The sequence below is a fragment of the Medicago sativa genome, chromosome 8 (assembly GCF_051527215.1).
Source record: "Medicago sativa cultivar Bolivia chromosome 8, Bolivia_mono, whole genome shotgun sequence".
In the NCBI taxonomy this organism is placed as follows: Eukaryota; Viridiplantae; Streptophyta; class Magnoliopsida; order Fabales; family Fabaceae; genus Medicago; species Medicago sativa.
This window is the reverse complement of record NC_140756.1, coordinates 45,520,302-45,808,659: the sequence shown is the minus strand read 5'-3', so window position 1 is coordinate 45,808,659 and position 288,358 is coordinate 45,520,302. Positions and strand designations below refer to the sequence as shown.

Sequence of the window (288,358 nt, the reverse complement as noted above, 5' to 3'; positions counted from 1 at the left end):
AATCCTAAGTTCACTCCGCCCGGGTGCAGGGCTTTAATATTCTCACCCCCACACGTTTGCAAGAATTTAAACATTTATTCACATAAGAAAGCAAGTAAAAGAAGCAAGTAAAAACAAACGCGCAAGCGTGAAAATAAAGACTAGGCGTAACTCTCAAATCTCCCCAGTGAAGTCGCCAGCTGTTTTATCTTGGTTTTTCGGGTGTCAAACATCGATTAAGTTTGAACCTTTTTAACCTTTGATATCTCATTTTTTCTTGGGAAGGGAAAAATAAGAAAAACCCTTAAGAATCAAGGTTCGGGAGTTGTTTTCGTTATGGGAAGGTGTTAGGCACCCACAACGACTATAGTATCCTATAGGAACCGTCTTTACTTTCTACGCGCGCGCTTTATTTTTAAATGCTATTTGAAAATGTTATTTACACCTAAGGGTTTGCCAAGTGAAGAATTGGAGAGAGAAGAATGTGTTTGAATTTTTGTTTTATTGGACTTGGAGAGGTTTTGACCTCTTGCCTACATACCCTTTTAAGGGATCAAACTCCATGTAGTTCTCTTCCAAAAAAATGTTTTTGTTTTTGTTGGTTGATTTTAATTTTGAAAATGGAATTTTGAAGAATAAGAGAGAGAGGCCTCAAGGGCATAAGATTTGGAAAATATGAGGTGGAATTAGTCATTTTGCAAAAAAAAGTCTAAGTATGATTAAAATTCATTAAGGTTTTTTTTAAAGAAAATAAAGGGAAAATTCAATGGGATTTTGATCCCAAGGTTTCTTTGGAATGTTATTTGAGTGAAGTTGTTCATGTTTTTTTGGAAAAGAGAATTTTTCTAAGTATCGCGATTCCTAAGCATACATCTAAAGCATACATTCCCTAAACATACATCTAAAGTTCTATGGTATCCATGTGATGTGTGTGCATGTGTCGGTGCTTGTGTCGGTGTACATCATTAGAGTCCATTGTCCTTTACATATACCCTAGTTTACATGCTATGGTCTTGCAAGAAATTAAAAGCATAAAGAAAATTACAAAATCCCTAAGTCTTTACATGCTAAGTCTTGGCAAAATTTAAAGTGCAAGGAATAAAAGCTAAGAACATAAGATGGAGGATGAGATGCTTATGGATGAATGAGACATGAAATGAGAGGGTTAGTAGCATAAGGCATAATAGAATAGAAATTATAAGCAAAAGAAACACTAAAACTTGACAAAAAGTAACAAAACTCTTAACATGAAAGTGGCAAAGTGTACCTAAAATTTATCATAACATCTAAACAAGTACATGACCTATAATCCTCATATCATAACAATTTTTCAAAGGCTTTATTGCATCAATAATGTGAGAATTATAAGAACATATTCAAGTCAAGGATTATGATATATTTTTAGATACATTTGGCACTTTATTTTCACAAACAATTGTTTACATGACTTGTAAAACAAGAAACTAATACCATACATCACAAACAGCACCTAAATACCCTAAACTAAAGACAAACATATCACAAAATTTAATCATCAAGTATCAATCATCATGAGACAGAGTATTGGAATCAAATCATGCAAAAAAACTTCACAAACATTGACAAAAGGCACCAAAAATCACAAACAACTTCACCTATATTTTTATCCATTTTTTAACATGTCAAAATATTATAAGAAACAAGTCCTAAGTATCAAATATAGTTGCAAGAAAATTCACAAGATTTTTAGAAATTTTTAATAAGATTTTTAACAAGAAATGAAAAAGAATTGAATTAACAAAGGACAAATTATTTCTTCATATTTTTGACCAATGCTTAACATGTAAACACATCAAGATTCATCAAAAATGTCAAGGAAATCATTGAACAATTTTTAGAAATTTTTTTAAAAGGCTTTTGGTAAAACAGGGGTGTAACTATCAAGAAGCATTGTTGAAATAGCAAAAATATAGCAAGAAAACGAAATCCAGTACAACAGAAGCCTAGGCCCAAAATCTAACGGTTGAAGACAAAGCAGAGGTGAACCAAGGTTGAACCGGTCCGGTTCAGAGGTCTATATAATGGCTTAGAGACCGGTTCAACTCATTTCTCACTTCTCTTTCTATCTCTAAGCTCTCTCCTAGTGAGAGAAGCTCTGCAACTCTCTTCTTCTCCGATCATCTTCTCCGACGAACACAACGGCGGAGGTACGGTGGTCCGCCGGTGGCGCCGCCGTACCTGAATACTTTTCTGAAAATTTTCACATCGTTGTGTTCGTCTTTGTCTCCTCTTTATGATTCTGAAACTAGTTTCTTGAAACGAAGCTTAGATAGGAGCAGATCTACACTTGAATCTTTCGGCTTCAACATTTTCAAATCTTTTCAAAACTTCTTGAAACGAAACCCTAATCTAACCTATTTTCTACACTGATTATGAATATGAGCTTAGATTTTACAAATAGACGGTGAATCTTCGTAGATTTACATTTTAGGGTTCGGTTTTCATTTTTTTGTAAAGTTTTTGAAGGAACAAGTCTTGAAACTTATTTATCTACCTTGATTCACCGTTTATCTGTCCTTGTGAACCTTCGTTGAGCCTTTGCGATGAAAATGAGAAGGTTTTTGTGATTACCTGAATTTTGAATTGGAGATTCGAACAAAAAGATCCGTGAAAGCTTCTGGTAAGTTTGAACCGAAAATAAATCGGTGTTCTTCTCTTCTTCTTCTTCACTGGTTCAATTCTGCTTCGATCTTTCTTCTTCTCACCTCAAAACCTCTCTGTGATCGTCCAGTTCGTTGCGTTTGCGATGAATTTGGGCTTGAATTGCAGAGAAAGTGATTCGATGATGATGATTCAAGCTTGAATCTCTGAGAATCGCAATGAATTCATCAAATTGATGATGAATTTGATTTTCTGGAATCCTAGGGTTTGATAATTGTTCTTTGTGTTCTTCGAATTTTTGTGCTTTGATCGTAACTGAATGGAGAGAGAAAGTGTGATTCTGTTTGTGATGATTTGGCACTGAATGATTGGGATCACCTATTTTGAGGGTGATGTGTCGTATTTATAGCTGACAAGTGTGATGTCTTGGCCAATAGCTTGCTGACATGTATCCCTGGACTTGTTTGGCTCGGCCTTGCTGAGTTTGGGACTTAAGGACCTTTTTTGCAATTTTGGAAATTGAAGGACTATTCTGCAATTATTGAAACTAAAGGACTGGACTGCAAAATGAGCTAAAGGACTGAAATGCAATTTACAGACATTGAAGGACTAAAAGAAAAATAACACAAAGGACTGAAATGAATATAAAAGAAAATAGGGACTAAAATGCAAATAATAATAAAATTTGGTAAAAAATGTAAATTGGAAATAACGTAAAGTGAGACCAATAAAAAACACAAAAAGGACTAAAATGAACCAACTACACAAATGAGGTACTTCAAAGTAACCTCTCTCTCTCAAAATTTTGTGTGAAATGACCAAAATGCCCCTAGGGACTAACCTGACTCAAAATGACTCAAATGCAATTTTTGAAATGGATTTTAACATGGAATTGAAGCAAGAGTTCATACAAACTAAATGAAAATATTCACAGAAATTTTAACACAGGAAATGACTAAAATGCCCCTAGGGGCTAAACTGACTTAAAATGACTCAAATGTAATTTTTGAAATGGATTTTAACATGGAATTGAAACAAGGACTTATACAAACCAATTGGAAAGACTCAGAGACCAATTTCAGGAGAAAATGAGTTTGAATGCAGGAAATGACTAAAATGCCTTTTTTCATGATTTTTGCAAATAAGACTGAAATAACATGCAGAGAGATATGCAATTGATCAGAGACAATTTCAAATGACTTGGAATGCAAGAAAAACCTTTTGGATGGCTTGAAATGCAAGAAAACATGGACAAGGTCATAATTGAAAATGGTTTTAAACATAGACAGTAGAAATATGCAGATAAAGCAGAGTAAAATATCAGTGTAAAACATTAGCAAATTGACAATCTTTTAAAGGTCTAAGATCATATCAGAGATGAAAAACATTTTGAGCAAGTATTTTTAGGTCCAAAATTAGGGTATGACACGGTAATACAATTTACCCAAGTGTTATTCTTTTGGGTTTAACTTAACTAAATTAATTTTAATATGATTAAAATAAATTTAGAAGCAATGTTTGGGAACATCTATATGATAGATTAGAGTATGGAGTTATTCACTCAAATGATTTGAAAGTTGTATGAGATACAATTGGAAGGAGTTCCTACCTAAATAACTGAGTTTTGAGTACAGGCCCCGTTGACTTAAAGCAAGGTGAAATATGGATTTCAACCCACTAGAAAATCTTCCAATGAGATTTTCCGATTCAAATGTTGAAGGTCATTTGTTTTGAGTAAAATAGTGGGAGCATATTTAATTAAAGACCTAATTAAATATTTTTCAATCATGATACATTTATTTTATTTATTTTCTGTATTTAGAATTTCTTCGGCATAAACATTTTTTTTATACTGTTAAATGTTCTTATGAAGAACAAAATCTTCAGAAAGGAGTTTCTGAATTGGTACAAAATTAAGAATTGTTCTTAAGAATAAGAAAAACTGTATAATTTCGAGCAACCATTTCCTAGCAACTTTCTATATCTAAATTCGAAAAGAAAGCTTGTCAGAAGCATCAGGTCGATTGAATGGATATAAGAAATCTCATAGTGGTAACGACAATGGATAGTGATATGATCATTAACCTCAATGTTATAACTGCAAGATAAGATAAAAAGTTTCAACCTATCAAGTAGATGGAAACGAATAAGAATAAAATTCAAACTTTGTTTCTCTGCCTTGGAAGGTTGAACATGGTTGCTAAAAAGGGAAGCAATTATTTCAAAAGTTGTAAAACAAAACTGCTCGTAGTTTTGAAAGAGTCAAAATAGAAGAAATAAGTAAGACTTCTTATTTACCCATATAGTTATAGAAAGTTAAATTTCTACTTCGGCATTATAAGTATATGAGAGTTTTAAAGAAGTAGAACATTAACTATAAGTGAAGTCCACCTATGTCTAGAATGGAACAAATAGTTTCATTGACTATAAGAGCTTATGCTAGGACTTAAACTTAACTTGATATGGAACCAAATAATTGTTATTAAATTCCATATAATATAGAAGTATTATGTCCTAAATCTTGAATTGACAAGAGAATGATTGTGTAGTTGAATAAAAGACAAATGTTGTCCTATTATCCAAATAATGTTTTCTATACAAGTGTGCTAATCAAGTAATGGAATTGAGTTCCATGATCTTGATAAGCTGATCTATAACATATGAAAAAGGATTAAATGATATTTGAACCTTTTATATATCATTGGCATTATTGTTTAGTACAAACAGGTGTGATTCACATTTCCAAAATCCGTGGATATGGACTATTGGACTCATTTGATTTTATATCATTTGAAGCATGTGACTCCCAACTTTCAAAATAGATTAGTATACCAGTCACCAACAAAGGTGAAAGGGCACGTAATTTATTTGAGTTTATATACATATGAGATGTAGATGGAGAACTAAACATATTTGCTATATATTGTTTCTATTACTTCATCTAAAACTACTAAATCATTTAGTAGATAAGCAAAGTGTATTTGACACGATTCAAGAAAACTTTGAAATTATTCAAAGATTTTAACAATGAAGTAAAAGGAATAAGTTTGAAAAGTATAAAGACTATATGAGTAAGTCGTGATGGTAAATACTTGATTAATGAGTATAATGATTATTTATATCGTTTCATGTTTGACATGATTCGATCTAAAATAGTTTGATTATAACTCAAAGACTCTTGAAATTAATTAAATTACAGTTATTCTCCACCCACAACAAGTTCTAATTGAGTAATCATAAAGGCACCATATTAGATATGGAGGTAAGAGTACCTATTTTTGACTTTATGATAATTTGAGGTTATATGGTTTACTAGATAAACTAAACTTCAAATTAAATGAATGTATACTTGTGGAAGTTCCCTTAAGAAACTAGAGGATACTATTTCTACATCTTCTTCCTTGACAAAAGTTGTTTGTCGCTAGAACTGGAGTATTCCTTTTCAAGGAGTATAGCTCTGCAAGAGCTAGTGGGAGTGATGTAGAACTTGAATTAAGTCAAGTACCAAAAAATACATGTTTCTCCAAGAATGGAACATGAACTGATTCAACAAAGGGTTGTGGGTAAATCGATAGTTCAAGTAGCACATGATCTAGATGAGTCTGATATGTCATAACATTAGGATGAGAAACATGATTTTGTCATGACTCAACAAGGTGATATGATGCTCATGGAAGATGAGCACCTGACTTACTAGAAGGTCGCAAATGGCCTGATTTTTGAGAAGTGGCTAGATGCCATGGGATCTTATAAAAATCTATGTACACAGACCATATATGGATATTGGAATGTGAGTTTTCTTTTAGAAAACTGACATGGATAGCATTATGAATACCTTTAAGATGTGATTGATTGTATATGGTTTCATGCAACTCATGATGCAAATCATGACGAAACCATTACATCATCGCAATGCTTAAATCTAACGATCCCAATTGACATTGTTGTATAATACATGTTCTGGAAAATGGATAACGAAGTTGTATTCCTTAATTGAAATAACCTTATATATGTATTTGACATATTTAGGATTTCATTAATCCAAAAGATACTGGAAAGGTACATGTATTACAAAAATTCATTTATGAATTAGAAAAATCTTCTCGAAGTTGAATTGTTTATTTTATTAATGAAGTTTTATGAAAACTTTGATTAATAAAGAAATCTTGTGCACACAAGTAAATTAGTGGGAGCATTTATATTAGTTTGGTGGAGTATGTAGATGACATACTAGTCACCAAAACAATTTATCTACACATGTAAGACAAGGTTAGAAAATTATTTCAATATATACCAAAATTGATTATAGTGTTCGGCACTAGAATATCCTAGGATGTCTTAAAGGACTATGGATTGTTTTTGAACACAGATGAAAGAAACATTGTAAATGAGTTACAATGATGTTGACTTTCATATCGGCGTACAGTATATTCATATCGTAATTTGGAATAAATGTTATGCTACAAGATCAACTATGAAATTTGTAAAAGGTACAAGCTTCAGATAGTTGTTATTTCTATTACAGATGTCAAATATATATGATTTGGATTGCTTGGTTCATAACTGAGGGAAAACATGTGTTTCTTGCGTTGCGGATTCCATTGATCTCATCAGAGATGAAATTGGTTTAAATCTTGCGAGCAATGAAAAACTTGATCTCACCAATAATCCAAATATATACTTTGACACTTCAATTTCTTTTCGATAGAAAATCGAAAGTGTAAATTGAAAGTAGTGTAGCCTACCAACAAAGGAAAGGGTTCCTTATCTATTAGAAGAGTATCATGCCCAGAGTGTGCTTGGTGCTAACACTTGACCAATAGATATTGAGTTAATATTTGATTGGCTTTTAGTGCTAGTGGGAGATTGTTGGAGTAAGCCCTAATAGCCAATCTATGTTGATTGGGTTTGGCTTTGTATCATGATATTGATATAAGTATATATTGTGAATATATAATAACTAGGCATTTCTTTATTGATTTTGTTTTGTTTCAAAATAATAAAGTCCCTAGAATAGTTAGTCTGTTTTATGGAACATTAAGTATAACTTAATTGTGAGACCCCATTAAACATAAGGACACTATTTTTAAAGTATCCGTAGTCAAGCTTTATTGAGAAGAGGGATATCATTAAAGCATAGAGACTATTATGTGGGTAGACTGATGATCACATCTCACAGATCATGGATAAAAAGTTATCAAGTCTTCACATAGATATAAATATTAGGAGTAATATTTATATTGGATTGACCAGCCATGAGAATACTACATAGTAAAAGTTATGAAAAGTGTCATAAGATATTGTCATAGTGATAGTGGTGTATTCCACCCTTCGACTTGAAACCACTATGTACCCTAGATGTTGGAGTCGAGTGCTTTGTCACCATTCAAACGTTGTCCGTAACAGGATAACTATAAAGTTGGTTGATGGGTACTCCATGAATCATGCTGAGGGACATGAGTGACCTAGATGGAATTTGCCCCTCCTACATAACAGGAGAAATGTCTACGGGCCCAATATTGAACTAGACAAGGATGACAAGGTCTATGCCTTGTGTTCAATATAGACATGAGGGCAAAAGGGTAATTATACACATGATCATTATCACAGAAATGTTTCGTCAGATCACATGACATTCTCGTCACTTGGGTAGCAGTGATGTGTTGCTAGATACCGCTCACTGTTTATAATATTAAATATGTGATTTAATATTATTGCCAACGTTATGAGAACCTATAGGGTCACACACAAAGGACAGATAGATGAGAGAAATAAATAAGTAAGACTTATTTATAAAATAAATAAGTGAGACTTATTTATAAAATAATAAGTAAGACTTATTAGTAATTAAATAATTAAATATGATTTATTATTTAATTTACGAAAAATAGAGAAACGCGGTCCACCGTAAGGTACGGTGTGTTTCAGTGAAATATGGTGCACCGTAAGGTACGGTGTACTTAAGTGTTTGTCTTGCTGACCACACAAGTGGTTCTATAAATATAACCCTTGTGTTGAAGCTTGACTGACTGTTGGTTGAAACGCTTAACCTAATTCACAAAGTAAACCTAGCCGCCGCTCTCTAAACCTATTCTCTCTAATCTCCGTTGGAATTGGCTAGCACCGGTCATCGGAGAAGCTCTGTTCGTGTGGACTGAGTAGAGGCATCGCTGCTTTGCTTTGCTCGTGATCAGAAACAATTCTGCTACAAAGGTTCTGCGCTTCAAGAGGTAAACACATGATCCTTAAAGTGTTTAAGAATGTGTTCTGATTGATTTGTGATTAATGATTTAATCAAGATCCGTTTCAATGGGATTTGTTCCGCTAAGAGGATTATAAAATTTTGAAAAACCTCTCATAAATCCCTATACCTAAAACTATTACATTAAGCCTATTATACATTCTATAGTCTGCGGAAAATAAATATGCATGTCAAATTTACATTAAACCTAAATATACATTCTAAAAAATCCATGCCATAAACTATAAACTAAATTAAAATGAGAAATGCTAAAACTAAACTAAAAATGCAAAAATTATTTACATTCAAGCCTAATGTACAAACTAAATTCTATACGATAAATAAAAAAATGTCATAAACTAAGTATACACAAATAAATAAATGCAATCTAATCTAATAAACATAAAAATAAAAATAATAAAGTGCAGTGGAATGAAATATACACAAGAGGAATTTAAAATGCATGAAGAAACGGGAAATAAAATGATATGGTGTACGGCAGGGGGTGTAGTAATTAAAAGAGAGGGTGCAGAGATTAAAAGAAGCAGGAATTGGGCTTAAGGGATTCGAACCAGGTCGGTTCACCGAGAGGGCCGGGTCGACCCAGTAATATAAAAGGGAGGTGGGACAGATTTTTATTTCATTCCCACAATTGCTTTCTCTCTCTTCTACCTTTCTATTCTCTCGTCTCTCCCTCTCTGTTCTTTCTTCCTCTAACAATTTACCGGCGAGACAGAGTTCAACGGCGCGGTGGTTGGCCGGCCGGAGTGGCGGCGCCACCGCGTCGAACATTAAAACGTCCTCTTTCTTTAGTTTTTTTTTTTGGATTTTAGCTCCTCTACTTCTACTCCTTCTATTTCTAAACCTAAAAAATTCAAAATCAACTCTCACAACCCTAAATCTAAAAGAAAGAATAAATACTACCTTTGGTTTTCTTCGTTTAGGTCCGATTTGGTTCGTTGCTTCACTGGTGCGGTTGATTCGTCGTGGCTTTGCTCCCGGTTGTTTGTGAATCCGTCACTGTGATTTGATGTCAGTTTGTTTGTTGTGTTGATGTGGTCGGGCGTCTGTGTTACTGTGACGTTGTCGATTACGGTTGTGAGGTCTAAAGGTATGGCCGTGAATGGGTCTGGATTAATTTACGATGAGTTTATGTGATATGTGGGTTTGTAAAGTTTTGGAACGGTGGTGATGGATTGTTACTGGAAAAATTGGTTTTGAATACTGGTTGTATTGTGCGTGTTGATTTTCGGTCTATGAATCTTTGGCTGTGAATTATGCGTGACTGGAAATTGAATTGCAGGTTAATTGTGAATTTTTGGCCTCCCTCACTTGTGTGTTTTGTGCAAGTTTTGTAGTGTTTATGATTTTGGATTAGGGTTTGAAACTGTTCAGCAGAAACTTGTGCTTGAGGAGGAGGATCTGCAGGCGTTTGGTGCAGATAGGGTGTGAATTTGTTCATCGGGATGAGGACTGCCCGTGTGACAGGCTGTGACTTTTTGGACTTAGACTATTTTTTGGACTCAATACTTAAAAAATAAAAATAATGACAAAAAAAAAACAAACAAGGGATATACAGTACACATGTTTCTTTGATTTTATCTTCTAATTAAAAAGTAAATGATAAAAAAGAAAAATAAAAGAATTAAGAGAAATAATAACTAAATTAAAAAAAAGGTTAAAATTAATTAATTAACAAAATTTTAAAAGATGGAAATAAATACTAAAAAAATAAAAATGATAGAGAGAAGAGGGCCCGATTCGGAACCAAATATGAGGTATTTTAAAATACCTCTCTGTCGAATTTTTGGTTGAAAAATCAGAGATCGATCAGTGTCAGGCGACGCGTGTCAGCGGGACCTTAGGTCAAAAATTGGGGTATGACAAGAACCAACTAAGCATTCAGTATCATTCAGAGACAGTAAGAAATGTAAAGCAAGAGAAGTTCAGAAGCAAGAACTGAAATAGTTAAAACAAACAACAAACAAAAAAAAAAATAAACACAAGGGTGTGCAACTAAGGTTTGGTTTGTTGATGTTTCATCATCATCTCCATTTGTTCTGCTTGCTTCTTCACTAGATCTTCAAGAGCTTGTTGCCTCTGAAGAAGAGCAATTTCCCTTGCTTTAGCTTCCTGCTGTTGCTGTGCCATCTGCTGCCTTAGTAGCTTGAACATCCTGGCTTCTCTAGTCATGTAGTCAGTTTCTAAGTAGAATGGCTCATTTGTCAAAAGCAGCCTTCGACCTTTCTTGGCTAACTCCATATTCTTCAAAAACTTCCTTACAGTAGCAGCCTTGATTCTGATACATTTCCTACTTACAGATGCTATCAGATCAGTAGCTCTCTTCTACAAGGATTCCCATTGTTCCTCATAGGCAGTTGGGAGATCAATCATCCTTCTTTGCTGAACAAGATCTTGCATTTCTGAGAGGATCTTGAGTAACTCAACGTCAATGTACTCAGATTCCAGTATGTTCAAGGGTTTCTAGGTCTGAGGGTTGGTCAGAATCACTAAGGGAAAGGTCTTGAACATGATTGGATTTTGGAATGGTGAGTTGTTCAGATTGAGTTGATGATGATGGTTGGTCAGGAGCAATGTGTGAGGTTGAGGTTGAGGCTTGGAGATTGACTTGATGATTGTCAATATCCATGGGAGTGGGTTTGGGTAAAGTTTGCTCTGGTTGTGGGTTTTGTTGGGGGTCAGTTTCAGTGTTGGTTGGTGGTGGATGTTGTTTTGGTGATGAGGGTTTGTGTGGTTTTGGTGTTTGTTGTTGGGGGTTTTCTGAAACAATTTTCTCAGAAGCATCTGCTTCTGGAGTTGTTTCAGATACTTTCTCTTAGGTAGGCTTGTCTTTAGGTAATTCACCTGAGTAGTGGTGAACAAGATTTTATAAGACACAAGTGTCTTCTGTTTGTTCAAGTGCTGGTGGTTGTAATGAAGAGGGTGGGATGGGGGTAGAGGTGACTGGAATCTGACATACCTTGACTGAAGTGTCAGCTTCAGAAGTGGTAGCATCTGGTGCACCAGCTGGAGGAACAGAACCTGAAGCATCAGCTTCTGGTGTTCCAAGATTCTCATTCTGACCCATCTGACCTTGCTCTATGTTATCAACACCAGCTTCTTCCACAATTATCATCATTTCTCCTTCCTCATCTCTTTGAAATTCATACTGAGCTTTCAAATATCGTTTATTGGCTAAAAAATCATCAGCACGTTCCTTAGCCATCCTTTTCATGGCTGGAGTCACTTCAACCATAGAACTTTTCATCTGAAGTGGAGCCTTCTTCTTCTTGGGCTCAAGCTCTTCCCTTTCTAGCTCAACAAGAGCATCCTCTGCTTGCTCTAAGGTATATACAGTGTCTGCTTTACTTCTTCTTTTCTTGGGAATAGACGCAGCACCAATTTTCTGCTTCTTAACCTCAGCAGGAATATTGGCTTCAGACTCAGAACCGGTTCTGGCCCTTTTTCCATTGTTCTTAGTTGGTGCAGCTTCCTCCTGAGGGTTGACATTCGTCTCTCTGAAACAAGCATCAACTGATTCAGCTAAGACTCCAGGATTGTTTTCCCTAATGATGGAAGGAAAATCCCTGATAATCTTAGTTTCTGTTGTGGTCATCTTTATCCACTTCTCATCTTGAGGGGCTCTCTTGATAACCTTCATAGAGTGTAAGCTCTTGCTACTGATGGTCCTTTCAGCAGTAGAAACTTCGAAGCATTTATCAGATGCATCCCTTATTTCCTTAAGAGCTTGCAGTACTCCACCTTGATAGAAGATTTCAGAAAGCAATCTTCCATAAGGCACTTGCTTCCTACCTTTGTTGATACCCTCATTTATAGCCCAGCAGAGATGATCCAAGACATATCTTGGAAAATTAATCTTATCAAGGATTGCCATGAAATAGATTGCCAGCTTCTGTTGCTTGTTGGGTTGGTCAGACCCTCCACCTCTTTGGAAAAAGCAATCAGTGCAGAATTTCACTAGCATCCTGTTGTGAATTTCCATTTCTGAAGTCTTCATGTCTGAGTTTCCATCCAGAAGGAAGTTATAGTACCTCTTTAGCAAGATATCATCAATCTTGACTATCTCCTGAAATCTTCCTTCAGCAGTCACTCGACATGCTTTTGCAATAACCTCCTCAGTGATGGTTACAGGGATACCCATCACTCCAGACCTTATTTCTAAGCTACTGAAAGAAGTAGGATTCAAATCTACGTTCGTCTTATCCTTCTTTGATGCACCATGCAATTTTACCTTTGCACCCTCTCCTTCGTAGACTTCAGCCCTAACCCAGAAGTCTTTAACCAGATTCACGTACGTTGGCCCATTCAACATCTTGAAATACTCAGACAGCTTCTGAGCTTTTACCAACCCTTCCATGTCTACTCCATACTTCTTGAGTGAAGAAAAGTCTACTGATGATTCTATCTGAACGATTAAAGATTTCCGTGGAATAGACATTGTTCTCTGTTTGCAAACGGACCCAGATCCTGGTGCTCTTTGTTTCATACTTGAAGTAGATTCTGAAACTTTTGAGCTTGATGATGCCATTGATGATGATGATTGAAAAAGATGATGATTTTAGGGTTCTAGGGTTGAGAGAATGCGCTTACTTCGCAAGAGGTTTGAGAGCAAAGTGTTTGTTTGTGAAGCGAGTAGTGTGTGAATTGACAAAGAGTTAAGAGTAAAAACGATTGCAATTCAAAAGAGACAAACAAACATAACATTAATGACATTGGGGGCGCGTGAAAGTACTTTCAAAGCTATTAAATCATCATTGCCCTTTTAAGTTATACACCAATACAGACAGGCCACGTCAGAAACTCTCAGAGTAACTACCAAGTTAGTGGGCCAGAAGTTACCATAAAAAGTAACTCCCAACGTTTCCACTAACTCTACTATTCAAAAGCATAAAATCCAGCTTCTGGACTTCAGATGCTGACGTCATCATCAGAAGCGCATTTTCCTCAGAACCTCAATAAAGAGCTTCTGATGGACCACTGCTTCTGAACTGACTTCAGAACCTAAAATCCTATTCAGGAGCAAGCAAGCTTTAATCAGACACGTAGTGCATGTTCAAATTTTTCTTTATAAAATCAAACCTTTCAACAGTTAAAGGCTTAGTAAATATATCAGCCCATTGATTTTCAGTGTCAATGAATTGTTTATCTTAAATTCCTTTTTGAACATAGTCTCTGATAAAATGGTGTTTGATTTCAATATGCTTAGCTCTTGAATGCAAAATTGGATTTTTAGACAAACAAATAGCAGCAGTATTATCACAATAAATGGAAATACTGTTAGCAATTATCTGATAGTCTTCCAACTGATGTTTCATCGAAAGTAGTTGTGTACAACAACTTGCAGCTGAAATGTATTCTGCTTCTGGTGTAGACATATCAATAGTTGTTTGTCTTTTGCTAGCCCAGGATATAAGATTATCACCTAGAAATTGACAATTGCCACTGGTTGATTTTCTTTCAATCCTGTCACCAGCATAATCAGCATCACAGAATCCGATTAGCTTATAATCTAAGGATTTCCTATAAAGGAGTCCAAGATTAGTTGTTCCTTTCAAATACCTGAAGATTCTCTTGACAGCAGTCATATGAGATTCTCTAGGATCTGATTGGAATCTTGCACACAAGCATACACTGAATAAAATATCTGGCCTAGATGCAGTGAGGTATAACAAAGAACCAATCATACCTTTGTACAACTTCTGATCTACTTTAGCTCCTTCATCTTCTTTGCTTAAGGTGCACGTAGGATGCATTGGAGTGTTCATCACTTTACAATCTTCAAGCTTGAACTTCTTCAGAAGCTACTTTGTATACTTTGATTGATGAACATAAACTCCATCTTTGCATTGGTTGATTTGAATGCCCAGGAAGAACTTCAGCTCTCCCATCATGCTCATTTCAAATTCATCCTGCATTAACTTAGAGAATTCCTTGCAAAGAGATGCATTAGTAGAACCAAATATTATATCATCACAACAAGAATATTTTTCCCAAGGGTCCTTCTGAAGAGTGTTGTATCAACCTGTCCTCTTTTAAAATCATTTTTTATTAAGAAATTACTTAGTCTATCATACCAAGCTCTGGGAGCTTGTTTCAAGCCATATAGTGATTTCTTCAGTTTAAAAACATGGTCAGGATATTTAATATCCTCAAATCCAGGAGGTTGCTTAACATACACTTCTTCTTCAATGACACCATTAAGAAAAGCACTCTTGACATCCATCTGATATAATATTAAAATCCAAAATTAAAATTCAAAATTAATAATATGAACTTAATCAATTTCATGAGCTAACACTAAAAATTGTTCAAATCAAGCCAAACATAGAAATTAAATTTTCATACAGTCATGGTTATTGCCCAGAAAATTTTCACGGTTCTTAATCCCAAATTTTCATAGAAATCAAAACCATCAAGCCCTGTAATTATCAATTTCATCAAAACAATTCAAAGGCATGACAGTTTCAGTAAACCCTAATTCCCAAATCATAGAACAAATTGTGAAAGAATAAAAATACCTTTGTGGGGAGAGTGAGTGACGAAGAGGGTGAGTGACGGAGGTTCCTGCAGCGATGGCTTTCTTCTGTTCCGGCATCGATGGCTTGCTTCCGGCGTGCGTGACGGAGGTTCTGGAGATAGTGAGTGAGAAGGTTCAACGATGAAACGAGAGAGAGACTGTGAGAAAGGGAAGCTTGTGTGGTTCGATTGAGATTGAAGAGAGAGAACGTCAGAAGGTTGTGTGTTGGATATAGCTATTAATTCAATTAATAAATTTAATTTATTTAATTAATAATTATAATTATTATTATTAAGAGATTAAAGAAAGAGAGAGAACGTAACCAAAAAAACAAAAGAAAGAGAGAGAACGTTTCTTCAAAAAAAAAAAAAAGAGACAGAGAACGTGAGAAGCTAATAATTTAATTTAATAATTATAATTTTTTTTTGACAAGATAATTATAATTATTATCATTATTAAAAGATTAAAGAAAGAGAGAGAACGTGAGAAGCTTTTGTTGGATATAACTATTAATTCAATCAATAAATTTAATTTATTTAATTAATAATTTAATTTAATTATTATTATTATTATTTAATAAAAGAGGGAAATTGATTCACAAAGAAAAGGAGGGAAAGTTTTTATATTGACAAAAAAAAAGGAAAAATCCTTAGGTCGGGTGGTCAACAAACCAACTTAAGAAAATGAATTCTTAAGTCAAATAGTCAACCTAGCGACTTAAGGAATTTATTATAAATTTTATCTTTTCATTATTCTATCAACCTTAAGTCGGGTGAACTTATAACCGACTTAAGAAAGTTTGAAAGAATTGCGAAACTGCCACCGCGTCACTTGTTAAGACGGGTGGCATAGCGAACCGACTTAAGCACGAATCTAAAAAGTATTTTTTGTACTAGTGCTTCTTGCTGCCTTCATAGTTTGAACAGAGAGAAGCAAACATAGCTTTAGCAGTGGATTTGTCACTCATCTTCATGTACTATGCTTTAGGAATGACAGTGACAAGAGCTCCTCTGATAATATGATGCTTCTTGTAAAGTTTCTTCAACTCAGGAACCAAGTCACCAACTCCTTCTTCTAGTATATCCCATAGTTCTTCGTCTAAGCTCATGATATAACTATAGAAGTTTGTTTTCCACCAAGAAAATTCTTCAGCATCTCCGTTGAACTTTGGAATCTTTCCTACACTGGATTTCTTGTTATCACCACAGTCATATGCAACAGAATTGTTGTTGGTGCGACCAGTATTGGAGGATTCACCAGACATGTTTTTCTCAGATCTTTTACTGTTGCACGGTTAAGTGTTAAACAACAGACCAAGGCTCTAGATACCAATTGAAGGTGAGAAAAACACAAGAAGGGGGGTTGAATTGTGTTTTGAAAAATTCTTCGTTTCTCCTAAAACTGAACACACTGATCAGAAGCTAAGTGATACCGCTTCTGAAGTGATAATCAGAATTTGAACGCAGCGAAATAAAACAGAGAGAGAAGAAGAAAGACACAAAGCAATTATACTGGTTCCTTCCACAAACCGGAAGTAGTCCAGTCCCCCTTGCACTTCCAAGGAGATTTCACTAAGAGTAATATCTGATTACAATTGCTCAAGCACACCTGCAAGAGACTTCCTTTGCTCAAGCACACTTTGCAAGAGTCTTCCTATGCTCAAGAACACAATCAAGAGACTTCTATGCTCAAGCACAACTGCAAGAGACTTCCTTTGCTCAAGCACAACTGCAAGAGACTTCTAAACAAAATTACACATAAAATTGTTTAAGGTTGAACACTTGATATACAATCAGAGGTGCTCACAATACAAATCAGATACAGACTCTAAGACTTAAGAATTTCTAAGATATGACTTTGAGACACAGAAATTCTAAGTGAATGCAGAACAATTTCAGCAGAGGTTTGGCAATTGTAAGAATGTTGAGAGTCTTTCGTTCAGCATTACCAAATCTCTAAGTCTTCACTCCTTTATATAGAGGTGTGAAAGAGACGTTGTGAAATTGCCAGCACATCAAAAGAGTCGTTGTTGAAGCTTGATCTTTCACCAATGATCTTTTGCCTGATTTGGTTGTTGTCCTATGAAGAACCAATTTGAAATCCATTCCCATTGTGAAGTAACATCTTTGCAGGCATAGCTGTTATTCTGGAGCTGTTTTCTTGTCTTAGCGTGGACAAAAAACAGAGTAGTGGAGAAGGTAGTTGTACAGTTCGTACAAAGTACAATGTCAACGCTCTTTGAAGATAAGCTTCCAATGCCTTCAAATCTTCACCAAAATGACCGTTGCAACCATCCACTAGTCTTCTGTAGTGTTTTCGAATCCAATAGATAGCTTTTGAAGTGTTGATCTTTGAATCTTCAGCTTGTGGTGATAATCAGCTTCTGATGAGCTTCAGCTTCTGATGAAGTCGCTTCTGAACTATCCGCTTCTGATGACTGTCAGCTTCTGATGACCTTCAGCTTCTGATGACCTTCAGCTTCTGATGACCTTCAGCTTCTGATGACGTCATAATTCTCCAGGCGCACTTTTGTCTTCAGATGCCCTTTCATATTCAGATGCACTTCTTTTCAGATGCTCTCAAGATTCCTTTTCTTGATTCCTTAGCTCTCTTTTTGTTCTTCAGAACCTTTACATGATGTAAATTTTTAACTATGGTCATGTACACTTGAACAAATATTAGCTAGTCCAATTTACAATTTTTAATACTTTGTTATCATCAAAACTCTTTAAGGTTTATTGTTAAACACATTTTGTTCCAACAAAGGTCACACCTTGGGACCTTTCATCTTCCAGGATAAAAACTCTATTTAAACTATATTTTAGTCAAGCTACTTGTTCATTGGTTATATATTCAAGTAACCTGAATAAAATAATGTTTAAATCGAGTTATCATCCTGGTAGAAGAAAGGTCACACCTTGGGACCTTTCGTCTTCCAGGATAAAAACTCTATTTAAACATTATTTTAGTCAGGTTACTTGTTCATTGGTTCAATATTCAAGTAACCTGACTAAAATAATGTTTAAATCGAGTTATCATCCTGGAAGACGAAAGGTCACACCTTGGGACCTTTCGTCTTCCAGGATAAAAACTCTATTTAAACAGTATTTTAGTCAGGTTACTTGTTCATTGATTATATATTCAAGTAACCTGACTAAAATAATGTTTAAATCGAGTTATCATCCTGGAAGACGAAAAGTCACACCTTGTGACCTTTCGTCTTCCAGGATAAAAACTCTATTTAAACAGTATTTTAGTCAGGTTACTTGTTCATTGGTAATATATTCAAGTAACCTGACTAAAATAATGTTTAAATCGAGTTATCATCCTGGAAGACGAAAGGTCACACCTTGTGACCTTTCGTCTTCCAGGATAAAAACTCTATTTAAACAATATTTTAGTCAAGTTACTTGTTCATTGGTTATATATTCAAGTAACCTGACTAAAATAATGTTTAAATCTAGTTCTCATCCTGGAAGACGAAAGGTCACACCTTGTGACCTTTCTTCTTCCAGGATAAAAACTCTATTTAAACATTATTTTAGTCACGTTACTTGTTGATTGGTTATATATTCAAGTAACCTGACTAAAATAATTTTTAAATCGAGTTGTCATTCTGGAATACGAAAGATCACACCATGTGACCTTTCGTCTTCAAGGATAAAAACTCTAATTAAACAATATTTTTGTCAAGTTACTTGTTCATTGGTTATATATTCAAGTAACCTGACGAAAATAATGTTTAAATCGAGTTATCATCCTGGAAGACGAAAGGTCACACCTTGTGACCTTTCGTCTTCCAGGATAAAAACTCTATTTAAACAATATTTTAGTCAAGTTACTTGTTCATTGGTTATATATTCAAGTAACCTAACTAAAATAATTTTTTATTCGAGTTGTCATTCTGGAAGACAAAAGATCACACCATGTGACCTTTCGTCTTCAAGGATAAAAACTCTATTTAAACAATATTTTAGTCAAGTTACTTGTTCATTGGTTATATATTCAAGTAACCTGACTAAAATAATGTTTAAATCGAGTTATCATCCTGGAAGACAAAATGTCACACCTTGGGACCTTTCGTCTTCAAGGATAAAAACTCTATTTAAATAGTATTTTAGTCAGGTTACTTGTTCATTGGTTATATATTCAAGTAACCTGACTAAAATAATGTTTAAATCGAATTATCATCCTGGAAGACGAAATGTCACACCTTGTGACCTTTCGTCTTCCAGGATCAAAACTCTATTTAAATAGTATTTTAGTCAGGTTACTTGTTCAATGGTTATATATTCAAGTAATCTGACTAAAATAATGTTTAAATCGAATTATCATCCTGGAAGACGAAAGGTCACACCTTGTGACCTTTCGTCTTCCAGGATCAAAACTCTATTTAAACAATATTTTAGTCAAGTTACTTGTTCATTGGTTATATATTCAAGTAACCTGACTAAAATAATGTTTAAATCGAGTTATCATCCTGGAAGACGAAAGGTCACACCTTGTGACCTTTCGTCTTCCAGGATAAAAACTCTATTTAAACAGTATTTTACTCAGGTTACTTGTTCATTGGTTATATATTCAAGTAACCTGACTAAAATAATGTTTAAATCGAGTTATCATCCTGGAAGACGAAAGGTCACACCTTGTGACCTTTCGTCTTCCAGGATAAAAACTATATTTAAACATTATTTTAGTCACGTTACTTGTTGATTGGTTATATATTCAAGTAACCTGACTAAAATAATTTTTAAATCGAGTTGTCATTCTGGAAGACGAAAGATCACACCATGTGACCTTTCGTCTTCAAGGATAAAAACTCTATTTAAACAATATTTTAGTCAAGTTACTTGTTCATTGGTTATTGATAGGGCCAAACCGCAAGTGCACGGCCTATCGAAGTAATAGTAGTAAGTAGAGTTATCGTTCCGCTAGGGAGTTGTTCAACTTAATTAACTTTTAGTGAATGATTAGAGGAGAGAAAGTTAATGAAAGAGAGTTTGATTGCTGAAGGTAAAAACAATAATAATAAAGGGGCCTTAGGATCATTGGTTCATCATAATGACTAATCCTTCACTAGACAAAACCTAAAGATCTAATTTCATGATTTACACACTAATTTCTAGAGACCGGTTTCCCTTAGCCCCTCACCTTTCCGATGAAAGTCCAGTGAGAGTTTACTTCTAGTAACCAAGCCTATTTCACTGACATGATTACTAGAAGATGCATAGAGGATTGAAACTACTCTTTGTCTCAATAATTGCAAAGACTATTTCACTGTTTTGCAATTATTGTCTAGATTCACTTGTTCCAACATCAAGACTCCGCTCTCGCTTTATGAATTGATGTTTGGGATGATGGATTAACGATTATCAAACCCTCCGCTTTCGCTTCCACAGTTTGATAATTGTTAATCCACGTTAAGACGGTGAATCTAGATTAGAAATTAGGGTTACATAGAAATTAGGGTTTAGACATGTTTTGTTTAGGATTGAGTCATTAGACTCCCCAAGGCACTGTATTTGCTCCAGTCCTCTTTCTTTTGCCCCAAGGCACCTTCCACCATATATTCATTCCTAAAATAAAATAAAAGACAATTTAAAGTAAAATATTCTAAAAGAAAATAAAATGCAATAAAATAAAATCAAATCTAAAATAAAACTAAACTAAATAAGGCATTAAATTAGACTATCTATGACTCATCAAACTCCCCCACACTTGAATCTTTGCTTGTCCTCAAGCAAAAGGCAATGGACATGGCAGCAACTAAAAGATTATTATGGCAATATTAAGAACATAAGTCTCAAAGAAAGGTTTTGCTTCAAGTACACTAATTACAATTTCAAATACTTCTCAAGAACCTATTCTACCCAACATCAAGTCCCAAGTGAGTGTGTGTGTGCAGTCCAACCCTTTTCTTGCTCCTGTATAAGACAGATATTATGAGGAATAGGTTCTATCCTTAGTGCTAAAGTAACCGAGAAAAGTCCTTTCTTCATTTCATATAAGAGTGATGGGAATTTAAGTTAAAATTAGATTAGATTAACAATTAAGCACAAGGGGCTGCAGATGCTTAGGGGCTATCTATCCTCGTAGGAAGTCTTCTCGGATGTAATTGTCCTTTCCCCCTTGATTCAAAATCACCCTAAGCAGTGCTGTAAAATTATTATTTGTTTCATCTCCGCGTAGGAAGTTTTTTTGGATGTAATTGTCCTTTCCCCCTAGCATTGATGAATTTGTTTCATTTTAGGTTCAAATTAGGGAGTCACCACCACAATTAGGAAGTTAGGATGTAATTGTCCTTTCCCCCACATGTTGGTGCCATTCTCCCGCCCCATTTAACATTAACAAATTAAAAAGAATATAACAATTAAGAACAATTTGATTAATTTTCCCACACAAACTTATACTACTTTTACTCTTAAGACTTCAAAGGGTCTAAGTTAACACTAAAGATAGAACGTGTTCCTTAAAATACCTATTCATACATTTACTCAAGGATTGCAACCGGGTGCTTTTCTCATTGGAGAATTTTCACATTAAAACAAGATATGGGTATAGCAAGAACATAAGAAACACAAGAAACTACTTTTATGTACAAGAAACAACCTTTAGAGAAGAGACAAAACAAAAAACTTTATGCCATATTTTACATTAAAAACAAGCTACTAGTCATGCCTCTTACTATAAAAACAAAACAAAAGAATAAAGTTCAAGGGAGTTTGGACACTACGACTCTAGACACTTTATTAGGCCCCCCCCACACTTAGGGGAAGCATTCTCCTCAATGATTCAAAAAGAAAAAGAAGAAGAAATAGAAGGGGAAGAAAGGGGTGCAGAAAGCTCACAGTGTGCTATGAATAGCAAAAATTGATGAATTTTGGGATCTGCAAGCTGGCACGGCCGTGCCAACCTCAGCACGGGTCGTGCCAACATTCTGTTTCTTGCCCCCCATTTTGCTTGAAAAACATGGCACGGCCGTGCCAACATCAGCACGGGCCGTGCCAACCTTCTGGTAAGGAGGCTTCAAAAATTTTCAATTTCTTGAATTCTTGTCGAATCATACTTGGACAATTACCTACAAGACAACTTAGAACAAAGAAAAACAAAACAAAAGCAGTTAAAAGCGTGGGTTGCCTCCCACGAAGCGCTCTTTTACCGTCATTAGCTTGACAAAAAGAAAAACAACTTTAAGGCGGGTCAATAAGTCTCCAAGCAGCCACTACTTCAGTCCCTTCCCCTACATTGTAAACCTTTAGCCTATGTCCGTTAACTTTGAATGGTCCGGTTTTTTCAGAAAAGATTTCAATGGCTCCATAGGGATAGACCTTACGGACTTGAAACGGACCAGACCACCTAGACCTTAGTTTTCCTGGAAAGAGCTTCATCCTAGAATTAAAGAGTAGTACAAGGTCACCAATTTTGAAGTCCTTTTTAAGGATATGTTTATCATGCCATTTTTTTGTTCTTTCTTTGTAAATGCGAGCATTCTCATAGGCATCTAACCTAAGTTCTTCTAACTCACTCAGTTGAAGTTTCCTTTTTTGACCGGCTAGTTTTGGGTCCAAGTTAAGATTCTTAATTGCCCAATAAGCCTTGTGCTCGAGTTCAACCGGGAGGTGACAAGATTTCCCATAAATTAGCTTAAAAGGAGTCATTCCAATGGGAGTTTTGTAAGCCGTTCGATAGGCCCAAAGAGCATCATCAAGCTTACTTGACCAATCTTTCCTAGAGATAGAAACTGTTTTTTCAAGGATGGCCTTTATTTGTCTATTTGATACCCCGACTTGTCCACTAGTTTGTGGGTGATAGGGTGTTGCAACTTTATGTTTCACTCCATATTTTTGTAAAAGTTTTTAAAAATGTTTAGAAATGAAGTGAGACCCTCCATCACTTATGACAACCCTTGGCACCCCAAACATTGGAAATATAATTTTCTTGAACAATTTCATAACTACATGTGCGTCATTGGTGGGGGAAGCAATGGCCTCAACCCATTTGGACACATAATCAACAGCCACCAATATGTATTGATTACCAAAAGAAGAAGGAAATGGCCCCATGAAATCAATACCCCATACATCGAAAATTTCAACTTCAAGGATGTTGTTTAAGGGCATTTCATTCCTTTTAGTAATATTACCAGTGCGTTGACAATTGTCACATTTAGAAACAAAGAGATGCACATCCTTAAAAAGTGATGGCCACCAGAAACCAGATTGAAGAAAATTAACAAAATCTGCATACCAAGGTGTGTTAGCTTGTGCCAATAAGAAGAGTTGGTCATCCGGGAAGGAATCATCCAAAGGCAACTCATTCTCATTGGGTTCCCTAAGGCGGGACAGGTGATCAGCTACAACATTTTCAGTGCCTTTTTTATCCTTTATTTCAATGTCAAATTCTTGGAGGAGCAAAATCCATCGGATCAATCTTGGTTTGGCATCTTTCTTGTTTAACAAATATTTTATTGCCGAGTGATCTGTGTAAATAATGATTTTTGATCCTACCAAGTATGGCCTGAATTTGTCAATAGCATAGACTACTGCTAATAGTTCCTTCTCAGTTGTAGCATAATTTACCTGTGCCCCATCAAGTGTCTTACTTGCATAATAAATGGTGTGCATCTTCTTATCTTTTCTTTGTCCCAACACGGCCCCAACTGCATAGTCACTTGCATCACACATTATTTCAAAGGGTAAGTTCCAATCTGGCGGTTGTATGATTGGGGCAGTAACCAAAACTTCTTTTAACCTGCAAAATGCTTTTAGGCATGCATCATCAAACACAAAATCTGCATCCTTAAGAAGCAAACTGGTTAGTGGCTTAGTGATCGAAGAAAAGTCTTTAATGAAACGGCGATAAAATCCGGCATGTCCTAGGAAACTCCTTACTTCCCTTACTGAGGTAGGAGGAGACATTTTTTCAATAATTTCGATTTTTGCTTTGTCTACCTCTATACCTCGTTCAGAAACTAAGTGTCCTAGGACGATTCCTTCTCTTACCATGAAGTGGCATTTCTCCCAATTCAGCACTAAGTTCACCTGTTCACATCTTTCTAAAACCTTTTCTAGGTTAGTTAAGCAATTATCAAAACTGGATCCATGCACAGAAAAATCATCCATAAAAACTTCCATTATATCTTCAACAAAATCAGAAAAGATAGACATCATGCATCTTTGAAAAGTAGCGGGAGCATTGCAAAGACCAAAGGGCATTCTCCTATAGGCAAAAGTGCCAAAAGGGCATGTGAAGGTAGTTTTCTCTTGGTCATTAGGGTGGATGGGTATTTGGAAGAATCCGGAATAGCCATCTAAGTAACAAAAGTGTGAATGCTTTGCTAACCTTTCTAACATTTGGTCTATAAAAGGGAGTGGGAAGTGATCTTTACGGGTTGCTTTGTTAAGCTTCCTATAGTCAATACACATCCTCCAACCGGTGACGGTTCTAGTTGCAATGGATTCATTTTTATCATTTTTAATAACAGTGAGACCACCCTTTTTAGGTACAACTTGAACTGGACTAACCCATTTAGAATCAGAAATTGGATAAATAACACCTGCATCTAGGAGTTTTAAGACTTCCTTTTTCACAACTTCTTTCATGTTAGGATTTAACCTTCTTTGGTGCTCAACGGAGGGCTTATAGTCCTCTTCAAGTAGTATCCTATGTGTACATAATGAGGGGTTTATTCCCTTAATGTCATCAATGGTATAACCTATAGCCTTAGGGTATTTCTTGAGGACATAGAGTAATTTTTCAGTTTCTACCTCATGCAAGTTTGCATTCACAATAACAGGGTAGGTTGAGTTAGGGCCCAAGAATTCATACCTCAAGCTTGGTGGGAGTGGTTTGAGTTCCACCTTTGGCGCCTCTTTTGGTAGAGGGGCTGCTTCTTCTTTCATTAATTCTTCCATGCCCAAACCTTCCATGGGAGGGTTTTCATTCAATAACTCCTCGTAGGCTTTGGCATCTCCTTCTAGCTTTGTACCTGCATCACTAACCAAGCATACCTCCAAACCATCATGTGTAGTTGATGCTAAGGAGCATTCTTTCACACAACGGTCAATTATATCTAACATGCAACAAGAATCTTTAATGGAGGGATTTTTCATAAGTTTAGCAAGTTCAAATTCAACAGTATCTTTACCAACATTAAATTCCAATTTCCCATGTTTAACATCAATTATAGCCCCCGCGGTAGCAAGGAAGGGCCTTCCCAAAAGTATGGGTACTTGGTTATCCTCCTCTATTTCCATCACAACAAAGTCCGTAGGGACGTAGATTTCTCCTACCTTGACAGGGACATCCTCTATGATTCCAACTGGATACTTAAGGGAACGGTCTGCTAATTGTAGGGTCATCCTAGTTGACTTAAGCTCCCCCAATCCCAATCTCTCATTAAGAGATAAAGGCATCAAACTGACACTGGCTCCTAAGTCACACATTGCCCTCTTTACTATTTCAGACCCTATGACACAAGGTATTGAGAAACTTCCTGGATCCTTAAGCTTGGGTGGCAACTTATTTTGGATGATGGCACTACATTCCTCCGTAAGGTTCACCGTTTCACTTTCCTCAATTTTTCTCTTTTTTGAAAGAATTTCTTTTAAAAATTTAGCATAGGTGGGCATTTGAGTTAGGACATCGGTGAAGGGAACATCAATGTAGATTTTATTCATCATTTCAATGAACTTTTTAAATTGCTCATCAAGCTTAGACTTGGCAAATCTTTGAGGGAAAGGAATCTTTGGTTTGAAGGGAGGTGGTGTAACTTCCTCACTTTGTGGTTTCTCACTCTCTTCTTTAGCCATCTCACCTTGCGGTTCACTAGTCTCTTCCTCACTAGGCTTGACTCTTAAGGGGTCTTCTAATTGCTTACCACTCCTAAGTGTAACAGCGTTCATTCTAGGTTGGCAAAATTGAACAACTAGAGAGAGCTGAGCCTCTAAGACCTTATTGTGAGAGAAGATAGAGTCTACTTTTGATGTAAGTGAAACAAAAGAGTCATTCAAAAGTCTAGTTTGATTTGCAAGCTCTTTGAGCTGCTCGGATTGGTTAAGAAGATAATTTTCCATTAAAAGTTCAAGATTAGACTTTTGAATAACCTTTTGGTCATTAGGATAACTTGGTGGTGTTGTTCCTTGAACCAAGGGATTTTCATTAGGGCTTTGGTCAAAACTTACCCCTTGGTTGTTTTGAATAAAGTTTATTTGCTCAACACTACCTAGTTTGCATTCACTACATGTTTTACAAGGGGATGTAGGAGTAGTATCACTAACATTAAGTTTTTCAAATTTGTGTGTTAGTGCATCAATCCTAGAAGCAAGGTGGTCATAGTTAGAGACTTCGTACATACCTGCCCTCTTTTTGGAGGGTGAAGACTTTGTAGCAAGTTCTTCATCAGTCCATAGAAAGAGATTTCGAGCCATGTCTTCAATCAACGCATAGGCTGTTTCGAAGTCTTTGTTCATTAGAGCACCACCTGCAGCTGTATCAACAAAGATTTTAGTAGCATGAGATAAACCATTGTAAAAAGTGCGGATGATCAACCATTCCTCTATTCCATGGAGGGGGCAAAGTTTAAGCATATCCTTAAAATGTCCCCATGAATCATGAAGAGATTCCCCTTCTTTTTGAGTAAATTGAAAAAGCTTTGCCCTTAGTTGGCCGATTTTTGATGGGGGAAGGAAACGGATGAGAAATTCACGCTTCAACTGGTCCCATGAAGTGATGGAACCAACTCTTAGGGAATGGAACCAATTGAGAGCCTTATCTTTTAGAGAAAAAGGGAAGAGATGTAGTCTCAAGGTTTCTTGGTTTTTCTTATATGTTACGGTGAGCCGCCAAAAGGTTGAGATATGGAGATTGGGATCCTCATCGGGGGATCCCGAAAAATAATTTTGCTGCACCATTTTAAGTTGGGCAGGCTTAATTTCAAAATCTTCATCTTCAACCGTTGGATACACAATAATAGCATATGGCTCTTCCATTGAAGGAGTCACGTATTCTTTAAGAGCACGTCTTTCAGCCATGTTGGTATTATTTTTATGCTTTCCAAGAAGTTAATGATGAAGAAAGATAAAAAGTTAAAAATAAAAAGAAAAGAGAAAGAAGAGAAAATTCTAATCACTAAGAAAAAGCTAATTAAATTAGTTAACTCCCCGGCAACGGCGCCAAAAACTTGATAGGGCCAAACCGCAAGTGCACGGCATATCGAAGTAATAGTAGTAAGTAGAGTTATCGTTCCGCTAGGGAGTTGTTCAACTTAATTAACTTTTAGTGAATGATTAGAGGAGAGAAAGTTAATGAAAGAGAGTTTGATTGCTGAAGGTAAAAACAATAATAATAAAGGGGCCTTAGGATCATTGGTTCATCATAATGACTAATCCTTCACTAGACAAAACCTAAACATCTAATTTCATGATTTACACACTAATTTCTAAAGACCGGTTTCCCTTAGCCCCTCACCTTTCCGATGAAAGTCCAGTGAGAGTTTACTTCTAGTAACCAAGCCTATTTCACTGACATGATTACTAGAAGATGCATAGAGGATTGAAACTACTCATTGTCTCAATAATTGCAAAGACTATTTCACTGTTTTGCAATTATTGTCTAGATTCACTTGTTCCAACATCAAGACTCCGCTCTCGCTTTATGAATTGATGTTTGGGATGATGGATTAACGATTATCAAACCCTCCGCTTTCGCTTCCACAGTTTGATAATTGTTAATCCACGTTAAGACGGTGAATCTAGATTAGAAATCAGGGCTACATAGAAATTAGGGTTTAGACATGTTTTGTTTAGGATTGAGTCATTAGACTCCCCAACAATCCCAAGACGAAGAAGTCTACTCACTCATGTTCATCGTAGACATGGGGGAAGAAGAGAGAAAATAACAGTAAAGTAAATTGCAAAGAAAGTAAAAGGGAAAATAAAGACTTTTATTAAAATAGCAATTGAAATAAACAAAGTAAAGCATGAATGTTTATGGTGGAGAGCTACTCTATTTATAGCTTTACATCTGACTTAGAAACTAAGCAACTAAAAGGATAAAACGGTAAAGCTGCAACAGGGTAACTTGGGCTTGAAGAAAAGCAGCAAAAGTGGACTCTGGGATCGCGCACGGCCGTGCCACATGTTGGCACGGGCCGTGCCAAGCTTCTGGTAAGGGGAGATTATATTTTTGCCTCGTATCTTCGTATTCATGCGCTGTATTTGCTCCAGTCCTCTTTCTTTTGCCCCAAGGCACCCTCCACCATATATTCATTCCTAAAATAAAATAAAAGACAATTTAAAGTAAAATATTCTAAAAGAAAATAAAATGCAATAAAATAAAATCAAATCTAAAATAAAACTAAACTAAATAAGGCAATAAATTAGACTATCTATGACTCATCAGTTATATATTCAAGTAACCTGACTAAAATAATTTTTAATTCGAGTTCTCATTCTGGAAGACGAAAGATCACACCATGTGACCTTTCGTCTTCAAGGATAAAAACTCTATTTAAACAATATTTTAGTCAAGTTACTTGTTCATTGGTTATATATTCAAGTAACCTGACTAAAATAATGTTTAAATCGAGTTGTCATCCTGGAAGACAAAATGTCACACCTTGGGACCTTTCGTCTTCTAGGATAAAAACTCTATTTAAATAGTATTTTAGTCAGGTTACTTGTTCATTGGTTATATATTCTAGTAACATGACTAAAATAATGTTTAAATCGAGTTATCATCCTGGAAGACGAAAGGTCACACCTTGTGACCTTTCGTCTTCCAGGATCAAAACTTTATTTAAATAATATTTTAGTCAGGTTACTTGTTCAATGGTTATATATTCAATTAATCTGACTAAAATAATGTTTAAATCGAATTATCATCCTGGAAGACGAAAGGTCACACCTTGTGACCTTTCGTCTTCCAGGATCAAAACTCTATTTAAAAAATATTTTACTCAGGTTACTTGTTCATTGGTTATATATTCAAGTGATCTGACTAAAATAATGTTTAAATCGAGTTATCATCCTCTAAGACGAAAGGTCACACCTTGTGACCTTTCGTCCTCCAGGATAAAAACTCTATTTAAACATTATTTTAGTCAGGTTACTTGTTCATTGGTTATATATTCAAGTAACCTGAATAAAATAATGTTTAAATCGAGTTATCATCCTGGAAGACGAAAGGTCACACCTTGGGACCTTTCGTCTTCCAGGATAAAAACTCTACTTAAACAATATTTTAGTCAAGTTACTTGTTCATTGGTTATATATTCAAGTAACCTGACTAAAATAATGTTTAAATCGAGTTATCATCCTCTAAGACGAAAGGTCACACCTTGTGACCTTTCGTCTTCCAGGACAAAAACTCTATTTAAACATTATTTTAGTCAGGTTACTTGTTCATTGGTTATATATTCAAGTAACCTGACTAAAATAATCTTTAAATCGAGTTATCATCCTGGAAGACGAAAGGTCACACCTTGTGACCTTTCGTCTTCCAGGACAAAAACTCTATTTAAACATTATTTTAGTCAGGTTACTTGTTCATTGGTTATATATTCAAGTAACCTGACTAAAATAATCTTTAAAACGAGTTATCATCCTGGAAGACGAAAGGTCACACCTTGTGACCTTTCGTCTTCCAGGATAAAAACTCTATTTAAACAATATTTTAGTCAAGTTACTTGTTCATTGGATATATATTCAAGTAACCTGACTAAAATAATGTTTAAATTGAGTTATCATCCTGGAAGACAAAATGTCACACCTTGGGACCTTTCGTCTTCTAGGATAAAAACTCTATTTAAATAGTATTTTAGTCAGGTTACTTGTTCATTGGTTATATATTCTAGTAACCTGACTAAAATAATGTTTAAATCGAGTTATCATCCTGGAAGACGAAAGGTCACACCTTGTGACCTTTCGTCTTCCAGGATCAAAACTTTATTTAAATAATATTTTAGTCAGGTTACTTGTTCAATGGTTATATATTCAATTAATCTGACTAAAATAATGTTTAAATCGAATTATCATCCTGGAAGACGAAAGGTCACACCTTGTGACCTTTCGTCTTCCAGGATCAAAACTCTATTTAAAAAATATTTTACTCAGGTTACTTGTTCATTGGTTATATATTCAAGTGATCTGACTAAAATAATGTTTAAATCGAGTTATCATCCTCTAAGACGAAAGGTCACACCTTGTGACCTTTCGTCCTCCAGGATAAAAACTCTATTTAAACATTATTTTAGTCAGGTTACTTGTTCATTGGTTATATATTCAAGTAACCTGAATAAAATAATGTTTAAATCGAGTTATCATCCTGGAAGACGAAAGGTCACACCTTGGGACCTTTCGTCTTCCAGGATAAAAACTCTACTTAAACAATATTTTAGTCAAGTTACTTGTTCATTGGTTATATATTCACGTAACCTGACTAAAATAATGTTTAAATCGAGTTATCATCCTCTAAGACGAAAGGTCACACCTTGTGACCTTTCGTCTTGCAGGACAAAAACTCTATTTAAACATTATTTTAGTCAGGTTACTTGTTCATTGGTTATATATTCAAGTAACCTGACTAAAATAATCTTTAAATCGAGTTATCATCCTGGAAGACGAAAGGTCACACCTTGGGACCTTTCGTCTTCCAGGATAAAAACTCTACTTAAACAATATTTTAGTCAAGTTACTTGTTCATTGGTTATATATTCAAGTAACCTGACTAAAATAATGTTTAAATCGAGTTATCATCCTCTAAGACGAAAGGTCACACCTTGTGACCTTTCGTCTTCCAGGACAAAAACTCTATTTAAACATTATTTTAGTCAGGTTACTTGTTCATTGGTTATATATTCAAGTAACCTGACTAAAATAATCTTTAAATCGAGTTATCATCCTGGAAGACGAAAGGTCACACCTTGTGACCTTTCGTCTTCCAGGACAAAAACTCTATTTAAACATTATTTTAGTCAGGTTACTTGTTCATTGGTTATATATTCAAGTAACCTGACTAAAATAATCTTTAAAACGAGTTATCATCCTGGAAGACGAAAGGTCACACCTTGTGACCTTTCGTCTTCCAGGATAAAAACTCTATTTAAACAATATTTTAGTCAAGTTACTTGTTCATTGGATATATATTCAAGTAACCTGACTAAAATAATGTTTAAATTGAGTTATCATCCTGGAAGACAAAATGTCACACCTTGGGACCTTTCGTCTTCTAGGATAAAAACTCTATTTAAATAGTATTTTAGTCAGGTTACTTGTTCATTGGTTATATATTCTAGTAACCTGACTAAAATAATGTTTAAATCGAGTTATCATCCTGGAAGACGAAAGGTCACACCTTGTGACCTTTCGTCTTCCAGGATCAAAACTTTATTTAAATAATATTTTAGTCAGGTTACTTGTTCAATGGTTATATATTCAATTAATCTGACTAAAATAATGTTTAAATCGAATTATCATCCTGGAAGACGAAAGGTCACACCTTGTGACCTTTCGTCTTCCAGGATCAAAACTCTATTTAAAAAATATTTTACTCAGGTTACTTGTTCATTGGTTATATATTCAAGTGATCTGACTAAAATAATGTTTAAATCGAGTTATCATCCTCTAAGACGAAAGGTCACACCTTGTGACCTTTCGTCCTCCAGGATAAAAACTCTATTTAAACATTATTTTAGTCAGGTTACTTGTTCATTGGTTATATATTCAAGTAACCTGAATAAAATAATGTTTAAATCGAGTTATCATCCTGGAAGACGAAAGGTCACACCTTGGGACCTTTCGTCTTCCAGGATAAAAACTCTACTTAAACAATATTTTAGTCAAGTTACTTGTTCATTGGTTATATATTCACGTAACCTGACTAAAATAATGTTTAAATCGAGTTATCATCCTCTAAGACGAAAGGTCACACCTTGTGACCTTTCGTCTTGCAGGACAAAAACTCTATTTAAACATTATTTTAGTCAGGTTACTTGTTCATTGGTTATATATTCAAGTAACCTGACTAAAATAATCTTTAAATCGAGTTATCATCCTGGAAGACGAAAGGTCACACCTTGTGACCTTTCGTCTTCCAGGACAAAAACTCTATTTAAACATTATTTTAGTCAGGTTACTTGTTCATTGGTTATATATTCAAGTAACCTGACTAAAATAATCTTTAAAACGAGTTATCATCCTGGAAGACGAAAGGTCACACCTTGTGATCTTTCGTCTTCCAGGATAAAAACTCTATTTAAACAGTATTTTAGTCAGGTTAATTGTTCAATGGTTATATATTCAATTAATCTGACTAAAATAATGTTTAAATCGAATTATCATCCTGGAAGACGAAAGGTCACACCTTGTGACCTTTCGTCTTCCAGGATCAAAACTCTATTTAAACAATATTTAAGTCAGGTTACTTGTTCATTGGTTATATATTCAAGTGATCTGACTAAAATAATGTTTAAATCGAGTTATCATCCTCTAAGACGAAAGGTCACACCTTGTGACCTTTCGTCTTCCAGGATAAAAACTCTATTTAAACATTATTTTAGTCAGGTTACTTGTTCATTGGTTATATATTCAAGTAACCTGAATAAAATAATGTTTAAATCGAGTTATCATCCTGGAAGATGAAAGGTCACACCTTGTGACCTTTCGTCTTCCAGGATCAAAACTCTATTTAAACAATATTTTACTCAGGTTACTTGTTCATTGGTTATATATTCAAGTGATCTGAATAAAATAATGTTTAAATCGAGTTATCATCCTCTAAGACGAAAGGTCACACCTTGTGACCTTTCGTCTTCCAGGATAAAAACTCTATTTAAACATTATTTTAGTCAGGTTACTTGTTCATTGGTTATATATTCAAGTAACCTGAATAAAATAATGTTTAAATCGAGTTATCATCCTGGAAGACGAAAGGTCACACCTTCGGACCTTTCGTCTTCCAGGATAAAAACTCTACTTAAACAATATTTTACTCAGGTTACTTGTTCATTGGTTATATATTCAAGTGATCTGACTAAAATAATGTTTAAATCGAGTTATCATCCTCTAAGACGAAAGATCACACCTTGTGACCTTTCGTCTTCCAGGATAAAAAATCTATTTAAACAGTATTTTAGTCAGGTTACTTGTTCATTGGTTATATATTCAAGTAACCTGACTAAAATAATCTTTAAATCAAGTTATCATCCTGGAAGACAAAAGGTCACACCTTGGGACCTTTCGTCTTCCAGGATAAAAACTCTATTTAAACAGTATTTTAGTCAGGTTACTTGTTCATTGGTTATATATTCAAGTAACCTGACTAAAATAATGTTTAAATCGAGTTATCATCCTGGAAGACGAAAAGCCACACCTTGTGATCTTTCGTCTTCCAGGATAAAAACTCTATTTAAACAGTATTTTAGTCAGGTTAATTGTTCATTGGTTATATATTCAAGTAACCTGACTAAAATAATTTTTAAATTGAGTTATCATCATGGAAGACGAAAGGTCACACCTTGTGACCTTTCGTCTTCCAGGATAAAAACTCTATTTAAACAATATTTAAGTCAAGTTACTTGTTCATTGGTTATATATTCAAGTAACCTGACGAAAATAATGTTTAAAACGAGTTATCATCCTGGAAGACGAAAGGTCACACCTTGTGACGTTTCGTCTTCTAGGATAAAAACTCTATTTAAACAATATTTTAGTCACGTTACTTGTTCATTGATTATATATTCAAGTAACCTGACTAAAATAATGTTTAAATCGAGTTATCATCCTGGAAGACGAAAGGTCACACCTTGTGACCTTTCGTCTTCCAGGATAAAAACTCTATTTAAACATTATTTTAGTCAGGTTACTTGTTCATTGGTTATATATTCAAGTAACCTAACTAAAATAATTTTTAAATCGAGTTGTCATTCTGGAAGACGAAAGATCACACCATGTGACCTTTCGTCTTCAAGGATAAAAACTCTATTTAAACAATATTTTAGTCAAGTTACTTGTTCATTGGTTATATATTCAAGTAACCTGACGAAAATAATGTTAAAAACGAGTTATCATCCTGGAAGACGAAAGGTCACACCTTGTGACCTTTCGTCTTCCAGGATAAAAACTCTATTTAAACAATATTTTAGTCAAGTTACTTGTTCATTGGATATATATTCAAGTAACCTGACTAAAATAATTTTTAATTCGAGTTGTCATTCTGGAAGACGAAAGATCACACCATGTGACCTTTCGTCTTCAAGGATAAAAACTCTATTTAAACAATATTTTAGTCAAGTTACTTGTTCATTGGTTATATATTCAAGTAACCTGACTAAAAAATGTTTAAATCGAGTTATCATCCTGGAAGACAAAATGTCACACCTTGGGACCTTTCGTCTTCCAGGATAAAAACTCTATTTAATCAGTATTTTAGTCAGGTTACTTGTTCATTGGTTATATATTCAAGTAACCTGACTAAAATAATGTTTAAATCGAGTTATCATCCTGGAAGACGAAAGGTCACACCTTGTGACCTTTCGTCTTCCAGGATCAAAACTTTATTTAAACAATATTTAAGTCAGGTTACTTGTTCAATGGTTATATATTCAATTAATCTGACTAAAATAATGTTTAAATCGAATTATCATCCTGGAAGACGAAAGGTCACACCTTGTGACCTTTCGTCTTCCAGGATCAAAACTCTATTTAAACAATATTTAAGTGAGGTTACTTGTTCATTGGTTATATATTCAAGTGATCTGACTAAAATAATGTTTAAATCGAGTTATCATCCTCTAAGACGAAAGGTCACACCTTGTGACCTTTCGTCTTCCAGGATAAAAACTCTATTTAAACATTATTTTAGTCAGGTTACTTGTTCATTGGTTATATATTCAAGTAACCTGAATAAAATAATGTTTAAATCGAGTTATCATCCTGGAAGACGAAAGGTCACACCTTGGGACCTTTCGTCTTCCAGGATAAAAACACTACTTAAACAAGATTTTAGTCAAGTTAATTGTTCATTGGTTATATATTCAAGTAACCTGACTAAAATAATGTTTAAATCGAGTTATCATCCTCTAAGACGAAAGGTCACACCTTGTGACCTTTCGTCTTCCAGGATAAAAACTCTATTTAAACATTATTTTAGTCAGGTTACTTGTTCATTGGTTATATATTTAAGTAACCTGACTAAAATAATCTTTAAATCGAGTTATCATCCTGGAAGACGAAAGGTCACACCTTGTGACCTTTCGTCTTCCAGGATAAAAACTCTATTTAAACAATATTTTAGTTAAGTTACTTGTTCATTGGTTATATATTCAAGTAACCTGACGAAAATATTGTTTAAAACGAGTTATCATCCTGGAAGACGGAAGGTCACACCTTGTGACCTTTCGTCTTCCAGGATCAAAACTCTATTTAAACAATATTTTTGTCAAGTTACTTGTTCATTGGTTATATATTCAAGTAACCTGACTAAAATAATGTTTAAGTCGAGTTATCATCCTGGAAGACGAAAGGTCACACCTTGTGACCTTTCGTCTTCCAGGATAAAAACTCTATTTAAACATTATTTTAGTCACGTTACTTGTTCATTGGTTATATATTCAAGTAACCTGACTAAAATAATTTTTAAATCGAGTTGTCATTCTGGAAGACGAAAGATCACACCATGTGACCTTTCGTCTTCAAGGATAAAAACTCTATTTAAACAATATTTTAGTCAAGTTACTTGTTCATTGGTTATATATTCAAGTAACCTGACGAAAATAATGTTAAAAACGAGTTATCATCCTGGAAGACGAAAGGTCACACCTTGTGACCTTTCGTCTTCCAGGATAAAAACTCAATTTAAACAATATTTTAGTCAAGTTACTTGTTCATTGGATATATATTCAAGTAACCTGACTAAAATAATTTTTAATTCGAGTTGTCATTCTGGAAGACGAAAGATCACACCATGTGACCTTTCGTCTTCAAGGATAAAAACTCTATTTAAACAATATTTTAGTCAAGTTACTTGTTCATTGGTTATATATTCAAGTAACCTGACTAAAAAATGTTTAAATCGAGTTATCATCCTGGAAGACAAAATGTCACACCTTGGGACCTTTCGTCTTCCAGGATAAAAACTCTATTTAATCAGTATTTTAGTCAGGTTACTTGTTCATTGGTTATATATTCAAGTAACCTGACTAAAATAATGTTTAAATCGAGTTATCATCCTGGAAGACGAAAGGTCACACCTTGTGACCTTTCGTCATCCAGGATCAAAACTTTATTTAAACAATATTTAAGTCAGGTTACTTGTTCAATGGTTATATATTCAATTAATCTGACTAAAATAATGTTTAAATCGAATTATCATCCTGGAAGACGAAAGGTCACACCTTGTGACCTTTCGTCTTCCAGGATCAAAACTCTATTTAAATAATATTTAAGTGAGGTTACTTGTTCATTGGTTATATATTCAAGTGATCTGACTAAAATAATGTTTAAATCGAGTTATCATCCTCTAAGACGAAAGGTCACACCTTGTGACCTTTCGTCTTCCAGGATAAAAACTCTATTTAAACATTATTTTAGTCAGGTTACTTGTTCATTGGTTATATATTCAAGTAACCTGAATAAAATAATGTTTAAATCGAGTTATCATCCTGGAAGACGAAAGGTCACACCTTGGGACCTTTCGTCTTCCAGGATAAAAACACTACTTAAACAAGATTTTAGTCAAGTTAATTGTTCATTGGTTATATATTCAAGTAACCTGACTAAAATAATGTTTAAATCGAGTTATCATCCTCTAAGACGAAAGGTCACACCTTGTGACCTTTCGTCTTCCAGGATAAAAACTCTATTTAAACATTATTTTAGTCAGGTTACTTGTTCATTGGTTATATATTTAAGTAACCTGACTAAAATAATCTTTAAATCGAGTTATCATCCTGGAAGACGAAAGGTCACACCTTGTGACCTTTCGTCTTCCAGGATAAAAACTCTATTTAAACAATATTTTAGTTAAGTTACTTGTTCATTGGTTATATATTCAAGTAACCTGACGAAAATATTGTTTAAAACGAGTTATCATCCTGGAAGACGGAAGGTCACACCTTGTGACCTTTCGTCTTCCAGGATCAAAACTCTATTTAAACAATATTTTTGTCAAGTTACTTGTTCATTGGTTATATATTCAAGTAACCTGACTAAAATAATGTTTAAGTCGAGTTATCATCCTGGAAGACGAAAGGTCACACCTTGTGACCTTTCGTCTTCCAGGATAAAAACTCTATTTAAACATTATTTTAGTCACGTTACTTGTTCATTGGTTATATATTCAAGTAACCTGACTAAAATAATTTTTAAATCGAGTTGTCATTCTGGAAGACGAAAGATCACACCATGTGACCTTTCGTCTTCAAGGATAAAAACTCTATTTAAACAATATTTTAGTCAAGTTACTTGTTCATTGGTTATATATTCAAGTAACCTGACGAAAATAATGTTAAAAACGAGTTATCATCCTGGAAGACGAAAGGTCACACCTTGTGACCTTTCGTCTTCCAGGATAAAAACTCTATTTAAACAATATTTTAGTCAAGTTACTTGTTCATTGGTTATATATTCAAGTAACCTGACTAAAATAATTTTTAATTCGAGTTGTCATTCTGGAAGACGAAAGATCACACCATGTGACCTTTCGTCTTCAAGGATAAAAACTCTATTTAAACAATATTTTAGTCAAGTTACTTGTTCATTGGTTATATATTCAAGTAACCTGACTAAAAAATGTTTAAATCGAGTTATCATCCTGGAAGACAAAATGTCACACCTTGGGACCTTTCGTCTTCCAGGATAAAAACTCTATTTAATCAGTATTTTAGTCAGGTTACTTGTTCATTGGTTATATATTCAAGTAACCTGACTAAAATAATGTTTAAATCGAGTTATCATCCTGGAAGACGAAAGGTCACACCTTGTGACCTTTCGTCATCCAGGATCAAAACTTTATTTAAACAATATTTAAGTCAGGTTACTTGTTCAATGGTTATATATTCAATTAATCTGACTAAAATAATGTTTAAATCGAATTATCATCCTGGAAGACGAAAGGTCACACCTTGTGACCTTTCGTCTTCCAGGATCAAAACTCTATTTAAATAATATTTAAGTCAGGTTACTTGTTCATTGGTTATATATTCAAGTGATCTGACTAAAATAATGTTTAAATCGAGTTATCATCCTCTAAGACGAAAGGTCACACCTTGTGACCTTTCGTCTTCCAGGATAAAAACTCTATTTAAACATTATTTTAGTCAGGTTACTTATTCATTGGTTATATATTCAAGTAACCTGAATAAAATAATGTTTAAATCGAGTTATCATCCTGGAAGACGAAAGGTCACACCTTGGGACCTTTCGTCTTCCAGGATAAAAACTCTACTTAAACAAGATTTTAGTCAAGTTAATTGTTCATTGGTTATATATTCAAGTAACCTGACTAAAATAATGTTTAAATCGAGTTATCATCCTCTAAGACGAAAGGTCACACCTTGTGACCTTTCGTCTTCCAGGGTAAAAACTCTATTTAAACATTATTTTAGTCAGGTTACTTGTTCATTGGTTATATATTCAAGTAACCTGACTAAAATAATCTTTAAATCGAGTTATCATCCTGGAAGACGAAAGGTCACACCTTGGGACCTTTCGTCTTCCAGGATAAAAACTCTATTTAAACAGCATTTTAGTCAGGTTACTTGTTCATTGGTTATATATTCAAGTAACCTGACGAAAATAATGTTTAAAACGAGTTATCATCCTGGAAGACGAAAGGTCACACCTTGTGACCTTTCGTCTTCCAGGATAAAAACTATATTTAAACAATATTTTAGTCAAGTTACTTGTTCATTGGTTATATATTCAAGTAACCTGACGAAAATATTGTTTAAAACGAGTTATCATCCTGGAAGACGGAAGGTCACACCTTGTGACCTTTCGTCTTCCAGGATCAAAACTCTATTTAAACAATATTTTTGTCAAGTTACTTGTTCATTGGTTATATATTCAAGTAACCTGACTAAAATAATGTTTAAGTCGAGTTATCATCCTGGAAGTCGAAAGGTCACACCTTGTGACCTTTCGTCTTCCAGGATAAAAACTCTATTTAAACATTATTTTAGTCACGTTACTTGTTCATTGGTTATATATTCAAGTAACCTGACTAAAATAATTTTTAAATCGAGTTGTCATTCTGGAAGACGAAAGATCACACCATGTGACCTTTCGTCTTCAAGGATAAAAACTCTATTTAAACAATATTTTAGTCAAGTTACTTGTTCATTGGTTATATATTCAAGTAACCTGACGAAAATAATGTTAAAAACGAGTTATCATCCTGGAAGACGAAAGGTCACACCTTGTGACCTTTCGTCTTCCAGGATAAAAACTCTATTTAAACAATATTTTAGTCAAGTTACTTGTTCATTGGATATATATTCAAGTAACCTGACTAAAATAATTTTTAATTCGAGTTGTCATTCTGGAAGACGAAAGATCACACCATGTGACCTTTCGTCTTCAAGGATAAAAACTCTATTTAAACAATATTTTAGTCAAGTTACTTGTTCATTGGTTATATATTCAAGTAACCTGACTAAAAAATGTTTAAATCGAGTTATCATCCTGGAAGACAAAATGTCACACCTTGGGACCTTTCGTCTTCCAGGATAAAAACTCTATTTAATCAGTATTTTAGTCAGGTTACTTGTTCATTGGTTATATATTCAAGTAACCTGACTAAAATAATGTTTAAATCGAGTTATCATCCTGGAAGACGAAAGGTCACACCTTGTGACCTTTCGTCATCCAGGATCAAAACTTTATTTAAACAATATTTAAGTCAGGTTACTTGTTCAATGGTTATATATTCAATTAATCTGACTAAAATAATGTTTAAATCGAATTATCATCCTGGAAGACGAAAGGTCACACCTTGTGACCTTTCGTCTTCCAGGATCAAAACTCTATTTAAATAATATTTAAGTCAGGTTACTTGTTCATTGGTTATATATTCAAGTGATCTGACTAAAATAATGTTTAAATCGAGTTATCATCCTCTAAGACGAAAGGTCACACCTTGTGACCTTTCGTCTTCCAGGATAAAAACTCTATTTAAACATTATTTTAGTCAGGTTACTTATTCATTGGTTATATATTCAAGTAACCTGAATAAAATAATGTTTAAATCGAGTTATCATCCTGGAAGACGAAAGGTCACACCTTGGGACCTTTCGTCTTCCAGGATAAAAACTCTACTTAAACAAGATTTTAGTCAAGTTAATTGTTCATTGGTTATATATTCAAGTAACCTGACTAAAATAATGTTTAAATCGAGTTATCATCCTCTAAGACGAAAGGTCACACCTTGTGACCTTTCGTCTTCCAGGATAAAAACTCTATTTAAACATTATTTTAGTCAGGTTACTTGTTCATTGGTTATATATTCAAGTAACCTGACTAAAATAATCTTTAAATCGAGTTATCATCCTGGAAGACGAAAGGTCACACGTTGGGACCTTTCGTCTTCCAGGATAAAAACTCTATTTAAACAACATTTTAGTCAGGTTACTTGTTCATTGGTTATATATTCAAGTAACCTGACGAAAATAATGTTTAAAACGAGTTATCATCCTGGAAGACGAAAGGTCACACCTTGTGACCTTTCGTCTTCCAGGATAAAAACTCTATTTAAACAATATTTTAGTCAAGTTACTTGTTCATTGGTTATATATTCAAGTAACCTGACGAAAATAATGTTTAAAACGAGTTATCATCCTGGAAGACGGAAGGTCACACCTTGTGACCTTTCGTCTTCCAGGATCAAAACTCTATTTAAACAATATTTTTGTCAAGTTACTTGTTCATTGGTTATATATTCAAGTAACCTGACTAAAATAATGTTTAAGTCGAGTTATCATCCTGGAAGACGAAAGGTCACACCTTGTGACCTTTCGTCTTCCAGGATAAAAACTCTATTTAAACATTATTTTAGTCACGTTACTTGTTCATTGGATATATATTCAAGTAACCTGACTAAAATAATTTTTAATTCGAGTTGTCATTCTGGAAGACGAAAGATCACACCATGTGACCTTTCGTCTTCAAGGATAAAAACTCTATTTAAACAATATTTTAGTCAAGTTACTTGTTCATTGGTTATATATTCAAGTAACCTGACTAAAAAATGTTTAAATCGAGTTATCATCCTGGAAGACAAAATGTCACACCTTGGGACCTTTCGTCTTCCAGGATAAAAACTCTATTTAATCAGTATTTTAGTCAGGTTACTTGTTCATTGGTTATATATTCAAGTAACCTGACTAAAATAATGTTTAAATCGAGTTATCATCCTGGAAGACGAAAGGTCACACCTTGTGACCTTTCGTCATCCAGGATCAAAACTTTATTTAAACAATATTTAAGTCAGGTTACTTGTTCAATGGTTATATATTCAATTAATCTGACTAAAATAATGTTTAAATCAAATTATCATCCTGGAAGACGAAAGGTCACACCTTGTGACCTTTCGTCTTCCAGGATCAAAACTCTATTTAAATAATATTTAAGTCAGGTTACTTGTTCATTGGTTATATATTCAAGTGATCTGACTAAAATAATGTTTAAATCGAGTTATCATCCTCTAAGACGAAAGGTCACACCTTGTGACCTTTCGTCTTCCAGGATAAAAACTCTATTTAAACATTATTTTAGTCAGGTTACTTATTCATTGGTTATATATTCAAGTAACCTGAATAAAATAATGTTTAAATCGAGTTATCATCCTGGAAGACGAAAGGTCACACCTTGGGACCTTTCGTCTTCCAGGATAAAAACTCTACTTAAACAAGATTTTAGTCAAGTTAATTGTTCATTGGTTATATATTCAAGTAACCTGACTAAAATAATGTTTAAATCGAGTTATCATCCTCTAAGACGAAAGGTCACACCTTGTGACCTTTCGTCTTCCAGGATACAAACTCTATTTAAACATTATTTTAGTCAGGTTACTTGTTCATTGGTTATATATTCAAGTAACCTGACTAAAATAATCTTTAAATCGAGTTATCATCCTGGAAGACGAAAGGTCACACCTTGGGACCTTTCGTCTTCCAGGATAAAAACTCTATTTAAACAGCATTTTAGTCAGGTTACTTGTTCATTGGTTATATATTCAAGTAACCTGACGAAAATAATGTTTAAAACGAGTTATCATCCTGGAAGACGAAAGGTCACACCTTGTGACCTTTCGTCTTCCAGGATAAAAACTCTATCTAAACAATATTTTAGTCAAGTTACTTGTTCATTGGTTATATATTCAAGTAACCTGACGAAAATAATGTTTAAAACGAGTTATCATCCTGGAAGACGGAAGGTCACACCTTGTGACCTTTCGTCTTCCAGGATCAAAACTCTATTTAAACAATATTTTTGTCAAGTTACTTGTTCATTGGTTATATATTCAAGTAACCTGACTAAAATAATGTTTAAGTCGAGTTATCATCCTGGAAGACGAAAGGTCACACCTTGTGACATTTCGTCTTCCAGGATAAAAACTCTATTTAAACATTATTTTAGTCACGTTACTTGTTCATTGGTTATATATTCAAGTAACCTGACTAAAATAATTTTTAAATCGAGTTGTCATTCTGGAAGACGAAAGATCACATCATGTGACCTTTCGTCTTGAAGGATAAAAACTCTATTTAAACAATATTTTAGTCAAGTTACTTGTTCATTGGTTATATATTCAAGTAACCTGACGAAAATAATGTTAAAAACGAGTTATCATCCTGGAAGACGAAAGGTCACACCTTGTGACCTTTCGTCCTCCAGGATAAAAACTCTATTTAAACAATATTTTAGTCAAGTTACTTGTTCATTGGATATATATTCAAGTAACCTGACTAAAATAATTTTTAATTCGAGTTGTCATTCTGGAAGACGAAAGATCACACCATGTGACCTTTCGTCTTCAAGGATAAAAACTCTATTTAAACAATATTTTAGTCAAGTTACTTGTTCATTGGTTATATATTCAAGTAACCTGACTAAAAAATGTTTAAATCGAGTTATCATCCTGGAAGACAAAATGTCACACCTTGGGACCTTTCGTCTTCCAGGATAAAAACTCTATTTAATCAGTATTTTAGTCAGGTTACTTGTTCATTGGTTATATATTCAAGTAACCTGACTAAAATAATGTTTAAATCGAGTTATCATCCTGGAAGACGAAAGGTCACACCTTGTGACCTTTCGTCTTCCAGGATCAAAACTTTATTTAAACAATATTTAAGTCAGGTTACTTGTTCAATGGTTATATATTCAATTAATCTGACTAAAATAATGTTTAAATCGAATTATCATCCTGGAAGTCGAAAGGTCACACCTTGTGACCTTTCGTCTTCCAGGATCAAAACTCTATTTAAATAATATTTAAGTCAGGTTACTTGTTCATTGGTTATATATTCAAGTGATCTGACTAAAATAATGTTTAAATCGAGTTATCATCCTCCAAGACGAAAGGTCACACCTTGTGACCTTTCGTCTTCTAGGATAAAAACTCTATTTAAACATTATTTTAGTCAGGTTACTTGTTCATTGGTTATATATTCAAGTAACCTGAATAAAATAATGTTTAAATCGAGTTATCATCCTGGAAGACGAAAGGTCACACCTTGGGACCTTTCGTCTTCCAGGATAAAAACTCTACTTAAACAAGATTTTAGTCAAGTTAATTGTTCATTGGTCATATATTCAAGTAACCTGACTAAAATAATGTTTAAATCGAGTTATCATCCTCTAAGAAGAAAGGTCACACCTTGTGACCTTTCGTCTTCCAGGATAAAAACTCTATTTAAACATTATTTTAGTCAGGTTACTTGAATATATAACCAATGAACAACTAACCTGACTAAAATACTATTTAAATAGAGTTTTTATCCTGGAAGACGAAAGGTCCCAATGTGTGACCTTTCGTCTTCCAGGATGATAACTCGATTTAAACATTATTTTAGTCAAGTTACTTGAATATATAACCAATGAACAAGTAACTTGACTAAAATATTGTTTAAATAAAGTTTTTATCCTGGAAGACGAAAGGTCCCAAGGTGTAACCTTTCGTCTTCCAGGATGATAATTCGATTTAAACATTATTTTAGTCAGATTAATTGAATATATAACCATTGAACAAGTAACCTGACTTAAATATTGTTTAAATAAAGTTTTGATCCTGGAAGACGAAAGGTCACAAGGTGTGACCTTTCGTCTTCCAGGATGATAACTCGATTTAAACATTATTTTAGTCACGTTACTTGTTCATTGGTTATATATTCAAGTAACATGACTAAAATAATGTTTAAGTGTGACCTTTCGTCTTCCAGGATGATAACTCGATTTAAACATTATTTTAGTCACGTTACTTGTTCATTGGTTATATATTCAAGTAACATGACTAAAATAATGTTTAAATCGAGTTATCATACTGAAATACGAAAGGTTACACCTTGGGACCTTTCGTCTTCCAGGATAAAAACTTTATTTAAACAATATTTTAGTCAAGTTACTTGTTCATTGGTTATATATTCAAGTAACCTGACTAAAATAATGTTTAAATCGAGTTATCATCCTGGAAGACGAAAGGTCACACATTGGGACCTTTCGTCTTCCAGGATAAAAACTCTATTTAAATAGTATTTTAGTCAGGTTAGTTGTTCATTGGTTATATATTCAAGTAACCTGACTAAAATAATGTTTAAATCGAGTTATCATCCTGGAACACGAAAGGTCACACCTTGTGACCTTTCGTCTTCCAGGATAAAAACTCTATTTAAACAATATTTTAGTCACTTTACTTGTTCATTGGTTATATATTCAAGTAACATGACTAAAATAATGTTTAAATCGAGTTATCATACTGGAATACGAAAGGTTACACCTTGGGACCTTTCATCTTCCAGGATAAAATCTTTATTTAAACAATATTTTAGTCAAGTTACTTGTTCATTGGTTATATATTCAAGTAACCTGACTAAAATAATGTTTAAATCGAGTTATCATCCTGGAAGACGAAAGGTCACAAGGTGTGACCTTTCATCTTCCTGGATGATAACTCGATTTAAACATTATTTTAGTCAGGTTACTTGTTCATTGGTTATATATTCAAGTAACCTGACTAAAATAATGTTTAAATCGAGTTATCATCCTGGAAGACGAAAGGTCACACCTTGGGACCTTTCGTCTTCCAGGATAAAAACTCTATTTAAACAGTATTTTAGTCAGGTTACTTGTTCATTGGTTATATATTCAAGTAACCTGACTAAAATAATGTTTAAATCGAGTTATCATCCAGGAAGACGAAAGGTCACACCTTGTGACCTTTCGTCTTCCAGGATCAAAACTTTATTTAAACAATATTTTAGTCAAGTTCCTTGTTCATTGGTTATATATTCAAGCAACCTGACTAAAATAATGTTTAAATCGAGTTATCATCCTGGAAGACGAAAGGTCACACCTTGAGACCTTTCGTCTTCCAGGATAAAAACTCTATTGAAACAATATTTTAGTCACGTTACTTGTTCATTGGTTATATATTCAAGTAACATGACTAAAATAATGTTTAAATCGAGTTATCATACTGAAATACGAAAGGATACACCTTGGGACCGTTCGTCTTCCAGGATAAAAACTTTATTTAAACAATATTTTAGTCAAGTTACTTGTTCATTGGTTATATATTCAAGTAACCTGACGAAAATAATGTTTAAAACGAGTTATCATCCTGGAAGACGGAAGGTCACACCTTGTGACCTTTCGTCTTCCAGGATAAAAACTCTATTTAAACAATATTTATGTCAAGTTACTTGTTCATTGGTTATATATTCAAGTAACATGACTAAAATAATGTTAAATCGAGTTATCATCCTGGAAGACGAAAGGTCACCCCTTGGGACCTTTCGTCTTCCCGGATAAAAACTCTATTGAAACAATATTTTAGTCAAGTTACTTGTTCATTGGTTATATATTCAAGTAACCTGACTAAAATAATGTTTAAATCGAGTTAACATCCTGGAATATGAAAGGTCACACCTTGGGACCTTTCGTCTTCCAGGAAAAAAACTTTATTTAAACAATATTTTAGTCAAGTTACTTGTTCATTGGTTATATATTCAAGTAACCTGACTAAAATAATGTTTAAATCGAGTTATCATCCTGGAAGACGAAAGGTCACACCTTGGGACCTTTCGTCTTCCCGGATAAAAACTCTATTTAAACAATATTTTAGTCAAGTTACTTGTTCATTGGTTATATATTCAAGTAACCTGACTAAAATAATGTTTAAATCGAGTTATCATCCTGGAACACGAAAGGTCACACCTTGTGACCTTTCGTCTTCCAGGATAAAAACTCTATTTAAACAATATTTTAGTCACTTTACTTGTTCATTGGTTATATATTCAAGTAACATGACTAAAATAATGTTTAAATCGAGTTATCATACTGGAATACGAAAGGTTACACCTTGGGACCTTTCATCTTCTAGGATAAAATCTTTATTTAAACAATATTTAAGTCAAGTTACCTGTTCATTGGTTATATATTCAAGTAACCTGACTAAAATAATGTTTAAATCGAGTTATCATCCTGGGTGACGAAAGGTCACACATTGTGACCTTTCGTCTTCCAGGATCAAAACTCTATTTAAACAATATTTTAGTCAAGTTACTTGTTCATTGGTTATATATTCAAGTAACCTGACTAAAATAATGTTTAAATCGAGTTATCATCCTGAAAGACAAAAGGTCACACCTTGAGACCTTTCGTCTTCCAGGATAAAAACTCCATTGAAACAATATTTTAGTCACGTTACTTGTTCATTGGTTATATATTCAAGTAACATGACTAAAATAATGTTTAAATCGAGTTATCATACTGAAATACGAAAGGATACACCTTGGGACCGTTCGTCTTCCAGGATAAAAACTTTATTTAAACAATATTTTAGTCAAGTTACTTGTTCATTGGTTATATATTCAAGTAACCTGACGAAAATAATGTTTAAAACGAGTTATCATCCTGGAAGACGGAAGGTCACACCTTGTGACCTTTCGTCTTCCAGGATAAAAACTCTATTTAAACAATATTTATGTCAAGTTACTTGTTCATTGGTTATATATTCAAGTAACATGACTAAAATAATGTTAAATCGAGTTATCATCCTGGAAGACGAAAGGTCACCCCTTGGGACCTTTCGTCTTCCCGGATAAAAACTCTATTGAAACAATATTTTAGTCAAGTTACTTGTTCATTGGTTATATATTTAAGTAACCTGACTAAAATAATGTTTAAATCGAGTTATCATCCTGAAAGACGAAAGGTCACACCTTGAGACCTTTTGTCTTCCAGGATCAAAACATTATTTAAACAATATTTTAGTCAGGTTACTTGTTCATTGGTTATATATTTAATTAATCTGACTAAAATAATGTTTAAATCAAATTATCATCCTGGAAGACGAAAGGTCACACCTTGTGACCTTTCGTCTTCCAGGATCAAAACTATATTTAAACAATATTTTAGTCAAGTTACTTGTTCATTGGTTATATATTCAAGTAACTTGACTAAAATAATGTTTAAATCGAGTTATCATCCTGGAAGACGAAAGGTCACACCTTGGACCTTTCGTCTTCAAGGATCAAAACTTTATTTAAACAATATTTTAGTCAGGTTACTTGTTCATTGGTTATATATTCAATTAATTTGACTAAAATAGTGTTTAAATCAAGTTATCATCCTGGAAGACGAAAGGTCACACATTGTGACCTTTCGTCTTCCAGGATCAAAACTCTATTTAAACAATATTTTAGTCAAGTTACTTGTTCATTGGTTATATATTCAAGTAACCTGACTAAAATAATGTTTAAATCGAGTTATCATCCTGAAAGACGAAAGGTCACACCTTGAGACCTTTCGTCTTCCAGGATAAAAACTCTATTTAAACAATATTTATGTCAAGTTACTTGTTCATTGGTTATATATTCAAGTAACATGACTAAAATAATGTTAAATCGAGTTATCATCCTGGAAGACGAAAGGTCACCCCTTGGGACCTTTCGTCTTCCCGGATAAAAACTCTATTGAAACAATATTTTAGTCAAGTTACTTGTTCATTGGTTATATATTCAAGTAACCTGACTAAAATAATGTTTAAATCGAGTTAACATCCTGGAATATGAAAGGTCACACCTTGGGACCTTTCGTCTTCCAGGAAAAAAACTTTATTTAAACAATATTTTAGTCAAGTTACTTGTTCATTGGTTATATATTCAAGTAACCTGACTAAAATAATGTTTAAATCGAGTTATCATCCTGGAAGACGAAAGGTCACACCTTGGGACCTTTCGTCTTCCCGGATAAAAACTCTATTTAAACAATATTTTAGTCAAGTTACTTGTTCATTGGTTATATATTCAAGTAACCTGACTAAAATAATGTTTAAAACGAGTTATCATCCTGGAAGACAGAAGGTCACACCTTGTGACCTTTCGTCTTCCAGGATAAAAACTCTATTGAAACAATATTTTAGTCACGTTACTTGTTCATTGGTTATATATTCAAGTAACATGACTAAAATAATGTTTAAATCGAGTTATCATACTGAAATACGAAAGGATACACCTTGGGACCGGTCGTCTTCCAGGATAAAAACTTTATTTAAACAATATTTTAGTCAAGTTACTTGTTCATTGGTTATATATTCAAGTAACCTGACGAAAATAATGTTTAAAACGAGTTATCATCCTGGAAGACGGAAGGTCACACCTTGTGACCTTTCGTCTTCCAGGATAAAAACTCTATTTAAACAATATTTATGTCAAGTTACTTGTTCATTGGTTATATATTCAAGTAACATGACTAAAAGAATGTTAAATCGAGTTATCATCCTGGAAGACGAAAGGTCACCCCTTGGGACCTTTCGTCTTCCCGGATAAAAACTCTATTGAAACAATATTTTAGTCAAGTTACTTGTTCATTGGTTATATATTTAAGTAACCTGACTAAAATAATGTTTAAATCGAGTTATCATCCTGAAAGACGAAAGGTCACACCTTGAGACCTTTTGTCTTCCCGGATAAAAACTCTATTGAAACAATATTTTAGTCAAGTTACTTGTTCATTGGTTATATATTCAAGTAACATGACTAAAAGAATGTTAAATCGAGTTATCATCCTGGAAGACGAAAGGTCACCCCTTGGGACCTTTCGTCTTCCCGGATAAAAACTCTATTGAAACAATATTTTAGTCAAGTTACTTGTTCATTGGTTATATATTTAAGTAACCTGACTAAAATAATGTTTAAATCGAGTTATCATCCTGAAAGACGAAAGGTCACACCTTGAGACCTTTTGTCTTCCAGGATCAAAACATTATTTAAATAATATTTTAGTCAGGTTACTTGTTCATTGGTTATATATTTAATTAATCTGACTAAAATAATGTTTAAATCAAATTATCATCCTGGAAGACGAAAGGTCACACCTTGTGACCTTTCGTCTTCCAGGATCAAAACTATATTTAAACAATATTTTAGTCAAGTTACTTGTTCATTGGTTATATATTCAAGTAACTTGACTAAAATAATGTTTAAATCGAGTTATCATCCTGGAAGACGAAAGGTCACACCTTGGACCTTTCGTCTTCAAGGATCAAAACTTTATTTAAACAATATTTTAGTCAGGTTACTTGTTCATTGGTTATATATTCAATTAATTTGACTAAAATAGTGTTTAAATCAAGTTATCATCCTGGAAGACGAAAGGTCACACATTGTGACCTTTCGTCTTCCAGGATCAAAACTCTATTTAAACAATATTTTAGTCAAGTTACTTGTTCATTGGTTATATATTCAAGTAACCTGACTAAAATAATGTTTAAATCGAGTTATCATCCTGAAAGACGAAAGGTCACACCTTGAGACCTTTCGTCTTCCAGGATAAAAACTCTATTTAAACAATATTTATGTCAAGTTACTTGTTCATTGGTTATATATTCAAGTAACATGACTAAAATAATGTTAAATCGAGTTATCATCCTGGAAGACGAAAGGTCACCCCTTGGGACCTTTCGTCTTCCCGGATAAAAACTCTATTGAAACAATATTTTAGTCAAGTTACTTGTTCATTGGTTATATATTCAAGTAACCTGACTAAAATAATGTTTAAATCGAGTTAACATCCTGGAATATGAAAGGTCACACCTTGGGACCTTTCGTCTTCCAGGAAAAAAACTTTATTTAAACAATATTTTAGTCAAGTTACTTGTTCATTGGTTATATATTCAAGTAACCTGACTAAAATAATGTTTAAATCGAGTTATCATCCTGGAAGACGAAAGGTCACACCTTGGGACCTTTCGTCTTCCCGGATAAAAACTCTATTTAAACAATATTTTAGTCAAGTTACTTGTTCATTGGTTATATATTCAAGTAACCTGACTAAAATAATGTTTAAAACGAGTTATCATCCTGGAAGACGGAAGGTCACACCTTGTGACCTTTCGTCTTCCAGGATAAAAACTCTATTGAAACAATATTTTAGTCACGTTACTTGTTCATTGGTTATATATTCAAGTAACATGACTAAAATAATGTTTAAATCGAGTTATCATACTGAAATACGAAAGGATACACCTTGGGACCGGTCGTCTTCCAGGATAAAAACTTTATTTAAACAATATTTTAGTCAAGTTACTTGTTCATTGGTTATATATTCAAGTAACCTGACGAAAATAATGTTTAAAACGAGTTATCATCCTGGAAGACGGAAGGTCACACCTTGTGACCTTTCGTCTTCCAGGATAAAAACTCTATTTAAACAATATTTATGTCAAGTTACTTGTTCATTGGTTATATATTCAAGTAACATGACTAAAAGAATGTTAAATCGAGTTATCATCCTGGAAGACGAAAGGTCACCCCTTGGGACCTTTCGTCTTCCCGGATAAAAACTCTATTGAAACAATATTTTAGTCAAGTTACTTGTTCATTGGTTATATATTTAAGTAACCTGACTAAAATAATGTTTAAATCGAGTTATCATCCTGAAAGACGAAAGGTCACACCTTGAGACCTTTTGTCTTCCAGGATCAAAACATTATTTAAACAATATTTTAGTCAGGTTACTTGTTCATTGGTTATATATTTAATTAATCTGACTAAAATAACGTTTAAATCGAATTATCATCCTGGAAGACGAAAGGTCACACCTTGTGACCTTTCGTCTTCCAGGATCAAAACTATATTTAAACAATATTTTAGTCAAGTTACTTGTTCATTGGTTATATATTCAAGTAACTTGACTAAAATAATGTTTAAATCGAGTTATCATCCTGGAAGACGAAAGGTCACACCTTGGACCTTTCGTCTTCAAGGATCAAAACTTTATTTAAACAATATTTTAGTCAGGTTACTTGTTCATTGGTTATATATTCAATTAATTTGACTAAAATAGTGTTTAAATCAAGTTATCATCCTGGAAGACGAAAGGTCACACATTGTGACCTTTCGTCTTCCAGGATCAAAACTCTATTTAAACAATATTTTAGTCAAGTTACTTGTTCATTGGTTATATATTCAAGTAACCTGACTAAAATAATGTTTAAATCGAGTTATCATCCTGAAAGACGAAAGGTCACACCTTGAGACCTTTCGTCTTCCAGGATAAAAACTCTATTGAAACAATATTTTAGTCACGTTACTTGTTCATTGGTTATATATTCAAGTAACATGACTAAAATAATGTTTAAATCGAGTTATCATACTGAAATACGAAAGGTTACACCTTGGGACCTTTCGTCTTCCAGGATAAAAACTTTATTTAAACAATATTTTAGTCAAGTTACTTGTTCATTGGTTATGTATTCAAGTAACCTGACTAAAATAATGTTTAAATCGAGTTATCATCCTAGAAGACGAAAGGTCGCACATTGGGACCTCTCGTCTTCCAGGATAAAAACTCTATTTAAATAGTATTTTAGTCAGGTTAGTTGTTGATTGGTTATATATTCAAGTAACCTGACTAAAATAATGTTTAAATCGAGTTATCATCCTGGAACACGAAAGGTCACACCTTGTGACCTTTCGTCTTCCAGGATAAAAACTCTATTTAAACAATATTTTCGTCACTTTACTTGTTCATTGGTTATATATTCAAGTAACATGACTAAAATAATGTTTAAATCGAGTTATCATACTGGAATACGAAAGGTTACACCTTGGGACCTTTCATCTTCCAGGATAAAATCTTTATTTAAACAATATTTTAGTCAAGTTACTTGTTCATTGGTTATATATTCAAGTAACCTGACTAAAATAATGTTTAAATCGAGTTATCATCCTGGAAGACGAAAGGTCACAAGGTGTGACCTTTCGTCTTCCTGGATGATAACTCGATTTAAACATTATTTTAGTCAGGTTACTTGATCATTGGTTATATATTCAAGTAACCTGACTAAAATAATGTTTAAATCGAGTTATCATCCTGGAAGACGAAAGGTCACACCTTGGGACCTTTCGTCTTCAAGGATAAAAACTCTATTTAAACAGTATTTTAGTCAGGTTACTTGTTCATTGGTAATATATTCAAGTAACCTGACTAAAATAATGTTTAAATCGAGTTATCATCCAGGAAGACGAAAGGTCACACCTTGTGACCTTTCGTCTTCCAGGATCAAAACTTTATTTAAACAATATTTTAGTCAAATTCCTTGTTCATTGGTTATATATTCAAGCAACCTGACTAAAATAATGTTTAAATCGAGTTATCATCCTGGAAGACAAAAGGTCACACCTTGAGACCTTTCGTCTTCCAGGATAAAAACTCTATTTAAACAATATTTTAGTCACGTTACTTGTTCATTGGTTATATATTCAAGTAACCTGACTAAAATAATGTTTAAATCGAGTTAACATCCTGGAATATGAAAGATCACACCTTGGGACCTTTCGTCTTCCAGGAAAAAAACTTTATTTAAACAATATTTTAGTCAAGTTACTTGTTCATTGGTTATATATTCAAGTAACCTGACTAAAATAATGTTTAAATCGAGTTATCATCCTGGAAGACGAAAGGTCACACCTTGGGACCTTTCGTCTTCCCGGATAAAAACTCTATTTAAACAATATTTTAGTCAAGTTACTTGTTCATTGGTTATATATTCAAGTAACCTGACTAAAATAATGTTTAAATCGAGTTATCATCCTGGAACACGAAAGGTCACACCTTGTGACCTTTCGTCTTCCAGGATAAAAACTCTATTTTAACAATATTTTAGTCACTTTACTTGTTCATTGGTTATATATTCAAGTAACCTGACTAAAATAATGTTTAAATCGAGTTATCATCCTAGAAGACGAAAGGTCACACATTGGGACCTTTCGTCTTCCAGGATAAAAACTCTATTTAAATAGTATTTTAGTCAGGTTAGTTGTTGATTGGTTATATATTCAAGTAACCTGACTAAAATAATGTTTAAATCGAGTTATCATCCTGGAACACGAAAGGTCACACCTTGTGACCTTTCGTCTTCCAGGATAAAAACTCTATTTAAACAATATTTTAGTCACTTTACTTGTTTATTGGTTATATATTCAAGTAACATGACTAAAATAATGTTTAAATCGAGTTATCATACTGGAATACGAAAGGTTACACCTTGGGACCTTTCATCTTCCAGGATAAAATCTTTATTTAAACAATATTTTAGTCAAGTTACTTGTTCATTGGTTATATATTCAAGTAACCTGACTAAAATAATGTTTAAATCGAGTTATCATCCTGGAAGACGAAAGGTCACAAGGTGTGACCTTTCGTCTTCCTGGATGATAACTCGATTTAAACATTATTTTAGTCAGGTTACTTGATCATTGGTTATATATTCAAGTAACCTGACTAAAATAATGTTTAAATCGAGTTATCATCCTGGAAGACGAAAGGTCACACCTTGGGACCTTTCGTCTTCAAGGATAAAAACTCTATTTAAACAGTATTTTAGTCAGGTTACTTGTTCATTGGTAATATATTCAAGTAACCTGACTAAAATAATGTTTAAATCGAGTTATCATCCAGGAAGACGAAAGGTCACACCTTGTGACCTTTCGTCTTCCAGGATCAAAACTTTATTTAAACAATATTTTAGTCAAATTCCTTGTTCATTGGTTATATATTCAAGCAACCTGACTAAAATAATGTTTAAATCGAGTTATCATCCTGGAAGACAAAAGGTCACACCTTGAGACCTTTCGTCTTCCAGGATAAAAACTCTATTTAAACAATATTTTAGTCACGTTACTTGTTCATTGGTTATATATTCAAGTAACCTGACTAAAATAATGTTTAAATCGAGTTAACATCCTGGAATATGAAAGATCACACCTTGGGACCTTTCGTCTTCCAGGAAAAAAACTTTATTTAAACAATATTTTAGTCAAGTTACTTGTTCATTGGTTATATATTCAAGTAACCTGACTAAAATAATGTTTAAATCGAGTTATCATCCTGGAAGACGAAAGGTCACACCTTGGGACCTTTCGTCTTCCCGGATAAAAACTCTATTTAAACAATATTTTAGTCAAGTTACTTGTTCATTGGTTATATATTCAAGTAACCTGACTAAAATAATGTTTAAATCGAGTTATCATCCTGGAACACGAAAGGTCACACCTTGTGACCTTTCGTCTTCCAGGATAAAAACTCTATTTTAACAATATTTTAGTCACTTTACTTGTTCATTGGTTATATATTCAAGTAACCTGACTAAAATAATGTTTAAATCGAGTTATCATCCTAGAAGACGAAAGGTCACACATTGGGACCTTTCGTCTTCCAGGATAAAAACTCTATTTAAATAGTATTTTAGTCAGGTTAGTTGTTGATTGGTTATATATTCAAGTAACCTGACTAAAATAATGTTTAAATCGAGTTATCATCCTGGAACACGAAAGGTCACACCTTGTGACCTTTCGTCTTCCAGGATAAAAACTCTATTTAAACAATATTTTAGTCACTTTACTTGTTTATTGGTTATATATTCAAGTAACATGACTAAAATAATGTTTAAATCGAGTTATCATACTGGAATACGAAAGGTTACACCTTGGGACCTTTCATCTTCCAGGATAAAATCTTTATTTAAACAATATTTTAGTCAAGTTACTTGTTCATTGGTTATATATTCAAGTAACCTGACTAAAATAATGTTTAAATCGAGTTATCATCCTGGAAGACGAAAGGTCACAAGGTGTGACCTTTCGTCTTCCTGGATGATAACTCGATTTAAACATTATTTTAGTCAGGTTACTTGATCATTGGTTATATATTCAAGTAACCTGACTAAAATAATGTTTAAATCGAGTTATCATCCTGGAAGACGAAAGGTCACACCTTGGGACCTTTCGTCTTCAAGGATAAAAACTCTATTTAAACAGTATTTTAGTCAGGTTACTTGTTCATTGGTAATATATTCAAGTAACCTGACTAAAATAATGTTTAAATCGAGTTATCATCCAGGAAGACGAAAGGTCACACACCTTGAGACCTTTCGTCTTCCAGGATAAAAACTCTATTTAAACAATATTTTAGTCACGTTACTTGTTCATTGGTTATATATTCAAGTAACCTGACTAAAATAATGTTTAAATCGAGTTAACATCCTGGAATATGAAAGATCACACCTTGGGACCTTTCGTCTTCCAGGAAAAAAACTTTATTTAAACAATATTTTAGTCAAGTTACTTGTTCATTGGTTATATATTCAAGTAACCTGACTAAAATAATGTTTAAATCGAGTTATCATCCTGGAAGACGAAAGGTCACACCTTGGGACCTTTCGTCTTCCCGGATAAAAACTCTATTTAAACAATATTTTAGTCAAGTTACTTGTTCATTGGTTATATATTCAAGTAACCTGACTAAAATAATGTTTAAATCGAGTTATCATCCTGGAACACGAAAGGTCACACCTTGTGACCTTTCGTCTTCTAGGATAAAAACTCTATTTTAACAATATTTTAGTCACTTTACTTGTTCATTGGTTATATATTCAAGTAACATGACTAAAATAATGTTTAAATCGAGTTATCATACTGGAATACGAAAGGTTACACCTTGGGACCTTTCATCTTCCAGGATAAAATCTTTATTTAAACAATATTTTAGTCAAGTTACTTGTTCATTGGTTATATATTCAAGTAACCTGACTAAAATAATGTTTAAATCGAGTTATCATCCTGGAAGACGAAAGGTCACACCTTGTGACCTTTCATCTTCAAGGATCAAAACTTTATTTAAACAATATTTTAGTCAGGTTACTTGTTCATTGGTTATATATTTAATTAATCTGACTAAAATAATGTTTAAATCGAATTATCATCCTGGAAGACGAAAGGTCACACCTTGTGACCTTTCGTCTTCCAGGATCAAAACTATATTTAAACAATATTTTAGTCAAGTTACTTGTTCATTGGTTATATATTCAAGTAACTTGACTAAAATAATGTTTAAATCGAGTTATCATCCTGGAAGACGAAAGGTCACACCTTGGACCTTTCGTCTTCAAGGATCAAAACTTTATTTAAACAATATTTTAGTCAGGTTACTTGTTCATTGGTTATATATTCAATTAATTTGACTAAAATAGTGTTTAAATCAAGTTATCATCCTGGAAGACGAAAGGTCACACATTGTGACCTTTCGTCTTCCAGGATCAAAACTCTATTTAAACAATATTTTAGTCAAGTTACTTGTTCATTGGTTATATATTCAAGTAACCTGACTAAAATAATGTTTAAATCGAGTTATCATCCTGAAAGACGAAAGGTCACACCTTGAGACCTTTCGTCTTCCAGGATAAAAACTCTATTTAAACAATATTTATGTCAAGTTACTTGTTCATTGGTTATATATTCAAGTAACATGACTAAAATAATGTTAAATCGAGTTATCATCCTGGAAGACGAAAGGTCACCCCTTGGGACCTTTCGTCTTCCCGGATAAAAACTCTATTGAAACAATATTTTAGTCAAGTTACTTGTTCATTGGTTATATATTCAAGTAACCTGACTAAAATAATGTTTAAATCGAGTTAACATCCTGGAATATGAAAGGTCACACCTTGGGACCTTTCGTCTTCCAGGAAAAAAACTTTATTTAAACAATATTTTAGTCAAGTTACTTGTTCATTGGTTATATATTCAAGTAACCTGACTAAAATAATGTTTAAATCGAGTTATCATCCTGGAAGACGAAAGGTCACACCTTGGGACCTTTCGTCTTCCCGGATAAAAACTCTATTTAAACAATATTTTAGTCAAGTTACTTGTTCATTGGTTATATATTCAAGTAACCTGACTAAAATAATGTTTAAAACGAGTTATCATCCTGGAAGACGGAAGGTCACACCTTGTGACCTTTCGTCTTCCAGGATAAAAACTCTATTGAAACAATATTTTAGTCACGTTACTTGTTCATTGGTTATATATTCAAGTAACATGACTAAAATAATGTTTAAATCGAGTTATCATACTGAAATACGAAAGGATACACCTTGGGACCGGTCGTCTTCCAGGATAAAAACTTTATTTAAACAATATTTTAGTCAAGTTACTTGTTCATTGGTTATATATTCAAGTAACCTGACGAAAATAATGTTTAAAACGAGTTATCATCCTGGAAGACGGAAGGTCACACCTTGTGACCTTTCGTCTTCCAGGATAAAAACTCTATTTAAACAATATTTATGTCAAGTTACTTGTTCATTGGTTATATATTCAAGTAACATGACTAAAAGAATGTTAAATCGAGTTATCATCCTGGAAGACGAAAGGTCACCCCTTGGGACCTTTCGTCTTCCCGGATAAAAACTCTATTGAAACAATATTTTAGTCAAGTTACTTGTTCATTGGTTATATATTTAAGTAACCTGACTAAAATAATGTTTAAATCGAGTTATCATCCTGAAAGACGAAAGGTCACACCTTGAGACCTTTTGTCTTCCAGGATCAAAACATTATTTAAACAATATTTTAGTCAGGTTACTTGTTCATTGGTTATATATTTAATTAATCTGACTAAAATAATGTTTAAATCGAATTATCATCCTGGAAGACGAAAGGTCACACCTTGTGACCTTTCGTCTTCCAGGATCAAAACTATATTTAAACAATATTTTAGTCAAGTTACTTGTTCATTGGTTATATATTCAAGTAACCTGACTAAAATAATGTTTAAATCGAGTTATCATCCTGGAAGACGAAAGGTCACACCTTGGGACCTTTCGTCTTCCCGGATAAAAACTCTATTTAAACAATATTTTAGTCAAGTTACTTGTTCATTGGTTATATATTCAAGTAACCTGACTAAAATAATGTTTAAATCGAGTTATCATCCTGGAACACGAAAGGTCACACCTTGTGACCTTTCGTCTTCTAGGATAAAAACTCTATTTTAACAATATTTTAGTCACTTTACTTGTTCATTGGTTATATATTCAAGTAACATGACTAAAATAATGTTTAAATCGAGTTATCATACTGGAATACGAAAGGTTACACCTTGGGACCTTTCATCTTCCAGGATAAAATCTTTATTTAAACAATATTTTAGTCAAGTTACTTGTTCATTGGTTATATATTCAAGTAACCTGACTAAAATAATGTTTAAATCGAGTTATCATCCTGGAAGACGAAAGGTCACACCTTGTGACCTTTCATCTTCAAGGATCAAAACTTTATTTAAACAATATTTTAGTCAGGTTACTTGTTCATTGGTTATATATTTAATTAATCTGACTAAAATAATGTTTAAATCGAATTATCATCCTGGAAGACGAAAGGTCACACCTTGTGACCTTTCGTCTTCCAGGATCAAAACTATATTTAAACAATATTTTAGTCAAGTTACTTGTTCATTGGTTATATATTCAAGTAACTTGACTAAAATAATGTTTAAATCGAGTTATCATCCTGGAAGACGAAAGGTCACACCTTGGACCTTTCGTCTTCAAGGATCAAAACTTTATTTAAACAATATTTTAGTCAGGTTACTTGTTCATTGGTTATATATTCAATTAATTTGACTAAAATAGTGTTTAAATCAAGTTATCATCCTGGAAGACGAAAGGTCACACATTGTGACCTTTCGTCTTCCAGGATCAAAACTCTATTTAAACAATATTTTAGTCAAGTTACTTGTTCATTGGTTATATATTCAAGTAACCTGACTAAAATAATGTTTAAATCGAGTTATCATCCTGAAAGACGAAAGGTCACACCTTGAGACCTTTCGTCTTCCAGGATAAAAACTCTATTTAAACAATATTTATGTCAAGTTACTTGTTCATTGGTTATATATTCAAGTAACATGACTAAAATAATGTTAAATCGAGTTATCATCCTGGAAGACGAAAGGTCACCCCTTGGGACCTTTCGTCTTCCCGGATAAAAACTCTATTGAAACAATATTTTAGTCAAGTTACTTGTTCATTGGTTATATATTCAAGTAACCTGACTAAAATAATGTTTAAATCGAGTTAACATCCTGGAATATGAAAGGTCACACCTTGGGACCTTTCGTCTTCCAGGAAAAAAACTTTATTTAAACAATATTTTAGTCAAGTTACTTGTTCATTGGTTATATATTCAAGTAACCTGACTAAAATAATGTTTAAATCGAGTTATCATCCTGGAAGACGAAAGGTCACACCTTGGGACCTTTCGTCTTCCCGGATAAAAACTCTATTTAAACAATATTTTAGTCAAGTTACTTGTTCATTGGTTATATATTCAAGTAACCTGACTAAAATAATGTTTAAAACGAGTTATCATCCTGGAAGACGGAAGGTCACACCTTGTGACCTTTCGTCTTCCAGGATAAAAACTCTATTGAAACAATATTTTAGTCACGTTACTTGTTCATTGGTTATATATTCAAGTAACATGACTAAAATAATGTTTAAATCGAGTTATCATACTGAAATACGAAAGGATACACCTTGGGACCGGTCGTCTTCCAGGATAAAAACTTTATTTAAACAATATTTTAGTCAAGTTACTTGTTCATTGGTTATATATTCAAGTAACCTGACGAAAATAATGTTTAAAACGAGTTATCATCCTGGAAGACGGAAGGTCACACCTTGTGACCTTTCGTCTTCCAGGATAAAAACTCTATTTAAACAATATTTATGTCAAGTTACTTGTTCATTGGTTATATATTCAAGTAACATGACTAAAAGAATGTTAAATCGAGTTATCATCCTGGAAGACGAAAGGTCACCCCTTGGGACCTTTCGTCTTCCCGGATAAAAACTCTATTGAAACAATATTTTAGTCAAGTTACTTGTTCATTGGTTATATATTTAAGTAACCTGACTAAAATAATGTTTAAATCGAGTTATCATCCTGAAAGACGAAAGGTCACACCTTGAGACCTTTTGTCTTCCAGGATCAAAACATTATTTAAACAATATTTTAGTCAGGTTACTTGTTCATTGGTTATATATTTAATTAATCTGACTAAAATAATGTTTAAATCGAATTATCATCCTGGAAGACGAAAGGTCACACCTTGTGACCTTTCGTCTTCCAGGATCAAAACTATATTTAAACAATATTTTAGTCAAGTTACTTGTTCATTGGTTATATATTCAAGTAACTTGACTAAAATAATGTTTAAATCGAGTTATCATCCTGGAAGACGAAAGGTCACACCTTGGACCTTTCGTCTTCAAGGATCAAAACTTTATTTAAACAATATTTTAGTCAGGTTACTTGTTCATTGGTTATATATTCAATTAATTTGACTAAAATAGTGTTTAAATCAAGTTATCATCCTGGAAGACGAAAGGTCACACATTGTGACCTTTCGTCTTCCAGGATCAAAACTCTATTTAAACAATATTTTAGTCAAGTTACTTGTTCATTGGTTATATATTCAAGTAACCTGACTAAAATAATGTTTAAATCGAGTTATCATCCTGAAAGACGAAAGGTCACACCTTGAGACCTTTCGTCTTCCAGGATAAAAACTCTATTGAAACAATATTTTAGTCACGTTACTTGTTCATTGGTTATATATTCAAGTAACATGACTAAAATAATGTTTAAATCGAGTTATCATACTGAAATACGAAAGGTTACACCTTGGGACCTTTCGTCTTCCAGGATAAAAACTTTATTTAAACAATATTTTAGTCAAGTTACTTGTTCATTGGTTATGTATTCAAGTAACCTGACTAAAATAATGTTTAAATCGAGTTATCATCCTAGAAGACGAAAGGTCGCACATTGGGACCTTTCGTCTTCCAGGATAAAAACTCTATTTAAATAGTATTTTAGTCAGGTTAGTTGTTGATTGGTTATATATTCAAGTAACCTGACTAAAATAATGTTTAAATCGAGTTATCATCCTGGAACACGAAAGGTCACACCTTGTGACCTTTCGTCTTCCAGGATAAAAACTCTATTTAAACAATATTTTCGTCACTTTACTTGTTCATTGGTTATATATTCAAGTAACATGACTAAAATAATGTTTAAATCGAGTTATCATACTGGAATACGAAAGGTTACACCTTGGGACCTTTCATCTTCCAGGATAAAATCTTTATTTAAACAATATTTTAGTCAAGTTACTTGTTCATTGGTTATATATTCAAGTAACCTGACTAAAATAATGTTTAAATCGAGTTATCATCCTGGAAGACGAAAGGTCACAAGGTGTGACCTTTCGTCTTCCTGGATGATAACTCGATTTAAACATTATTTTAGTCAGGTTACTTGATCATTGGTTATATATTCAAGTAACCTGACTAAAATAATGTTTAAATCGAGTTATCATCCTGGAAGACGAAAGGTCACACCTTGGGACCTTTCGTCTTCAAGGATAAAAACTCTATTTAAACAGTATTTTAGTCAGGTTACTTGTTCATTGGTAATATATTCAAGTAACCTGACTAAAATAATGTTTAAATCGAGTTATCATCCAGGAAGACGAAAGGTCACACCTTGTGACCTTTCGTCTTCCAGGATCAAAACTTTATTTAAACAATATTTTAGTCAAATTCCTTGTTCATTGGTTATATATTCAAGCAACCTGACTAAAATAATGTTTAAATCGAGTTATCATCCTGGAAGACAAAAGGTCACACCTTGAGACCTTTCGTCTTCCAGGATAAAAACTCTATTTAAACAATATTTTAGTCACGTTACTTGTTCATTGGTTATATATTCAAGTAACCTGACTAAAATAATGTTTAAATCGAGTTAACATCCTGGAATATGAAAGATCACACCTTGGGACCTTTCGTCTTCCAGGAAAAAAACTTTATTTAAACAATATTTTAGTCAAGTTACTTGTTCATTGGTTATATATTCAAGTAACCTGACTAAAATAATGTTTAAATCGAGTTATCATCCTGGAAGACGAAAGGTCACACCTTGGGACCTTTCGTCTTCCCGGATAAAAACTCTATTTAAACAATATTTTAGTCAAGTTACTTGTTCATTGGTTATATATTCAAGTAACCTGACTAAAATAATGTTTAAATCGAGTTATCATCCTGGAACACGAAAGGTCACACCTTGTGACCTTTCGTCTTCCAGGATAAAAACTCTATTTTAACAATATTTTAGTCACTTTACTTGTTCATTGGTTATATATTCAAGTAACCTGACTAAAATAATGTTTAAATCGAGTTATCATCCTAGAAGACGAAAGGTCACACATTGGGACCTTTCGTCTTCCAGGATAAAAACTCTATTTAAATAGTATTTTAGTCAGGTTAGTTGTTGATTGGTTATATATTCAAGTAACCTGACTAAAATAATGTTTAAATCGAGTTATCATCCTGGAACACGAAAGGTCACACCTTGTGACCTTTCGTCTTCCAGGATAAAAACTCTATTTAAACAATATTTTAGTCACTTTACTTGTTCATTGGTTATATATTCAAGTAACATGACTAAAATTATGTTTAAATCGAGTTATCATACTGGAATACGAAAGGTTACACCTTGGGACCTTTCATCTTCCAGGATAAAATCTTTATTTAAACAATATTTTAGTCAAGTTACTTGTTCATTGGTTATATATTCAAGTAACCTGACTAAAATAATGTTTAAATCGAGTTATCATCCTGGAAGACGAAAGGTCACAAGGTGTGACCTTTCGTCTTCCTGGATGATAACTCGATTTAAACATTATTTTAGTCAGGTTACTTGATCATTGGTTATATATTCAAGTAACCTGACTAAAATAATGTTTAAATCGAGTTATCATCCTGGAAGACGAAAGGTCACACCTTGGGACCTTTCGTCTTCAAGGATAAAAACTCTATTTAAACAGTATTTTAGTCAGGTTACTTGTTCATTGGTAATATATTCAAGTAACCTGACTAAAATAATGTTTAAATCGAGTTATCATCCAGGAAGACGAAAGGTCACACACCTTGAGACCTTTCGTCTTCCAGGATAAAAACTCTATTTAAACAATATTTTAGTCACGTTACTTGTTCATTGGTTATATATTCAAGTAACCTGACTAAAATAATGTTTAAATCGAGTTAACATCCTGGAATATGAAAGATCACACCTTGGGACCTTTCGTCTTCCAGGAAAAAAACTTTATTTAAACAATATTTTAGTCAAGTTACTTGTTCATTGGTTATATATTCAAGTAACCTGACTAAAATAATGTTTAAATCGAGTTATCATCCTGGAAGACGAAAGGTCACACCTTGGGACCTTTCGTCTTCCCGGATAAAAACTCTATTTAAACAATATTTTAGTCAAGTTACTTGTTCATTGGTTATATATTCAAGTAACCTGACTAAAATAATGTTTAAATCGAGTTATCATCCTGGAACACGAAAGGTCACACCTTGTGACCTTTCGTCTTCTAGGATAAAAACTCTATTTTAACAATATTTTAGTCACTTTACTTGTTCATTGGTTATATATTCAAGTAACATGACTAAAATAATGTTTAAATCGAGTTATCATACTGGAATACGAAAGGTTACACCTTGGGACCTTTCATCTTCCAGGATAAAATCTTTATTTAAACAATATTTTAGTCAAGTTACTTGTTCATTGGTTATATATTCAAGTAACCTGACTAAAATAATGTTTAAATCGAGTTATCATCCTGGAAGACGAAAGGTCACACCTTGTGACCTTTCATCTTCAAGGATCAAAACTTTATTTAAACAATATTTTAGTCAGGTTACTTGTTCATTGGTTATATATTTAATTAATCTGACTAAAATAATGTTTAAATCGAATTATCATCCTGGAAGACGAAAGGTCACACCTTGTGACCTTTCGTCTTCCAGGATCAAAACTATATTTAAACAATATTTTAGTCAAGTTACTTGTTCATTGGTTATATATTCAAGTAACTTGACTAAAATAATGTTTAAATCGAGTTATCATCCTGGAATACGAAAGGTCACACCTTGGACCTTTCGTCTCCAAGGATCAAAACTTTATTTAAACAATATTTTAGTCAGGTTACTTGTTCATTGGTTATATATTCAATTAATTTGACTAAAATAGTGTTTAAATCAAGTTATCATCCTGGAAGACGAAAGGTCACACATTGTGACCTTTCGTCTTCCAGGATCAAAACTCTATTTAAACAATATTTTAGTCAAGTTACTTGTTCATTGGTTATATATTCAAGTAACCTGACTAAAATAATGTTTAAATCGAGTTATCATCCTGAAAGACGAAAGGTCACACCTTGAGACCTTTCGTCTTCCAGGATAAAAACTCTATTGAAACAATATTTTAGTCACGTTACTTGTTCATTGGTTATATATTCAAGTAACATGACTAAAATAATGTTTAAATCGAGTTATCATACTGAAATACGAAAGGTTACACCTTGGGACCTTTCGTCTTCCAGGATAAAAACTTTATTTAAACAATATTTTAGTCAAGTTACTTGTTCATTGGTTATATATTCAAGTAACCTGACTAAAATAATGTTTAAATCGAGTTATCATCCTAGAAGACGAAAGGTCACACATTGGGACCTTTCGTCTTCCAGGATAAAAACTCTATTTAAATAGTATTTTAGTCAGGTTAGTTGTTGATTGGATATATATTCAAGTAACCTGACTAAAATAATGTTTAAATCGAGTTATCATCCTGGAACACGAAAGGTCACACCTTGTGACCTTTCGTCTTCCAGGATAAAAACTCTATTTAAACAATATTTTAGTCACTTTACTTGTTCATTGGTTATATATTCAAGTAACATGACTAAAATAATGTTTAAATCGAGTTATCATACTGGAATACGAAAGGTTACACCTTGGGACCTTTCATCTTCCAGGATAAAATCTTTATTTAAACAATATTTTAGTCAAGTTACTTGTTCATTGGTTATATATTCAAGTAACCTGACTAAAATAATGTTTAAATCGAGTTATCATCCTGGAAGACGAAAGGTCACAAGGTGTGACCTTTCGTCTTCCTGGATGATAACTCGATTTAAACGTTATTTTAGTCAGGTTACTTGATCATTGGTTATATATTCAAGTAACCTGACTAAAATAATGTTTAAATCGAGTTATCATCCTGGAAGACGAAAGGTCACACCTTGGACCTTTCGTCTCCAAGGATCAAAACTTTATTTAAACAATATTTTAGTCAGGTTACTTGTTCATTGGTTATATATTCAATTAATTTGACTAAAATAGTGTTTAAATCAAGTTATCATCCTGGAAGACGAAAGGTCACACATTGTGACCTTTCGTCTTCCAGGATCAAAACTCTATTTAAACAATATTTTAGTCAAGTTACTTGTTCATTGGTTATATATTCAAGTAACCTGACTAAAATAATGTTTAAATCGAGTTATCATCCTGAAAGACGAAAGGTCACACCTTGAGACCTTTCGTCTTCCAGGATAAAAACTCTATTGAAACAATATTTTAGTCACGTTACTTGTTCATTGGTTATATATTCAAGTAACATGACTAAAATAATGTTTAAATCGAGTTATCATACTGAAATACGAAAGGTTACACCTTGGGACCTTTCGTCTTCCAGGATAAAAACTTTATTTAAACAATATTTTAGTCAAGTTACTTGTTCATTGGTTATATATTCAAGTAACCTGACTAAAATAATGTTTAAATCGAGTTATCATCCTAGAAGACGAAAGGTCACACATTGGGACCTTTCGTCTTCCAGGATAAAAACTCTATTTAAATAGTATTTTAGTCAGGTTAGTTGTTGATTGGATATATATTCAAGTAACCTGACTAAAATAATGTTTAAATCGAGTTATCATCCTGGAACACGAAAGGTCACACCTTGTGACCTTTCGTCTTCCAGGATAAAAACTCTATTTAAACAATATTTTAGTCACTTTACTTGTTCATTGGTTATATATTCAAGTAACATGACTAAAATAATGTTTAAATCGAGTTATCATACTGGAATACGAAAGGTTACACCTTGGGACCTTTCATCTTCCAGGATAAAATCTTTATTTAAACAATATTTTAGTCAAGTTACTTGTTCATTGGTTATATATTCAAGTAACCTGACTAAAATAATGTTTAAATCGAGTTATCATCCTGGAAGACGAAAGGTCACAAGGTGTGACCTTTCGTCTTCCTGGATGATAACTCGATTTAAACGTTATTTTAGTCAGGTTACTTGATCATTGGTTATATATTCAAGTAACCTGACTAAAATAATGTTTAAATCGAGTTATCATCCTGGAAGACGAAAGGTCACACCTTGGGACCTTTCGTCTTCCAGTATAAAAACTCTATTTAAACAATATTTTAGTCACGTTACTTGTTCATTGGTTATATATTCAAGTAACCTGACTAAAATAATGTTTAAATCGAGTTAACATCCTGGAATATGAAAGATCACACCTTGGGACCTTTCGTCTTCCAGGAAAAAAACTTTATTTAAACAATATTTTAGTCAAGTTACTTGTTCATTGGTTATATATTCAAGTAACCTGACTAAAATAATGTTTAAATCGAGTTATCATCCTGGAAGACGAAAGGTCACACCTTGGGACCTTTCGTCTTCCCGGATAAAAACTCTATTTAAACAATATTTTAGTCAAGTTACTTGTTCATTGGTTATATATTCAAGTAACCTGACTAAAATAAGGTTTAAATCGAGTTATCATCCTGGAAGACGAAAGGTCACAAGGTGTGACCTTTCGTCTTCCTGGATGATAACTCGATTTAAACGTTATTTTAGTCAAGTTACTTGTTCATTGGTTATATATTCAAGTAACCTGACTAAAATAATGTTTAAATCGAGTTATCATCCTGGAAGACGAAAGGTCACACCTTGGGACCTTTCGTATTCCCGGATAAAAACTCTATTTAAACAATATTTTAGTCAAGTTACTTGTTCATTGGTTATATATTCAAGTAACCTGACTAAAATAATGTTTAAATCGAGTTATCATCCTGGAACACGAAAGGTCACACCTTGAGACCTTTCGTCTTCCAGGATAAAAACTCTATTTTAACAATATTTTAGTCACTTTACTTGTTCATTGGTTATATATTCAAGTAACCTGACTAAAATAATGTTTAAATCGAGTTATCATCCTAGAAGACGAAAGGTCACACATTGGGACCTTTCGTCTTCCAGGATAAAAACTCTATTTAAATAGTATTTTAGTCAGGTTAGTTGTTGATTGGTTATATATTCAAGTAACCTGACTAAAATAATGTTTAAATCGAGTTATCATCCTGGAACACGAAAGGTCACACCTTGTGACCTTTCGTCTTCCAGGATAAAAACTCTATTTAAACAATATTTTAGTCACTTTACTTGTTCATTGGTTACATATTCAAGTAACATGACTAAAATAATGTTTAAATCGAGTTATCATACTGGAATACGAAAGGTTACACCTTGGGACCTTTCATCTTCCAGGATAAAATCTTTATTTAAACAATATTTTAGTCAAGTTACTTGTTCATTGGTTATATATTCAAGTAACCTGACTAAAATAATGTTTAAATCGAGTTATCATCCTGGAAGACGAAAGGTCACAAGGTGTGACCTTTCGTCTTCCTGGATGATAACTCGATTTAAACATTATTTTAGTCAGGTTACTTGATCATTGGTTATATATTCAAGTAACCTGACTAAAATAATGTTTAAATCGAGTTATCATCCTGGAAGACGAAAGGTCACACCTTGGGACCTTTCGTCTTCAAGGATAAAAACTCTATTTAAACAGTATTTTAGTCAGGTTACTTGTTCATTGGTAATATATTCAAGTAACCTGACTAAAATAATGTTTAAATCGAGTTATCATCCAGGAAGACGAAAGGTCACACACCTTGAGACCTTTCGTCTTCCAGGATAAAAACTCTATTTAAACAATATTTTTGTCACGTTACTTGTTCATTGGTTATATATTCAAGTAACCTGACTAAAATAATGTTTAAATCGAGTTAACATCCTGGAATATGAAAGATCACACCTTGGGACCTTTCGTCTTCCAGGAAAAAAACTTTATTTAAACAATATTTTAGTCAAGTTACTTGTTCATTGGTTATATATTCAAGTAACCTGACTAAAATAATGTTTAAATCGAGTTATCATCCTGGAAGACGAAAGGTCACACCTTGGGACCTTTCGTCTTCCCGGATAAAAACTCTATTTAAACAATATTTTAGTCAAGTTACTTGTTCATTGGTTATATATTCAAGTAACCTGACTAAAATAATGTTTAAATCGAGTTATCATCCTGGAACACGAAAGGTCACACCTTGTGACCTTTCGTCTTCCAGGATAAAAACTCTATTTTAACAATATTTTAGTCACTTTACTTGTTCATTGGTTATATATTCAAGTAACATGACTAAAATAATGTTTAAATCGAGTTATCATACTGGAATACGAAAGGTTACACCTTGGGACCTTTCATCTTCCAGGATAAAATCTTTATTTAAACAATATTTTAGTCAAGTTACTTGTTCATTGGTTATATATTCAAGTAACCTGACTAAAATAATGTTTAAATCGAGTTATCATCCTGGAAGACGAAAGGTCACACCTTGTGACCTTTCATCTTCAAGGATCAAAACTTTATTTAAACAATATTTTAGTCAGGTTACTTGTTCATTGGTTATATATTTAATTAATCTGACTAAAATAATGTTTAAATCGAATTATCATCCTGGAAGACGAAAGGTCACACCTTGTGACCTTTTGTCTTCCAGGATCAAAACTATATTTAAACAATATTTTAGTCAAGTTACTTGTTCATTGGTTATATATTCAAGTAACTTGACTAAAATAATGTTTAAATCGAGTTATCATCCTGGAATACGAAAGGTCACACCTTGGACCTTTCGTCTCCAAGGATCAAAACTTTATTTAAACAATATTTTAGTCAGGTTACTTGTTCATTGGTTATATATTCAATTAATTTGACTAAAATAGTGTTTAAATCAAGTTATCATCCTGGAAGACGAAAGGTCACACATTGTGACCTTTCGTCTTCCAGGATCAAAACTCTATTTAAACAATATTTTAGTCAAGTTACTTGTTCATTGGTTATATATTCAAGTAACCTGACTAAAATAATGTTTAAATCGAGTTATCATCCTGAAAGACGAAAGGTCACACCTTGAGACCTTTCGTCTTCCAGGATAAAAACTCTATTGAAACAATATTTTAGTCACGTTACTTGTTCATTGGTTATATATTCAAGTAACATGACTAAAATAATGTTTAAATCGAGTTATCATACTGAAATACGAAAGGTTACACCTTGGGACCTTTCGTCTTCCAGGATAAAAACTTTATTTAAACAATATTTTAGTCAAGTTACTTGTTCATTGGTTATATATTCAAGTAACCTGACTAAAATAATGTTTAAATCGAGTTATCATCCTAGAAGACGAAAGGTCACACATTGGGACCTTTCGTCTTCCAGGATAAAAACTCTATTTAAATAGTATTTTAGTCAGGTTAGTTGTTGATTGGTTATATATTCAAGTAACCTGACTAAAATAATGTTTAAATCGAGTTATCATCCTGGAACACGAAAGGTCACACCTTGTGACCTTTCGTCTTCCAGGATAAAAACTCTATTTAAACAATATTTTAGTCACTTTACTTGTTCATTGGTTATATATTCAAGTAACATGACTAAAATAATGTTTAAATAGAGTTATCATACTGGAATACGAAAGGTTACACCTTGGGACCTTTCATCTTCCAGGATAAAATCTTTATTTAAACAATATTTTAGTCAAGTTACTTGTTCATTGGTTATATATTCAAGTAACCTGACTAAAATAATGTTTAAGTCGAGTTATCATCCTGGAAGACGAAAGGTCACAAGGTGTGACCTTTCGTCTTCCTGGATGATAACTCGATTTAAACGTTATTTTAGTCAGGTTACTTGATCATTGGTTATATATTCAAGTAACCTGACTAAAATAATGTTTAAATCGAGTTATCATCCTGGAAGACGAAAGGTCACACCTTGGGACCTTTCGTCTTCCAGGATAAAAACTCTATTTAAACAGTATTTTAGTCAGGTTACTTGTTCATTGGTAATATATTCAAGTAACCTGACTAAAATAATGTTTAAATCGAGTTATCATCCAGGAAGACGAAAGGTCACACCTTGTGACCTTTCGTCTTCCTGGATCAAAACTTTATTTAAACAATATTTTAGTCAAATTCCTTGTTCATTGGTTATATATTCAAGCAACCTGACTAAAATAATGTTTAAATCGAGTTATCATCCTGGAAGACAAAAGGTCACACCTTGAGACCTTTCGTCTTCCAGGATAAAGACTCTATTTAAACAATATTTTAGTCACGTTACTTGTTCATTGGTTATATATTCAAGTAACCTGACTAAAATAATGTTTAAATCGAGTTAACATCCTGGAATATGAAAGATCACACCTTGGGACCTTTCGTCTTCCAGGAAAAAAACTTTATTTAAACAATATTTTAGTCAAGTTACTTGTTCATTGGTTATATATTCAAGTAACCTGACTAAAATAATGTTTAAATCGAGTTATCATCCTGGAAGACGAAAGGTCACACCTTGGGACCTTTCGTCTTCCCGGATAAAAACTCTATTTAAACAATATTTTAGTCAAGTTACTTGTTCATTGGTTATATATTCAAGTAACCTGACTAAAATAATGTTTAAATCGAGTTATCATCCTGGAACACGAAAGGTCACACCTTGTGACCTTTCGTCTTCCAGGATAAAAACTCTATTTTAACAATATTTTAGTCACTTTACTTGTTCATTGGTTATATATTCAAGTAACATGACTAAAATAATGTTTAAATCGAGTTATCATACTGGAATACGAAAGGTTACACCTTGGGACCTTTCATCTTCCAGGATAAAATCTTTATTTAAACAATATTTTAGTCAAGTTACTTGTTCATTGGTTATATATTCATGTAACCTGACTAAAATAATGTTTAAATCGAGTTATCATCCTGGAAGACGAAAGGTCACACCTTGTGACCTTTCATCTTCAAGGATCAAAACTTTATTTAAACAATATTTTAGTCAGGTTACTTGTTCATTGGTTATATATTTAATTAATCTGACTAAAATAATGTTTAAATCGAATTATCATCCTGGAAGACGAAAGGTCACACCTTGTGACCTTTTGTCTTCCAGGATCAAAACTATATTTAAACAATATTTTAGTCAAGTTACTTGTTCATTGGTTATATATTCAAGTAACTTGACTAAAATAATGTTTAAATCGAGTTATCATCCTGGAATACGAAAGGTCACACCTTGGACCTTTCGTCTCCAAGGATCAAAACTTTATTTAAACAATATTTTAGTCAGGTTACTTGTTCATTGGTTATATATTCAATTAATTTGACTAAAATAGTGTTTAAATCAAGTTATCATCCTGGAAGACGAAAGGTCACACATTGTGACCTTTCGTCTTCCAGGATCAAAACTCTATTTAAACAATATTTTAGTCAAGTTACTTGTTCATTGGTTATATATTCAAGTAACCTGACTAAAATAATGTTTAAATCGAGTTATCATCCTGAAAGACGAAAGGTCACACCTTGAGACCTTTCGTCTTCCAGGATAAAAACTCTATTGAAACAATATTTTAGTCACGTTACTTGTTCATTGGTTATATATTCAAGTAACATGACTAAAATAATGTTTAAATCGAGTTATCATACTGAAATACGAAAGGTTACACCTTGGGACCTTTCGTCTTCCAGGATAAAAACTTTATTTAAACAATATTTTAGTCAAGTTACTTGTTCATTGGTTATATATTCAAGTAACCTGACTAAAATAATGTTTAAATCGAGTTATCATCCTAGAAGACGAAAGGTCACACATTGGGACCTTTCGTCTTCCAGGATAAAAACTCTATTTAAATAGTATTTTAGTCAGGTTAGTTGTTGATTGGTTATATATTCAAGTAACCTGACTAAAATAATGTTTAAATCGAGTTATCATCCTGGAACACGAAAGGTCACACCTTGTGACCTTTCGTCTTCCAGGATAAAAACTCTATTTAAACAATATTTTAGTCACTTTACTTGTTCATTGGTTATATATTCAAGTAACATGACTAAAATAATGTTTAAATCGAGTTATCATACTGGAATACGAAAGGTTACACCTTGGGACCTTTCATCTTCCAGGATAAAATCTTTATTTAAACAATATTTTAGTCAAGTTACTTGTTCATTGGTTATATATTCAAGTAACCTGACTAAAATAATGTTTAAATCGAGTTATCATCCTGGAAGACGAAAGGTCACAAGGTGTGACCTTTCGTCTTCCTGGATGATAACTCGATTTAAACGTTATTTTAGTCAGGTTACTTGATCATTGGTTATATATTCAAGTAACCTGACTAAAATAATGTTTAAATCGAGTTATCATCCTGGAAGACGAAAGGTCACACCTTGGGACCTTTCGTCTTCCAGGATAAAAACTCTATTTAAACAGTATTTTAGTCAGGTTACTTGTTCATTGGTAATATATTCAAGTAACCTGACTAAAATAATGTTTAAATCGAGTTATCATCCAGGAAGACGAAAGGTCACACCTTGTGACCTTTCGTCTTCCAGGATCAAAACTTTATTTAAACAATATTTTAGTCAAATTCCTTGTTCATTGGTTATATATTCAAGCAACCTGACTAAAATAATGTTTAAATCGAGTTATCATCCTGGAAGACAAAAGGTCACACCTTGAGACCTTTCGTCTTCCAGGATAAAGACTCTATTTAAACAATATTTTAGTCACGTTACTTGTTCATTGGTTATATATTCAAGTAACCTGACTAAAATAATGTTTAAATCGAGTTAACATCCTGGAATATGAAAGATCACACCTTGGGACCTTTCGTCTTCCAGGAAAAAAACTTTATTTAAACAATATTTTAGTCAAGTTACTTGTTCATTGGTTATATATTCAAGTAACCTGACTAAAATAATGTTTAAATCGAGTTATCATCCTGGAAGACGAAAGGTCACACCTTGGGACCTTTCGTCTTCCCGGATAAAAACTCTATTTAAACAATATTTTAGTCAAGTTACTTGTTCATTGGTTATATATTCAAGTAACCTGACTAAAATAATGTTTAAATCGAGTTATCATCCTGGAACACGAAAGGTCACACCTTGTGACCTTTCGTCTTCCAGGATAAAAACTCTATTTTAACAATATTTAAGTCACTTTACTTGTTCATTGGTTATATATTCAAGTAACATGACTAAAATAATGTTTAAATCGAGTTATCATACTGGAATACGAAAGGTTACACCTTGGGACCTTTCATCTTCCAGGATAAAATCTTTATTTAAACAATATTTTAGTCAAGTTACTTGTTCATTGGTTATATATTCAAGTAACCTGACTAAAATAATGTTTAAATCGAGTTATCATCCTGGAAGACGAAAGGTCACACCTTGTGACCTTTCATCTTCAAGGATCAAAACTTTATTTAAACAATATTTTAGTCAGGTTACTTGTTCATTGGTTATATATTTAATTAATCTGACTAAAATAATGTTTAAATCGAATTATCATCCTGGAAGACGAAAGGTCACACCTTGTGACCTTTCGTCTTCCAGGATCAAAACTATATTTAAACAATATTTTAGTCAAGTTACTTGTTCATTGGTTATATATTCAAGTAACTTGACTAAAATAATGTTTAAATCGAGTTATCATCCTGGAAGACGAAAGGTCACACCTTGGACCTTTCGTCTTCAAGGATCAAAACTTTATTTAAACAATATTTTAGTCAGATTACTTGTTCATTGGTTATATATTCAAGTAACCTGACTAAAATAATGTTTAAATCGAGTTATCATCCTGGAACACGAAAGGTCACACCTTGTGACCTTTCGTCTTCCAGGATAAAAACTCTATTTAAACAATATTTTAGTCACTTTACTTGTTCATTGGTTATATATTCAAGTAACATGACTAAAATAATGTTTAAATCGAGTTATCATACTGGAATACGAAAGGTTACACCTTGGGACCTTTCCTCTTCCAGGATAAAATCTTTATTTATACAATATTTTAGTCAAGTTAGTTGTTCATTGGTTATTATATATTCAAGTAACCTGACTAAAATAATGTTTAAATCGAGTTATCATCCTGGAAGACGAAAGGTCACAAGGTGTGACCTTTCGTCTTCCTGGATGATAACTCGATTTAAACATTATTTTAGTCAGGTTACATGTTCATTGGTTATATATTCAAGTAACCTGACTAAAATAATGTTTAAATCGAGTTATCATCCTGGAAGACGAAAGGTCACACCTTGGGACCTTTCGTCTTCCAGGATAAAAACTCTATTTAAACAGTATTTTAGTCAGGTTACTTGTTCATTGGTTATATATTCAAGTAACCTGACTAAAATAATGTTTAAATCGAGTTATAATCCAGGAAGACGAAAGGTCACACCTTGTGACCTTTCGTCTTCCTGGATCAAAACTTTATTTAAACAATATTTTAGTCAAATTCCTTGTTCATTGGTTATATATTCAAGCAACCTGACTAAAATAATGTTTAAATCGAGTTATCATCCTGGAAGACGAAAGGTCACCCCTTGGGACCTTTCGTCTTCCCGGATAAAAACTCTATTGAAACAATATTTTAGTCAAGTTACTTGTTCATTGGTTATATATTTAAGTAACCTGACTAAAATAATGTTTAAATCGAGTTATCATCCTGAAAGACGAAAGGTCACACCTTGAGACCTTTTGTCTTCCAGGATCAAAACATTATTTAAACAATATTTTAGTCAGGTTACTTGTTCATTGGTTATATATTTAATTAATCTGACTAAAATAATGTTTAAATCAAATTATCATCCTGGAAGACGAAAGGTCACACCTTGTGACCTTTCGTCTTCCAGGATCAAAACTATATTTAAACAATATTTTAGTCAAGTTACTTGTTCATTGGTTATATATTCAAGTAACTTGACTAAAATAATGTTTAAATCGAGTTATCATCCTGGAAGACGAAAGGTCACACCTTGGACCTTTCGTCTTCAAGGATCAAAACTTTATTTAAACAATATTTTAGTCAGGTTACTTGTTCATTGGTTATATATTCAATTAATTTGCCTAAAATAGTGTTTAAATCAAGTTATCATCCTGGAAGACGAAAGGTCACACATTGTGACCTTTCGTCTTCCAGGATCAAAACTCTATTTAAACAATATTTTAGTCAAGTTACTTGTTCATTGGTTATATATTCAAGTAACCTGACTAAAATAATGTTTAAATCGAGTTATCATCCTGAAAGACGAAAGGTCACACCTTGAGACCTTTCGTCTTCCAGGATAAAAACTCTATTTAAACAATATTTATGTCAAGTTACTTGTTCATTGGTTATATATTCAAGTAACATGACTAAAATAATGTTAAATCGAGTTATCATCCTGGAAGACGAAAGGTCACCCCTTGGGACCTTTCGTCTTCCCGGATAAAAACTCTATTGAAACAATATTTTAGTCAAGTTACTTGTTCATTGGTTATATATTCAAGTAACCTGACTAAAATAATGTTTAAATCGAGTTAACATCCTGGAATATGAAAGGTCACACCTTGGGACCTTTCGTCTTCCAGGAAAAAAACTTTATTTAAACAATATTTTAGTCAAGTTACTTGTTCATTGGTTATATATTCAAGTAACCTGACTAAAATAATGTTTAAATCGAGTTATCATCCTGGAAGACGAAAGGTCACACCTTGGGACCTTTCGTCTTCCCGGATAAAAACTCTATTTAAACAATATTTTAGTCAAGTTACTTGTTCATTGGTTATATATTCAAGTAACCTGACTAAAATAATGTTTAAAACGAGTTATCATCCTGGAAGACGGAAGGTCACACCTTGTGACCTTTCGTCTTCCAGGATAAAAACTCTATTGAAACAATATTTTAGTCACGTTACTTGTTCATTGGTTATATATTCAAGTAACATGACTAAAATAATGTTTAAATCGAGTTATCATACTGAAATACGAAAGGATACACCTTGGGACCGGTCGTCTTCCAGGATAAAAACTTTATTTAAACAATATTTTAGTCAAGTTACTTGTTCATTGGTTATATATTCAAGTAACCTGACGAAAATAATGTTTAAAACGAGTTATCATCCTGGAAGACGGAAGGTCACACCTTGTGACCTTTCGTCTTCCAGGATAAAAACTCTATTTAAACAATATTTATGTCAAGTTACTTGTTCATTGGTTATATATTCAAGTAACATGACTAAAAGAATGTTAAATCGAGTTATCATCCTGGAAGACGAAAGGTCACCCCTTGGGACCTTTCGTCTTCCCGGATAAAAACTCTATTGAAACAATATTTTAGTCAAGTTACTTGTTCATTGGTTATATATTTAAGTAACCTGACTAAAATAATGTTTAAATCGAGTTATCATCCTGAAAGACGAAAGGTCACACCTTGAGACCTTTTGTCTTCCAGGATCAAAACATTATTTAAACAATATTTTAGTCAGGTTACTTGTTCATTGGTTATATATTTAATTAATCTGACTAAAATAATGTTTAAATCGAATTATCATCCTGGAAGACGAAAGGTCACACCTTGTGACCTTTCGTCTTCCAGGATCAAAACTATATTTAAACAATATTTTAGTCAAGTTACTTGTTCATTGGTTATATATTCAAGTAACTTGACTAAAATAATGTTTAAATCGAGTTATCATCCTGGAAGACGAAAGGTCACACCTTGGACCTTTCGTCTTCAAGGATCAAAACTTTATTTAAACAATATTTTAGTCAGGTTACTTGTTCATTGGTTATATATTCAATTAATTTGACTAAAATAGTGTTTAAATCAAGTTATCATCCTGGAAGACGAAAGGTCACACATTGTGACCTTTCGTCTTCCAGGATCAAAACTCTATTTAAACAATATTTTAGTCAAGTTACTTGTTCATTGGTTATATATTCAAGTAACCTGACTAAAATAATGTTTAAATCGAGTTATCATCCTGAAAGACGAAAGGTCACACCTTGAGACCTTTCGTCTTCCAGGATAAAAACTCTATTGAAACAATATTTTAGTCACGTTACTTGTTCATTGGTTATATATTCAAGTAACATGACTAAAATAATGTTTAAATCGAGTTATCATACTGAAATACGAAAGGTTACACCTTGGGACCTTTCGTCTTCCAGGATAAAAACTTTATTTAAACAATATTTTAGTCAAGTTACTTGTTCATTGGTTATGTATTCAAGTAACCTGACTAAAATAATGTTTAAATCGAGTTATCATCCTAGAAGACGAAAGGTCGCACATTGGGACCTTTCGTCTTCCAGGATAAAAACTCTATTTAAATAGTATTTTAGTCAGGTTAGTTGTTGATTGGTTATATATTCAAGTAACCTGACTAAAATAATGTTTAAATCGAGTTATCATCCTGGAACACGAAAGGTCACACCTTGTGACCTTTCGTCTTCCAGGATAAAAACTCTATTTAAACAATATTTTCGTCACTTTACTTGTTCATTGGTTATATATTCAAGTAACATGACTAAAATAATGTTTAAATCGAGTTATCATACTGGAATACGAAAGGTTACACCTTGGGACCTTTCATCTTCCAGGATAAAATCTTTATTTAAACAATATTTTAGTCAAGTTACTTGTTCATTGGTTATATATTCAAGTAACCTGACTAAAATAATGTTTAAATCGAGTTATCATCCTGGAAGACGAAAGGTCACAAGGTGTGACCTTTCGTCTTCCTGGATGATAACTCGATTTAAACATTATTTTAGTCAGGTTACTTGATCATTGGTTATATATTCAAGTAACCTGACTAAAATAATGTTTAAATCGAGTTATCATCCTGGAAGACGAAAGGTCACACCTTGGGACCTTTCGTCTTCAAGGATAAAAACTCTATTTAAACAGTATTTTAGTCAGGTTACTTGTTCATTGGTAATATATTCAAGTAACCTGACTAAAATAATGTTTAAATCGAGTTATCATCCAGGAAGACGAAAGGTCACACCTTGTGACCTTTCGTCTTCCAGGATCAAAACTTTATTTAAACAATATTTTAGTCAAATTCCTTGTTCATTGGTTATATATTCAAGCAACCTGACTAAAATAATGTTTAAATCGAGTTATCATCCTGGAAGACAAAAGGTCACACCTTGAGACCTTTCGTCTTCCAGGATAAAAACTCTATTTAAACAATATTTTAGTCACGTTACTTGTTCATTGGTTATATATTCAAGTAACCTGACTAAAATAATGTTTAAATCGAGTTAACATCCTGGAATATGAAAGATCACACCTTGGGACCTTTCGTCTTCCAGGAAAAAAACTTTATTTAAACAATATTTTAGTCAAGTTACTTGTTCATTGGTTATATATTCAAGTAACCTGACTAAAATAATGTTTAAATCGAGTTATCATCCTGGAAGACGAAAGGTCACACCTTGGGACCTTTCGTCTTCCCGGATAAAAACTCTATTTAAACAATATTTTAGTCAAGTTACTTGTTCATTGGTTATATATTCAAGTAACCTGACTAAAATAATGTTTAAATCGAGTTATCATCCTGGAACACGAAAGGTCACACCTTGTGACCTTTCGTCTTCCAGGATAAAAACTCTATTTTAACAATATTTTAGTCACTTTACTTGTTCATTGGTTATATATTCAAGTAACCTGACTAAAATAATGTTTAAATCGAGTTATCATCCTAGAAGACGAAAGGTCACACATTGGGACCTTTCGTCTTCCAGGATAAAAACTCTATTTAAATAGTATTTTAGTCAGGTTAGTTGTTGATTGGTTATATATTCAAGTAACCTGACTAAAATAATGTTTAAATCGAGTTATCATCCTGGAACACGAAAGGTCACACCTTGTGACCTTTCGTCTTCCAGGATAAAAACTCTATTTAAACAATATTTTAGTCACTTTACTTGTTCATTGGTTATATATTCAAGTAACATGACTAAAATAATGTTTAAATCGAGTTATCATACTGGAATACGAAAGGTTACACCTTGGGACCTTTCATCTTCCAGGATAAAATCTTTATTTAAACAATATTTTAGTCAAGTTACTTGTTCATTGGTTATATATTCAAGTAACCTGACTAAAATAATGTTTAAATCGAGTTATCATCCTGGAAGACGAAAGGTCACAAGGTGTGACCTTTCGTCTTCCTGGATGATAACTCGATTTAAACATTATTTTAGTCAGGTTACTTGATCATTGGTTATATATTCAAGTAACCTGACTAAAATAATGTTTAAATCGAGTTATCATCCTGGAAGACGAAAGGTCACACCTTGGGACCTTTCGTCTTCAAGGATAAAAACTCTATTTAAACAGTATTTTAGTCAGGTTACTTGTTCATTGGTAATATATTCAAGTAACCTGACTAAAATAATGTTTAAATCGAGTTATCATCCAGGAAGACGAAAGGTCACACCTTGTGACCTTTCGTCTTCCAGGATCAAAACTTTATTTAAACAATATTTTAGTCAAATTCCTTGTTCATTGGTTATATATTCAAGCAACCTGACTAAAATAATGTTTAAATCGAGTTATCATCCTGGAAGACAAAAGGTCACACCTTGAGACCTTTCGTCTTCCAGGATAAAAACTCTATTTAAACAATATTTTAGTCACGTTACTTGTTCATTGGTTATATATTCAAGTAACCTGACTAAAATAATGTTTAAATCGAGTTAACATCCTGGAATATGAAAGATCACACCTTGGGACCTTTCGTCTTCCAGGAAAAAAACTTTATTTAAACAATATTTTAGTCAAGTTACTTGTTCATTGGTTATATATTCAAGTAACCTGACTAAAATAATGTTTAAATCGAGTTATCATCCTGGAAGACGAAAGGTCACACCTTGGGACCTTTCGTCTTCCCGGATAAAAACTCTATTTAAACAATATTTTAGTCAAGTTACTTGTTCATTGGTTATATATTCAAGTAACCTGACTAAAATAATGTTTAAATCGAGTTATCATCCTGGAACACGAAAGGTCACACCTTGTGACCTTTCGTCTTCCAGGATAAAAACTCTATTTTAACAATATTTTAGTCACTTTACTTGTTCATTGGTTATATATTCAAGTAACCTGACTAAAATAATGTTTAAATCGAGTTATCATCCTAGAAGACGAAAGGTCACACATTGGGACCTTTCGTCTTCCAGGATAAAAACTCTATTTAAATAGTATTTTAGTCAGGTTAGTTGTTGATTGGTTATATATTCAAGTAACCTGACTAAAATAATGTTTAAATCGAGTTATCATCCTGGAACACGAAAGGTCACACCTTGTGACCTTTCGTCTTCCAGGATAAAAACTCTATTTAAACAATATTTTAGTCACTTTACTTGTTCATTGGTTATATATTCAAGTAACATGACTAAAATAATGTTTAAATCGAGTTATCATACTGGAATACGAAAGGTTACACCTTGGGACCTTTCATCTTCCAGGATAAAATCTTTATTTAAACAATATTTTAGTCAAGTTACTTGTTCATTGGTTATATATTCAAGTAACCTGACTAAAATAATGTTTAAATCGAGTTATCATCCTGGAAGACGAAAGGTCACACCTTGGGACCTTTCGTCTTCAAGGATAAAAACTCTATTTAAACAGTATTTTAGTCAGGTTACTTGTTCATTGGTAATATATTCAAGTAACCTGACTAAAATAATGTTTAAATCGAGTTATCATCCAGGAAGACGAAAGGTCACACACCTTGAGACCTTTCGTCTTCCAGGATAAAAACTCTATTTAAACAATATTTTAGTCACGTTACTTGTTCATTGGTTATATATTCAAGTAACCTGACTAAAATAATGTTTAAATCGAGTTAACATCCTGGAATATGAAAGATCACACCTTGGGACCTTTCGTCTTCCAGGAAAAAAACTTTATTTAAACAATATTTTAGTCAAGTTACTTGTTCATTGGTTATATATTCAAGTAACCTGACTAAAATAATGTTTAAATCGAGTTATCATCCTGGAAGACGAAAGGTCACACCTTGGGACCTTTCGTCTTCCCGGATAAAAACTCTATTTAAACAATATTTTAGTCAAGTTACTTGTTCATTGGTTATATATTCAAGTAACCTGACTAAAATAATGTTTAAATCGAGTTATCATCCTGGAACACGAAAGGTCACACCTTGTGACCTTTCGTCTTCTAGGATAAAAACTCTATTTTAACAATATTTTAGTCACTTTACTTGTTCATTGGTTATATATTCAAGTAACATGACTAAAATAATGTTTAAATCGAGTTATCATACTGGAATACGAAAGGTTACACCTTGGGACCTTTCATCTTCCAGGATAAAATCTTTATTTAAACAATATTTTAGTCAAGTTACTTGTTCATTGGTTATATATTCAAGTAACCTGACTAAAATAATGTTTAAATCGAGTTATCATCCTGGAAGACGAAAGGTCACACCTTGTGACCTTTCATCTTCAAGGATCAAAACTTTATTTAAACAATATTTTAGTCAGGTTACTTGTTCATTGGTTATATATTTAATTAATCTGACTAAAATAATGTTTAAATCGAATTATCATCCTGGAAGACGAAAGGTCACACCTTGTGACCTTTCGTCTTCCAGGATCAAAACTATATTTAAACAATATTTTAGTCAAGTTACTTGTTCATTGGTTATATATTCAAGTAACTTGACTAAAATAATGTTTAAATCGAGTTATCATCCTGGAATACGAAAGGTCACACCTTGGACCTTTCGTCTCCAAGGATCAAAACTTTATTTAAACAATATTTTAGTCAGGTTACTTGTTCATTGGTTATATATTCAATTAATTTGACTAAAATAGTGTTTAAATCAAGTTATCATCCTGGAAGACGAAAGGTCACACATTGTGACCTTTCGTCTTCCAGGATCAAAACTCTATTTAAACAATATTTTAGTCAAGTTACTTGTTCATTGGTTATATATTCAAGTAACCTGACTAAAATAATGTTTAAATCGAGTTATCATCCTGAAAGACGAAAGGTCACACCTTGAGACCTTTCGTCTTCCAGGATAAAAACTCTATTGAAACAATATTTTAGTCACGTTACTTGTTCATTGGTTATATATTCAAGTAACATGACTAAAATAATGTTTAAATCGAGTTATCATACTGAAATACGAAAGGTTACACCTTGGGACCTTTCGTCTTCCAGGATAAAAACTTTATTTAAACAATATTTTAGTCAAGTTACTTGTTCATTGGTTATATATTCAAGTAACCTGACTAAAATAATGTTTAAATCGAGTTATCATCCTAGAAGACGAAAGGTCACACATTGGGACCTTTCGTCTTCCAGGATAAAAACTCTATTTAAATAGTATTTTAGTCAGGTTAGTTGTTGATTGGATATATATTCAAGTAACCTGACTAAAATAATGTTTAAATCGAGTTATCATCCTGGAACACGAAAGGTCACACCTTGTGACCTTTCGTCTTCCAGGATAAAAACTCTATTTAAACAATATTTTAGTCACTTTACTTGTTCATTGGTTATATATTCAAGTAACATGACTAAAATAATGTTTAAATCGAGTTATCATACTGGAATACGAAAGGTTACACCTTGGGACCTTTCATCTTCCAGGATAAAATCTTTATTTAAACAATATTTTAGTCAAGTTACTTGTTCATTGGTTATATATTCAAGTAACCTGACTAAAATAATGTTTAAATCGAGTTATCATCCTGGAAGACGAAAGGTCACAAGGTGTGACCTTTCGTCTTCCTGGATGATAACTCGATTTAAACGTTATTTTAGTCAGGTTACTTGATCATTGGTTATATATTCAAGTAACCTGACTAAAATAATGTTTAAATCGAGTTATCATCCTGGAAGACGAAAGGTCACACCTTGGGACCTTTCGTCTTCCAGGATAAAAACTCTATTTAAACAATATTTTAGTCACGTTACTTGTTCATTGGTTATATATTCAAGTAACCTGACTAAAATAATGTTTAAATCGAGTTAACATCCTGGAATATGAAAGATCACACCTTGGGACCTTTCGTCTTCCAGGAAAAAAACTTTATTTAAACAATATTTTAGTCAAGTTACTTGTTCATTGGTTATATATTCAAGTAACCTGACTAAAATAATGTTTAAATCGAGTTATCATCCTGGAAGACGAAAGGTCACACCTTGGGACCTTTCGTCTTCCCGGATAAAAACTCTATTTAAACAATATTTTAGTCAAGTTACTTGTTCATTGGTTATATATTCAAGTAACCTGACTAAAATAAGGTTTAAATCGAGTTATCATCCTGGAAGACGAAAGGTCACAAGGTGTGAACTTTCGTCTTCCTGGATGATAACTCGATTTAAACGTTATTTTAGTCAAGTTACTTGTTCATTGGTTATATATTCAAGTAACCTGACTAAAATAATGTTTAAATCGAGTTATCATCCTGGAAGACGAAAGGTCACACCTTGGGACCTTTCGTATTCCCGGATAAAAACTCTATTTAAACAATATTTTAGTCAAGTTACTTGTTCATTGGTTATATATTCAAGTAACCTGACTAAAATAATGTTTAAATCGAGTTATCATCCTGGAACACGAAAGGTCAGACCTTGTGACCTTTCGTCTTCCAGGATAAAAACTCTATTTTAACAATATTTTAGTCACTTTACTTGTTCATTGGTTATATATTCAAGTAACCTGACTAAAATAATGTTTAAATCGAGTTATCATCCTGGAAGACGAAAGGTCACAAGGTGTGACCTTTCGTCTTCCTGGATGATAACTCGATTTAAACATTATTTTAGTCAGGTTACTTGAATATATAACCAATCAACAACTAACCTGACTAAAATACTATTTAAATAGAGTTTTTATCCTGGAAGACGAAAGGTCCCAATGTGTGACCTTTCGTCTTCTAGGATGATAACTCGATTTAAACATTATTTTAGTCAGGTTACTTGAATATATAACCAATGAACAAGTAAAGTGACTAAAATATTGTTAAAATAGAGTTTTTATCCTGGAAGACGAAAGGTCACAAGGTCTGACCTTTCGTGTTCCAGGATGATAACTCGATTTAAACATTATTTTAGTCAGGTTACTTGAATATATAACCAATGAACAAGTAACTTGACTAAAATATTGTTTAAATAGAGTTTTTATCCGGGAATACGAAAGGTCCCAAGGTGTGACCTTTCGTCTTCCAGGATGATAACTCGATTTAAACATTATTTTAGTCAGGTTACTTGAATATATAACCAATGAACAAGTAACTTGACTAAAATATTGTTTAAATAGAGTTTTTATCCGGGAATACGAAAGGTCCCAAGGTGTGACCTTTCGTCTTCCAGGATGATAACCCGATTTAAACATTATTTTAGTCAGGTTACTTGTTCATTGGTTATATATTCAAGTAACCTGACTAAAATAATGTTTAAATCGAGTTATCATCCTGGAAGACGAAAGGTCACACCTTGGGACCTTTCGTCTTCAAGGATAAAAACTCTATTTAAACAGTATTTTAGTCAGGTTACTTGTTCATTGGTAATATATTCAAGTAACCTGACTAAAATAATGTTTAAATCGAGTTATCATCCAGGAAGACGAAAGGTCACACACCTTGAGACCTTTCGTCTTCCAGGATAAAAACTCTATTTAAACAATATTTTTGTCACGTTACTTGTTCATTGGTTATATATTCAAGTAACCTGACTAAAATAATGTTTAAATCGAGTTAACATCCTGGAATATGAAAGATCACACCTTGGGACCTTTCGTCTTCCAGGAAAAAAACTTTATTTAAACAATATTTTAGTCAAGTTACTTGTTCATTGGTTATATATTCAAGTAACCTGACTAAAATAATGTTTAAATCGAGTTATCATCCTGGAAGACGAAAGGTCACACCTTGGGACCTTTCGTCTTCCCGGATAAAAACTCTATTTAAACAATATTTTAGTCAAGTTACTTGTTCATTGGTTATATATTCAAGTAACCTGACTAAAATAATGTTTAAATCGAGTTATCATCCTGGAACACGAAAGGTCACACCTTGTGACCTTTCGTCTTCCAGGATAAAAACTCTATTTTAACAATATTTTAGTCACTTTACTTGTTCATTGGTTATATATTCAAGTAACATGACTAAAATAATGTTTAAATCGAGTTATCATACTGGAATACGAAAGGTTACACCTTGGGACCTTTCATCTTCCAGGATAAAATCTTTATTTAAACAATATTTTAGTCAAGTTACTTGTTCATTGGTTATATATTCAAGTAACCTGACTAAAATAATGTTTAAATCGAGTTATCATCCTGGAAGACGAAAGGTCACACCTTGTGACCTTTCATCTTCAAGGATCAAAACTTTATTTAAACAATATTTTAGTCAGGTTACTTGTTCATTGGTTATATATTTAATTAATCTGACTAAAATAATGTTTAAATCGAATTATCATCCTGGAAGACGAAAGGTCACACCTTGTGACCTTTTGTCTTCCAGGATCAAAACTATATTTAAACAATATTTTAGTCAAGTTACTTGTTCATTGGTTATATATTCAAGTAACTTGACTAAAATAATGTTTAAATCGAGTTATCATCCTGGAATACGAAAGGTCACACCTTGGACCTTTCGTCTCCAAGGATCAAAACTTTATTTAAACAATATTTTAGTCAGGTTACTTGTTCATTGGTTATATATTCAATTAATTTGACTAAAATAGTGTTTAAATCAAGTTATCATCCTGGAAGACGAAAGGTCACACATTGTGACCTTTCGTCTTCCAGGATCAAAACTCTATTTAAACAATATTTTAGTCAAGTTACTTGTTCATTGGTTATATATTCAAGTAACCTGACTAAAATAATGTTTAAATCGAGTTATCATCCTGAAAGACGAAAGGTCACACCTTGAGACCTTTCGTCTTCCAGGATAAAAACTCTATTGAAACAATATTTTAGTCACGTTACTTGTTCATTGGTTATATATTCAAGTAACATGACTAAAATAATGTTTAAATCGAGTTATCATACTGAAATACGAAAGGTTACACCTTGGGACCTTTCGTCTTCCAGGATAAAAACTTTATTTAAACAATATTTTAGTCAAGTTACTTGTTCATTGGTTATATATTCAAGTAACCTGACTAAAATAATGTTTAAATCGAGTTATCATCCTAGAAGACGAAAGGTCACACATTGGGACCTTTCGTCTTCCAGGATAAAAACTCTATTTAAATAGTATTTTAGTCAGGTTAGTTGTTGATTGGTTATATATTCAAGTAACCTGACTAAAATAATGTTTAAATCGAGTTATCATCCTGGAACACGAAAGGTCACACCTTGTGACCTTTCGTCTTCCAGGATAAAAACTCTATTTAAACAATATTTTAGTCACTTTACTTGTTCATTGGTTATATATTCAAGTAACATGACTAAAATAATGTTTAAATCGAGTTATCATACTGGAATACGAAAGGTTACACCTTGGGACCTTTCATCTTCCAGGATAAAATCTTTATTTAAACAATATTTTAGTCAAGTTACTTGTTCATTGGTTATATATTCAAGTAACCTGACTAAAATAATGTTTAAATCGAGTTATCATCCTGGAAGACGAAAGGTCACAAGGTGTGACCTTTCGTCTTCCTGGATGATAACTCGATTTAAACGTTATTTTAGTCAGGTTACTTGATCATTGGTTATATATTCAAGTAACCTGACTAAAATAATGTTTAAATCGAGTTATCATCCTGGAAGACGAAAGGTCACACCTTGGGACCTTTCGTCTTCCAGGATAAAAACTCTATTTAAACAGTATTTTAGTCAGGTTACTTGTTCATTGGTAATATATTCAAGTAACCTGACTAAAATAATGTTTAAATCGAGTTATCATCCAGGAAGACGAAAGGTCACACCTTGTGACCTTTCGTCTTCCAGGATCAAAACTTTATTTAAACAATATTTTAGTCAAATTCCTTGTTCATTGGTTATATATTCAAGCAACCTGACTAAAATAATGTTTAAATCGAGTTATCATCCTGGAAGACAAAAGGTCACACCTTGAGACCTTTCGTCTTCCAGGATAAAGACTCTATTTAAACAATATTTTAGTCACGTTACTTGTTCATTGGTTATATATTCAAGTAACCTGACTAAAATAATGTTTAAATCGAGTTAACATCCTGGAATATGAAAGATCACACCTTGGGACCTTTCGTCTTCCAGGAAAAAAACTTTATTTAAACAATATTTTAGTCAAGTTACTTGTTCATTGGTTATATATTCAAGTAACCTGACTAAAATAGTGTTTAAATCGAGTTATCATCCTGGAAGACGAAAGGTCACACCTTGGGACCTTTCGTCTTCCCGGATAAAAACTCTATTTAAACAATATTTTAGTCAAGTTACTTGTTCATTGGTTATATATTCAAGTAACCTGACTAAAATAATGTTTAAATCGAGTTATCATCCTGGAACACGAAAGGTCACACCTTGTGACCTTTCGTCTTCCAGGATAAAAACTCTATTTTAATAATATTTTAGTCACTTTACTTGTTCATTGGTTATATATTCAAGTAACATGACTAAAATAATGTTTAAATCGAGTTATCATACTGGAATACGAAAGGTTACACCTTGGGACCTTTCATCTTCCAGGATAAAATCTTTATTTAAACAATATTTTAGTCAAGTTACTTGTTCATTGGTTATATATTCAAGTAACCTGACTAAAATAATGTTTAAATCGAGTTATCATCCTGGAAGACGAAAGGTCACACCTTGTGACCTTTCATCTTCAAGGATCAAAACTTTATTTAAACAATATTTTAGTCAGGTTACTTGTTCATTGGTTATATATTTAATTAATCTGACTAAAATAATGTTTAAATCGAATTATCATCCTGGAAGACGAAAGGTCACACCTTGTGACCTTTCGTCTTCCAGGATCAAAACTATATTTAAACAATATTTTAGTCAAGTTACTTGTTCATTGGTTATATATTCAAGTAACTTGACTAAAATAATGTTTAAATCGAGTTATCATCCTGGAAGACGAAAGGTCACACCTTGGACCTTTCGTCTTCAAGGATCAAAACTTTATTTAAACAATATTTTAGTCAGATTACTTGTTCATTGGTTATATATTCAAGTAACCTGACTAAAATAATGTTTAAATCGAGTTATCATCCTGGAACACGAAAGGTCACACCTTGTGACCTTTCGTCTTCCAGGATAAAAACTCTATTTAAACAATATTTTAGTCACTTTACTTGTTCATTGGTTATATATTCAAGTAACATGACTAAAATAATGTTTAAATCGAGTTATCATACTGGAATACGAAAGGTTACACCTTGGGACCTTTCCTCTTCCAGGATAAAATCTTTATTTATACAATATTTTAGTCAAGTTAGTTGTTCATTGGTTATTATATATTCAAGTAACCTGACTAAAATAATGTTTAAATCGAGTTATCATCCTGGAAGACGAAAGGTCACAAGGTGTGACCTTTCGTCTTCCTGGATGATAACTCGATTTAAACATTATTTTAGTCAGGTTACATGTTCATTGGTTATATATTCAAGTAACCTGACTAAAATAATGTTTAAATCGAGTTATCATCCTGGAAGACGAAAGGTCACACCTTGGGACCTTTCGTCTTCCAGGATAAAAACTCTATTTAAACAGTATTTTAGTCAGGTTACTTGTTCATTGGTTATATATTCAAGTAACCTGACTAAAATAATGTTTAAATCGAGTTATAATCCAGGAAGACGAAAGGTCACACCTTGTGACCTTTCGTCTTCCTGGATCAAAACTTTATTTAAACAATATTTTAGTCAAATTCCTTGTTCATTGGTTATATATTCAAGCAACCTGACTAAAATAATGTTTAAATCGAGTTATCATCCTGGAAGACGAAAGGTCACACCTTGAGACCTTTCGTCTTCCAGGATAAAAACTCTATTTAAACAATATTTTAGTCACGTTACTTGTTCATTGGTTATATATTCAAGTAACCTGACTAAAATAATGTTTAAATCGAGTTAACATCCTGGAATATGAAAGGTCACACCTTGGGACCTTTCGTCTTCCAGGAAAAAAACTTTATTTAAACAATATTTTAGTCAAGTTACTTGTTCATTGGTTATATATTCAAGTAACCTGACTAAAATAATGTTTAAATCGAGTTATCATCCTGGAAGACGAAAGGTCACACCTTGGGACCTTTCGTCTTCCCGTATAAAAACTCTATTTAAACAATATTTTAGTCAAGTTACTTGTTCATTGGTTATATATTCAAGTAACCTGACTAAAATAATGTTTAAATCGAGTTATCATCCTGAAAGACGAAAGGTCACACCTTGAGACCTTTCGTCTTCCAGGATAAAAACTCTATTGAAACAATATTTTAGTCACGTTACTTGTTCATTGGTTATATATTCAAGTAACATGACTAAAATAATGTTTAAATCGAGTTATCATACTGAAATACGAAAGGTTACACCTTGGGACCTTTCGTCTTCCAGGATAAAAACTTTATTTAAACAATATTTTAGTCAAGTTACTTGTGCATTGGTTATATATTCAAGTAACCTGACTAAAATAATGTTTAAATCGAGTTATCATCCTGGAAGACGAAAGGTCACACATTGGGACCTTTCGTCTTCCAGGATAAAAACTCTATTTAAATAGTATTTTAGTCAGGTTAGTTGTTCATTGGTTATATATTCAAGTAACCTGACTAAAATAATGTTTAAATCGAGTTATCATCCTGGAACACGAAAGGTCACACCTTGTGACCTTTCGTCTTCCAGGATAAAAACTCTATTTAAACAATATTTTAGTCACTTTACTTGTTCATTGGTTATATATTCAAGTAACATGACTAAAATAATGTTTAAATCGAGTTATCATACTGGAATACGAAAGGTTACACCTTGGGACCTTTCATCTTCCAGGATAAAATCTTTATTTAAACAATATTTTAGTCAAGTTACTTGTTCATTGGTTATTATATATTCAAGTAACCTGACTAAAATAATGTTTAAATCGAGTTATCATCCTGGAAGACGAAAGGTCACAAGGTGTGACCTTTCGTCTTCCTGGATGATAACTCGATTTAAACATTATTTTAGTCAGGTTACATGTTCATTGGTTATATATTCAAGTAACCTGACTAAAATAATGTTTAAATCGAGTTATCATCTTGGAAGACGAAAGGTCACACCTTGGGACCTTTCGTCTTCCAGGATAAAAACTCTATTTAAACAGTATTTTAGTCAGGTTACTTGTTCATTGGTTATATATTCAAGTAACCTGACTAAAATAATGTTTAAATCGAGTTATAATCCAGGAAGACGAAAGGTCACACCTTGTGACCTTTCGTCTTCCTGGATCAAAACTTTATTTAAACAATATTTTAGTCAAATTCCTTGTTCATTGGTTATATATTCAAGCAACCTGACCAAAATAATGTTTAAATCGAGTTATCATCCTTGAAGACGAAAGGTCACACCTTGGGACCTTTCGTCTTCCCGGATAAAAACTCTATTTAAAAAATATTTTAGTCACTTTACTTGTTCATTGGTTATATATTCAAGTAACATGACTAAAATAATGTTTAAATCGAGTTATCATACTGGAATACGAAAGGTTACACCTTGGGACCTTTCATCTTCCAGGATAAAATCTTTATTTAAACAATATTTTAGTCAAGTTACTTGTTCATTGGTTATATATTCAAGTAACCTGACTAAAATAATGTTTAAATCGAGTTATCATCCTGGAAGACGAAAGGTCACACCTTGGACCTTTCATCTTCAAGGATCAAAACTTTATTTAAACAATATTTTAGTCAGATTACTTGTTCATTGGTTATATATTCAATTAATTTGACTAAAATAGTGTTTAAATCAAGTTATCATCCTGGAAGACGAAAGGTCACACATTGTGACCTTTCGTCTTCCAGGATCAAAACTTTATTTAAACAATATTTTAGTCAAATTCCTTGTTCATTGGTTATATATTCAAGCAACCTGACTAAAATAATGTTTAAATCGAGTTATCATCCTGGAAGACGAAAGGTCACACCTTGAGACCTTTCGTCTTCCAGGATAAAAACTCTATTTAAACAATATTTTAGTCACGTTACTTGTTCATTGGTTATATATTCAAGTAACCTGACTAAAATAATGTTTAAATCGAGTTAACATCCTGGAATATGAAAGGTCACACCTTGGGACCTTTCGTCTTCCAGGAAAAAAACTTTATTTAAACAATATTTTAGTCAAGTTACTTGTTCATTGGTTATATATTCAAGTAACCTGACTAAAATAATGTTTAAATCGAGTTATCATCCTTGAAGACGAAAGGTCACACCTTGGGACCTTTCGTCTTCCCGGATAAAAACTCTATTTAAAAAATATTTTAGTCAGGTTACTTGTTCATTGGTTATATATTCAAGTAACCTGACTAAAATAATGTTTAAATCGAGTTATCATCCTGGAACACGAAAGGTCACACCTTGTGACCTTTTGTCTTCCAGGATAAAAACTCTATTTAAACAATATTTTAGTCAAGTTACTTGTTCATTGGTTATATATTCAAGTAACCTGACTAAAATAATGTTTAAATCGAGTTATCATCCTTGAAGACGAAAGGTCACACCTTGGGACCTTTCGTCTTCCCGGATAAAAACTCTATTTAAAAAATATTTTAGTCAGGTTACTTGTTCATTGGTTATATATTCAAGTAACCTGACTAAAATAATGTTTAAATCGAGTTATCATCCTGGAACACGAAAGGTCACACCTTGTGACCTTTTGTCTTCCAGGATAAAAACTCTATTTAAACAATATTTTAGTCACTTTACTTGTTCATTGGTTATATATTCAAGTAACATGACTAAAATAATGTTTAAATCGAGTTATCATACTGGAATACGAAAGGTTACACCTTGGGACCTTTCATCTTCCAGGATAAAATCTTTATTTAAACAATATTTTAGTCAAGTTACTTGTTCATTGGTTATATATTCAAGTAACCTGACTAAAATAATGTTTAAATCGAGTTATCATCCTGGAAGACGAAAGGTCACACCTTGGACCTTTCATCTTCAAGGATCAAAACTTTATTTAAACAATATTTTAGTCAGATTACTTGTTCATTGGTTATATATTCAATTAATTTGACTAAAATAGTGTTTAAATCAAGTTATCATCCTGGAAGACGAAAGGTCACACATTGTGACCTTTCGTCTTCCAGGATCAAAACTTTATTTAAACAATATTTTAGTCAAATTCCTTGTTCATTGGTTATATATTCAAGCAACCTGACTAAAATAATGTTTAAATCGAGTTATCATCCTGGAAGACGAAAGGTCACACCTTGAGACCTTTCGTCATCCAGGATAAAAACTCTATTTAAACAATATTTTAGTCACGTTACTTGTTCATTGGTTATATATTCAAGTAACCTGACTAAAATAATGTTTAAATCGAGTTAACATCCTGGAATATGAAAGGTCACACCTTGGGACCTTTCGTCTTCCAGGAAAAAAACTTTATTTAAACAATATTTTAGTCAAGTTACTTGTTCATTGGTTATATATTCAAGTAACCTGACTAAAATAATGTTTAAATCGAGTTATCATCCTTGAAGACGAAAGGTCACACCTTGGGACCTTTCGTCTTCCCGGATAAAAACTCTATTTAAAAAATATTTTAGTCAGGTTACTTGTTCATTGGTTATATATTCAAGTAACCTGACTAAAATAATGTTTAAATCGAGTTATCATCCTGGAACACGAAAGGTCACACCTTGTGACCTTTTGTCTTCCAGGATAAAAACTCTATTTAAACAATATTTTAGTCAAGTTACTTGTTCATTGGTTATATATTCAAGTAACCTGACTAAAATAATGTTTAAATCGAGTTATCATCCTTGAAGACGAAAGGTCACACCTTGGGACCTTTCGTCTTCCCGGATAAAAACTCTATTTAAAAAATATTTTAGTCAGGTTACTTGTTCATTGGTTATATATTCAAGTAACCTGACTAAAATAATGTTTAAATCGAGTTATCATCCTGGAACACGAAAGGTCACACCTTGTGACCTTTTGTCTTCCAGGATAAAAACTCTATTTAAACAATATTTTAGTCACTTTACTTGTTCATTGGTTATATATTCAAGTAACATGACTAAAATAATGTTTAAATCGAGTTATCATACTGGAATACGAAAGGTTACACCTTGGGACCTTTCATCTTCCAGGATAAAATCTTTATTTAAACAATATTTTAGTCAGATTTATATATTCAATTAATTTGACTAAAATAGTGTTTAAATCAAGTTATCATCCTGGAAGACGAAAGGTCACACATTGTGACCTTTCGTCTTCCAGGATCAAAACTCTATTTAAACAATATTTTAGTCAGGTTACTTGTTCATTGGTTATATATTTAATTAATCTGACTAAAATAATGTTTAAATCGAATTATCATCCTGGAAGACGAAAGGTCACACCTTGTGACCTTTCGTCTTCCAGGATCAAAACTATATTTAAACAATATTTTAGTCAAGTTACTTGTTCATTGGTTATATATTCAAATAACTTGACTAAAATAATGTTTAAATCGAGTTATCATCCTGGAAGACGAAAGGTCACACCTTGGACCTTTCATCTTCAAGGATCAAAACTTTATTTAAACAATATTTTAGTCAGATTTATATATTCAATTAATTTGACTAAAATAGTGTTTAAATCAAGTTATCATCCTGGAAGACGAAAGGTCACACATTGTGACCTTTCGTCTTCCAGGATCAAAACTCTATTTAAACAATATTTTAGTCAAGTTACTTGTTCATTGGTTATATATTCAAGTAACCTGACTAAAATAATGTTTAAATCGAGTTATCATCCTGAAAGACGAAAGGTCACACCTTGAGACCTTTCGTCTTCCAGGATAAAAACTCTATTGAAACAATATTTTAGTCACGTTACTTGTTCATTGGTTATATATTCAAGTAACCTGACTAAAATAATGTTTAAATCGAGTTATCATACTGGAATACGAAAGGTTACACCTTGGGACCTTTCATCTTCCAGGATAAAATCTTTATTTAAACAATATTTTAGTCAAGTTACTTGTTCATTGGTTATTATATATTCAAGTAACCTGACTAAAATAATGTTTAAATCGAGTTATCATCCTGGAAGACGAAAGGTCACAAGGTGTGACCTTTCGTCTTCCTGGATGATAACTCGATTTAAACATTATTTTAGTCAGGTTACTTGTTCATTGGTTATATATTCAAGTAACCTGACTAAAATAATGTTTAAATCGAGTTATCATCCTGGAAGACGAAAGGTCACACCTTGGGACCTTTCGTCTTCCAGGATAAAAACTCTATTTAAACTGTATTTTAGTCAGGTTACTTGTTCATTGGTTATATATTCAAGTAACCTGACTAAAATAATGTTTAAATCGAGTTATCATCCAGGAAGACGAAAGGTCACACCTTGTGACCTTTCGTCTTCCAGGATCAAAACTTTATTTAAACAATATTTTAGTCAAATTCCTTGTTAATTGGTTATATATTCAAGCAACCTGACTAAAATAATGTTTAAATCGAGTTATCATCCTGGAAGACGAAAGGTCACACCTTGAGACCTTTCGTCTTCCAGGATAAAAACTCTATTTAAACAATATTTTAGTCACGTTACTTGTTCATTGGTTATATATTCAAGTAACCTGACTAAAATAATGTTTAAATCGAGTTATCATCCTTGAAGACGAAAGGTCACACCTTGGGACCTTTCGTCTTCCCGGATAAAAACTCTATTTAAAAAATATTTTAGTCAGGTTACTTGTTCATTGGTTATATATTCAAGTAACCTGACTAAAATAATGTTTAAATCGAGTTATCATCCTGGAACACGAAAGGTCACACCTTGTGACCTTTTGTCTTCCAGGATAAAAACTCTATTTAAACAATATTTTAGTCACTTTACTTGTTCATTGGTTATATATTCAAGTAACATGACTAAAATAATGTTTAAATCGAGTTATCATACTGGAATACGAAAGGTTACACCTTGGGACCTTTCATCTTCCAGGATAAAATCTTTATTTAAACAATATTTTAGTCAAGTTACTTGTTCATTGGTTATATATTCAAGTAACCTGACTAAAATAATGTTTAAATCGAGTTATCATCCTGGAAGACGAAAGGTCACACCTTGGGACCTTTCATCTTCCAGGATAAAATCTTTATTTAAACAATATTTTAGTCAAGTTACTTGTTCATTGGTTATATATTCAAGTAACCTGACTAAAATAATGTTTAAATCGAGTTATCATCCTGGAAGACGAAAGGTCACACCTTGTGACCTTTCGTCTTCAAGGATCAAAACTTTATTTAAACAATATTTTAGTCAGGTTACTTGTTCATTGGTTATATATTTAATTAATTTGACTAAAATATTGTTTAAATCGAATTATCATCCTGGAAGACGAAAGGTCACACCTTGTGACCTTTCGTCTTCCAGGATCAAAACTATATTTAAACAATATTTTAGTCAAGTTACTTGTTCATTGGTTATATATTCAAATAACTTGACTAAAATAATGTTTAAATCGAGTTATCATCCTGGAAGACGAAAGGTCACACCTTGGACCTTTCGTCTTCAAGGATCAAAACTTTATTTAAACAATATTTTAGTCAGATTACTTGTTCATTGGTTATATATTCAATTAATTTGACTAAAATAGTGTTTAAATCAAGTTATCATCCTGGAAGACGAAAGGTCACACATTGTGACCTTTCGTCTTCCAGGATCAAAACTCTATTTAAACAATATTTTAGTCAAGTTACTTGTTCATTGGTTATATATTCAAGTAACCTGACTAAAATAATGTTTGAATCGAGTTATCATCCTGAAAGACGAAAGGTCACACCTTGAGACCTTTCGTCTTCCAGGATAAAAACTCTATTGAAACAATATTTTAGTCACGTTACTTGTTCATTGGTTATATATTCAAGTAACTTGACTAAAATAATGTTTAAATCGAGTTATCATACTGGAATACGAAAGGTTACACCTTGGGACCTTTCATCTTCCAGGATAAAATCTTTATTTAAACAATATTTTAGTCAAGTTACTTGTTCATTGGTTATATATTCAAGTAACCTGACTAAAATAATGTTTAAATCGAGTTATCATCCTGGAAGACGAAAGGTCACACCTTGTGACCTTTCGTCTTCAAGGATCAAAACTATATTTAAACAATATTTCAGTCAAGTTACTTGTTCATTGGTTATATATTCAAATAACTTGACTAAAATAATGTTTAAATCGAGTTATCATCCTGGAAGACGAAAGGTCACACATTGGACCTTTCGTCTTCAAGGATCAAAACTTTATTTAAACAATATTTTAGTCAGATTACTTGTTCATTGGTTATATATTCAATTAATTTGACTAAAATAGTGTTTAAATCAAGTTATCATCCTGGAAGACGAAAGGTCACACATTGTGACCTTTCGTCTTCCAGGATCAAAACTCTATTTAAACATTATTTTAGTCAAGTTACTTGTTCATTGGTTATATATTCAAGTAACCTGACTAAAATAATGTTTAAATCGAGTTATCATCCTGAAAGACGAAAGGTCACACCTTGAGACCTTTCGTCTTCCAGGATAAAAACTCTATTGAAACAATATTTTAGTCACGTTACTTGTTCATTGGTTATATATTCAAGTAACATGACTAAAATAATGTTTAAATCGAGTTATCATCCAGGAAGACGAAAGGTCACACCTTGTGACCTTTCGTCTTCCAGGATCAAAACTTTATTTAAACAATATTTTTGTCAAATTCCTTGTTCATTGGTTATATATTCAAGCAACCTGACTAAAATAATGTTTAAATCGAGTTATCATCCTGGAAGACGAAAGGTCACACCTTGAGACCTTTCGTCTTCCAGGATAAAAACTCTATTTAAACAATATTTTAGTCACGTTACTTGTTCATTGGTTATATATTCAAGTAACCTGACTAAAATAATGTTTAAATCGAGTTAACATCCTGGAATATGAAAGGTCACACCTTGGGACCTTTCGTCTTCTAGGAAAAAAACTTTATTTAAACAATATTCTAGTCAAGTTACTTGTTCATTGGTTATATATTCAAGTAACCTGACTAAAATAATGTTTAAATCGAGTTATCATCCTGGAAGACGAAAGGTCACACCTTGGGACCTTTCGTCTTCCTGGATAAAAACTCTATTTAAACAATATTTTAGTCAAGTTACTTGTTCATTGGTTATATATTCAAGTAACCTGACTAAAATAATGTTTAAATCGAGTTATCATCCTGGAACACGAAAGGTCACACCTTGTGACCTTTTGTCTTCCAGGATAAAAACTCTGTTTAAACAATATTTTAGTCACTTTACTTGTTCATTGGTTATATATTCAAGTAACATGACTAAAATAATGTTTAAATCGAGTTATCATACTGGAATACGAAAGGTTACACCTTGGGACCTTTCATCTTCCAGGATAAAATCTTTATTTAAACAATATTTTAGTCAAGTTACTTGTTCATTGGTTATATATTCAAGTAACCTGACTAAAATAATGTTTAAATCGAGTTATCATCCTGGAAGACGAAAGGTCACACCTTGTGACCTTTCGTCTTCAAGGATCAAAACTTTATTTAAACAATATTTTAGTCAGGTTACTTGTTCATTGGTTATATATTTAATTAATCTGACTAAAATAATGTTTAAATCGAATTATCATCCTGGAAGACGAAAGGTCACACCTTGTGACCTTTCGTCTTCCAGGATCAAAACTATATTTAAACAATATTTTAGTCAAGTTACTTGTTCATTGGTTATATATTCAAATAACTTGACTAAAATAATGTTTAAATCGAGTTATCATCCTGGAAGACGAAAGGTCACACCTTGGACCTTTCGTCTTCAAGGATCAAAACTTTATTTAAACAATATTTTAGTCAGATTACTTGTTTATTGGTTATATATTCAATTAATTTGACTAAAATAGTGTTTAAATCAAGTTATCATCCTGGAAGACGAAAGGTCACACATTGTGACCTTTCGTCTTCCAGGATCAAAACTCTATTTAAACAATATTTTAGTCAAGTTACTTGTTCATTGGTTATATATTCAAGTAACCTGACTAAAATAATGTTTAAATCGAGTTATCATCCTGAAAGACGAAAGGTCACACCTTGAGACCTTTCGTCTTCCAGGATAAAAACTCTATTGAAACAATATTTTAGTCACGTTACTTGTTCATTGGTTATATATTCAAGTAACCTGACTAAAATAATGTTTAAATCGAGTTATCATACTGGAATACGAAAGGTTACACCTTGGGACCTTTCATCTTCCAGGATAAAATCTTTATTTAAACAATATTTTAGTCAAGTTACTTGTTCATTGGTTATTATATATTCAAGTAACCTGACTAAAATAATGTTTAAATCGAGTTATCATCCTGAAAGACGAAAGGTCACACCTTGAGACCTTTCGTCTTCCAGGATAAAAACTCTATTGAAACAATATTTTAGTCACGTTACTTGTTCATTGGTTATATATTCAAGTAACCTGACTAAAATAATGTTTAAATCGAGTTATCATACTGGAATACGAAAGGTTACACCTTAGGACCTTTCATCTTCCAGGATAAAATCTTTATTTAAACAATATTTTAGTCAAGTTACTTGTTCATTGGTTATATATTCAAGTAACCTGACTAAAATAATGTTTAAATCGAGTTATCATCCTGGAAGACGAAAGGTCACACCTTGGGACCTTTCATCTTCCAGGATAAAATCTTTATTTAAACAATATTTTAGTCAAGTTACTTGTTCATTGGTTATATATTCAAGTAACCTGACTAAAATAATGTTTAAATCGAGTTATCATCCTGGAAGACGAAAGGTCACACCTTGTGACCTTTCGTCTTCAAGGATCAAAACTTTATTTAAACAATATTTTAGTCAGGTTACTTGTTCATTGGTTATATATTTAATTAAACTGACTAAAATAATGTTTAAATCGAATTATCATCCTGGAAGACGAAAGGTCACACCTTGTGACCTTTCGTCTTCCAGGATCAAAACTATATTTAAACAATATTTTAGTCAAGTTACTTGTTCATTGGTTATATATTCAAATAACTTGACTAAAATAATGTTTAAATCGAGTTATCATCCTGGAAGACGAAAGGTCACACCTTGGACCTTTCGTCTTCAAGGATCAAAACTTTATTTAAACAATATTTTAGTCAGATTACTTGTTCATTGGTTATATATTCAATTAATTTGACTAAAATAGTGTTTAAATCAAGTTATCATCCTGGAAGACGAAAGGTCACACATTGTGACCTTTCGTCTTCCAGGATCAAAACTCTATTTAAACAATATTTTAGTCAAGTTACTTGTTCATTGGTTATATATTCAAGTAACCTGACTAAAATAATGTTTGAATCGAGTTATCATCCTGAAAGACGAAAGGTCACACCTTGAGACCTTTCGTCTTCCAGGATAAAAACTCTATTGAAACAATATTTTAGTCACGTTACTTGTTCATTGGTTATATATTCAAGTAACTTGACTAAAATAATGTTTAAATCGAGTTATCATACTGGAATACGAAAGGTTACACCTTGGGACCTTTCATCTTCCAGGATAAAATCTTTATTTAAACAATATTTTAGTCAAGTTACTTGTTCATTGGTTATATATTCAAGTAACCTGACTAAAATAATGTTTAAATCGAGTTATCATCCTGGAAGACGAAAGGTCACACCTTGTGACCTTTCGTCTTCAAGGATCAAAACTATATTTAAACAATATTTCAGTCAAGTTACTTGTTCATTGGTTATATATTCAAATAACTTGACTAAAATAATGTTTAAATCGAGTTATCATCCTGGAAGACGAAAGGTCACACATTGGACCTTTCGTCTTCAAGGATCAAAACTTTATTTAAACAATATTTTAGTCAGATTACTTGTTCATTGGTTATATATTCAATTAATTTGACTAAAATAGTGTTTAAATCAAGTTATCATCCTGGAAGACGAAAGGTCACACATTGTGACCTTTCGTCTTCCAGGATCAAAACTCTATTTAAACATTATTTTAGTCAAGTTACTTGTTCATTGGTTATATATTCAAGTAACCTGACTAAAATAATGTTTAAATCGAGTTATCATCCTGAAAGACGAAAGGTCACACCTTGAGACCTTTCGTCTTCCAGGATAAAAACTCTATTGAAACAATATTTTAGTCACGTTACTTGTTCATTGGTTATATATTCAAGTAACATGACTAAAATAATGTTTAAATCGAGTTATCATCCAGGAAGACGAAAGGTCACACCTTGTGACCTTTCGTCTTCCAGGATCAAAACTTTATTTAAACAATATTTTTGTCAAATTCCTTGTTCATTGGTTATATATTCAAGCAACCTGACTAAAATAATGTTTAAATCGAGTTATCATCCTGGAAGACGAAAGGTCACACCTTGAGACCTTTCGTCTTCCAGGATAAAAACTCTATTTAAACAATATTTTAGTCACGTTACTTGTTCATTGGTTATATATTCAAGTAACCTGACTAAAATAATGTTTAAATCGAGTTAACATCCTGGAATATGAAAGGTCACACCTTGGGACCTTTCGTCTTCTAGGAAAAAAACTTTATTTAAACAATATTCTAGTCAAGTTACTTGTTCATTGGTTATATATTCAAGTAACCTGACTAAAATAATGTTTAAATCGAGTTATCATCCTGGAAGACGAAAGGTCACACCTTGGGACCTTTCGTCTTCCTGGATAAAAACTCTATTTAAACAATATTTTAGTCAAGTTACTTGTTCATTGGTTATATATTCAAGTAACCTGACTAAAATAATGTTTAAATCGAGTTATCATCCTGGAACACGAAAGGTCACACCTTGTGACCTTTTGTCTTCCAGGATAAAAACTCTGTTTAAACAATATTTTAGTCACTTTACTTGTTCATTGGTTATATATTCAAGTAACATGACTAAAATAATGTTTAAATCGAGTTATCATACTGGAATACGAAAGGTTACACCTTGGGACCTTTCATCTTCCAGGATAAAATCTTTATTTAAACAATATTTTAGTCAAGTTACTTGTTCATTGGTTATATATTCAAGTAACCTGACTAAAATAATGTTTAAATCGAGTTATCATCCTGGAAGACGAAAGGTCACACCTTGTGACCTTTCGTCTTCAAGGATCAAAACTTTATTTAAACAATATTTTAGTCAGGTTACTTGTTCATTGGTTATATATTTAATTAATCTGACTAAAATAATGTTTAAATCGAATTATCATCCTGGAAGACGAAAGGTCACACCTTGTGACCTTTCGTCTTCCAGGATCAAAACTATATTTAAACAATATTTTAGTCAAGTTACTTGTTCATTGGTTATATATTCAAATAACTTGACTAAAATAATGTTTAAATCGAGTTATCATCCTGGAAGACGAAAGGTCACACCTTGGACCTTTCGTCTTCAAGGATCAAAACTTTATTTAAACAATATTTTAGTCAGATTACTTGTTTATTGGTTATATATTCAATTAATTTGACTAAAATAGTGTTTAAATCAAGTTATCATCCTGGAAGACGAAAGGTCACACATTGTGACCTTTCGTCTTCCAGGATCAAAACTCTATTTAAACAATATTTTAGTCAAGTTACTTGTTCATTGGTTATATATTCAAGTAACCTGACTAAAATAATGTTTAAATCGAGTTATCATCCTGAAAGACGAAAGGTCACACCTTGAGACCTTTCGTCTTCCAGGATAAAAACTCTATTGAAACAATATTTTAGTCACGTTACTTGTTCATTGGTTATATATTCAAGTAACCTGACTAAAATAATGTTTAAATCGAGTTATCATACTGGAATACGAAAGGTTACACCTTGGGACCTTTCATCTTCCAGGATAAAATCTTTATTTAAACAATATTTTAGTCAAGTTACTTGTTCATTGGTTATTATATATTCAAGTAACCTGACTAAAATAATGTTTAAATCGAGTTATCATCCTGAAAGACGAAAGGTCACACCTTGAGACCTTTCGTCTTCCAGGATAAAAACTCTATTGAAACAATATTTTAGTCACGTTACTTGTTCATTGGTTATATATTCAAGTAACCTGACTAAAATAATGTTTAAATCGAGTTATCATACTGGAATACGAAAGGTTACACCTTAGGACCTTTCATCTTCCAGGATAAAATCTTTATTTAAACAATATTTTAGTCAAGTTACTTGTTCATTGGTTATATATTCAAGTAACCTAACTAAATTAATGTTTAAATCGAGTTTACATCCTGGAATACGAAAGGTCAAACCTTGGGATCTTTCGTCTTCCAGGATAAAAACTCTATTTAAACAATATTTTAGTCAAGTTACTTGTTCATTGGTTATATATTCAAGTAACCTGACTAAAATAATGTTTAAATCGAGTTATCATCCTGGAAGACGAAAGGTCACACCTTGGGACCTTTCGTCTTCCCGGATAAAAACTCTATTTAAACAATATTTTAGTCAAGTTACTTGTTCATTGGTTATATATTCAAGTAACCTGACTAAAATAATGTTTAAATCGAGTTAACATCCTGGAAGACGAAAGGTCACAACTTGTAACCTTTTGTCTTCCAGGATAAAAACTTTATTTAAACAATATTTTAGTCAAATTCCTTGTTAATTGGTTATATATTCAAGCAACCTGACTAAAATAATGTTTAAATCGAGTTATCATCCTGGAAGACGAAAGGTCACACCTTGAGACCTTTCGTCTTCCAGGATAAAAACTCTATTTAAACAATATTTTAGTCACGTTACTTGTTCATTGGTTATATATTCAAGTAACCTGACTAAAATAATGTTTAAATCGAGTTATCATCCTTGAAGACGAAAGGTCACACCTTGGGACCTTTCGTCTTCCCGGATAAAAACTCTATTTAAAAAATATTTTAGTCAGGTTACTTGTTCATTGGTTATATATTCAAGTAACCTGACTAAAATAATGTTTAAATCGAGTTATCATCCTGGAACACGAAAGGTCACACCTTGTGACCTTTTGTCTTCCAGGATAAAAACTCTATTTAAACAATATTTTAGTCACTTTACTTGTTCATTGGTTATATATTCAAGTAACATGACTAAAATAATGTTTAAATCGAGTTATCATACTGGAATACGAAAGGTTACACCATGGGACCTTTCATCTTCCAGGATAAAATCTTTATTTAAACAATATTTTAGTCAAGTTACTTGTTCATTGGTTATATATTCAAGTAACCTGACTAAAATAATGTTTAAATCGAGTTATCATCCTGGAAGACGAAAGGTCACACCTTGGGACCTTTCATCTTCCAGGATAAAATCTTTATTTAAACAATATTTTAGTCAAGTTACTTGTTCATTGGTTATATATTCAAGTAACCTGACTAAAATAATGTTTAAATCGAGTTATCATCCTGGAAGACGAAAGGTCACACCTTGTGACCTTTCGTCTTCAAGGATCAAAACTTTATTTAAACAATATTTTAGTCAGGTTACTTGTTCATTGGTTATATATTTAATTAATCTGACTAAAATAATGTTTAAATCGAATTATCATCCTGGAAGACGAAAGGTCACACCTTGTGACCTTTCGTCTTCCAGGATCAAAACTATATTTAAACAATATTTTAGTCAAGTTACTTGTTCATTGGTTATATATTCAAATAACTTGACTAAAATAATGTTTAAATCGAGTTATCATCCTGGAAGACGAAAGGTCACACCTTGGACCTTTCGTCTTCAAGGATCAAAACTTTATTTAAACAATATTTTAGTCAGATTACTTGTTCATTGGTTATATATTCAATTAATTTGACTAAAATAGTGTTTAAATCAAGTTATCATCCTGGAAGACGAAAGGTCACACATTGTGACCTTTCGTCTTCCAGGATCAAAACTCTATTTAAACAATATTTTAGTCAAGTTACTTGTTCATTGGTTATATATTCAAGTAACCTGACTAAAATAATGTTTAAATCGAGTTATCATCCTGAAAGACGAAAGGTCACACCTTGAGACCTTTCGTCTTCCAGGATAAAAACTCTATTGAAACAATATTTTAGTCACGTTACTTGTTCATTGGTTATATATTCAAGTAACTTGACTAAAATAATGTTTAAATCGAGTTATCATACTGGAATACGAAAGGTTACACCTTGGGACCTTTCATCTTCCAGGATAAAATCTTTATTTAAACAATATTTTAGTCAAGTTACTTGTTCATTGGTTATATATTCAAGTAACCTGACTAAAATAATGTTTAAATCGAGTTTTCATCCTGGAAGACGAAAGGTCACACCTTGTGACCTTTCGTCTTCAAGGATCAAAACTATATTTAAACAATATTTCAGTCAAGTTACTTGTTCATTGGTTATATATTCAAATAACTTGACTAAAATAATGTTTAAATCGAGTTATCATCCTGGAAGACGAAAGGTCACACCTTGGACCTTTCGTCTTCAAGGATCAAAACTTTATTTAAACAATATTTTAGTCAGATTACTTGTTCATTGGTTATATATTCAATTAATTTGACTAAAATAGTGTTTAAATCAAGTTATCATCCTGGAAGACGAAAGGTCACACATTGTGACCTTTCGTCTTCCAGGATCAAAACTCTATTTAAACATTATTTTAGTCAAGTTACTTGTTCATTGGTTATATATTCAAGTAACCTGACTAAAATAATGTTTAAATCGAGTTATCATCCTGAAAGACGAAAGGTCACACCTTGAGACCTTTCGTCTTCCAGGATAAAAACTCTATTGAAACAATATTTTAGTCACGTTACTTGTTCATTGGTTATATATTCAAGTAACATGACTAAAATAATGTTTAAATCGAGTTATCATCCAGGAAGACGAAAGGTCACACCTTGTGACCTTTCGTCTTCCAGGATCAAAACTTTATTTAAACAATATTTTTGTCAAATTCCTTGTTCATTGGTTATATATTCAAGCAACCTGACTAAAATAATGTTTAAATCGAGTTATCATCCTGGAAGACGAAAGGTCACACCTTGAGACCTTTCGTCTTCCAGGATAAAAACTCTATTTAAACAATATTTTAGTCACGTTACTTGTTCATTGGTTATATATTCAAGTAACCTGACTAAAATAATGTTTAAATCGAGTTAACATCCTGGAATATGAAAGGTCACACCTTGGGACCTTTCGTCTTCTAGGAAAAAAACTTTATTTAAACAATATTTTAGTCAAGTTACTTGTTCATTGGTTATATATTCAAGTAACCTGACTAAAATAATGTTTAAATCGAGTTATCATCCTGGAAGACGAAAGGTCACACCTTGGGACCTTTCGTCTTCCTGGATAAAAACTCTATTTAAACAATATTTTAGTCAAGTTACTTGTTCATTGGTTATATATTCAAGTAACCTGACTAAAATAATGTTTAAATCGAGTTATCATCCTGGAACACGAAAGGTCACACCTTGTGACCTTTTGTCTTCCAGGATAAAAACTCTGTTTAAACAATATTTTAGTCACTTTACTTGTTCATTGGTTATATATTCAAGTAACATGACTAAAATAATGTTTAAATCGAGTTATCATACTGGAATACGAAAGGTTACACCTTGGGACCTTTCATCTTCCAGGATAAAATCTTTATTTAAACAATATTTTAGTCAAGTTACTTGTTCATTGGTTATATATTCAAGTAACCTGACTAAAATAATGTTTAAATCGAGTTATCATCCTGGAAGACGAAAGGTCACACCTTGTGACCTTTCGTCTTCAAGGATCAAAACTTTATTTAAACAATATTTTAGTCAGGTTACTTGTTCATTGGTTATATATTTAATTAATCTGACTAAAATAATGTTTAAATCGAATTATCATCCTGGAAGACGAAAGGTCACACCTTGTGACCTTTTGTCTTCCAGGATAAAAACTCTATTTAAACAATATTTTAGTCACTTTACTTGTTCATTGGTTATATATTCAAGTAACATGACTAAAATAATGTTTAAATCGAGTTATCATACTGGAATACGAAAGGTTACACCATGGGACCTTTCATCTTCCAGGATAAAATCTTTATTTAAACAATATTTTAGTCAAGTTACTTGTTCATTGGTTATATATTCAAGTAACCTGACTAAAATAATGTTTAAATCGAGTTATCATCCTGGAAGACGAAAGGTCACACCTTGGGACCTTTCATCTTCCAGGATAAAATCTTTATTTAAACAATATTTTAGTCAAGTTACTTGTTCATTGGTTATATATTCAAGTAACCTGACTAAAATAATGTTTAAATCGAGTTATCATCCTGGAAGACGAAAGGTCACACCTTGTGACCTTTCGTCTTCAAGGATCAAAACTTCATTTAAACAATATTTTAGTCAGGTTACTTGTTCATTGGTTATATATTTAATTAATCTGACTAAAATAATGTTTAAATCGAATTATCATCCTGGAAGACGAAAGGTCACACCTTGTGACCTTTCGTCTTCCAGGATCAAAACTATATTTAAACAATATTTTAGTCAAGTTACTTGTTCATTGGTTATATATTCAAATAACTTGACTAAAATAATGTTTAAATCGAGTTATCATCCTGGAAGACGAAAGGTCACACCTTGGACCTTTCGTCTTCAAGGATCAAAACTTTATTTAAACAATATTTTAGTCAGATTACTTGTTCATTGGTTATATATTCAATTAATTTGACTAAAATAGTGTTTAAATCAAGTTATCATCCTGGAAGACGAAAGGTCACACATTGTGACCTTTCGTCTTCCAGGATCAAAACTCTATTTAAACAATATTTCAGTCAAGTTACTTGTTCATTGGTTATATATTCAAGTAACCTGACTAAAATAATGTTTAAATCGAGTTATCATCCTGAAAGACGAAAGGTCACACCTTGGACCTTTCGTCTTCAAGGATCAAAACTTTATTTAAACAATATTTTAGTCAGATTACTTGTTCATTGGTTATATATTCAATTAATTTGACTAAAATAGTGTTTAAATCAAGTTATCATCCTGGAAGACGAAAGGTCACACATTGTGACCTTTCGTCTTCCAGGATCAAAACTCTATTTAAACAATATTTTAGTCAAGTTACTTGTTCATTGGTTATATATTCAAGTAACCTGACTAAAATAATGTTTAAATCGAGTTATCATCCTGAAAGACGAAAGGTCACACCTTGAGACCTTTCGTCTTCCAGGATAAAAACTCTATTGAAACAATATTTTAGTCACGTTACTTGTTCATTGGTTATATATTCAAGTAACTTGACTAAAATAATGTTTAAATCGAGTTATCATACTGGAATACGAAAGGTTACACCTTGGGACCTTTCATCTTCCAGGATAAAATCTTTATTTAAACAATATTTTAGTCAAGTTACTTGTTCATTGGTTATATATTCAAGTAACCTGACTAAAATAATGTTTAAATCGAGTTTTCATCCTGGAAGACGAAAGGTCACACCTTGTGACCTTTCGTCTTCAAGGATCAAAACTATATTTAAACAATATTTCAGTCAAGTTACTTGTTCATTGGTTATATATTCAAATAACTTGACTAAAATAATGTTTAAATCGAGTTATCATCCTGGAAGACGAAAGGTCACACCTTGGACCTTTCGTCTTCAAGGATCAAAACTTTATTTAAACAATATTTTAGTCAGATTACTTGTTCATTGGTTATATATTCAATTAATTTGACTAAAATAGTGTTTAAATCAAGTTATCATCCTGGAAGACGAAAGGTCACACATTGTGACCTTTCGTCTTCCAGGATCAAAACTCTATTTAAACATTATTTTAGTCAAGTTACTTGTTCATTGGTTATATATTCAAGTAACCTGACTAAAATAATGTTTAAATCGAGTTATCATCCTGAAAGACGAAAGGTCACACCTTGAGACCTTTCGTCTTCCAGGATAAAAACTCTATTGAAACAATATTTTAGTCACGTTACTTGTTCATTGGTTATATATTCAAGTAACATGACTAAAATAATGTTTAAATCGAGTTATCATCCAGGAAGACGAAAGGTCACACCTTGTGACCTTTCGTCTTCCAGGATCAAAACTTTATTTAAACAATATTTTTGTCAAATTCCTTGTTCATTGGTTATATATTCAAGCAACCTGACTAAAATAATGTTTAAATCGAGTTATCATCCTGGAAGACGAAAGGTCACACCTTGAGACCTTTCGTCTTCCAGGATAAAAACTCTATTTAAACAATATTTTAGTCACGTTACTTGTTCATTGGTTATATATTCAAGTAACCTGACTAAAATAATGTTTAAATCGAGTTAACATCCTGGAATATGAAAGGTCACACCTTGGGACCTTTCGTCTTCTAGGAAAAAAACTTTATTTAAACAATATTTTAGTCAAGTTACTTGTTCATTGGTTATATATTCAAGTAACCTGACTAAAATAATGTTTAAATCGAGTTATCATCCTGGAAGACGAAAGGTCACACCTTGGGACCTTTCGTCTTCCTGGATAAAAACTCTATTTAAACAATATTTTAGTCAAGTTACTTGTTCATTGGTTATATATTCAAGTAACCTGACTAAAATAATGTTTAAATCGAGTTATCATCCTGGAACACGAAAGGTCACACCTTGTGACCTTTTGTCTTCCAGGATAAAAACTCTGTTTAAACAATATTTTAGTCACTTTACTTGTTCATTGGTTATATATTCAAGTAACATGACTAAAATAATGTTTAAATCGAGTTATCATACTGGAATACGAAAGGTTACACCTTGGGACCTTTCATCTTCCAGGATAAAATCTTTATTTAAACAATATTTTAGTCAAGTTACTTGTTCATTGGTTATATATTCAAGTAACCTGACTAAAATAATGTTTAAATCGAGTTATCATCCTGGAAGACGAAAGGTCACACCTTGTGACCTTTCGTCTTCAAGGATCAAAACTTTATTTAAACAATATTTTAGTCAGGTTACTTGTTCATTGGTTATATATTTAATTAATCTGACTAAAATAATGTTTAAATCGAATTATCATCCTGGAAGACGAAAGGTCACACCTTGTGACCTTTTGTCTTCCAGGATAAAAACTCTATTTAAACAATATTTTAGTCACTTTACTTGTTCATTGGTTATATATTCAAGTAACATGACTAAAATAATGTTTAAATCGAGTTATCATACTGGAATACGAAAGGTTACACCATGGGACCTTTCATCTTCCAGGATAAAATCTTTATTTAAACAATATTTTAGTCAAGTTACTTGTTCATTGGTTATATATTCAAGTAACCTGACTAAAATAATGTTTAAATCGAGTTATCATCCTGGAAGACGAAAGGTCACACCTTGGGACCTTTCATCTTCCAGGATAAAATCTTTATTTAAACAATATTTTAGTCAAGTTACTTGTTCATTGGTTATATATTCAAGTAACCTGACTAAAATAATGTTTAAATCGAGTTATCATCCTGGAAGACGAAAGGTCACACCTTGTGACCTTTCGTCTTCAAGGATCAAAACTTCATTTAAACAATATTTTAGTCAGGTTACTTGTTCATTGGTTATATATTTAATTAATCTGACTAAAATAATGTTTAAATCGAATTATCATCCTGGAAGACGAAAGGTCACACCTTGTGACCTTTCGTCTTCCAGGATCAAAACTATATTTAAACAATATTTTAGTCAAGTTACTTGTTCATTGGTTATATATTCAAATAACTTGACTAAAATAATGTTTAAATCGAGTTATCATCCTGGAAGACGAAAGGTCACACCTTGGACCTTTCGTCTTCAAGGATCAAAACTTTATTTAAACAATATTTTAGTCAGATTACTTGTTCATTGGTTATATATTCAATTAATTTGACTAAAATAGTGTTTAAATCAAGTTATCATCCTGGAAGACGAAAGGTCACACATTGTGACCTTTCGTCTTCCAGGATCAAAACTCTATTTAAACAATATTTCAGTCAAGTTACTTGTTCATTGGTTATATATTCAAGTAACCTGACTAAAATAATGTTTAAATCGAGTTATCATCCTGAAAGACGAAAGGTCACACCTTGAGACCTTTCGTCTTCCAGGATAAAAACTCTATTGAAACAATATTTTAGTCACGTTACTTGTTCATTGGTTATATATTCAAGTAACTTGACTAAAATAATGTTTAAATCGAGTTATCATACTGGAATACGAAAGGTTACACCTTGGGACCTTTCATCTTCCAGGATAAAATCTTTATTTAAACAATATTTTAGTCAAGTTACTTGTTCATTGGTTATATATTCAAGTAACCTGACTAAAATAATGTTTAAATCGAGTTATCATCCTGGAAGACGAAAGGTCACACCTTGTGACCTTTCGTCTTCAAGGATCAAAACTATATTTAAACAATATTTCAGTCAAGTTACTTGTTCATTGGTTATATATTCAAATAACTTGACTAAAATAATGTTTAAATCGAGTTATCATCCTGGAAGACGAAAGGTCACACCTTGGGACCTTTCATCTTCCAGGATAAAATCTTTATTTAAACAATATTTTAGTCAAGTTACTTGTTCATTGGTTATATATTCAAGTAACCTGACTAAAATAATGTTTAAATCGAGTTATCATCCTGGAAGACGAAAGGTCACACCTTGTGACCTTTCGTCTTCAAGGATCAAAACTTTATTTAAACAATATTTTAGTCAGGTTACTTGTTCATTGGTTATATATTTAATTAATCTGACTAAAATAATGTTTAAATCGAATTATCATCCTGGAAGACGAAAGGTCACACCTTGTGACCTTTCGTCTTCCAGGATCAAAACTATATTTAAACAATATTTTAGTCAAGTTACTTGTTCATTGGTTATATATTCAAATAACTTGACTAAAATAATGTTTAAATCGAGTTATCATCCTGGAAGACGAAAGGTCACACCTTGGACCTTTCGTCTTCAAGGATCAAAACTTTATTTAAACAATATTTTAGTCAGATTACTTGTTCATTGGTTATATATTCAATTAATTTGACTAAAATAGTGTTTAAATCAAGTTATCATCCTGGAAGACGAAAGGTCACACATTGTGACCTTTCGTCTTCCAGGATCAAAACTCTATTTAAACAATATTTTAGTCAAGTTACTTGTTCATTGGTTATATATTCAAGTAACCTGACTAAAATAATGTTTAAATCGAGTTATCATCCTGAAAGACGAAAGGTCACACCTTGAGACCTTTCGTCTTCCAGGATAAAAACTCTATTGAAACAATATTTTAGTCACGTTACTTGTTCATTGGTTATATATTCAAGTAACTTGACTAAAATAATGTTTAAATCGAGTTATCATACTGGAATACGAAAGGTTACACCTTGGGACCTTTCATCTTCCAGGATAAAATCTTTATTTAAACAATATTTTAGTCAAGTTACTTGTTCATTGGTTATATATTCAAGTAACCTGACTAAAATAATGTTTAAATCGAGTTATCATCCTGGAAGACGAAAGGTCACACCTTGTGACCTTTCGTCTTCAAGGATCAAAACTATATTTAAACAATATTTCAGTCAAGTTACTTGTTCATTGGTTATATATTCAAATAACTTGACTAAAATAATGTTTAAATCGAGTTATCATCCTGGAAGACGAAAGGTCACACCTTGGACCTTTCGTCTTCAAGGATCAAAACTTTATTTAAACAATATTTTAGTCAGATTACTTGTTCATTGGTTATATATTCAATTAATTTGACTAAAATAGTGTTTAAATCAAGTTATCATCCTGGAAGACGAAAGGTCACACATTGTGACCTTTCGTCTTCCAGGATCAAAACTCTATTTAAACATTATTTTAGTCAAGTTACTTGTTCATTGGTTATATATTCAAGTAACCTGACTAAAATAATGTTTAAATCGAGTTATCATCCTGAAAGACGAAAGGTCACACCTTGAGACCTTTCGTCTTCCAGGATAAAAACTCTATTGAAACAATATTTTAGTCACGTTACTTGTTCATTGGTTATATATTCAAGTAACATGACTAAAATAATGTTTAAATCGAGTTATCATCCAGGAAGACGAAAGGTCACACCTTGTGACCTTTCGTCTTCCAGGATCAAAACTTTATTTAAACAATATTTTTGTCAAATTCCTTGTTCATTGGTTATATATTCAAGCAACCTGACTAAAATAATGTTTAAATCGAGTTATCATCCTGGAAGACGAAAGGTCACACCTTGAGACCTTTCGTCTTCCAGGATAAAAACTCTATTTAAACAATATTTTAGTCACGTTACTTGTTCATTGGTTATATATTCAAGTAACCTGACTAAAATAATGTTTAAATCGAGTTAACATCCTGGAATATGAAAGGTCACACCTTGGGACCTTTCGTCTTCTAGGAAAAAAACTTTATTTAAACAATATTTTAGTCAAGTTACTTGTTCATTGGTTATATATTCAAGTAACCTGACTAAAATAATGTTTAAATCGAGTTATCATCCTGGAAGACGAAAGGTCACACCTTGGGACCTTTCGTCTTCCTGGATAAAAACTCTATTTAAACAATATTTTAGTCAAGTTACTTGTTCATTGGTTATATATTCAAGTAACCTGACTAAAATAATGTTTAAATCGAGTTATCATCCTGGAACACGAAAGGTCACACCTTGTGACCTTTTGTCTTCCAGGATAAAAACTCTGTTTAAACAATATTTTAGTCACTTTACTTGTTCATTGGTTATATATTCAAGTAACATGACTAAAATAATGTTTAAATCGAGTTATCATACTGGAATACGAAAGGTTACACCTTGGGACCTTTCATCTTCCAGGATAAAATCTTTATTTAAATAATATTTTAGTCAAGTTACTTGTTCATTGGTTATATATTCAAGTAACCTGACTAAAATAATGTTTAAATCGAGTTATCATCCTGGAAGACGAAAGGTCACACCTTGTGACCTTTCGTCTTCAAGGATCAAAACTTTATTTAAACAATATTTTAGTCAGGTTACTTGTTCATTGGTTATATATTTAATTAATCTGACTAAAATAATGTTTAAATCGAATTATCATCCTGGAAGACGAAAGGTCACACCTTGTGACCTTTCGTCTTCCAGGATCAAAACTATATTTAAACAATATTTTAGTCAAGTTACTTGTTCATTGGTTATATATTCAAATAACTTGACTAAAATAATGTTTAAATCGAGTTATCATCCTGGAAGACGAAAGGTCACACCTTGGACCTTTCGTCTTCAAGGATCAAAACTTTATTTAAACAATATTTTAGTCAGATTACTTGTTTATTGGTTATATATTCAATTAATTTGACTAAAATAGTGTTTAAATCAAGTTATCATCCTGGAAGACGAAAGGTCACACATTGTGACCTTTCGTCTTCCAGGATCAAAACTCTATTTAAACAATATTTTAGTCAAGTTACTTGTTCATTGGTTATATATTCAAGTAACCTGACTAAAATAATGTTTAAATCGAGTTATCATCCTGAAAGACGAAAGGTCACACCTTGAGACCTTTCGTCTTCCAGGATAAAAACTCTATTGAAACAATATTTTAGTCACGTTACTTGTTCATTGGTTATATATTCAAGTAACCTGACTAAAATAATGTTTAAATCGAGTTATCATACTGGAATACGAAAGGTTACACCTTGGGACCTTTCATCTTCCAGGATAAAATCTTTATTTAAACAATATTTTAGTCAAGTTACTTGTTCATTGGTTATTATATATTCAAGTAACCTGACTAAAATAATGTTTAAATCGAGTTATCATCCTGAAAGACGAAAGGTCACACCTTGAGACCTTTCGTCTTCCAGGATAAAAACTCTATTGAAACAATATTTTAGTCACGTTACTTGTTCATTGGTTATATATTCAAGTAACCTGACTAAAATAATGTTTAAATCGAGTTATCATACTGGAATACGAAAGGTTACACCTTAGGACCTTTCATCTTCCAGGATAAAATCTTTATTTAAACAATATTTTAGTCAAGTTACTTGTTCATTGGTTATATATTCAAGTAACCTAACTAAATTAATGTTTAAATCGAGTTTACATCCTGGAATACGAAAGGTCAAACCTTGGGATCTTTCGTCTTCCAGGATAAAAACTCTATTTAAACAATATTTTAGTCAAGTTACTTGTTCATTGGTTATATATTCAAGTAACCTGACTAAAATAATGTTTAAATCGAGTTATCATCCTGGAAGACGAAAGGTCACACCTTGGGACCTTTCGTCTTCCCGGATAAAAACTCTATTTAAACAATATTTTAGTCAAGTTACTTGTTCATTGGTTATATATTCAAGTAACCTGACTAAAATAATGTTTAAATCGAGTTATCATCCTGGAAGACGAAAGGTCACAACTTGTAACCTTTTGTCTTCCAGGATAAAAACTTTATTTAAACAATATCTTAGTCAGGTTACTTGTTCATTGGTTATATATTCAATTAATCTGACTAAAATAATGTTTAAATCGAATTATCATCCTGGAAGATGAAAGGTCACACCTTGTGACCTTTCGTCTTCCAGGATCAAAACTATATTTTAACAATATTTTAGTCAAGTTACTTGTTCATTGGTTATATATTCAAGTAACCTGACTAAAATAATGTTTAAATCGAGTTATCATCCTGAAAGACGAAAGGTCACACCTTGAGACCTTTCGTCTTCCAGGATAAAAACTCTATTTAAACAATATTTTAGTAACGTTACTTGTTCATTGGTTATATATTCAAGTAACATGACTAAAATAATGTTTAAATCGAGTTATCATACTGAAATACGAAAGGTTACACCTTGGGACCTTTCGTCTTCCAGGATAAAAACTTTATTTAAACAATATTTTAGTCAAGATACTTGTTCATTGGTTATATATTCGAGTAACCTGACTAAAATAATGTTTAAATCGAGTAATCATCCTGGAAGAGGAAAGGTCACACAATGGGACCTTTCGTCTTCCAGGATAAAAACTCTATTTAAATAGTATTTTAGTCAGGTTACTTGTTCATTGGTTCTATATTCAAGTAACCTGACTAAAATAATGTTTAAATCGAGTTATCATCCTGGAACACGAAAGGTCACACCCTGTGACCTTTCGTCTTCCAGGATAAAAACTCTATTTAAACAATATTTTAGTCACGTTACTTGTTCATTGGTTATATATTCAAGTAACCTGACTAAAATAATGTTTAAATCGAGTTATCATCCTGGAAGACGAAAGGTCACACATTGGGACCTTTCGTCTTCCAGGATAAAAACTCTATTTAAACAATATTTTAGTCATGTTACTTGTTCATTGGTTATATATTCAAGTAACCTGACTAAAATAATGTTTAAATCGAGTTATCATCCTGAAAGACGAAAGGTCACACCTTGAGACCTTTCGTCTTCCAGGATAAAAACTCTATTTAAACAATATTTTAGTAACGTTACTTGTTCATTGGTTATATATTCAAGTAACATGACTAAAATAATGTTTAAATCGAGTTATCATACTGGAATACGAAAGGTTACACCTTGGGACCTTTCATCTTCCAGGATAAAATCTTTATTTAAACAATATTTTAGTCAAGTTACTTGTTCATTGGTTATATATTCAAGTAACCTGACTAAAATAATGTTTAAATCGAGTTATCATCCTGGAAGACGAAAGGTCACACCTTGGGACCTTTCATCTTCCAGGATAAAATCTTTATTTAAACAATATTTTAGTCAAGTTACTTGTTCATTGGTTATATATTCAAGTAACCTGACTAAAATAATGTTTAAATCGAGTTATCATCCTGGAAGACGAAAGGTCACACCTTGTGACCTTTCGTCTTCAAGGATCAAAACTTTATTTAAACAATATTTTAGTCAGGTTACTTGTTCATTGGTTATATATTCAAGTAACCTGACTAAAATAATGTTTAAATCGAGTTATCATCCTGGAAGACGAAAGGTCACACCTTGTGACCTTTCGTCTTCCAGGATCAAAACTATATTTAAACAATATTTTAGTCAAGTTACTTGTTCATTGGTTATATATTCAAATAACTTGACTAAAATAATGTTTAAATCGAGTTATCATCCTGGAAGACGAAAGGTCACACCTTGGGACCTTTCATCTTCCAGGATAAAATCTTTATTTAAACAATATTTTAGTCAAGTTACTTGTTCATTGGTTATATATTCAAGTAACCTGACTAAAATAATGTTTAAATCGAGTTATCATCCTGGAAGACGAAAGGTCACACCTTGTGACCTTTCGTCTTCAAGGATCAAAACTTTATTTAAACAATATTTTAGTCAGGTTACTTGTTCATTGGTTATATATTCAAGTAACCTGACTAAAATAATGTTTAAATCGAGTTATCATCCTGGAAGACGAAAGGTCACACCTTGTGACCTTTCGTCTTCCAGGATCAAAACTATATTTAAACAATATTTTAGTCAAGTTACTTGTTCATTGGTTATATATTCAAATAACTTGACTAAAATAATGTTTAAATCGAGTTATCATCCTGGAAGACGAAAGGTCACACCTTGGACCTTTCGTCTTCAAGGATCAAAACTTTATTTAAACAATATTTTAGTCAGATTACTTGTTCATTGGTTATATATTCAATTAATTTGACTAAAATAGTGTTTAAATCAAGTTATCATCCTGGAAGACGAAAGGTCACACATTGTGACCTTTCGTCTTCCAGGATCAAAACTCTATTTAAACAATATTTTAGTCAAGTTACTTGTTCATTGGTTATATATTCAAGTAACCTGACTAAAATAATGTTTAAATCGAGTTATCATCCTGAAAGACGAAAGGTCACACCTTGAGACCTTTCGTCTTCCAGGATAAAAACTCTATTGAAACAATATTTTAGTCACGTTACTTGTTCATTGGTTATATATTCAAGTAACTTGACTAAAATAATGTTTAAATCGAGTTATCATACTGGAATACGAAAGGTTACACCTTGGGACCTTTCATCTTCCAGGATAAAATCTTTATTTAAACAATATTTTAGTCAAGTTACTTGTTCATTGGTTATATATTCAAGTAACCTGACTAAAATAATGTTTAAATCGAGTTATCATCCTGGAAGACGAAAGGTCACACCTTGTGACCTTTCGTCTTCAAGGATCAAAACTATATTTAAACAATATTTCAGTCAAGTTACTTGTTCATTGGTTATATATTCAAATAACTTGACTAAAATAATGTTTAAATCGAGTTATCATCCTGGAAGACGAAAGGTCACACCTTGGACCTTTCGTCTTCAAGGATCAAAACTTTATTTAAACAATATTTTAGTCAGATTACTTGTTCATTGGTTATATATTCAATTAATTTGACTAAAATAGTGTTTAAATCAAGTTATCATCCTGGAAGACGAAAGGTCACACATTGTGACCTTTCGTCTTCCAGGATCAAAACTCTATTTAAACATTATTTTAGTCAAGTTACTTGTTCATTGGTTATATATTCAAGTAACCTGACTAAAATAATGTTTAAATCGAGTTATCATCCTGAAAGACGAAAGGTCACACCTTGAGACCTTTCGTCTTCCAGGATAAAAACTCTATTGAAACAATATTTTAGTCACGTTACTTGTTCATTGGTTATATATTCAAGTAACATGACTAAAATAATGTTTAAATCGAGTTATCATCCAGGAAGACGAAAGGTCACACCTTGTGACCTTTCGTCTTCCAGGATCAAAACTTTATTTAAACAATATTTTTGTCAAATTCCTTGTTCATTGGTTATATATTCAAGCAACCTGACTAAAATAATGTTTAAATCGAGTTATCATCCTGGAAGACGAAAGGTCACACCTTGAGACCTTTCGTCTTCCAGGATAAAAACTCTATTTAAACAATATTTTAGTCACGTTACTTGTTCATTGGTTATATATTCAAGTAACCTGACTAAAATAATGTTTAAATCGAGTTAACATCCTGGAATATGAAAGGTCACACCTTGGGACCTTTCGTCTTCTAGGAAAAAAACTTTATTTAAACAATATTTTAGTCAAGTTACTTGTTCATTGGTTATATATTCAAGTAACCTGACTAAAATAATGTTTAAATCGAGTTATCATCCTGGAAGACGAAAGGTCACACCTTGGGACCTTTCGTCTTCCTGGATAAAAACTCTATTTAAACAATATTTTAGTCAAGTTACTTGTTCATTGGTTATATATTCAAGTAACCTGACTAAAATAATGTTTAAATCGAGTTATCATCCTGGAACACGAAAGGTCACACCTTGTGACCTTTTGTCTTCCAGGATAAAAACTCTGTTTATACAATATTTTAGTCACTTTACTTGTTCATTGGTTATATATTCAAGTAACATGACTAAAATAATGTTTAAATCGAGTTATCATACTGGAATACGAAAGGTTACACCTTGGGACCTTTCATCTTCCAGGATAAAATCTTTATTTAAACAATATTTTAGTCAAGTTACTTGTTCATTGGTTATATATTCAAGTAACCTGACTAAAATAATGTTTAAATCGAGTTATCATCCTGGAAGACGAAAGGTCACACCTTGTGACCTTTCGTCTTCAAGGATCAAAACTTTATTTAAACAATATTTTAGTCAGGTTACTTGTTCATTGGTTATATATTTAATTAATCTGACTAAAATAATGTTTAAATCGAATTATCATCCTGGAAGACGAAAGGTCACACCTTGTGACCTTTCGTCTTCCAGGATCAAAACTATATTTAAACAATATTTTAGTCAAGTTACTTGTTCATTGGTTATATATTCAAATAACTTGACTAAAATAATGTTTAAATCGAGTTATCATCCTGGAAGACGAAAGGTCACACCTTGGACCATTCGTCTTCAAGGATCAAAACTTTATTTAGACAATATTTTAGTCAGATTACTTGTTCATTGGTTATATATTCAATTAATTTGACTAAAATAGTGTTTAAATCAAGTTATCATCCTGGAAGACGAAAGGTCACACATTGTGACCTTTCGTCTTCCAGGATCAAAACTCTATTTAAACAATATTTTAGTCAAGTTACTTGTTCATTGGTTATATATTCAAGTAACCTGACTAAAATAATGTTTAAATCGAGTTATCATCCTGAAAGACGAAAGGTCACACCTTGAGACCTTTCGTCTTCCAGGATAAAAACTCTATTGAAACAATATTTTAGTCACGTTACTTGTTCATTGGTTATATATTCAAGTAACCTGACTAAAATAATGTTTAAATCGAGTTATCATACTGGAATACGAAAGGTTACACCTTGGGACCTTTCATCTTCCAGGATAAAATCTTTATTTAAACAATATTTTAGTCAAGTTACTTGTTCATTGGTTATTATATATTCAAGTAACCTGACTAAAATAATGTTTAAATCGAGTTATCATCCTGAAAGACGAAAGGTCACACCTTGAGACCTTTCGTCTTCCTGGATAAAAACTCTATTGAAACAATATTTTAGTCACGTTACTTGTTCATTGGTTATATATTCAAGTAACCTGACTAAAATAATGTTTAAATCGAGTTATCATACTGGAATACGAAAGGTTACACCTTAGGACCTTTCATCTTCCAGGATAAAATATTTATTTAAACAATATTTTAGTCAAGTTACTTGTTCATTGGTTATATATTCAAGTAACCTAACTAAATTAATGTTTAAATCGAGTTTACATCCTGGAATACGAAAGGTCAAACCTTGGGATCTTTCGTCTTCCAGGATAAAAACTCTATTTAAACAATATTTTAGTCAAGTTACTTGTTCATTGGTTATATATTCAAGTAACCTGACTAAAATAATGTTTAAATCGAGTTATCATCCTGGAAGACGAAAGGTCACACCTTGGGACCTTTCGTCTTCCCGGATAAAAACTCTATTTAAACAATATTTTAGTCAAGTTACTTGTTCATTGGTTATATATTCAAGTAACCTGACTAAAATAATGTTTAAATCAAGTTATCATCCTGGAAGACGAAAGGTCACAACTTGTAACCTTTTGTCTTCCAGGATAAAAACTTTATTTAAACAATATCTTAGTCAGGTTACTTGTTCATTGGTTATATATTCAATTAATCTGACTAAAATAATGTTTAAATCGAATTATCATCCTGGAAGATGAAAGGTCACACCTTGTGACCTTTCGTCTTCCAGGATCAAAACTATATTTTAACAATATTTTAGTCAAGTTACTTGTTCATTGGTTATATATTCAAGTAACCTGACTAAAATAATGTTTAAATCGAGTTATCATCCTGAAAGACGAAAGGTCACACCTTGAGACCTTTCGTCTTCCAGGATAAAAACTCTATTTAAACAATATTTTAGTAACGTTACTTGTTCATTGGTTATATATTCAAGTAACATGACTAAAATAATGTTTAAATCGAGTTATCATACTGAAATACGAAAGGTTACACCTTGGGACCTTTCGTCTTCCAGGATAAAAACTTTATTTAAACAATATTTTAGTCAAGATACTTGTTCATTGGTTATATATTCGAGTAACCTGACTAAAATAATGTTTAAATCGAGTAATCATCCTGGAAGAGGAAAGGTCACACAATGGGACCTTTCGTCTTCCAGGATAAAAACTCTATTTAAATAGTATTTTAGTCAGGTTACTTGTTCATTGGTTCTATATTCAAGTAACCTGACTAAAATAATGTTTAAATCGAGTTATCATCCTGGAACACGAAAGGTCACACCCTGTGACCTTTCGTCTTCCAGGATAAAAACTCTATTTAAACAATATTTTAGTCACGCTACTTGTTCATTGGTTATATATTCAAGTAACCTGACTAAAATAATGTTTAAATCGAGTTATCATCCTGGAAGACGAAAGGTCACACATTGGGACCTTTCGTCTTCCAGGATAAAAACTCTATTTAAACAATATTTTAGTCATGTTACTTGTTCATTGGTTATATATTCAAGTAACCTGACTAAAATAATGTTTAAATCGAGTTATCATCCTGAAAGACGAAAGGTCACACCTTGAGACCTTTCGTCTTCCAGGATAAAAACTCTATTTAAACAATATTTTAGTAACGTTACTTGTTCATTGGTTATATATTCAAGTAACATGACTAAAATAATGTTTAAATCGAGTTATCATACTGAAATACGAAAGGTTACACCTTGGGACCTTTCGTCTTCCAGGATAAAAACTTTATTTAAACAATATTTTAGTCAAGATACTTGTTCATTGGTTATATATTCGAGTAACCTGACTAAAATAATGTTTAAATCGAGTAATCATCCTGGAAGAGGAAAGGTCACACATTGGGACCTTTCGTCTTCCAGGATAAAAACTCTATTTAAATAGTATTTTAGTCAGGTTACTTGTTCATTGGTTCTATATTCAAGTAACCTGACTAAAATAATGTTTAAATCGAGTTATCATCCTGGAACACGAAAGGTCACACCCTGTGACCTTTCGTCTTCCAGGATAAAAACTCTATTTAAACAATATTTTAGTCACATTACTTGTTCATTGGTTATATATTCAAGTAACCTGACTAAAATAATGTTTAAATCGAGTTATCATCCTGGAAGACGAAAGGTCACACATTGGGACCTTTCGTCTTCCAGGATAAAAACTCTATTTAAACAATATTTTAGTCATGTTACTTGTTCATTGGTTATATATTCAAGTAACCTGACTAAAATAATGTTTAAATCGAGTTATCATCCTGAAAGACGAAAGGTCACACCTTGAGACCTTTCGTCTTCCAGGATAAAAACTCTATTTAAACAATATTTTAGTAACGTTACTTGTTCATTGGTTATATATTCAAGTAACATGACTAAAATAATGTTTAAATCGAGTTATCATACTGAAATACGAAAGGTTACATCTTGGGACCTTTCGTCTTCCAGGATAAAAACTTTATTTAAACAATATTTTAGTCAAGATACTTGTTCATTGGTTATATATTCGAGTAACCTGACTAAAATAATGTTTAAATCGAGTAATCTTCCTGGAAGAGGAAAGGTCACACATTGGGACCTTTCGTCTTCCAGGATAAAAACTCTATTTAAATAGTATTTTAGTCAGGTTACTTGTTCATTGGTTCTATATTCAAGTAACCTGACTAATATAATGTTTAAATCGAGTTATCATCCTGGAACACGAAAGGTCACACCTTGTGACCTTTCGTCTTCCAGGATAAAAACTCTATTTAAACAATATTTTAGTCACGTTACTTGTTCATTGGTTATATATTCAAGTAACCTGACTAAAATAATGTTTAAATAGAGTTTTCATCCTGGAAGACGAAAGGTCACACATTGGGACCTTTCGTCTTCCAGGATAAAAACTCTATTTAAACAATATTTTAGTCATGTTACTTGTTCATTGGTTATATATTCAAGTAACCTGACTAAAATAATGTTTAAATCGAGTTATCATACTGGAATACGAAAGGTTACACCTTGGGACCTTTCATCTTCCAGGATAAAAACTTTATTTAAACAATATTTTAGTCAAGATACTTGTTCATTGGTTATATATTCAAGTAACCTGACTAAAATAATGTTTAAATCGAGTTATCATCCTGGAAGACGAAGGTCACACATTGGGACCTTTCGTCTTCCAGGATAAAAACTCTATTTAAATAGTATTTTAGTCAGGTTACTTGTTCATTGGTTATATATTCAAGTAACCTGACTAAAATAATGTTTAAATCGAGTTATCATCCTGGAAGACGAAAGGTCACACCTTGTGACCTTTCGTCTTCCAGGATAAAAACTCTATTTAAACAATATTTTAGTCACGTTACTTGTTCATTGGTTATATATTCAAGTAACCTGACTAAAATAATGTTTAAATAGAGTTTTCATCCTGGAAGACGAAAGGTCACACATTGGGACCTTTCGTCTTCCAGGATAAAAACTCTATTTAAACAATATTTTAGTCATGTTACTTGTTCATTGGTTATATATTCAAGTAACCTGACTAAAATAATGTTTAAATCGAGTTATCATACTGGAATACGAAAGGTTACACCTTGCCTTTCGTCTTCCAGGATAAAAACTTTATTTAAGCAATATTTTAGTCAAGATACTTGTTCATTGGTTATATATTCAAGTAACCTGACTAAAATAATGTTTAAATCGGGTAATCATCCTGGAAGAGGAAAGGTCACACATTGGGACCTTTCGTCTTCCAGGATAAAAACTCTATTTAAATAGTATTTTAGTCAGGTTACTTGTTCATTGGTTCTATATTCAAGTAACCTGACTAAAATAATGTTTAAATCGAGTTATCATACTGAAATACGAAAGGTTACATCTTGGGACCTTTCGTCTTCCAGGATAAAAACTTTATTTAAACAATATTTTAGTCAAGATACTTGTTCATTGGTTATATATTCGAGTAACCTGACTAAAATAATGTTTAAATCGAGTAATCTTCCTGGAAGAGGAAAGGTCACACATTGGGACCTTTCGACTTCCAGGATAAAAACTCTATTTAAATAGTATTTTAGTCAGGTTACTTGTTCATTGGTTCTATATTCAAGTAACCTGACTAATATAATGTTTAAATCGAGTTATCATCCTGGAACACGAAAGGTCACACCTTGTGACCTTTCGTCTTCCAGGATAAAAACTCTATTTAAACAATATTTTAGTCACGTTACTTGTTCATTGGTTATATATTCAAGTAACCTGACTAAAATAATGTTTAAATAGAGTTTTCATCCTGGAAGACGAAAGGTCACACATTGGGACCTTTCGTCTTCCAGGATAAAAACTCTATTTAAACAATATTTTAGTCATGTTACTTGTTCATTGGTTATATATTCAAGTAACCTGACTAAAATAATGTTTAAATCGAGTTATCATACTGGAATACGAAAGGTTACACCTTGGGACCTTTCATCTTCCAGGATAAAAACTTTATTTAAACAATATTTTAGTCAAGATACTTGTTCATTGGTTATATATTCAAGTAACCTGACTAAAATAATGTTTAAATCGAGTTATCATCCTGGAAGACGAAGGTCACACATTGGGACCTTTCGTCTTCCAGGATAAAAACTCTATTTAAATAGTATTTTAGTCAGGTTACTTGTTCATTGGTTATATATTCAAGTAACCTGACTAAAATAATGTTTAAATCGAGTTATCATCCTGGAAGACGAAAGGTCACACCTTGTGACCTTTCGTCTTCCAGGATAAAAACTCTATTTAAACAATATTTTAGTCATGTTACTTGTTCATTGGTTATATATTCAAGTAACCTGACTAAAATAATGTTTAAATAGAGTTTTCATCCTGGAAGACGAAAGGTCACACATTGGGACCTTTCGTCTTCCAGGATAAAAACTCTATTTAAACAATATTTTAGTCATGTTACTTGTTCATTGGTTATATATTCAAGTAACCTGACTAAAATAATGTTTAAATCGAGTTATCATACTGGAATACGAAAGGTTACACCTTGCCTTTCGTCTTCCAGGATAAAAACTTTATTTAAGCAATATTTTAGTCAAGATACTTGTTCATTGGTTATATATTCAAGTAACCTGACTAAAATAATGTTTAAATCGAGTAATCATCCTGGAAGAGGAAAGGTCACACATTGGGACCTTTCGTCTTCCAGGATAAAAACTCTATTTAAATAGTATTTTAGTCAGGTTACTTGTTCATTGGTTCTATATTCAAGTAACCTAACTAAAATAATGTTTAAATCGAGTTATCATCCTGGAACACGAAAGGTCACACCCTGTGACCTTTCGTCTTCCAGGATAAAAACTCTATTTAAACAATATTTTAGTCACGTTACTTGTTCATTGGTTATATATTCAAGTAACCTGACTAAAATAATGTTTAAATCGAGTTATCATCCTGGAAGACGAAAGGTCACACATTGGGACCTTTCGTCTTCCAGGATAAAAACTCTATTTAAATAGTATTTTAGTCAGGTTACTTGTTCATTGGTTCTATATTCAAGTAACCTGACTAAAATAATGTTTAAATCGAGTTATCATCCTGGAACACGAAAGGTCACACCTTGTGACCTTTCGTCTTCCAGGATAAAAACTCTATTTAAACAATATTTTAGTCACGTTACTTGTTCATTGGTTATATATTCAAGTAACCTGACTAAAATAATGTTTAAATAGAGTTTTCATCCTGGAAGACGAAAGGTCACACATTGGGACCTTTCGTCTTCCAGGATAAAAACTCTATTTAAACAATATTTTAGTCATGTTACTTGTTCATTGGTTATATATTCAAGTAACCTGACTAAAATAATGTTTAAATCGAGTTATCATACTGGAATACGAAAGGTTACACCTTGCCTTTCGTCTTCCAGGATAAAAACTTTATTTAAACAATATTTTAGTCAAGATACTTGTTCATTGGTTATATATTCAAGTAACCTGACTAAAATAATGTTTAAATCGAGTAATCATCCTGGAAGAGGAAAGGTCACACATTGGGACCTTTCGTCTTCCAGGATAAAAACTCTATTTAAATAGTATTTTAGTCAGGTTAGTTGTTGATTGGATATATATTCAAGTAACCTGACTAAAATAATGTTTAAATCGAGTTATGATCCTGGAAGACGAAAGGTCACACCTTGTGACCTTTCGTCTTCCAGGATAAAAACTCTATTTAAACAATATTTTAGTCACGTTACTTGTTCATTGGTTATATATTCAAGTAACCTGACTAAAATAATGTTTAAATAGAGTTTTCATCCTGGAAGACGAAAGGTCACACATTGGGACCTTTCGTCTTCCAGGATAAAAACTCTATTTAAACAATATTTTAGTCACGTTACTTGTTCATTGGTTATATATTCAAGTAACCTGACTAAAATAATGTTTAAATCAAGTTATCATACTGGAATACGAAAGGTTACACCTTGCCTTTCGTCTTCCAGGATAAAAACTTTATTTAAGCAATATTTTAGTCAAGATACTTGTTCATTGGTTATATATTCAAGTAACCTGACTAAAATAATGTTTAAATCGAGTAATCATCCTGGAAGAGGAAAGGTCACACATTGGGACCTTTCGTCTTCCAGGATAAAAACTCTATTTAAATAGTATTTTAGTCAGGTTACTTGTTCATTGGTTCTATATTCAAGTAACCTGACTAAAATAATGTTTAAATCGAGTTATCATCCTGGAACACGAAAGGTCACACCCTGTGACCTTTCGTCTTCCAGGATAAAAACTCTATTTAAACAATATTTTAGTCACGTTACTTGTTCATTGGTTATATATTCAAGTAACCTGACTAAAATAATGTTTAAATCGAGTTATCATCCTGGAAGACGAAAGGTCACACATTGGGACCTTTCGTCTTCCAGGATAAAAACTCTATTTAAACAATATTTTAGTCATGTTACTTGTTCATTGGTTATATATTCCAGTAACCTGACTAAAATAATGTTTAAATCGAGTTATCATCCTGAAAGACGAAAGGTCACACCTTGAGACCTTTCGTCTTCCAGGATAAAAACTCTATTTAAACAATATTTTAGTAACGTTACTTGTTCATTGGTTATATATTCAAGTAACATGACTAAAATAATGTTTAAATCGAGTTATCATACTGAAATACGAAAGGTTACACCTTGGGACCTTTCGTCTTCCAGGATAAAAACTTTATTTAAACAATATTTTAGTCAAGATACTTGTTCATTGGTTATATATTCGAGTAACCTGACTAAAATAATGTTTAAATCGAGTAATCTTCCTGGAAGAGGAAAGGTCACACATTGGGACCTTTCGTCTTCCAGGATAAAAACTCTATTTAAATAGTATTTTAGTCAGGTTACTTGTTCATTGGTTCTATATTCAAGTAACCTGACTAAAATAATGTTTAAATCGAGTTATCATCCTGGAACACGAAAGGTCACACCTTGTGACCTTTCGTCTTCCAGGATAAAAACTCTATTTAAACAACATTTTAGTCACGTTACTTGTTCATTGGTTATATATTCAAGTAACCTGACTAAAATAATGTTTAAATAGAGTTTTCATCCTGGAAGACGAAAGGTCACACATTGGGACCTTTCGTCTTCCAGGATAAAAACTCTATTTAAACAATATTTTAGTCATGTTACTTGTTCATTGGTTATATATTCAAGTAACCTGACTAAAATAATGTTTAAATCGAGTTATCATACTGGAATACGAAAGGTTACACCTTGCCTTTCGTCTTCCAGGATAAAAACTTTATTTAAACAATATTTTAGTCAAGATACTTGTTCATTGGTTATATATTCAAGTAACCTGACTAAAATAATGTTTAAATCGAGTAATCATCCTGGAAGAGGAAAGGTCACACATTGGGACCTTTCGTCTTCCAGGATAAAAACTCTATTTAAATAGTATTTTAGTCAGGTTAGTTGTTGATTGGATATATATTCAAGTAACCTGACTAAAATAATGTTTAAATCGAGTTATGATCCTGGAAGACGAAAGGTCACACCTTGTGACCTTTCGTCTTCCAGGATAAAAACTCTATTTAAACAATATTTTAGTCACGTTACTTGTTTATTGGTTATATATTCAAGTAACCTGACTAAAATAATGTTTAAATAGAGTTTTCATCCTGGAAGACGAAAGGTCACACATTGGGACCTTTCGTCTTCCAGGATAAAAACTCTATTTAAACAATATTTTAGTCATGTTACTTGTTCATTGGTTATATATTCAAGTAACCTGACTAAAATAATGTTTAAATCGAGTTATCATACTGGAATACGAAAGGTTACACCTTGCCTTTCGTCTTCCAGGATAAAAACTTTATTTAAGCAATATTTTAGTCAAGATACTTGTTCATTGGTTATATATTCAAGTAACCTGACTAAAATAATGTTTAAATCGAGTAATCATCCTGGAAGAGGAAAGGTCACACATTGGGACCTTTCGTCTTCCAGGATAAAAACTCTATTTAAATAGTATTTTAGTCAGGTTACTTGTTCATTGGTTCTATATTCAAGTAACCTGACTAAAATAATGTTTAAATCGAGTTATCATCCTGGAACACGAAAGGTCACACCCTGTGACCTTTCGTCTTCCAGGATAAAAACTCTATTTAAACAATATTTTAGTCATGTTACTTGTTCATTGGTTATATATTCAAGTAACCTGACTAAAATAATGTTTAAATCGAGTTATCATCCTGAAAGACGAAAGGTCACACCTTGAGACCTTTCGTCTTCCAGGATAAAAACTCTATTTAAACAATATTTTAGTAACGTTACTTGTTCATTGGTTATATATTCAAGTAACATGACTAAAATAATGTTTAAATCGAGTTATCATACTGAAATACGAAAGGTTACACCTTGGGACCTTTCGTCTTCCAGGATAAAAACTTTATTTAAACAATATTTTAGTCAAGATACTTGTTCATTGGTTATATATTCGAGTAACCTGACTAAAATAATGTTTAAATCGAGTAATCTTCCTGGAAGAGGAAAGGTCACACATTGGGACCTTTCGTCTTCCAGGATAAAAACTCTATTTAAATAGTATTTTAGTCAGGTTACTTGTTCATTGGTTCTATATTCAAGTAACCTGACTAAAATAATGTTTAAATCGAGTTATCATCCTGGAACACGAAAGGTCACACCTTGTGACCTTTCGTCTTCCAGGATAAAAACTCTATTTAAACAATATTTTAGTCACGTTACTTGTTCATTGGTTATATATTCAAGTAACCTGACTAAAATAATGTTTAAATAGAGTTTTCATCCTGGAAGACGAAAGGTCACACATTGGGACCTTTCGTCTTCCAGGATAAAAACTCTATTTAAACAATATTTTAGTCATGTTACTTGTTCATTGGTTCTATATTCAAGTAACCTGACTAAAATAATGTTTAAATCGAGTTATCATCCTGGAACACGAAAGGTCACACCCTGTGACCTTTCGTCTTCCAGGATAAAAACTCTATTTAAACAATATTTTAGTCATGTTACTTGTTCATTGGTTATATATTCAAGTAACCTGACTAAAATAATGTTTAAATCGAGTTATCATCCTGAAAGACGAAAGGTCACACCTTGAGACCTTTCGTCTTCCAGGATAAAAACTCTATTTAAACAATATTTTAGTAACGTTACTTGTTCATTGGTTATATATTCAAGTAACATGACTAAAATAATGTTTAAATCGAGTTATCATACTGAAATACGAAAGGTTACACCTTGGGACCTTTCGTCTTCCAGGATAAAAACTTTATTTAAACAATATTTTAGTCAAGATACTTGTTCATTGGTTATATATTCGAGTAACCTGACTAAAATAATGTTTAAATCGAGTAATCTTCCTGGAAGAGGAAAGGTCACACATTGGGACCTTTCGTCTTCCAGGATAAAAACTCTATTTAAATAGTATTTTAGTCAGGTTACTTGTTCATTGGTTCTATATTCAAGTAACCTGACTAAAATAATGTTTAAATCGAGTTATCATCCTGGAACACGAAAGGTCACACCTTGTGACCTTTCGTCTTCCAGGATAAAAACTCTATTTAAACAATATTTTAGTCACGTTACTTGTTCATTGGTTATATATTCAAGTAACCTGACTAAAATAATGTTTAAATAGAGTTTTCATCCTGGAAGACGAAAGGTCACACATTGGGACCTTTCGTCTTCCAGGATAAAAACTCTATTTAAACAATATTTTAGTCATGTTACTTGTTCATTGGTTATATATTCAAGTAACCTGACTAAAATAATGTTTAAATCGAGTTATCATACTGGAATACGAAAGGTTACACCTTGCCTTTCGTCTTCCAGGATAAAAACTTTATTTAAACAATATTTTAGTCAAGATACTTGTTCATTGGTTATATATTCAAGTAACCTGACTAAAATAATGTTTAAATCGAGTAATCATCCTGAAAGAGGAAAGGTCACACATTGGGACCTTTCGTCTTCCAGGATAAAAACTCTATTTAAATAGTATTTTAGTCAGGTTACTTGTTCATTGGTTCTATATTCAAGTAACCTGACTAAAATAATGTTTAAATCGAGTTATCATCCTGAAAGACGAAAGGTCACACCTTGAGACCTTTCGTCTTCCAGGATAAAAACTCTATTTAAACAATATTTTAGTAACGTTACTTGTTCATTGGTTATATATTCAAGTAACATGACTAAAATAATGTTTAAATCGAGTTATCATACTGAAATACGAAAGGTTACACCTTGGGACCTTTCGTCTTCCAGGATAAAAACTTTATTTAAACAATATTTTAGTCAAGATACTTGTTCATTGGTTATATATTCGAGTAACCTGACTAAAATAATGTTTAAATCGAGTAATCTTCCTGGAAGAGGAAAGGTCACACATTGGGACCTTTCGTCTTCCAGGATAAAAACTCTATTTAAATAGTATTTTAGTCAGGTTACTTGTTCATTGGTTCTATATTCAAGTAACCTGACTAAAATAATGTTTAAATCGAGTTATCATCCTAGAACACGAAAGGTCACACCTTGTGACCTTTCGTCTTCCAGGATAAAAACTCTATTTAAACAATATTTTAGTCACGTTACTTGTTCATTGGTTATATATTCAAGTAACCTGACTAAAATAATGTTTAAATAGAGTTTTCATCCTGGAAGACGAAAGGTCACACATTGGGACCTTTCGTCTTCCAGGATAAAAACTTTATTTAAACAATATTTTAGTCAAGATACTTGTTCATTGGTTATATATTCAAGTAACCTGACTAAAATAATGTTTAAATCGAGTTATCATCCTGGAAGACGAAAGGTCACACATTGGGACCTTTCGTCTTCCAGGATAAAAACTCTATTTAAATAGTATTTTAGTCAGGTTACTTGTTCATTGGTTATATATTCAAGTAACCTGACTAAAATAATGTTTAAATCGAGTTATCATCCTGGAAGACGAAAGGTCACACCTTGTGACCTTTCGTCTTCCAGGATAAAAACTCTATTTAAACAATACTTTAGTCAAGATACTTGTTCATTGGTTATATATTCAAGTAACCTGACTAAAATAATGTTTAAATCGAGTTATCATCCTGGAAGACGAAAGGTCACACATTGGGACCTTTCGTCTTCCATGATAAAAACTCTATTTAAACAGTATTTTAGTCAGTTACTTGTTCATTGGTTATATATTCAAGTAACCTGACTAAAATAATGTTTAAATCGAGTTATCATCCTTGAAGACGAAAGGTCACACCTTGTGACCTTTCATCTTCCAGGATCAAAACTTTATTTAAACAATATTTTAGTCAGGTTACTTGTTCATTGGTTATATATTCAATTAATCTGACTAAAATAATGTTTAAATCGAATTATCATCGTGGAAGACGAAAGGTCATACCTTGTGACCTTTCGTCTTCCAGGATCAAAACTCTATTTAAACAATATTTTAGTCAAGTTACTTGTTCATTGGTTATATATTCAAGTAACCTAACTAAATTAATGTTTAAATCGAGTTTACATCCTGGAATACGAAAGGTCAAACCTTGGGATCTTTCGTCTTCCAAGATAAAAACTCTATTTAAACAATATTTTAGTCAAGTTACTTGTTCATTGGTTATATATTCAAGTAACCTGACTAAAATAATGTTTAAATCGAGTAATCATCCTGGAAGAGGAAAGGTCACACATTGGGACCTTTCGTCTTCCAGGATAAAAACTCTATTTAAATAGTATTTTAGTCAGGTTACTTGTTCATTGGTTCTATATTCAAGTAACCTGACTAAAATAATGTTTAAATCGAGTTATCATCCTGGAACACGAAAGGTCACACCTTGTGACCTTTCGTCTTCCAGGATAAAAACTCTATTTAAACAATATTTTAGTCACGTTACTTGTTCATTGGTTATATATTCAAGTAACCTGACTAAAATAATGTTTAAATAGAGTTTTCATCCTGGAAGACGAAAGGTCACACATTGGGACCTTTCGTCTTCCAGGATAAAAACTCTATTTAAACAATATTTTAGTCATGTTACTTGTTCATTGGTTATATATTCAAGTAACCTGACTAAAATAATGTTTAAATCGAGTTATCATACTGGAATACGAAAGGTTACACCTTGCCTTTCGTCTTCCAGGATAAAAACTTTATTTAAACAATATTTTAGTCAAGATACTTGTTCATTGGTTATATATTCAAGTAACCTGACTAAAATAATGTTTAAATCGAGTAATCATCCTGGAAGAGGAAAGGTCACACATTGGGACCTTTCGTCTTCCAGGATAAAAACTCTATTTAAATAGTATTTTAGTCAGGTTACTTGTTCATTGGTTCTATATTCAAGTAACCTTACTAAAATAATGTTTAAATCGAGTTATCATCCTGGAACACGAAAGGTCACACCCTGTGACCTTTCGTCTTCCAGGATAAAAACTCTATTTAAACAATATTTTAGTCACGTTACTTGTTCATTGGTTATATATTCAAGTAACCTGACTAAAATAATGTTTAAATCGAGTTATCATCCTGGAAGACGAAAGGTCACACATTGGGACCTTTCGTCTTCCAGGATAAAAACTCTATTTAAACAATATTTTAGTCATGTTACTTGTTCATTGGTTATATATTCAAGTAACCTGACTAAAATAATGTTTAAATCGAGTTATCATCCTGAAAGACGAAAGGTCACACCTTGAGACCTTTCGTCTTCCAGGATAAAAACTCTATTTAAACAATATTTTAGTAACGTTACTTGTTCATTGGTTATATATTCAAGTAACATGACTAAAATAATGTTTAAATCGAGTTATCATACTGAAATACGAAAGGTTACACCTTGGGACCTTTCGTCTTCCAGGATAAAAACTTTATTTAAACAATATTTTAGTCAAGATACTTGTTCATTGGTTATATATTCGAGTAACCTGACTAAAATAATGTTTAAATCGAGTAATCTTCCTGGAAGAGGAAAGGTCACACATTGGGACCTTTCGTCTTCCAGGATAAAAACTCTATTTAAATAGTATTTTAGTCAGGTTACTTGTTCATTGGTTCTATATTCAAGTAACCTGACTAAAATAATGTTTAAATCGAGTTATCATCCTAGAACACGAAAGGTCACACCTTGTGACCTTTCGTCTTCCAGGATAAAAACTCTATTTAAACAATATTTTAGTCACGTTACTTGTTCATTGGTTATATATTCAAGTAACCTGACTAAAATAATGTTTAAATCGAGTTATCATCCTGGAAGACGAAAGGTCACACCTTGTGACCTTTCGTCTTCCAGGATAAAAACTCTATTTAAACAATACTTTAGTCAAGATACTTGTTCATTTGTTATATATTCAAGTAACCTGACTAAAATAATGTTTAAATCGAGTTATCATCCTGGAAGACGAAAGGTCACACATTGGGACCTTTCGTCTTCCATGATAAAAACTCTATTTAAACAGTATTTTAGTCAGTTACTTGTTCATTGGTTATATATTCAAGTAACCTGACTAAAATAATGTTTAAATCGAGTTATCATCCTTGAAGACGAAAGGTCACACCTTGTGACCTTTCATCTTCCAGGATCAAAACTTTATTTAAACAATATTTTAGTCAGGTTACTTGTTCATTGGTTATATATTCAATTAATCTGACTAAAATAATGTTTAAATCGAATTATCATCGTGGAAGACGAAAGGTCAAACCTTGTGACCTTTCGTCTTCCAGGATCAAAACTCTATTTAAACAATATTTTAGTCAAGTTACTTGTTCATTGGTTATATATTCAAGTAACCTAACTAAATTAATGTTTAAATCGAGTTTACATCCTGGAATACGAAAGGTCAAACCTTGGGATCTTTCGTCTTCCAAGATAAAAACTCTATTTAAACAATATTTTAGTCAAGTTACTTGTTCATTGGTTATATATTCAAGTAACCTGACTAAAATAATGTTTAAATCGAGTAATCATCCTGGAAGAGGAAAGGTCACACATTGGGACCTTTCGTCTTCCAGGATAAAAATTCTATTTAAATAGTATTTTAGTCAGGTTACTTGTTCATTGGTTCTATATTCAAGTAACCTGACTAAAATAATGTTTAAATCGAGTTATCATCCTGGAACACGAAAGGTCACACCCTGTGACCTTTCGTCTTCCAGGATAAAAACTCTATTTAAACAATATTTTAGTCACGTTACTTGTTCATTGGTTATATATTCAAGTAACCTGACTAAAATAATGTTTAAATCGAGTTATCATCCTGGAAGACGAAAGGTCACACATTGGGACCTTTCGTCTTCCAGGATAAAAACTCTATTTAAACAATATTTTAGTCATGTTACTTGTTCATTGGTTATATATTCAAGTAACCTGACTAAAATAATGTTTAAATCGAGTTATCATCCTGAAAGACGAAAGGTCACACCTTGAGACCTTTCGTCTTCCAGGATAAAAACTCTATTTAAACAATATTTTAGTAACGTTACTTGTTCATTGGTTATATATTCAAGTAACATGACTAAAATAATGTTTAAATCGAGTTATCATACTGAAATACGAAAGGTTACACCTTGGGACCTTTCGTCTTCCAGGATAAAAACTTTATTTAAACAATATTTTAGTCAAGATACTTGTTCATTGGTTATATATTCGAGTAACCTGACTAAAATAATGTTTAAATCGAGTAATCTTCCTGGAAGAGGAAAGGTCACACATTGGGACCTTTCGTCTTCCAGGATAAAAACTCTATTTAAATAGTATTTTAGTCAGGTTACTTGTTCATTGGTTCTATATTCAAGTAACCTGACTAAAATAATGTTTAAATCGAGTTATCATCCTGGAACACGAAAGGTCACACCTTGTGACCTTTCGTCTTCCAGGATAAAAACTCTATTTAAACAATATTTTAGTCACGTTACTTGTTCATTGGTTATATATTCAAGTAACCTGACTAAAATAATGTTTAAATAGAGTTTTCATCCTGGAAGACGAAAGGTCACACATTGGGACCTTTCGTCTTCCAGGATAAAAACTCTATTTAAACAATATTTTAGTCATGTTACTTGTTCATTGGTTATATATTCAAGTAACCTGACTAAAATAATGTTTAAATCGAGTTATCATAATGGAATACGAAAGGTTACACCTTGCCTTTCGTCTTCCAGGATAAAAACTTTATTTAAACAATATTTTAGTCAAGATACTTGTTCATTGGTTATATATTCAAGTAACCTGACTAAAATAATGTTTAAATCGAGTAATCATCCTGGAAGAGGAAAGGTCACACATTGGGACCTTTCGTCTTCCAGGATAAAAACTCTATTTAAATAGTATTTTAGTCAGGTTACTTGTTCATTGGTTCTATATTCAAGTAACCTGACTAAAATAATGTTTAAATCGAGTTATCATCCTGGAACACGAAAGGTCACACCCTGTGACCTTTCGTCTTCCAGGATAAAAACTCTATTTAAACAATATTTTAGTCACGTTACTTGTTCATTGGTTATATATTCAAGTAACCTGACTAAAATAATGTTTAAATCGAGTTATCATCCTGGAAGACGAAAGGTCACACATTGGGACCTTTCGTCTTCCAGGATAAAAACTCTATTTAAACAATATTTTAGTCATGTTACTTGTTCATTGGTTATATATTCAAGTAACCTGACTAAAATAATGTTTAAATCGAGTTATCATCCTGAAAGACGAAAGGTCACACCTTGAGACCTTTCGTCTTCCAGGATAAAAACTCTATTTAAACAATATTTTAGTAACGTTACTTGTTCATTGGTTATATATTCAAGTAACATGACTAAAATAATGTTTAAATCGAGTTATCATACTGAAATACGAAAGGTTACACCTTGGGACCTTTCGTCTTCCAGGATAAAAACTTTATTTAAACAATATTTTAGTCAAGATACTTGTTCATTGGTTATATATTCGAGTAACCTGACTAAAATAATGTTTAAATCGAGTAATCTTCCTGGAAGAGGAAAGGTCACACATTGGGACCTTTCGTCTTCCAGGATAAAAACTCTATTTAAATAGTATTTTAGTCAGGTTACTTGTTCATTGGTTCTATATTCAAGTAACCTGACTAAAATAATGTTTAAATCGAGTTATCATCCTGGAACACGAAAGGTCACACCTTGTGACCTTTCGTCTTCCAGGATAAAAACCCTATTTAAACAATATTTTAGTCACGTTACTTGTTCATTGGTTATATATTCAAGTAACCTGACTAAAATAATGTTTAAATAGAGTTTTCATCCTGGAAGACGAAAGGTCACACATTGGGACCTTTCGTCTTCCAGGATAAAAACTCTATTTAAACAATATTTTAGTCATGTTACTTGTTCATTGGTTATATATTCAAGTAACCTGACTAAAATAATGTTTAAATCGAGTTATCATACTGGAATACGAAAGGTTACACCTTGGGACCTTTCATCTTCCAGGATAAAAACTTTATTTAAACAATATTTTAGTCAAGATACTTGTTCATTGGTTATATATTCAAGTAACCTGACTAAAATAATGTTTAAATCGAGTTATCATCCTGGTAGACGAAAGGTCACACATTGGGACCTTTCGTCTTCCAGGATAAAAACTCTATTTAAATAGTATTTTAGTCAGGTTACTTGTTCATTGGTTATATATTCAAGTAACCTGACTAAAATAATGTTTAAATCGAGTTATCATCCTGGAAGACGAAAGGTCACACCTTGTGACCTTTCGTCTTCCAGGATAAAAACTCTATTTAAACAATATTTTAGTCACGTTACTTGTTCATTGGTTATATATTCAAGTAACCAGACTAAAATAATGTTTAAATAGAGTTTTCATCCTGGAAGACGAAAGGTCACACATTGGGACCTTTCGTCTTCCAGGATAAAAACTCTATTTAAACAATATTTTAGTCATGTTACTTGTTCATTGGTTATATATTCAAGTAACCTGACTAAAATAATGTTTAAATCGAGTTATCATACTGGAATACGAAAGGTTACACCTTGCCTTTCGTCTTCCAGGATAAAAACTTTATTTAAACAATATTTTAGTCAAGATACTTGTTCATTGGTTATATATTCAAGTAACCTGACTAAAATAATGTTTAAATCGAGTAATCATCCTGGAAGAGGAAAGGTCACACATTGGGACCTTTCGTCTTCCAGGATAAAAACTCTATTTAAATAGTATTTTAGTCAGGTTACTTGTTCATTGGTTCTATATTCAAGTAACCTGACTAAAATAATGTTTAAATCGAGTTATCATCCTGGAACACGAAAGGTCACACCCTGTGACCTTTCGTCTTCCAGGATAAAAACTCTATTTAAACAATATTTTAGTCACGTTACTTGTTCATTGGTTATATATTCAAGTAACCTGACTAAAATAATGTTTAAATCGAGTTATCATCCTGGAAGACGAAAGGTCACACATTGGGACCTTTCGTCTTCCAGGATAAAAACTCTATTTAAACAATATTTTAGTCATGTTACTTGTTCATTGGTTATATATTCAAGTAACCTGACTAAAATAATGTTTAAATCGAGTTATCATCCTGAAAGACGAAAGGTCACACCTTGAGACCTTTCGTCTTCCAGGATAAAAACTCTATTTAAACAATATTTTAGTAACGTTACTTGTTCATTGGTTATATATTCAAGTAACATGACTAAAATAATGTTTAAATCGAGTTATCATACTGAAATACGAAAGGTTACACCTTGGGACCTTTCGTCTTCCAGGATAAAAACTTTATTTAAACAATATTTTAGTCAAGATACTTGTTCATTGGTTATATATTCGAGTAACCTGACTAAAATAATGTTTAAATCGAGTAATCTTCCTGGAAGAGGAAAGGTCACACATTGGGACCTTTCGTCTTCCAGGATAAAAACTCTATTTAAATAGTATTTTAGTCAGGTTACTTGTTCATTGGTTCTATATTCAAGTAACCTGACTAAAATAATGTTTAAATCGAGTTATCATCCTGGAACACGAAAGGTCACACCTTGTGACCTTTCGTCTTCCAGGATAAAAACCCTATTTAAACAATATTTTAGTCACGTTACTTGTTCATTGGTTATATATTCAAGTAACCTGACTAAAATAATGTTTAAATAGAGTTTTCATCCTGGAAGACGAAAGGTCACACATTGGGACCTTTCGTCTTCCAGGATAAAAACTCTATTTAAACAATATTTTAGTCATGTTACTTGTTCATTGGTTATATATTCAAGTAACCTGACTAAAATAATGTTTAAATCGAGTTATCATACTGGAATACGAAAGGTTACACCTTGGGACCTTTCATCTTCCAGGATAAAAACTTTATTTAAACAATATTTTAGTCAAGATACTTGTTCATTGGTTATATATTCCAGTAACCTGACTAAAATAATGTTTAAATCGAGTTATCATCCTGGAAGACGAAAGGTCACACATTGGGACCTTTCGTCTTCCAGGATAAAAACTCTATTTAAATAGTATTTTAGTCAGGTTACTTGTTCATTGGTTATATATTCAAGTAACCTGACTAAAATAATGTTTAAATCGAGTTATCATCCTGGAAGACGAAAGGTCACACCTTGTGACCTTTCGTCTTCCAGGATAAAAACTCTATTTAAACAATATTTTAGTCACGTTACTTGTTCATTGGTTATATATTCAAGTAACCAGACTAAAATAATGTTTAAATAGAGTTTTCATCCTGGAAGACGAAAGGTCACACATTGGGACCTTTCGTCTTCCAGGATAAAAACTCTATTTAAACAATATTTTAGTCATGTTACTTGTTCATTGGTTATATATTCAAGTAACCTGACTAAAATAATGTTTAAATCGAGTTATCATACTGGAATACGAAAGGTTACACCTTGCCTTTCGTCTTCCAGGATAAAAACTTTATTTAAACAATATTTTAGTCAAGATACTTGTTCATTGGTTATATATTCAAGTAACCTGACTAAAATAATGTTTAAATCGAGTTATCATCCTGGAAGACGAAAGGTCACACATTGGGACCTTTCGTCTTCCAGGATAAAAACTCTATTTAAACAATATTTTAGTCATGTTACTTGTTCATTGGTTATATATTCAAGTAACCTGACTAAAATAATGTTTAAATCGAGTTATCATCCTGAAAGACGAAAGGTCACACCTTGAGACCTTTCGTCTTCCAGGATAAAAACTCTATTTAAACAATATTTTAGTAACGTTACTTGTTCATTGGTTATATATTCAAGTAACATGACTAAAATAATGTTTAAATCGAGTTATCATACTGAAATACGAAAGGTTACACCTTGGGACCTTTCGTCTTCCAGGATAAAAACTTTATTTAAACAATATTTTAGTCAAGATACTTGTTCATTGGTTATATATTCGAGTAACCTGACTAAAATAATGTTTAAATCGAGTAATCTTCCTGGAAGAGGAAAGGTCACACATTGGGACCTTTCGTCTTCCAGGATAAAAACTCTATTTAAATAGTATTTTAGTCAGGTTACTTGTTCATTGGTTCTATATTCAAGTAACCTGACTAAAATAATGTTTAAATCGAGTTATCATCCTGGAACACGAAAGGTCACACCTTGTGACCTTTTGTCTTCCAGGATAAAAACTCTATTTAAACAATATTTTAGTCACGTTACTTGTTCATTGGTTATATATTCAAGTAACCTGACTAAAATAATGTTTAAATAGAGTTTTCATCCTGGAAGACGAAAGGTCACACATTGGGACCTTTCGTCTTCCAGGATAAAAACTCTATTTAAACAATATTTTAGTCATGTTACTTGTTCATTGGTTATATATTCAAGTAACCTGACTAAAATAATGTTTAAATCGAGTTATCATACTGGAATACGAAAGGTTACACCTTGGGACCTTTCATCTTCCAGGATAAAAACTTTATTTAAACAATATTTTAGTCAAGATACTTGTTCATTGGTTATATATTCAAGTAACCTGACTAAAATAATGTTTAAATCGAGTTATCATCCTGGAAGACGAAAGGTCACACATTGGGACCTTTCGTCTTCCAGGATAAAAACTCTATTTAAATAGTATTTTAGTCAGGTTACTTGTTCATTGGTTATATATTCAAGTAACCTGACTAAAATAATGTTTAAATCGAGTTATCATCCTGGAAGACGAAAGGTCACACCTTGTGACCTTTCGTCTTCCAGGATAAAAACTCTATTTAAACAATATTTTAGTCACGTTACTTGTTCATTGGTTATATATTCAAGTAACCAGACTAAAATAATGTTTAAATAGAGTTTTCATCCTGGAAGACGAAAGGTCACACATTGGGACCTTTCGTCTTCCAGGATAAAAACTCTATTTAAACAATATTTTAGTCATGTTACTTGTTCATTGGTTATATATTCAAGTAACCTGACTAAAATAATGTTTAAATCGAGTTATCATACTGGAATACGAAAGGTTACACCTTGCCTTTCGTCTTCCAGGATAAAAACTTTATTTAAACAATATTTTAGTCAAGATACTTGTTCATTGGTTATATATTCAAGTAACCTGACTAAAATAATGTTTAAATCGAGTTATCATCCTGGAAGACGAAAGGTCACACATTGGGACCTTTCGTCTTCCATGATAAAAACTCTATTTAAACAGTATTTTAGTCAGTTACTTGTTCATTGGTTATATATTCAAGTAACCTGACTAAAATAATGTTTAAATCGAGTTATCATCCTTGAAGACGAAAGGTCACACCTTGTGACCTTTCATCTTCCAAGATCAAAACTTTATTTAAACAATATTTTAGTCAGGTTACTTGTTCATTGGTTATATATTCAATTAATCTGACTAAAATAATGTTTAAATCGAATTATCATCGTGGAAGACGAAAGGTCATACCTTGTGACCTTTCGTCTTCCAGGATCAAAACTCTATTTAAACAATATTTTAGTCAAGTTACTTGTTCATTGGTTATATATTCAAGTAACCTAACTAAATTAATGTTTAAATCGAGTTTACATCCTGGAATACGAAAGGTCAAACCTTGGGATCTTTCGTCTTCCAAGATAAAAACTCTATTTAAACATTATTTTAGTCAAGTTACTTGTTCATTGGTTATATATTCAAGTAACCTGACTAAAATAATGTTTAAATCGAGTTATCATCCTGGAAGACGAAAGGTCACACCTTGGGACCTTTCGTCTTCCAGGATAAAAACTTTATTTAAACAATATTTTAGTCAAGATACTTGTTCATTGGTTATATATTCGAGTAACCTGACTAAAATAATGTTTAAATCGAGTAATCATCCTGGAAGAGGAAAGGTCACACATTGGGACCTTTCGTCTTCCAGGATAAAAACTCTATTTAAATAGTATTTTAGTCAGGTTACTAGTTCATTGGTTCTATATTCAAGTAACCTGACTAAAATAATGTTTAAATCCAGTTATCATCCTGGAACACGAAAGGTCACAACTTGTGACCTTTCGTCTTCCAGGATAAAAACTCTATTTAAACAATATTTTAGTCACGTTACTTGTTCATTGGTTATATATTCAAGTAACCTGACTAAAATAATGTTTAAATCGAGTTATCATCCTGGAAGACGAAAGGTCACACATTGGGACCTTTCGTCTTCCAGGATAAAAACTCTATTTAAACAATATTTTAGTCATGTTACTTGTTCATTGGTTATATATTCAAGTAACCTGACTAAAATAATGTTTAAATCGAGTTATCATCCTGGAAGACGAAAGGTCACACCTTGGGACCTTTCGTCTTCCGGGATAAAAACTCTATTTAAACAATATTTTAGTCAAGTTACTTGTTCATTGGTTATATATTCAAGTAACCTGACTAAAATAATGTTTAAATCGAGTTATCATCCTGGAAGACGAAAGGTCACACCTTGTAACCTTTTGTCTTCCAGGATCAAAACTTTATTTAAACAATATCTTAGTCAGGTTACTTGTTCATTGGTTATATATTCAATTAATCTGACTAAAATAATGTTTAAATCGAATTATCATCGTGGAAGACGAAAGGTCACACCTTGTGACCTTTCGTCTTCCAGGATCAAAACTCTATTTAAACAATATTTTAGTCAAGTTACTTGTTCATTGGTTATATATTCAAGTAACCTGACTAAATTAATGTTTAAATCGAGTTAACATCCTGGAATAAGAAAGGTCAAACCTTGGGATCTTACGTCTTCCAGGATAAAAACTCTATTTAAACAATATTTTAGTCAAGTTACTTGTTCATTGGTTATATATTCAAGTAACCTGACTAAAATAATGTTTAAATCGAATTATCATCGTGGAAGACGAAAGGTCACACCTTGTGACCTTTCGTCTTCCAGGATCAAAACTCTATTTAAACAATATTTTAGTCAAGTTACTTGTTCATTGGTTATATATTCAAGTAACCTGACTAAAATAATGTTTAAATCGAGTTATCATACTGGAACACGAAAGGTTACACCTTGGGACCTTTCGTCTTCCAGGATAAAAACTTTATTTAAACAATATTTTAGTCAAGTTACTTGTTCATTGGTTATATATTCAAGTAACCTGACTAAAGTAATGTTTAAATCGAGTTATCATCCTGGAAGACGAAAGGTCACACCTTGTAACCTTTTGTCTTCCAGGATCAAAACTTTATTTAAACAATATCTTAGTCAGGTTACTTGTTCAATGGTTATATATTCAATTAATCTGACTAAAATAATGTTTAAATCGAATTATCATCCTGGAAGATGAAAGGTCACACCTTGAGACCTTTCGTCTTCCAGGATAAAAACTCTATTTAAACAATATTTTAGTAACGTTACTTGTTCATTGGTTATATATTCAAGTAACATGACTAAAATAATGTTTAAATCGAGTTATCATACTGAAATACGAAAGGTTACACCTTGGGACCTTTCGTCTTCCAGGATAAAAACTTTATTTAAACAATATTTTAGTCAAGATACTTGTTCATTGGTTATATATTCGAGTAACCTGACTAAAATAATGTTTAAATCGAGTTATCATCCTGGAAGACGAAAGGTCACACATTGGGACCTTTCGTCTTCCAGGATAAAAACTCTATTTAAACAATATTTTAGTCATGTTACTTGTTCATTGGTTATATATTCAAGTAACCTGACTAAAATAATGTTTAAATCGAGTTATCATCCTGGAAGACGAAAGGTCACACATTGGGACCTTTCGTCTTCCAGGATAAAAACTCTATTTAAACAATATTTTAGTCATGTTACTTGTTCATTGGTTATATATTCAAGTAACCTGACTAAAATAATGTTTAAATCGAGTTATCATCCTGGAAGACGAAAGGTCACACCTTGGGACCTTTCGTCTTCCGGGATAAAAACTCTATTTAAACAATATTTTAGTCAAGATACTTGTTCATTGGTTATATATTCGAGTAACCTGACTAAAATAATGTTTAAATCGAGTAATCATCCTGGAAGAGGAAAGGTCACACATTGGGACCTTTCGTCTTCCAGGATAAAAACTCTATTTAAATAGTATTTTAGTCAGGTTACTTGTTCATTGGTTCTATATTCAAGTAATCTGACTAAAATAATGTTTAAATCGAGTTATCATCCTGGAACACGAAAGGTCACAACTTGTGACCTTTCGTCTTCCAGGATAAAAACTCTATTTAAACAATATTTTAGTCACGTTACTTGTTCATTGGTTATATATTCAAGTAACCTGACTAAAATAATGTTTAAATCGAGTTATCATCCTGGAAGACGAAAGGTCACACATTGGGACCTTTCGTCTTCCAGGATAAAAACTCTATTTAAACAATATTTTAGTCGTGTTACTTGTTCATTGGTTATATATTCAAGTAACCTGACTAAAATAATGTTTAAATCGAGTTATCATCCTGGAAGACGAAAGGTCACACCTTGGGACCTTTCGTCTTCCGGGATAAAAACTCTATTTAAACAATATTTTAGTCAAGTTACTTGTTCATTGGTTATATATTCAAGTAACCTGACTAAAATAATGTTTAAATCGAGTTATCATCCTGGAAGACGAAAGGTCACACCTTGTAACCTTTTGTCTTCCAGGATCAAAACTTTATTTAAACAATATCTTAGTTAGGTTACTTGTTCATTGGTTATATATTCAATTAATCTGACTAAAATAATGTTTAAATCGAATTATCATCGTGGAAGACGAAAGGTCACACCTTGTGACCTTTCGTCTTCCAGGATCAAAACTCTATTTAAACAATATTTTAGTCAAGTTACTTGTTCATTGGTTATATATTCAAGTAACCTGACTAAATTAATGTTTAAATCGAGTTAACATCCTGGAATACGAAAGGTCAAACCTTGGGATCTTTCGTCTTCCAGGATAAAAACTCTATTTAAACAATATTTTAGTCAAGTTACTTGTTCATTGGTTATATATTCAAGTAACCTGACTAAAATAATGTTTAAATCGAATTATCATCGTGGAAGACGAAAGGTCACACCTTGTGACCTTTCGTCTTCCAGGATCAAAACTCTATTTAAACAATATTTTAGTCAAGTTACTTGTTCATTGGTTATATATTCAAGTAACCTGACTAAAATAATGTTTAAATCGAGTTATCATACTGGAACACGAAAGGTTACACCTTGGGACCTTTCGTCTTCCAGGATAAAAACTTTATTTAAACAATATTTTAGTCAAGTTACTTGTTCATTGGTTATATATTCAAGTAACCTGACTAAAGTAATGTTTAAATCGAGTTAACATCCTGGAAGACGAAAGGTCACACCTTGTAACCTTTTGTCTTCCAGGATCAAAACTTTATTTAAACAATATCTTAGTCAGGTTACTTGTTCATTGGTTATATATTCAATTAATCTGACTAAAATAATGTTTAAATCGAATTATCATCCTGGAAGAGGAAAGGTCACACCTTGTGACCTTTCGTCTTCCAGGATCAAAACTATATTTTAACAATATTTTAGTCAAGTTACTTGTTCATTGGTTATATATTCAAGTAACCTGACTAAAATAATGTTTAAATCGAGTTATCATCCTGGAAGACGAAAGGTCACACCTTGGGACCTTTCGTCTTCCGGGATAAAAACTCTATTTAAACAATATTTTAGTCAAGTTACTTGTTCATTGGTTATATATTCAAGTAACCTGACTAAAATAATGTTTAAATCGAGTTATCATCCTGGAATACGAAAGGTCACACCTTGTAACCTTTTGTCTTCCAGGATCAAAACTTTATTTAAACAATATCTTAGTCAGGTTACTTGTTCATTGGTTATATATTCAATTAATCTGACTAAAATAATGTTTAAATCGAATTATCATCGTGGAAGACGAAAGGTCACACCTTGTGACCTTTCGTCTTCCAGGATCAAAACTCTATTTAAACAATATTTTAGTCAAGTTACTTGTTCATTGGTTATATATTCAAGTAACCTGACTAAATTAATGTTTAAATCGAGTTAACATCCTGGAATAAGAAAGGTCAAACCTTGGGATCTTACGTCTTCCAGGATAAAAACTCTATTTAAACAATATTTTAGTCAAGTTACTTGTTCATTGGTTATATATTCAAGTAACCTGACTAAAATAATGTTTAAATCGAATTATCATCGTGGAAGACGAAAGGTCACACCTTGTGACCTTTCGTCTTCCAGGATCAAAACTCTATTTAAACAATATTTTAGTCAAGTTACTTGTTCATTGGTTATATATTCAAGTAACCTGACTAAAATAATGTTTAAATCGAGTTATCATACTGGAACACGAAAGGTTACACCTTGGGACCTTTCGTCTTCCAGGATAAAAACTTTATTTAAACAATATTTTAGTCAAGCTACTTGTTCATTGGTTATATATTCAAGTAACCTGACTAAAGTAATGTTTAAATCGAGTTATCATCCTGGAAGACGAAAGGTCACACCTTGTAACCTTTTGTCTTCCAGGATCAAAACTTTATTTAAACAATATCTTAGTCAGGTTACTTGTTCATTGGTTATATATTCAATTAATCTGACTAAAATAATGTTTAAATCGAATTATCATCCTGGAAGATGAAAGGTCACACCTTGAGACCTTTCGTCTTCCAGGATAAAAACTCTATTTAAACAATATTTTAGTAACGTTACTTGTTCATTGGTTATATATTCAAGTAACATGACTAAAATAATGTTTAAATCGAGTTATCATACTGAAATACGAAAGGTTACACCTTGGGACCTTTCGTCTTCCAGGATAAAAACTTTATTTAAACAATATTTTAGTCAAGATACTTGTTCATTGGTTATATATTCGAGTAACCTGACTAAAATAATGTTTAAATCGAGTTATCATCCTGGAAGACGAAAGGTCACACATTGGGACCTTTCGTCTTCCAGGATAAAAACTCTATTTAAACAATATTTTAGTCATGTTACTTGTTCATTGGTTATATATTCAAGTAACCTGACTAAAATAATGTTTAAATCGAGTTATCATCCTGGAAGACGAAAGGTCACACATTGGGACCTTTCGTCTTCCAGGATAAAAACTCTATTTAAACAATATTTTAGTCATGTTACTTGTTCATTGGTTATATATTCAAGTAACCTGACTAAAATAATGTTTAAATCGAGTTATCATCCTGGAAGACGAAAGGTCACACCTTGGGACCTTTCGTCTTCCGGGATAAAAACTCTATTTAAACAATATTTTAGTCAAGATACTTGTTCATTGGTTATATATTCGAGTAACCTGACTAAAATAATGTTTAAATCGAGTAATCATCCTGGAAGAGGAAAGGTCACACATTGGGACCTTTCGTCTTCCAGGATAAAAACTCTATTTAAATAGTATTTTAGTCAGGTTACTTGTTCATTGGTTCTATATTCAAGTAATCTGACTAAAATAATGTTTAAATCGAGTTATCATCCTGGAACACGAAAGGTCACAACTTGTGACCTTTCGTCTTCCAGGATAAAAACTCTATTTAAACAATATTTTAGTCACGTTACTTGTTCATTGGTTATATATTCAAGTAACCTGACTAAAATAATGTTTAAATCGAGTTATCATCCTGGAAGACGAAAGGTCACACATTGGGACCTTTCGTCTTCCAGGATAAAAACTCTATTTAAACAATATTTTAGTCATGTTACTTGTTCATTGGTTATATATTCAAGTAACCTGACTAAAATAATGTTTAAATCGAGTTATCATCCTGGAAGACGAAAGGTCACACCTTGGGACCTTTCGTCTTCCGGGATAAAAACTCTATTTAAACAATATTTTAGTCAAGTTACTTGTTCATTGGTTATATATTCAAGTAACCTGACTAAAATAATGTTTAAATCGAGTTATCATCCTGGAAGACGAAAGGTCACACCTTGTAACCTTTTGTCTTCCAGGATCAAAACTTTATTTAAACAATATCTTAGTTAGGTTACTTGTTCATTGGTTATATATTCAATTAATCTGACTAAAATAATGTTTAAATCGAATTATCATCGTGGAAGACGAAAGGTCACACCTTGTGACCTTTCGTCTTCCAGGATCAAAACTCTATTTAAACAATATTTTAGTCAAGTTACTTGTTCATTGGTTATATATTCAAGTAACCTGACTAAATTAATGTTTAAATCGAGTTAACATCCTGGAATACGAAAGGTCAAACCTTGGGATCTTTCGTCTTCCAGGATAAAAACTCTATTTAAACAATATTTTAGTCAAGTTACTTGTTCATTGGTTATATATTCAAGTAACCTGACTAAAATAATGTTTAAATCGAATTATCATCGTGGAAGACGAAAGGTCACACCTTGTGACCTTTCGTCTTCCAGGATCAAAACTCTATTTAAACAATATTTTAGTCAAGTTACTTGTTCATTGGTTATATATTCAAGTAACCTGACTAAAATAATGTTTAAATCGAGTTATCATACTGGAACACGAAAGGTTACACCTTGGGACCTTTCGTCTTCCAGGATAAAAACTTTATTTAAACAATATTTTAGTCAAGTTACTTGTTCATTGGTTATATATTCAAGTAACCTGACTAAAGTAATGTTTAAATCGAGTTAACATCCTGGAAGACGAAAGGTCACACCTTGTAACCTTTTGTCTTCCAGGATCAAAACTTTATTTAAACAATATCTTAGTCAGGTTACTTGTTCATTGGTTATATATTCAATTAATCTGACTAAAATAATGTTTAAATCGAATTATCATCCTGGAAGAGGAAAGGTCACACCTTGTGACCTTTCGTCTTCCAGGATCAAAACTATATTTTAACAATATTTTAGTCAAGTTACTTGTTCATTGGTTATATATTCAAGTAACCTGACTAAAATAATGTTTAAATCGAGTTATCATCCTGAAAGACGAAAGGTCACACCTTGAGACCTTTCGTCTTCCAGGATAAAAACTCTATTTAAACAATATTTTAGTAACGTTACTTGTTCATTGGTTATATATTCAAGTAACATGACTAAAATAATGTTTAAATCGAGTTATCATACTGAAATACGAAAGGTTACACCTTGGGACCTTTCGTCTTCCAGGATAAAAACTTTATTTAAACAATATTTTAGTCAAGATACTTGTTCATTGGTTATATATTCGAGTAACCTGACTAAAATAATGTTTAAATCGAGTTATCATCCTGGAAGACGAAAGGTCACACATTGGGACCTTTCGTCTTCCAGGATAAAAACTCTATTTAAACAATATTTTAGTCATGTTACTTGTTCATTGGTTATATATTCAAGTAACCTGACTAAAATAATGTTTAAATCGAGTTATCATCCTGGAAGACGAAAGGTCACACATTGGGACCTTTCGTCTTCCAGGATAAAAACTCTATTTAAACAATATTTTAGTCATGTTACTTGTTCATTGGTTATATATTCAAGTAACCTGACTAAAATAATGTTTAAATCGAGTTATCATCCTGGAAGACGAAAGGTCACACCTTGGGACCTTTCGTCTTCCGGGATAAAAACTCTATTTAAACAATATATTAGTCAAGTTACTTGTTCATTGGTTATATATTCAAGTAACCTGACTAAAATAATGTTTAAATCGAGTTATCATCCTGGAAGACGAAAGGTCACACCTTGTAACCTTTTGTCTTCCAGGATCAAAACTTTATTTAAACAATATCTTAGTCAGGTTACTTGTTCATTGGTTATATATTCAATTAATCTGACTAAAATAATGTTTAAATTGAATTATCATCGTGGAAGACGAAAGGTCACACCTTGTGACCTTTCGTCTTCCAGGATCAAAACTCTATTTAAACAATATTTTAGTCAAGTTACTTGTTCATTGGTTATATATTCAAGTAACCTGACTAAATTAATGTTTAAATCGAGTTAACATCCTGGAATACGAAAGGTCAAACCTTGGGATCTTTCGTCTTCCAGGATAAAAACTCTATTTAAACAATATTTTAGTCAAGTTACTTGTTCATTGGTTATATATTCAAGTAACCTGACTAAAATAATGTTTAAATCGAATTATCATCGTGGAAGACGAAAGGTCACACCTTGTGACCTTTCGTCTTCCAGGATCAAAACTCTATTTAAACAATATTTTAGTCAAGTTACTTGTTCATTGGTTATATATTCAAGTAACCTGACTAAAATAATGTTTAAATCGAGTTATCATACTGGAACACGAAAGGTTACACCTTGGGACCTTTCGTCTTCCAGGATAAAAACTTTATTTAAACAATATTTTAGTCAAGTTACTTGTTCATTGGTTATATATTCAAGTAACCTGACTAAAGTAATGTTTAAATCGAGTTATCATCCTGGAAGACGAAAGGTCACACCTTGTAACCTTTTGTCTTCCAGGATCAAAACTTTATTTAAACAATATCTTAGTCAGGTTACTTGTTCATTGGTTATTTATTCAATTAATCTGACTAAAATAATGTTTAAATCGAATTATCATCCTGGAAGATGAAAGGTCACACCTTGTGACCTTTCGTCTTCCAGGATCAAAACTATATTTTAACAATATTTTAGTCAAGTTACTTGTTCATTGGTTATATATTCAAGTAACCTGACTAAAATAATGTTTAAATCGAGTTATCATCCTGAAAGACGAAAGGTCACACCTTGAGACCTTTCGTCTTCCAGGATAAAAACTCTATTTAAACAATATTTTAGTAACGTTACTTGTTCATTGGTTATATATTCAAGTAACATGACTAAAATAATGTTTAAATCGAGTTATCATACTGAAATACGAAAGGTTACACCTTGGGACCTTTCGTCTTCCAGGATAAAAACTTTATTTAAACAATATTTTAGTCAAGTTACTTGTTCATTGGTTATATATTCAAGTAACCTGACTAAAGTAATGTTTAAATCGAGTTATCATCCTGGAAGACGAAAGGTCACACCTTGTAACCTTTTGTCTTCCAGGATCAAAACTTTATTTAAACAATATCTTAGTCAGGTTACTTGTTCATTGGTTATATATTCAATTAATCTGACTAAAATAATGTTTAAATCGAATTATCATCCTGGAAGACGAAAGGTCACACCTTGGGACCTTTCGTCTTCCGGGATAAAAACTCTATTTAAACAATATTTTAGTCAAGATACTTGTTCATTGGTTATATATTCGAGTAACCTGACTAAAATAATGTTTAAATCGAGTAATCATCCTGGAAGAGGAAAGGTCACACATTGGGACCTTTCGTCTTCCAGGATAAAAACTCTATTTAAATAGTATTTTAGTCAGGTTACTTGTTCATTGGTTCTATATTCAAGTAATCTGACTAAAATAATGTTTAAATCGAGTTATCATCCTGGAACACGAAAGGTCACAACTTGTGACCTTTCGTCTTCCAGGATAAAAACTCTATTTAAACAATATTTTAGTCACGTTACTTGTTCATTGGTTATATATTCAAGTAACCTGACTAAAATAATGTTTAAATCGAGTTATCATCCTGGAAGACGAAAGGTCACACATTGGGACCTTTCGTCTTCCAGGATAAAAACTCTATTTAAACAATATTTTAGTCATGTTACTTGTTCATTGGTTATATATTCAAGTAACCTGACTAAAATAATGTTTAAATCGAGTTATCATCCTGGAAGACGAAAGGTCACACCTTGGGACCTTTCGTCTTCCGGGATAAAAACTCTATTTAAACAATATTTTAGTCAAGTTACTTGTTCATTGGTTATATATTCAAGTTACCTAACTAAAATAATGTTTAAATCGAGTTATCATCCTGGAAGACGAAAGGTCACACCTTGTAACCTTTTGTCTTCCAGGATCAAAACTTTATTTAAACAATATCTTAGTTAGGTTACTTGTTCATTGGTTATATATTCAATTAATCTGACTAAAATAATGTTTAAATCGAATTATCATCGTGGAAGACGAAAGGTCACACCTTGTGACCTTTCGTCTTCCAGGATCAAAACTCTATTTAAACAATATTTTAGTCAAGTTACTTGTTCATTGGTTATATATTCAAGTAACCTGACTAAAATAATGTTTAAATCGAGTTATCATCCTGAAAGACGAAAGGTCACACCTTGAGACCTTTCGTCTTCCAGGATAAAAACTCTATTTAAACAATATTTTAGTAACGTTACTTGTTCATTGGTTATATATTCAAGTAACATGACTAAAATAATGTTTAAATCGAGTTATCATACTGAAATACGAAAGGTTACACCTTGGGACCTTTCGTCTTCCAGGATAAAAACTTTATTTAAACAATATTTTAGTCAAGATACTTGTTCATTGGTTATATATTCGAGTAACCTGACTAAAATAATGTTTAAATCGAGTTATCATCCTGGAAGACGAAAGGTCACACATTGGGACCTTTCGTCTTCCAGGATAAAAACTCTATTTAAACAATATTTTAGTCATGTTACTTGTTCATTGGTTATATATTCAAGTAACCTGACTAAAATAATGTTTAAATCGAGTTATCATCCTGGAAGACGAAAGGTCACACATTGGGACCTTTCGTCTTCCAGGATAAAAACTCTATTTAAACAATATTTTAGTCATGTTACTTGTTCATTGGTTATATATTCAAGTAACCTGACTAAAATAATGTTTAAATCGAGTTATCATCCTGGATGACGAAATGTCACACCTTGTGACCTTTCATCTTCCAGGATAAAAACTCAACCAGACAAAAATAATGTTTAAATCAAGTTATCATCCTAGAAGACGAAAGGTCACACCTTGTGACCTTTCTTCTTCCAGGATAAAAACTCTGTTTAAACAATATTTTAGTCAAGTTACTTGTTCATTGGTTATATATTCAAGTAACCTGACTAAACTAATGTTTAAATCGAGTTATCATCCTGGAAGACGAAAGGTCACACCTTGTGACCTTTCGTCTTCCAGGATAAAACTTTATTTAAACAATATTTTAGTCAGGTTACTTGTTCATTGGTTATATATTCAAGTAACCTGACTAAAATAATGTTTAAATCGAGTTATCATCCTGGAAGACGAAAGGTCACACCTTGTGACCTTTCGTCTTCCAGGATAAAACTCTATTTAAATAATATTTTAGTCAGGTTACTTGTTCATTGATTATATATTCAAGTAACCCGACGAAAATAATGTTTAAATGAAGTTATCATCCTGGAAGACGAAAGGTCACACCTTGTGACCTTTCGTCTTCCAGGATAAAAACTCTATTTAAACAATATTGTAGTCAAGTTACTTGTTCATTGGTTATATATTCAAGTAACCTTACTAAACTAATGTTTAAATCGAGTTATCATCCTGGAAGACGAAAGGTCACAAGGTGTGACCTTTCGTCTTCCAGGATAAAAACTCTATTTAAACAATATTTTAGTCAAGTTACTTGTTCATTGGTTATATATTCAACTAACCTGACTAAACTAATGTTTAAATCGAGTTATCATCCTGGAAGACGAAAGGTCACACCTTGTGACCTTTCATCTTCCAGGATAAAAACTCTATTTATTTAAACAATATTTTAGTCACGTTACTTGTTCAATGGTTATATATTCAAGTAACCTGACTAAAATAATGTTTAAATCGAGTTATCATCCTGGAAGACGAAAGGTCACACCTTGTGACCTTTCGTCTTCCAGGATAAAACTCTATTTAAAAAATATTTTAGTCAGGTTACTTGTTCATTGATTATATATTCAAGTAACCCGACGAAAATAATGTTTAAATGAAGTTATCATCATGGAAGACGAAAGGTCACACCTTGTGACCTTTCGTCTTCCAGGATAAAAACTCTATTTAAACAATATTTTAGTCAAGTTACTTGTTCATTGGTTATATATTCAAGTAACCTTACTAAACTAATGTTTAAATCGAGTTATCATCCTGGAAGATGAAAGGTCACAAGGTGTGACCTTTCGTCTTCCAGGATAAAAACTCTATTTATTTAAACAATATTTTAGTCACGTTACTTGATCAATGGTTATATATTCAAGTAACCTGACTAAAATAATGTTTAAATCGAGTTATCATCCTGGAAGACGAAAGGTCACACCTTGTGACCTTTCGTCTTCCAGGATAAAACTTTATTTAAACAATATTTTAGTCAAGTTACTTGTTCATTGGTTATATATTCAAGTAACCTGACTAAACTAATGTTTAAATCGAGTTATCATCCTGGAAGACGAAAGGTCACACTTGTGACCTTTCGTCTTCCAGGATAAAAACTCTATTTATTTAAACAATATTTTAGTCAAGTTACTTGTTCACTGGTTATATATTCAAGTAACCTGACTAAAATAATGTTTAAATCGAGTTATCATCCTGGAAGATGAAAGGTCACGCCTTGTGACCTTTCGTCTTCCAGGATAAAACTCTATTTAAATAATATTTTAGTCAGGTTACTTGTTCATTGGTTATATATTCAAGTAACGTGACTAAAATAATATTTAAATCGAGTTATCTTCCTGGAAGACGAAAGCTCACACCTTGTGACCTTTCGTCTTCCAGGATAAAAACTCTATTTATTTAAACAATATTTTAGTCAAGTTACTTGTTCAATGGTTATATATTCAAGTAACCTGACTAAAATAATGTTTAAATCGAGTTATCATCCTGGAAGACGAAAGGTCACACCTTCTGACCATTCGTATTCCGGGATAAAACTCTATTTAAACAAGATTTTAGTCAAGTTACTTGTTCATTGGTTACATATTCAAGTAACCTGACTAAAATAATGTTTAAATCGAGTTATCATCCTGGAAGACGAAAGCTCACACCTTGTGACCTTTCGTCTTCCAGGATAAAAACTCTATTTAAACAATATTTAAGTCAAGTTACTTGTACATTGGTTATATATTCAAGTAACCTGACTAAACTAATGTTTAAATCGAGTTATCATCCTGGAAGACGAAAGGTCACACCTTGTGACCTTTCGTCTTCCAGAATAAAAACTCTATTTAAACAATATTTTAGTCAAGTTACTTGTTCATTGGTTATATATTCAAGTAACCTGACTAAACTAATGTTTAAATCGAGTTATCATCCTGGAAGACGAAAGGTCACACCTTGTGACCTTTCGTCTTCCAGGATAAAAACTCTATTTATTTAAACAATATTTTAGTCAAGTTACTTGTTCAATGGTTATATATTCAAGTAACCTGACTAAAATAATGTTTAAATCGAGTTATCATCCTGGAAGACGAAAGGTCACGCCTTGTGACCTTTCGTCTTCCAGGATAAAACTTTATTTAAACAATATTTTAGTCAGGTTACTTGTTCATTGGTTATATATTCATGTAACCTGACTAAAATAATGTTTAAATCGAGTTATCATCCTAGAAGACGAAATGTCACACCTTGTGACCTTTCATCTTCCAGGATAAAAACTCAACCAGACAAAAATAATGTTTAAATCAAGTTATCATCCTAGAAGACGAAAGGTCACACCTTGTGACCTTTCTTCTTCCAGGATAAAAACTCTGTTTAAACAATATTTTAGTCAAGTTACTTGTTCATTGGTTATATATTCAAGTAACCTGACTAAACTAATGTTTAAATCGAGTTATCATCCTGGAAGACGAAAGGTCACACCTTGTGACCTTTCGTCTTCCAGGATAAAACTTTATTTAAACAATATTTTAGTCAGGTTACTTGTTCATTGGTTATATATTCAAGTAACCTGACTAAAATAATGTTTAAATCGAGTTATCATCCTGGAAGACGAAAGGTCACACCTTGTGACCTTTCGTCTTCCAGGATAAAACTCTATTTAAATAATATTTTAGTCAGGTTACTTGTTCATTGATTATATATTCAAGTAACCCGACGAAAATAATGTTTAAATGAGGTTATCATCCTGGAAGACGAAAGGTCACACCTTGTGACCTTTCGTCTTCCAGGATAAAAACTCTATTTAAACAATATTGTAGTCAAGTTACTTGTTCATTGGTTATATATTCAAGTAACCTTACTAAACTAATGTTTAAATCGAGTTATCATCCTGGAAGACGAAAGGTCACACCTTGTGACCTTTCATCTTCCAGGATAAAAACTCTATTTATTTAAACAATATTTTAGTCACGTTACTTGTTCAATGGTTATATATTCAAGTAACCTGACTAAAATAATGTTTAAATCGAGTTATCATCCTGGAAGACGAAAGGTCACACCTTGTGACCTTTCGTCTTCCAGGATAAAACTCTATTTAAAAAATATTTTAGTCAGGTTACTTGTTCATTGATTATATATTCAAGTAACCCGACGAAAATAATGTTTAAATGAAGTTATCATCATGGAAGACGAAAGGTCACACCTTGTGACCTTTCGTCTTCCAGGATAAAAACTCTATTTAAACAATATTTTAGTCAAGTTACTTGTTCATTGGTTATATATTCAAGTAACCTTACTAAACTAATGTTTAAATCGAGTTATCATCCTGGAAGATGAAAGGTCACAAGGTGTGACCTTTCGTCTTCCAGGATAAAAACTCTATTTATTTAAACAATATTTTAGTCACGTTACTTGATCAATGGTTATATATTCAAGTAACCTGACTAAAATAATGTTTAAATCGAGTTATCATCCTGGAAGACGAAAGGTCACACCTTGTGACCTTTCGTCTTCCAGGATAAAACTTTATTTAAACAATATTTTAGTCAAGTTACTTGTTCATTGGTTATATATTCAAGTAACCTGACTAAACTAATGTTTAAATCGAGTTATCATCCTGGAAGACGAAAGGTCACACTTGTGACCTTTCGTCTTCCAGGATAAAAACTCTATTTATTTAAACAATATTTTAGTCAAGTTACTTGTTCACTGGTTATATATTCAAGTAACCTGACTAAAATAATGTTTAAATCGAGTTATCATCCTGGAAGATGAAAGGTCACGCCTTGTGACCTTTCGTCTTCCAGGATAAAACTCTATTTAAATAATATTTTAGTCAGGTTACTTGTTCATTGGTTATATATTCAAGTAACGTGACTAAAATAATATTTAAATCGAGTTATCTTCCTGGAAGACGAAAGCTCACACCTTGTGACCTTTCGTCTTCCAGGATAAAAACTCTATTTATTTAAACAATATTTTAGTCAAGTTACTTGTTCAATGGTTATATATTCAAGTAACCTGACTAAAATAATGTTTAAATCGAGTTATCATCCTGGAAGACGAAAGGTCACACCTTCTGACCATTCGTATTCCGGGATAAAACTCTATTTAAACAAGATTTTAGTCAAGTTACTTGTTCATTGGTTACATATTCAAGTAACCTGACTAAAATAATGTTTAAATCGAGTTATCATCCTGGAAGACGAAAGCTCACACCTTGTGACCTTTCGTCTTCCAGGATAAAAACTCTATTTAAACAATATTTAAGTCAAGTTACTTGTACATTGGTTATATATTCAAGTAACCTGACTAAACTAATGTTTAAATCGAGTTATCATCCTGGAAGACGAAAGGTCACACCTTGTGACCTTTCGTCTTCCAGAATAAAAACTCTATTTAAACAATATTTTAGTCAAGTTACTTGTTCATTGGTTATATATTCAAGTAACCTGACTAAACTAATGTTTAAATCGAGTTATCATCCTGGAAGACGAAAGGTCACACCTTGTGACCTTTCGTCTTCCAGGATAAAAACTCTATTTATTTAAACAATATTTTAGTCAAGTTACTTGTTCAATGGTTATATATTCAAGTAACCTGACTAAAATAATGTTTAAATCGAGTTATCATCCTGGAAGACGAAAGGTCACGCCTTGTGACCTTTCGTCTTCCAGGATAAAACTTTATTTAAACAATATTTTAGTCAGGTTACTTGTTCATTGGTTATATATTCATGTAACCTGACTAAAATAATGTTTAAATCGAGTTATCATCCTAGAAGACGAAATGTCACACCTTGTGACCTTTCATCTTCCAGGATAAAAACTCAACCAGACAAAAATAATGTTTAAATCAAGTTATCATCCTAGAAGACGAAAGGTCACACCTTGTGACCTTTCTTCTTCCAGGATAAAAACTCTGTTTAAACAATATTTTAGTCAAGTTACTTGTTCATTGGTTATATATTCAAGTAACCTGACTAAACTAATGTTTAAATCGAGTTATCATCCTGGAAGACGAAAGGTCACACCTTGTGACCTTTCGTCTTCCAGGATAAAACTTTATTTAAACAATATTTTAGTCAGGTTACTTGTTCATTGGTTATATATTCAAGTAACCTGACTAAAATAATGTTTAAATCGAGTTATCATCCTGGAAGACGAAAGGTCACACCTTGTGACCTTTCGTCTTCCAGGATAAAACTCTATTTAAATAATATTTTAGTCAGGTTACTTGTTCATTGATTATATATTCAAGTAACCCGACGAAAATAATGTTTAAATGAGGTTATCATCCTGGAAGACGAAAGGTCACACCTTGTGACCTTTCGTCTTCCAGGATAAAAACTCTATTTAAACAATATTGTAGTCAAGTTACTTGTTCATTGGTTATATATTCAAGTAACCTTACTAAACTAATGTTTAAATCGAGTTATCATCCTGGAAGACGAAAGGTCACGCCTTGTGACCTTTCGTCTTCCAGGATAAAACTTTATTTAAACAATATTTTAGTCAGGTTACTTGTTCATTGGTTATATATTCAAGTAACCTGACTAAAATAATGTTTAAATCGAGTTATCATCCTGGAAGACGAAATGTCACACCTTGTGACCTTTCATCTTCCAGGATAAAAACTCAACCAGACAAAAATAATGTTTAAATCAAGTTATCATCCTAGAAGACGAAAGGTCACACCTTGTGACCTTTCTTCTTCCAGGATAAAAACTCTGTTTAAACAATATTTTAGTCAAGTTACTTGTTCATTGGTTATATATTCAAGTAACCTGACTAAACTAATGTTTAAATCGAGTTATCATCCTGGAAGACGAAAGGTCACACCTTGTGACCTTTCGTCTTCCAGGATAAAACTTTATTTAAACAATATTTTAGTCAGGTTACTTGTTCATTGGTTATATATTCAAGTAACCTGACTAAAATAATGTTTAAATCGAGTTATCATCCTGGAAGACGAAAGGTCACACCTTGTGACCTTTCGTCTTCCAGGATAAAACTCTATTTAAATAATATTTTAGTCAGGTTACTTGTTCATTGATTATATATTCAAGTAACCCGACGAAAATAATGTTTAAATGAAGTTATCATCCTGGAAGACGAAAGGTCACACCTTGTGACCTTTCGTCTTCCAGGATAAAAACTCTATTTAAACAATATTGTAGTCAAGTTACTTGTTCATTGGTTATATATTCAAGTAACCTTACTAAACTAATGTTTAAATCGAGTTATCATCCTGGAAGACGAAAGGTCACGCCTTGTGACCTTTCGTCTTACAGGATAAAACTTTATTTAAACAATATTTTAGTCAGGTTACTTGTTCATTGGTTATATATTCAAGTAACCTGACTAAAATAATGTTTAAATCGAGTTATCATCCTGGAAGACGAAATGTCACACCTTGTGACCTTTCATCTTCCAGGATAAAAACTCAACCAGACAAAAATAATGTTTAAATCAAGTTATCATCCTAGAAGACGAAAGGTCACACCTTGTGACCTTTCTTCTTCCAGGATAAAAACTCTGTTTAAACAATATTTTAGTCAAGTTACTTGTTCATTGGTTATATATTCAAGTAACCTGACTAAACTAATGTTTAAATCGAGTTATCATCCTGGAAGACGAAAGGTCACACCTTGTGACCTTTCGTCTTCCAGGATAAAACTTTATTTAAACAATATTTTAGTCAGGTTACTTGTTCATTGGTTATATATTCAAGTAACCTGACTAAAATAATGTTTAAATCGAGTTATCATCCTGGAAGACGAAAGGTCACACCTTGTGACCTTTCGTCTTCCAGGATAAAACTCTATTTAAATAATATTTTAGTCAGGTTACTTGTTCATTGATTATATATTCAAGTAACCCGACGAAAATAATGTTTAAATGAAGTTATCATCCTGGAAGACGAAAGGTCACACCTTGTGACCTTTCGTCTTCCAGGATAAAAACTCTATTTAAACAATATTGTAGTCAAGTTACTTGTTCATTGGTTATATATTCAAGTAACCTTACTAAACTAATGTTTAAATCGAGTTATCATCCTGGAAGACGAAAGGTCACAAGGTGTGACCTTTCGTCTTCCAGGATAAAAACTCTATTTAAACAATATTTTAGTCAAGTTACTTGTTCATTGGTTATATATTCAACTAACCTGACTAAACTAATGTTTAAATCGAGTTATCATCCTGGAAGACGAAAGGTCACACCTTGTGACCTTTCATCTTCCAGGATAAAAACTCTATTTATTTAAACAATATTTTAGTCACGTTACTTGTTCAATGGTTATATATTCAAGTAACCTGACTAAAATAATGTTTAAATCGAGTTATCATCCTGGAAGACGAAAGGTCACACCTTGTGACCTTTCGTCTTCCAGGATAAAACTCTATTTAAATAATATTTTAGTCACGTTACTTGTTCAATGGTTATATATTCAAGTAACCTGACTAAAATAATGTTTAAATCGAGTTATCATCCTGGAAGACGAAAGGTCACACCTTGTGACCTTTCGTCTTCCAGGATAAAAACTCTATTTAAACAATATTTTAGTCAAGTTACTTGTTCATTGGTTATATATTCAAGTAACCTTACTAAACTAATGTTTAAATCGAGTTATCATCCTGGAAGACGAAAGGTCACAAGGTGTGACCTTTCGTCTTCCAGGATAAAAACTCTATTTATTTAAACAATATTTTAGTCACGTTACTTGATCAATGGTTATATATTCAAGTAACCTGACTAAAATAATGTTTAAATCGAGTTATCATCCTGGAAGACGAAAGGTCACACCTTGTGACCTTTCGTCTTCCAGGATAAAACTTTATTTAAACAATATTTTAGTCAAGTTACTTGTTCATTGGTTATATATTCAAGTAACCTGACTAAACTAATGTTTAAATCGAGTTATCATCTTGGAAGACGAAAGGTCACACTTGTGACCTTTCGTCTTCCAGGATAAAAACTCTATTTATTTAAACAATATTTTAGTCAAGTTACTTGTTCACTGGTTATATATTCAAGTAACCTGACTAAAATAATGTTTAAATCGAGTTATCTTCCTGGAAGACGAAAGCTCACACCTTGTGACCTTTCGTCTTCCAGGATAAAAACTCTATTTAAACAATATTTAAGTCAAGTTACTTGTACATTGGTTATATATTCAAGTAACCTGACTAAACTAATGTTTAAATCGAGTTATCATCCTGGAAGACGAAAGGTCACACCTTGTGACCTTTCGTCTTCCAGAATAAAAACTCTATTTAAACAATATTTTAGTCAAGTTACTTGTTCATTGGTTATATATTCAAGTAACCTGACTAAACTAATGTTTAAATCGAGTTATCATCCTGGAAGACGAAAGGTCACACCTTGTGACCTTTCGTCTTCCAGGATAAAAACTCTATTTATTTAAGCAATATTTTAGTCAAGTTACTTGTTCAATGGTTATATATTCAAGTAACCTGACTAAAATAATGTTTAAATCGAGTTATCATCCTGGAAGACGAAAGGTCACGCCTTGTGACCTTTCGTCTTCCAGGATAAAACTTTATTTAAACAATATTTTAGTCAGGTTACTTGTTCATTGGTTATATATTCAAGTAACCTGACTAAAATAATGTTTAAATCGAGTTATCATCCTGGAAGACGAAATGTCACACCTTGTGACCTTTCATCTTCCAGGATAAAAACTCAACCAGACAAAAATAATGTTTAAATCAAGTTATCATCCTAGAAGACGAAAGGTCACACCTTGTGACCTTTCTTCTTCCAGGATAAAAACTCTGTTTAAACAATATTTTAGTCAAGTTACTTGTTCATTGGTTATATATTCAAGTAACCTGACTAAACTAATGTTTAAATCGAGTTATCATCCTGGAAGACGAAAGGTCACACCTTGTGACCTTTCGTCTTCCAGGATAAAACTTTATTTAAACAATATTTTAGTCAGGTTACTTGTTCATTGGTTATATATTCAAGTAACCTGACTAAAATAATGTTTAAATCGAGTTATCATCCTGGAAGACGAAAGGTCACACCTTGTGACCTTTCGTCTTCCAGGATAAAACTCTATTTAAATAATATTTTAGTCAGGTTACTTGTTCATTGATTATATATTCAAGTAACCCGACGAAAATAATGTTTAAATGAAGTTATCATCCTGGAAGACGAAAGGTCACACCTTGTGACCTTTCGTCTTCCAGGATAAAAACTCTATTTAAACAATATTGTAGTCAAGTTACTTGTTCATTGGTTATATATTCAAGTAACCTTACTAAACTAATGTTTAAATCGAGTTATCATCCTGGAAGACGAAAGGTCACAAGGTGTGACCTTTCGTCTTCCAGGATAAAAACTCTATTTAAACAATATTTTAGTCAAGTTACTTGTTCATTGGTTATATATTCAACTAACCTGACTAAACTAATGTTTAAATCGAGTTATCATCCTGGAAGACGAAAGGTCACACCTTGTGACCTTTCATCTTCCAGGATAAAAACTCTATTTATTTAAACAATATTTTAGTCACGTTACTTGTTCAATGGTTATATATTCAAGTAACCTGACTAAAATAATGTTTAAATCGAGTTATCATCCTGGAAGACGAAAGGTCACACCTTGTGACCTTTCGTCTTCCAGGATAAAACTCTATTTAAATAATATTTTAGTCAGGTTACTTGTTCATTGATTATATATTCAAGTAACCCGACGAAAATAATGTTTAAATGAAGTTATCATCCTGGAAGACGAAAGGTCACACCTTGTGACCTTTCGTCTTCCAGGATAAAACTTTATTTAAACAATATTTTAGTCAGGTTACTTGTTCATTGGTTATATATTCAAGTAACCTGACTAAACTAATGTTTAAATCGAGTTATCATCCTGGAAGACGAAAGGTCACACCTTGTGACCTTTCGTCTTCCAGGATAAAAACTCTATTTATTTAAGCAATATTTTAGTCAAGTTACTTGTTCAATGGTTATATATTCAAGTAACCTGACTAAAATAATGTTTAAATCGAGTTATCATCCTGGAAGACGAAAGGTCACGCCTTGTGACCTTTCGTCTTCCAGGATAAAACTTTATTTAAACAATATTTTAGTCAGGTTACTTGTTCATTGGTTATATATTCAAGTAACCTGACTAAAATAATGTTTAAATCGAGTTATCATCCTGGAAGACGAAATGTCACACCTTGTGACCTTTCATCTTCCAGGATAAAAACTCAACCAGACAAAAATAATGTTTAAATCAAGTTATCATCCTAGAAGACGAAAGGTCACACCTTGTGACCTTTCTTCTTCCAGGATAAAAACTCTGTTTAAACAATATTTTAGTCAAGTTACTTGTTCATTGGTTATATATTCAAGTAACCTGACTAAACTAATGTTTAAATCGAGTTATCATCCTGGAAGACGAAAGGTCACACCTTGTGACCTTTCGTCTTCCAGGATAAAACTTTATTTAAACAATATTTTAGTCAGGTTACTTGTTCATTGGTTATATATTCAAGTAACCTGACTAAAATAATGTTTAAATCGAGTTATCATCCTGGAAGACGAAAGGTCACACCTTGTGACCTTTCGTCTTCCAGGATAAAACTCTATTTAAATAATATTTTAGTCAGGTTACTTGTTCATTGATTATATATTCAAGTAACCCGACGAAAATAATGTTTAAATGAAGTTATCATCCTGGAAGACGAAAGGTCACACCTTGTGACCTTTCGTCTTCCAGGATAAAAACTCTATTTAAACAATATTGTAGTCAAGTTACTTGTTCATTGGTTATATATTCAAGTAACCTTACTAAACTAATGTTTAAATCGAGTTATCATCCTGGAAGACGAAAGGTCACAAGGTGTGACCTTTCGTCTTCCAGGATAAAAACTCTATTTAAACAATATTTTAGTCAAGTTACTTGTTCATTGGTTATATATTCAACTAACCTGACTAAACTAATGTTTAAATCGAGTTATCATCCTGGAAGACGAAAGGTCACACCTTGTGACCTTTCATCTTCCAGGATAAAAACTCTATTTATTTAAACAATATTTTAGTCACGTTACTTGTTCAATGGTTATATATTCAAGTAACCTGACTAAAATAATGTTTAAATCGAGTTATCATCCTGGAAGACGAAAGGTCACACCTTGTTACCTTTCGTCTTCCAGGATAAAACTCTATTTAAATAATATTTTAGTCAGGTTACTTGTTCATTGATTATATATTCAAGTAACCCGACGAAAATAATGTTTAAATGAAGTTATCATCCTGGAAGACGAAAGGTCACACCTTGTGACCTTTCGTCTTCCAGGATAAAAACTCTATTTAAACAATATTTTAGTCAAGTTACTTGTTCATTGGTTATATATTCAAGTAACCTTACTAAACTAATGTTTAAATCGAGTTATCATCCTGGAAGACGAAAGGTCACAAGGTGTGACCTTTCGTCTTCCAGGATAAAAACTCTATTTATTTAAACAATATTTTAGTCACGTTACTTGATCAATGGTTATATATTCAAGTAACCTGACTAAAATAATGTTTAAATCGAGTTATCATCCTGGAAGACGAAAGGTCACACCTTGTGACCTTTCGTCTTCCAGGATAAAACTTTATTTAAACAATATTTTAGTCAAGTTACTTGTTCATTGGTTATATATTCAAGTAACCTGACTAAACTAATGTTTAAATCGAGTTATCATCCTGGAAGACGAAAGGTCACACTTGTGACCTTTCGTCTTCCAGGATAAAAACTCTATTTATTTAAACAATATTTTAGTCAAGTTACTTGTTCACTGGTTATATATTCAAGTAACCTGACTAAAATAATGTTTAAATCGAGTTATCATCCTGGAAGATGAAAGGTCACGCCTTGTGACCTTTCGTCTTCCAGGATAAAACTCTATTTAAATAATATTTTAGTCAGGTTACTTGTTCATTGGTTATATATTCAAGTAACGTGACTAAAATAATGTTTAAATCGAGTTATCTTCCTGGAAGACGAAAGCTCACACCTTGTGACCTTTCGTCTTCCAGGATAAAAACTCTATTTATTTAAACAATATTTTAGTCAAGTTACTTGTTCAATGGTTATATATTCAAGTAACCTGACTAAAATAATGTTTAAATCGAGTTATCATCCTGGAAGACGAAAGGTCACACCTTCTGACCATTCGTCTTCCGGGATAAAACTCTATTTAAACAAGATTTTAGTCAAGTTACTTGTTCATTGGTTACATATTCAAGTAACCTGACTAAAATAATGTTTAAATCGAGTTATCATCCTGGAAGACGAAAGCTCACACCTTGTGACCTTTCGTCTTCCAGGATAAAAACTCTATTTAAACAATATTTTAGTCAAGTTACTTGTTCATTGGTTATATATTCAAGTAACCTGACTAAACTAATGTTTAAATCGAGTTATCATCCTGGAAGACGAAAGGTCACACCTTGTGACCTTTCGTCTTCCAGGATAAAAACTCTATTTATTTAAACAATATTTAAGTCAAGTTACTTGTACATTGGTTATATATTCAAGTAACCTGACTAAACTAATGTTTAAATCGAGTTATCATCCTGGAAGACGAAAGCTCACACCTTGTGACCTTTCGTCTTCCAGGATAAAAACTCTATTTAAACAATATTTTAGTCAAGTTACTTGTTCATTGGTTATATATTCAAGTAACCTGACTAAACTAATGTTTAAATCGAGTTATCATCCTGGAAGACGAAAGGTCACACCTTGTGACCTTTCGTCTTCCAGGATAAAAACTCTATTTATTTAAACAATATTTTAGTCACGTTACTTGTTCAATGGTTATATATTCAAGTAACCTGACTAAAATAATGTTTAAATCGAGTTATCATCCTGGAAGACGAAAGGTCACACCTTGTGACCTTTTGTCTTCCAGGATAAAACTCTATTTAAATAATATTTTAGTCAGGTTACTTGTTCATTGATTATATATTCAAGTAACCTGACGAAAATAATGTTTAAATGAAGTTATCATCCTGGAAGACGAAAGGTCACACCTTGTGACCTTTCGTCTTCCAGGATAAAAACTCTATTTAAACAATATTTTAGTCAAGTTACTTGTTCATTGGTTATATATTCAAGTAACCTTACTAAATTAATGTTTAAATCGAGTTATCATCCTGGAAGACGAAAGGTCACAAGGTGTGACCTTTCGTCTTCCAGGATAAAAACTCTATTTAAACAATATTTTAGTCAAGTTACTTGTTCATTGGTTATATATTCAAGTGACCTGACTAAACTAATGTTTAAATCGAGTTATCATCCTGGAAGACGAAAGGTCACACCTTGTGACCTTTCGTCTTCCAGGATAAAAACTCTATTTATTTAAACAATATTTTAGTCACGTTACTTGTTCAATGGTTATATATTCAAGTAACCTGACTAAAATAGTGTTTAAATCGAGTTATCATCCTGGAAGACGAAAGGTCAAACCTTGTGACCTTTTGTCTTCCAGGATAAAACTCTATTTAAATAATATTTTAGTCAGGTTACTTGTTCATTGGTTATATATTCAAGTAACGTGACTAAAATAATGTTTAAATCGAGTTATCTTCCTGGAAGACGAAAGCTCACACCTTGTGACCTTTCGTCTTCCAGGATAAAAACTCTATTTAAACAATATTTTAGTCAAGTTACTTGTTCATTGGTTATATATTCAAGTAACCTGACTAAACTAATGTTTAAATCGAGTTATCATCCTGGAAGACGAAAGCTCACACCTTGTGACCTTTCGTCTTCCAGGATAAAAACTCTATTTAAACAATATTTTAGTCAAGTTACTTGTTCATTGGTTATATATTCAAGTAACCTGACTAAACTAATGTTTAAATCGAGTTATCATCCTGGAAGACGAAAGGTCACACCTTGTGACCTTTCGTCTTCCAGGATAAAAACTCTATTTATTTAAACAATATTTTAGTCACGTTACTTGTTCAATGGTTATATATTCAAGTAACCTGACTAAAATAATGTTTAAATCGAGTTATCATCCTGGAAGACGAAAGGTCACACCTTGTGACCTTTTGTCTTCCAGGATAAAACTCTATTTAAATAATATTTTAGTCAGGTTACTTGTTCATTGATTATATATTCAAGTAACCTGACGAAAATAATGCTTAAATGAAGTTATCATCCTGGAAGACGAAAGGTCACACCTTGTGACCTTTCGTCTTCCAGGATAAAAACTCTATTTAAACAATATTTTAGTCAAGTTACTTGTTCATTGGTTATATATTCAAGTAACCTTACTAAATTAATGTTTAAATCGAGTTATCATCCTGGAAGACGAAAGGTCACAAGGTGTGACCTTTCGTCTTCCAGGATAAAAACTCTATTTAAACAATATTTTAGTCAAGTTACTTGTTCATTGGTTATATATTCAAGTGACCTGACTAAACTAATGTTTAAATCGAGTTATCATCCTGGAAGACGAAAGGTCACACCTTGTGACCTTTCGTCTTCCAGGATAAAAACTCTATTTATTTAAACAATATTTTAGTCACGTTACTTGTTCAATGGTTATATATTCAAGTAACCTGACTAAAATAGTGTTTAAATCGAGTTATCATCCTGGAAGACGAAAGGTCAAACCTTGTGACCTTTTGTCTTCCAGGATAAAACTCTATTTAAATAATATTTTAGTCAGGTTACTTGTTCATTGATTATATATTCAAGTAACCTGACGAAAATAATGTTTAAATGAAGTTATCATCCTGGAAGACGAAAGGTCACACCATGTGACCTTTCGTCATCCAGGATAAAAACTCTATTTAAACAATATTTTAGTCAAGTTACTTGTTCATTGGTTATATATTCAAGTAACCTTACTAAACTAATGTTTAAATCGAGTTATCATCCTGGAAGACGAAAGGTCACAATGTGTGACCTTTCGTCTTCCAGGATAAAAACTCTATTTAAACAATATTTTAGTCAAGTTACTTGTTCATTGGTTATATATTCAAGTAACCTGACTAAACTAATGTTTAAATCGAGTTATCATCCTGGAAGACGAAAGGTCACACCTTGTGACCTTTCATCTTCCAGGATAAAAACTCTATTTATTTAAACAATATTTTAGTCACGTTACTTGTTCAATGGTTATATATTCAAGTAACCTGACTAAAATAATGTTTAAATCGAGTTATCATCCTGGAAGACGAAAGGTCACACCTTGTGACCTTTCGTCTTCCAGGATAAAACTCTATTTAAATAATATTTTAGTCAGGTTACTTGTTCATTGATTATATATTCAAGTAACCCGACGAAAATAATGTTTAAATGAAGTTATCATCCTGGAAGACGAAAGGTCACACCTTGTGACCTTTCGTCTTCCAGGATAAAAACTCTATTTAAACAATATTGTAGTCAAGTTACTTGTTCATTGGTTATATATTCAAGTAACCTTACTAAACTAATGTTTAAATCGAGTTATCATCCTGGAAGACGAAAGGTCACAAGGTGTGACCTTTCGCCTTCCAGGATAAAAACTCTATTTAAACAATATTTTAGTCAAGTTACTTGTTCATTGGTTATATATTCAAGTAACCTGACTAAACTAATGTTTAAATCGAGTTATCATCTTGGAAGACGAAAGGTCACACCTTGTGACCTTTCATCTTCCAGGATAAAAACTCTATTTATTTAAACAATATTTTAGTCACGTTACTTGTTCAATGGTTATATATTCAAGTAACCTGACTAAAATAATGTTTAAATCGAGTTATCATCCTGGAAGACGAAAGGTCACACCTTGTGACCTTTCGTCTTCCAGGATAAAACTCTATTTAAATAATATTTTAGTCAGGTTACTTGTTCATTGATTATATATTCAAGTAACCTGACGAAAATAATGTTTAAATGAAGTTTTTATCCTGGAAGACGAAAGGTCACAAGGTGTGACCTTTCGTTTTAGTCAAGTTACTTGTTCATTGGTTATATATTCAAGCAACCTTACTAAACTAATGTTTAAATCGAGTTATCATCCTGGAAGACGAAAGGTCACAAGGTGTGACCTTTCGTCTTCCAGGATAAAAACTCTATTTAAACAATATTTTAGTCAAGTTACTTGTTCATTGGTTATATATTCAAGTAACCTGACTAAACTAATGTTTAAATCGAGTTATCATCCTGGAAGACGAAAGGTCACACCTTGTGACCTTTCATCTTCCAGGATAAAAACTCTATTTATTTAAACAATATTTTAGTCACGTTACTTGTTCAATGGTTATATATTCAAGTAACCTGACTAAAATAATGTTTAAATCGAGTTATCATCCTGGAAGACGAAAGGTCACACCTTGTGACCTTTCGTCTTCCAGGATAAAACTCTATTTAAATAATATTTTAGTCAGGTTACTTGTTCATTGATTATATATTCAAGTAACCCGACGAAAATAATGTTTAAATGAAGTTATCATCCTGGAAGACGAAAGGTCACACCTTGTGACCTTTCGTCTTCCAGGATAAAAACTCTATTTAAACAATATTGTAGTCAAGTTACTTGTTCATTGGTTATATATTCAAGTAACCTTACTAAACTAATGTTTAAATCGAGTTATCATCCTGGAAGACGAAAGGTCACAAGGTGTGACCTTTCGTCTTCCAGGATAAAAACTCTTTTTAAACAATATTTTAGTCAAGTTAATTGTTCATTGGTTATATATTCAAGTAACCTGACTAAACTAATGTTTAAATCGAGTTATCATCCTAGAAGACGAAAGGTCACACCTTGTGACCTTTCATCTTCCAGGATAAAAACTCTATTTATTTAAACAATATTTTAGTCACGTTACTTGTTCAATGGTTATATATTCAAGTAACCTGACTAAAATAATGTTTAAATCGAGTTATCATCCTGGAAGACGAAAGGTCAAACCTTGTGACCTTTTGTCTTCCAGGATAAAACTCTATTTAAATAATATTTTAGTCAGGTTACTTGTTCATTGATTATATATTCAAGTAACCTGACGAAAATAATGTTTAAATGAAGTTATCATCCTGGAAGACGAAAGGTCACACCTTGTGACCTTTCGTCTTCCAGGATAAAAACTCTATTTAAACAATATTGTAGTCAAGTTACTTGTTCATTGGTTATATATTCAAGTAACCTTACTAAACTAATGTTTAAATCGAGTTATCATCCTGGAAGACGAAAGGTCACAAGGTGTGACCTTTCGTCTTCCAGGATAAAAACTCTATTTAAACAATATTTTAGTCAAGTTACTTGTTCATTGGTTATATATTCATGTAACCTGACTAAACTAATGTTTAAATCGAGTTATCATCCTGGAAGACGAAAGGTCACACCTTGTGACCTTTCATCTTCCAGGATAAAAACTCTATTTATTTAAACAATATTTTAGTCACGTTACTTGTTCAATGGTTATATATTCAATTAACCTGACTAAAATAATGTTTAAATCGAGTTATCATCCTGGAAGACGAAAGGTCACACCTTGTGACCTTTCGTCTTCCAGGATAAAACTCTATTTAAATAATATTTTAGTCAGGTTACTTGTTCATTGATTATATATTCAAGTAACCTGACGAAAATAATGTTTAAATGAAGTTATCATCCTGCAAGACGAAAGGTCACACCTTGTGACCTTTCGTCTTCCAGGATAAAAACTCTATTTAAATAATATTTTAGTCAAGTTACTTGTTCATTGGTTATATATTCAAGTAACCAGACTAAGATAATGTTTAAATCAAGTTATCATCCTGGAAGACGAAAGGTCACACCTTGTGACCTTTCGTCTTCCAGGATAAAAACTCTATTTAAACAATATTTTAGTCAAGTTACTTGTTCATTGGTTATATATTCAAGTAACCTGACTAAACTAATGTTTAAATCGAGTTATCATCCTGGAAGACGAAAGGTCACAAGGTGTGACCTTTCGTCTTCCAGGATAAAAACTCTATTTATTTAAACAATATTTTAGTCACGTTACTTGTTCAATGGTTATATATTCAAGTAACCTGACTAAAATAATGTTTAAATCGAGTTGTCACCCTGGAAGACGAAAGGTCACACCTTGTGACCTTTCGTCTTCCAGGATAAAACTTTATTTAAACAATATTTTAGTCAAGTTACTTGTTCATTGGTTATATATTCAAGTAACCTGACTAAACTAATGTTTAAATCGAGTTATCATCCTGGAAGATGAAAGGTCACACTTGTGACCTTTCGTCTTCCAGGATAAAAACTCTATTTATTTAAACAATATTTTAGTCAAGTTACTTGTTCACTGGTTATATATTCAAGTAACCTGACTAAAATAATGTTTAAATCGAGTTATCATCCTGGAAGATGAAAGGTCACGCCTTGTGACCTTTCGTCTTCCAGGATAAAACTCTATTTAAATAATATTTTTGTCAGGTTACTTGTTCATTGGTTATATATTCAAGTAACGTGACTAAAATAATGTTTAAATTGAGTTATCTTCCTGGAAGACGAAAGCTCACACCTTGTGACCTTTCGTCTTCCAGGATAAAAACTCTATTTATTTAAACAATATTTTAGTCACGTTACTTGTTCAATGGTTATATATTCAAGTAACCTGACTAAAATAATGTTTAAATCGAGTTATCATCCTGGAAGACGAAAGGTCACACCTTCTGACCATTCGTCTTCCGGGATAAAACTCTATTTAAACAAGATTTTAGTCAAGTTACTTGTTCATTGGTTATATATTCAAGTAACCTGACTAAAATAATGTTTAAATCGAGTTATCATCCTGGAAGACGAAAGCTCACACCTTGTGACCTTTCGTCTTCCAGGATAAAACTCTATTTAAATAATATTTTAGTCAGGTTACTTGTTCATTGATTATATATTCAAGTAACCTGACGAAAATAATGTTTAAATGAAGTTATCATCCTGGAAGACGAAAGGTCACACCTTGTGACCTTTCGTCTTCCAGGATAAAAACTCTATTTAAACAATATTTTAGTCAAGTTACTTGTTCATTGGTTATATATTCAAGCAACCTTACTAAACTAATGTTTAAATCGAGTTATCATCCTGGAAGACGAAAGGTCACAAGGTGTGACCTTTCGTCTTCCAGGATAAAAACTCTATTTAAACAATATTTTAGTCAAGTTACTTGTTCATTGGTTATATATTCAAGTAACCTGACTAAACTAATGTTTAAATCGAGTTATCATCCTGGAAGACGAAAGGTCACACCTTGTGACCTTTCATCTTCCAGGATAAAAACTCTATTTATTTAAACAATATTTTAGTCACGTTACTTGTTCAATGGTTATATATTCAAGTAACCTGACTAAAATAATGTTTAAATCGAGTTATCATCCTGGAAGACGAAAGGTCACACCTTGTGACCTTTCGTCTTCCAGGATAAAACTCTATTTAAATAATATTTTAGTCAGGTTACTTGTTCATTGATTATATATTCAAGTAACCCGACGAAAATAATGTTTAAATGAAGTTATCATCCTGGAAGACGAAAGGTCACACCTTGTGACCTTTCGTCTTCCAGGATAAAAACTCTATTTAAACAATATTGTAGTCAAGTTACTTGTTCATTGGTTATATATTCAAGTAACCTTACTAAACTAATGTTTAAATCGAGTTATCATCCTGGAAGACGAAAGGTCACAAGGTGTGACCTTTCGTCTTCCAGGATAAAAACTCTATTTAAACAATATTTTAGTCAAGTTACTTGTTCATTGGTTATATATTCATGTAACCTGACTAAACTAATGTTTAAATCGAGTTATCATCCTGGAAGACGAAAGGTCACACCTTGTGACCTTTCATCTTCCAGGATAAAAACTCTATTTATTTAAACAATATTTTAGTAACGTTACTTGTTCAATGGTTATATATTCAATTAACCTGACTAAAATAATGTTTAAATCGAGTTATCATCCTGGAAGACGAAAGGTCACACCTTGTGACCTTTCGTCTTCCAGGATAAAACTCTATTTAAATAATATTTTAGTCAGGTTACTTGTTCATTGATTATATATTCAAGTAACCTGACGAAAATAATGTTTAAATGAAGTTATCATCCTGCAAGACGAAAGGTCACACCTTGTGACCTTTCGTCTTCCAGGATAAAAACTCTATTTAAATAATATTTTAGTCAAGTTACTTGTTCATTGGTTATATATTCAAGTAACCAGACTAAGATAATGTTTAAATCAAGTTATCATCCTGGAAGACGAAAGGTCACACCTTGTGACCTTTCGTCTTCCAGGATAAAAACTCTATTTAAACAATATTTTAGTCAAGTTACTTGTTCATTGGTTATATATTCAAGTAACCTGACTAAACTAATGTTTAAATCGAGTTATCATCCTGGAAGACGAAAGGTCACAAGGTGTGACCTTTCGTCTTCCAGGATAAAAACTCTATTTATTTAAACAATATTTTAGTCACGTTACTTGTTCAATGGTTATATATTCAAGTAACCTGACTAAAATAATGTTTAAATCGAGTTGTCACCCTGGAAGACGAAAGGTCACACCTTGTGACCTTTCGTCTTCCAGGATAAAACTTTATTTAAACAATATTTTAGTCAAGTTACTTGTTCATTGGTTATATATTCAAGTAACCTGACTAAACTAATGTTTAAATCGAGTTATCATCCTGGAAGATGAAAGGTCACACTTGTGACCTTTCGTCTTCCAGGATAAAAACTCTATTTATTTAAACAATATTTTAGTCAAGTTACTTGTTCACTGGTTATATATTCAAGTAACCTGACTAAAATAATGTTTAAATCGAGTTATCATCCTGGAAGATGAAAGGTCACGCCTTGTGACCTTTCGTCTTCCAGGATAAAACTCTATTTAAATAATATTTTAGTCAGGTTACTTGTTCATTGGTTATATATTCAAGTAACGTGACTAAAATAATGTTTAAATTGAGTTATCTTCCTGGAAGACGAAAGCTCACACCTTGTGACCTTTCGTCTTCCAGGATAAAAACTCTATTTATTTAAACAATATTTTAGTCACGTTACTTGTTCAATGGTTATATATTCAAGTAACCTGACTAAAATAATGTTTAAATCGAGTTATCATCCTGGAAGACGAAAGGTCACACCTTCTGACCATTCGTCTTCCGGGATAAAACTCTATTTAAACAAGATTTTAGTCAAGTTACTTGTTCATTGGTTATATATTCAAGTAACCTGACTAAAATAATGTTTAAATCGAGTTATCATCCTGGAAGACGAAAGCTCACACCTTGTGACCTTTCGTCTTCCAGGATAAAAACTCTATTTAAACAATATTTAAGTCAAGTTACTTGTACATTGGTTATATATTCAAGTAACCTGACTAAACTAATGTTTAAATCGAGTTATCATCCTGGAAGACGAAAGCTCACACCTTGTGACCTTTCGTCTTCCAGGATAAAAACTCTATTTAAACAATATTTTAGTCAAGTTACTTGTTCATTGGTTATATATTCAAGTAACCTGACTAAACTAATGTTTAAATCGAGTTATCATCCTGGAAGACGAAAGGTCACACCTTGTGACCTTTCGTCTTCCAGGATAAAAACTCTATTTATTTAAACAATATTTTAGTCACGTTACTTGTTCAATGGTTATATATTCAAGTAACCTGACTAAAATAATGTTTAAATCGAGTTATCATCCTGGAAGACGAAAGGTCACACCTTGTGACCTTTTGTCTTCCAGGATAAAACTCTATTTAAATAATATTTTAGTCAGGTTACTTGTTCATTGATTATATATTCAAGTAACCTGACGAAAATAATGTTTAAATGAAGTTATCATCCTGGAAGACGAAAGGTCACACCTTGTGACCTTTCGTCTTCCAGGATAAAACTCTATTTAAATAATATTTTAGTCAGGTTACTTGTTCATTGGTTATATATTCAAGTAACCCGACGAAAATAATGTTTAAATGAAGTTATCATCCTGGAAGACGAAAGGTCACACCTTGTGACCTTTCGTCTTCCAGGATAAAACTCTATTTAAATAATATTTTAGTCAGGTTACTTGTTCATTGATTATATATTCAAGTAACCCGACGAAAATAATGTTTAAATGAAGTTATCATCCTGGAAGACGAAAGGTCACACCTTGTGACCTTTCGTCTTCCAGGATAAAAACTCTATTTAAACAATATTGTAGTCAAGTTACTTGTTCATTGGTTATATATTCAAGTAACCTTACTAAACTAATGTTTAAATCGAGTTATCATCCTGGAAGACGAAAGGTCACAAGGTGTGACCTTTCGTCTTCCAGGATAAAAACTCTATTTAAACAATATTTTAGTCAAGTTACTTGTTCATTGGTTATATATTCATGTAACCTGACTAAACTAATGTTTAAATCGAGTTATCATCCTGGAAGACGAAAGGTCACACCTTGTGACCTTTCATCTTCCAGGATAAAAACTCTATTTATTTAAACAATATTTTAGTCACGTTACTTGTTCAATGGTTATATATTCAATTAACCTGACTAAAATAATGTTTAAATCGAGTTATCATCCTGGAAGACGAAAGGTCACACCTTGTGACCTTTCGTCTTCCAGGATAAAACTCTATTTAAATAATATTTTAGTCAGGTTACTTGTTCATTGATTATATATTCAAGTAACCTGACGAAAATAATGTTTAAATGAAGTTATCATCCTGCAAGACGAAAGGTCACACCTTGTGACCTTTCGTCTTCCAGGATAAAAACTCTATTTAAATAATATTTTAGTCAAGTTACTTGTTCATTGGTTATATATTCAAGTAACCAGACTAAGATAATGTTTAAATCAAGTTATCATCCTGGAAGACGAAAGGTCACACCTTGTGACCTTTCGTCTTCCAGGATAAAAACTCTATTTAAACAATATTTTAGTCAAGTTACTTGTTCATTGGTTATATATTCAAGTAACCTGACTAAACTAATGTTTAAATCGAGTTATCATCCTGGAAGACGAAAGGTCACAAGGTGTGACCTTTCGTCTTCCAGGATAAAAACTCTATTTATTTAAACAATATTTTAGTCACGTTACTTGTTCAATGGTTATATATTCAAGTAACCTGACTAAAATAATGTTTAAATCGAGTTGTCACCCTGGAAGACGAAAGGTCACACCTTGTGACCTTTCGTCTTCCAGGATAAAACTTTATTTAAACAATATTTTAGTCAAGTTACTTGTTCATTGGTTATATATTCAAGTAACCTGACTAAACTAATGTTTAAATCGAGTTATCATCCTGGAAGATGAAAGGTCACACTTGTGACCTTTCGTCTTCCAGGATAAAAACTCTATTTATTTAAACAATATTTTAGTCAAGTTACTTGTTCACTGGTTATATATTCAAGTAACCTGACTAAAATAATGTTTAAATCGAGTTATCATCCTGGAAGATGAAAGGTCACGCCTTGTGACCTTTCGTCTTCCAGGATAAAACTCTATTTAAATAATATTTTAGTCAGGTTACTTGTTCATTGGTTATATATTCAAGTAACGTGACTAAAATAATGTTTAAATTGAGTTATCTTCCTGGAAGACGAAAGCTCACACCTTGTGACCTTTCGTCTTCCAGGATAAAAACTCTATTTATTTAAACAATATTTTAGTCACGTTACTTGTTCAATGGTTATATATTCAAGTAACCTGACTAAAATAATGTTTAAATCGAGTTATCATCCTGGAAGACGAAAGGTCACACCTTCTGACCATTCGTCTTCCGGGATAAAACTCTATTTAAACAAGATTTTAGTCAAGTTACTTGTTCATTGGTTATATATTCAAGTAACCTGACTAAAATAATGTTTAAATCGAGTTATCATCCTGGAAGACGAAAGCTCACACCTTGTGACCTTTCGTCTTCCAGGATAAAAACTCTATTTAAACAATATTTAAGTCAAGTTACTTGTACATTGGTTATATATTCAAGTAACCTGACTAAACTAATGTTTAAATCGAGTTATCATCCTGGAAGACGAAAGCTCACACCTTGTGACCTTTCGTCTTCCAGGATAAAAACTCTATTTAAACAATATTTTAGTCAAGTTACTTGTTCATTGGTTATATATTCAAGTAACCTGACTAAACTAATGTTTAAATCGAGTTATCATCCTGGAAGACGAAAGGTCACACCTTGTGACCTTTCGTCTTCCAGGATAAAAACTCTATTTATTTAAACAATATTTTAGTCACGTTACTTGTTCAATGGTTATATATTCAAGTAACCTGACTAAAATAATGTTTAAATCGAGTTATCATCCTGGAAGACGAAAGGTCACACCTTGTGACCTTTTGTCTTCCAGGATAAAACTCTATTTAAATAATATTTTAGTCAGGTTACTTGTTCATTGATTATATATTCAAGTAACCTGACGAAAATAATGTTTAAATGAAGTTATCATCCTGGAAGACGAAAGGTCACACCTTGTGACCTTTCGTCTTCCAGGATAAAAACTCTATTTAAACAATATTGTAGTCAAGTTACTTGTTCATTGGTTATATATTCAAGTAACCTTACTAAACTAATGTTTAAATCGAGTTATCATCCTGGAAGACGAAAGGTCACAAGGTGTGACCTTTCGCCTTCCAGGATAAAAACTCTATTTAAACAATATTTTAGTCAAGTTACTTGTTCATTGGTTATATATTCAAGTAACCTGACTAAACTAATGTTTAAATCGAGTTATCATCTTGGAAGACGAAAGGTCACACCTTGTGACCTTTCATCTTCCAGGATAAAAACTCTATTTATTTAAACAATATTTTAGTCACGTTACTTGTTCAATGGTTATATATTCAAGTAACCTGACTAAAATAATGTTTAAATCGAGTTATCATCCTGGAAGACGAAAGGTCACACCTTGTGACCTTTCGTCTTCCAGGATAAAACTCTATTTAAATAATATTTTAGTCAGGTTACTTGTTCATTGATTATATATTCAAGTAACCTGACGAAAATAATGTTTAAATGAAGTTATCATCCTGGAAGACGAAAGGTCACACCTTGTGACCTTTCGTCTTCCAGGATAAAAACTCTATTTAAACAATATTGTAGTCAAGTTACTTGTTCATTGGTTATATATTCAAGTAACCTTACTAAACTAAAGTTTAAATCGAGTTATCATCCTGGAAGACGAAAGGTCACAAGGTGTGACCTTTCGCCTTCCAGGATAAAAACTCTATTTAAACAATATTTTAGTCAAGTTACTTGTTCATTGGTTATATATTCAAGTAACCTGACTAAACTAATGTTTAAATCGAGTTATCATCTTGGAAGACGAAAGGTCACACCTTGTGACCTTTCATCTTCCAGGATAAAAACTCTATTTATTTAAACAATATTTTAGTCACGTTACTTGTTCAATGGTTATATATTCAAGTAACCTGACTAAAATAATGTTTAAATCGAGTTATCATCCTGGAAGACGAAAGGTCACACCTTGTGACCTTTCGTCTTCCAGGATAAAACTCTATTTAAATAATATTTTAGTCAGGTTACTTGTTCATTGATTATATATTCAAGTAACCTGACGAAAATAATGTTTAAATGAAGTTATCATCCTGGAAGACGAAAGGTCACACCTTGTGACCTTTCGTCTTCCAGGATAAAAACTTTATTTATTTAAACAATATTTTAGTCACGTTACTTGTTCAATGGTTATATATTCAAGTAACCTGACTAAAATAATGTTTAAATCGAGTTATCATCCTGGAAGACGAAAGGTCACACCTTGTGACCTTTCGTCTTCCAGGATAAAACTCTATTTAAATAATATTTTAGTCAGGTTACTTGTTCATTGATTATATATTCAAGTAACCTGACGAAAATAATGTTTAAATGAAGTTATCATCCTGGAAGACGAAAGGTCACACCTTGTGACCTTTCGTCTTCCAGGATAAAAACTCTATTTAAACAATATTGTAGTCAAGTTACTTGTTCATTGGTTATATATTCAAGTAACCTTACTAAACTAATGTTTAAATCGAGTTATCATCCTGGAAGACGAAAGGTCACAAGGTGTGACCTTTCGCCTTCCAGGATAAAAACTCTATTTATTTAAACAATATTTTAGTCACGTTACTTGTTCAATGGTTATATATTCAAGTAACCTGACTAAAATAATGTTTAAATAGAGTTATCATCCTGGAAGACGAAAGGTCACACCTTGTGACCTTTTGTCTTCCAGGATAAAACTCTATTTAAATAATATTTTAGTCAGGTTACTTGTTCATTGATTATATATTCAAGTAACCTGACGAAAATAATGTTTAAATGAAGTTATCAACCTGGAAGACGAAAGGTCACACCTTGTGACCTTTCGTCTTCCAGGATAAAAACTCTATTTAAACAATATTGTAGTCAAGTTACTTGTTCATTGGTTATATATTCAAGTAACCTTACTAAACTAATGTTTAAATCGAGTTATCATCCTGGAAGACGAAAGGTCACAAGGTGTGACCTTTCGCCTTCCAGGATAAAAACTCTATTTAAACAATATTTTAGTCAAGTTACTTGTTCATTGGTTATATATTCAAGTAACCTGACTAAACTAATGTTTAAATCGAGTTATCATCTTGGAAGACGAAAGGTCACACCTTGTGACCTTTCATCTTCCAGGATAAAAACTCTATTTATTTAAACAATATTTTAGTCACGTTACTTGTTCAATGGTTATATATTCAAGTAACCTGACTAAAATAATGTTTAAATCGAGTTATCATCCTGGAAGATGAAAGGTCACACCTTGTGACCTTTCGTCTTCCAGGATAAAACTCTATTTAAATAATATTTTAGTCAGGTTACTTGTTCATTGATTATATATTCAAGTAACCTGACGAAAATAATGTTTAAATGAAGTTATCATCCTGGAAGACGAAAGGTCACACCTTGTGACCTTTCGTCTTCCAGGATAAAAACTCTATTTAAACAATATTGTAGTCAAGTTACTTGTTCATTGGTTATATATTCAAGTAACCTTACTAAACTAATGTTTAAATCGAGTTATCATCCTGGAAGACGAAAGGTCACAAGGTGTGACCTTTCGCCTTCCAGGATAAAAACTCTATTTAAACAATATTTTAGTCAAGTTACTTGTTCATTGGTTATATATTCAAGTAACCTGACTAAACTAATGTTTAAATCGAGTTATCATCTTGGAAGACGAAAGGTCACACCTTGTGACCTTTCATCTTCCAGGATAAAAACTCTATTTATTTAAACAATATTTTAGTCACGTTACTTGTTCAATGGTTATATCTTCAAGTAACCTGACTAAAATAATGTTTAAATCGAGTTATCATCCTGGAAGACGAAAGGTCACACCTTGTGACCTTTCGTCTTCCAGGATAAAACTCTATTTAAATAATATTTTAGTCAGGTTACTTGTTCATTGATTATATATTCAAGTAACCTGACGAAAATAATGTTTAAATGAAGTTATCATCCTGGAAGACGAAAGGTCACACCTTGTGACCTTTCGTCTTCCAGGATAAAAACTCTATTTATTTAAACAATATTTTAGTCACGTTACTTGTTCAATGGTTATATATTCAAGTAACCTGACTAAAATAATGTTTAAATCGAGTTATCATCCTGGAAGACGAAAGGTCACACCTTGTGACCTTTCGTCTTCCAGGATAAAACTCTATTTAAATAATATTTTAGTCAGGTTACTTGTTCATTGATTATATATTCAAGTAACCTGACGAAAATAATGTTTAAATGAAGTTATCATCCTGGAAGACGAAAGGTCACACCTTGTGACCTTTCGTCTTCCAGGATAAAAACTCTATTTAAACAATATTGTAGTCAAGTTACTTGTTCATTGGTTATATATTCAAGTAACCTTACTAAACTAATGTTTAAATCGAGTTATCATCCTGGAAGACGAAAGGTCACAAGGTGTGACCTTTCGCCTTCCAGGATAAAAACTCTATTTAAACAATATTTTAGTCAAGTTACTTGTTCATTGGTTATATATTCAAGTAACCTGACTAAACTAATGTTTAAATCGAGTTATCATCTTGGAAGACGAAAGGTCACACCTTGTGACCTTTCATCTTCCAGGATAAAAACTCTATTTATTTAAACAATATTTTAGTCACGTTACTTGTTCAATGGTTATATATTCAAGTAACCTGACTAAAATAATGTTTAAATCGAGTTATCATCCTGGAAGACGAAAGTTCACACCTTGTGACCTTTCGTCTTCCAGGATAAAACTCTATTTAAATAATATTTTAGTCAGGTTACTTGTTCATTGATTATATATTCAAGTAACCTGACGAAAATAATGTTTAAATGAAGTTATCATCCTGGAAGACGAAAGGTCACACCTTGTGACCTTTCGTCTTCCAGGATAAAAACTCTATTTAAACAATATTTTAGTCAAGTTACTTGTTCATTGGTTATATATTCAAGCAACCTTACTAAACTAATGTTTAAATCGAGTTATCATCCTGGAAGACGAAAGGTCACAAGGTGTGACCTTTCGTCTTCCAGGATAAAAACTCTATTTAAACAATATTTTAGTCAAGTTACTTGTTCATTGGTTATATATTCATGTAACCTGACTAAACTAATGTTTAAATCGAGTTATCATCCTGGAAGACGAAAGGTCACACCTTGTGACCTTTCATCTTCCAGGATAAAAACTCTATTTATTTAAACAATATTTTAGTCACGTTACTTGTTCAATGGTTATATATTCAAGTAACCTGACTAAAATAATGTTTAAATCGAGTTATCATCCTGGAAGACGAAAGGTCACACCTTGTGACCTTTCGTCTTCCAGGATAAAACTCTATTTAAATAATATTTTAGTCAGGTTACTTGTTCATTGATTATATATTCAAGTAACCCGACGAAAATAATGTTTAAATGAAGTTATCATCCTGGAAGACGAAAGGTCACACCTTGTGACCTTTCGTCTTCCAGGATAAAAACTCTATTTAAACAATATTGTAGTCAAGTTACTTGTTCATTGGTTATATATTCAAGTAACCTTACTAAACTAATGTTTAAATCGAGTTATCATCCTGGAAGACGAAAGGTCACAAGGTGTGACCTTTCGCCTTCCAGGATAAAAACTCTATTTAAACAATATTTTAGTCAAGTTACTTGTTCATTGGTTATATATTCAAGTAACCTGACTAAACTAATGTTTAAATCGAGTTATCATCTTGGAAGACGAAAGGTCACACCTTGTGACCTTTCATCTTCCAGGATAAAAACTCTATTTATTTAAACAATATTTTAGTCACGTTACTTGTTCAATGGTTATATATTCAAGTAACCTGACTAAAATAATGTTTAAATCGAGTTATCATCCTGGAAGACGAAAGGTCACACCTTGTGACCTTTCGTCTTCCAGGATAAAACTCTATTTAAATAATATTTTAGTCAGGTTACTTGTTCATTGATTATATATTCAAGTAACCTGACGAAAATAATGTTTAAATGAAGTTATCATCCTGGAAGACGAAAGGTCACACCTTGTGACCTTTCGTCTTCCAGGATAAAAACTCTATTTAAACAATATTTTAGTCAAGTTACTTGTTCATTGGTTATATATCCAAGCAACCTTACTAAACTAATGTTTAAATCGAGTTATCATCCTGGAAGACGAAAGGTCACAAGGTGTGACCTTTCGTCTTCCAGGATAAAAACTCTATTTAAACAATATTTTAGTCAAGTTACTTGTTCATTGGTTATATATTCAAGTAACCTGACTAAACTAATGTTTAAATCGAGTTATCATCCTGGAAGACGAAAGGTCACACCTTGTGACCTTTCATCTTCCAGGATAAAAACTCTATTTATTTAAACAATATTTTAGTCACGTTACTTGTTCAATGGTTATATATTCAAGTAACCTGACTAAAATAATGTTTAAATCGAGTTATCATCCTGGAAGACGAAAGGTCACACCTTGTGACCTTTCGTCTTCCAGGATAAAACTCTATTTAAATAATATTTTAGTCAGGTTACTTGTTCATTAATTATATATTCAAGTAACCCGACGAAAATAATGTTTAAATGAAGTTATCATCCTGGAAGACGAAAGGTCACACCTTGTGACCTTTCGTCTTCCAGGATAAAAACTCTATTTAAACAATATTGTAGTCAAGTTACTTGTTCATTGGTTATATATTCAAGTAACCTTACTAAACTAATGTTTAAATCGAGTTATCATCCTGGAAGACGAAAGGTCACAAGGTGTGACCTTTCGTCTTCCAGGATAAAAACTCTTTTTAAACAATATTTTAGTCAAGTTAATTGTTCATTGGTTATATATTCAAGTAACCTGACTAAACTAATGTTTAAATCGAGTTATCATCCTGGAAGACGAAAGGTCACACCTTGTGACCTTTCGTCTTCCAGGATAAAACTCTATTTAAATAATATTTTAGTCAGGTTACTTGTTCATTGATTATATATTCAAGTAACCCGACGAAAATAATGTTTAAATGAAGTTATCATCCTGGAAGACGAAAGGTCACACCTTGTGACCTTTCGTCTTCCAGGATAAAAACTCTATTTAAACAATATTGTAGTCAAGTTACTTGTTCATTGGTTATATATTCAAGTAACCTTACTAAACTAATGTTTAAATCGAGTTATCATCCTGGAAGACGAAAGGTCACAAGGTGTGACCTTTCGCCTTCCAGGATAAAAACTCTATTTAAACAATATTTTAGTCAAGTTACTTGTTCATTGGTTATATATTCAAGTAACCTGACTAAACTAATGTTTAAATCGAGTTATCATCTTGGAAGACGAAAGGTCACACCTTGTGACCTTTCATCTTCCAGGATAAAAACTCTATTTATTTAAACAATATTTTAGTCACGTTACTTGTTCAATGGTTATATATTCAAGTAACCTGACTAAAATAATGTTTAAATCGAGTTATCATCCTGGAAGACGAAAGGTCACACCTTGTGACCTTTCGTCTTCCAGGATAAAACTCTATTTAAATAATATTTTAGTCAGGTTACTTGTTCATTGATTATATATTCAAGTAACCTGACGAAAATAATGTTTAAATGAAGTTATCATCCTGGAAGACGAAAGGTCACACCTTGTGACCTTTCGTCTTCCAGGATAAAAACTCTATTTAAACAATATTTTAGTCAAGTTACTTGTTCATTGGTTATATATTCAAGCAACCTTACTAAACTAATGTTTAAATCGAGTTATCATCCTGGAAGACGAAAGGTCACAAGGTGTGACCTTTCGTCTTCCAGGATAAAAACTCTATTTAAACAATATTTTAGTCAAGTTACTTGTTCATTGGTTATATATTCAAGTAACCTGACTAAACTAATGTTTAAATCGAGTTATCATCCTGGAAGACGAAAGGTCACACCTTGTGACCTTTCATCTTCCAGGATAAAAACTCTATTTATTTAAACAATATTTTAGTCACGTTACTTGTTCAATGGTTATATATTCAAGTAACCTGACTAAAATAATGTTTAAATCGAGTTATCATCCTGGAAGACGAAAGGTCACACCTTGTGACCTTTCGTCTTCCAGGATAAAACTCTATTTAAATAATATTTTAGTCAGGTTACTTGTTCATTGATTATATATTCAAGTAACCCGACGAAAATAATGTTTAAATGAAGTTATCATCCTGGAAGACGAAAGGTCACACCTTGTGACCTTTCGTCTTCCAGGATAAAAACTCTATTTAAACAATATTGTAGTCAAGTTACTTGTTCATTGGTTATATATTCAAGTAACCTTACTAAACTAATGTTTAAATCGAGTTATCATCCTGGAAGACGAAAGGTCACAAGGTGTGACCTTTCGTCTTCCAGGATAAAAACTCTTTTTAAACAATATTTTAGTCAAGTTAATTGTTCATTGGTTATATATTCAAGTAACCTGACTAAACTAATGTTTAAATCGAGTTATCATCCTGGAAGACGAAAGGTCACACCTTGTGACCTTTCATCTTCCAGGATAAAAACTCTATTTATTTAAACAATATTTTAGTCACGTTACTTGTTCAATGGTTATATATTCAAGTAACCTGACTAAAATAATGTTTAAATCGAGTTATCATCCTGGAAGACGAAAGGTCAAACCTTGTGACCTTTTGTCTTCCAGGATAAAACTCTATTTAAATAATATTTTAGTCAGGTTACTTGTTCATTGATTATATATTCAAGTAACCTGACGAAAATAATGTTTAAATGAAGTTATCATCCTGGAAGACGAAAGGTCACACCTTGTGACCTTTCGTCTTCCAGGATAAAAACTCTATTTAAACAATATTGTAGTCAAGTTACTTGTTCATTGGTTATATATTCAAGTAACCTTACTAAACTAATGTTTAAATCGAGTTATCATCCTGGAAGACGAAAGGTCACAAGGTGTGACCTTTCGTCTTCCAGGATAAAAACTCTATTTAAACAATATTTTAGTCAAGTTACTTGTTCATTGGTTATATATTCATGTAACCTGACTAAACTAATGTTTAAATCGAGTTATCATCCTGGAAGACGAAAGGTCACACCTTGTGACCTTTCATCTTCCAGGATAAAAACTCTATTTATTTAAACAATATTTTAGTCACGTTACTTGTTCAATGGTTATATATTCAATTAACCTGACTAAAATAATGTTTAAATCGAGTTATCATCCTGGAAGACGAAAGGTCACACCTTGTGACCTTTCGTCTTCCAGGATAAAACTCTATTTAAATAATATTTTAGTCAGGTTACTTGTTCATTGATTATATATTCAAGTAACCTGACGAAAATAATGTTTAAATGAAGTTATCATCCTGGAAGACGAAAGGTCACACCTTGTGACCTTTCGTCTTCCAGGATAAAAACTCTATTTAAATAATATTTTAGTCTAGTTACTTGTTCATTGGTTATATATTCAAGTAACCAGACTAAGATAATGTTTAAATCAAGTTATCATCCTGGAAGACGAAAGGTCACACCTTGTGACCTTTCGTCTTCCAGGATAAAAACTCTATTTAAACAATATTTTAGTCAAGTTACTTGTTCATTGGTTATATATTCAAGTAACCTGACTAAACTAATGTTTAAATCGAGTTATCATCCTGGAAGACGAAAGGTCACAAGGTGTGACCTTTCGTCTTCCAGGATAAAAACTCTATTTATTTAAACAATATTTTAGTCACGTTACTTGTTCAATGGTTATATATTCAAGTAACCTGACTAAAATAATGTTTAAATCGAGTTGTCACCCTGGAAGACGAAAGGTCACACCTTGTGACCTTTCGTCTTCCAGGATAAAACTTTATTTAAACAATATTTTAGTCAAGTTACTTGTTCATTGGTTATATATTCAAGTAACCTGACTAAACTAATGTTTAAATCGAGTTATCATCCTGGAAGATGAAAGGTCACACTTGTGACCTTTCGTCTTCCAGGATAAAAACTCTATTTATTTAAACAATATTTTAGTCAAGTTACTTGTTCACTGGTTATATATTCAAGTAACCTGACTAAAATAATGTTTAAATCGAGTTATCATCCTGGAAGATGAAAGGTCACGCCTTGTGACCTTTCGTCTTCCAGGATAAAACTCTATTTAAATAATATTTTAGTCAGGTTACTTGTTCATTGGTTATATATTCAAGTAACGTGACTAAAATAATGTTTAAATTGAGTTATCTTCCTGGAAGACGAAAGCTCACACCTTGTGACCTTTCGTCTTCCAGGATAAAAACTCTATTTATTTAAACAATATTTTAGTCAAGTTACTTGTTCAATGGTTATATATTCAAGTAACCTGACTAAAATAATGTTTAAATCGAGTTATCATCCTGGAAGACGAAAGGTCACACCTTCTGACCATTCGTCTTCCGGGATAAAACTCTATTTAAACAAGATTTTAGTCAAGTTACTTGTTCATTGGTTATATATTCAAGTAACCTGACTAAAATAATGTTTAAATCGAGTTATCATCCTGGAAGACGAAAGCTCACACCTTGTGACCTTTCGTCTTCCAGGATAAAAACTCTATTTAAACAATATTTAAGTCAAGTTACTTGTACATTGGTTATATATTCAAGTAACCTGACTAAACTAATGTTTAAATCGAGTTATCATCCTGGAAGACGAAAGCTCACACCTTGTGACCTTTCGTCTTCCAGGATAAAAACTCTATTTAAACAATATTTTAGTCAAGTTACTTGTTCATTGGTTATATATTCAAGTAACCTGACTAAACTAATGTTTAAATCGAGTTATCATCCTGGAAGACGAAAGGTCACACCTTGTGACCTTTCGTCTTCCAGGATAAAAACTCTATTTATTTAAACAATATTTTAGTCACGTTACTTGTTCAATGGTTATATATTCAAGTAACCTGACTAAAATAATGTTTAAATCGAGTTATCATCCTGGAAGACGAAAGGTCACACCTTGTGACCTTTTGTCTTCCAGGATAAAACTCTATTTAAATAATATTTTAGTCAGGTTACTTGTTCATTGATTATATATTCAAGTAACCTGACGAAAATAATGTTTAAATGAAGTTATCATCCTGAAAGACGAAAGGTCACACCTTGTGACCTTTCGTCTTCCAGGATAAAAACTCTATTTAAACAATATTTTAGTCAAGTTACTTGTTCATTGGTTATATATTCAAGTAACCTTACTAAACTAATGTTTAAATCGAGTTATCATCCTGGAAGACGAAAGGTCACAAGGTGTGACCTTTCGTCTTCCAGGATAAAAACTCTATTTAAACAATATTTTAGTCAAGTTACTTGTTCATTGGTTATATATTCAAGTGACCTGACTAAACTAATGTTTAAATCGAGTTATCATCCTGGAAGACGAAAGGTCACACCTTGTGACCTTTCGTCTTCCAGGATAAAAAATCTATTTATTTAATCAATATTTTAGTCACGTTACTTGTTCAATGGTTATATATTCAAGTAACCTGACTAAAATAATGTTTAAATCGAGTTATCATCCTGGAAGACGAAAGGTCAAACCTTGTGACCTTTTGTCTTCCAGGATAAAACTCTATTTAAATAATATTTTAGTCAGGTTACTTGTTCATTGATTATATATTCAAGTAACCTGACGAAAATAATGTTTAAATGAAGTTATCATCCTGGAAGACGAAAGGTCACACCTTGTGACCTTTCGTCTTCCAGGATAAAAACTCTATTTAAACAATATTTTAGTCAAGTTACTTGTTCATTGGTTATATATTCAAGTAACCTTACTAAACTAATGTTTAAATCGAGTTATCATCCTGGAAGACGAAAGGTCACAAGGTGTGACCTTTCGTCTTCCAGGATAAAAACTCTAGTTAAACAATATTTTAGTCAAGTTACTTGTTCATTGGTTATATATTCAAGTAACCTGACTAAACTAATGTTTAAATCGAGTTATCATCCTGGAAGACGAAAGGTCACACCTTGTGACCTTTCCTCTTCCAGGATAAAAACTCTATTTATTTAAACAATATTTTAGTCACGTTACTTGTTCAATGGTTATATATTCAAGTAACCTGACTAAAATAATGTTTAAATCGAGTTATCATCCTGGAAGACGAAAGGTCACACCTTGTGACCTTTCGTCTTCCAGGATAAAAACTCTATTTAAACAATATTTTAGTCACGTTACTTGTTCATTGGTTATATATTCAAGTAACCTTACTAAACTAATGTTTAAATCGAGTTATCATCCTGGAAGACGAAAGGTCACAAGGTGTGACCTTTCGTCTTCCAGGATAAAAACTCTATTTATTTAAACAATATTTTAGTCAAGTTACTTGTTCAATGGTTATATATTCAAGTAACCTGACTAAAATAATGTTTAAATCGAGTTATCATCCTGGAAGACGAAAGGTCACACCTTCTGACCATTCGTCTTCCGGGATAAAACTCTATTTAAACAAGATTTTAGTCAAGTTACTTGTTCATTGGTTATATATTCAAGTAACCTGACTAAAATAATGTTTAAATCGAGTTATCATCCTGGAAGACGAAAGCTCACACCTTGTGACCTTTCGTCTTCCAGGATAAAAACTCTATTTAAACAATATTTAAGTCAAGTTACTTGTACATTGGTTATATATTCAAGTAACCTGACTAAACTAATGTTTAAATCGAGTTATCATCCTGGAAGACGAAAGCTCACACCTTGTGACCTTTCGTCTTCCAGGATAAAAACTCTATTTAAACAATATTTTAGTCAAGTTACTTGTTCATTGGTTATATATTCAAGTAACCTGACTAAACTAATGTTTAAATCGAGTTATCATCCTGGAAGACGAAAGGTCACACCTTGTGACCTTTCGTCTTCCAGGATAAAAACTCTATTTATTTAAACAATATTTTAGTCACGTTACTTGTTCAATGGTTATATATTCAAGTAACCTGACTAAAATAATGTTTAAATCGAGTTATCATCCTGGAAGACGAAAGGTCACACCTTGTGACCTTTTGTCTTCCAGGATAAAACTCTATTTAAATAATATTTTAGTCAGGTTACTTGTTCATTGATTATATATTCAAGTAACCTGACGAAAATAATGTTTAAATGAAGTTATCATCCTGGAAGACGAAAGGTCACACCTTGTGACCTTTCGTCTTCCAGGATAAAAACTCTATTTAAACAATATTTTAGTCAAGTTACTTGTTCATTGGTTATATATTCAAGTAACCTTACTAAACTAATGTTTAAATCGAGTTATCATCCTGGAAGACGAAAGGTCACAAGGTGTGACCTTTCGTCTTCCAGGATAAAAACTCTATTTAAACAATATTTTAGTCAAGTTACTTGTTCATTGGTTATATATTCAAGTGACCTGACTAAACTAATGTTTAAATCGAGTTATCATCCTGGAAGACGAAAGGTCACACCTTGTGACCTTTCGTCTTCCAGGATAAAAAATCTATTTATTTAATCAATATTTTAGTCACGTTACTTGTTCAATGGTTATATATTCAAGTAACCTGACTAAAATAATGTTTAAATCGAGTTATCATCCTGGAAGACGAAAGGTCAAACCTTGTGACCTTTTGTCTTCCAGGATAAAACTCTATTTAAATTATATTTTAGTCAGGTTACTTGTTCATTGATTATATATTCAAGTAACCTGACGAAAATAATGTTTAAATGAAGTTATCATCCTGGAAGACGAAAGGTCACACCTTGTGACCTTTCGTCTTCCAGGATAAAAACTCTATTTAAACAATATTTTAGTCAAGTTACTTGTTCATTGGTTATATATTCAAGTAACCTTACTAAACTAATGTTTAAATCGAGTTATCATCCTGGAAGACGAAAGGTCACAAGGTGTGACCTTTCGTCTTCCAGGATAAAAACTCTAGTTAAACAATATTTTAGTCAAGTTACTTGTTCATTGGTTATATATTCAAGTAACCTGACTAAACTAATGTTTAAATCGAGTTATCATCCTGGAAGACGAAAGGTCACACCTTGTGACCTTTCCTCTTCCAGGATAAAAACTCTATTTATTTAAACAATATTTTAGTCACGTTACTTGTTCAATGGTTATATATTCAAGTAACTTGACTAAAATAATGTTTAAATCGAGTTATCATCCTGGAAGACGAAAGGTCACACCTTGTGACCTTTCGTCTTCCAGGATAAAAACTCTATTTAAACAATATTTTAGTCACGTTACTTGTTCATTGGTTATATATTCAAGTAACCTTACTAAACTAATGTTTAAATCGAGTTATCATCCTGGAAGACGAAAGGTCACAAGGTGTGACCTTTCGTCTTCCAGGATAAAAACTCTATTTAAACAATATTTTAGTCAAGTTACTTGTTCATTGGTTATATATTCAAGTGACCTGACTAAACTAATGTTTAAATCGAGTTATCATCCTGGAAGACGAAAGGTCACACCTTGTGACCTTTCGTCTTCCAGGATAAAAAATCTATTTATTTAATCAATATTTTAGTCACGTTACTTGTTCAATGGTTATATATTCAAGTAACCTGACTAAAATAATGTTTAAATCGAGTTATCATCCTGGAAGACGAAAGGTCAAACCTTGTGACCTTTTGTCTTCCAGGATAAAACTCTATTTAAATAATATTTTAGTCAGGTTACTTGTTCATTGATTATATATTCAAGTAACCTGACGAAAATAATGTTTAAATGAAGTTATCATCCTGGAAGACGAAAGGTCACACCTTGTGACCTTTCGTCTTCCAGGATAAAAACTCTATTTAAACAATATTTTAGTCAAGTTACTTGTTCATTGGTTATATATTCAAGTAACCTTACTAAACTAATGTTTAAATCGAGTTATCATCCTGGAAGACGAAAGGTCACAAGGTGTGACCTTTCGTCTTCCAGGATAAAAACTCTATTTAAACAATATTTTAGTCAAGTTACTTGTTCATTGGTTATATATTCAAGTAACCTGACTAAACTAATGTTTAAATCGAGTTATCATCCTGGAAGACGAAAGGTCACACCTTGTGACCTTTCCTCTTCCAGGATAAAAACTCTATTTATTTAAACAATATTTTAGTCACGTTACTTGTTCAATGGTTATATATTCAAGTAACCTGACTAAAATAATGTTTAAATCGAGTTATCATCCTGGAAGACGAAAGGTCAAACCTTGTGACCTTTTGTCTTCCAGGATAAAACTCTATTTAAATAATATTTTAGTCAGGTTACTTGTTCATTGATTATATATTCAAGTAACCTGACGAAAATAATGTTTAAATAAAGTTATCATCCTGGAAGATGAAAGGTCACGCCTTGTGACCTTTCGTCTTCCAGGATAAAACTCTATTTAAATAATATTTTAGTCAGGTTACTTGTTCATTGGTTATATATTCAAGTAACGTGACTAAAATAATGTTTAAATCGAGTTATCTTCCTGGAAGACGAAAGCTCACACCTTGTGACCTTTCGTCTTCCAGGATAAAAACTCTATTTAAACAATATTTTAGTCAAGTTACTTGTTCATTGGTTATATATTCAAGTAACCTGACTAAACTAATGTTTAAATCGAGTTATCATCCTGGAAGACGAAAGGTCACACCTTGTGACCTTTCGTCTTCCAGGATAAAAACTCTATTTAAACAATATTTTAGTCAATTTACTTGTTCATTGGTTATATATTCAAGTAACCTGACTAAACTAATGTTTAAATCGAGTTATCATCCTGGAAGACGAAAGGTCACACCTTGTGACCTTTCATCTTCCCGGATAAAAACTCTATTTATTTAAACAATATTTTAGTCACGTTACTTGTTCAATGGTTATATATTCAAGTAACCTGACTAAAATAATGTTTAAATCGAGTTATCATCCTGGAAGACGAAAGGTCACACCTTGTGACCTTTTGTCTTCCAGGATAAAACTCTATTTAAATAATATTTTAGTCAGGTTACTTGTTCATTGATTATATATTCAAGTAACCTGACGAAAATAATGTTTAAATGAAGTTATCATCCTGGAAGACGAAAGGTCACACCTTGTGACCTTTCGTCTTCCAGGATAAAAACTCTATTTAAACAATATTTTAGTCAAGTTACTTGTTCATTGGTTATATATTCAAGTAACCTTACTAAACTAATGTTTAAATCGAGTTATCATCCTGGAAGACGAAAGGTCACAAGGTGTGACCTTTCGTCTTCCAGGATAAAAACTCTATTTAAACAATATTTTAGTCAAGTTACTTGTTCATTGGTTATATATTCAAGTAACCTGACTAAACTAATGTTTAAATCGAGTTATCATCCTGGAAGACGAAAGGTCACACCTTGTGACCTTTCGTCTTCCAGGATAAAAACTCTATTTATTTAATCAATATTTTAGTCACGTTACTTGTTCAATGGTTATATATTCAAGTAACCTGACTAAAATAATGTTTAAATCGAGTTATCATCCTGGAAGACGAAAGGTCAAACCTTGTGACCTTTTGTCTTCCAGGATAAAACTCTATTTAAATAATATTTTAGTCAGGTTACTTGTTCATTGATTATATATTCAAGTAACCTGACGAAAATAATGTTTAAATGAAGTTATCATCCTGGAAGACGAAAGGTCACACCTTGTGACCTTTCGTCTTCCAGGATAAAAACTCTATTTAAACAATATTTTAGTCAAGTTACTTGTTCATTGGTTATATATTCAAGTAACCTTACTAAACTAATGTTTAAATCGAGTTATCATCCTGGAAGACGAAAGGTCACAAGGTGTGACCTTTCGTCTTCCAGGATAAAAACTCTATTTAAACAATATTTTAGTCAAGTTACTTGTTCATTGGTTATATATTCAAGTAACCTGACTAAACTAATGTTTAAATCGAGTTATCATCCTGGAAGACGAAAGGTCACACCTTGTGACCTTTCCTCTTCCAGGATAAAAACTCTATTTATTTAAACAATATTTTAGTCACGTTACTTGTTCAATGGTTATATATTCAAGTAACCTGACTAAAATAATGTTTAAATCGAGTTATCATCCTGGAAGACGAAAGGTCAAACCTTGTGACCTTTTGTCTTCCAGGATAAAACTCTATTTAAATAATATTTTAGTCAGGTTACTTGTTCATTGATTATATATTCAAGTAACCTGACGAAAATAATGTTTAAATAAAGTTATCATCCTGGAAGATGAAAGGTCACGCCTTGTGACCTTTCGTCTTCCAGGATAAAACTCTATTTAAATAATATTTTAGTCAGGTTACTTGTTCATTGGTTATATATTCAAGTAACGTGACTAAAATAATGTTTAAATCGAGTTATCTTCCTGGAAGACGAAAGCTCACACCTTGTGACCTTTCGTCTTCCAGGATAAAAACTCTATTTAAACAATATTTTAGTCAAGTTACTTGTTCATTGGTTATATATTCAAGTAACCTGACTAAACTAATGTTTAAATCGAGTTATCATCCTGGAAGACGAAAGCTCACACCTTGTGACCTTTCGTCTTCCAGGATAAAAACTCTATTTAAACAATATTTTAGTCAATTTACTTGTTCATTGGTTATATATTCAAGTAACCTGACTAAACTAATGTTTAAATCGAGTTATCATCCTGGAAGACGAAAGGTCACACCTTGTGACCTTTCGTCTTCCCGGATAAAAACTCTATTTATTTAAACAATATTTTAGTCACGTTACTTGTTCAATGGTTATATATTCAAGTAACCTGACTAAAATAATGTTTAAATCGAGTTATCATCCTGGAAGACGAAAGGTCACACCTTGTGACCTTTTGTCTTCCAGGATAAAACTCTATTTAAATAATATTTTAGTCAGGTTACTTGTTCATTGATTATATATTCAAGTAACCTGACGAAAATAATGTTTAAATGAAGTTATCATCCTGGAAGACGAAAGGTCACACCTTGTGACCTTTCGTCTTCCAGGATAAAAACTCTATTTAAACAATATTTTAGTCAAGTTACTTGTTCATTGGTTATATATTCAAGTAACCTTACTAAACTAATGTTTAAATCGAGTTATCATCCTGGAAGACGAAAGGTCACAAGGTGTGACCTTTCGTCTTCCAGGATAAAAACTCTATTTAAACAATATTTTAGTCAAGTTACTTGTTCATTGGTTATATATTCAAGTAACCTGACTAAACTAATGTTTAAATCGAGTTATCATCCTGGAAGACGAAAGGTCACACCTTGTGACCTTTCGTCTTCCAGGATAAAAACTCTATTTATTTAATCAATATTTTAGTCACGTTACTTGTTCAATGGTTATATATTCAAGTAACCTGACTAAAATAATGTTTAAATCGAGTTATCATCCTGGAAGACGAAAGGTCAAACCTTGTGACCTTTTGTCTTCCAGGATAAAAACTCTATTTAAATAATATTTTAGTCAGGTTACTTGTTCATTGATTATATATTCAAGTAACCTGACGAAAATAATGTTTAAATGAAGTTATCATCCTGGAAGACGAAAGGTCACACCTTGTGACCTTTCGTCTTCCAGGATAAAAACTCTATTTAAACAATATTTTAGTCAAGTTACTTGTTCATTGGTTATATATTCAAGTAACCTTACTAAACTAATGTTTAAATCGAGTTATCATCCTGGAAGACGAAAGGTCACAAGGTGTGACCTTTCGTCTTCCAGGATAAAAACTCTATTTAAACAATATTTTAGTCAAGTTACTTGTTCATTGGTTATATATTCAAGTAACCTGACTAAACTAATGTTTAAATCGAGTTATCATCCTGGAAGACGAAAGGTCACACCTTGTGACCTTTCCTCTTCCAGGATAAAAACTCTATTTATTTAAACAATATTTTAATCACGTTACTTGTTCAATGGTTATATATTCAAGTAACCTGACTAAAATAATGTTTAAATCGAGTTATCATCCTGGAAGACGAAAGGTCAAACCTTGTGACCTTTTGTCTTCCAGGATAAAACTCTATTTAAATAATATTTTAGTCAGGTTACTTGTTCATTGATTATATATTCAAGTAACCTGACGAAAATAATGTTTAAATAAAGTTATCATCCTGGAAGATGAAAGGTCACGCCTTGTGACCTTTCGTCTTCCAGGATAAAACTCTATTTAAATAATATTTTAGTCAGGTTACTTGTTCATTGGTTATATATTCAAGTAACGTGACTAAAATAATGTTTAAATCGAGTTATCTTCCTGGAAGACGAAAGCTCACACCTTGTGACCTTTCGTCTTCCAGGATAAAAACTCTATTTAAACAATATTTTAGTCAAGTTACTTGTTCATTGGTTATATATTCAAGTAACGTGACTAAACTAATGTTTAAATCGAGTTATCATCCTGGAAGACGAAAGGTCACACCTTGTGACCTTTCATCTTCCAGGATAAAAACTCTATTTATTTAAACAATATTTTAGTCACGTTACTTGTTCAATGGTTATATATTCAAGTAACCTGACTAAAATAATGTTTAAATCGAGTTATCATCCTGGAAGACGAAAGGTCACACCTTGTGACCTTTTGTCTTCCAGGATAAAACTCTATTTAAATAATATTTTAGTCAGGTTACTTGTTCATTGATTATATATTCAAGTAACCTGACGAAAATAATGTTTAAATGAAGTTATCATCCTGGAAGACGAAAGGTCACACCTTGTGACCTTTCGTCTTCCAGGATAAAAACTCTATTTAAACAATATTTTAGTCAAGTTACTTGTTCATTGGTTATATATTCAAGTAACCTTACTAAACTAATGTTTAAATCGAGTTATCATCCTGGAAGACGAAAGGTCACAAGGTGTGACCTTTCGTCTTCCAGGATAAAAACTCTATTTATACAATATTTTAGTCAAGTTACTTGTTCATTGGTTATATATTCAAGTAACCTTACTAAACTAATGTTTAAATCGAGTTATCATCCTGGAAGACGAAAGGTCACAAGGTGTGACCTTTCGTCTTCCAGGATAAAAACTCTATTTAAACAATATTTTAGTCAAGTTACTTGTTCATTGGTTATATATTCAAGTAACCTGACTAAACTAATGTTTAAATCGAGTTATCATCCTGGAAGACGAAAGGTCACACCTTGTGACCTTTCCTCTTCCAGGATAAAAACTCTATTTATTTAAACAATATTTTAGTCACGTTACTTGTTCAATGGTTATATATTCAAGTAACCTGACTAAAATAATGTTTAAATCGAGTTATCATCCTGGAAGACGAAAGGTCACAAGGTGTGACCTTTCGTCTTCCAGGATAAAAACTCTATTTAAACAATATTTTAGTCAAGTTACTTGTTCATTGGTTATATATTCAAGTAACCTGACTAAACTAATGTTTAAATCGAGTTATCATCCTGGAAGACGAAAGGTCACACCTTGTGACCTTTCGTCTTCCAGGATAAAAACTCTATTTATTTAATCAATATTTTAGTCACGTTACTTGTTCAATGGTTATATATTCAAGTAACCTGACTAAAATAATGTTTAAATCGAGTTATCATCCTGGAAGACGAAAGGTCAAACCTTGTGACCTTTTGTCTTCCAGGATAAAACTCTATTTAAATAATATTTTAGTCAGGTTACTTGTTCATTGATTATATATTCAAGTAACCTGACGAAAATAATGTTTAAATGAAGTTATCATCCTGGAAGACGAAAGGTCACACCTTGTGACCTTTCGTCTTCCAGGATAAAAATTCTATTTAAACAATATTTTAGTCAAGTTACTTGTTCATTGGTTATATATTCAAGTAACCTTACTAAACTAATGTTTAAATCGAGTTATCATCCTGGAAGACGAAAGGTCACAAGGTGTGACCTTTCGTCTTCCAGGATAAAAACTCTATTTAAACAATATTTTAGTCAAGTTACTTGTTCATTGGTTATATATTCAAGTAACCTGACTAAACTAATGTTTAAATCGAGTTATCATCCTGGAAGACGAAAGGTCACACCTTGTGACCTTTCCTCTTCCAGGATAAAAACTCTATTTATTTAAACAATATTTTAGTCACGTTACTTGTTCAATGGTTATATATTCAAGTAACCTGACTAAAATAATGTTTAAATCGAGTTATCATCCTGGAAGACGAAAGGTCAAACCTTGTGACCTTTTGTCTTCCAGGATAAAACTCTATTTAAATAATATTTTAGTCAGGTTACTTGTTCATTGATTATATATTCAAGTAACCTGACGAAAATAATGTTTAAATAAAGTTATCATCCTGGAAGATGAAAGGTCACGCCTTGTGACCTTTCGTCTTCCAGGATAAAACTCTATTTAAATAATATTTTAGTCAGGTTACTTGTTCATTGGTTATATATTCAAGTAACGTGACTAAAATAATGTTTAAATCGAGTTATCTTCCTGGAAGACGAAAGCTCACACCTTGTGACCTTTCGTCTTCCAGGATAAAAACTCTATTTAAACAATATTTTAGTCAAGTTACTTGTTCATTGGTTATATATTCAAGTAACGTGACTAAACTAATGTTTAAATCGAGTTATCATCCTGGAAGACGAAAGGTCACACCTTGTGACCTTTCATCTTCCAGGATAAAAACTCTATTTATTTAAACAATATTTTAGTCACGTTACTTGTTCAATGGTTATATATTCAAGTAACCTGACTAAAATAATGTTTAAATCGAGTTATCATCCTGGAAGACGAAAGGTCACACCTTGTGACCTTTTGTCTTCCAGGATAAAACTCTATTTAAATAATATTTTAGTCAGGTTACTTGTTCATTGATTATATATTCAAGTAACCTGACGAAAATAATGTTTAAATGAAGTTATCATCCTGGAAGACGAAAGGTCACACCTTGTGACCTTTCGTCTTCCAGGATAAAAACTCTATTTAAACAATATTTTAGTCAAGTTACTTGTTCATTGGTTATATATTCAAGTAACCTTACTAAACTAATGTTTAAATCGAGTTATCATCCTGGAAGACGAAAGGTCACAAGGTGTGACCTTTCGTCTTCCAGGATAAAAACTCTATTTAAACAATATTTTAGTCAAGTTACTTGTTCATTGGTTATATATTCAAGTAACCTTACTAAACTAATGTTTAAATCGAGTTATCATCCTGGAAGATGAAAGGTCACAAGGTGTGACCTTTCGTCTTCCAGGATAAAAACTCTATTTAAACAATATTTTAGTCAAGTTACTTGTTCATTGGTTATATATTCAAGTAACCTGACTAAACTAATGTTTAAATCGAGTTATCATCCTGGAAGACGAAAGGTCACACCTTGTGACCTTTCCTCTTCCAGGATAAAAACTCTATTTATTTAAACAATATTTTAGTCACGTTACTTGTTCAATGGTTATATATTCAAGTAACCTGACTAAAATAATGTTTAAATCGAGTTATCATCCTGGAAGTCGAAAGGTCAAACCTTGTGACCTTTTGTCTTCCAGGATAAAACTCTATTTAAATAATATTTTAGTCAGGTTACTTGTTCATTGATTATATATTCAAGTAACCTGACGAAAATAATGTTTAAATAAAGTTATCATCCTGGAAGATGAAAGGTCACGCCTTGTGACCTTTCGTCTTCCAGGATAAAACTCTATTTAAATAATATTTTAGTCAGGTTACTTGTTCATTGGTTATATATTCAAGTAACGTGACTAAAATAATGTTTAAATCGAGTTATCATCCTGGAAGACGAAAGGTCACACCTTGTGACCTTTCCTCTTCCAGGATAAAAACTCTATTTATTTAAACAATATTTTAGTCACGTTACTTGTTCAATGGTTATATATTCAAGAAACCTGACAAAAATAATGTTTAAATCGAGTTATCTTCCTGGAAGACGAAAGCTCACACCTTGTGACCTTTCGTCTTCCAGGATAAAAACTCTATTTAAACAATATTTTAGTCAAGTTACTTGTTCATTGGTTATATATTCAAGTAACCTGACTAAACTAATGTTTAAATCGAGTTATCATCCTGGAAGACGAAAGGTCACACCTTGTGACCTTTCCTCTTCCAGGATAAAAACTCTATTTATTTAAACAATATTTTAGTCACGTTACTTGTTCAATGGTTATATATTCAAGTAACCTGACTAAAATAATGTTTAAATCGAGTTATCATCCTGGAAGACGAAAGGTCACACCTTGTGACCTTTCGTCTTCCAGGATAAAACTCTATTTAAATAATATTTTAGTCAGGTTACTTGTTCATTGATTATATATTCAAGTAACCCGACGAAAATAATGTTTAAATGAAGTTATCATCCTGGAAGACGAAAGGTCACACCTTGTGACCTTTCGTCTTCCAGGATAAAAACTCTATTTAAACAATATTTTAGTCAAGTTACTTGTTCATTGGTTATATAATCAAGTAACCTTACTAAACTAATGTTTAAATCGAGTTATCATCCTGGAAGACGAAAGGTCACAAGGTGTGACCTTTCGTCTTCCAGGATAAAAACTCTATTTATTTAAACAATATTTTAGTCACGTTACTTATTCAATGGTTATATATTCAAGTAACCTGACTAAACTAATGTTAAAATCGAGTTATCATCCTGGAAGACGAAAGGTCACACTTGTGACCTTTCGTCTTCCAGGATAAAAACTCTATTTATTTAAACAATATTTTAGTCAAGTTACTTGTTCACTGGTTATATATTCAAGTAACCTGACTAAAATAATGTTTAAATCGAGTTATCATCCTGGAAGATGAAAGGTCACGCCTTGTGACCTTTCGTCTTCCAGGATAAAACTCTATTTAAATAATATTTTAGTCAGGTTACTTGTTCATTGGTTATATATTCAAGTAACCTGACTAAAATAATGTTTAAATCGAGTTATCATCCTGGAAGACGAAAGGTCAAACCTTGTGACCTTTTGTCTTCCAGGATAAAACTCTATTTAAATAATATTTTAGTCAGGTTACTTGTTCATTGATTATATATTCAAGTAACCTGACGAAAATAATGTTTAAATAAAGTTATCATCCTGGAAGATGAAAGGTCACGCCTTGTGACCTTTCGTCTTCCAGGATAAAACTCTATTTAAATAATATTTTAGTCAGGTTACTTGTTCATTGGTTATATATTCAAGTAACGTGACTAAAATAATGTTTAAATCGAGTTATCTTCCTGGAAGACGAAAGCTCACACCTTGTGACCTTTCGTCTTCCAGGATAAAAACTCTATTTAAACAATATTTTAGTCAAGTTACTTGTTCATTGGTTATATATTCAAGTAACGTGACTAAACTAATGTTTAAATCGAGTTATCATCCTGGAAGACGAAAGGTCACACCTTGTGACCTTTCATCTTCCAGGATAAAAACTCTATTTATTTAAACAATATTTTAGTCACGTTACTTGTTCAATGGTTATATATTCAAGTAACCTGACTAAAATAATGTTTAAATCGAGTTATCATCCTGGAAGACGAAAGGTCACACCTTGTGACCTTTTGTCTTCCAGGATAAAACTCTATTTAAATAATATTTTAGTCAGGTTACTTGTTCATTGATTATATATTCAAGTAACCTGACGAAAATAATGTTTAAATGAAGTTATCATCCTGGAAGACGAAAGGTCACACCTTGTGACCTTTCGTCTTCCAGGATAAAAACTCTATTTAAACAATATTTTAGTCAAGTTACTTGTTCATTGGTTATATATTCAAGTAACCTTACTAAACTAATGTTTAAATCGAGTTATCATCCTGGAAGACGAAAGGTCACAAGGTGTGACCTTTCGTCTTCCAGGATAAAAACTCTATTTAAACAATATTTTAGTCAAGTTACTTGTTCATTGGTTATATATTCAAGTAACCTTACTAAACTAATGTTTAAATCGAGTTATCATCCTGGAAGATGAAAGGTCACAAGGTGTGACCTTTCGTCTTCCAGGATAAAAACTCTATTTAAACAATATTTTAGTCAAGTTACTTGTTCATTGGTTATATATTCAAGTAACCTGACTAAACTAATGTTTAAATCGAGTTATCATCCTGGAAGACGAAAGGTCACACCTTGTGACCTTTCCTCTTCCAGGATAAAAACTCTATTTATTTAAACAATATTTTAGTCACGTTACTTGTTCAATGGTTATATATTCAAGTAACCTGACTAAAATAATGTTTAAATCGAGTTATCATCCTGGAAGTCGAAAGGTCAAACCTTGTGACCTTTTGTCTTCCAGGATAAAACTCTATTTAAATAATATTTTAGTCAGGTTACTTGTTCATTGATTATATATTCAAGTAACCTGACGAAAATAATGTTTAAATAAAGTTATCATCCTGGAAAATGAAAGGTCACGCCTTGTGACCATTCGTCTTCCAGGATAAAACTCTATTTAAATAATATTTTAGTCAGGTTACTTGTTCATTGGTTATATATTCAAGTAACGTGACTAAAATAATGTTTAAATCGAGTTATCATCCTGGAAGACGAAAGGTCACACCTTGTGACCTTTCCTCTTCCAGGATAAAAACTCTATTTATTTAAACAATATTTTAGTCACGTTACTTGTTCAATGGTTATATATTCAAGAAACCTGACAAAAATAATGTTTAAATCGAGTTATCTTCCTGGAAGACGAAAGCTCACACCTTGTGACCTTTCGTCTTCCAGGATAAAAACTCTATTTAAACAATATTTTAGTCAAGTTACTTGTTCATTGGTTATATATTCAAGTAACCTGACTAAACTAATGTTTAAATCGAGTTATCATCCTGGAAGACGAAAGGTCACACCTTGTGACCTTTCCTCTTCCAGGATAAAAACTCTATTTATTTAAACAATATTTTAGTCACGTTACTTGTTCAATGGTTATATATTCAAGTAACCTGACTAAAATAATGTTTAAATCGAGTTATCATCCTGGAAGACGAAAGGTCACACCTTGTGACCTTTCGTCTTCCCGGATAAAAACTCTATTTATTTAAACAATATTTTAGTCACGTTACTTGTTCAATGGTTATATATTCAAGTAACCTGACTAAAATAATGTTTAAATCGAGTTATCATCCTGGAAGACGAAAGGTCACACCTTGTGACCTTTTGTCTTCCAGGATAAAACTCTATTTAAATAATATTTTAGTCAGGTTACTTGTTCATTGATTATATATTCAAGTAACCTGACGAAAATAATGTTTAAATGAAGTTATCATCCTGGAAGACGAAAGGTCACACCTTGTGACCTTTCGTCTTCCAGGATAAAAACTCTATTTAAACAATATTTTAGTCAAGTTACTTGTTCATTGGTTATATATTCAAGTAACCTTACTAAACTAATGTTTAAATCGAGTTATCATCCTGGAAGACGAAAGGTCACAAGGTGTGACCTTTCGTCTTCCAGGATAAAAACTCTATTTAAACAATATTTTAGTCAAGTTACTTGTTCATTGGTTATATATTCAAGTAACCTTACTAAACTAATGTTTAAATCGAGTTATCATCCTGGAAGATGAAAGGTCACAAGGTGTGACCTTTCGTCTTCCAGGATAAAAACTCTATTTAAACAATATTTTAGTCAAGTTACTTGTTCATTGGTTATATATTCAAGTAACCTGACTAAACTAATGTTTAAATCGAGTTATCATCCTGGAAGACGAAAGGTCACACCTTGTGACCTTTCCTCTTCCAGGATAAAAACTCTATTTATTTAAACAATATTTTAGTCACGTTACTTGTTCAATGGTTATATATTCAAGTAACCTGACTAAAATAATGTTTAAATCGAGTTATCATCCTGGAAGTCGAAAGGTCAAACCTTGTGACCTTTTGTCTTCCAGGATAAAACTCTATTTAAATAATATTTTAGTCAGGTTACTTGTTCATTGATTATATATTCAAGTAACCTGACGAAAATAATGTTTAAATAAAGTTATCATCCTGGAAAATGAAAGGTCACGCCTTGTGACCATTCGTCTTCCAGGATAAAACTCTATTTAAATAATATTTTAGTCAGGTTACTTGTTCATTGGTTATATATTCAAGTAACGTGACTAAAATAATGTTTAAATCGAGTTATCATCCTGGAAGACGAAAGGTCACACCTTGTGACCTTTCCTCTTCCAGGATAAAAACTCTATTTATTTAAACAATATTTTAGTCACGTTACTTGTTCAATGGTTATATATTCAAGAAACCTGACAAAAATAATGTTTAAATCGAGTTATCTTCCTGGAAGACGAAAGCTCACACCTTGTGACCTTTCGTCTTCCAGGATAAAAACTCTATTTAAACAATATTTTAGTCAAGTTACTTGTTCATTGGTTATATATTCAAGTAACCTGACTAAACTAATGTTTAAATCGAGTTATCATCCTGGAAGACGAAAGGTCACACCTTGTGACCTTTCCTCTTCCAGGATAAAAACTCTATTTATTTAAACAATATTTTAGTCACGTTACTTGTTCAATGGTTATATATTCAAGTAACCTGACTAAAATAATGTTTAAATCGAGTTATCATCCTGGAAGACGAAAGGTCACACCTTGTGACCTTTCGTCTTCCAGGATAAAACTCTATTTAAATAATATTTTAGTCAGGTTACTTGTTCATTGATTATATATTCAAGTAACCCGACGAAAATAATGTTTAAATGAAGTTATCATCCTGGAAGACGAAAGGTCACACCTTGTGACCTTTCGTCTTCCAGGATAAAAACTCTATTTAAACAATATTTTAGTCAAGTTACTTGTTCATTGGTTATATAATCAAGTAACCTTACTAAACTAATGTTTAAATCGAGTTATCATCCTGGAAGACGAAAGGTCACAAGGTGTGACCTTTCGTCTTCCAGGATAAAAACTCTATTTATTTAAACAATATTTTAGTCACGTTACTTATTCAATGGTTATATATTCAAGTAACCTGACTAAACTAATGTTAAAATCGAGTTATCATCCTGGAAGACGAAAGGTCACACTTGTGACCTTTCGTCTTCCAGGATAAAAACTCTATTTATTTAAACAATATTTTAGTCAAGTTACTTGTTCACTGGTTATATATTCAAGTAACCTGACTAAAATAATGTTTAAATCGAGTTATCATCCTGGAAGATGAAAGGTCACGCCTTGTGACCTTTCGTCTTCCAGGATAAAACTCTATTTAAATAATATTTTAGTCAGGTTACTTGTTCATTGGTTATATATTCAAGTAACGTGACTAAAATAATGTTTAAATCGAGTTATCTTCCTGGAAGACGAAAGCTCACACCTTGTGACCTTTCGTCTTCCAGGATAAAAACTCTATTTATTTAAACAATATTTTAGTCAAGTTACTTGTTCAATGGTTATATATTCAAGTAACCTGACTAAAATAATGTTTAAATCGAGTTATCATCCTGGAAGACGAAAGGTCACACCTTCTGACCATTCGTCTTCCGGGATAAAACTCTATTTAAACAAGATTTTAGTCAAGTTACTTGTTCATTGGTTATATATTCAAGTAACCTGACTAAAATAATGTTTAAATCGAGTTATCATCCAGGAAGACGAAAGCTCACACCTTGTGACCTTTCGTCTTCCAGGATAAAAACTCTATTTAAACAATATTTAAGTCAAGTTTCTTGTACATTGGTTATATATTCAAGTAACCTGACTAAACTAATGTTTAAATCGAGTGATCATCCTGGAAGACGAAAGCTCACACCTTGTGACCTTTCGTCTTCCAAGATAAAAACTCTATTTAAACAATATTTTAGTCAAGTTACTTGTTCATTGGTTATATATTCAAGTAACCTTACTAAACTAATGTTTAAATCGAGTTATCATCCTGGAAGACGAAAGGTCACAAGGTGTGACCTTTCGTCTTCCAGGATAAAAACTCTATTTAAACAATATTTTAGTCAAGTTACTTGTTCATTGGTTATATATTCAAGTAACCTGACTAAACTAATGTTTAAATCGAGTTATCATCCTGGAAGACGAAAGGTCACACTTGTGACCTTTCGTCTTCCAGGATAAAAACTCTATTTATTTAAACAATATTTTAGTCAAGTTACTTGTTCACTGGTTATATATTCAAGTAACCTGACTAAAATAATGTTTAAATCGAGTTATCATCCTGGAAGATGAAAGGTCACGCCTTGTGACCTTTCGTCTTCCAGGATAAAACTCTATTTAAATAATATTTTAGTCAGGTTACTTGTTCATTGGTTATATATTCAACTAACGTGACTAAAATAATGTTTAAATCGAGTTATCTTCCTGGAAGACGAAAGCTCACACCTTGTGACCTTTCGTCTTCCAGGATAAAAACTCTATTTATTTAAACAATATTTTAGTCACGTTACTTGTTCAATGGTTATATATTCAAGTAACCTGACTAAAATAATGTTTAAATCGAGTTATCATCCTGGAAGATGAAAGGTCACGCCTTGTGACCTTTCGTCTTCCAGGATAAAACTCTATTTAAATAATATTTTAGTCAGGTTACTTGTTCATTGGTTATATATTCAACTAACGTGACTAAAATAATGTTTAAATCGAGTTATCATCCTGGAAGACGAAAGGTCACACCTTGTGACCTTTCCTCTTCCAGGATAAAAACTCTATTTATTTAAACAATATTTTAGTCACGTTACTTGTTCAATGGTTATATATTCAAGAAACCTGACAAAAATAATGTTTAAATCGAGTTATCTTCCTGGAAGACGAAAGCTCACACCTTGTGACCTTTCGTCTTCCAGGATAAAAACTCTATTTAAACAATATTTTAGTCAAGTTACTTGTTCATTGGTTATATATTCAAGTAACCTGACTAAACTAATGTTTAAATCGAGTTATCATCCTGGAAGACGAAAGGTCACACCTTGTGACCTTTCCTCTTCCAGGATAAAAACTCTATTTATTTAAACAATATTTTAGTCACGTTACTTGTTCAATGGTTATATATTCAAGTAACCTGACTAAAATAATGTTTAAATCGAGTTATCATCCTGGAAGACGAAAGGTCACACCTTGTGACCTTTCGTCTTCCAGGATAAAACTCTATTTAAATAATATTTTAGTCAGGTTACTTGTTCATTGATTATATATTCAAGTAACCCGACGAAAATAATGTTTAAATGAAGTTATCATCCTGGAAGACGAAAGGTCACACCTTGTGACCTTTCGTCTTCCAGGATAAAAACTCTATTTAAACAATATTTTAGTCAAGTTACTTGTTCATTGGTTATATAATCAAGTAACCTTACTAAACTAATGTTTAAATCGAGTTATCATCCTGGAAGACGAAAGGTCACAAGGTGTGACCTTTCGTCTTCCAGGATAAAAACTCTATTTATTTAAACAATATTTTAGTCACGTTACTTATTCAATGGTTATATATTCAAGTAACCTGACTAAACTAATGTTAAAATCGAGTTATCATCCTGGAAGACGAAAGGTCACACTTGTGACCTTTCGTCTTCCAGGATAAAAACTCTATTTATTTAAACAATATTTTAGTCAAGTTACTTGTTCACTGGTTATATATTCAAGTAACCTGACTAAAATAATGTTTAAATCGAGTTATCATCCTGGAAGATGAAAGGTCACGCCTTGTGACCTTTCGTCTTCCAGGATAAAACTCTATTTAAATAATATTTTAGTCAGGTTACTTGTTCATTGGTTATATATTCAAGTAACGTGACTAAAATAATGTTTAAATCGAGTTATCTTCCTGGAAGACGAAAGCTCACACCTTGTGACCTTTCGTCTTCCAGGATAAAAACTCTATTTATTTAAACAATATTTTAGTCAAGTTACTTGTTCAATGGTTATATATTCAAGTAACCTGACTAAAATAATGTTTAAATCGAGTTATCATCCTGGAAGACGAAAGGTCACACCTTCTGACCATTCGTCTTCCGGGATAAAACTCTATTTAAACAAGATTTTAGTCAAGTTACTTGTTCATTGGTTATATATTCAAGTAACCTGACTAAAATAATGTTTAAATCGAGTTATCATCCAGGAAGACGAAAGCTCACACCTTGTGACCTTTCGTCTTCCAGGATAAAAACTCTATTTAAACAATATTTAAGTCAAGTTTCTTGTACATTGGTTATATATTCAAGTAACCTGACTAAACTAATGTTTAAATCGAGTGATCATCCTGGAAGACGAAAGCTCACACCTTGTGACCTTTCGTCTTCCAAGATAAAAACTCTATTTAAACAATATTTTAGTCAAGTTACTTGTTCATTGGTTATATATTCAAGTAACCTTACTAAACTAATGTTTAAATCGAGTTATCATCCTGGAAGACGAAAGGTCACAAGGTGTGACCTTTCGTCTTCCAGGATAAAAACTCTATTTAAACAATATTTTAGTCAAGTTACTTGTTCATTGGTTATATATTCCAGTAACCTGACTAAACTAATGTTTAAATCGAGTTATCATCCTGGAAGACGAAAGGTCACACTTGTGACCTTTCGTCTTCCAGGATAAAAACTCTATTTATTTAAACAATATTTTAGTCAAGTTACTTGTTCACTGGTTATATATTCAAGTAACCTGACTAAAATAATGTTTAAATCGAGTTATCATCCTGGAAGATGAAAGGTCACGCCTTGTGACCTTTCGTCTTCCAGGATAAAACTCTATTTAAATAATATTTTAGTCAGGTTACTTGTTCATTGGTTATATATTCAAGTAACGTGACTAAAATAATGTTTAAATCGAGTTATCTTCCTGGAAGACGAAAGCTCACACCTTGTGACCTTTCGTCTTCCAGGATAAAAACTCTATTTATTTAAACAATATTTTAGTCAAGTTACTTGTTCAATGGTTATATATTCAAGTAACCTGACTAAAATAATGTTTAAATCGAGTTATCATCCTGGAAGACGAAAGGTCACACCTTCTGACCATTCGTCTTCCGGGATAAAACTCTATTTAAACAAGATTTTAGTCAAGTTACTTGTTCATTGGTTATATATTCAAGTAACCTGACTAAAATAATGTTTAAATCGAGTTATCATCCTGGAAGACGAAAGCTCACACCTTGTGACCTTTCGTCTTCCAGGATAAAAACTCTATTTAAACAATATTTAAGTCAAGTTTCTTGTACATTGGTTATATATTCAAGTAACCTGACTAAACTAATGTTTAAATCGAGTGATCATCCTGGAAGACGAAAGCTCACACCTTGTGACCTTTCGTCTTCCAGGATAAAAACTCTATTTAAACAATATTTTAGTCAAGTTACTTGTTCATTGGTTATATATTCAAGTAACCTTACTAAACTAATGTTTAAATCGAGTTATCATCCTGGAAGACGAAAGGTCACAAGGTGTGACCTTTCGTCTTCTAGGATAAAAACTCTATTTAAACAATATTTTAGTCAAGTTACTTGTTCATTGGTTATATATTCAAGTAACCTGACTAAACTAATGTTTAAATCGAGTTATCATCCTGGAAGACGAAAGGTCACACTTGTGACCTTTCGTCTTCCAGGATAAAAACTCTATTTATTTAAACAATATTTTAGTCAAGTTACTTGTTCACTGGTTATATATTCAAGTAACCTGACTAAAATAATGTTTAAATCGAGTTATCATCCTGGAAGATGAAAGGTCACGCCTTGTGACCTTTCGTCTTCCAGGATAAAACTCTATTTAAATAATATTTTAGTCAGGTTACTTGTTCATTGGTTATATATTCAACTAACGTGACTAAAATAATGTTTAAATCGAGTTATCTTCCTGGAAGACGAAAGCTCACACCTTGTGACCTTTCGTCTTCCAGGATAAAAACTCTATTTATTTAAACAATATTTTAGTCAAGTTACTTGTTCAATGGTTATATATTCAAGTAACCTGACTAAAATAATGTTTAAATCGAGTTATCATCCTGGAAGATGAAAGGTCACGCCTTGTGACCTTTCGTCTTCCAGGATAAAACTCTATTTAAATAATATTTTAGTCAGGTTACTTGTTCATTGGTTATATATTCAACTAACGTGACTAAAATAATGTTTAAATCGAGTTATCTTCCTGGAAGACGAAAGCTCACACCTTGTGACCTTTCGTCTTCCAGGATAAAAACTCTATTTATTTAAACAAGATTTTAGTCAAGTTACTTGTTCATTGGTTATATATTCAAGTAACCTGACTAAAATAATGTTTAAATCGAGTTATCATCTTGGAAGACGAAAGCTCACACCTTGTGACCTTTCGTCTTCCAGGATAAAAACTCTATTTAAACAATATTTAAGTCAAGTTACTTGTACATTGGTTATATATTCAAGTAACCTGACTAAACTAATGTTTAAATCGAGTGATCATCCTGGAAGACGAAAGCTCACACCTTGTGACCTTTCGTCTTCCAGGATAAAAACTCTATTTAAACAATATTTTAGTCACGTTACTTGTTCATTGGTTATATATTCAAGTAACCTGACTAGACTAATGTTTAAATCGAGTTATCATCCTGGAAGACGAAAGGTCACACCTTGTGACCTTTCGTCTTCCAGGATAAAAACTCTATTTATTTAAACAATATTTTAGTCACGTTACTTGCTCAATGGTTATATATTCAAGTAACCTGACTAAAATAATGTTTAAATCGAGTTATCATCCTGGAAGACGAAAGGTCACACCTTGTGACCTTTTGTCTTCCAGGATAAAACTCTATTTAAATAATATTTTAGTCAGGTTACTTGTTCATTGATTATATATTCAAGTAACCTGACGAAAATAATGTTTAAATGAAGTTATCATCCTGGAAGACGAAAGGTCACACCTTGTGACCTTTCGTCTTCCAGGATAAAAACTCTATTTAAACAATATTTTAGTCAAGTTACTTGTTCATTGGTTATATATTCAAGTAACCTTACTAAACTAATGTTTAAATCGTGTTATCATCCTGGAAGACGAAAGGTCACAAGGTGTGACCTTTCGTCTTCCAGGATAAAAACTCTATTTAAACAATATTTTAGTCAAGTTACTTGTTCATTGGTTATATATTCAAGTGCCCTGACTAAACTAATGTTTAAATTGAGTTATCATCCTGGAAGACGAAAGGTCACACCTTGTGACCTTTCGTCTTCCAGGATAAAAACTCTATTTATTTAATCAATATTTTAGTCACGTTATTTGTTCAATGGTTATATATTCAAGTAACCTGACTAAAATAATGTTTAAATCGAGTTATCATCCTGGAAGACGAAAGGTCAAACCTTGTGACCTTTTGTCTTCCAGGATAAAACTCTATTTAAATAATATTTTAGTCAGGTTACTTGTTCATTGGTTATATATTCAAGTAACGTTACTAAAATAATGTTTAAATCGAGTTATCTTCCTGGAAGACGAAAGCTCACACCTTGTGACCTTTCGTCTTCCAGGATAAAAACTCTATTTATTTAAACAATATTTTAGTCAAGTTACTTGTTCAATGGTTATATATTCAAGTAACCTGACTAAAATAATGTTTAAATCGAGTTATCATCCTGGAAGACGAAAGGTCACACCTTCTGACCATTCGTCTTCCGGGATAAAACTCTATTTAAACAAGATTTTAGTCAAGTTACTTGTTCATTGGTTATATATTCAAGTAACCTGACTAAAATAATGTTTAAATCGAGTTATCATCCTGGAAGACGAAAGCTCACACCTTGTGACCTTTCGTCTTCCAGGATAAAAACTCTATTTAAACAATATTTTAGTCAAGTTACTTGTTCATTGGTTATATATTCAAGTAACCTGACTAAACTAATGTTTAAATCGAGTTATCATCCTGGAAGACGAAAGCTCACACCTTGTGACCTTTCGTCTTCCAGGATAAAAACTCTATTTAAACAATATTTTAGTCAATTTACTTGTTCATTGGTTATATATTCAAGTAACCTGACTAAACTAATGTTTAAATCGAGTTATCATCCTGGAAGACGAAAGGTCACACCTTGTGACCTTTCGTCTTCCCGGATAAAAACTCTATTTATTTAAACAATATTTTAGTCACGTTACTTGTTCAATGGTTATATATTCAAGTAACCTGACTAAAATAATGTTTAAATCGAGTTATCATCCTGGAAGACGAAAGGTCACACCTTGTGACCTTTTGTCTTCCAGGATAAAACTCTATTTAAATAATATTTTAGTCAGGTTACTTGTTCATTGATTATATATTCAAGTAACCTGACGAAAATAATGTTTAAATGAAGTTATCATCCTGGAAGACGAAAGGTCACACCTTGTGACCTTTCGTCTTCCAGGATAAAAACTCTATTTAAACAATATTTTAGTCAAGTTACTTGTTCATTGGTTATATATTCAAGTAACCTTACTAAACTAATGTTTAAATCGAGTTATCATCCTGGAAGACGAAAGGTCACAAGGTGTGACCTTTCGTCTTCCAGGATAAAAACTCTATTTAAACAATATTTTAGTCAAGTTACTTGTTCATTGGTTATATATTCAAGTGCCCTGACTAAACTAATGTTTAAATTGAGTTATCATCCTGGAAGACGAAAGGTCACACCTTGTGACCTTTCGTCTTCCAGGATAAAAACTCTATTTATTTAATCAATATTTTAGTCACGTTATTTGTTCAATGGTTATATATTCAAGTAACCTGACTAAAATAATGTTTAAATCGAGTTATCATCCTGGAAGACGAAAGGTCAAACCTTGTGACCTTTTGTCTTCCAGGATAAAACTCTATTTAAATAATATTTTAGTCAGGTTACTTGTTCATTGGTTATATATTCAAGTAACGTTACTAAAATAATGTTTAAATCGAGTTATCTTCCTGGAAGACGAAAGCTCACACCTTGTGACCTTTCGTCTTCCAGGATAAAAACTCTATTTATTTAAACAATATTTTAGTCAAGTTACTTGTTCAATGGTTATATATTCAAGTAACCTGACTAAAATAATGTTTAAATCGAGTTATCATCCTGGAAGACGAAAGGTCACACCTTCTGACCATTCGTCTTCCGGGATAAAACTCTATTTAAACAAGATTTTAGTCAAGTTACTTGTTCATTGGTTATATATTCAAGTAACCTGACTAAAATAATGTTTAAATCGAGTTATCATCCTGGAAGACGAAAGCTCACACCTTGTGACCTTTCGTCTTCCAGGATAAAAACTCTATTTAAACAATATTTTAGTCAAGTTACTTGTTCATTGGTTATATATTCAAGTAACCTGACTAAACTAATGTTTAAATCGAGTTATCATCCTGGAAGACGAAAGCTCACACCTTGTGACCTTTCGTCTTCCAGGATAAAAACTCTATTTAAACAATATTTTAGTCAATTTACTTGTTCATTGGTTATATATTCAAGTAACCTGACTAAACTAATGTTTAAATCGAGTTATCATCCTGGAAGACGAAAGGTCACACCTTGTGACCTTTCGTCTTCCCGGATAAAAACTCTATTTATTTAAACAATATTTTAGTCACGTTACTTGTTCAATGGTTATATATTCAAGTAACCTGACTAAAATAATGTTTAAATCGAGTTATCATCCTGGAAGACGAAAGGTCACACCTTGTGACCTTTTGTCTTCCAGGATAAAACTCTATTTAAATAATATTTTAGTCAGGTTACTTGTTCATTGATTATATATTCAAGTAACCTGACGAAAATAATGTTTAAATGAAGTTATCATCCTGGAAGACGAAAGGTCACACCTTGTGACCTTTCGTCTTCCAGGATAAAAACTCTATTTAAACAATATTTTAGTCAAGTTACTTGTTCATTGGTTATATATTCAAGTAACCTTACTAAACTAATGTTTAAATCGAGTTATCATCCTGGAAGACGAAAGGTCACAAGGTGTGACCTTTCGTCTTCCAGGATAAAAACTCTATTTAAACAATATTTTAGTCAAGTTACTTGTTCATTGGTTATATATTCAAGTAACCTGACTAAACTAATGTTTAAATCGAGTTATCATCCTGGAAGACGAAAGGTCACACCTTGTGACCTTTCGTCTTCCAGGATAAAAACTCTATTTATTTAATCAATATTTTAGTCACGTTACTTGTTCAATGGTTATATATTCAAGTAACCTGACTAAAATAATGTTTAAATCGAGTTATCATCCTGGAAGACGAAAGGTCAAACCTTGTGACCTTTTGTCTTCCAGGATAAAAACTCTATTTAAATAATATTTTAGTCAGGTTACTTGTTCATTGATTATATATTCAAGTAACCTGACGAAAATAATGTTTAAATGAAGTTATCATCCTGGAAGACGAAAGGTCACACCTTGTGACCTTTCGTCTTCCAGGATAAAAACTCTATTTAAACAATATTTTAGTCAAGTTACTTGTTCATTGGTTATATATTCAAGTAACCTTACTAAACTAATGTTTAAATCGAGTTATCATCCTGGAAGACGAAAGGTCACAAGGTGTGACCTTTCGTCTTCCAGGATAAAAACTCTATTTAAACAATATTTTAGTCAAGTTACTTGTTCATTGGTTATATATTCAAGTAACCTGACTAAACTAATGTTTAAATCGAGTTATCATCCTGGAAGACGAAAGGTCACACCTTGTGACCTTTCCTCTTCCAGGATAAAAACTCTATTTATTTAAACAATATTTTAATCACGTTACTTGTTCAATGGTTATATATTCAAGTAACCTGACTAAAATAATGTTTAAATCGAGTTATCATCCTGGAAGACGAAAGGTCAAACCTTGTGACCTTTTGTCTTCCAGGATAAAACTCTATTTAAATAATATTTTAGTCAGGTTACTTGTTCATTGATTATATATTCAAGTAACCTGACGAAAATAATGTTTAAATAAAGTTATCATCCTGGAAGATGAAAGGTCACGCCTTGTGACCTTTCGTCTTCCAGGATAAAACTCTATTTAAATAATATTTTAGTCAGGTTACTTGTTCATTGGTTATATATTCAAGTAACGTGACTAAAATAATGTTTAAATCGAGTTATCTTCCTGGAAGACGAAAGCTCACACCTTGTGACCTTTCGTCTTCCAGGATAAAAACTCTATTTAAACAATATTTTAGTCAAGTTACTTGTTCATTGGTTATATATTCAAGTAACGTGACTAAACTAATGTTTAAATCGAGTTATCATCCTGGAAGATGAAAGGTCACACCTTGTGACCTTTCATCTTCCAGGATAAAAACTCTATTTATTTAAACAATATTTTAGTCACGTTACTTGTTCAATGGTTATATATTCAAGTAACCTGACTAAAATAATGTTTAAATCGAGTTATCATCCTGGAAGACGAAAGGTCACACCTTGTGACCTTTTGTCTTCCAGGATAAAACTCTATTTAAATAATATTTTAGTCAGGTTACTTGTTCATTGATTATATATTCAAGTAACCTGACGAAAATAATGTTTAAATGAAGTTATCATCCTGGAAGACGAAAGGTCACACCTTGTGACCTTTCGTCTTCCAGGATAAAAACTCTATTTAAACAATATTTTAGTCAAGTTACTTGTTCATTGGTTATATATTCAAGTAACCTTACTAAACTAATATTTAAATCGAGTTATCATCCTGGAAGACGAAAGGTCACAAGGTGTGACCTTTCGTCTTCCAGGATAAAAACTCTATTTATACAATATTTTAGTCAAGTTACTTGTTCATTGGTTATATATTCAAGTAACCTTACTAAACTAATGTTTAAATCGAGTTATCATCCTGGAAGACGAAAGGTCACAAGGTGTGACCTTTCGTCTTCCAGGATAAAAACTCTATTTAAACAATATTTTAGTCAAGTTACTTGTTCATTGGTTATATATTCAAGTAACCTGACTAAACTAATGTTTAAATCGAGTTATCATCCTGGAAGACGAAAGGTCACACCTTGTGACCTTTCCTCTTCCAGGATAAAAACTCTATTTATTTAAACAATATTTTAGTCACGTTACTTGTTCAATGGTTATATATTCAAGTAACCTGACTAAAATAATGTTTAAATCGAGTTATCATCCTGGAAGACGAAAGGTCACAAGGTGTGACCTTTCGTCTTCCAGGATAAAAACTCTATTTAAACAATATTTTAGTCAAGTTACTTGTTCATTGGTTATATATTCAAGTAACCTGACTAAACTAATGTTTAAATCGAGTTATCATCCTGGAAGACGAAAGGTCACACCTTGTGACCTTTCGTCTTCCAGGATAAAAACTCTATTTATTTAATCAATATTTTAGTCACGTTACTTGTTCAATGGTTATATATTCAAGTAACCTGACTAAAATAATGTTTAAATCGAGTTATCATCCTGGAAGACGAAAGGTCAAACCTTGTGACCTTTTGTCTTCCAGGATAAAACTCTATTTAAATAATATTTTAGTCAGGTTACTTGTTCATTGATTATATATTCAAGTAACCTGATGAAAATAATGTTTAAATGAAGTTATCATCCTGGAAGACGAAAGGTCACACCTTGTGACCTTTCGTCTTCCAGGATAAAAACTCTATTTAAACAATATTTTAGTCAAGTTACTTGTTCATTGGTTATATATTCAAGTAACCTTACTAAACTAATGTTTAAATCGAGTTATCATCCTGGAAGACGAAAGGTCACAAGGTGTGACCTTTCGTCTTCCAGGATAAAAACTCTATTTAAACAATATTTTAGTCAAGTTACTTGTTCATTGGTTATATATTCAAGTAACCTGACTAAACTAATGTTTAAATCGAGTTATCATCCTGGAAGACGAAAGGTCACACCTTGTGACCTTTCCTCTTCCAGGATAAAAACTCTATTTATTTAAACAATATTTTAGTCACGTTACTTGTTCAATGGTTATATATTCAAGTAACCTGACTAAAATAATGTTTAAATCGAGTTATCATCCTGGAAGACGAAAGGTCAAACCTTGTGACCTTTTGTCTTCCAGGATAAAACTCTATTTAAATAATATTTTAGTCAGGTTACTTGTTCATTGATTATATATTCAAGTAACCTGACGAAAATAATGTTTAAATAAAGTTATCATCCTGGAAGATGAAAGGTCACGCCTTGTGACCTTTCGTCTTCCAGGATAAAACTCTATTTAAATAATATTTTAGTCAGGTTACTTGTTCATTGGTTATATATTCAAGTAACGTGACTAAAATAATGTTTAAATCGAGTTATCTTCCTGGAAGACGAAAGCTCACACCTTGTGACCTTTCGTCTTCCAGGATAAAAACTCTATTTAAACAATATTTTAGTCAAGTTACTTGTTCATTGGTTATATATTCAAGTAACGTGACTAAACTAATGTTTAAATCGAGTTATCATCCTGGAAGACGAAAGGTCACACCTTGTGACCTTTCATCTTCCAGGATAAAAACTCTATTTATTTAAACAATATTTTAGTCACGTTACTTGTTCAATGGTTATATATTCAAGTAACCTGACTAAAATAATGTTTAAATCGAGTTATCATCCTGGAAGACGAAAGGTCACACCTTGTGACCTTTTGTCTTCCAGGATAAAACTCTATTTAAATAATATTTTAGTCAGGTTACTTGTTCATTGATTATATATTCAAGTAACCTGACGAAAATAATGTTTAAATGAAGTTATCATCCTGGAAGACGAAAGGTCACACCTTGTGACCTTTCGTCTTCCAGGATAAAAACTCTATTTAAACAATATTTTAGTCAAGTTACTTGTTCATTGGTTATATATTCAAGTAACCTTACTAAACTAATGTTTAAATCGAGTTATCATCCTGGAAGACGAAAGGTCACAAGGTGTGACCTTTCGTCTTCCAGGATAAAAACTCTATTTAAACAATATTTTAGTCAAGTTACTTGTTCATTGGTTATATATTCAAGTAACCTTACTAAACTAATGTTTAAATCGAGTTATCATCCTGGAAGACGAAAGGTCACAAGGTGTGACCTTTCGTCTTCCAGGATAAAAACTCTATTTAAACAATATTTTAGTCAAGTTACTTGTTCATTGGTTATATATTCAAGTAACCTGACTAAACTAATGTTTAAATCGAGTTATCATCCTGGAAGACGAAAGGTCACACCTTGTGACCTTTCCTCTTCCAGGATAAAAACTCTATTTATTTAAACAATATTTTAGTCACGTTACTTGTTCAATGGTTATATATTCAAGTAACCTGACTAAAATAATGTTTAAATCGAGTTATCATCCTGGAAGTCGAAAGGTCAAACCTTGTGACCTTTTGTCTTCCAGGATAAAACTCTATTTAAATAATATTTTAGTCAGGTTACTTGTTCATTGATTATATATTCAAGTAACCTGACGAAAATAATGTTTAAATAAAGTTATCATCCTGGAAGATGAAAGGTCACGCCTTGTGACCTTTCGTCTTCCAGGATAAAACTCTATTTAAATAATATTTTAGTCAGGTTACTTGTTCATTGGTTATATATTCAAGTAACGTGACTAAAATAATGTTTAAATCGAGTTATCATCCTGGAAGACGAAAGGTCACACCTTGTGACCTTTCCTCTTCCAGGATAAAAACTCTATTTATTTAAACAATATTTTAGTCACGTTACTTGTTCAATGGTTATATATTCAAGAAACCTGACAAAAATAATGTTTAAATCGAGTTATCTTCCTGGAAGACGAAAGCTCACACCTTGTGACCTTTCGTCTTCCAGGATAAAAACTCTATTTAAACAATATTTTAGTCAAGTTACTTGTTCATTGGTTATATATTCAAGTAACCTGACTAAACTAATGTTTAAATCGAGTTATCATCCTGGAAGACGAAAGGTCACACCTTGTGACCTTTCCTCTTCCAGGATAAAAACTCTATTTATTTAAACAATATTTTAGTCACGTTACTTGTTCAATGGTTATATATTCAAGTAACCTGACTAAAATAATGTTTAAATCGAGTTATCATCCTGGAAGACGAAAGGTCACACCTTGTGACCTTTCGTCTTCCAGGATAAAACTCTATTTAAATAATATTTTAGTCAGGTTACTTGTTCATTGATTATATATTCAAGTAACCCGACGAAAATAATGTTTAAATGAAGTTATCATCCTGGAAGACGAAAGGTCACACCTTGTGACCTTTCGTCTTCCAGGATAAAAACTCTATTTAAACAATATTTTAGTCAAGTTACTTGTTCATTGGTTATATAATCAAGTAACCTTACTAAACTAATGTTTAAATCGAGTTATCATCCTGGAAGACGAAAGGTCACAAGGTGTGACCTTTCGTCTTCCAGGATAAAAACTCTATTTATTTAAACAATATTTTAGTCACGTTACTTATTCAATGGTTATATATTCAAGTAACCTGACTAAACTAATGTTAAAATCGAGTTATCATCCTGGAAGACGAAAGGTCACACTTGTGACCTTTCGTCTTCCAGGATAAAAACTCTATTTATTTAAACAATATTTTAGTCAAGTTACTTGTTCACTGGTTATATATTCAAGTAACCTGACTAAAATAATGTTTAAATCGAGTTATCATCCTGGAAGATGAAAGGTCACGCCTTGTGACCTTTCGTCTTCCAGGATAAAACTCTATTTAAATAATATTTTAGTCAGGTTACTTGTTCATTGGTTATATATTCAAGTAACGTGACTAAAATAATGTTTAAATAAAGTTATCATCCTGGAAGATGAAAGGTCACGCCTTGTGACCTTTCGTCTTCCAGGATAAAACTCTATTTAAATAATATTTTAGTCAGGTTACTTGTTCATTGATTATATATTCAAGTAACCTGACGAAAATAATGTTTAAATAAAGTTATCATCCTGGAAGATGAAAGGTCACGCCTTGTGACCTTTCGTCTTCCAGGATAAAACTCTATTTAAATAATATTTTAGTCAGGTTACTTGTTCATTGGTTATATATTCAAGTAACGTGACTAAAATAATGTTTAAATCGAGTTATCATCCTGGAAGACGAAAGGTCACACCTTGTGACCTTTCCTCTTCCAGGATAAAAACTCTATTTATTTAAACAATATTTTAGTCACGTTACTTGTTCAATGGTTATATATTCAAGAAACCTGACAAAAATAATGTTTAAATCGAGTTATCTTCCTGGAAGACGAAAGCTCACACCTTGTGACCTTTCGTCTTCCAGGATAAAAACTCTATTTAAACAATATTTTAGTCAAGTTACTTGTTCATTGGTTATATATTCAAGTAACCTGACTAAACTAATGTTTAAATCGAGTTATCATCCTGGAAGACGAAAGGTCACACCTTGTGACCTTTCCTCTTCCAGGATAAAAACTCTATTTATTTAAACAATATTTTAGTCACGTTACTTGTTCAATGGTTATATATTCAAGTAACCTGACTAAAATAATGTTTAAATCGAGTTATCATCCTGGAAGACGAAAGGTCACACCTTGTGACCTTTCGTCTTCCAGGATAAAACTCTATTTAAATAATATTTTAGTCAGGTTACTTGTTCATTGATTATATATTCAAGTAACCCGACGAAAATAATGTTTAAATGAAGTTATCATCCTGGAAGACGAAAGGTCACACCTTGTGACCTTTCGTCTTCCAGGATAAAAACTCTATTTAAACAATATTTTAGTCAAGTTACTTGTTCATTGGTTATATAATCAAGTAACCTTACTAAACTAATGTTTAAATCGAGTTATCATCCTGGAAGACGAAAGGTCACAAGGTGTGACCTTTCGTCTTCCAGGATAAAAACTCTATTTATTTAAACAATATTTTAGTCACGTTACTTATTCAATGGTTATATATTCAAGTAACCTGACTAAACTAATGTTAAAATCGAGTTATCATCCTGGAAGACGAAAGGTCACACTTGTGACCTTTCGTCTTCCAGGATAAAAACTCTATTTATTTAAACAATATTTTAGTCAAGTTACTTGTTCACTGGTTATATATTCAAGTAACCTGACTAAAATAATGTTTAAATCGAGTTATCATCCTGGAAGATGAAAGGTCACGCCTTGTGACCTTTCGTCTTCCAGGATAAAACTCTATTTAAATAATATTTTAGTCAGGTTACTTGTTCATTGGTTATATATTCAAGTAACGTGACTAAAATAATGTTTAAATCGAGTTATCTTCCTGGAAGACGAAAGCTCACACCTTGTGACCTTTCGTCTTCCAGGATAAAAACTCTATTTATTTAAACAATATTTTAGTCAAGTTACTTGTTCAATGGTTATATATTCAAGTAACCTGACTAAAATAATGTTTAAATCGAGTTATCATCCTGGAAGACGAAAGGTCACACCTTCTGACCATTCGTCTTCCGGGATAAAACTCTATTTAAACAAGATTTTAGTCAAGTTACTTGTTCATTGGTTATATATTCAAGTAACCTGACTAAAATAATGTTTAAATCGAGTTATCATCCAGGAAGACGAAAGCTCACACCTTGTGACCTTTCGTCTTCCAGGATAAAAACTCTATTTAAACAATATTTAAGTCAAGTTTCTTGTACATTGGTTATATATTCAAGTAACCTGACTAAACTAATGTTTAAATCGAGTGATCATCCTGGAAGACGAAAGCTCACACCTTGTGACCTTTCGTCTTCCAAGATAAAAACTCTATTTAAACAATATTTTAGTCAAGTTACTTGTTCATTGGTTATATATTCAAGTAACCTTACTAAACTAATGTTTAAATCGAGTTATCATCCTGGAAGACGAAAGGTCACAAGGTGTGACCTTTCGTCTTCCAGGATAAAAACTCTATTTAAACAATATTTTAGTCAAGTTACTTGTTCATTGGTTATATATTCAAGTAACCTGACTAAACTAATGTTTAAATCGAGTTATCATCCTGGAAGACGAAAGGTCACACTTGTGACCTTTCGTCTTCCAGGATAAAAACTCTATTTATTTAAACAATATTTTAGTCAAGTTACTTGTTCACTGGTTATATATTCAAGTAACCAGACTAAAATAATGTTTAAATCGAGTTATCATCCTGGAAGATGAAAGGTCACGCCTTGTGACCTTTCGTCTTCCAGGATAAAACTCTATTTAAATAATATTTTAGTCAGGTTACTTGTTCATTGGTTATATATTCAACTAACGTGACTAAAATAATGTTTAAATCGAGTTATCTTCCTGGAAGACGAAAGCTCACACCTTGTGACCTTTCGTCTTCCAGGATAAAAACTCTATTTATTTAAACAATATTTTAGTCACGTTACTTGTTCAATGGTTATATATTCAAGTAACCTGACTAAAATAATGTTTAAATCGAGTTATCATCCTGGAAGATGAAAGGTCACGCCTTGTGACCTTTCGTCTTCCAGGATAAAACTCTATTTAAATAATATTTTAGTCAGGTTACTTGTTCATTGGTTATATATTCAACTAACGTGACTAAAATAATGTTTAAATCGAGTTATCATCCTGGAAGACGAAAGGTCACACCTTGTGACCTTTCCTCTTCCAGGATAAAAACTCTATTTATTTAAACAATATTTTAGTCACGTTACTTGTTCAATGGTTATATATTCAAGAAACCTGACAAAAATAATGTTTAAATCGAGTTATCTTCCTGGAAGACGAAAGCTCACACCTTGTGACCTTTCGTCTTCCAGGATAAAAACTCTATTTAAACAATATTTTAGTCAAGTTACTTGTTCATTGGTTATATATTCAAGTAACCTGACTAAACTAATGTTTAAATCGAGTTATCATCCTGGAAGACGAAAGGTCACACCTTGTGACCTTTCCTCTTCCAGGATAAAAACTCTATTTATTTAAACAATATTTTAGTCACGTTACTTGTTCAATGGTTATATATTCAAGTAACCTGACTAAAATAATGTTTAAATCGAGTTATCATCCTGGAAGACGAAAGGTCACACCTTGTGACCTTTCGTCTTCCAGGATAAAACTCTATTTAAATAATATTTTAGTCAGGTTACTTGTTCATTGATTATATATTCAAGTAACCCGACGAAAATAATGTTTAAATGAAGTTATCATCCTGGAAGACGAAAGGTCACACCTTGTGACCTTTCGTCTTCCAGGATAAAAACTCTATTTAAACAATATTTTAGTCAAGTTACTTGTTCATTGGTTATATAATCAAGTAACCTGACTAAACTAATGTTAAAATCGAGTTATCATCCTGGAAGACGAAAGGTCACACTTGTGACCTTTCGTCTTCCAGGATAAAAACTCTATTTATTTAAACAATATTTTAGTCAAGTTACTTGTTCACTGGTTATATATTCAAGTAACCTGACTAAAATAATGTTTAAATCGAGTTATCATCCTGGAAGATGAAAGGTCACGCCTTGTGACCTTTCGTCTTCCAGGATAAAACTCTATTTAAATAATATTTTAGTCAGGTTACTTGTTCATTGGTTATATATTCAAGTAACGTGACTAAAATAATGTTTAAATCGAGTTATCTTCCTGGAAGACGAAAGCTCACACCTTGTGACCTTTCGTCTTCCAGGATAAAAACTCTATTTATTTAAACAATATTTTAGTCAAGTTACTTGTTCAATGGTTATATATTCAAGTAACCTGACTAAAATAATGTTTAAATCGAGTTATCATCCTGGAAGACGAAAGGTCACACCTTCTGACCATTCGTCTTCCGGGATAAAACTCTATTTAAACAAGATTTTAGTCAAGTTACTTGTTCATTGGTTATATATTCAAGTAACCTGACTAAAATAATGTTTAAATCGAGTTATCATCCAGGAAGACGAAAGCTCACACCTTGTGACCTTTCGTCTTCCAGGATAAAAACTCTATTTAAACAATATTTAAGTCAAGTTTCTTGTACATTGGTTATATATTCAAGTAACCTGACTAAACTAATGTTTAAATCGAGTGATCATCCTGGAAGACGAAAGCTCACACCTTGTGACCTTTCGTCTTCCAAGATAAAAACTCTATTTAAACAATATTTTAGTCAAGTTACTTGTTCATTGGTTATATATTCAAGTAACCTTACTAAACTAATGTTTAAATCGAGTTATCATCCTGGAAGACGAAAGGTCACAAGGTGTGACCTTTCGTCTTCCAGGATAAAAACTCTATTTAAACAATATTTTAGTCAAGTTACTTGTTCATTGGTTATATATTCAAGTAACCTGACTAAACTAATGTTTAAATCGAGTTATCATCCTGGAAGACGAAAGGTCACACTTGTGACCTTTCGTCTTCCAGGATAAAAACTCTATTTATTTAAACAATATTTTAGTCAAGTTACTTGTTCACTGGTTATATATTCAAGTAACCTGACTAAAATAATGTTTAAATCGAGTTATCATCCTGGAAGATGAAAGGTCACGCCTTGTGACCTTTCGTCTTCCAGGATAAAACTCTATTTAAATAATATTTTAGTCAGGTTACTTGTTCATTGGTTATATATTCAACTAACGTGACTAAAATAATGTTTAAATCGAGTTATCTTCCTGGAAGACGAAAGCTCACACCTTGTGACCTTTCGTCTTCCAGGATAAAAACTCTATTTATTTAAACAATATTTTAGTCAAGTTACTTGTTCAATGGTTATATATTCAAGTAACCTGACTAAAATAATGTTTAAATCGAGTTATCATCCTGGAAGACGAAAGGTCACACCTTCTGACCATTCGTCTTCCGGGATAAAACTCTATTTAAACAAGATTTTAGTCAAGTTACTTGTTCATTGGTTATATATTCAAGTAACCTGACTAAAATAATGTTTAAATCGAGTTATCATCTTGGAAGACGAAAGCTCACACCTTGTGACCTTTCGTCTTCCAGGATAAAAACTCTATTTAAACAATATTTAAGTCAAGTTACTTGTACATTGGTTATATATTCAAGTAACCTGACTAAACTAATGTTTAAATCGAGTGATCATCCTGGAAGACGAAAGCTCACACCTTGTGACCTTTCGTCTTCCAGGATAAAAACTCTATTTAAACAATATTTTAGTCAAGTTACTTGTTCATTGGTTATATATTCAAGTAACCTGACTAAACTAATGTTAAAATCGAGTTATCATCCTGGAAGACGAAAGGTCACACTTGTGACCTTTCGTCTTCCAGGATAAAAACTCTATTTATTTATACAATATTTTAGTCACGTTACTTGTTCAATGGTTATATATTCAAGTAACCTGACTAAAATAATGTTTAAATCGAGTTATCATCCTGGAAGACGAAAGGTCACACCTTGTGACCTTTCGTCTTCCAGGATAAAAACTCTATTTAAACAATATTTTAGTCAAGTTACTTGTTCATTGGTTATATATTCAAGTAACCTGACTAAACTAATGTTTAAATCGAGTTATCATCCTGGAAGACGAAAGGTCACACTTGTGACCTTTCGTCTTCCAGGATAAAAACTCTATTTATTTAAACAATATTTTAGTCAAGTTACTTGTTCACTGGTTATATATTCAAGTAACCTGACTAAAATAATGTTTAAATCGAGTTATCATCCTGGAAGATGAAAGGTCACGCCTTGTGACCTTTCGTCTTCCAGGATAAAACTCTATTTAAATAATATTTTAGTCAGGTTACTTGTTCATTGGTTATATATTCAACTAACGTGACTAAAATAATGTTTAAATCGAGTTATCTTCCTGGAAGACGAAAGCTCACACCTTGTGACCTTTCGTCTTCCAGGATAAAAACTCTATTTATTTAAACAATATTTTAGTCAAGTTACTTGTTCAATGGTTATATATTCAAGTAACCTGACTAAAATAATGTTTAAATCGAGTTATCATCCTGGAAGACGAAAGGTCACACCTTCTGACCATTCGTCTTCCGGGATAAAACTCTATTTAAACAAGATTTTAGTCAAGTTACTTGTTCATTGGTTATATATTCAAGTAACCTGACTAAAATAATGTTTAAATCGAGTTATCATCTTGGAAGACGAAAGCTCACACCTTGTGACCTTTCGTCTTCCAGGATAAAAACTCTATTTAAACAATATTTAAGTCAAGTTACTTGTACATTGGTTATATATTCAAGTAACCTGACTAAACTAATGTTTAAATCGAGTGATCATCCTGGAAGACGAAAGCTCACACCTTGTGACCTTTCGTCTTCCAGGATAAAAACTCTATTTAAACAATATTTTAGTCAAGTTACTTGTTCATTGGTTATATATTCAAGTAACCTGACTAAACTAATGTTAAAATCGAGTTATCATCCTGGAAGACGAAAGGTCACACTTGTGACCTTTCGTCTTCCAGGATAAAAACTCTATTTATTTAAACAATATTTTAGTCAAGTTACTTGTTCACTGGTTATATATTCAAGTAACCTGACTAAAATAATGTTTAAATCGAGTTATCATCCTGGAAGATGAAAGGTCACGCCTTGTGACCTTTCGTCTTCCAGGATAAAACTCTATTTAAATAATATTTTAGTCAGGTTACTTGTTCATTGGTTATATATTCAAGTAACGTGACTAAAATAATGTTTAAATCGAGTTATCTTCCTGGAAGACGAAAGCTCACACCTTGTGACCTTTCGTCTTCCAGGATAAAAACTCTATTTATTTAAACAATATTTTAGTCACGTTACTTGTTCAATGGTTATATATTCAAGTAACCTGACTAAAATAATGTTTAAATCGAGTTATCATCCTGGAAGATGAAAGGTCACGCCTTGTGACCTTTCGTCTTCCAGGATAAAACTCTATTTAAATAATATTTTAGTCAGGTTACTTGTTCATTGGTTATATATTCAACTAACGTGACTAAAATAATGTTTAAATCGAGTTATCATCCTGGAAGACGAAAGGTCACACCTTGTGACCTTTCCTCTTCCAGGATAAAAACTCTATTTATTTAAACAATATTTTAGTCACGTTACTTGTTCAATGGTTATATATTCAAGAAACCTGACAAAAATAATGTTTAAATCGAGTTATCTTCCTGGAAGACGAAAGCTCACACCTTGTGACCTTTCGTCTTCCAGGATAAAAACTCTATTTAAACAATATTTTAGTCAAGTTACTTGTTCATTGGTTATATATTCAAGTAACCTGACTAAACTAATGTTTAAATCGAGTTATCATCCTGGAAGACGAAAGGTCACACCTTGTGACCTTTCCTCTTCCAGGATAAAAACTCTATTTATTTAAACAATATTTTAGTCACGTTACTTGTTCAATGGTTATATATTCAAGTAACCTGACTAAAATAATGTTTAAATCGAGTTATCATCCTGGAAGACGAAAGGTCACACCTTGTGACCTTTCGTCTTCCAGGATAAAACTCTATTTAAATAATATTTTAGTCAGGTTACTTGTTCATTGATTATATATTCAAGTAACCCGACGAAAATAATGTTTAAATGAAGTTATCATCCTGGAAGACGAAAGGTCACACCTTGTGACCTTTCGTCTTCCAGGATAAAAACTCTATTTAAACAATATTTTAGTCAAGTTACTTGTTCATTGGTTATATAATCAAGTAACCTTACTAAACTAATGTTTAAATCGAGTTATCATCCTGGAAGACGAAAGGTCACAAGGTGTGACCTTTCGTCTTCCAGGATAAAAACTCTATTTATTTAAACAATATTTTAGTCACGTTACTTATTCAATGGTTATATATTCAAGTAACCTGACTAAACTAATGTTAAAATCGAGTTATCATCCTGGAAGACGAAAGGTCACACTTGTGACCTTTCGTCTTCCAGGATAAAAACTCTATTTATTTAAACAATATTTTAGTCAAGTTACTTGTTCACTGGTTATATATTCAAGTAACCTGACTAAAATAATGTTTAAATCGAGTTATCATCCTGGAAGATGAAAGGTCACGCCTTGTGACCTTTCGTCTTCCAGGATAAAACTCTATTTAAATAATATTTTAGTCAGGTTACTTGTTCATTGGTTATATATTCAAGTAACGTGACTAAAATAATGTTTAAATCGAGTTATCTTCCTGGAAGACGAAAGCTCACACCTTGTGACCTTTCGTCTTCCAGGATAAAAACTCTATTTATTTAAACAATATTTTAGTCAAGTTACTTGTTCAATGGTTATATATTCAAGTAACCTGACTAAAATAATGTTTAAATCGAGTTATCATCCTGGAAGACGAAAGGTCACACCTTCTGACCATTCGTCTTCCGGGATAAAACTCTATTTAAACAAGATTTTAGTCAAGTTACTTGTTCATTGGTTATATATTCAAGTAACCTGACTAAAATAATGTTTAAATCGAGTTATCATCCAGGAAGACGAAAGCTCACACCTTGTGACCTTTCGTCTTCCAGGATAAAAACTCTATTTAAACAATATTTAAGTCAAGTTTCTTGTACATTGGTTATATATTCAAGTAACCTGACTAAACTAATGTTTAAATCGAGTGATCATCCTGGAAGACGAAAGCTCACACCTTGTGACCTTTCGTCTTCCAAGATAAAAACTCTATTTAAACAATATTTTAGTCAAGTTACTTGTTCATTGGTTATATATTCAAGTAACCTTACTAAACTAATGTTTAAATCGAGTTATCATCCTGGAAGACGAAAGGTCACAAGGTGTGACCTTTCGTCTTCCAGGATAAAAACTCTATTTAAACAATATTTTAGTCAAGTTACTTGTTCATTGGTTATATATTCAAGTAACCTGACTAAACTAATGTTTAAATCGAGTTATCATCCTGGAAGACGAAAGGTCACACTTGTGACCTTTCGTCTTCCAGGATAAAAACTCTATTTATTTAAACAATATTTTAGTCAAGTTACTTGTTCACTGGTTATATATTCAAGTAACCTGACTAAAATAATGTTTAAATCGAGTTATCATCCTGGAAGATGAAAGGTCACGCCTTGTGACCTTTCGTCTTCCAGGATAAAACTCTATTTAAATAATATTTTAGTCAGGTTACTTGTTCATTGGTTATATATTCAACTAACGTGACTAAAATAATGTTTAAATCGAGTTATCTTCCTGGAAGACGAAAGCTCACACCTTGTGACCTTTCGTCTTCCAGGATAAAAACTCTATTTATTTAAACAATATTTTAGTCAAGTTACTTGTTCAATGGTTATATATTCAAGTAACCTGACTAAAATAATGTTTAAATCGAGTTATCATCCTGGAAGACGAAAGGTCACACCTTCTGACCATTCGTCTTCCGGGATAAAACTCTATTTAAACAAGATTTTAGTCAAGTTACTTGTTCATTGGTTATATATTCAAGTAACCTGACTAAAATAATGTTTAAATCGAGTTATCATCTTGGAAGACGAAAGCTCACACCTTGTGACCTTTCGTCTTCCAGGATAAAAACTCTATTTAAACAATATTTAAGTCAAGTTACTTGTACATTGGTTATATATTCAAGTAACCTGACTAAACTAATGTTTAAATCGAGTGATCATCCTGGAAGACGAAAGCTCACACCTTGTGACCTTTCGTCTTCCAGGATAAAAACTCTATTTAAACAATATTTTAGTCAAGTTACTTGTTCATTGGTTATATATTCAAGTAACCTGACTAAACTAATGTTAAAATCGAGTTATCATCCTGGAAGACGAAAGGTCACAAGGTCACACTTGTGACCTTTCGTCTTCCAGGATAAAAACTCTATTTATTTAAACAATATTTTAGTCAAGTTACTTGTTCACTGGTTATATATTCAAGTAACCTGACTAAAATAATGTTTAAATCGAGTTATCATCCTGGAAGATGAAAGGTCACGCCTTGTGACCTTTCGTCTTCCAGGATAAAACTCTATTTAAATAATATTTTAGTCAGGTTACTTGTTCATTGGTTATATATTCAAGTAACGTGACTAAAATAATGTTTAAATCGAGTTATCTTCCTGGAAGACGAAAGCTCACACCTTGTGACCTTTCGTCTTCCAGGATAAAAACTCTATTTATTTAAACAATATTTTAGTCAAGTTACTTGTTCAATGGTTATATATTCAAGTAACCTGACTAAAATAATGTTTAAATCGAGTTATCATCCTGGAAGACGAAAGGTCACACCTTCTGACCATTCGTCTTCCGGGATAAAACTCTATTTAAACAAGATTTTAGTCAAGTTACTTGTTCATTGGTTATATATTCAAGTAACCTGACTAAAATAATGTTTAAATCGAGTTATCATCCAGGAAGACGAAAGCTCACACCTTGTGACCTTTCGTCTTCCAGGATAAAAACTCTATTTAAACAATATTTAAGTCAAGTTTCTTGTACATTGGTTATATATTCAAGTAACCTGACTAAACTAATGTTTAAATCGAGTGATCATCCTGGAAGACGAAAGCTCACACCTTGTGACCTTTCGTCTTCCAAGATAAAAACTCTATTTAAACAATATTTTAGTCAAGTTACTTGTTCATTGGTTATATATTCAAGTAACCTTACTAAACTAATGTTTAAATCGAGTTATCATCCTGGAAGACGAAAGGTCACAAGGTGTGACCTTTCGTCTTCCAGGATAAAAACTCTATTTAAACAATATTTTAGTCAAGTTACTTGTTCATTGGTTATATATTCAAGTAACCTGACTAAACTAATGTTTAAATCGAGTTATCATCCTGGAAGACGAAAGGTCACACTTGTGACCTTTCGTCTTCCAGGATAAAAACTCTATTTATTTAAACAATATTTTAGTCAAGTTACTTGTTCACTGGTTATATATTCAAGTAACCTGACTAAAATAATGTTTAAATCGAGTTATCATCCTGGAAGATGAAAGGTCACGCCTTGTGACCTTTCGTCTTCCAGGATAAAACTCTATTTAAATAATATTTTAGTCAGGTTACTTGTTCATTGGTTATATATTCAACTAACGTGACTAAAATAATGTTTAAATCGAGTTATCTTCCTGGAAGACGAAAGCTCACACCTTGTGACCTTTCGTCTTCCAGGATAAAAACTCTATTTATTTAAACAATATTTTAGTCAAGTTACTTGTTCAATGGTTATATATTCAAGTAACCTGACTAAAATAATGTTTAAATCGAGTTATCATCCTGGAAGACGAAAGGTCACACCTTCTGACCATTCGTCTTCCGGGATAAAACTCTATTTAAACAAGATTTTAGTCAAGTTACTTGTTCATTGGTTATATATTCAAGTAACCTGACTAAAATAATGTTTAAATCGAGTTATCATCTTGGAAGACGAAAGCTCACACCTTGTGACCTTTCGTCTTCCAGGATAAAAACTCTATTTAAACAATATTTAAGTCAAGTTACTTGTACATTGGTTATATATTCAAGTAACCTGACTAAACTAATGTTTAAATCGAGTGATCATCCTGGAAGACGAAAGCTCACACCTTGTGACCTTTCGTCTTCCAGGATAAAAACTCTATTTAAACAATATTTTAGTCAAGTTACTTGTTCATTGGTTATATATTCAAGTAACCTGACTAGACTAATGTTTAAATCGAGTTATCATCCTGGAAGACGAAAGCTCACACCTTGTGACCTTTCGTCTTCCAGGATAAAAACTCTATTTATTTAAACAATATTTTAGTCAAGTTACTTGTTCAATGGTTATATATTCAAGTAACCTGACTAAAATAATGTTTAAATCGAGTTATCATCCTGGAAGACGAAAGGTCACACCTTCTGACCATTCGTCTTCCGGGATAAAACTCTATTTAAACAAGATTTTAGTCAAGTTACTTGTTCATTGGTTATATATTCAAATAACCTGACTAAAATAATGTTTAAATCGAGTTATCATCCAGGAAGACGAAAGCTCACACCTTGTGACCTTTCGTCTTCCAGGATAAAAACTCTATTTAAACAATATTTAAGTCAAGTTTCTTGTACATTGGTTATATATTCAAGTAACCTGACTAAACTAATGTTTAAATCGAGTGATCATCCTGGAAGACGAAAGCTCACACCTTGTGACCTTTCGTCTTCCAAGATAAAAACTCTATTTAAACAATATTTTAGTCAAGTTACTTGTTCATTGGTTATATATTCAAGTAACCTTACTAAACTAATGTTTAAATCGAGTTATCATCCTGGAAGACGAAAGGTCACAAGGTGTGACCTTTCGTCTTCCAGGATAAAAACTCTATTTAAACAATATTTTAGTCAAGTTACTTGTTCATTGGTTATATATTCAAGTAACCTGACTAAACTAATGTTTAAATCGAGTTATCATCCTGGAAGACGAAAGGTCACACTTGTGACCTTTCGTCTTCCAGGATAAAAACTCTATTTATTTAAACAATATTTTAGTCAAGTTACTTGTTCACTGGTTATATATTCAAGTAACCTGACTAAAATAATGTTTAAATCGAGTTATCATCCTGGAAGATGAAAGGTCACGCCTTGTGACCTTTCGTCTTCCAGGATAAAACTCTATTTAAATAATATTTTAGTCAGGTTACTTGTTCATTGGTTATATATTCAACTAACGTGACTAAAATAATGTTTAAATCGAGTTATCTTCCTGGAAGACGAAAGCTCACACCTTGTGACCTTTCGTCTTCCAGGATAAAAACTCTATTTATTTAAACAATATTTTAGTCAAGTTACTTGTTCAATGGTTATATATTCAAGTAACCTGACTAAAATAATGTTTAAATCGAGTTATCATCCTGGAAGACGAAAGGTCACACCTTCTGACCATTCGTCTTCCGGGATAAAACTCTATTTAAACAAGATTTTAGTCAAGTTACTTGTTCATTGGTTATATATTCAAGTAACCTGACTAAAATAATGTTTAAATCGAGTTATCATCTTGGAAGACGAAAGCTCACACCTTGTGACCTTTCGTCTTCCAGGATAAAAACTCTATTTAAACAATATTTAAGTCAAGTTACTTGTACATTGGTTATATATTCAAGTAACCTGACTAAACTAATGTTTAAATCGAGTGATCATCCTGGAAGACGAAAGCTCACACCTTGTGACCTTTCGTCTTCCAGGATAAAAACTCTATTTAAACAATATTTTAGTCAAGTTACTTGTTCATTGGTTATATATTCAAGTAACCTGACTAGACTAATGTTTAAATCGAGTTATCATCCTGGAAGACGAAAGGTCACACCTTGTGACCTTTCGTCTTCCAGGATAAAAACTCTATTTATTTAAACAATATTTTAGTCACGTTACTTGCTCAATGGTTATATATTCAAGTAACCTGACTAAAATAATGTTTAAATCGAGTTATCATCCTGGAAGACGAAAGGTCACACCTTGTGACCTTTTGTCTTCCAGGATAAAACTCTATTTAAATAATATTTTAGTCAGGTTACTTGTTCATTGATTATATATTCAAGTAACCTGACGAAAATAATGTTTAAATGAAGTTATCATCCTGGAAGACGAAAGGTCACACCTTGTGACCTTTCGTCTTCCAGGATAAAAACTCTATTTAAACAATATTTTAGTCAAGTTACTTGTTCATTGGTTATATATTCAAGTAACCTTACTAAACTAATGTTTAAATCGAGTTATCATCCTGGAAGACGAAAGGTCACAAGGTGTGACCTTTCGTCTTCCAGGATAAAAACTCTATTTAAACAATATTTTAGTCAAGTTACTTGTTCATTGGTTATATATTCAAGTGACCTGACTAAACTAATGTTTAAATTGAGTTATCATCCTGGAAGACGAAAGGTCACACCTTGTGACCTTTCGTCTTCCAGGATAAAAACTCTATTTATTTAATCAATATTTTAGTCACGTTATTTGTTCAATGGTTATATATTCAAGTAACCTGACTAAAATAATGTTTAAATCGAGTTATTATCCTGGAAGATGAAAGGTCACGCCTTGTGACCTTTCGTCTTCCAGGATAAAACTCTATTTAAATAATATTTTAGTCAGGTTACTTGTTCATTGGTTATATATTCAAGTAACGTGACTAAAATAATGTTTAAATCGAGTTATCTTCCTGGAAGACGAAAGCTCACACCTTGTGACCTTTCGTCTTCCAGGATAAAAACTCTATTTATTTAAACAATATTTTAGTCAAGTTACTTGTTCAATGGTTATATATTCAAGTAACCTGACTAAAATAATGTTTAAATCGAGTTATCATCCTGGAAGACGAAAGGTCACACCTTCTGACCATTCGTCTTCCGGGATAAAACTCTATTTAAACAAGATTTTAGTCAAGTTACTTGTTCATTGGTTATATATTCAAGTAACCTGACTAAAATAATGTTTAAATCGAGTTATCATCCTGGAAGACGAAAGCTCACACCTTGTGACCTTTCGTCTTCCAGGATAAAAACTCTATTTAAACAATATTTAAGTCAAGTTTCTTGTACATTGGTTATATATTCAAGTAACCTGACTAAACTAATGTTTAAATCGAGTGATCATCCTGGAAGACGAAAGCTCACACCTTGTGACCTTTCGTCTTCCAGGATAAAAACTCTATTTAAACAATATTTTAGTCAAGTTACTTGTTCATTGGTTATATATTCAAGTAACCTTACTAAACTAATGTTTAAATCGAGTTATCATCCTGGAAGACGAAAGGTCACAAGGTGTGACCTTTCGTCTTCTAGGATAAAAACTCTATTTAAACAATATTTTAGTCAAGTTACTTGTTCATTGGTTATATATTCAAGTAACCTGACTAAACTAATGTTTAAATCGAGTTATCATCCTGGAAGACGAAAGGTCACACTTGTGACCTTTCGTCTTCCAGGATAAAAACTCTATTTATTTAAACAATATTTTAGTCAAGTTACTTGTTCACTGGTTATATATTCAAGTAACCTGACTAAAATAATGTTTAAATCGAGTTATCATCCTGGAAGATGAAAGGTCACGCCTTGTGACCTTTCGTCTTCCAGGATAAAACTCTATTTAAATAATATTTTAGTCAGGTTACTTGTTCATTGGTTATATATTCAACTAACGTGACTAAAATAATGTTTAAATCGAGTTATCTTCCTGGAAGACGAAAGCTCACACCTTGTGACCTTTCGTCTTCCAGGATAAAAACTCTATTTATTTAAACAATATTTTAGTCAAGTTACTTGTTCAATGGTTATATATTCAAGTAACCTGACTAAAATAATGTTTAAATCGAGTTATCATCCTGGAAGATGAAAGGTCACGCCTTGTGACCTTTCGTCTTCCAGGATAAAACTCTATTTAAATAATATTTTAGTCAGGTTACTTGTTCATTGGTTATATATTCAACTAACGTGACTAAAATAATGTTTAAATCGAGTTATCTTCCTGGAAGACGAAAGCTCACACCTTGTGACCTTTCGTCTTCCAGGATAAAAACTCTATTTATTTAAACAAGATTTTAGTCAAGTTACTTGTTCATTGGTTATATATTCAAGTAACCTGACTAAAATAATGTTTAAATCGAGTTATCATCTTGGAAGACGAAAGCTCACACCTTGTGACCTTTCGTCTTCCAGGATAAAAACTCTATTTAAACAATATTTAAGTCAAGTTACTTGTACATTGGTTATATATTCAAGTAACCTGACTAAACTAATGTTTAAATCGAGTGATCATCCTGGAAGACGAAAGCTCACACCTTGTGACCTTTCGTCTTCCAGGATAAAAACTCTATTTAAACAATATTTTAGTCAAGTTACTTGTTCATTGGTTATATATTCAAGTAACCTGACTAGACTAATGTTTAAATCGAGTTATCATCCTGGAAGACGAAAGGTCACACCTTGTGACCTTTCGTCTTCCAGGATAAAAACTCTATTTATTTAAACAATATTTTAGTCACGTTACTTGCTCAATGGTTATATATTCAAGTAACCTGACTAAAATAATGTTTAAATCGAGTTATCATCCTGGAAGACGAAAGGTCACACCTTGTGACCTTTTGTCTTCCAGGATAAAACTCTATTTAAATAATATTTTAGTCAGGTTACTTGTTCATTGATTATATATTCAAGTAACCTGACGAAAATAATGTTTAAATGAAGTTATCATCCTGGAAGACGAAAGGTCACACCTTGTGACCTTTCGTCTTCCAGGATAAAAACTCTATTTAAACAATATTTTAGTCAAGTTACTTGTTCATTGGTTATATATTCAAGTAACCTTACTAAACTAATGTTTAAATCGAGTTATCATCCTGGAAGACGAAAGGTCACAAGGTGTGACCTTTCGTCTTCCAGGATAAAAACTCTATTTAAACAATATTTTAGTCAAGTTACTTGTTCATTGGTTATATATTCAAGTGCCCTGACTAAACTAATGTTTAAATTGAGTTATCATCCTGGAAGACGAAAGGTCACACCTTGTGACCTTTCGTCTTCCAGGATAAAAACTCTATTTATTTAATCAATATTTTAGTCACGTTATTTGTTCAATGGTTATATATTCAAGTAACCTGACTAAAATAATGTTTAAATCGAGTTATCATCCTGGAAGACGAAAGGTCAAACCTTGTGACCTTTTGTCTTCCAGGATAAAACTCTATTTAAATAATATTTTAGTCAGGTTACTTGTTCATTGGTTATATATTCAAGTAACGTTACTAAAATAATGTTTAAATCGAGTTATCTTCCTGGAAGACGAAAGCTCACACCTTGTGACCTTTCGTCTTCCAGGATAAAAACTCTATTTATTTAAACAATATTTTAGTCAAGTTACTTGTTCAATGGTTATATATTCAAGTAACCTGACTAAAATAATGTTTAAATCGAGTTATCATCCTGGAAGACGAAAGGTCACACCTTCTGACCATTCGTCTTCCGGGATAAAACTCTATTTAAACAAGATTTTAGTCAAGTTACTTGTTCATTGGTTATATATTCAAGTAACCTGACTAAAATAATGTTTAAATCGAGTTATCATCCTGGAAGACGAAAGCTCACACCTTGTGACCTTTCGTCTTCCAGGATAAAAACTCTATTTAAACAATATTTAAGTCAAGTTACTTGTACATTGCTTATATATTCAAGTAACCTGACTAAACTAATGTTTAAATCGAGTGATCATCCTGGAAGACGAAAGCTCACACCTTGTGACCTTTCGTCTTCCAGGATAAAAACTCTATTTAAACAATATTTTAGTCAAGTTAATTGTTCATTGGTTATATATTCAAGTAACCTGACTAAACTAATGTTTAAATCGAGTTATCATCCTGGAAGACGAAAGGTCACACCTTGTGACCTTTCGTCTTCCAGGATAAAAACTCTATTTATTTAAACAATATTTTAGTCACGTTACTTGTTCAATGTTTATATATTCAAGTAACCTGACTAAAATAATGTTTAAATCGAGTTATCATCCTGGAAGACGAAAGGTCACACCTTGTGACCTTTTGTCTTCCAGGATAAAACTCTATTTAAATAATATTTTAGTCAGGTTACTTGTTCATTGATTATATATTCAAGTAACCTGACGAAAATAATGTTTAAATGAAGTTATCATCCTGGAAGACGAAAGGTCACACCTTGTGACCTTTCGTCTTCCAGGATAAAAACTCTATTTAAACAATATTTTAGTCAAGTTACTTGTTCATTGGTTATATATTCAAGTAACCTTACTAAACTAATGTTTAAATCGAGTTATCATCCTGGAAGACGAAAGGTCACAAGGTGTGACCTTTCGTCTTCCAGGATAAAAACTCTATTTAAACAATATTTTAGTCAAGTTACTTGTTCATTGGTTATATATTCAAGTAACCTGACTAAACTAATGTTTAAATCGAATTATCATCCTGGAAGACGAAAGGTCACACTTGTGACCTTTCGTCTTCCAGGATAAAAACTCTATTTATTTAAACAATATTTTAGTCAAGTTACTTGTTCACTGGTTATATATTCAAGTAACCTGACTAAAATAATGTTTAAATCGAGTTATCATCCTGGAAGATGAAAGGTCACGCCTTGTGACCTTTCGTCTTCCAGGATAAAACTCTATTTAAATAATATTTTAGTCAGGTTACTTGTTCATTGGTTATATATTCAAGTAACGTGACTAAAATAATGTTTAAATCGAGTTATCATCCTGGAAGACGAAAGGTCACACCTTCTGACCATTCGTCTTCCGGGATAAAACTCTATTTAAACAAGATTTTAGTCAAGTTACTTGTTCATTGGTTATATATTCAAGTAACCTGACTAAAATAATGTTTAAATCGAGTTATCATCCTGGAAGACGAAAGCTCACACCTTGTGACCTTTCGTCTTCCAGGATAAAAACTCTATTTAAACAATATTTAAGTCAAGTTACTTGTACATTGGTTATATATTCAAGTAACCTGACTAAACTAATGTTTAAATCGAGTTATCATCCTGGAAGACGAAAGCTCACACCTTGTGACCTTTCGTCTTCCAGGATAAAAACTCTATTTATTTAAACAATATTTTAGTCACGTTACTTGTTCAATGGTTTTATATTCAAGTAACCTTACTAAAATAATGTTTAAATCGAGTTATCATCCTGGAAGACGAAAGGTCACACCTTGTGACCTTTCGTCTTCCAGGATAAAAACTCTATTTATTTAAACAATATTTTAGTCACGTTACTTGTTCAATGGTTATATATTCAAGTAACCTGACTAAAATAATGTTTAAATCGAGTTATCATCCTGGAAGACGAAAGGTCACACCTTGTGACCTTTCGTCTTCCAGGATAAAACTTTATTTAAACAATATTTTAGTCAAGTTACTTGTTCATTGGTTATATATTCAAGTAACCTGACTAAACTAATGTTTAAATCGAGTTATCATCCTGGAAGACGAAAGGTCACAATAAAAACTCTATTTATTTAAACAATATTTTAGTCAAGTTAGTTGTTCACGGATTATATATTCAAGTAACCTGACTAAAATAATGTTTAAATCGAGTTATCATCCTGGAAGAGGAAAGGTCACGCCTTGTGACCTTTCGTCTTCCAGGATAAAACTCTATTTAAATAATATTTTAGTCAGGTTACTTGTTCATTGGTTATATATTCAAGTAACGTGACTAAAATAATGTTTAAATCGAGTTATCTTCCTGGAAGACGAAAGCTCACACCTTGTGACCTTTCGTCTTCCAGGATAAAAACTCTATTTATTTAAACAATATTTTAGTCAAGTTACTTGTTCAATGGTTATATATTCAAGTAACCTGACTAAAATAATGTTTAAATCGAGTTATCATCCTGGAAGACGAAAGGTCACACCTTCTGACCATTCGTCTTCCGGGATAAAACTCTATTTAAACAAGATTTTAGTCAAGTTACTTGCTCATTGGTTATATATTCAAGTAACCTGACTAAAATAATGTTTAAATCGAGTTATCATCCTGGAAGACGAAAGCTCACACCTTGTGACCTTTCGTCTTCCAGGATAAAAACTCTATTTAAACAATATTTAAGTCAAGTTACTTGTACATTGGTTATATATTCAAGTAACCTGACTAAACTAATGTTAAAATCGAGTTATCATCCTGGAAGATGAAAGGTCACACCTTGTGACCTTTCGTCTTCCAGGATAAAAACTCTATTTAAACAATATTTTAGTCAAGTTACGTGTTCATTGGTTATATATTCAAGTAACCTGACTAAAATAATGTTTAAATCAAGTTATCATCCTGGAAGACGAAAGGTCACACCTTGTGACCTTTCGTCTTCCAGGATAAAAACTCTTTATTTAAACAATATTTTAGTCAAATTACTTGTTCAATGGTTATATATTCAAGTAAACTGACTAAAATAATGTTTAAATCGATTTATCATCCTGGAAGACGAAAGGTCACACCTTCTGACCATTCGTCTTCCGGGATAAAACTCTATTTAAACAAGATTTTAGTCAAGTTACTTGTTCATTGGTTATATATTCAAGTAACCTGACTAAAATAATGTTTAAATCGAGTTATCATCCTGGAAGACGAAAGCTCACACCTTGTGACCTTTCGTCTTCCAGGATAAAAACTCTATTTAAACAATATTTAAGTCAAGTTACTTGTACATTGGTTATATATTCAAGTAACCTGACTAAACTAATGTTTAAATCGAGTTATCATCCTGGAAGACGAAAGCTCACACCTTGTGACCTTTCGTCTTCCAGGATAAAAACTCTATTTATTTAAACAATATTTTAGTCACGTTACTTGTTCAATGGTTATATATTCAAGTAACCTGACTAAAATAATGTTTAAATCGAGTTATCATCCTGGAAGACGAAAGGTCACACCCTGTGACCTTTCGTATTCCAGGATAAAAACTCTATTTATTTAAACAATATTTTAGTCACGTTACTTGTTCAATGGTTATATATTCAAGTAACCTGACTAAAATAATGTTTAAATCGAGTTATCATCCTGGAAGACGAAAGGTCACACCTTGTGACCTTTCGTCTTCCAGGATAAAACTTTATTTAAACAATATTTTAGTCAAGTTACTTGTTCATTGGTTATATATTCAAGTAACCTGACTAAACTAATGTTTAAATCGAGTTATCATCCTGGAAGACGAAAGGTCACAATAAAAACTCTATTTATTTAAACAATATTTTAGTCAAGTTACTTGTTCACTGGTTATATATTCAAGTAACCTGACTAAAATAATGTTTAAATCGAGTTATCATCCTGGAAGAGGAAAGGTCACGCCTTGTGACCTTTCGTCTTCCAGGATAAAACTCTATTTAAATAATATTTTAGTCAGGTTACTTGTTCATTGGTTATATATTCAAGTAACGTGACTAAAATAATGTTTAAATCGAGTTATCTTCCTGGAAGACGAAAGCTCACACCTTGTGACCTTTCGTCTTCCAGGATAAAAACTCTATTTATTTAAACAATATTTTAGTCAAGTTACTTGTTCAATGGTTATATATTCAAGTAACCTGACTAAAATAATGTTTAAATCGAGTTATCATCCTGGAAGACGAAAGGTCACACCTTCTGACCATTCGTCTTCCGGGATAAAACTCTATTTAAACAAGATTTTAGTCAAGTTACTTGCTCATTGGTTATATATTCAAGTAACCTGACTAAAATAATGTTTAAATCGAGTTATCATCCTGAAAGACGAAAGCTCACACCTTGTGACCTTTCGTCTTCCAGGATAAAAACTCTATTTAAACAATATTTAAGTCAAGTTACTTGTACATTGGTTATATATTCAAGTAACCTGACTAAACTAATGTTAAAATCGAGTTATCATCCTGGAAGACGAAAGGTCACACCTTGTGACCTTTCGTCTTCCAGGATAAAAACTCTATTTAAACAATATTTTAGTCAAGTTACGTGTTCATTGGTTATATATTCAAGTAACCTGACTAAAATAATGTTTAAATCAAGTTATCATCCTGGAAGACGAAAGGTCACACCTTGTGACCTTTCGTCTTCTAGGATAAAAACTCTTTATTCAAACAATATTTTAGTCAAATTACTTGTTCAATGGTTATATATTCAAGTAAACTGACTAAAATAATGTTTAAATCGATTTATCATCCTGGAAGACGAAAGGTCACAACTTGTGACCTTTCGTCTTCCAGGATAAAACTTTATTTAAACAATATTTTGGTCAGGTTACTTGTTCATTGGTTATATATTCAAGTAACCTGACTAAAATAATGTTTAAATCGAGTTATCATTCTGGAAGATGAAATGTCACACCTTGTGACCTTTCATCTTCCAGGATAAAAACTCTATTTAAATAATATTTTAGTCAAGTTACATGTTCATTGGTTATATATTCAAGTAACCAGACTAAGATAATGTTTAAATCAAGTTATCATCCTGGAAGACGAAAGGTCACACCTTGTGACCTTTCGTCTTCCAGGATAAAAACTCTATTTAAACAATATTTTAGTCAAGTTACTTGTTCATTGGTTATATATTCAAGTAACCTGACTAAACTAATGTTTAAATCGAGTTATCATCCTGGAAGACGAAAGGTCACACCTTGTGACCTTTCGTCTTCCAGGATAAAAACTCTATTTATTTAAACAATATTTTAGTCACATTACTTGTTCAATGGTTATATATTCAAGTAACCTGACTAAAATAATGTTTAAATCAAGTTATCATCCTGGAAGACGAAAGGTCACACCTTGTGACCTTTCGTCTTCCAGGATAAAACTCTATTTAAAGAATATTTTAGTCAGGTTACTTGTTCATCGGTTATATATTCAAGTAACCTGACTAAAATAATGTTTAAATGAAGTTATCATCCTGGAAGACGAAAGGTCACACCTTGTGACCTTTCGTATTCCAGGATAAAAACTCTATTTAAACAATATTTTAGTCAAATTACTTGTTCAATGGTTATATATTCAAGTAAACTGACTAAAATAATGTTTAAATCGATTTATCATCCTGGAAGACGAAAGGTCACACCTTGTGACCTTTCGTCTTCCAGGATAAAACTTTATTTAAACAATATTTTAGTCAGGTTACTTGTTCATTGGTTATATATTCAAGTAACCTGACTAAAATAATGTTTAAATCGAGTTATCATCCTGGAAGACGAAATGTCACACCTTGTGACCTTTCATCTTCCAGGATAAAAACTCTATTTAAATAATATTTTAGTCAAGTTACTTGTTCATTGGTTATATATTCAAGTAACCAGACTAAGATAATGTTTAAATCAAGTTATCATCCTGGAAGACGAAAGGTCACACCTTGTGACCTTTCGTCTTCCAGGATAAAAACTCTATTTAAACAATATTTTAGTCAAGTTACTTGTTCATTGGTTATATATTCAAGTAACCTGACTAAACTAATGTTTAAATCGAGTTATTATCCTGGAAGACGAAAGGTCACAAGGTGTGACCTTTCGTCTTCCAGGATAAAAACTCTATTTAAACAATATTTTAGTCAAGTTACTTGTTCATTGGTTATATATTCAAGTAACCTGACTAAACTAATGTTTAAATCGAGTTATCATCCTGGAAGACGAAAGGTCACACCTTGTGACCTTTCATCTTCCAGGATAAAAACTCTATTTATTTAAACAATATTTTAGTCACGTTACTTGTTCAATGGTTATATATTCAAGTAACCTGACTAAAATAATGTTTAAATCGAGTTATCATCCTGGAAGACAAAAGGTCACACCTTGTGACCTTTCGTCTTCCAGGATAAAAACTCTATTTAAACAATATTTAAGTCAAGTTACTTGTACATTGGTTATATATTCAAGTAACCTGACTAAACTAATGTTTAAATCGAGTTATCATCCTGGAAGACGAAAGCTCACACCTTGTGACCTTTCGTCTTCCAAGATAAAAACTCTATTTATTTAAACAATATTTTAGTCACGTTACTTGTTCAATGGTTATATATTCAAGTAACCTGACTAAAATAATGTTTAAATCGAGTTATCATCCTGGAAGACGAAAGGTCACACCTTGTGACCTTTCGTCTTCCAGGATAAAAACTCTATTTATTTAAACAATATTTTAGTCACGTTACTTGTTCAATGGTTATATATTCAAGTAACCTGACTAAAATAATGTTTAAATCGAGTTATCATCCTGGAAGACGAAAGGTCACACCTTGTGACCTTTCGTCTTCCAGGATAAAACTTTATTTAAACAATATTTTAGTCAAGTTACTTGTTCATTTGTTATATATTCAAGTAACCTGACTAAACTAATGTTTAAATCGAGTTATCATCCTGGAAGACGAAAGGTCACAATAAAAACTCTATTTATTTAAACAATATTTTAGTCAAGTTACTTGTTCACTGGTTATATATTCAAGTAACCTGACTAAAATAATGTTTAAATCGAGTTATCATCCTGGAAGAGGAAAGGTCACGCCTTGTGACCTTTCGACTTCCAGGATAAAACTCTATTTAAATAATATTTTAGTCAGGTTACTTGTTCATTGGTTATATATTCAAGTAACGTGACTAAAATAATGTTTAAATCGAGTTATCTTCCTGGAAGACGAAAGCTCACACCTTGTGACCTTTCGTCTTCCAGGATAAAAACTCTATTTATTTAAACAATATTTTAGTCAAGTTACTTGTTCAATGGTTATATATTCAAGTAACCTGACTAAAATAATGTTTAAATCGAGTTATCATCCTGGAAGACGAAAGGTCACACCTTCTGACCATTCGTCTTCCGGGATAAAACTCTATTTAAACAAGATTTTAGTCAAGTTACTTGCTCATTGGTTATATATTCAAGTAACCTGACTAAAATTATGTTTAAATCGAGTTATCATCCTGGAAGACGAAAGCTCACACCTTGTGACCTTTCGTCTTCCAGGATAAAAACTCTATTTAAACAATATTTAAGTCAAGTTACTTGTACATTGGTTATATATTCAAGTAACCTGACTAAACTAATGTTAAAATCGAGTTATCATCCTGGAAGACGAAAGGTCACACCTTGTGACCTTTCGTCTTCCAGGATAAAAACTCTATTTAAACAATATTTTAGTCAAGTTACGTGTTCATTGGTTATATATTCAAGTAACCTGACTAAAATAATGTTTAAATCAAGTTATCATCCTGGAAGACAAAAGGTCACACCTTGTGACCTTTCGTCTTCCAGGATAAAAACTCTTTATTTAAACAATATTTTAGTCAAATTACTTGTTCAACGGTTATATATTCAAGTAAACTGACTAAAATAATGTTTAAATCGATTTATCATCCTGGAAGACGAAAGGTCACACCTTGTGACCTTTCGTCTTCCAGGATAAAACTTTATTTAAACAATATTTTAGTCAGGTTACTTGTTCATTGGTTATATATTCAAGTAACCTGACTAAAATAATGTTTAAATCGAGTTATCATTCTGGAAGATGAAATGTCACACCTTGTGACCTTTCATCTTCCAGGATAAAAACTCTATTTAAATAATATTTTAGTCAAGTTACATGTTCATTGGTTATATATTCAAGTAACCAGACTAAGATAATGTTTAAATCAAGTTATCATCCTGGAAGACGAAAGGTCACACCTTGTAACCTTTCGTCTTCCAGGATAAAAACTCTATTTAAACAATATTTTAGTCAAGTTACTCGTTCATTGGTTATATATTCAAGTAACCTGACTAAACTAATGTTTAAATCGAGTTATCATCCTGGAAGACGAAAGGTCACACCTTGTGACCTTTCGTCTTCCAGGATAAAAACTCTATTTATTTAAACAATATTTTAGTCACGTTACTTGTTCAATGGTTATATATTCAAGTAACCTGACTAAAATAATGTTTAAATCAAGTTATCATCCTGGAAGACGAAAGGTCACACCTTGTGACCTTTCGTCTTCCAGGATAAAACTCTATTTAAAGAATATTTTAGTCAGGTTACTTGTTCATTGGTTATATATTCAAGTAACCTGACTAAAATAATGTTTAAATGAAGTTATCATCCTGGAAGACGAAAGGTCACACCTTGTGACCTTTCGTATTCCAGGATAAAAACTCTATTTAAACAATATTTTAGTCAAATTACTTGTTCAATGGTTATATATTCAAGTAAACTGACTAAAATAATGTTTAAATCGATTTATCATCCTGGAAGACGAAAGGTCACACCTTGTGACCTTTCGTCTTCCAGGATAAAACTTTATTTAAACAATATTTTAGTCAGGTTACTTGTTCATTGGTTATATATTCAAGTAACCTGACTAAAATAATGTTTAAATCGAGTTATCATTCTGGAAGATGAAATGTCACACCTTGTGACCTTTCATCTTCCAGGATAAAAACTCTATTTAAATAATATTTTAGTCAAGTTACATGTTCATTGGTTATATATTCAAGTAACCAGACTAAGATAATGTTTAAATCAAGTTATCATCCTGGAAGACGAAAGGTCACACCTTGTAACCTTTCGTCTTCCAGGATAAAAACTCTATTTAAACAATATTTTAGTCAAGTTACTCGTTCATTGGTTATATATTCAAGTAACCTGACTAAACTAATGTTTAAATCGAGTTATCATCCTGGAAGACGAAAGGTCACACCTTGTGACCTTTCGTCTTCCAGGATAAAAACTCTATTTATTTAAACAATATTTTAGTCACGTTACTTGTTCAATGGTTATATATTCAAGTAACCTGACTAAAATAATGTTTAAATCAAGTTATCATCCTGGAAGACGAAAGGTCACACCTTGTGACCTTTCGTCTTCCAGGATAAAACTCTATTTAAAGAATATTTTAGTCAGGTTACTTGTTCATTGGTTATATATTCAAGTAACCTGACTAAAATAATGTTTAAATGAAGTTATCATCCTGGAAGACGAAAGGTCACACCTTGTGACCTTTCGTATTCCAGGATAAAAACTCTATTTAAACAATATTTTAGTCAAATTACTTGTTCAATGGTTATATATTCAAGTAAACTGACTAAAATAATGTTTAAATCGATTTATCATCCTGGAAGACGAAAGGTCACACCTTGTGACCTTTCGTCTTCCAGGATAAAACTTTATTTAAACAATATTTTAGTCAGGTTACTTGTTCATTGGTTATATATTCAAGTAACCTGACTAAAATAATGTTTAAATCGAGTTATCATCCTAGAAGACGAAATGTCACACCTTGTGACCTTTCATCTTCCAGGATAAAAACTCTATTTAAATAATATTTTAGTCAAGTTACTTGTTCATTGGTTATATATTCAAGTAACCAGACTAAGATAATGTTTAAATCAAGTTATCATCCTGGAAGACGAAAGGTCACACCTTGTGACCTTTCGTCTTCCAGGATAAAAACTCTATTTAAACAATATTTTAGTCAAGTTACTTGTTCATTGGTTATATATTCAAGTAACCAGACTAAGATAATGTTTAAATCAAGTTATCATCCTGGAAGACGAAAGGTCACACCTTGTGACCTTTCGTCTTCCAGGATAAAACTTTATTTAAACAATATTTTAGTCAGGTTACTTGTTCATTGGTTATATATTCAAGTAACCTGACTAAAATAATGTTTAAATCGAGTTATCATTCTGGAAGATGAAATGTCACACCTTGTGACCTTTCATCTTCCAGGATAAAAACTCTATTTAAATAATATTTTAGTCAAGTTACATGTTCATTGGTTATATATTCAAGTAACCAGACTAAGATAATGTTTAAATCAAGTTATCATCCTGGAAGACGAAAGGTCACACCTTGTAACCTTTCGTCTTCCAGGATAAAAACTCTATTTAAACAATATTTTAGTCAAGTTACTCGTTCATTGGTTATATATTCAAGTAACCTGACTAAACTAATGTTTAAATCGAGTTATCATCCTGGAAGACGAAAGGTCACACCTTGTGACCTTTCGTCTTCCAGGATAAAAACTCTATTTATTTAAACAATATTTTAGTCACGTTACTTGTTCAATGGTTATATATTCAAGTAACCTGACTAAAATAATGTTTAAATCAAGTTATCATCCTGGAAGACGAAAGGTCACACCTTGTGACCTTTCGTCTTCCAGGATAAAACTCTATTTAAAGAATATTTTAGTCAGGTTACTTGTTCATTGGTTATATATTCAAGTAACCTGACTAAAATAATGTTTAAATGAAGTTATCATCCTGGAAGACGAAAGGTCACACCTTGTGACCTTTCGTATTCCAGGATAAAAACTCTATTTAAACAATATTTTAGTCAAATTACTTGTTCAATGGTTATATATTCAAGTAAACTGACTAAAATAATGTTTAAATCGATTTATCATCCTGGAAGACGAAAGGTCACACCTTGTGACCTTTCGTCTTCCAGGATAAAACTTTATTTAAACAATATTTTAGTCAGGTTACTTGTTCATTGGTTATATATTCAAGTAACCTGACTAAAATAATGTTTAAATCGAGTTATCATCCTAGAAGACGAAATGTCACACCTTGTGACCTTTCATCTTCCAGGATAAAAACTCTATTTAAATAATATTTTAGTCAAGTTACTTGTTCATTGGTTATATATTCAAGTAACCAGACTAAGATAATGTTTAAATCAAGTTATCATCCTGGAAGACGAAAGGTCACACCTTGTGACCTTTCGTCTTCCAGGATAAAAACTCTATTTAAACAATATTTTAGTCAAGTTACTTGTTCATTGGTTATATATTCAAGTAACCTGACTAAACTAATGTTTAAATCGAGTTATCATCCTGGAAGACGAAAGGTCACAAGGTGTGACCTTTCGTCTTCCAGGATAAAAACTCTATTTAAACAATATTTTAGTCAAGTTACTTGTTCATTGGTTATATATTCAAGTAACCTGACTAAACTAATGTTTAAATCGAGTTATCATCCTGGAAGACGAAAGGTCACACCTTGTGACCTTTCATCTTCCAGGATAAAAACTCTATTTATTTAAACAATATTTTAGTCACGTTACTTGTTCAATGGTTATATATTCAAGTAACCTGACTAAAATAATGTTTAAATCGAGTTATCATCCTGGAAGACGAAAGGTCACACCTTGTGACCTTTCGTCTTCCAGGATAAAACTCTATTTAAATAATATTTTAGTCAGGTTACTTGTTCATTGATTATATATTCAAGTAACCCGACGAAAATAATGTTTAAATGAAGTTATCATCCTGGAAGACGAAAGGTCACACCTTGTGACCTTTCGTCTTCCAGGATAAAAACTCTATTTAAACAATATTTTAGTCAAGTTACTTGTTCATTGGTTATATATTCAAGTAACCTTACTAAACTAATGTTTAAATCGAGTTATCATCCTGGAATACGAAAGGTCACAAGGTGTGACCTTTCGTCTTCCAGGATAAAAACTCTATTTAAACAATATTTTAGTCAAGTTACTTTTTCATTGGTTATATATTCAAGTAAACTGACTAAAATAATATTTAAATCGAGTTATCATCCTGGAAGACCAAAGGTCACACCTTGTGACCTTTCGTCTTCCAGGATAAAAGCTCTATTTATTTAAACAATATTTTAGTCAAGTTACTTGTTCAATGGTTATATATTCAAGTAACCTGACTAAAATAATGTTTAAATCGAGTTATCATCCTGCAAGACGAAAGGTCACACCTTGTGACATTTCGTCTTCCAGGATAAAAACTCTATTTATTTAAACAATATTTTAGTCACGTTACTTGTTCGATGGTTATATATTCAAGTAACCTGACTAAAATAATGTTTAAATCGAGTTATCATCCTGGAACACGAAAGGTCACACCTTGTGACCTTTCGTCTTCCAGGATAAAACTTTATTTAAACAATATTTTAGTCAGGTTACTTGTTCATTGGTTATATATTCAAGTAACCTGACTAAAATAATGTTTAAATCGAGTTATCATCCTGGAAGACGAAATGTCACACCTTGTGACCTTTCATCTTCCAGGATAAAAACTCTATTTAAATAATATTTTAGTCAAGTTACTTGTTCATTGGTTATATATTCAAGTAACCAGACTAAGATAATGTTTAAATCAAGTTATCATCCTGGAAGACGAAAGGTCACACCTTGTGACCTTTCGTCTTCCAGGATAAAAACTCTATTTAAACAATATTTTAGTCAAGTTACTTGTTCATTGGTTAAATATTCAAGTAACCTGACTAAACTAATGTTTAAATCGAGTTATCATCCTGGAAGACGAAAGGTCACACCTTGTGACCTTTCGTCTTCCAGGATAAAAACTCTATTTATTTAAACAATATTTTAGTCAAGTTACTTGTTCAATGGTTATATATTCAAGTAACCTGACTAAAATAATGTTTAAATCGAGTTATCATCCTGGAAGACGAAACGTCACGCCTTGTGACCTTTCGTCTTCCAGGATAAAACTTTATTTAAACAATATTTTAGTCAGGTTACTTGTTCATTGGTTATATATTCAAGTAACCTGACTAAAATAATGTTTAAATCGAGTTATCATCCTGGAAGACGAAATGTCACACCTTGTGACCTTTCATCTTCCAGGATAAAAACTCAACCAGACAAAAATAATGTTTAAATCAAGTTATCATCCTAGAAGACGAAAGGTCACACCTTGTGACCTTTCTTCTTCCAGGATAAAAACTCTGTTTAAACAATATTTTAGTCAAGTTACTTGTTCATTGGTTATATATTCAAGTAACCTGACTAAACTAATGTTTAAATCGAGTTATCATCCTGGAAGACGAAAGGTCACACCTTGTGACCTTTCGTCTTCCAGGATAAAACTTTATTTAAACAATATTTTAGTCAGGTTACTTGTTCATTGGTTATATATTCAAGTAACCTGACTAAAATAATGTTTAAATCGAGTTATCATCCTGGAAGACGAAAGGTCACACCTTGTGACCTTTCGTCTTCCAGGATAAAACTCTATTTAAATAATATTTTAGTTAGGTTACTTGTTCATTGATTATATATTCAAGTAACCCGACGAAAATAATGTTTAAATGAAGTTATCATCCTGGAAGACGAAAGGTCACACCTTGTGACCTTTCGTCTTCCAGGATAAAAACTCTATTTAACCAATATTGTAGTCAAGTTACTTGTTCATTGGTTATATATTCAAGTAACCTTACTAAACTAATGTTTAAATCGAGTTATCATCCTGGAAGACGAAAGGTCACAAGGTGTGACCTTTCGTCTTCCAGGATAAAAACTCTATTTAAACAATATTTTAGTCAAGTTACTTGTTCATTGGTTATATATTCAACTAACCTGACTAAACTAATGTTTAAATCGAGTTATCATCCTGGAAGACGAAAGGTCACACCTTGTGACCTTTCATCTTCCAGGATAAAAACTCTATTTATTTAAACAATATTTTAGTCACGTTACTTGTTCAATGGTTATATATTCAAGTAACCTGACTAAAATAATGTTTAAATCGAGTTATCATCCTGGAAGACAAAAGGTCACACCTTGTGACCTTTCGTCTTCCAGGATAAAACTCTATTTAAATAATATTTTAGTCAGGTTACTTGTTCATTGATTATATATTCAAGTAACCCGACGAAAATAATGTTTAAATGAAGTTATCATCCTGGAAGACGAAAGGTCACACCTTGTGACCTTTCGTCTTCCAGGATAAAAACTCTATTTAAACAATATTTTAGTCAAGTTACTTGTTCATTGGTTATATATTCAAGTAACCTTACTAAACTAATGTTTAAATCGAGTTATCATCCTGGAAGACGAAAGGTCACAAGGTGTGACCTTTCGTCTTCCAGGATAAAAACTCTATTTATTTAAACAATATTTTAGTCACGTTACTTGATCAATGGTTATATATTCAAGTAACCTGACTAAAATAATGTTTAAATCGAGTTATCATCCTGGAAGACGAAAGGTCACACCTTGTGACCTTTCGTCTTCCAGGATAAAACTTTATTTAAACAATATTTTAGTCAAGTTACTTGTTCATTGGTTATATATTCAAGTAACCTGACTAAACTAATGTTTAAATCGAGTTATCATCCTGGAAGACGAAAGGTCACACTTGTGACCTTTCGTCTTCCAGGATAAAAACTCTATTTAAACAATATTGTAGTCAAGTTACTTGTTCATTGGTTATATATTCAAGTAACCTTACTAAACTAATGTTTAAATCGAGTTATCATCCTGGAAGACGAAAGGTCACAAGGTGTGACCTTTCGTCTTCCAGGATAAAAACTCTATTTAAACAATATTTTAGTCAAGTTACTTGTTCATTGGTTATATATTCAACTAACCTGACTAAACTAATGTTTAAATCGAGTTATCATCCTGGAAGACGAAAGGTCACACCTTGTGACCTTTCATCTTCCAGGATAAAAACTCTATTTATTTAAACAATATTTTAGTCACGTTACTTGTTCAATGGTTATATATTCAAGTAACCTGACTAAAATAATGTTTAAATCGAGTTATCATCCTGGAAGACGAAAGGTCACACCTTGTGACCTTTCGTCTTCCAGAATAAAACTCTATTTAAATAATATTTTAGTCAGGTTACTTGTTCATTGATTATATATTCAAGTAACCCGATGAAAATAATGTTTAAATGAAGTTATCATCCTGGAAGACGAAAGGTCACACCTTGTGACCTTTCGTCTTCCAGGATAAAAACTCTATTTAAACAATATTTTAGTCAAGTTACTTGTTCATTGGTTATATATTCAAGTAACCTTACTAAACTAATGTTTAAATCGAGTTATCATCCTGGAAGACGAAAGGTCACAAGGTGTGACCTTTCGTCTTCCAGGATAAAAACTCTATTTATTTAAACAATATTTTAGTCACGTTACTTGATCAATGGTTATATATTCAAGTAACCTGACTAAAATAATGTTTAAATCGAGTTATCATCCTGGAAGACGAAAGGTCACACCTTGTGACCTTTCGTCTTCCAGGATAAAACTTTATTTAAACAATATTTTAGTCAAGTTACTTGTTCATTGGTTATATATTCAAGTAACCTGACTAAACTAATGTTTAAATCGAGTTATCATCCTGGAAGACGAAAGGTCACACTTGTGACCTTTCGTCTTCCAGGATAAAAACTCTATTTATTTAAACAATATTTTAGTCAAGTTACTTGTTCACTGGTTATATATTCAAGTAACCTGACTAAAATAATGTTTAAATCGAGTTATCATCCTGGAAGATGAAAGGTCACGCCTTGTGACCTTTCGTCTTCCAGGATAAAACTCTATTTAAATAATATTTTAGTCAGGTTACTTGTTCATTGGTTATATATTCAAGTAACGTGACTAAAATAATGTTTAAATCGAGTTATCTTCCTGGAAGACGAAAGCTCACACCTTGTGACCTTTCGTCTTCCAGGATAAAAACTCTATTTATTTAAACAATATTTTAGTCAAGTTACTTGTTCAATGGTTATATATTCAAGTAACCTGACTAAAATAATGTTTAAATCGAGTTATCATCCTGGAAGACGAAAGGTCACACCTTCTGACCATTCGTCTTCCGGGATAAAACTCTATTTAAACAAGATTTTAGTCAAGTTACTTGTTCATTGGTTACATATTCAAGTAACCTGACTAAAATAATGTTTAAATCGAGTTATCATCCTGGAAGACGAAAGCTCACACCTTGTGACCTTTCGTCTTCCAGGATAAAAACTCTATTTAAACAATATTTAAGTCAAGTTACTTGTACATTGGTTATATATTCAAGTAACCTGACTAAACTAATGTTTAAATCGAGTTATCATCCTGGAAGACGAAAGGTCACACCTTGTGACCTTTCGTCTTCCAGGATAAAAACTCTATTTAAACAATATTTTAGTCAAGTTACTTGTTCATTGGTTATATATTCAAGTAACCTGACTAAACTAATGTTTAAATCGAGTTATCATCCTGGAAGACGAAAGGTCACACCTTGTGACCTTTCGTCTTCCAGGATAAAAACTCTATTTATTTAAACAATATTTTAGTCAAGTTACTTGTTCAATGGTTATATATTCAAGTAACCTGACTAAAATAATGTTTAAATCGAGTTATCATCCTGGAAGACGAAAGGTCACGCCTTGTGACCTTTCGTCTTCCAGGATAAAACTTTATTTAAACAATATTTTAGTCAGGTTACTTGTTCATTGGTTATATATTCAAGTAACCTGACTAAAATAATGTTTAAATCGAGTTATCATCCTGGAAGACGAAATGTCACACCTTGTGACTTTTCATCTTCCAGGATAAAAACTCAACCAGACAAAAATAATGTTTAAATCAAGTTATCATCCTAGAAGACGAAAGGTCACACCTTGTGACCTTTCTTCTTCCAGGATAAAAACTCTATTTAAACAATATTTTAGTCAAGTTACTTGTTCATTGGTTATATATTCAAGTAACCTGACTAAACTAATGTTTAAATCGAGTTATCATCCTGGAAGACGAAAGGTCACACCTTGTGACCTTTCGTCTTCCAGGATAAAACTTTATTTAAACAATATTTTAGTCAGGTTACTTTTTCATTGGTTATATATTCAAGTAACCTGACGAAAATAATGTTTAAATCGAGTTATCATCCTGGAAGACGAAAGGTCACACCTTGTGACCTTTCGTCTTCCAGGATAAAACTCTATTTAAATAATATTTTAGTCAGGTTACTTGTTCATTGATTATATATTCAAGTAACCCGATGAAAATAATGTTTAAATGAAGTTATCATCCTGGAAGACGAAAGGTCACACCTTGTGACCTTTCGTCTTCCAGGATAAAAACTCTATTTAAACAATATTTTAGTCAAGTTACTTGTTCATTGGTTATATATTCAAGTAACCTTACTAAACTAATGTTTAAATCGAGTTATCATCCTGGAAGACGAAAGGTCACAAGGTGTGACCTTTCGTCTTCCAGGATAAAAACTCTATTTATTTAAACAATATTTTAGTCACGTTACTTGATCAATGGTTATATATTCAAGTAACCTGACTAAAATAATGTTTAAATCGAGTTATCATCCTGGAAGACGAAAGGTCACACCTTGTGACCTTTCGTCTTCCAGGATAAAACTTTATTTAAACAATATTTTAGTCAAGTTACTTGTTCATTGGTTATATATTCAAGTAACCTGACTAAACTAATGTTTAAATCGAGTTATCATCCTGGAAGACGAAAGGTCACAAGGTGTGACCTTTCGTCTTCCAGGATAAAAACTCTATTTATTTAAACAATATTTTAGTCAAGTTACTTGTTCAATGGTTATATATTCAAGTAACCTGACTAAAATAATGTTTAAATCGAGTTATCATCCTGGAAGACGAAAGGTCACGCCTTGTGACCTTTCGTCTTCCAGGATAAAACTTTATTTAAACAATATTTTAGTCAGGTTACTTGTTCATTGGTTATATATTCAAGTAACCTGACTAAAATAATGTTTAAATCGAGTTATCATCCTGGAAGACGAAATGTCACACCTTGTGACTTTTCATCTTCCAGGATAAAAACTCAACCAGACAAAAATAATGTTTAAATCAAGTTATCATCCTAGAAGACGAAAGGTCACACCTTGTGACCTTTCTTCTTCCAGGATAAAAACTCTATTTAAACAATATTTTAGTCAAGTTACTTGTTCATTGGTTATATATTCAAGTAACCTGACTAAACTAATGTTTAAATCGAGTTATCATCCTGGAAGACGAAAGGTCACACCTTGTGACCTTTCGTCTTCCAGGATAAAACTTTATTTAAACAATATTTTAGTCAGGTTACTTTTTCATTGGTTATATATTCAAGTAACCTGACTAAAATAATGTTTAAATCGAGTTATCATCCTGGAAGACGAAAGGTCACACCTTGTGACCTTTCGTCTTCCAGGATAAAACTCTATTTAAATAATATTTAAGTCAGGTTACTTGTTCATTGATTATATATTCAAGTAACCCGACGAAAATAATGTTTAAATGAAGTTATCATCCTGGAAGACGAAAGGTCACACCTTGTGACCTTTCGTCTTCCAGGATAAAAACTCTATTTAAACAATATTGTAGTCAAGTTACTTGTTCATTGGTTATATATTCAAGTAACCTTACTAAACTAATGTTTAAATCGAGTTATCATCCTGGAAGACGAAAGGTCACAAGGTGTGACCTTTCGTCTTCCAGGATAAAAACTCTATTTAAACAATATTTTAGTCAAGTTACTTGTTCATTGGTTATATATTCAACTAACCTGACTAAACTAATGTTTAAATCGAGTTATCATCCTGGAAGACGAAAGGTCACACCTTGTGACCTTTCATCTTCCAGGATAAAAACTCTATTTATTTAAACAATATTTTAGTCACGTTACTTGTTCAATGGTTATATATTCAAGTAACCTGACTAAAATAATGTTTAAATCGAGTTATCATCCTGGAAGACGAAAGGTCACACCTTGTGACCTTTCGTCTTCCAGGATAAAACTCTATTTAAATAATATTTTAGTCAGGTTACTTGTTCATTGATTATATATTCAAGTAACCCGACGAAAATAATGTTTAAATCGAGTTATCATCCTGGAAGACGAAATGTCACACCTTGTGACTTTTCATCTTCCAGGATAAAAACTCAACCAGACAAAAATAATGTTTAAATCAAGTTATCATCCTAGAAGACGAAAGGTCACACCTTGTGACCTTTCTTCTTCCAGGATAAAAACTCTATTTAAACAATATTTTAGTCAAGTTACTTGTTCATTGGTTATATATTCAAGTAACCTGACTAAACTAATGTTTAAATCGAGTTATCATCCTGGAAGACGAAAGGTCACACCTTGTGACCTTTCGTCTTCCAGGATAAAACTTTATTTAAACAATATTTTAGTCAGGTTACTTTTTCATTGGTTATATATTCAAGTAACCTGACTAAAATAATGTTTAAATCGAGTTATCATCCTGGAAGACGAAAGGTCACACCTTGTGACCTTTCGTCTTCCAGGATAAAACTCTATTTAAATAATATTTAAGTCAGGTTACTTGTTCATTGATTATATATTCAAGTAACCCGACGAAAATAATGTTTAAATGAAGTTATCATCCTGGAAGACGAAAGGTCACACCTTGTGACCTTTCGTCTTCCAGGATAAAAACTCTATTTAAACAATATTGTAGTCAAGTTACTTGTTCATTGGTTATATATTCAAGTAACCTTACTAAACTAATGTTTAAATCGAGTTATCATCCTGGAAGACGAAAGGTCACAAGGTGTGACCTTTCGTCTTCCAGGATAAAAACTCTATTTAAACAATATTTTAGTCAAGTTACTTGTTCATTGGTTATATATTCAACTAACCTGACTAAACTAATGTTTAAATCGAGTTATCATCCTGGAAGACGAAAGGTCACACCTTGTGACCTTTCATCTTCCAGGATAAAAACTCTATTTATTTAAACAATATTTTAGTCACGTTACTTGTTCAATGGTTATATATTCAAGTAACCTGACTAAAATAATGTTTAAATCGAGTTATCATCCTGGAAGACGAAAGGTCACACCTTGTGACCTTTCGTCTTCCAGGATAAAACTCTATTTAAATAATATTTTAGTCAGGTTACTTGTTCATTGATTATATATTCAAGTAACCCGACGAAAATAATGTTTAAATGAAGTTATCATCCTGGAAGACGAAAGGTCACACCTTGTGACCTTTCGTCTTCCAGGATAAAAACTCTATTTAAACAATATTTTAGTCAAGTTACTTGTTCATTGGTTATATATTCAAGTAACCTTACTAAACTAATGTTTAAATCGAGTTATCATCCTGGAAGACGAAAGGTCACAAGGTGTGACCTTTCGTCTTCCAGGATAAAAACTCTATTTATTTAAACAATATTTTAGTCACGTTACTTGATCAATGGTTATATATTCAAGTAACCTGACTAAAATAATGTTTAAATCGAGTTATCATCCTGGAAGACGAAAGGTCACACCTTGTGACCTTTCGTCTTCCAGGATAAAACTTTATTTAAACAATATTTTAGTCAAGTTACTTGTTCATTGGTTATATATTCAAGTAACCTGACTAAACTAATGTTTAAATCGAGTTATCATCCTGGAAGACGAAAGGTCACACTTGTGACCTTTCGTCTTCCAGGATAAAAACTCTATTTAAACAATATTGTAGTCAAGTTACTTGTTCATTGGTTATATATTCAAGTAACCTTACTAAACTAATGTTTAAATCGAGTTATCATCCTGGAAGACGAAAGGTCACAAGGTGTGACCTTTCGTCTTCCAGGATAAAAACTCTATTTAAACAATATTTTAGTCAAGTTACTTGTTCATTGGTTATATATTCAACTAACCTGACTAAACTAATGTTTAAATCGAGTTATCATCCTGGAAGACGAAAGGTCACACCTTGTGACCTTTCATCTTCCAGGATAAAAACTCTATTTATTTAAACAATATTTTAGTCACGTTACTTGTTCAATGGTTATATATTCAAGTAACCTGACTAAAATAATGTTTAAATCGAGTTATCATCCTGGAAGACGAAAGGTCACACCTTGTGACCTTTCGTCTTCCAGGATAAAACTCTATTTAAATAATATTTTAGTCAGGTTACTTGTTCATTGATTATATATTCAAGTAACCCGATGAAAATAATGTTTAAATGAAGTTATCATCCTGGAAGACGAAAGGTCACACCTTGTGACCTTTCGTCTTCCAGGATAAAAACTCTATTTAAACAATATTTTAGTCAAGTTACTTGTTCATTGGTTATATATTCAAGTAACCTTACTAAACTAATGTTTAAATCGAGTTATCATCCTGGAAGACGAAAGGTCACAAGGTGTGACCTTTCGTCTTCCAGGATAAAAACTCTATTTATTTAAACAATATTTTAGTCACGTTACTTGATCAATGGTTATATATTCAAGTAACCTGACTAAAATAATGTTTAAATCGAGTTATCATCCTGGAAGACGAAAGGTCACACCTTGTGACCTTTCGTCTTCCAGGATAAAACTTTATTTAAACAATATTTTAGTCAAGTTACTTGTTCATTGGTTATATATTCAAGTAACCTGACTAAACTAATGTTTAAATCGAGTTATCATCCTGGAAGACGAAAGGTCACACTTGTGACCTTTCGTCTTCCAGGATAAAAACTCTATTTATTTAAACAATATTTTAGTCAAGTTACTTGTTCACTGGTTATATATTCAAGTAACCTGACTAAAATAATGTTTAAATCGAGTTATCATCCTGGAAGATGAAAGGTCACGCCTTGTGACCTTTCGTCTTCCAGGATAAAACTCTATTTAAATAATATTTTAGTCAGGTTACTTGTTCATTGGTTATATATTCAAGTAACGTGACTAAAATAATGTTTAAATCGAGTTATCTTCCTGGAAGACGAAAGCTCACACCTTGTGACCTTTCGTCTTCCAGGATAAAAACTCTATTTATTTAAACAATATTTTAGTCAAGTTACTTGTTCAATGGTTATATATTCAAGTAACCTGACTAAAATAATGTTTAAATCGAGTTATCATCCTGGAAGACGAAAGGTCACACCTTCTGACCATTCGTCTTCCGGGATAAAACTCTATTTAAACAAGATTTTAGTCAAGTTACTTGTTCATTGGTTACATATTCAAGTAACCTGACTAAAATAATGTTTAAATCGAGTTATCATCCTGGAAGACGAAAGCTCACACCTTGTGACCTTTCGTCTTCCAGGATAAAAACTCTATTTAAACAATATTTAAGTCAAGTTACTTGTACATGGGTTATATATTCAAGTAACCTGACTAAACTAATGTTTAAATCGAGTTATCATCCTGGAAGACGAAAGGTCACACCTTGTGACCTTTCGTCTTCCAGGATAAAAACTCTATTTAAACAATATTTTAGTCAAGTTACTTGTTCATTGGTTATATATTCAAGTAACCTGACTAAACTAATGTTTAAATCGAGTTATCATCCTGGAAGACGAAAGGTCACACCTTGTGACCTTTCGTCTTCCAGGATAAAAACTCTATTTATTTAAACAATATTTTAGTCAAGTTACTTGTTCAATGGTTATATATTCAAGTAACCTGACTAAAATAATGTTTAAATCGAGTTATCATCCTGGAAGACGAAAGGTCACGCCTTGTGACCTTTCGTCTTCCAGGATAAAACTTTATTTAAACAATATTTTAGTCAGGTTACTTGTTCATTGGTTATATATTCAAGTAACCTGACTAAAATAATGTTTAAATCGAGTTATCATCCTGGAAGACGAAATGTCACACCTTGTGACTTTTCATCTTCCAGGATAAAAACTCAACCAGACAAAAATAATGTTTAAATCAAGTTATCATCCTAGAAGACGAAAGGTCACACCTTGTGACCTTTCTTCTTCCAGGATAAAAACTCTATTTAAACAATATTTTAGTCAAGTTACTTGTTCATTGGTTATATATTCAAGTAACCTGACTAAACTAATGTTTAAATCGAGTTATCATCCTGGAAGACGAAAGGTCACACCTTGTGACCTTTCGTCTTCCAGGATAAAACTTTATTTAAACAATATTTTAGTCAGGTTACTTTTTCATTGGTTATATATTCAAGTAACCTGACTAAAATAATGTTTAAATCGAGTTATCATCCTGGAAGACGAAAGGTCACACCTTGTGACCTTTCGTCTTCCAGGATAAAACTCTATTTAAATAATATTTAAGTCAGGTTACTTGTTCATTGATTATATATTCAAGTAACCCGACGAAAATAATGTTTAAATGAAGTTATCATCCTGGAAGACGAAAGGTCACACCTTGTGACCTTTCGTCTTCCAGGATAAAAACTCTATTTAAACAATATTGTAGTCAAGTTACTTGTTCATTGGTTATATATTCAAGTAACCTTACTAAACTAATGTTTAAATCGAGTTATCATCCTGGAAGACGAAAGGTCACAAGGTGTGACCTTTCGTCTTCCAGGATAAAAACTCTATTTAAACAATATTTTAGTCAAGTTACTTGTTCATTGGTTATATATTCAACTAACCTGACTAAACTAATGTTTAAATCGAGTTATCATCCTGGAAGACGAAAGGTCACACCTTGTGACCTTTCATCTTCCAGGATAAAAACTCTATTTATTTAAACAATATTTTAGTCACGTTACTTGTTCAATGGTTATATATTCAAGTAACCTGACTAAAATAATGTTTAAATCGAGTTATCATCCTGGAAGACGAAAGGTCACACCTTGTGACCTTTCGTCTTCCAGGATAAAACTCTATTTAAATAATATTTTAGTCAGGTTACTTGTTCATTGATTATATATTCAAGTAACCCGACGAAAATAATGTTTAAATCGAGTTATCATCCTGGAAGACGAAATGTCATACCTTGTGACTTTTCATCTTCCAGGATAAAAACTCAACCAGACAAAAATAATGTTTAAATCAAGTTATCATCCTAGAAGACGAAAGGTCACACCTTGTGACCTTTCTTCTTCCAGGATAAAAACTCTATTTAAACAATATTTTAGTCAAGTTACTTGTTCATTGGTTATATATTCAAGTAACCTGACTAAACTAATGTTTAAATCGAGTTATCATCCTGGAAGACGAAAGGTCACACCTTGTGACCTTTCGTCTTCCAGGATAAAACTTTATTTAAACAATATTTTAGTCAGGTTACTTTTTCATTGGTTATATATTCAAGTAACCTGACTAAAATAATGTTTAAATCGAGTTATCATCCTGGAAGACGAAAGGTCACACCTTGTGACCTTTCGTCTTCCAGGATAAAACTCTATTTAAATAATATTTAAGTCAGGTTACTTGTTCATTGATTATATATTCAAGTAACCCGACGAAAATAATGTTTAAATGAAGTTATCATCCTGGAAGACGAAAGGTCACACCTTGTGACCTTTCGTCTTCCAGGATAAAAACTCTATTTAAACAATATTGTAGTCAAGTTACTTGTTCATTGGTTATATATTCAAGTAACCTTACTAAACTAATGTTTAAATCGAGTTATCGTCCTGGAAGACGAAAGGTCACAAGGTGTGACCTTTCGTCTTCCAGGATAAAAACTCTATTTAAACAATATTTTAGTCAAGTTACTTGTTCATTGGTTATATATTCAACTAACCTGACTAAACTAATGTTTAAATCGAGTTATCATCCTGGAAGACGAAAGGTCACACCTTGTGACCTTTCATCTTCCAGGATAAAAACTCTATTTATTTAAACAATATTTTAGTCACGTTACTTGTTCAATGGTTATATATTCAAGTAACCTGACTAAAATAATGTTTAAATCGAGTTATCATCCTGGAAGACGAAAGGTCACACCTTGTGACCTTTCGTCTTCCAGGATAAAACTCTATTTAAATAATATTTTAGTCAGGTTACTTGTTCATTGATTATATATTCAAGTAACCCGACGAAAATAATGTTTAAATGAAGTTATCATCCTGGAAGACGAAAGGTCACACCTTGTGACCTTTCGTCTTCCAGGATAAAAACTCTATTTAAACAATATTTTAGTCAAGTTACTTGTTCATTGGTTATATATTCAAGTAACCTTACTAAACTAATGTTTAAATCGAGTTATCATCCTGGAAGACGAAAGGTCACAAGGTGTGACCTTTCGTCTTCCAGGATAAAAACACTATTTATTTAAACAATATTTTAGTCACGTTACTTGATCAATGGTTATATATTCAAGTAACCTGACTAAAATAATGTTTAAATCGAGTTATCATCCTGGAAGACGAAAGGTCACACCTTGTGACCTTTCGTCTTCCAGGATAAAACTTTATTTAAACAATATTTTAGTCAAGTTACTTGTTCATTGGTTATATATTCAAGTAACCTGACTAAACTAATGTTTAAATCGAGTTATCATCCTGGAAGACGAAAGGTCACACTTGTGACCTTTCGTCTTCCAGGATAAAAACTCTATTTATTTAAACAATATTTTAGTCAAGTTACTTGTTCACTGGTTATATATTCAAGTAACCTGACTAAAATAATGTTTAAATCGAGTTAACATCCTGGAAGATGAAAGGTCACGCCTTGTGACCTTTCGTCTTCCAGGATAAAACTCTATTTAAATAATATTTTAGTCAGGTTACTTGTTCATTGGTTATATATTCAAGTAACGTGACTAAAATAATGTTTAAATCGAGTTATCTTCCTGGAAGACGAAAGCTCACACCTTGTGACCTTTCGTCTTCCAGGATAAAAACTCTATTTATTTAAACAATATTTTAGTCAAGTTACTTGTTCAATGGTTATATATTCAAGTAACCTGACTAAAATAATGTTTAAATCGAGTTGTCATCCTGGAAGACGAAAGGTCACACCTTCTGACCATTCGTCTTCCGGGATAAAACTCTATTTAAACAAGATTTTAGTCAAGTTACTTGTTCATTGGTTACATATTCAAGTAACCTGACTAAAATAATGTTTAAATCGAGTTATCATCCTGGAAGACGAAAGCTCACACCTTGTGACCTTTCGTCTTCCAGGATAAAAACTCTATTTAAACAATATTTAAGTCAAGTTACTTGTACATTGGTTATATATTCAAGTAACCTGACTAAACTAATGTTTAAATCGAGTTATCATCCTGGAAGACGAAAGCTCACACCTTGTGACCTTTCGTCTTCCAGGATAAAAACTCTATTTAAACAATATTTTAGTCAAGTTACTTGTTCATTGGTTATATATTCAAGTAACCTGACTAAACTAATGTTTAAATCGAGTTATCATCCTGGAAGACGAAAGGTCACACCTTGTGACCTTTCGTCTTCCAGGATAAAAACTCTATTTATTTAAACAATATTTTAGTCACGTTACTTGTTCAATGGTTATATATTCAAGTAACCTGACTAAAATAATGTTTAAATCGAGTTATCATCCTGGAAGACGAAAGGTCACACCTTGTGACCTTTTGTCTTCCAGGATAAAACTCTATTTAAATAATATTTTAGTCAGGTTACTTGTTCATTGATTATATATTCAAGTAACCTGACGAAAATAATGTTTAAATGAAGTTATCATCCTGGTAGACGAAAGGTCACACCTTGTGACCTTTCGTCTTCCAGTATAAAAACTCTATTTAAACAATATTTTAGTCAAGTTACTTGTTCATTGGTTATATATTCAAGTAACCTTACTAAACTAATGTTTAAATCGAGTTATCATCCTGGAAGACGAAAGGTCACAAGGTGTGACCTTTCGTCTTCCAGGATAAAAACTCTATTTAAACAATATTTTAGTCAAGTTACTTGTTCATTGGTTATATATTCAAGTGACCTGACTAAACTAATGTTTAAATCGAGTTATCATCCTGGAAGACGAAAGGTCACACCTTGTGACCTTTCGTCTTCCAGGATAAAAACTCTATTTATTTAAACAATATTTTAGTCACGTTACTTGTTCAATGGTTATATATTCAAGTAACCTGACTAAAATAATGTTTAAATCGAGTTATCATCCTGGAAGACGAAAGGTCAAACCTTGTGACCTTTTGTCTTCCAGGATAAAACTCTATTTAAATAATATTTTAGTCAGGTTACTTGTTCATTGATTATATATTCATGTAATCTGACGAAAATAATGTTTAAATGAAGTTATCATCCTGGAAGACGAAAGGTCACACCATGTGACCTTTCGTCTTCCAGGATAAAAACTCTATTTAAACAATATTTTAGTCAAGTTACTTGTTCATTGGTTATATATTCAAGTAACCTTACTAAACTAATGTTTAAATCGAGTTATCATCCTGGAAGACGAAAGGTCACAAGGTGTGACCTTTCGTCTTCCAGGATAAAAACTCTATTTAAACAATATTTTAGTCAAGTTACTTGTTCATTGGTTACATATTCAAGTAACCTGACTAAAATAATGTTTAAATCGAGTTATCATCCTGGAAGACGAAAGCTCACACCTTGTGACCTTTCGTCTTCCAGGATAAAAACTCTATTTAAACAATATTTAAGTCAAGTTACTTGTACATTGGTTATATATTCAAGTAACCTGACTAAACTAATGTTTAAATCGAGTTATCATCCTGGAAGACGAAAGCTCACACCTTGTGACCTTTCGTCTTCCAGGATAAAAACTCTATTTAAACAATATTTTAGTCAAGTTACTTGTTCATTGGTTATATATTCAAGTAACCTGACTAAACTAATGTTTAAATCGAGTTATCATCCTGGAAGACGAAAGGTCACACCTTGTGACCTTTCGTCTTCCAGGATAAAAACTCTATTTATTTAAACAATATTTTAGTCACGTTACTTGTTCAATGGTTATATATTCAAGTAACCTGACTAAAATAATGTTTAAATCGAGTTATCATCCTGGAAGACGAAAGGTCACACCTTGTGACCTTTTGTCTTCCAGGATAAAACTCTATTTAAATAATATTTTAGTCAGGTTACTTGTTCATTGATTATATATTCAAGTAACCTGACGAAAATAATGTTTAAATGAAGTTATCATCCTGGTAGACGAAAGGTCACACCTTGTGACCTTTCGTCTTCCAGGATAAAAACTCTATTTAAACAATATTTTAGTCAAGTTACTTGTTCATTGGTTATATATTCAAGTAACCTTACTAAACTAATGTTTAAATCGAGTTATCATCCTGGAAGACGAAAGGTCACAAGGTGTGACCTTTCGTCTTCCAGGATAAAAACTCTATTTAAACAATATTTTAGTCAAGTTACTTGTTCATTGGTTATATATTCAAGTGACCTGACTAAACTAATGTTTAAATCGAGTTATCATCCTGGAAGACGAAAGGTCACACCTTGTGACCTTTCGTCTTCCAGGATAAAAACTCTATTTATTTAAACAATATTTTAGTCACGTTACTTGTTCAATGGTTATATATTCAAGTAACCTGACTAAAATAATGTTTAAATCGAGTTATCATCCTGGAAGACGAAAGGTCAAACCTTGTGACCTTTTGTCTTCCAGGATAAAACTCTATTTAAATAATATTTTAGTCAGGTTACTTGTTCATTGATTATATATTCATGTAATCTGACGAAAATAATGTTTAAATGAAGTTATCATCCTGGAAGACGAAAGGTCACACCATGTGACCTTTCGTCTTCCAGGATAAAAACTCTATTTAAACAATATTTTAGTCAAGTTACTTGTTCATTGGTTATATATTCAAGTAACCTTACTAAACTAATGTTTAAATCGAGTTATCATCCTGGAAGACGAAAGGTCACAAGGTGTGACCTTTCGTCTTCCAGGATAAAAACTCTATTTAAACAATATTTTAGTCAAGTTACTTGTTCATTGGTTATATATTCAAGTAACCTGACTAAACTAATGTTTAAATCGAGTTATCATCCTGGAAGACGAAAGGTCACACCTTGTGACCTTTCATCTTCCAGGATAAAAACTCTATTTATTTAAACAATATTTTAGTCACGTTACTTGTTCAATTGTTATATATTCAAGTAACCTGACTAAAATAATGTTTAAATCGAGTTATCATCCTGGAAGACGAAAGGTCACACCTTGTGACCTTTCGTCTTCCAGGATAAAACTCTATTTAAATAATATTTTAGTCAGGTTACTTGTTCATTGATTATATATTCAAGTAACCCGACGAAAATAATGTTTAAATGAAGTTATCATCCTGGAAGACGAAAGGTCACACCTTGTGACCTTTCGTCTTCCAGGATAAAAACTCTATTTAAACAATATTGTAGTCAAGTTACTTGTTCATTGGTTATATATTCAAGTAACCTTACTAAACTAATGTTTAAATCGAGTTATCATCCTGGAAGACGAAAGGTCACAAGGTGTGACCTTCCGTCTTCCAGGATAAAAACTCTATTTAAACAATATTTTAGTCAAGTTACTTGTTCATTGGTTATATATTCAAGTGACCTGACTAAACTAATGTTTAAATCGAGTTATCATCCTGGAAGACGAAAGGTCACACCTTGTGACCTTTCATCTTCCAGGATAAAAACTCTATTTATTTAAACAATATTTTAGTCACGTTACTTGTTCAATGGTTATATATTCAAGTAACCTGACTAAAATAATGTTTAAATCGAGTTATCATCCTGGAAGACGAAAGGTCAAACCTTGTGACCTTTTGTCTTCCAGGATAAAACTCTATTTAAATAATATTTTAGTCAGGTTACTTGTTCATTGATTATATATTCAAGTAACCTGACGAAAATAATGTTTAAATGAAGTTATCATCCTGGAAGACGAAAGGTCACACCTTGTGACCTTTCGTCTTCCAGGATAAAACTCTATTTAAATAATATTTTAGTCAGGTTACTTGTTCATTGATTATATATTCAAGTAACCCGACGAAAATAATGTTTAAATGAAGTTATCATCCTGGAAGACGAAAGGTCACACCTTGTGACCTTTCGTCTTCCAGGATAAAAACTCTATTGAAACAATATTGTAGTCAAGTTACTTGTTCATTGGTTATATATTCAAGTAACCTTACTAAACTAATGTTTAAATCGAGTTATCATCCTGGAAGACGAAAGGTCACAAGGTGTGACCTTCCGTCTTCCAGGATAAAAACTCTATTTAAACAATATTTTAGTCAAGTTACTTGTTCATTGGTTATATATTCAAGTGACCTGACTAAACTAATGTTTAAATCGAGTTATCATCCTGGAAGACGAAAGGTCACACCTTGTGACCTTTCATCTTCCAGGATAAAAACTCTATTTATTTAAACAATATTTTAGTCACGTTACTTGTTCAATGGTTATATATTCAAGTAACCTGACTAAAATAATGTTTAAATCGAGTTATCATCCTGGAAGACGAAAGGTCAAACCTTGTGACCTTTTGTCTTCCAGGATAAAACTCTATTTAAATAATATTTTAGTCAGGTTACTTGTTCATTGATTATATATTCAAGTAACCTGACGAAAATAATGTTTAAATGAAGTTATCATCCTGGAAGACGAAAGGTCACACCTTGTGACCTTTCGTCTTCCAGGATAAAAAATCTATTTAAACAATATTGTAGTCAAGTTACTTGTTCATTGGTTATATATTCAAGTAACCTTACTAAACTAATGTTTAAATCGAGTTATCATCCTGGAAGACGAAAGGTCACAAGGTGTGACCTTTCGCCTTCCAGGATAAAAACTCTATTTAAACAATATTTTAGTCAAGTTACTTGTTCATTGGTTATATATTCAAGTAACCTGACTAAACTAATGTTTTAATCGAGTTATCATCCTGGAAGACGAAAGGTCACACCTTGTGACCTTTCATCTTCCAGGATAAAAACTCTATTTATTTAAACAATATTTTAGTCACGTTACTTGTTCAATGGTTATATATTCAAGTAACCTGACTAAAATAATGTTTAAATCGAGTTATCATCCTGGAAGACGAAAGGTCACACCTTGTGACCTTTCGTCTTCCAGGATAAAACTCTATTTAAATAATATTTTAGTCAGGTTACTTGTTCATTGATTATATATTCAAGTAACCTGACGAAAATAATGTTTAAATGAAGTTATCATCCTGGAAGACGAAAGGTCACACCTTGTGACCTTTCGTCTTCCAGGATAAAAACTCTATTTAAACAATATTTTAGTCAAGTTACTTGTTCATTGGTTATATATTCAAGCAACCTTACTAAACTAATGTTTAAATCGAGTTATCATCCTGGAAGACGAAAGGTCACAAGGTGTGACCTTTCGTCTTCCAGGATAAAAACTCTATTTAAACAATATTTTAGTCAAGTTACTTGTTCATTGGTTATATATTCAAGTAACCTGACTAAACTAATGTTTAAATCGAGTTATCATCCTGGAAGACGAAAGGTCACACCTTGTGACCTTTCATCTTCCAGGATAAAAACTCTATTTATTTAAACAATATTTTAGTCACGTTACTTGTTAAATGGTTATATATTCAAGTAACCTGACTAAAATAATGTTTAAATCGAGTTATCATCCTGGAAGACGAAAGGTCAAACCTTGTGACCTTTTGTCTTCCAGGATAAAACTCTATTTAAATAATATTTTAGTCAGGTTACTTGTTCATTGATTATATATTCAAGTAACCTGACGAAAATAATGTTTAAATGAAGTTATCATCCTGGAAGACGAAAGGTCACACCTTGTGACCTTTCGTCTTCCAGGATAAAACTCTATTTAAATAATATTTTAGTCAGGTTACTTGTTCATTGATTATATATTCAAGTAACCCGACGAAAATAATGTTTAAATGAAGTTATCATCCTGGAAGACGAAAGGTCACACCTTGTGACCTTTCGTCTTCCAGGATAAAAACTCTATTTAAACAATATTGTAGTCAAGTTACTTGTTCATTGGTTATATATTCAAGTAACCTTACTAAACTAATGTTTAAATCGAGTTATCATCCTGGAAGACGAAAGGTCACAAGGTGTGACCTTCCGTCTTCCAGGATAAAAACTCTATTTAAACAATATTTTAGTCAAGTTACTTGTTCATTGGTTATATATTCAAGTGACCTGACTAAACTAATGTTTAAATCGAGTTATCATCCTGGAAGACGAAAGGTCACACCTTGTGACCTTTCATCTTCCAGGATAAAAACTCTATTTATTTAAACAATATTTTAGTCACGTTACTTGTTCAATGGTTATATATTCAAGTAACCTGACTAAAATAATGTTTAAATCGAGTTATCATCCTGGAAGACGAAAGGTCAAACCTTGTGACCTTTTGTCTTCCAGGATAAAACTCTATTTAAATAATATTTTAGTCAGGTTACTTGTTCATTGATTATATATTCAAGTAACCTGACGAAAATAATGTTTAAATGAAGTTATCATCCTGGAAGACGAAAGGTCACACCTTGTGACCTTTCGTCTTCCAGGATAAAAACTCTATTTAAACAATATTGTAGTCAAGTTACTTGTTCATTGGTTATATATTCAAGTAACCTTACTAAACTAATGTTTAAATCGAGTTATCATCCTGGAAGACGAAAGGTCACAAGGTGTGACCTTTCGCCTTCCAGGATAAAAACTCTATTTAAACAATATTTTAGTCAAGTTACTTGTTCATTGGTTATATATTCAAGTAACCTGACTAAACTAATGTTTTAATCGAGTTATCATCCTGGAAGACGAAAGGTCACACCTTGTGACCTTTCATCTTCCAGGATAAAAACTCTATTTATTTAAACAATATTTTAGTCACGTTACTTGTTCAATGGTTATATATTCAAGTAACCTGACTAAAATAATGTTTAAATCGAGTTATCATCCTGGAAGACGAAAGGTCACACCTTGTGACCTTTCGTCTTCCAGGATAAAACTCTATTTAAATAATATTTTAGTCTGGTTACTTGTTCATTGATTATATATTCAAGTAACCTGACGAAAATAATGTTTAAATGAAGTTATCATCCTGGAAGACGAAAGGTCACACCTTGTGACCTTTCGTCTTCCAGGATAAAAACTCTATTTAAACAATATTTTAGTCAAGTTACTTGTTCATTGGTTATATATTCAAGCAACCTTACTAAACTAATGTTTAAATCGAGTTATCATCCTGGAAGACGAAAGGTCACAAGGTGTGACCTTTCGTCTTCCAGGATAAAAACTCTATTTAAACAATATTTTAGTCAAGTTACTTGTTCATTGGTTATATATTCAAGTAACCTGACTAAACTAATGTTTAAATCGAGTTATCATCCTGGAAGACGAAAGGTCACACCTTGTGACCTTTCATCTTCCAGGATAAAAACTCTATTTATTTAAACAATATTTTAGTCACGTTACTTGTTAAATGGTTATATATTCAAGTAACCTGACTAAAATAATGTTTAAATCGAGTTATCATCCTGGAAGACGAAAGGTCACACCTTGTGACCTTTCGTCTTCCAGGATAAAACTCTATTTAAATAATATTTTAGTCAGGTTACTTGTTCTTTGATTATATATTCAAGTAACCCGACGAAAATAATGTTTAAATGAAGTTATCATCCTGGAAGACGAAAGGTCACACCTTGTGACCTTTCGTCTTCCAGGATAAAAACTCTATTTAAACAATATTGTAGTCAAGTTACTTGTTCATTGGTTATATATTCAAGTAACCTTACTATACTAATGTTTAAATCGAGTTATCATCCTGGAAGACGAAAGGTCACAAGGTGTGACCTTTCGTCTTCCAGGATAAAAACTCTATTTAAACAATATTTTAGTCAAGTTAATTGTTCATTGGTTATATATTCAAGTAACCTGACGAAACTAATGTTTAAATCGAGTTATCATCCTGGAAGACGAAAGGTCACACCTTGTGACCTTTCATCTTCCAGGATAAAAACTCTATTTATTTAAACAATATTTTAGTCACGTTACTTGTTCAATGGTTATATATTCAAGTAACCTGGCTAAAATAATGTTTAAATCGAGTTATCATCCTGGAAGACGAAAGGTCAAACCTTGTGACCTTTTGTCTTCCAGGATAAAACTCTATTTAAATAACATTTTAGTCAGGTTACTTGTTCATTGATTATATATTCAAGTAACCTGACGAAAATAATGTTTAAATGAAGTTATCATCCTGGAAGACGAAAGGTCACACCTTGTGACCTTTCGTCTTCCAGGATAAAAACTCTATTTAAACAATATTGTAGTCAAGTTACTTGTTCATTGGTTATATATTCAAGTAACCTTACTAAACTAATGTTTACATCGAGTTATCATCCTGGAAGACGAAAGGTCACAAGGTGTGACCTTTCGTCTTCCAGGATAAAAACTCTATTTAAACAATATTTTAGTCAAGTTACTTGTTCATTGGTTATATATTCATGTAACCTGACTAAACTAATGTTTAAATCGAGTTATCGTCCTGGAAGACGAAAGGTCACACCTTGTGACCTTTCATCTTCCAGGATAAAAACTCTATTTATTTAAACAATATTTTAGTCACGTTACTTGTTCAATGGTTATATATTCAATTAACCTGACTAAAATAATGTTTAAATCGAGTTATCATCCTGGAAGACGAAAGGTCACACCTTGTGACCTTTCGTCTTCCAGGATAAAACTCTATTTAAATAATATTTTAGTCAGGTTACTTGTTCATTGATTATATATTCAAGTAACCTGACGAAAATAATGTTTAAATGAAGTTATCATCCTGGAAGACGAAAGGTCACACCTTGTGACCTTTCGTCTTCCAGGATAAAAACTCTATTTAAACAATATTTTAGTCAAGTTACTTGTTCATTGGTTATATATTCAAGTAACCTGACTAAAATAATGTTTAAATCGAGTTATCATCCTGGAAGACGAAAGGTCACACCTTGTGACCTTTCATCTTCCAGGATAAAAACTCTATTTATTTAAACAATATTTTAGTCACGTTACTTGTTCAATGGTTATATATTCAAGTAACCTGACTAAAATAATGTTTAAATCGAGTTATCATCCTGGAAGACGAAAGGTCACACCTTGTGACCTTTCGTCTTCCAGGATAAAACTCTATTTAAATAATATTTTAGTCAGGTTACTTGTTCATTGATTATATATTCAAGTAACCCGACGAAAATAATGTTTAAATGAAGTTATCATCCTGGAAGACGAAAGGTCACACCTTGTGACCTTTCGTCTTCCAGGATAAAAACTCTATTTAAACAATATTGTAGTCAAGTTACTTGTTCATTGGTTATATATTCAAGTAACCTTACTAAACTAATGTTTAAATCGAGTTATCATCCTGGAAGACGAAAGGTCACAAGGTGTGACCTTTCGTCTTCCAGGATAAAAACTCTATTTAAACAATATTTTAGTCAAGTTAATTGTTCATTGGTTATATATTCAAGTAACCTGACTAAACTAATGTTTAAATCGAGTTATCATCCTGGAAGACGAAAGGTCACACCTTGTGACCTTTCATCTTCCAGGATAAAAACTCTATTTATTTAAACAATATTTTAGTCACGTTACTTGTTCAATGGTTATATATTCAAGTAACCTGACTAAAATAATGTTTAAATCGAGTTATCATCCTGGAAGACGAAAGGTCACACCTTGTGACCTTTCGTCTTCCAGGATAAAACTCTATTTAAATAATATTTTAGTCAGGTTACTTGTTCTTTGATTATATATTCAAGTAACCCGACGAAAATAATGTTTAAATGAAGTTATCATCCTGGAAGACGAAAGGTCACACCTTGTGACCTTTCGTCTTCCAGGATAAAAACTCTATTTAAACAATATTGTAGTCAAGTTACTTGTTCATTGGTTATATATTCAAGTAACCTTACTAAACTAATGTTTAAATCGAGTTATCATCCTGGAAGACGAAAGGTCACAAGGTGTGACCTTTCGTCTTCCAGGATAAAAACTCTATTTAAACAATATTTTAGTCAAGTTAATTGTTCATTGGTTATATATTCAAGTAACCTGACTAAACTAATGTTTAAATCGAGTTATCATCCTGGAAGACGAAAGGTCACACCTTGTGACCTTTCATCTTCCAGGATAAAAACTCTATTTATTTAAACAATATTTTAGTCACGTTACTTGTTCAATGGTTATATATTCAAGTAACCTGGCTAAAATAATGTTTAAATCGAGTTATCATCCTGGAAGACGAAAGGTCAAACCTTGTGACCTTTTGTCTTCCAGGATAAAACTCTATTTAAATAACATTTTAGTCAGGTTACTTGTTCATTGATTATATATTCAAGTAACCTGACGAAAATAATGTTTAAATGAAGTTATCATCCTGGAAGACGAAAGGTCACACCTTGTGACCTTTCGTCTTCCAGGATAAAAACTCTATTTAAACAATATTGTAGTCAAGTTACTTGTTCATTGGTTATATATTCAAGTAACCTTACTAAACTAATGTTTAAATCGAGTTATCATCCTGGAAGACGAAAGGTCACAAGGTGTGACCTTTCGTCTTCCAGGATAAAAACTCTATTTAAACAATATTTTAGTCAAGTTACTTGTTCATTGGTTATATATTCATGTAACCTGACTAAACTAATGTTTAAATCGAGTTATCGTCCTGGAAGACGAAAGGTCACACCTTGTGACCTTTCATCTTCCAGGATAAAAACTCTATTTATTTAAACAATATTTTAGTCACGTTACTTGTTCAATGGTTATATATTCAATTAACCTGACTAAAATAATGTTTAAATCGAGTTATCATCCTGGAAGACGAAAGGTCACACCTTGTGACCTTTCGTCTTCCAGGATAAAACTCTATTTAAATAATATTTTAGTCAGGTTACTTGTTCATTGATTATATATTCAAGTAACCTGACGAAAATAATGTTTAAATGAAGTTATCATCCTGGAAGACGAAAGGTCACACCTTGTGACCTTTCGTCTTCCAGGATAAAAACTCTATTTAAACAATATTTTAGTCAAGTTACTTGTTCATTGGTTATATATTCAAGTAACCTGACTAAAATAATGTTTAAATCGAGTTATCATCCTGGAAGACGAAAGGTCACACCTTGTGACCTTTCATCTTCCAGGATAAAAACTCTATTTATTTAAACAATATTTTAGTCACGTTACTTGTTCAATGGTTATATATTCAAGTAACCTGACTAAAATAATGTTTAAATCGAGTTATCATCCTGGAAGACGAAAGGTCACACCTTGTGACCTTTCGTCTTCCAGGATAAAACTCTATTTAAATAATATTTTAGTCAGGTTACTTGTTCATTGATTATATATTCAAGTAACCCGACGAAAATAATGTTTAAATGAAGTTATCATCCTGGAAGACGAAAGGTCACACCTTGTGACCTTTCGTCTTCCAGGATAAAAACTCTATTTAAACAATATTGTAGTCAAGTTACTTGTTCATTGGTTATATATTCAAGTAACCTTACTAAACTAATGTTTAAATCGAGTTATCATCCTGGAAGACGAAAGGTCACAAGGTGTGACCTTTCGTCTTCCAGGATAAAAACTCTATTTAAACAATATTTTAGTCAAGTTAATTGTTCATTGGTTATATATTCAAGTAACCTGACTAAACTAATGTTTAAATCGAGTTATCATCCTGGAAGACGAAAGGTCACACCTTGTGACCTTTCATCTTCCAGGATAAAAACTCTATTTATTTAAACAATATTTTAGTCACGTTACTTGTTCAATGGTTATATATTCAAGTAACCTGACTAAAATAATGTTTAAATCGAGTTATCATCCTGGAAGACGAAAGGTCAAACCTTGTGACCTTTTGTCTTCCAGGATAAAACTCTATTTAAATAATATTTTAGTCAGGTTACTTGTTCATTGATTATATATTCAAGTAACCTGACGAAAATAATGTTTAAATGAAGTTATCATCCTGGAAGACGAAAGGTCACACCTTGTGACCTTTCATCTTCCAGGATAAAAACTCTATTTATTTAAACAATATTTTAGTCACGTTACTTGTTCAATGGTTATATATTCAAGTAACCTGGCTAAAATAATGTTTAAATCGAGTTATCATCCTGGAAGACGAAAGGTCAAACCTTGTGACCTTTTGTCTTCCAGGATAAAACTCTATTTAAATAACATTTTAGTCAGGTTACTTGTTCATTGATTATATATTCAAGTAACCTGACGAAAATAATGTTTAAATGAAGTTATCATCCTGGAAGACGAAAGGTCACACCTTGTGACCTTTCGTCTTCCAGGATAAAAACTCTATTTAAACAATATTGTAGTCAAGTTACTTGTTCATTGGTTATATATTCAAGTAACCTTACTAAACTAATGTTTAAATCGAGTTATCATCCTGGAAGACGAAAGGTCACAAGGTGTGACCTTTCGTCTTCCAGGATAAAAACTCTATTTAAACAATATTTTAGTCAAGTTACTTGTTCATTGGTTATATATTCATGTAACCTGACTAAACTAATGTTTAAATCGAGTTATCGTCCTGGAAGACGAAAGGTCACACCTTGTGACCTTTCATCTTCCAGGATAAAAACTCTATTTATTTAAACAATATTTTAGTCACGTTACTTGTTCAATGGTTATATATTCAATTAACCTGACTAAAATAATGTTTAAATCGAGTTATCATCCTGGAAGACGAAAGGTCACACCTTGTGACCTTTCGTCTTCCAGGATAAAACTCTATTTAAATAATATTTTAGTCAGGTTACTTGTTCATTGATTATATATTCAAGTAACCTGACGAAAATAATGTTTAAATGAAGTTATCATCCTGGAAGACGAAAGGTCACACCTTGTGACCTTTCGTCTTCCAGGATAAAAACTCTATTTAAACAATATTTTAGTCAAGTTACTTGTTCATTGGTTATATATTCAAGTAACCTGACTAAAATAATGTTTAAATCGAGTTATCATCCTGGAAGACGAAAGGTCACACCTTGTGACCTTTCATCTTCCAGGATAAAAACTCTATTTATTTAAACAATATTTTAGTCACGTTACTTGTTCAATGGTTATATATTCAAGTAACCTGACTAAAATAATGTTTAAATCGAGTTATCATCCTGGAAGACGAAAGGTCACACCTTGTGACCTTTCGTCTTCCAGGATAAAACTCTATTTAAATAATATTTTAGTCAGGTTACTTGTTCATTGATTATATATTCAAGTAACCCGACGAAAATAATGTTTAAATGAAGTTATCATCCTGGAAGACGAAAGGTCACACCTTGTGACCTTTCGTCTTCCAGGATAAAAACTCTATTTAAACAATATTGTAGTCAAGTTACTTGTTCATTGGTTATATATTCAAGTAACCTTACTAAACTAATGTTTAAATCGAGTTATCATCCTGGAAGACGAAAGGTCACAAGGTGTGACCTTTCGTCTTCCAGGATAAAAACTCTATTTAAACAATATTTTAGTCAAGTTAATTGTTCATTGGTTATATATTCAAGTAACCTGACTAAACTAATGTTTAAATCGAGTTATCATCCTGGAAGACGAAAGGTCACACCTTGTGACCTTTCATCTTCCAGGATAAAAACTCTATTTATTTAAACAATATTTTAGTCACGTTACTTGTTCAATGGTTATATATTCAAGTAACCTGACTAAAATAATGTTTAAATCGAGTTATCATCCTGGAAGACGAAAGGTCAAACCTTGTGACCTTTTGTCTTCCAGGATAAAACTCTATTTAAATAATATTTTAGTCAGGTTACTTGTTCATTGATTATATATTCAAGTAACCTGACGAAAATAATGTTTAAATGAAGTTATTATCCTGGAAGACGAAAGGTCACACCTTGTGACCTTTCGTCTTCCAGGATAAAAACTCTATTTAAACAATATTGTAGTCAAGTTACTTGTTCATTGGTTATATATTCAAGTAACCTTACTAAACTAATGTTTAAATCGAGTTATCATCCTGGAAGACGAAAGGTCACAAGGTGTGACCTTTCGTCTTCCAGGATAAAAACTCTATTTAAACAATATTTTAGTCAAGTTACTTGTTCATTGGTTATATATTCATGTAACCTGACTAAACTAATGTTTAAATCGAGTTATCATCCTGGAAGACGAAAGGTCACACCTTGTGACCTTTCATCTTCCAGGATAAAAACTCTATTTATTTAAACAATATTTTAGTCACGTTACTTGTTCAATGGTTATATATTCAATTAACCTGACTAAAATAATGTTTAAATCGAGTTATCATCCTGGAAGACGAAAGGTCACACCTTGTGACCTTTCGTCTTCCAGGATAAAACTCTATTTAAATAATATTTTAGTCAGGTTACTTGTTCATTGATTATATATTCAAGTAACCTGACGAAAATAATGTTTAAATGAAGTTATCATCCTGGAAGACGAAAGGTCACACCTTGTGACCTTTTGTCTTCCAGGATAAAAACTCTATTTAAACAATATTTTAGTCAAGTTACTTGTTCATTGGTTATATATTCAAGTAACCTTACTAAACTAATGTTTAAATCGAGTTATCATCCTGGAAGACGAAAGGTCACAAGGTGTGACCTTTCGTCTTCCAGGATAAAAACTCTATTTATTTAAACAATATTTTAGTCACGTTACTTGTTCAATGGTTATATATTCAAGTAACCTGACTAAAATAATGTTTAAATCGAGTTGTCACCCTGGAAGACGAAAGGTCACACCTTGTGACCTTTCGTCTTCCAGGATAAAACTTTATTTAAACAATATTTTAGTCAAGTTACTTGTTCATTGGTTATATATTCAAGTAACCTGACTAAACTAATGTTTAAATCGAGTTATCATCCTGGAAGACGAAAGGTCACACTTGTGACCTTTCGTCTTCCAGGATAAAAACTCTATTTATTTAAACAATATTTTAGTCAAGTTACTTGTTCACTGGTTATATATTCAAGTAACCTGACTAAAATAATGTTTAAATCGAGTTATCATCCTGGAAGATGAAAGGTCACGCCTTGTGACCTTTCGTCTTCCAGGATAAAACTCTATTTAAATAATATTTTAGTCAGGTTACTTGTTCATTGGTTATATATTCAAGTAACGTGACTAAAATAATGTTTAAATTGAGTTATCTTCCTGGAAGATGAAAGCTCACACCTTGTGACCTTTCGTCTTCCAGGATAAAAACTCTATTTAAACAATATTTTAGTCAAGTTACTTGTTCATTGGTTATATATTCAAGTAACCTTACTAAACTAATGTTTAAATCGAGTTATCATCCTGGAAGACGAAAGGTCACAAGGTGTGACCTTTCGTCTTCCAGGATAAAAACTCTATTTATTTAAACAATATTTTAGTCACGTTACTTGTTCAATGGTTATATATTCAAGTAACCTGACTAAAATAATGTTTAAATCGAGTTGTCACCCTGGAAGACGAAAGGTCACACCTTGTGACCTTTCGTCTTCCAGGATAAAACTTTATTTAAACAATATTTTAGTCAAGTTACTTGTTCATTGGTTATATATTCAAGTAACCTGACTAAACTAATGTTTAAATCGAGTTATCATCCTGGAAGACGAAAGGTCACACTTGTGACCTTTCGTCTTCCAGGATAAAAACTCTATTTATTTAAACAATATTTTAGTCAAGTTACTTGTTCACTGGTTATATATTCAAGTAACCTGACTAAAATAATGTTTAAATCGAGTTATCATCCTGGAAGATGAAAGGTCACGCCTTGTGACCTTTCGTCTTCCAGGATAAAACTCTATTTAAATAATATTTTAGTCAGGTTACTTGTTCATTGGTTATATATTCAAGTAACGTGACTAAAATAATGTTTAAATTGAGTTATCTTCCTGGAAGATGAAAGCTCACACCTTGTGACCTTTCGTCTTCCAGGATAAAAACTCTATTTATTTAAACAATATTTTAGTCAGGTTACTTGTTCAATGGTTATATATTCAAGTAACCTGACTAAAATAATGTTTAAATCGAGTTATCATCCTGGAAGACGAAAGGTCACACCTTGTGACCTTTCGTCTTCCAGGATAAAACTCTATTTAAATAATATTTTAGTCAGGTTACTTGTTCATTGATTATATATTCAAGTAACCCGACGAAAATAATGTTTAAATGAAGTTATCATCCTGGAAGACGAAAGGTCACACCTTGTGACCTTTCGTCTTCCAGGATAAAAACTCTATTTAAACAATATTGTAGTCAAGTTACTTGTTCATTGGTTATATATTCAAGTAACCTTACTAAACTAATGTTTAAATCGAGTTATCATCCTGGAAGACGAAAGGTCACAAGGTGTGACCTTTCGTCTTCCAGGATAAAAACTCTATTTAAACAATATTTTAGTCAAGTTAATTGTTCATTGGTTATATATTCAAGTAACCTGACTAAACTAATGTTTAAATCGAGTTATCATCCTGGAAGACGAAAGGTCACACCTTGTGACCTTTCATCTTCCAGGATAAAAACTCTATTTATTTAAACAATATTTTAGTCACGTTACTTGTTCAATGGTTATATATTCAAGTAACGTGACTAAAATAATGTTTAAATTGAGTTATCTTCCTGGAAGATGAAAGCTCACACCTTGTGACCTTTCGTCTTCCAGGATAAAAACTCTATTTATTTAAACAATATTTTAGTCAGGTTACTTGTTCAATGGTTATATATTCAAGTAACCTGACTAAAATAATGTTTAAATCGAGTTATCATCCTGGAAGACGAAAGGTCACACCTTGTGACCTTTCGTCTTCCAGGATAAAACTCTATTTAAATAATATTTTAGTCAGGTTACTTGTTCATTGATTATATATTCAAGTAACCCGACGAAAATAATGTTTAAATGAAGTTATCATCCTGGAAGACGAAAGGTCACACCTTGTGACCTTTCGTCTTCCAGGATAAAAACTCTATTTAAACAATATTGTAGTCAAGTTACTTGTTCATTGGTTATATATTCAAGTAACCTTACTAAACTAATGTTTAAATCGAGTTATCATCCTGGAAGACGAAAGGTCACAAGGTGTGACCTTTCGTCTTCCAGGATAAAAACTCTATTTAAACAATATTTTAGTCAAGTTAATTGTTCATTGGTTATATATTCAAGTAACCTGACTAAACTAATGTTTAAATCGAGTTATCATCCTGGAAGACGAAAGGTCACACCTTGTGACCTTTCATCTTCCAGGATAAAAACTCTATTTATTTAAACAATATTTTAGTCACGTTACTTGTTCAATGGTTATATATTCAAGTAACCTGACTAAAATAATGTTTAAATCGAGTTATCATCCTGGAAGACGAAAGGTCAAACCTTGTGACCTTTTGTCTTCCAGGATAAAACTCTATTTAAATAATATTTTAGTCAGGTTACTTGTTCATTGATTATATATTCAAGTAACCTGACGAAAATAATGTTTAAATGAAGTTATCATCCTGGAAGACGAAAGGTCACACCTTGTGACCTTTCGTCTTCCAGGATAAAAACTCTATTTAAACAATATTGTAGTCAAGTTACTTGTTCATTGGTTATATATTCAAGTAACCTTACTAAACTAATGTTTAAATCGAGTTATCATCCTGGAAGACGAAAGGTCACAAGGTGTGACCTTTCGTCTTCCAGGATAAAAACTCTATTTAAACAATATTTTAGTCAAGTTACTTGTTCATTGGTTATATATTCATGTAACCTGACTAAACTAATGTTTAAATCGAGTTATCATCCTGGAAGACGAAAGGTCACACCTTGTGACCTTTCATCTTCCAGGATAAAAACTCTATTTATTTAAACAATATTTTAGTCACGTTACTTGTTCAATGGTTATATATTCAATTAACCTGACTAAAATAATGTTTAAATCGAGTTATCATCCTGGAAGACGAAAGGTCACACCTTGTGACCTTTCGTCTTCCAGGATAAAACTCTATTTAAATAATATTTTAGTCAGGTTACTTGTTCATTGATTATATACTCAAGTAACCTGACGAAAATAATGTTTAAATGAAGTTATCATCCTGGAAGACGAAAGGTCACACCTTGTGACCTTTCGTCTTCCAGGATAAAAACTCTATTTAAACAATATTTTAGTCAAGTTACTTGTTCATTGGTTATATATTCAAGTAACCTTACTAAACTAATGTTTAAATCGAGTTATCATCCTGGAAGACGAAAGGTCACAAGGTGTGACCTTTCGTCTTCCAGGATAAAAACTCTATTTATTTAAACAATATTTTAGTCACGTTACTTGTTCAATGGTTATATATTCAAGTAACCTGACTAAAATAATGTTTAAATCGAGTTGTCACCCTGGAAGACGAAAGGTCACACCTTGTGACCTTTCGTCTTCCAGGATAAAACTTTATTTAAACAATATTTTAGTCAAGTTACTTGTTCATTGGTTATATATTCAAGTAACCTGACTAAACTAATGTTTAAATCGAGTTATCATCCTGGAAGACGAAAGGTCACACTTGTGACCTTTCGTCTTCCAGGATAAAAACTCTATTTATTTAAACAATATTTTAGTCAAGTTACTTGTTCACTGGTTATATATTCAAGTAACCTGACTAAAATAATGTTTAAATCGAGTTATCATCCTGGAAGATGAAAGGTCACGCCTTGTGACCTTTCGTCTTCCAGGATAAAACTCTATTTAAATAATATTTTAGTCAGGTTACTTGTTCATTGGTTATATATTCAAGTAACGTGACTAAAATAATGTTTAAATTGAGTTATCTTCCTGGAAGATGAAAGCTCACACCTTGTGACCTTTCGTCTTCCAGGATAAAAACTCTATTTAAACAATATTTTAGTCAAGTTACTTGTTCATTGGTTATATATTCAAGTAACCTTACTAAACTAATGTTTAAATCGAGTTATCATCCTGGAAGACGAAAGGTCACAAGGTGTGACCTTTCGTCTTCCAGGATAAAAACTCTATTTATTTAAACAATATTTTAGTCACGTTACTTGTTCAATGGTTATATATTCAAGTAACCTGACTAAAATAATGTTTAAATCGAGTTGTCACCCTGGAAGACGAAAGGTCACACCTTGTGACCTTTCGTCTTCCAGGATAAAACTTTATTTAAACAATATTTTAGTCAAGTTACTTGTTCATTGGTTATATATTCAAGTAACCTGACTAAACTAATGTTTAAATCGAGTTATCATCCTGGAAGACGAAGGGTCACACTTGTGACCTTTCGTCTTCCAGGATAAAAACTCTATTTATTTAAACAATATTTTAGTCAAGTTACTTGTTCACTGGTTATATATTCAAGTAACCTGACTAAAATAATGTTTAAATCGAGTTATCATCCTGGAAGATGAAAGGTCACGCCTTGTGACCTTTCGTCTTCCAGGATAAAACTCTATTTAAATAATATTTTAGTCAGGTTACTTGTTCATTGGTTATATATTCAAGTAACGTGACTAAAATAATGTTTAAATTGAGTTATCTTCCTGGAAGATGAAAGCTCACACCTTGTGACCTTTCGTCTTCCAGGATAAAAACTCTATTTATTTAAACAATATTTTAGTCAGGTTACTTGTTCAATGGTTATATATTCAAGTAACCTGACTAAAATAATGTTTAAATCGAGTTATCATCCTGGAAGACGAAAGGTCACACCTTCTGACCATTCGTCTTCCGGGATAAAACTCTATTTAAACAAGATTTTAGTCAAGTTACTTGTTCATTGGTTATATATTCAAGTAACCTGACTAAAATAATGTTTAAATCGAGTTATCATCCTGGAAGACGAAAGCTCACACCTTGTGACCTTTCGTCTTCCAGGATAAAAACTCTATTTAAACAATATTTTAGTCAAGTTACTTGTTCATTGGTTATATATTCAAGTAACCTGACTAAACTAATGTTTAAATCGAGTTATCATCCTGGAAGACGAAAGGTCACACCTTGTGACCTTTCGTCTTCCAGGATAAAAACTCTATTTATTTAAACAATATTTTAGTCACATTACTTGTTCAATGGTTATATATTCAAGTAACCTGACTAAAATAATGTTTAAATCGAGTTATCATCCTGGAAGACGAAAGGTCACACCTTGTGACCTTTTGTCTTCCAGGATAAAACTCTATTTAAATAATATTTTAGTCAGGTTACTTGTTCATTGATTATATATTCAAGTAACCTGACGAAAATAATGTTTAAATGAAGTTATCATCCTGGAAGACGAAAGGTCACACCTTGTGACCTTTCGTCTTCCAGGATAAAAACTCTATTTAAACAATATTTTAGTCAAGTTACTTGTTCATTGGTTATATATTCAAGTAACCTTACTAAACTAATGTTTAAATCGAGTTATCATCCTGGAAGACGAAAGGTCACAAGGTGTGACCTTTCGTCTTACCAGGATAAAAACTCTATTTAAACAATATTTTAGTCAAGTTACTTGTTCATTGGTTATATATTCAAGTGACCTGACTAAACTAATGTTTAAATCGAGTTATCATCCTGGAAGACGAAAGGTCACACCTTGTGACCTTTCGTCTTCCAGGATAAAAACTCTATTTATTTAATCAATATTTTAGTCACGTTACTTGTTCAATGGTTATATATTCAAGTAACCTGACTAAAATAATGTTTAAATCGAGTTATCATCCTGGAAGACGAAAGGTCAAACCTTGTGACCTTTTGTCTTCCAGGATAAAACTCTATTTAAATAATATTTTAGTCAGGTTACTTGTTCATTGATTATATATTCAAGTAACCTGACGAAAATAATGTTTAAATGAAGTTATCATCCTGGAAGACGAAAGGTCACACCTTGTGACCTTTCGTCTTCCAGGATAAAAACTCTATTTAAACAATATTTTAGTCAAGTTACTTGTTCATTGGTTATATATTCAAGTAACCTTACTAAACTAATGTTTAAATCGAGTTATCATCCTGGAAGATGAAAGGTCACGCCTTGTGACCTTTCGTCTTCCAGGATAAAACTCTATTTAAATAATATTTTAGTCAGGTTACTTGTTCATTGGTTATATATTCAAGTAACGTGACTAAAATAATGTTTAAATTGAGTTATCTTCCTGGAAGATGAAAGCTCACACCTTGTGACCTTTCGTCTTCCAGGATAAAAACTCTATTTAAACAATATTTTAGTCAAGTTACTTGTTCATTGGTTATATATTCAAGTAACCTTACTAAACTAATGTTTAAATCGAGTTATCAACCTGGAAGACGAAAGGTCACAAGGTGTGACCTTTCGTCTTCCAGGATAAAAACTCTATTTATTTAAACAATATTTTAGTCACGTTACTTGTTCAATGGTTATATATTCAAGTAACCTGACTAAAATAATGTTTAAATCGAGTTGTCACCCTGGAAGACGAAAGGTCACACCTTGTGACCTTTCGTCTTCCAGGATAAAACTTTATTTAAACAATATTTTAGTCAAGTTACTTGTTCATTGGTTATATATTCAAGTAACCTGACTAAACTAATGTTTAAATCGAGTTATCATCCTGGAAGACGAAAGGTCACACTTGTGACCTTTCGTCTTCCAGGATAAAAACTCTATTTATTTAAACAATATTTTAGTCAAGTTACTTGTTCACTGGTTATATATTCAAGTAACCTGACTAAAATAATGTTTAAATCGAGTTATCATCCTGGAAGATGAAAGGTCACGCCTTGTGACCTTTCGTCTTCCAGGATAAAACTCTATTTAAATAATATTTTAGTCAGGTTACTTGTTCATTGGTTATATATTCAAGTAACGTGACTAAAATAATGTTTAAATTGAGTTATCTTCCTGGAAGATGAAAGCTCACACCTTGTGACCTTTCGTCTTCCAGGATAAAAACTCTATTTATTTAAACAATATTTTAGTCAGGTTACTTGTTCAATGGTTATATATTCAAGTAACCTGACTAAAATAATGTTTAAATCGAGTTATCATCCTGGAAGACGAAAGGTCACACCTTCTGACCATTCGTCTTCCGGGATAAAACTCTATTTAAACAAGATTTTAGTCAAGTTACTTGTTCATTGGTTATATATTCAAGTAACCTGACTAAAATAATGTTTAAATCGAGTTATCATCCTGGAAGACGAAAGCTCACACCTTGTGACCTTTCGTCTTCCAGGATAAAAACTCTATTTAAACAATATTTAAGTCAAGTTACTTGTACATTGGTTATATATTCAAGTAACCTGACTAAACTAATGTTTAAATCGAGTTATCATCCTGGAAGACGAAAGCTCACACCTTGTGACCTTTCGTCTTCCAGGATAAAAACTCTATTTAAACAATATTTTAGTCAAGTTACTTGTTCATTGGTTATATATTCAAGTAACCTGACTAAACTAATGTTTAAATCGAGTTATCATCCTGGAAGACGAAAGGTCACACCTTGTGACCTTTCGTCTTCCAGGATAAAAACTCTATTTATTTAAACAATATTTTAGTCACGTTACTTGTTCAATGGTTATATATTCAAGTAACCTGACTAAAATAATGTTTAAATCGAGTTATCATCCTGGAAGACGAAAGGTCACACCTTGTGACCTTTTGTCTTCCAGGATAAAACTCTATTTAAATAATATTTTAGTCAGGTTACTTGTTCATTGATTATATATTCAAGTAACCTGACGAAAATAATGTTTAAATGAAGTTATCATCCTGGAAGACGAAAGGTCACACCTTGTGACCTTTCGTCTTCCAGGATAAAAACTCTATTTAAACAATATTTTAGTCAAGTTACTTGTTCATTGGTTATATATTCAAGTAACCTTACTAAACTAATGTTTAAATCGAGTTATCATCCTGGAAGACGAAAGGTCACAAGGTGTGACCTTTCGTCTTCCAGGATAAAAACTCTATTTAAACAATATTTTAGTCAAGTTACTTGTTCATTGGTTATATATTCAAGTGACCTGACTAAACTAATGTTTAAATCGAGTTATCATCCTGGAAGACGAAAGGTCACACCTTGTGACCTTTCGTCTTCCAGGATAAAAACTCTATTTATTTAATCAATATTTTAGTCACGTTACTTGTTCAATGGTTATATATTCAAGTAACCTGACTAAAATAATGTTTAAATCGAGTTATCATCCTGGAAGACGAAAGGTCAAACCTTGTGACCTTTTGTCTTCCAGGATAAAACTCTATTTAAATAATATTTTAGTCAGGTTACTTGTTCATTGATTATATATTCAAGTAACCTGACGAAAATAATGTTTAAATGAAGTTATCATCCTGGAAGACGAAAGGTCACACCTTGTGACCTTTCGTCTTCCAGGATAAAAACTCTATTTAAACAATATTTTAGTCAAGTTACTTGTTCATTGGTTATATATTCAAGTAACCTTACTAAACTAATGTTTAAATCGAGTTATCATCCTAGAAGACGAAAGGTCACAAGGTGTGACCTTTCGTCTTCCAGGATAAAAACTCTATTTAAACAATATTTTAGTCAAGTTACTTGTTCATTGGTTATATATTCAAGTAACCTGACTAAACTAATGTTTAAATCGAGTTATCATCCTGGAAGACGAAAGGTCACACCTTGTGACCTTTCCTCTTCCAGGATAAAAACTCTATTTATTTAAACAATATTTTAGTCACGTTACTTGTTCAATGGTTATATATTCAAGTAACCTGACTAAAATAATGTTTAAATCGAGTTATCATCCTGGAAGACGAAAGGTCAAACCTTGTGACCTTTTGTCTTCCAGGATAAAACTCTATTTAAATAATATTTTAGTCAGGTTACTTGTTCATTGATTATATATTCAAGTAACCTGACGAAAATAATGTTTAAATAAAGTTATCATCCTGGAAGATGAAAGGTCACGCCTTGTGACCTTTCGTCTTCCAGGATAAAACTCTATTTAAATAATATTTTAGTCAGGTTACTTGTTCATTGGTTATATATTCAAGTAACGTGACTAAAATAATGTTTAAATTGAGTTATCTTCCTGGAAGACGAAAGCTCACACCTTGTGACCTTTCGTCTTCCAGGATAAAAACTCTATTTATTTAAACAATATTTTAGTCAAGTTACTTGTTCAATGGTTATATATTCAAGTAACCTGACTAAAATAATGTTTAAATCGAGTTATCATCCTGGAAGACGAAAGGTCACACCTTCTGACCATTCTTCTTCCGGGATAAAACTCTATTTAAACAAGATTTTAGTCAAGTTACTTGTTCATTGGTTATATATTCAAGTAACCTGACTAAAATAATGTTTAAATCGAGTTATCATCCTGGAAGACGAAAGCTCACACCTTGTGACCTTTCGTCTTCCAGGATAAAAACTCTATTTAAACAATATTTAAGTCAAGTTACTTGTACATTGGTTATATATTCAAGTAACCTGACTAAACTAATGTTTAAATCGAGTTATCATCCTGGAAGACGAAAGCTCACACCTTGTGACCTTTCGTCTTCCAGGATAAAAACTCTATTTAAACAATATTTTAGTCAAGTTACTTGTTCATTGGTTATATATTCAAGTAACCTGACTAAACTAATGTTTAAATCGAGTTATCATCCTGGAAGACGAAAGGTCACACCTTGTGACCTTTCGTCTTCCAGGATAAAAACTCTATTTATTTAAACAATATTTTAGTCACGTTACTTGTTCAATGGTTATATATTCAAGTAACCTGACTAAAATAATGTTTAAATCGAGTTATCATCCTGGAAGACGAAAGGTCACACCTTGTGACCTTTTGTCTTCCAGGATAAAACTCTATTTAAATAATATTTTAGTCAGGTTACTTGTTCATTGATTATATATTCAAGTAACCTGACGAAAATAATGTTTAAATGAAGTTATCATCCTGGAAGACGAAAGGTCACACCTTGTGACCTTTCGTCTTCCAGGATAAAAACTCTATTTAAACAATATTTTAGTCAAGTTACTTGTTCATTGGTTATATATTCAAGTAACCTTACTAAACTAATGTTTAAATCGAGTTATCATCCTGGAAGACGAAAGGTCACAAGGTGTGACCTTTCGTCTTCCAGGATAAAAACTCTATTTAAACAATATTTTAGTCAAGTTACTTGTTCATTGGTTATATATTCAAGTGACCTGACTAAACTAATGTTTAAATCGAGTTATCATCCTGGAAGACGAAAGGTCACACCTTGTGACCTTTCGTCTTCCAGGATAAAAACTCTATTTATTTAATCAATATTTTAGTCACGTTACTTGTTCAATGGTTATATATTCAAGTAACCTGACTAAAATAATGTTTAAATCGAGTTATCATCCTGGAAGACGAAAGGTCAAACCTTGTGACCTTTTGTCTTCCAGGATAAAACTCTATTTAAATAATATTTTAGTCAGGTTACTTGTTCATTGATTATATATTCAAGTAACCTGACGAAAATAATGTTTAAATGAAGTTATCATCCTGGAAGACGAAAGGTCACACCTTGTGACCTTTCGTCTTCCAGGATAAAAACTCTATTTAAACAATATTTTAGTCAAGTTACTTGTTCATTGGTTATATATTCAAGTAACCTTACTAAACTAATGTTTAAATCGAGTTATCATCCTGGAAGACGAAAGGTCACAAGGTGTGACCTTTCGTCTTCCAGGATAAAAACT

At 32.1% G+C, this 288,358-nt stretch overlaps 1 non-coding gene across 1 annotated transcript; it reads left to right on the top strand.

Moving 5' to 3' along the window:
* Positions 1 to 26,957: 26,957 nt before the first annotated feature.
* On the top strand, positions 26,958 to 27,064 carry LOC146899312 (small nucleolar RNA R71). The gene has a single exon (XR_015024405.1). It is a non-coding gene; the product is annotated as a small nucleolar RNA R71 (small nucleolar RNA).
* The last annotated feature ends 261,294 nt before the right edge of the window (positions 27,065 to 288,358 follow it).